General features: G+C 51.9%; 3 protein-coding genes, 1 non-coding gene and 3 pseudogenes across 4 annotated transcripts; 3 read left to right on the forward strand and 4 right to left on the reverse strand.

Moving 5' to 3' along the window:
* The first annotated feature begins 9,336 nt into the window (after window positions 1-9,336).
* LOC142431787 (1-phosphatidylinositol 4,5-bisphosphate phosphodiesterase gamma-2-like) lies at window positions 9,337-79,661 on the forward strand. The gene is made up of 7 exons (XM_075536741.1): window positions 9,337-9,529; window positions 58,695-58,838; window positions 60,905-60,998; window positions 62,690-62,737; window positions 69,079-69,163; window positions 71,075-71,158; window positions 79,614-79,661. Exons 1-7 carry the CDS (start codon window positions 9,337-9,339, stop codon window positions 79,659-79,661), a joined length of 696 nt encoding a protein of 231 aa, XP_075392856.1.
* On the reverse strand, window positions 29,013-29,116 carry LOC142432855 (U6 spliceosomal RNA). Its single transcript, XR_012780958.1, has one exon. It is a non-coding gene; the product is annotated as a U6 spliceosomal RNA (small nuclear RNA).
* Window positions 79,662-83,109: 3,448 nt separating the features above from the next.
* PLCG2 (phospholipase C gamma 2) lies at window positions 83,110-133,875 on the forward strand. The gene is made up of 24 exons (XM_075536742.1): window positions 83,110-83,118; window positions 83,333-83,451; window positions 86,621-86,706; window positions 88,339-88,459; window positions 91,950-92,118; window positions 93,333-93,437; window positions 94,588-94,677; window positions 95,256-95,431; window positions 97,260-97,460; window positions 98,789-98,923; window positions 100,803-100,983; window positions 102,445-102,516; window positions 106,449-106,558; window positions 108,159-108,255; window positions 109,608-109,674; window positions 110,922-111,079; window positions 114,422-114,524; window positions 116,546-116,755; window positions 117,139-117,284; window positions 118,106-118,220; window positions 118,896-119,063; window positions 128,973-129,061; window positions 132,132-132,316; window positions 133,833-133,875. Exons 1-24 carry the CDS (start codon window positions 83,110-83,112, stop codon window positions 133,873-133,875), a joined length of 2,955 nt encoding a protein of 984 aa, XP_075392857.1.
* A 42,317-nt stretch (window positions 133,876-176,192) lies between these two features.
* On the reverse strand, window positions 176,193-209,815 carry SDR42E1 (short chain dehydrogenase/reductase family 42E, member 1). Its single transcript, XM_075536950.1, has 3 exons — window positions 209,667-209,815; window positions 180,836-180,931; window positions 176,193-178,141 (listed from the first exon to the last, which is right to left on the reverse strand). The coding sequence occupies exons 2-3, from the start codon at window positions 180,901-180,903 to the stop codon at window positions 177,028-177,030; spliced, it is 1,182 nt and encodes a 393-aa protein (XP_075393065.1). The 5' UTR covers window positions 180,904-180,931; window positions 209,667-209,815; the 3' UTR covers window positions 176,193-177,027.
* LOC142432541 (transmembrane protein 69 pseudogene) lies at window positions 178,495-180,309 on the forward strand (annotated as a pseudogene).
* Window positions 206,543-208,794, reverse strand: LOC142431409 (peroxisomal membrane protein PEX14 pseudogene; annotated as a pseudogene).
* On the reverse strand, window positions 209,023-214,405 carry LOC142431789 (small ubiquitin-related modifier 1-B pseudogene; annotated as a pseudogene).
* Window positions 214,406-215,176: the final 771 nt, after the last annotated feature.

Genomic DNA, 215,176 nt, shown 5'->3' on the forward strand with positions numbered 1-215,176 from the left:
CCGAGACTGTAACTGGTGATGGCAGTGGAAGGCCTTGTATTTCTCCCAGGGAGCATCTGGTGGTTTCAAACGGAAGGTCTAAAACAAGGTTTCCTAAAGTGGGCGAAACTGACCCCTGGGGGTGGGGTGCAAAGGCAGAGACCTACACTAGACCCTGGGTGAGGGGCTAGAGTACAAACGTTTTCATAGCAGGGGTTGCTGAGTAAGGTTTGTTGTATTTTCTGAGAAGGCAGTGGGATCCTGTGCCTAAAACACAACCAAACAAGGCAAAGGAGGCCAAGCACCCCCCCCCCCCCCAGATTTTAGCCATTGCTCTTGGGGAGTCAGCCACTGTTTTCCAGTCAGTAGCCCGTTGGGGAGATCTGGTGGCGTGGGCTATGAGTTGTGCTGCTAATGGCAAGCTCGGCAGTGCGAACCCGACCCGAGGGGGTCAAGATGAGGTTGTAAAGAGTTAGTGTTGGCAGCCAGCAGGGGCGTTCACCCTATCCTGTAGCGTTGGCAATTGAGTTTGGAGTTTTTTCCGAATCCCAATGGGCGGGCACGGCCATAACCAGCTTTTTGAAGCTGTCTTTAAATAGTGGGGACAGTTAGTGGTTCTGAGGTGGGTGGCGCTGACACACACCCAAGCCAGGAGGTCAGGGAGGTTTGGGATGTAACAGCCCCAGAGAGAGCAACGCCGATTTAAAAACCTCGTAACTCAGGCTGCTTGGAAGGAAAGTCAGTGTGCCCTGTAGGTGATGCTGGGAGTGGCCTGGGTCTCTAAGACGGGTACGCAAAGTCTGAATAAAGGGGACTGGAAAGACCACAGAGACCGTGCAAACAGTGTAACTGTGTGCCTGCACAGAGGCACTCCAGGTAAACGAATCAGCCAAATGGTGTAACTCGCGTTCAACCCTGCCGCCATCTGCTTCTGACTCCGGTTTCCCACCAATCTAGAGGGTTAGTTATAAGAACCACTGCCCTGGAGTCGATCCCTACACATAGTGACTGTGGGTAGAGGTTTCAAGACTTTTAGTCTGTGTGGAACCAGTCAGGCTCCACTTTCTCCCCACAGCACCCAGAGCTGGGTTTGAATGTGATCCTGCAGTTAGTAACCCGGTGTTTAACTCACCTCCCCACTGGGCTCCTTTTATATACTCAGACAGCCTTCAAAACTCACTGCCAACTCATGGTGACCCTATAGGATAGGGTAGAACTGCCCCATGCGAGTTTCCGAGTCCGTAACTCTTTACAGGAGTGGAAGGTTCCTTCTCATTCCTCAAGAAGCAGCCGGTAGTTTCGAACTGCTGACCTTGTGGTTAGCAGCCCAACGCAGAACCACGCCGCCACCAGGGCTTCCCGTAGATAATAAAGCGGGCCTTCAAAAATTCTTCTCCATGGGGAAACCGAAGGTCAAGCGCCTGGCCACCATTCTTGGGAACCGCACCATGGTGGAACAGGTAGGGAAGCAGCCCCTGAGGAATTTTAATGCGCATCTATTAGGGGAAACTGAGGCTGGGGCCTTGCAGGGGCTTGTCTACATCAGCAAGAGCTGTTCTCAATTCAAGCAGTCCCAGCGGCGGTTGCGGTTTGCAAACTCGGGTCACCTGCGGGCGGGAGGCAGCGAAGGGCCCACTAAGTGCCCCTAGAGCACCTGTATGCAGTGGGTGGCCCACCAGCGCCAAGCTGCCGGCGAAGCCCTCCTCCCCCATGGGGCCAAGCCACGTCGGCCGGCCGGGTGGCGGTCCCGGGACCCGCGCAGGGCGTCCGGGCGGCGGGGGCGGGGCGGCGCGCCGGGGGTGCGGCCCCGCGGGGTCACGTGGTGCGGCCGAAGCAGAAGTAGCGAGTGCAGGCGGCGGCGGGCGTGCGCCCAGGGAGTGCCCGAGCCCAGACCCGAGCCCGAGCCCGGACAGCGGGCTGCGGCGGCGGCTCGCTCGGGACCCCGGCCCCCATCCCGCCCCCGCGGCAGCCGCGCTCCGGTGGCATCGCCAGGTGAGTGCAGTGCGTCCGCAAGGGGCCCGCGCCCGGGTGGGAACTCGCGCGCTGGAGAAGGACCTGCGCCCCCCAGGGGGGACCTGCTCCGGGGCGCAGCTGGCGTGGGGCGCGCCGTCGGGGTCCGGCGCGCAGTGCCCGGGGCGGGGGTCCGGCCGCCGCAGCCGCTGGCCACTTCCTCTGTCGGCACTGGCGCCACCACGTCGTCCGCTTCCCGGGGCGTCCCCAGCTTTGAATGGGGGACGCGGGGGAACTGCGCGGCTCGTGGTTGGGGGACGCGATGGCGCTCGCGGATCCCCACGTAGAGGGGTCCTGGCGCGGGGCGCGGCCGGCCTTCCAGTTCGCCGGGGTGCGCTGCGCGCGGAGTAGAGGCGGCCTGGCAGGTCCCTGGCACTTCCCCGTCTCGCACAGGTGGTTTTGGGGTGGGAGGGGGCGGGGAGCCCAGTCTCCGGAAAGCCCGGCCCCTCCCGCGGACAGCCTGGGTGGATTGTCTGGGGGGTTCGTGTGCCCCCCTCTGAAGTGGGCGTCCGAGTGTGCGTGTCCACATGGGTGCTTTCCTGTTTATGCCCCGCCGGCCGCGCAGAGAGGTCGTTGTCCCCCGGAGGAAGGAGGGAGGGGGACAATGTGGCCTTTTTGAAAATGGGTTTGGTGCCTGGATACCGGAGGAGGCTGGGGTGGGGTCGCCGGCACCCCATGTTGAACTACAGTAAGTGGGTGGGTGGGTGGCATCAGGGGGAGAGGTGGACCTGTCAACCCTACTCGTTTGAATTCCATCAGCCTGTCTGGGGGCCTAGGAACCTCTTTCCACCTCAGTTTCTCCCTCTAATTCTGCATACTCCTGGGAAGCCACTTTATGGGGCTGATCAGGGAATTGGGATTCATGTAAGAGGTGCCTGGGCCCCCCTTCTCTGGGTCAAGTCCTCAACAGTACTTCTGCAGAATGAAGGCTCGCCACACATACCCCAGGGAGTGGGGTGGGGATGGCTGTACCCAGGGCCTCATTGCTGCTAAAATTACCTGCTGCCTCCGGAGTTGGTGGTGATGTGAAACTAACCCCCAAGGGGCAGAGCACAAAACGGTGGACCCCCAAGAATAGTCCTTTTGTACCCATGGGGCGGAGTCGGTGGAAAATTGCTGGTGAGAAAACATGAAAGAATGTTTTAATTTAGCAGTGAAACATACTCACGCATGCACCCACTCCAACATCCAATAAGTACATATAAAGCAAGCTTTCCCCACCCCCTCTAGAAGTTGCTTCTTTTCTGGATTGAAGTGTTGCGTGCCCTCCCCCACCCCCCCCCCGAAAAAAAAAGGAGCCCTTGGTGGTGTAGTGGGTCATGTGTTGGGCTGACAACCTGAAGGTCTGCAGTTTGAAACCCCTGGCCTCGCAGTAGGAGAAAGATGAGGGTCCCTGCCTGGTGAGCGGTACAGTCTTGCAAACCCACAGTGCAGCAGTTCTTCCCCACCCTGGAGGGTCACCATTCAGAGTCGACTTGGTGGCAGTCAGGTTGTCGTGTGGCTGTGTTTGGTGGTGTGCAGCTTTATGGCTGTGCTACGCTCTGGGCATCTGTCACATCACAGAAATGGCTCACACAGCGTCTTCCTGCTGCCCCAAGGCTGCCCAGCGTGCTTTAGTGATGCATATCAGAAACCCCTGCCTGTACTCCCCTCTGCCCACCCCCCCCAATCATATTGATGAGAGTTGATTGAGTGTCTTCCCCTTTTATCTTACAAATGTGTTCCTGGGGTTCTCTTTCAGTACTTAGGCCAGGTGTCAAACAGAAAACATGGTGTACATTGGAATACGTGCTCACTAGGTTGCCCTTAAAAAAAAAAGGAGTGGTGGGGGGGGGACTAATTTATATTCCCATCCCCGAGGATGATGATGATGGTGACAACTTTGTGTAGTGAGTGTGAGATGCAGAAATAAAAGCCCTCAAGCTGCAGGGATTCTTGGTCCTTCCAGCTGTCTTCCTGACCACCCAGGAGGAGGAGATGCCCCGTGCCTTGTTCTGGGTCTCGCAGCTCAGAAGTGCACATGGAGGAGAAGGGCATGACATGGGAAAGCCTGTGAGTAGGTTGAGCCAGACTCCCACTTGGCCCTTTTATGAAGGGACCCACAGGGGCTGAGAAACGGGAACAGGGGATTTCAAGACCATTTCATTTTTTTAAAAAGCAGAAGCAACGTGGAAATGGCCTGTGAGGCCAAAGGCTCCCCCTTCCCCGCGGGGGTTGGGGGCCACCCTGGCCTTGGGCCCTGAAGCAACCATACTAGAGTCCTGGTCCTGGTGGTAGGGAACCCAGCTGACTGGATTTTGGTCACTGCCCCCAAGTGTCTGTGGCCACAGGCTCTGTTCCCAGTTATGGCTATAAGGCAGCAAGGGAGGCTTGGGGCTTCTGGTTGAGCATCGGGAGCCTGGAGTCGGGAGCTGGAAGTGGCCGGGGTCTTAGGAGAGGAAAGTCATGTCCAAGGTCCTAGTGCTCCTAGATGGAATGGAGGCCCTGCAGCCTGGGCCTGGCGGGCGCCTTTAATTGAAGTGTTGCGATGCCTTTCCTGTCTGAGCCTAGCTGGCTGGTGGCCTGGGCACCTGTTATTGGGGAGCCCCAGAGAGTTGCTATGTGGCCAGCTCAGGCCTGACTTCCTCCCCTTTCCAGTGGTTTGATCTTAGACAAGTCCTTTAATTTTCACCCCGAGTGTAAGACACAAACTGAAAATGCACCCCTGTTGAGTTCAGGCTGACTCATGGCAACCCTATAGGACCGAGTGGAAGGGCTACCCCTTTCTCCCCTCCAGAAGTTGGTGCCTTTGAACCACCAACCCAGTGGTTAGCAGGACTGAGGGCTTCACTACTGTGCCACCAGGGCTCCACTTGAGGGGGGTGTTGTTAGGTGTTCCGGAGCCCTGGTGGGTGTGTGTAGTGGCTATGCATTGGGCTGTGATTGGAAAGGTCAGCGATTCAGAACCACCAGCTGCTCTCCAGGAAAACGATTAAGCTTTCGACTCTCGTAAAGAGAGTAAGGTCTCAGGCACTTTCTTAAAGAGTTAAGTCTCAGGCACTCACCGGGGCAGCTCTACCCTGTCCTATGGGGTCGCTCTGAGGCAGCATGGACTCAGCAGCAGTGACTTTGGGTTCCGGCAATTTAGTGACCTGATGTGCAATGGGACAAGATGCTGCTTGGTCCTGTGCCATCCCCACGCTTGCTGTCTGAGCCACCGTGTGTCCATCCAGAAGGGGCTGAGGACTGCCGGGTTCGTGTCTGGCCAGATTCTAGTTTGGGGTTCTGATCTCCAGAAGGCGAGTGCTGGAGGCGCTGGCGTGCTGGGTCAGCCAGGGGCTCCAGTCCCAGCTCCTTGTTTGTCAAGTATCTGGACGCTTAGGACTTCTGGCTTCACCTCCAGAATGTGTCACTGAGATACGGGACGGGCTTTTAGTGGCCGTGCACCTGGCAGTGGGGAGCTGGTCAGGAAGGTCCCCAGGAGCCACTTTGGCCCTTGTTCGTCCCTTTGTCCATAGTGAGTGACCAGGCTGGAGGTTGGGAACAGGGCCAGTTCAGCTTAACCACACACTTGAAGTTTGCCAGTGGGGTTTGCATGTTGCCCTGAAGCTGAACAAGTCTCTGGGGAGCTTCCGTTCGTGGCAGCCTAGGAAGAACGGCCTGGTGATCTACTGCAAAGCAGCCTGTGAAATGACCACAACAGCTCCCCATCCGTGACCGATCCTGGGGTGGGGTACAGGCTGACTTGAGGCCTGAGAACCGTCAGCAGTGTTGATGGCATCTGCCGGAAGGCCTCTCGGCCTGGGCTGAGCCCATTGCCTCTGATTTTACTGCCTCCCCACGCCCAGGTCTGTTTCTGAGATTCCCCCAGGTGAAGCCTGAGCTCCTGCCGTGTCTGGTCACAGACACAGCTACACGGCTCAGCTGGCGCACTTACCTCTTTGCCTGAGCCTTGGCACCTTGGCAAGTCCCTCTCTGAGGGGCAGAGAGCAGGCCTAACTGAGGAGGCAGCTGTCAAATTCCTCTCGGTGGCATCCCCATGCAGGTGTGAAGTGTGGAGCAGTGGGGCAAAGTGCAACAGCTGGGCCCCTCCCCTTGCACCCTCATTCCCACTATAGTGTTCATGCTCTGTTGCTGTATTAGCTGCAGACAGCTGGTTAGTGTTAACTGGGACGCTGCTCAGTGCTGGGGCTGGACATGCTGTGGTGGCCTTCAGTCCTCCCAGCCGCCCTGGGAGGAGATGGTGGTGAGCCCACCAGTGGCACAGCAGGAGGCTGTGCAGAGAAGGCACAGCTAGCCTGCAGCCCAGGCCTCTGGGATTCAGCACAGCCCCTCACTTCCTGGGCTCCTGAGTTGCCCCCTCCCCCTGCTTGTGTCACTGTGTAACCTTGGGGGAGGGGGAGCTCCCTGTCAAACACAGGCCCGAAGGAGGTGGGAATCAGGGAAGAGACAAGATACCCAGGACAACTGGTGGTAACTACCACTGTCACCAAGTGGATTCTGACTCGGGACCCCATGTGTGTCAGGGGAGACCTGTGGCTGAACGTTGGGAAGTGGATCGCCAGGCCTTTCTTCGGTGGTGCTTCAGGGGAAGCTCAGAACAGCCAACCCCTCCCCAGGTGTGCGCCCCTCTCAGGGGATCTGGTGGTAATCATTCTAATCAAGCGAAACTAAAAGTACTTGTGCTCCTCACATGTTTCAGACCAGTATGTTATTGCTTCACCAGCCGGGCGTTGCACCTTTCCAGGATCCCTAGGGACTGGAGATGATGCATTTTGCCTTTACAGATGCAGAGCGGAACTCCGGAGCCACAGGGACTTGTTCTAGGCTGTGCTGCCTGCAGGCGTGGCCTGGCATCTCAGCTCCAGGGCCTTTCACTTTCAGGATCTTGAGGGACAGACATTGGTCTCTGGATCTAGGGGAGTTAGAATAGGGATTAGCTCAGAGCAGGCCGAATGTGCCTGGGTTTAAATTCCAGCTCTGCTCTTTATAAGCTTTGTGTCCTAGAGTGAGTTGCCTAGCTTCTCTGAGCCCCTCTGTAAACAGGAGGCAACCTCATCTCTGCTCTGGTATTGGGAGATTGGTCCTGCAGTGGTCAGGCGCTGGATGGCTAACGGGCAGGTTGGTGCTTGGAAACCACCAGTTGGCTGTGAGGGCAAAAGGTGTGGCAGTCTGCCTCTGTGAAGATTCACAGCCCTGGGAAACCTTGGGGGCAGGGGGCACGTTCCTGAGCCTCAGTTTCCTCATTTGTGTGATGGGTGTAATAACAGGCCCTCCTGTGCCAGATGGTTGAACCTTCCAGAAGAATGGATAGGTGACGTCATAGAGTAATCACCACTCAGGATCGAGAGGGCAGCTTTCCCCCAAAGTTCACTGGGGTCAGGGAAGGAGGAGGAGGTGAAACGGGAAGTGCAGAGAGGAAGTGGGTGAGCAGTGGTGCGTTGAGGGGGTTGCAGTGGATAGAGTGAAACAAAAGGTGTATCAATCCCTGAATGGAAAATGGATCTGCTGTGTGAACCTTCACTCGATTCACAAACAGGTGTTTTGTTTTTCAATGGGTACGCATGCCCCCTATGTCCCAGCCTTCATTCTAAGGGCCGTGGACCCTGCCGTGCACAAAAGGGGAGGCAGGTCCCATCCCTGCCCTGTCCTCATGGTGCGTATGTCGTAGAAGGAAGAGTGGGTGATGTCAGACAGGTTGATGCTGCCTGTGGGGACAGAGATGCCTCTTGCCAGGTGTGTTAGTCCAGGTAGACTACAGAAACAAATTCATAGACACTCCTATGTGTATAAGAAAGAGTTTTATGTATAAGAGCAGTTGAATATTGAGAAAACAGCCCAGCCCAGTCCAGTTCAAGTTCATAAGTCTGATATTAGCCCATATGCCCGATACCAATCTATAAAGCTCTCTTCAGACTCATGAACACACGCAATGACACCGAATGCAGGAAGATCACAGGCTGGTGGGTGGAAAATCTTGTGGCGCCAGTGGCGGTGGCAGCATCTCAGGGCTGGCGTGGGTCTCCACGTGGCTCCTCCAGCTCCAGGGCTCTGGATGCATCAGCATAGCTCCATCAGGTTCCTCATCAGTGGTGTCTCGCAGGGAGCGAGCTATTGATCTCCTTCTCGCCTCCAAATGAGGCCATCAAGCTGCGACCTGATTGACTGGCCAGACTCCACCCTTCACTCTTAACAATCTCAAATTGGCAACAGATAATGTCCCTACCACACCAGGGGCCCCTAGAGCAGATGTTGGCAGGGAGCAAGGGGCACAGGAAGTTGCTCCCTCATGTGTGCCTGGCCCCTGGTAGCAGTGAGTCACGGTGGAGGCAGGTTGGAGTCCACAAAGGACAGAGCAGGGGGCCAGTGATCAGGGAAGGGGTCCACAGACTGGGATGGGCTTTGGGCTTGTCTGTGTGGAATGCTGACCGCAAGAGTACAGGGATGTGCCGCAGCTTCTGGGAAGGCCCTCCTGGCTCTTGCGGGGCGGGGGGCGTGGGCGGGGATGGAGGCAGGGAGTTGGGGAGCAGTGAAGGGGCACGTGGGCCGGGCCTTGGCTTTGCTGGTGGGTTGGATGTGGGGTGAAGGTTCAAGATGAGGGTGACCCCGAGATGTGGGACTTGGGTGTCTTACTGTCATGCGTTGACTGTGCACCCATGGAGCATACACCGGATGTCCAAATCACACCAGGGGCTGTGCCGGTGGCACAACATTCCAAATTTCCAAACACTCCCCTCCTACAGAGGACAGAACAGACCCGGGGTGGGAGTGGGAGTGGGGCTAAGCATCTGCCCCAGGCCATGTGGTCAGCAGGAGCCTAAGCCAGGATTTGAACTTGAGACCACAGGACCCCTTTGCCCTGTTTGTTTCTTTCTGCTGTTTTTATGTGTTGGCCTGCTGGCATCTCCTTGGAAGAAAGAGGCTTTCTGCTCTTTCCTGAAGCTCTATAGCCTCGGGGTGCAGTCCTGCCCCATCCAATGAGGCAGTGGGCATGCTGGGTTGGGTGTTGGAGGGTGGTCAGAGATGTTTTGGCTATTCAAATGTTCTGTAGGATCACACTGGGTGTGGGCCGAGGGCTGGTACCGCTGGGCTGGGCTGGGCTGGGCTGCTTTGGATATTCAAAGTCTGGTAGCGGTTTTTGGGCGGTTGAGGATTAGAGGGGCCCCTCCCAGCCCCTTGCCCCCCATTTAAGCTACTTGTTCCAGAGGGTTATTCCAGAGGCCGGTGACTCCTGCCACTTCAGCCTTCTCCTCGGCTCCTTCTGATTGACACGAGTGCGAAGAATAAATTAAAACCGGCGCGCTCTCCTCTCTTCCCAGCCTGCCCGTTTCCTCCCGCCTGCCGTGCCCCCACCCCGGCTGCCCGACCATGATGACCTCAGCCAACGTGGACGCCCTCCCGGAGTACGAAAAGAGTCAGATCAAGAGAGCACTGGAGCTGGGCACGGTGATGACCGTCTTCAGCTTCCGCAAGTCCACGCCCGAGCGCAGGACCGTCCAGGTGATCATGGAGACGCGGCAGGTGGCTTGGAGCAAGACAGCCGACAAGATCGAGGGCTTCGGTGAGTACCTGGCCCCTCTGCTTCCTGTCCCACCTGGATCCTGCAGGTGCTGCTGGTCTGGGCACCAGGGTGCAGAGGCTCTGCCCTGGTCTCTGAGTCTGGAGCAGATGGGTTTAGGTGGTGGAATCCTGATGCAGTGGCTCAGCAGGGTCCTCAGGGAGAGCCTGACATTAAGGTTGGGTGACTGGCCTGGGCTGGGAGAGGGGGCTCTCATGACCTATAGTGTCAGGGGTCTGCATCTTCTTGGCTCCAGTGTCTGTCCTGGTCCATCGAGCAGGCTGGCACATGCTGCCCTCCCCAGCTTGGGCTCTCAGTATCTTCTTAGTGTGTTGCCAACTGCGGCTGGGACAGGGAGACAGCCAGCCCCTCACTGTGCTTTTAGCTTTCTGATGAGGTCCCCCGCCCTGCAGCAGGGGCTCTGTGGCCCTGCCTGGACCCCCTTGAGAGCCGCAGTGGACTCCATTCCTAAAGTTCTCGAGACTGGCGGTGATCGAGGGCAGGGCCAGTTGTAGGGATGTGCCCCTGTTGGCATCTTGCTTCATAGGAACTTGGATGTCATTGAAAAATGATAATATATTTTAAAAAAAGAAACAATAATGCACACTGAAGTGAGTCGGGGGGGGGGGCAGGGGGGAATGGAATAAATCAGAGATGCAGGTCTGCCTGCCCCAGCCCCAGGCTCAAGGTTACGGTCCGTTTCCTTGGCCTTTGGGAAACGTTCGGTGCCCGCGTGACATGTGTGGTGTGTTTTGGACACACACACAGCTTCCTACACCCCCTCCTCCATGCCCCGCTGGTGTTTTGATTTTGACTGTTTCCTTTTGTCATTATCTTGATGGGTCATCCTGATTAGCCTGTGGCAGTCATTCAGGGGCCCCTTGGCCTCCCTGACAATGGCCAGGTGTGACCTGGTGGGCGCACATTGTGGGCTGTGGGTCTGTCTTTGGCTCCTGGGGTGTCTGTGGAGACTCCTGGAGCACCTCTTGTGTGAACACACGTGCGTCTCACTCACTCGCTGACCTCGAGTCAATGCCGCCCCTGTAGGGACCCTCTAGGACAGGGTACAACTGCCCCTCAGAGTTTCCAAGGCTGTCACCCTTCACGGGAGCAGAAAGCCACATTTGGGTTCAAACTACCAACCTCGAGGTCCAGCGTGTGATGGGCTACTGCACCAGGCTCATGTGTACAGATAGGGCTGTGAGAGGCTTGACCTTCTGGCCGGGTTGTGTGGTACACATTGCCTTTAAATGCTGGCTTGGCAGCGCTCCGCAGCAGAGGCGGTCCTTCCCGAGGCTCCAGCCCACAGGTCCGGTCCCCATCCTGCCCTCGCCAGTACTACCACCATGGAGGGTCGGAAGGCAACGCTGCTTGGTGGAATTATCTCTCTTTTCTCTCTCATCTCCAGGAAGGGGAATCACTTTCCAAAGGTTTCTTTGGCCTTGGCCTTGGCACTGGGCAGACCCCAGATGGCCCAGAGCCAGACGCGTTGCTTGGAGGGTGCCCTGTGTGAAGGCAGCCACAGACCCTCCCGCTCCGCTCTGTTTTTGTTGTCCACACTCGGCCTCACAGGTGGCACGGAACCGGCTGCCACTGGGGCGGGGCGGGGCCTGCAGGTGGCAGAGCTGGCAGTGAGGGTAAACACAGGTGTGCCCCAGGAGAGTGGATGGTGGCATCTCTTTCCTCTTCTCGGCCCGTGAGTCTCGTGCCTGACCGACCAGGGGCACCTGGGGGCTTTGTGCAGTAGAGGTTCCTGGGCCCCTCATACGCTCCACAGGTGAGCTTAGTCGCTCTTCAGGGTGGGTAAACCTGGCTCTAAGGGAACTCCTTGGCTTCCTCCTTCTGGTACCGCGCTGACTTGATCGTGGCGGGACTGCAGGGCTGGGCTCCTGCTCTCCTTGCTGAGCCTTGCTGTGTGAGCTTTGCTCCGTGTTCTGAACCTCAGTTTCCTTTCCGCACATAGCGTAAGCATCAACCCCACAGGTAGCATGCCCTTGCTTCAGTCAGAGCGGTGAAGTGTCACGGGGTGAAGTAGGTGTTCCGAGACCCGTCATGACTGTCCACTGACTGCCAACGTCCTAGGTGCTAGACTCTGCTGGGCCAAGGGGAAGAAAGGTACAGTGGAGACCAGCCATTGCAGTCCCCTAGTGGGGTGGGGGTGGGGAGGTGCACTGGGTACCATGGCAAGACTGAAGGCTGCTGTCCTTGGGATGTGGGGGTGACGTAGATGAACAGGAGGCAGGCCTCAAGGTGGGCAGCTCCTGTCGTGAGAAATGACAGGAGGGATTTGCCCGGTGGCCAGCAGGGATGGATGTACATCTCAATGTGGTGGGATGAGTGGAGATCATTTGATGTAACAGTAGATTAGTTAAAGCGGAAATTCAGATGAGGCTCAGCTGGGTGGTTCTGTTCTCAGTGGCATCTACTGAGGTCACTTGGTGGTCCTTAGCTGGTGGTCACCCCCTTCAGGACATGCAGGAGACCTCACTCACTCATTGTCACTTGGATGGTCATGCTGGTAGGCTGGGTCATCCTGGGACTGCTGACCGGAACTTTTACGGTGTGGTGGTTTCAGGGTGGTCAGACTGTTATGTGGCAAGTTGAGGAGTGGAGGCAGAAGCTGTCAGGCTTCATATGACTTGGCTAATCTTGCTGGGTGAGCATTACGTGAATTGTAGTGACCTGGTAGGACAGACTGGCTGAGACTGTACCTCCATACAAGAGCTTATAGAGAGCCTCCTGTTTCTTTTGAGCAGCTGGTGGTTTTGAACTGCTGACCTTGTGGTTAGTAGCTCAACCACTACATCACCAAGCCTTATAGCTGTCACATTAGGGAACACTTTTTGTTTGTTTGTTTGTTTGTTTTAGCTGTTAAGTATATGGGCACTCTCACTGACACCTGCTAGCTAAGAAGACATCCGTGGTTTGAAAGGGCCCTTCCAGGTCCTCTCAGGATCCAGCATCCCATCAGAAGTCAAATTCAGCCAGTGTCCCCAGAGTCTGTAAGGATGTGCACTTCTAATACACAGAAGCACAGGTGTTGGATCCCAGCGGCCTGGGCTCAAATCGAAGCCCGCTGGGCTCTGGGGCGCACGCCCTCCGGCTGTTATTTTCTCGTCTTTTGCTTCCGTAGCCTCTTCTGTCGAAGGCACTTAATAAGACAGCCAGTCTCATGAGGCTCTTGTGATGGGCGAAGGAACTGATGCACGTACAATGCTTTCAACTCCTGCTGCCCAACCCCCTACCATCACAAGTCAGGGGGATGGCGCTTTCGCAGGGACGGGATGACTGCATCCACTTGGGTGTATTGAATGGCTTTCCTTCCTCCACCCCGGTGACCCGCCCTGCTCCCTGTCTGTGTCGGGGCCGGACACTTCTATTCCGGACCTTGGCACAGGCCTGCTGTTGTTACCAGGTTGAGAAATTGGCTCGCCTGATTCTCCCAGGGCTGTCCTCTGTCATGGATGACAGTCCCCGTGTTCTGCAGGAAATCTGTTCCATTGTGGGTTCAGCACACCCCCCCGGGAGGGCTTTGGCGTGTGTCATGTGTGGTGCGTGCCACTGGGGACGAGCAGGATGATGGAGCAGGTGGTCTAATGGGAAGGTGGTAAAGAGGCCAAGGGACATGCACGGCCCAGTCAGAAAACATGGCCACTAGGGTTCCCAGGTCATAAATGCTGGGCCTTATTCAACACAGAACAGGTTAAAGCCTGCCTCTCTGGTGGTGCAGTGGTTATGCATTGGGCTACTAACTGCAAGGCCCCCAGTTCGAAACCAGCTCTCCGTGGGAGAAAGAGACGGGGCTTTCTACTCCTGTGGGAAGTTACCGTCTCAGAAATGCACAGGGGCCGCCCTGCCCTGCCCCGTAGGAGTGGGCATGGACTTGAGGGCAGTGAGTTTGGTTTCATCGATCTGGTCAGTAGATGGCTACTGACAAGTTCCTTCCATTATACGCCTGTTTTAGTTTCTCAAGTTGCTGCTAAAAATTTTTAATCTAGACAGTGGCTTCTGAGCGGATGTATTGGGCCAGTTCAAAGCAAAAAGGTAAAAAGGTTTGTTTGTTTTTTTCCGGCGCAGGTAATGATGAGATGTTGTTTTTCTTTTGGCCCAAAGGGCTATCCTGGTTTTTTTTGGCAGGGTGCTGGATGACCCTGGGCTTACAGTAGTTTTCAGGAAACAGAAACCGCATTGGTACAGAAAGGACCAGGGAGGCTGTGCTGAGAACGTCTCCCCATCACAGCAAAGCACCTGCCCTTTTTCTTCAAAAGGGGGCAAGTTCTGTCAGGGGAGAAGTTTGTTGGGAAACCTGATCCCCATCCTTCCTCCACCCCCTGATTTTGCCCCATCAGACTTTCTGTTGTTCCCCAAACTCAAGGATCCTCAGAAAGGAACAATATGGGTCCCCCGAGGATGCACCAACTGTTGTTTTGACGTGGCGTCAACGGCAGGGCCCAGAATTCTCTGGGAAAGGTTAGGGCAGTGGTTCTCAACCTTCCTCATGCCGCGACCCTTTCATTCATATGGTTCCTCATGTGCTGGTGACCCCCTAGCCATAAAAGTATTTTCATTGCTACTTCATCACGGTCATTTTGCTACTGTTATGAATGGGACAGCTCCTGTGAAAGGGTCGTTCGATCCCCAAAGTGGTCGCGACCCCCAGGTTGAGAACCGCTGGGTTAGAGGGAGGGAAGTGCTGCATTCGGAGGTGCACAGACCCAGACGGGGGGCTGTACTGAGAAACAGTAGCTTCATAGGTTGGCGTTTTGTTTCACCAGGGTTTCTGTGACTTAGCAGCAGTGCTCTGGGCCTCCCTTTGTGTGCAAGCATGTCTCCTTGGGGCGGCTTTGGTACTGGGGAGAAGCAGGGTGGTTCTGGAACACAGTCGCCAGTCGGTCTCTAGCCAGGCCCCTCCTGAACGTTTGGGCTCCCGTCCCTCAGCTGATGGGTCTGGGACCATGTCCACCTTCCGCTGGACCATCCCTGGACAAGTTGCGTTCGCTGACATTCTCATTGCCCTTGGCATCTACCTTAGGGTGCACTTGCTGAGTCACGAGCCCTGGTGGCGCCGTGGGCTAGACGTTGGGCTGCTCATCACGAGGTTGGCAGTTCAAGCCCACCAGCGGCTCTGGGGGATGGAGAAAGGAGGCCTTCAGCCTCCAAGGGGGAGGAGTTGTGAGTGGTGGATGGATCTGGTGAGAACCCGGGAACACGACAGCTGGCCTTGCGGAAGTGGATGTGGTGCACACTCAGTCCGAGGACTCTCCCCTTGTCTCTGATGAGAGCCGCCATTCGTCTCCACAGATAAGCTTCTCAGCTTCATGGGGTTCCCCCCCACCTGGGCTTCATGCTGTGGGCTGGTGGGGGTGTGGGCCCTGGGAAGGGGCTCTGGCTGGCCAGAAGCGCCTGTTTGGACTTGGAGATTGGCTGCCGCGAGTCCTGGGGTCTCCTCTGGTTCCATCTGGGGTAGGGTGGTTAGCTGTGGCTCCTCAGGACTGTGATCGGGGAGCTTCCCCCTCTCTAGAGGCCTGAGGGAGGCCGTAGACCTGCACAGCGGGAATGTCCACTTGTCCGTCTGTGCTGTGCACATGCTGGAGTCTGCCACACGACTCTGAAGAGCCCTTCTTGTCGTGTTGCACAGTGGCTTCGGTGTCGGGCTGCTCACAGGAAGGGCCAGCAGCTCAAGCCCCCCAGCCGCCCAGGGGAGGCAGACGTGGCAGTGTGCACCTGCAGATCTTCCGCCTTGGAAACCTATGGAGCAGTTCCGCGCTGCACCGGGGGGCCGCTACAAACAGTCCATTCGACGGCAGGGGGTTTGGCTTTAGGTTTCGCCTCATACGCCTGTCACCGGAGGTCCTCGCTGAGCTGGCCTGCGTCCTGCTGGTCTGGGAGGGAGTGTGGCACAGGGGGGTGCTGTGGTGTGGTGCTGTGGTCCCTTGCTGGCGTGACGGCGAGCATGGCACAGCTTGATGCTCCTGCTCGGTCCTTTCTCGTGCTGTACTTCGTTATAGACCTTTTGCTCAGCAGCGGAGCGTGGCAGGCACGTACACACTACACAGGGACTCCTCGTTCATCGGGACGGGGCCACCGTGAGCTGTGTGAGCCTCTGCTCTTGCTGCTGGGGCCTCGTCTCTCCCCTGCCTCTGGTGTGGCCCTCTGCATCTCCAGGTAGCTGTGACTGCGCCTGTGATGAGGCCTCTGGCCGTGGCGGGTTCCCAGCCCAGAACTCCATCTGGCGGTCAGTGGGGAGGGAGGTGGATGGAGTGTGGCCATGTCCTGCTCTGATTGCCAGGAGGCTGTTACAGGGAGCATCTAGCTTGAGAGATAGCACTGGGGGTTGGAGATGTTGTGGGTCTGACTCCCTACCCCCATCCCCCGCTTCTTTGTTGTGAAAGTCACTGGCCATCTAGTTGACCTCAGCTCGAGGCCCTCAGTGTGTCTTGGGGTTCCCAGCAGTTGGATCACCAGGCCTTTCTTCTGAGGTGCGCCCCGGTGGGTTTTAACCTCTAAAGTATCAGCAAGTAGCCTGGGGCACCAACCGATGCGTCACCCAGGGACGGTGGGTGTTGGTCACCTGTGTCACCTACTTTGCTCACTCTGAAGCAGTAGCTCTTCCAGAAAGAGCTTCCTGTCCCCACCTGCCCTGTCTGGTTCTGGAGATCACGGGCCATTGATCAGCCTAGGCTAGCCCAGAGCCAGGCACTGAGTGGCCTGGCAGGAACCAGTGAGGTTGAAGCCAAAAATCCCAGTACTGACTTTTCTTGCCTTTCTGGAGGTGCCTGACCTCTGCACCTCGGCTACCCTCACAGTGCACTGGACTCGGGGCTGTCCGGGGAGCTTCGCTGGGTGCACAGCAGTTGTCCCCGATGGCTGGTCAGCAAGCGAATCTGGGGAAGCACTGGGAACCCTGCTGAACCTCTGTCCCCCTCACTTCCGGGGGTGGGGGTAGGCCCTGCTGCCGGGTGGCCATATCTGGGGTTAAGTGAGGACAGCTCCGTGACAGCTTCCTCTTCAGCCACTCGGCCCACTTCCAGCCTCGGCCTTACCACGCATTGGCTGCAGGTCCTTGCACTCCCCCCTCGGCTGCCCTTCCTCCAGGAGCATCGGTTTTCTCATCTACACAATGGGATTTCGCTTGCCCTCCTGCAAGGTCCGCATAAAGGGGGCTGCATCTGCAAATGCACTTCCGGGAGCTGACTTCTTACTTGCTGTCAGGTGACTAGTGCCACTGGAAGGGCTGGCCAGCCGGGCCAGTGGTCCTGGGATTTGTGTGCATTTGGGTGGGAGTGGGTACGTGTGCTTGTGTTTATACACACGCACACATTTCATGGAGTGTGCACGCACACAGGCTTCCCCGTAGCCCGGCTCACTGAGCCCTCCTTGGGCCAAAGACCCCCCCAAATCTGAGCCTCAGGAGGGTGGCCGGCTGGCCAGCCTCTTTGGCATCAGGCCGGGTTGGCCTCGGAGGGGAGGGTACACAGAGGAGGCGCGGCATCACCGGGCTGGGCTGTGGTGAAGCCACAGAAAGGGTGGTGCCAGCTTAGGGCTAAAGGGGCGTCTCATTCTGGGCGCCACTGGGGAAATCTCATAAGAAGCCGCTTTCTCTGTGCTGGCGGCTGCCGTCAGGGGCCGAGCGTTGTGATGCAGTGTGTATGTGTCCAGCAGGATTCAGGCTGAGAAAGGAGACATGGAGATGGATTAGCATAAGGCGAACGCAGCTGCCCTCGAGCCCATGCCAACGCCTAGCAACCCAGAGGAGAGAGTAGACTAACTGCCCCACGGGGTTTCATAGACTACAACTCTTTCCGGAAGTCGACTGCCTCACTTTTCTCCTGAAGACAGGCTGGTGGGTTGGAACCCCTGACTTTGTAGATAGCAGCCCACAGCACCTCACGGACTCCTTCTGAGACCAGACGGGCTGCACTGCACTCCAAACAAAGCTCGGAAGCCTGGGAGCGGGCGGGAAGGATGGGCAAACGGAGGCTGGGAACCCGGGGAGGAAGTGGGTAGGGTGCTATTTCACTAACTGGATTACAAATGAAGCCCTGAAACAAAAAATGCGGATAAATGGTTAAATGGGAAATGGATTTGCTCTAGAGATTTTTCTGGAGCCAATTTTCACTGCCTTACACAGATGGATTTGGGGAAAACTCCCCCAAATATTTATATCCTCTTTGCAGAAAAAGTTCTAATCCTCCTTAGGGTAATGGCTGTACTACTTTGTAAATGTATTAAACCACTAGGCACGGGTATGATACACGTTGCTATTGTTGTTCAGTGCTGTTGAGTCGGGTCCACTCATGGTAACCTGGTGCCCAGCAGAAGGAACCGCTGCCCAGTCCTGCCATCCTGACTATTGTTCCCATGCTGCCCCGCCACCTCAAGCACGATATTCTTCTCCAGGGGCTGGTCTCTCCTGACCACATGTCCGAAGTTTGTAAGAGGAAGTCTCCCCATCCCTGCCTCTCAGGAGCACTCTGGCCGTCCTTCCTCCTGGACAGATGTCTGTTCTGTTGACAGTCTATAGTGCCTCCAGTCTCTTCTGCAGCCCCATCAGTCCGACGCGTCAATGACCCTCCCTTGATCTTCCTTGTTCAAGTTCCACATGCCGCGAGGCGACTCAATTCTGTTGCACTTTGTTTTAAACGTACGGCTTGGTTTAAAGCGAGATTTCTTTGCAGTTTACACACACACACACACACACACACACGCACACACAGCTGTTTACAGCATGGTTTATGTGTTCGTGCTAATTTGGGGTACGTGGTAGGTCCGAGCTGAGTTTGGATGCGAACGTGTCTCTGGAACCAAGGAGAACGAGGCTCTTGTGGTCTCCGGCTTTGAAGCAGGGTCCACAAGAGGGGAGACCAGCCTCTGAGTCTGGAGGTCGGAGGGGGGGGGTTGGTGGGGGGCAGCACTGTGCTCACTGCTTCACAGGCGTGCTTCCTTTAATCCCGCCTTCCTCCTCAAAACCAACCAACCAACGAGCAACCAACCTCACTGCCCTTAAGTGGACGCCCACTCAGGGCCACTCTGTTTACCCAGAGGCAGCCTCTCTCGGGGCCCTGTGCTGCTCAATGTCCGTTCATCTAGAGAAACAAGCAGTGACACTCCTCTTTGCACGAGACAGAGCTTTATATCAAGAAGGTGCCCTAGACCAGACTGATTCCAGTCTGGGGTCCGAGGCCAGCTGGGGCCTCTTCAGACATGGGTAACTGCAGGCCAATCATGGGAAAGGGGAAGTGGGAGGCAGGGGGATCACAGGCCGGTGAGTGCAGAGTTATGTAGCTCTTGGGGGTCAGGTGCCCCGTATGGACCACCAGACACGGTCCCAGTGGAGTCCTGGTGAGAGGGAAGACAGTGTGACTGAGAGGCTTAGTCTCTGGTCGGTCTTACTCTCACAGAGGCCACGCCCCCATAGACATGTCATCCAGACACCATTGGATGGACAGGTTAAGCTCTGCCCCTAGCCAGAAGCGTCTCCTTGACATCCCATCTGATAGCCACACTGGTTTTGTCCTGACCAGGCCTGTACATCGGTTCTTGCCCTGACCACAAGTTTGAGCACCCCCATGTAGTCTACAGTCCCACCATCTGCAGTGTGTTCATCGAAGCCTAGTTAAAGCTTCTGTAAGGTGCCACTGAAGATCCGGTGGAGGCTAGGAAGCCAGGCCCTTCCCACACATTTGGGCTCCTGTCCTTCAGCTGATGGGCCTGGGACCATTTCCACCTTTCACTGGACCATCCCTGGACAAGTTGTGTTTGCCGACATTCTCATTGCCTTCGGCATCTACCTTAGGGTGCACTTGCTGCGTCATGAGCCGTGGTGGTGCCGTGGGCTAAGCGTTGGGCTACTCATCATGAGGTTGCCAGTTCAAAGCCACCAGTCACTCTGGGGATGGAGAAAGGAGGCTTTCTGCTCCCGTCAAGACTCACAGCCTTGGAAACCCTGCAGAGGTGTGGGACTATCAGTCAGAAGTGAATGGATGACAGTGGCTTGGGTAGGGTGAAGGTCACTCCAGATTGAAGGCCCAAACTTGACCTTGACCAGTCACCCTTCCTAGCACTTTTCAGGGTCTTCCCTTTGACTACCAGCCATGCGAGCGGGTGTGAAGTGCTATCTCGCTGTGGCTGGCATTTGCATCTCCCCAGTGGCTCGTTCTATTTTAGTGAGGCCCATGCGTCAGAGTTGGTGAGCGTCGTCCCACTGAACACTTGCTTCCTGCAGGCAGAGAGCTCTGCCTTGCCTCGTGCTCCCAGGCCACCTGTCGCCGTCCAACACAGGCCAGTAAACTGCCCACCCAGGGGCAGGGACGTGGCTTCTGTCTCAAGTCTAGAACCATTTGTTTGACCACACCTTCTAGAAGAAAAGGTGTGTTTTTTTGGGAAGGCGATAGCCGTCTGTTTTCTCTTCACATGCTGAAGTGCACCCAGATGTGGGGACACGGATTTCCTATCAGCTTGCTGGCTGTGCGAAGCCTCACCCCAGGGGCCACTTCAGGGGCATCTGGGAATGCCTGCTTCCTCCCTCGTGCCCACGCCAGCCCCAGGCCACCCCTAAAGCGAGAGTTTGGGGAACCAGTTTTGGGAGGCACTGCTGGTGCAGGGACAAGGGGCGGTCCTCACAGGGCAGCTCTGGCCTTGGCTGAGGACCTGCTGGGTGTGCACACAAGCTGGGCCTGCTTAGGGAGTGGCCACAGGAAAAAGGCCAAAAGGAAACAAGTGGAAGTAATTTGACGTGGGCGGCCTTCTTCTTCTTCTTCATCAATCATATTTATTGTTGCTATTATTTTTTAAAGGTCATGTTGTTGGGGACTCTTACAGCTCTTACGATAATCTGTTCATCGGGTGTATCGAGCACATTTGTACGTATGTCGCCCTCCTTACTTTCTAAACATTTACTTTCCACCTGAGCGCTTGGTGTCAGCTCCTCTCCCCCCCCCCCCCCCCCCCCGCCCCAGAAAAACTGATTGACTCGAGTATAAGCCTCGGATGGAAAATGCAGAAGCTATTGGTGAGTTTCAATAATCGAAACAAATGAAAGTAAATTTACTAAAAATTGAGACATCAGTGAGGTAATGTATTTACATATTTATTTTAAATAAAAACATAACTAAAAGGACAAGTCATTTAAATCAGCACAGTAAGTGGAAAATAGCTTCAACAAAAATAAGGTATCAACAATACCTTAAGAGTACTATTCCCTGAGCTCAATTAGCAACCAAGCTAAAATGTAAAGAGTTAAAATCCTTCAAAACTGGATTCCTTATCATCATCTGTATCCCAATGCAGAGCTTCAGCTGGTGTGAGGTCCTCATAGATGCTGTCCTCACTGAGATCGCCGTCATCACCATCACTACTGTCATTTTCATACAAAGCGCAGTCTTCACTGCCATCCATAGCATTACTAATACTACATTTCTGGAAGGCACGTCGCGCCATGTCTTCTGGAATGTCTTCCCATGCATCTTGAACCCACTTAGCTATTAACTCTATGTCAGGCTTCATGAGATTTCCTCCTTTTGTTAGTCGGGCTACCAGATGACATCCATTCATGCCACATCCTTCACACACGGTCTTTAAAAGGCTTATTCAGAGATACACGTCATAGGACGGCTCTGATTGGTTAGATGTGAGTAAGCAAACATTCAGAGCCCTGCAGTGTCAGTGGGACTTTGAATGGACAGCAGAGAAACGGCAATCATCCGCGAGATAACAGTCACTCGTCCTGTTACCTCGGTGGGGTAGGGGGGCCCAGCGAGATGTTACACCTCACTGGGGTACCACTGACCCATGTATGAGCTGAACCCCAGTTTTTCAGCACATTTTTTGTGCTGAAAAACTCGGCTTATACACGAGTATATACGGTATATATTGTTTTTGTGATGAATCACGATGCTTTCATGATGTTTAATTTGTCACAATGAAAATACATCCTGCCTATCAGATATTTACATGACAATTCATAACAGTAACAAAATTACAGTTATGATGTAGCAATGAAAATAAATTTAGAGTTGGGGTTCCCACAGCATGAGGAGCTGTACGAAAGGGTCCAGACATGCGGAAGGTTGAGACCCACTGCCTTAGAGTCACCCACTTCCTTTGCCTTCCTCCTCCTCCCCTCTCCCCTTCCCCCTCCTCCTCACAGCAAAGGTGTGTCCCCAAGAGGCAGCCACTCGGATGACCCTGGTGGGGGTCGAGTGCCTCCAACAATGTGAGGCCATGTGGGGCCTCATGTTCCTGCCGCCTGCCTGGCTCACCTGCCGCCTGCCTGGCTCACCGCCCGCGGGGCGTGAGATCTCAGCTGTCCTTCCATAAAGCACCGTGTCATAGCCCGGCAGCACCGAGGACCTGTGTCCCCTGGGTCTGCGTGGTCATGGGGCGGTAGAACTGCCTGCCACCGTGGGTGGACGCTTTGCCGACTGCGCGGTGAACGAGGTGCATACTGTGGATGGTGGTGGTTGTCGATGCCGAGTCCGCGTTCTCAAGTGCAGCAGGACAGAATGTGGTCACCTTCAGGATGACCAGGCACTCGAGCCCGCCGTGTGACCGTTGTGGGGTGCCTTCCACCCCAGGGTTGGAATGTGGTGGTCTATTTTCCGACTGCTCCCCAGTTCGTGTCTCCAGTCTGGGACTCTCCATCCGGAAGCTTGTACCCAGCGTGCCCACCTTGGGCCTCAGTTTCTCCACATGCCTTGGGGTGGTCGTGGGCACCTCTGGCAAAGCACATGGCAAGATGTCATTACAACTGTTCCTGTGGGAAGCAGTTACAGCCTTGACCACATCCTCTATCCAGGCTGGGCTGCCTCACCTGCTCACTGTCCCTAGCAAGTAACTGTTGTCTGTTTGACCAGAGGCCACCCCTTCAGCGTGTGTTTCACGCAGTTACCTGTTTTGCATGAAGCCCTTCGCCACCCTGACGCCCCTCCTCCTCAAACCCACCTTGACCATGTTTCCCGCTCTTGAGGGTCTCCCCTGCCCCCCACCATCCCTGCTGCCACTGCCAGCCCCGCCAAGGCTAATGCTGAGAGAGGGACAGACCACGTGGCATGGAGTTGGCCTGGCTCAGGGAACTGCGCATGTTGTAGGAGTTTGGGAAGCGGATCCCCAGGGCCTTTCATCAGAGATGGCCTTTTTGTTCGTAGTCCAGCGCCGCGCTGATGGCACCACCGCGGGCAACCAGGATGGGAGCTCTGTATCTTTTCTGACTTGCTGTGGCCGTTACATCATCCGTTGTCAACTTGAGACTTACGAGTGAAGGGGGGGGTGGAGGTTAGCCTGCCAATCGGGTTGCAGCTTGATGCCTAATAGCTCGCTGGAGGCAGGACACACACACACTCACTCCCTGCAAGACGTGTCTGATGATGAGCCTGGTGCAGCCAGAGCCCTGGAGCTGGAGGAGCCACGTGGAGACCCCTGCCAGGCTGAGATGCTTCTCTCGCCACTGGATCCACAAGACTTCGCACGCACTGTCCTGTGATCTTCTTGCAATCTTCATCATTGCATGTGCTGCGTGAGTCTGAAGAGGACTTTATAGGTTGGTATAGGACACAGGGGCAAATATCAGACGTAAGGACTCGATCTGGACTGAACTGGGATGTGTTCTCAGTATTCAACAGTTCTTGTGTAGAAAGCTCTTTCTTATACATATAGGAGTGTCTATGAATTTGTTTCTCTAGTCTACCCTGTCTCACCCACTTGCTTAGCTCTTCAGCAATCTTTTTGTGGGAACACTTGTTTCACCCCACTGGACAGATGAGAAAATGGGGCCACAGGCAGGTAGTCAGCTGCCTTTCCATCTCTTCCATGTGGTTTCTGCCAGGGGGCTGGTGAGCTCCGAGGTGGCAGGTAAAATCCACCAGTCGCCCAAGGGAGAGAGATGAGGCCGTCAGCTTCAGTAAAGACTTACAGCCTTGTTGGGCTGCCTTGGAAGGAACTCTGGTCGGGCAGCGGTTGAAGCGTTTGGCTGAAATGGAAAGGTTCCGTTTTCCACCCCACCAGCCACAGGGTGGGAGAGACAAGGCCAGCTGTTCCCATAAAGGTACTGACAGCCTTGGAAATGTGGTGGGGAAGTTCTGCTCAGTCCCACACACATGCTGTGAGCCAGAATCCACCGTGTGGCGCTGGGCCGGTGGGGTTTGCCTGGAACATCTGTCTCGCCTGCCCGCTGATCCAGAGGGAAGCTGAGGGGGACGTTGTCCCCTGAACCCCACGGGCGCTCAGAATCTAGAGGGATCGTGAGGATGTCGTACCCAACAGCAGACTGTGATCTAACTGCGGTGACCTTCCCGGCCCCGGTGGCTGCTCGGTGGCCTTTCAGTGGGCAGCTCGGACTCGATAGACAGGGAAGGAAACAGAGGGAGGCCCTTGTAAAGATGGACGGGCACCGTGGCTGCAGCAATGGGCTCAGGCACAGGAACCACTGTGAGGACGGTGCAGGACCGGCGGTGTTGAGTTCTGCTGCGCATAGATAGGGTTGCTATGGGCGGGGGCAGACTGTGGCAGCAGCCGCGGCAGCAGGGGTGGTAGGTGGACAGGCCTGGGGTGTCCTCCACGAGGAGATTGGGCAGAGCACCCAGGCCAGCATCCGTGCCCTTTGGGCCAGCACTTGGGGGCTAGAGGTATGGCATCTCTCCATCTGTGGGTGGAAGGAGACCAGTTTGGAGGCAGAACCTGATGCCTTGCTGTTGGTTTTCTGGTTGATTTTGTTCTTCAAGGGTCCTGGGGGCTCCTGAGGGGAACCTGCCTGTGTCTTGAGAGACAAGGGACAGGGATATAGTCTGGAATCTCCACACTATGTGCAGGGCCTGTGTGGGGGTCAGCAGGGCTGGAAGAATGGGCAGCATGGGATCTGACTGCAAGGCCAAGTGAGAGGTTACACCCAAGAATACGGGTTCCTCCATTTCCTTGCTGCGTGACTCCGGCATCTGACGCAACCTCTCTGAACCCCCCCGCCCCCAATCTTAGTATCTATAATGAGGATCGCTGTGGGGGGGGGTTCAATGCTCACGCAGTTTTTGTACATATGGTGTGACTCAGCAAACGAGGGCAATGATGGGGTGTAGTCGGATGTTCCAAGGATGCTGTCCGAGAGGAGAGGGGACAAGGGACCCAGGCCGGCACCTGCGTGTTCTGGGCCAGGCCTCTGGGACTAGAGTATCATATCTCAAGGCATCCAGAGTTTGGATGAGACCAGGTCTGAGTGAGATCATACGTCCCCCCTCTAAGATCTATAACCACAAGGTCAGCACTTCAAAACCACCACCTGCTCCTCGGGAAAGAGGGGAGGCTGTCTGCACCCATAAAGACTTTCAGCCTTTGGCACCGTAGCCGGAGGTGCCCAGCGCAGGTGGGTGTCCCATTGAAGAAGGAGTGTACAAGTTGTTTCGGTCCCCACCACTGGACTCCCGCCACGTAACCTTTCCCACGGCCTCCCTGCGTCATCTGCTTTTCCTGTAAACCTTCTGAACTTTGCCCTTGGGTAAAGGCTGCCCGTTGGACCCCAAGTGGTTGATTATCTGAGGTGTAGTGTTCTCGTTATAGACCTGTCTACTGTTGGGTTGAACCTTGGGCCTGAGGCTGCATTCAGTTCCAGACCTGAATGGGAAATGGGGTGGGGTGGTGACTCAGGGCCATCATCTTGGGGGTCCCACCAGTCTCTAACTAGTAAGCTTTGTGGCTCTTTATAATTTTGAGGGACCCCCCCCTTTCCTCCCACTCTCCCCAGGCCTTTGAACGGAATCCCTTTCAGAGCGTGGCAGTGGTATCCAGGCACCATGTAGTTCTTCTGGTCTCAGCACGTCAGCATTGGAGGCTGATGTCCACGTGGCCCACTTGTCTGCTGGACTCCCGTTTCCCTGCACCTTTGACTTCTTCATTCTTCTGTCCTCCAGACAAGGAGGGACCGATAGCTGCACCTGGTAGTGAGAGCACCGTGGTCGCCGTCCGTCTCTGTTCCACCGGGAAGCAGGAGGGAATGATGCTTTTCTTCCGTTTTCTGGCTTACACTCTGGTTCTCTTTTGCTCGCCTCCCACTTGCCTGTAAAAATGTATCATCTTGTGTTCTCCTTGATCACGGCGTCCACTGCGATCAGGGCTGCTTGCTTCCACAGCTGTCCCAGGCTGGCCAGTCTCCTTCCAAGATGAGCCCCTCACGTTGCCGAGGTGAACGCTTAGCCATTCCCCCCAGGCACAGAAGGAATGTCATAGTAGCTGTGTTGGAAATTCAGAAGACGTGCACCGGCTCCGATGCCACCTTCTGGGAGGCCCACGGTGAGGGGCTGTGCTGTGCAGGGGACAGCTTGACCATCCACGGGGCCCAATGGACGGTGACTGACTGATGCAGTCGGTCTGGGAGCTCCTGCTACTGGAGCCTGTCAGCCCTCTCAGGATGGCTGTATGTGCCTCCACCTCACTAACAGCTCTTCACTAGCAGATTGGAGCCGTGGGTGTCGGCTGGACCATCTGCTTGGCCAGGCCTTCAAATGCACACAGGCAGAACACTGTCCGAGGGTGATCGGTCACTCTAGGGCGACCCCTTTGGAGGTCGAATGATCCTTTCACAGGGGTCACCCAATTCATCACAGTAGCAAAATAACAGTGATGAGGTAGCAATGAAAATAATTTTATGGTTGGGGGGTCACCACCACGTGAGGAACTGTATTAAAGGGTCGCAGCATGAGGAAGATTGAGAACCACTGCTCTAGGGAGACGTCTCAGGGCCAGGGATACCCACCCACCCCTTCCCTGCTGTTTTCCCCAGTGGTATTTTTAAACCCACTGTGGTTGGGCTCGCCCCTGCCTGGTTTCTGCTCTGACTCATCCCACTGGCCAGAGGCTGGCTTTCCAGGCCTGCGGGGAGGCCAGCGGCTCCCGAGCTGTTGCGAGCAGTCCCTCTCTGGCCAGCAAGGCTGTGAGCTCGGTGGGGAGGGTCTGGCCGCCTTACAACATCAGTGGTTTTGTTTTAATGGATCGTGTGTGTGTGTGTGTGTGTGTGTGGGTGTGTGTGTGTGAGATAAAGCGTGTACGGCACGGCATCTGCAGTTTGCCGGTCTCCACGGGTACCACCCAGACGAGGATGAGGTTTCTCCTGTTGCGGAGCCTTTCTTTGCGGGCGTTCCTCGCTTTACGACCGCTCGGACACTGCGCTCTTCATCTGTGGGCGGTTGCTGGCCACCCTGCATCCGTGCGGCAAATCCGCAGGCGCTGTTTTCCCTTCAGCAGTGCTCCTTTCATATCATGGTTGGGTCACGGTCAACGATATCCTTATTGTCTGCATTGTGCCATTGCACACGTCACAGACGCTGGTGGAAACTCCCATTTTCTATGCAACGGGGAAATCAGCAAATGCAGGTGACTCCCTTTGCTGTGAGACTAGCCTCCTTGGGGAGATGTGGAGTGGAGCACCCCCCCCCCCAATCTCCAAGGTCTGCTTGTCCTCTTTCCACACACTCCTGCTAGCGTTGACACAGACTCCCTGCCCCCTCAAGCTCTGGTTACACTCGGTGTCGCCTGTGAAGTGTGCGGTGAAGCGGGATGCTCTTGGGTCAGTTCTGGCCCGTAGCAAGCTGTGCACAGTGTGATGAAGAGGTTCGAAAGGTCCAGGGCATGACCGACTGTGAGCCACAGAGATACCAAGGGAGCTCATGCTTGGGGCAAAAGGTGCCCATAGGCTCGCTCCATGTGGGGGTATCCGCGTGAACCTTCAGGTGATCACAAATGCAATCATCCACCGAAGCTCGATTCAGTGCGGTTTTGCCCCTGGAGCCTGACTTGGGGGCGGAAAAGGGTTGCCTGGCAAGATGTGGAAAGGGGGCCTCGTCCCCCCTGAGGAATTGTGCTGTCCCTGCAGAGGAGGAGGTTCTAGATCCAAGGTCCATGAGAGCTGTTGTCCTTTGCGGAAGGTCTGGGGAGTGGTCCAGTCTCTGAGGTCACGAGCTGGCTCTGTCCCTCCCTGGCTGTGCAGTGGGTCTTCTCCTTGGCCCACCGCACAGCTCTCCATGTAGTCCCTGGGAGGTCACAGGTGGCACAAGGGCTAAGCACATGGCTGCCAATCACAAGGTTGGTGGTTTGAACCTGTCTGTCGGTTCCCCCAGAGAAAGACCTCGTGGCTTGCTCCCAGAGAGGTTATAGCTATGGTTTAGAAGCGAGAGAGGTAGGCCCCGCCCAGGCCTGCCAGAGACAACTTCTGATGGTGCCACTAGGGCACAACGTGGCCATGGAACAGCTTGCATCAGGAGGGACCCAGCCACCCAGCTACTGAGGCCTTGACCTCAGGGCCCGGCCTGGAAGGATGTTCCCAGCAACATAAAGCAGTCTTTCTTTCAGAACGACTGGCTCTCAACTACACACGTGAGAAACTCGGCATAGCCACACAACAAGGGGGGGGGGCTGCTTAGCCAGAGACAGAGGAGAGAGATGCTATGGTGAGGACCAACCTCGAAAAAGTCAGGCCTGAGAGGAAAAATGCTGTCATCTGATTTGTATGAAATAAGTAAACAGAAGGCAATGATGGATACTAGAGCCGAGGGTGGTAGGGAGGGACGGGCAATGAATTCACACCGACGGCGGTGGCCTGGTCTGGAGGTGAGCAGCAGGGCAGCTGTGGGCCACAGACTCAGACGTGTAGTGTCCCTGAGACGGTGCGTGCGTCTGTCTTCACCACAGCCACAAAGAGCGAGGCAGGAGCCCCTTTCTGTGGAAGTTCTCACACAGATGACAGACAGCAAGGAAACCCTCTGGGTGGTTACTCTGTCACATGGGGTCCCTACGAGTCAAGTGACAATGACAGCACCCTTCTCATGAAGCTTGTAGGCTGTAAGGAGGGCCATTGTACTCGGGAACTGAGGACAGAGATGGGTCATGTGCTAGTCCGGGTGACTAGAGAAGCAAATTCATGGACACTCCTATGTGTATAAGAAAGAGCTTTATATACAAGAGCAATTGATTATTGAGAAAACATCAAAGCCCAGTTGAGATCAAGTTAATAAGTCCAATATTAGCCCAAATGTCCGATACCTATCTATAAAGTCCTCTTCAGACTCATGAAGCACATACATTGACGCCTAATGCTGGAAGATCACAAGCCAGTAGGTGGATAGTCTTGTGGATCCAGTGGCGGTGGAAGCATCTCAGTGCTGGCGTGGGTCTCCACGTGGCTCTTCCAGGGCCAGGGCTCTGGCTGCCATCAAAATAGCCCCGTGTGTCTTGTCAGTAGAGAGTGAGGCTGTGTCCCGCATCCAAAGATCTACATATTTATCTCCTTAGCACCTCCAAATGAGGTCATCAAGTTGTGACGTGAATGACAGGTTATTCTCCACCCCTTCACTCTTAATCCTCTCCAATTGACAACAGATTACATAACGACCACAAGTCAGCCCTCAAGAAGACCATCTCCAGCCATCTGACCAGTAAGCCCAGTCTCTTAGGATTTTGCATTTTATTCCGGGGTTTTCTCTGACTCTGTCCAATGCCTTCTTTTTTTTTTTTTAATATGGAACGCTTCACGAATTTGCGTGTCATCCTTGCGCAGGGGCCATGCTAATCTTTGTATTGTTCCAATTTTAGTATATGTGCTGCTGAAGCGAGCACTGTCCAGCGCCATCTAATGTGATCCTTGCCAGGGCAGTTGGTACGTAGCCGGGCACCATCTAGTTCTTCTGGTCTCAGGGTGGTGGAGGCTGACATTCACGTGGTCTGTTAGTTCACCATCCTGATGGCTGCCAGGTGCCTTTCGATTTCCCTCTCTGTGCATTCACCAAAGTAGGATGTAGCATGTGTTCTTTGCGTATGACGTCATGCCGGCTGGCCTTGCTGTCCCCTGAGACTGTGGTCGTGAGTGTCCAGGTCCAGTGACGCTTTCTCCCAAAGAGTTTGGTTATGTCTAAGTTTTCATGATTCTTCCCCCTGAATACTTCCATCACATTCGTGTATATATTGACAGCAAAGGTAAGCACACGTACACAGGCGTGCTCTGTCACTGCGTACATGTTGGTGGGTGCACTCCTACACTCCCCCCCCCACACCCGTTCAGCCCGTGGTCTATGCAAGCATTTATTTGTGCAGGTCTCTAATGTCGCAGGATTGTGTCTGTCTTACTATGTGCCTCTGCTGCCTTTGACTCTTGCAGAACCCCCCAGCCCCTCCCCTGCCTCCATCATTTCCTGTAGATACCTTTTACTATATCCCGCAGCCCCCTGCACCCAACTTAACCCTGTCTGCCTTCTCTCCATGACTTCCCCTCCCTCTCTTTCCCATCTGCTCCCGGGAACCAACAGGTCGTGGTCTCACACATGACTTGTCCTTTTGTGCCTGGTTCATTTCATGCCCCAGGATGTCCTCTGCTTCGTCTGCGCTGAGAGGTGTTTCCAAGACCCGTCTTTATTCTGGAGTGCTGCCCGTTGTGTGTACGAATCCACATTATCCTCCAGGTCTACCTCTTTTCTGACGTAGTTTTACTTACTCCGGTGCATTACCTATTGCTGACACTCTCCATCTTCTGGATTTGTTTGCTGTTTTTGTGAGGTTTCTCAGGTGGGTCATACCTTGGTTCTTGGCTTTGCACGGTGAAATAATTCATGCCAAAGCCCGTTTCACAATCCAGGTGGGTTTGTATGAAGGTCTGGACAAGTTTCAGGTTTTACCATCTCAAAGGGGTTCACAACTGGGCCCGAGCAACCGCCTGGGAAAGGGCACCATGTGGTGGTGGGGAGGGGGGTGATGGGGGTCCCAGGACTGACTGAGGAGTTGATGGAGCAAGGGAGGCAAGAGGGTGCAGAGGCCAGAGAGCAAGGGACCAAGAGAGGCTGTGAGCCTGGAGCAGGTGCATGTGGACCCCCAAGCGGGTCCTGAGGGGGCACACCTGGGTGCCACCTGTACGCCCCCACCCTCTGACCTGCCACTGACCAGGAGCAAGGTGAAAAAGAGTAAGAGTGGCTGTGGGCCCTGAGTTGGCCCGTGTGGGGTAGGGAGACCCTCCCCCTCCCCTGCCATTATTCTAGCCCACCCCCTGGCTGGGGAAAGGCGTGGTTGAAGGTATTAGTTGACCCCATTGGCTGGGTTGAGCCCACCTGGGTAGTCATGAGCCTGGGCCTAGTTTGGGCCATCCAGGTGTACCTCCCACCTGGCTGGGGCATTGAGTATGAGCACGCTCAGTTCGGGGTCACCATAGGTGTCTAATGGTTGCCGGATTTCTTTCTAACCTCCTCTATGGGGCCCTTTGCAGGCATGGGAGGGACAACCCCCTGGCCCTAAATCTAGCTGCCTACCATTTTCTGAGTTTTTCACTTATTGTTTCATTTGGGGGTCGTGTTTTCCTTGAATTCCTCTAACAACGTTTTGTTCCTTGATTTTTGCCTGGAGCATTTGATATCTTTATTTGCATTGAAGTTGTGGCTGTTGGGTGCCATCGAGTTGGCTCCGACCCATAACCACCCCAAGCATCCCAGAACGGAACCCTGCTGCCTGGCCCACGCCATCCTCCCATCACTCTGATGCCCGAGCCCATGGTTGCAGCCACCATGTCCATCCATCTCGAGGGCCTTCGGTCCATTGGAGGCGTTCAATACCATTCTGTTGACTTGTTCAGGAAGTGGTCCCAGTGCCCTCTGTTCTTCATGAGGATCTTTTGACCGGTGGCTCTTAGCTCCCTCTACCATCCCGTCACTTCACTTGAGTCACCTAACTTGTTTCTTGGTGTGAACTGAGCTGGGAGGGGCTGTCACCAGCCAACTGGATGGGTGGGGGTGGGTCCTAGCCATGCTTCTGGTGGCCTTGGGGAGTGGGAAGATCCCACCTTCCTTTCCCCAGTCGCACTGGTGTGCCAGGCACGGTGTGGATGGAATGCTGCTTGCAAGAGCTCAAGCAGGCTGCGCCACGCTGGCCAGCCAGCGACCCACCTGCCCGTGTCCTTTCTCACCGCCTTTGTTCATCTTACTCTCCTAGTCAGTCTGCAGCCACTGCTACATCCTTTCCTCCGGAGCTCACGGTTCCTGGATGAGCACCCTGTGTGATTCATCTTGGGTCTTTGTGGTAGTGGGTCCGTGTGGCATGTCTGCCTAGTCTGCCATGATGCTGGAAGGAAGGCAGCGCCCCTCTGTCCCTTCTAGGACCACCAGTTTCCGTCTCACTCAGGATTTAAGACACTACATTTTTCTGGGACTAGACAGCCTCAGCTTTCGCCCACGGAGCTACTGGTGGATTTGAGCTGCCGACCTTGTGGTGAGCAGCCCAGCATGCTGCCACTCTGCCCATAGTCCCAATGGCTGAGGACCGTGAGATTTTTATCATGCGCCGCAGACAAAGGGCCTCTAGTTTGCAGGATCCAGGGGAAGCCATCACAAGGGGGAAGGTTGTTAAGCTGGCTTTTAAAATTCAGTTTGGCAGTTGTGATGTGGGGCGCTCACAGAGCACATTGGTTTTCCATTCAGCACTTCACATGCATTGTTGACACTGACCGCAGTCCCCTCCATGGGTTGCGCTCCTCCCGCTTCCTCCCAGTGTTCCCCTCCGTTTGTCCATCTCTCCCATGCTTCCTGTCTTCTGAGCTCGCTCCCTGGGCAAACCCTGCTCTTTCCAAGGTTCTGAGGAGCCCGTGCCTCCTTGTCTGCTGTTCACCTTACACACCTGTCTTTCTCTTGGCTCCACGTTGAGCCATGGGGGAGAGTGAGTTCAGCTCCAGGCTGGAAGGGTGCCCGAGGGCCATGGTCTGTAAGCCATTCTTGTCTGTAGAGCAGTGGTTCTCAACCTTCCTCCTGCTGTGACCCTTTCGTACAGTTCCTCATGCCGTGATGACCCCCAACCATAACATTATTTTCATTGCTGTTTTATCACTGTCATTTTGCTACTGTTATGAATCGTCATGTAAATATCTGATAGGCAGGATGGATTTTCATTGTGATAAATTGAACATGAAAGCATAGTACTGAATCGAATCATAAAACAATATGTAATTATATAATGTGAACTATTTATTTCCAATGACAAATAAATGAAATTGTGTCTTGAAGCAGGGTGTAGCACGGATAACAGTCTTCACACCGGGTACTCCTACGTGGGCGTATCTGCCTGTGGGAGGACCCACCTGGAGATGGCTAGAGTAGCGGTGTCTCAGTTCCTAAGACCTTTGGAAATGTGTTTTCCGATGGTCTTTGGCGACCCCTGTGAAAGGGTTGTTCGACCCCCATAGGGGTCTCGACCCACAGGTCGAGAACCGCTGCTGTAGAGGCTTCAGATGGTGGATTTGATGTGGGCAGCCTGTGTTCAGATGTTAACTGATGGGCGGGCTTGGGCAGGTCTGAGCTCTGAGCCAGCCCAAGCGTGTTCTTGTGTAAAACAGGGAGCCGCAGTCCCATTCTAGTGCAGGTTAAGGGCCTAACCATTTGGGTGAAGGAAGAATGCCTGCCTTGTGCTGGTGTCTGTCCATGGAGTGGATTCAGACTCTGAGGGACCCCCCAGACAGAGGAGCACTGCTGCCGGGCCTTCAGCCTGTGGTCTTTGCAGGATCAGACAGCCAGGTCTTACGTCCATGGAACCGCCGGGGCTTTTGAACCACCAGCCTTTTGGTCGGCAGCAGAACCATTAACCCTTGTGCCTCCGTGGCTTGCCCAGCACCTGGTAACCACTAACTGGGTGGTGGTAGTGGGCACAGTAATAACCGGGGTTTCAGTTATCTGTGCTGTATCACCAGCTACCCCAGAACCTGGTGGCTAAAGTGACAGTTACTTACTTTGCATGATTCTGAGACAGTTCCTCCACGGGGCTACCTGGGGTTATTCCCTGTGGTTAGTCCCAGCTGGGTCGGAAGGGCCACTAGCTGTTGGCTGGGGGCCCCTCTGTCCACGTTGCCTGTTATCCTTCAGCAGGCTAGCCTGGCTTCCTAACGGGGCCATCGCAGGGACACAGTCTAAGAGGGAGAAAGCAGAGGCCATGATGCCCTCATCCTCCCCCATCATTCTCATCAGTGTCTTGGTCTGTTCTCACAGCAGCAGGCTTGGATTCCCTCTGTCCCTTAGATGTAGTCAGCTTCAGCGGCTGGGGCTGGAGGCTGAGCCTGTTAAACTGCTTGCCTTGTAAACAGCAGAGCCTGGGTTCATATTGCAGGCCTGGCAGAGGAATAAGCCTTGGGCTGCTAACCCAAAGGTGGGAAGTTCAATCCCACCAGCCGCGCCTTGGGAGAAAGGTGAGGCCGTCTTCTCCTGTGCAGATTTATCCAGAGGGCAGCTCTCCTCTCTTGCAGGGTCCTGGAGGGCTGTGGCCGCAGCTCCAGTGAACACCTTTTGCAAAACAGAAGTTGTCAAGAGATCCTAGATCTTCATCCAGGTGCTTGGCAGCACGATTCCACAGCACCCAGGTGCCCGGTAGACAGTGTCTGAGATAGCCTGGGTGCTGAGGGAAACCCGAGAGTGTAGCAGAGGGGAGCACTGTGTTTCTGAAACTTGCCGTGATCTGGACAGTAGCTGCCCAGGCACACCCACCCTCAGATGTGACGGGCAGTGTGCGCTGGAATAGCTTCTAGGAGGGTGATTACATGTTCCCCGTGGGAACCGAAGACTGCGGGGGGGGGGGGGGGCACGAGGGAGGAGTGTGTCTGCAGGGAGTTGGTACTTAGATGGAGCACCAGTCGGGGGTTTGCTCCCTGACCTACATTTGAGGGTGTTGTTAGAGGCCACAGCGTTGGTTCAAACCCACAGCAACCTGGAGACACTGCATGGCCCTCACAGCTGTCCTTGCACCTGGGCCCCTTGTTGCAGCCACAGTGTGGACTCCTCGCCTCAGGGGCCTTCCTCTTTTTCACCGCCCCTCCCCCCCCCAGCACTGGCATCCTGCTCCATGGACGGGTCCCTCCTGGCAACACATCCACAGTGTGCCAGGTGAAGCCTTGCCTTCCTTGCCTCCAAGGGGCACTCTGGCCCTACTTCTGCCATGGCAGCTATCTGTTTGAGGGGACTTGGGTACTTTTTAAAATGTGTGTGTGTGTGTGTGTGTGTGTGTGTGTGTGTGAGATGGGGAGACTCTTTGAATAGAATAAAAATAAAACAGATGCAGGCTTTCAAATGAGAAACTAGACTATACCCCACACTGCTTATTTGGTCCTTTCAGTTACCCCATAAGCCAGCTGTAACTGGCCCCCAATTTCCAGGTGAGAAAGCCCAGGCCTTGCCAGGAGCATTGCTGGGAGCCAAACCTTGGTTGGCCTGATGTGGGGCTTGGTGGGGAGTGGTAAGTCTTGGGCATGGAAGACAGGGGCCCTATTGGGTGCAGGAGTCCCATGAGGGGCGCTGGGGTGGGCGGAGGCTAGTCCGTGCCCTTCCAAAGCAGATGGTCAAGCAGAGATTTTGGAGCCTGGCCCCAGGAGTACACGCCTGCTTCCTGGCCCCTCTTCCCCTGAAGAGGATGTCACCCAGGCCATCTCAGGAGGGGGGTGGGGTAGCCTCACCTCATAGAGACTTGGAGTTACCAGCTCCAAGGTCTTATTTTCCCTTTACAAGAGAAATCGCTACTCCATGTGGGAAACCGCAGATGAAAGACGAGATCTCCCATTGCCCACAGGTAGAAAGGCATTTGGTGACTGTTTATGGAGAAGATGTTGCGGACGCCTCTGTGAGGGCCACGTTCATCCAGGAGGCGGAAGGTGTGCGTTTTAAGTAAACTGGATGGCGGGGTCATGACGCGTAATCAGACACACGCCTGTTAGCTCTGTTGAGTTGAATGCATTCTGACATGGCTCCATCACTGCGTGGTGCAAATGGTGATGAACTTCGGAAAAACCGGTCGAAAAACCCAGAGAAGCAGAATCTGCTCTGAGGCTTGTTGGGGTCGCCGTGATTCAAGTCAGTTCAGTGAACACTTTTGTTTGAACGATCCTGTGGTTTAATCCTATTAGGGGGATACGGTCATCACCATCAATTGAAGAACATTCTCCTTTTTGTGCTCAATATTAGCTTTCAGTTTCCCACCAATCGCCCCTGCCCATAACCCAGAGGAACTATTGAACCAGCTTTACCTATCCTGGATTTCATGCATAGAAAAACATGCCCCCCTCCCCCAATACCCACCAATACCACAGAGAAAAACTTTAGTCACAAAGAAAGCAGAAAATATAGAAAAAGAAGAAAAACCTTTAAAATGGGTGAAAAGGGAGAACAAATGGCAAGGTGTTGGGTTAAAGCTTTACACGTGCTTTAGCACCTTACCGATACACTCTGTCTGATAGCAAGGCTGTATGTGTCCCTGGTCAGGGGTCTGAGGAGGCTTAGTCCATGTGGGGCCCCTGTAGATGGAGTCTGGGCTTTCACGGTCATCCATAGCCTTCTGTAATCTGGGTGCTCAGAACCGAGACTCTAACAATGTTCCCACCTCTGGTCTTGGATCTTATTTACAAATCTTGGATCACACACAGGCTGGTGGTCTTCTTCCATGTGGACTTAGTTGGCGTCTCACTTAGATGTCTGTTTGTTTTGTAAGACAAGCTTGTAAGGCCTCAGATACTATGCTTCCTGCGAGCTGGGCACCTTCTGCTTTCTTTCCACATTTGGCTGTCGTACCTCTATCTTCAGTGATCTCTTCATGAAGGTGTGTACTGACTACTGCGAATTCTCATGGGCAGACCACCTTCTCTCCCTCCCACAGATCCGCTGTTGGGTCTCAACCGCTGACCTTTCAGTTAACAGCCCAGTCTTTAACCCACTGCTCCATTAGGGGTCCTGACCACAACTCAAGTCGAGCAGAGCACATGCCTGCCACCCACACCATCCACTCACTGCCTCTTTGCCAGCAGCACCCACCCGAGCATACCCCCATCCCAGGCACCCCCTAGCCTGCTCCTGTCACAAGAGACTTGTTCTGCTGGCTCCTAAGGAGCCCTGGCGGTGTAGTGGTTCCGCCATTGAGTTGCTAGCCGCAAGGTCAGAAATTCAAAGCCACCAGCTGCTCTGTGGGAGAAAGACAAGGTCCTTTAGGGTCAAGATGACTTGGCGTCAACTTGATGGCAGTGAGTTTGAAAGAAAAAAAACTTTTTTAAAAGAGAATTTTGTGTAAGAAGTCCTTGCAGGGCAGAGGTGGTGATCACTGGCCCCTGGCACTCAGCCGATGACCAAGAGACTGGTAACTTGCTCCCAGCATGCCCTGAGGAAGAAGCCCCCATTGATCTGCCCACCCCTCCTGATTACAGCCTTGACCACCCTGGGGCGAGGTTCTGCTCTCCCCATAGGGTCTCCCGTGTGGGAACTGACTGGACAGCCCACACGGCTGCCACCTCCACCTCTTCCTGTCACTGGAGGCCGGTGGTCCGGATGTTTGGCTTCTCTGCACCTCTTGGTGGGGAGCAAAGCCCGTCTCTGCTGCCCCTTCTTCCTTTCCATTGTCGGAAGGTGCCTCGCCCTGCCTGCTCTCCTTCGGCTTAGAGGGGACCTGGAGGTGCTCTGAACAAGATGAGCACATGGAGGAAGCAATATAAATGTGAACTGGGAGAGGGGAGCCTGACGAGGTTGTCCCGGGCAACCAGGTCTCAGAGATGAGGTCTCAGTGGTGAGTGGGAGGCGGGGGTGGGGGGACCCAGCTGCTTGCCCTGGCCTGTGTGGGCCAGCATGCCTCCTTCAGACGCCAGGAAGTGGCCTCAGTAGAAAAAACAAAACCAGGCTCAGCAGGCAGTGAGCAGAAGGCCCGGCACTCACTGGAGCGCAGAGCCCCGAAATAGCTCCCTCTGGGCTGAGACATTAGTGGAGTGGGGCAGCGGCAGGTGCTTTGCATAGTTTCCTACCAGAAAGAAAAGGCTTTAACTCAGAACAACTCTTTGGGATCCCCCTCTCTCACACCTCTGGAAAATTCCAAAGAGGCCAATTTTTTTTTCTTTTGGAGTGGCACAAAGTGAAAACCAAGCAGGCTTGGGTTCGGATCCCCGACCCGCCATTCGCTGGCTGTGTTTGATCCTGGGGAAAGTTCCTGAGCCTCTCTGGGCTTCATGGGGAAAGGAGCCAGCAGCAGTGCGTGGGACATGACCTGAGGAGGGATGCTGCAAATACAACTCATCCCCCGCCCCCCACTGCTCCCAGACACATGCTTTAGTTCTCCTCAATCCCACCCCAATGATGCACAGTAAGCTTTGCCTTCCCTGATTGGTGGGGGGTGGGCTGCTTCTAAACAGGCTTTGCGTCTGAACCAAATAGCCGGCCCATGTCACCCCCATTAGAGGTGTAAGCAGCTCCTCGTAGCCTGCCCCATTACAAATAACAAACACATGTTAAGTAAAATACACAAGCGCATCCAAGAGCTGCCCTGGAAATCATGTACTCCTTCCGGAAGGACACGTGAGCTGAAGACTAGACTTGTATGGTCAGCCGAGTCACTACCCAAAGCATCCACATCCCAATCCCCAGAATCCAAGAGTGAGCTACCTTACATGTCAGAAGGGACCGGGCGGGTATGGCGAAGTTAAGGGTCTTGAGATGGAAGTATCCCGGCGGGGGGCCCATGTAGTCACAGGCTCCAGGTCCGGGGAAGCAGGAGGTCAGGAAAGGGATTCTGGTCTAGCACTTCCAGAAGGAGCCAGGCCTGCGGGCACTTTGATAGTAACTTGGCCAGAATAGTTTTGACCTGAGACTGATACGCCTCCCATTGGCATTGCTGTTTCAAGCCATTGAGTTTAGGGTAGTTTGTTATAGCAGTGGGTGGGGTGTGCGTGCACACATGGTGGGGTGAGAGGGATGTGCACGCACATTGGAGGGGTGGAGGGGAGGGATGCACGCACACACGCACGCATGCACGCACACGGCGAAAGCTTCCGTTCACGGCATGCTCTTGCTGCGTATGTCATCTTTGCCTCATTGTAACCCGGTGTGTAACGGAGGAACTGTCGCCTGGCCCTGTGCCTTCTGCGTGACCATTGACATGTTTGTTCAGCGGTGGCGGCTCTGTGTAGCACCGTCCACCCTAGGCTCCAGCCCTCTGATGGGCAGCATTTCTGTTGTAATTTACAATGTTTTCTTTTGGCTGCTTTCTAGAAGCAAATCGCCAGGCCTTTTTTGCGAATCTCTCTGGAAGCTCCGTTGAAACCTTCCCACACTGGGTGGGCCTGCTGGTATTTAAAACATGGGCAACACAGCTGCCTGCTTCACGCCTGCACTCAGGTCAATACAGGGGGACACAAAGGCAGACCAGGATGGTGTCAGAAGGGTCACTTCTCAGGTGGTGTGGTCCTGTTGTTTTCTATGCTTTGGCCCCTGAGAATTGGTGGGGTGTGTGGGGGGCTAACCTTTGGGACCCGGGCCTGGCATTCAGAGACATGGTTTCTGTGGCCGGGGTGTTGAGACCCTGGCGGCCGCCAAGTCCACTGTTGCCGGTAACTGCGCACAGGGCCTTCCTCTCCTGCAGAAACGCCGAGAAATGAGCATATTTCCTGTCTGGCCAGTCCCTGAACCTGCTAGTCACAGGCCAGTGCCTGGGGTGAGGGCACAGGGGAGGCTGGGGTCCAGGGATGTGGGTCTGGGGTCTGGGGAGAGGGCAAGGAGGGAACCTCTTATTTTCTGAACCGTTGCCCTCTTATTTTCTGAACCGAGCTCCACCCAGTGTGAGTCTGTACACTTTTTATAAAACAATTGTTTCATTGTGATCTGCACACAGAGGGCCCTTGGGGCGGGAGGTGTGAGTTGAAGCTTCCGGCCAGAGGGTGGGGGTGGGAGGGTGGGAGGAAGGAGCAGGACTCAGCACCAGGCTCTCTGGGTCAGGCCACATCTGACTTGGGGCCGGCGTTCTTTGTGTGCCATGGCGATAGAAGGCAGTGGGGAGTGGTGGGCACATACGTTGTCTGCAAGCATGAACATTCAGTGCTATGATCAGAGGAGGGAGTTGTATTAGAGCGTAAATTCTGAGCACCCCCTTTGCAGAGGCTAGGGATGACAGTGAATGGGTTTCCATGGGGATTAAGCCGCCGTTGAATTCCCTAGGACCCTTGACTCGGGATGTGAGTAGTCTTGGCCTCAGACAGTGGATTTCCACAGATGGAATTAACTTAAAATCTAACATGTTATCATTTGTCTTCCCTTTTGACCCATTTTACATTTTGTTGTAGTTTCTATTCTGCTTTCTCTGTTTTATTTTCTCATCGTGGTTGAGGTTTTCGGTATGGTTCTCTGTATGAAATCCACGATAGGTGAATGTACAGACAGTAATAGATTGACAGTCCCTTAGGGTTATGGCTTAGGGAGGCTGGAGAAGGGATGGGGGTGGGGAGCTTCTCACAGTGCAAGGATGAAGCACATATTCTAAAACGTATACCTAAACCATCAGATGGTTGGGCATGTGGATGATATGTCAATAAAACGGCTTTAACAGACTCAGTACTACTCCAAACAAACTCGCTGCCACTGAGCTAATCCCAACTCCCAGGGACTCTCCAGGATAGGGTACAACTCTCCCCTGAGTTCCCGAGACCGCAACTCATTATTGGAGTGGAAAGCCCCATCTTTCTCCCGTTCTGCGGCTGTGGTTTCAGGCTGCTGACCTTGCAGTGGGCAGCTTAACTTGTAAGTAACCACTGTGTCACCAGGACTGGTAACCATAAGGTCAGATGATTGAAACCACTGGCCACTCCTTGGGAGAAAGATGAGGCTCTCTGCAACCATACAGAGTTATAGTCTATACCATTAGTTAGCATTAAATAGCAACACGAGGGCTGAGAAATAAAACCTGTCCCACGGGTGGGGCCAACTCCAGTCCCAGGACGTCCATCCTGCCCCACGACCTCACCTTCCATTGAATGGCCTCCCCAAAGATATCCCCCTTGCTGTCCTCAGAACCTGTCAGGAGCTCCCCAGAAGAGCCCTTGTGATGAGGTGAAAGATCTTGAGATGGGAGATGATTCTGGATGGCCCAGGTGCGACCAGTGTCATCCTAAAGGTCCCCATGGCATGAGGCTGGAGTGTCACAATCAGACTTCTCTTCCGGCAGCTTCCTCACCCCATGGGTCATTTCCACCACCCACCAGTGGCCCTGGTTCTTCCCTCTCCTATGTCATACCCACTGCCCACTTTTGAGGGCCTCTTCCCCACTAGAGACTCACAGTGACTTCATAGGACAGAGGAACAGGACCCCCCCTGTCCCCCCTCCCGTAAGGTTTCCAAGGCCATCTTCCTCATGAGGCAACCTCTCAGTTAGCAGCCGGGGACTCCTCTTGGAGGTCCAAACCATACTCAGTGTCATTGAGTTAGAACTGACTCAGCAGCCCTGTAGGACAGGGTAGAACTGCCCCTGTGCGTGTCAGAGCTGGTGGTTTTGAACTGCTGACCTTGCTGTTAGCAGCCTAACACTTATCCCATTGCACCATCAGGAGGCCAGTCTGAGTTCCCGCTGAGATAGTTGATCTCTGGGTTGTTGTTGCTGCTTTTGTTGTTGTTGTTTTTGGCAGAGTTTGTATCTGTGCATTTACCTGTTTGTCAACCTCAGGGCAGCACACATGGGAAGTAGCCGAGGGGCCTGTGTCCAGCGGGGATGGAGCCGGGGCGGGGCTCTCCAGAGTGGCTCTCTGGCTTGCAGGCACCCCCTTGTTCTGTGGCGCTCTGCCGCTGTGGTGCCGCGCCTGGCTCTTTGTTGGGCACGTTGAAGGTGTGTAGCAATCCTATGTCAAGCTTCTTCGCGCCGTCGCCCCTTCCCCCTGGCGGTCACTGGCTGTGTAGGTCATTGCGCCAGTACCTCCAGACCCTTCCTCATCATGCTTTAGAGACGAGCGTCCGCATCCCTTTGAGAGCCCACCTGGGTGCCAGAAAGTGCGTGAGACTTGCTTTGTGGTGAGACACGCTTGATGGCGACTGCCAGGGGTCCGCAGGCAGTGTCTCCCTTCCCATGGCCCAGGGAGTGCCTCTGTTGGACGTGGTCCCCTGGTGTGGAGCTGAAGTCCTCGGTGCGGGGAGGCTGTGAGATGACTTGGAGAACGTGGGTGTGTCAGGTAAGCGTCCTTCAGGTGTGAGCTCTGCCTCTGTTGGATGTGAGTTCAGTGCTAGCAAAACAATGATATCCTTTGAACTTGGAGTTTCTAAACAGACGCAGGTGTGCCAGACCCAAGCCGTGGTACTTTCAGTGGGCCCATAAGCACGTGGAAGTTGGACCATGTGTAAGGGAGATTGAAGAAGAATCGACGCATTAAAGTGGTACTGATGAAGAATCTCGAAAGTACCACGGGCTGCTGAAAGGACAATTGAATCTTGTCTTGAAAAAGGAGGGCCAGAGTGTCCCTGAGAGGCCATGTGTCAGGAGAGGCCAGTCCCTGGAGAAGGCCGTCGTGCCTGGTAAAGGAGAGGGGCAGTGAAAGAGAGGAAGGCCCTCAATGAGATGGATGGATGGACACCATGGCTACAACCATGGGTCAGGCCTGGACACCGTTGTGGGGGTGGCGCTGGACCGGGCAGGGGGTGGTTCTGTTGTGCACAGGGTCGCGATGCATCAGAACCACCTTGATGGCACTTACCAGCAGCAACAGCAGCAGCAGAAAACAGACAGACACACACACACACACACACACACACACACGTGTTGATGGGTGGAGGAGCGTCTTGTGACAAGAAGGTTCCTGAAAGAGCCCTGGGTTTCCTCTGGAGCACAGTGTTGTCCTCAAGTCCATTCTGACTCCCAGTGACCCCATGGGATGGAGCAGAAATGACCTTGCAGAGTTTCCAAGCTATGGTCTGCAGAGGCCAGGAGCCCGGTGGTCCCAGGGTTCAGCGCTCTCTTGACTGTTAACTCAAGGGGTCAGCAGTTAGACCCGCGGGTTGGCCCACAGGAGAGCGTGGCGGGCCTCCTTTCTGCAGAGTCATAGCCTTGGAAACCCTGTGGGGCAGCTGGACTCCCTCCTGCAGGGTCACCAGGAGTCGGCATGGACTTGATGCCAAAGTGTGTGTCTCTCCACACGTTGGTGTCCTCTCGTGGCCAGAGGGTGGGCTTTGGGTACAGACCTCTTGGGTTGAGCTTCGGGCACAGTGCCTGGGGCCACTTTAACTTCCTCTCGCAAGATTCAGTCTCCTTTATGAAAGTTTGGAGCTGGTGCCAAGATAGCGTGTCCCCTTAGCAGCGAGGAGACCCAGGTTTGATTCCTGGGAAGCCTGTCGAGGTTGGGGCTGGCATGTTCCGACGCTGAATGGGTTTCAGTGTGCAGCTCCCTAACTAGGGCAGTCTAGGCAGCAAGGCCTGGTGGTCTACGCCCCTACAGTCCGACCCACAGGTGGTGCTGGTGGTCCCTCTGGAGGGAAGCAGCATCCCCGAGCACCTGGGGAGGCCGTGTGTGGACTGAGTGACAGCGGAGAGGCCTGTTGTAGAGTTGGTTGTGTGGACACAGACGTGGGTTGGAAGCGCGTCCATGAAGTGGTGGTGCGGGAGCTTCCTGTGCAGTGTGCAGCACTAAGCACCTGTATAAGGCCTGGTAGACCAGAGAAACAGATCCAGGGAGCCGCTTATCTATCTAAGAAGGAGCTTCACATCAAAGAGCAATTGTATATTGAGAAAACACCCCGGCCCAGTCCAGCTCGAGGCCCTAAGTCTGAGATTAGCCCACCTGTCCGATACTCTCCCATAAATTCCTCTTCAGACCCACTCTCACACAGCACATGCAGTGATGTCCAAGGCAGGCGATCACAGGCCGGTGGGTTAAAAGCCTTATGGATCCAGTGGGTGGTGGTGGTGGATGCATCTCAGCGCTCGGGAGGGTCTCCACTTGGAACTTCAACAGGAAGGTGAAGTAGAGCGAGCGAGTGAGTAAGAGAGAGAGAGAGGGGAGAAGTTCTCAGAATCCTCATGAGAAGGCCACTCCCACAAGGCGGCATCATCAGGCTGTGACTGATTGACAGGCTAGACTCCACCCCTTCATGCTTCATGCCCTCAGGTTGACATGAGATGTCACTACCCAGCTGCTCCATGGGACAAAGTGAGGCTGGTCTATCCTGGTTCGCATGTCATCCAGTGAACCTGTTAAGTGATGGAGCAGTGGGGCTGCTACCAGCTAGTTGCTGAGCTGTTCTGCTGGAGAAAGAGGAAAGATAGGCAGCCCGGGAACCCCTGTAGGGGGATCGCTGTGGGTCAGCATCCATGGATCGCAGTGGGTTTGGGTGGGCTGGCCTTGTGTCACAATAGGAGTTGTCCCACTGGGATGTGCTGAGGAGGTGCCTACACACAACTGTGTTTCTAGGCCAAGAGAGTAAGGCTCTGTGTGCATTCCTCTAAGATCTCGCCTCCCCCTCCTTCCAGACGAGGCTCGGACCCTCAGGGACTCCCGGGAGGCCAGACAGGTGACTGTGCCACAGGAGCGGCTCAGAGTGGGAAGGACCAGGGCAGTGGATGCCAGGGCCACATGCTTCGCACCCCCCACTGCAGCTTTGGTCCCTTGGGTGTGCAGCCGGAAATGCCTGCGTTGTGAAATCGCCACGCTTCCTTCTCGTGAGCAAATACATGCTCTCTTGACCTGAGTAAACACATCTGTGACTCATGTCACCCACAGGTCAGAAGCTGTGGAGTCTGTGCTGGACTGCTGAGGACCTTGTCCTGTGGCTTGTACCTCGCTGCTGGGTGGCTGGCCGACCCAGGGCTCCAGAGAGAATTTCTAAAACTCCTCTGAGCCCCAGCCTCGTGGCACAGGGGCTGGCTCTGGGGCATCCGCCTGGGAACCTGGTGTGTGGGGTGGGCAGTGCTTGCCAGGGGGCTCAGCTAAGGGTCTGGCACACAGGTGTTCAAGAAAGGTGTGCGTTTGGCAGGCAAAATCCAGGTGGAGCACACAGAGGTGGGTCCAGCAGGTGGGCTACACCAGCATACAGGTGGGCTCTGGCGAGTTGGATGCCCCAGTGTGCAAGTGTGGGTTCTGGCAGGTAGTATGCTCCAGGTTACGGGGGCGACGACGATATACAGGTATACTGTACGCCCCAGTCCACAGGTGCGGGGACTGACGGGTAGAATGCTGTAGTCAGTGTACAGGTGAGCTTTCCAGGTGGGCAGGTCTGGCAGTCCGAATGCTCCAGCATACAGGTGTGAGTCCAGCGAGCAGAATGCCCGATGGACAGGTGAGGAGCTGGTGTGCAGACAGGACAAGGGGAGGTGGTTAATGCCAGACACGGGGAGTCTTCAGCAAGTGGCCTGTTCATTCTCTCTAGAATACATCGTACATTTTTTTTATGGCCTTTGTACCTGCTGTTCATTCTGCTCAGACCATTCCTGCCCAGACATCCCATGGTTCGACCCTCTTTTTGTCCTGCTTCCACTTGGGCGTCACCTCCTCCAGAGAGACCTCCCTGATCACACCTGCTAGAGAGCTCACCTGTTTCCCCGACCCACTCTGGCATCGTCACTTGTGAAGCGCTCATCCTTCCCGGGCACAGTCACGTCTCTGAGCACGGTTTTCCTTCTCTGTGGAGTGCAGCCCCCGGGGGCAGGGCTTGGCTCCCGGCCCACAGGTCCCAGACCTCTCTGCTGAGAACGGACGTGCCTGCACCTTGGTCATGGTTGACCACAGTTTCAAATGTCGGAGCAGCAGCTCGGAGGCTGAAGTCTGCTGAGCTGAGTGCCCGGGTGGGGCGGTGACACTTCAGGCTGCTCACCTGAAGCCTGATGGTTCGACGCTCCCACCCAGCCGCTCTGGAGGAGTAAAGGGTGACAGTCTGCCTCCGTACAGAGACCAGCCTAGGAAACCCTGTAGGGTCAGTTCTACCCTGTGGGTGGCCACGTGTCTGCTCTGTGCCCCCCATACGGCGGAGGATGGGAGCCCTCCAGATGGGTGGACATGGTGGAGCTGATAGCTGGCCCTCCATCCACTCTGTGCTGGACTGGGGACTCTGGACCAGATCCCCGGCCAGCTCGGGGTTAGGGGTGGCAGGTGTGTCCCTTGGTCCCAGGCTGTGGAGTCAGACAAGCGTGTGCCCCTGGACGACATCTGTTCCTTAGACAACTGGTGTTGGGGACCCGAGGGGCCGGGGAGGCTCGACCACTCTCACCCCTCCCACCTCTCTGCCCTGCTGCTGTCCTTGTTGTTGTTGTCAAGTGCTGACTCGATGGACAACAAAATGAAATACCGCCCGGTCCTGCACCGTGCCCACCACCACAGCCACTGTGGAGCCCAGAGGCAGCTACTGTGTCAGTTTTTCCTGGAGGGTACCCCCCACCTTTTTATTTATTTATTTATTTATTGAACCTCTCCTTTGCCAAGAATGCTGCCCCCTTCTCAGGGCCTGGTCCCTCTCGATGGCATGTCCTAAATCTCCTGGCATCCTCCCTTGCAAGGAGGGGCTGGGCTTTGCCCAGGCCCCATTTGTCCTTCCTCCTGGGCGTCCAGGGTCTATTCAGTGCTTCTGCCCAACGTCGAAGTTGACACACACCCGTTTGCCTCTGGGCTGCCGCACTCACTGTCCAGCGTTTGACGTGCCTGTGGGGTGGCTGAAAATGCCATGGCTTGGGGTCAGCCCCCCCCAAGAGTCCTGAGAGGGGGAGGAATCTCTGTAACAGGAACTGGCCACCCCCTGCCCCCCACCCCTACCTTAGTTTGCAAAACCCTGAGCCCGGTGGGGAAATGCTAACCACAGTGCAGACTCATTTGCAAAGGCAAAGCAGGGGTGGGTGCAGGGATGGGGGGCCTGAAGGGACACACTCCCCAGGGTGAGCTGCCCTGCTGATAGCAGCCAGGCCCCACTGTTCGGTTGAGAGCCGGGCGTCACCAGCTGTGGCCTTTATTGCGGACCCACCTGCCTGTCCCAGTCCGAAGGGGAGAGTGGAAACAGGGTGGTGATTCGGCAAAGCCTTTGTGCATGGACTCTGAGAAGGCATGCTGCTGCCTCTGGGCTGTGCTTCTGATGTCGGTGCTGGTGGTTAACGCGCGAAGCCTGCCGCCTCTCCCAGATGCGCTCAGGGGATTGTCCTCGGGTTCAGCGGTGAGAGGAGTAGGAAAGGGATACCCCCCTCCCCAAATGCGTGCAGAATTTCCTGTTTTTCACCACACTTCCGTGAGCAGCCTGGTACTCCGTTGACCAAGGTCCCACGGAAGACCAGGCCCGGATGTTCCCACAAAGCTGAAGAGTAAGACAGGGACCTGTCCTCCTCCTTCAGATCTGGCGGGCAGGGGTGAGGTGAGAGTGGGCTGAGATGTTCACATGCCTGAGGCCACACATTGCCCAGGGCGCCCCTGAGAGCCTCTGCTACAACCAGCTCCCGACAGGGGGCTTTCGCCCTGACACGGGGACCGGGCAGTGACTGGAACACTCCATGAGGACTCTCGAAGAGGAACTTCAGAAGAGGGGGGGACGCCCGAGGGGCACGGATGCTTCAGCAGGCCGAGCGCTGAGCTTTCTGCTCACAGAGCCCAGAAACCCCTTTTCTGCGGAGAGGACACTGGGCTTGGGTACATGAACCCCCAAGAAGGCTTGTGGGCCCCACACTGTCCATCACGTTCATGAAGAACTAGGGCTCTGCTCTCTCAGACGGGGCCTCTGGGCCAGGGAGCTGGGTGGCAAACTTGTGACCCCTCGGGGCTGCCTCTTACAGCCAGGCCATGCTTGTTTGGGTTCCCCCTTGCACCTTGTGGTGCCATTGGTCTGCCCAAGGGTCATGCCCCAGAGTTCTGGCCAACATGGCCCAGTTCCTGCTGGCCGAGAGCAAGGGCAAGCTTCTGGAAACCCCCTGGCCCCTGCTGGTCACTGAGCCTCTCTGCTGAGAGACTGACTTTGGTCCAACACACAGAGCAGTGAGCTCACCTGGCACCTTGCCTGTGGGGGTGGCTTCAGGGAGCCAACTTCCTGACCAGCATTCAGCCCATCAGCCCCCAGGTTCCCAGTAGCAGGGCTCACCTTATCTCGGGGCCTCTCACCTGTCTCCCAGGTGCTGGTGGCACTCAACCCAGCCAGGTGGCCAGGAATGAGTGACTCAACTGGAGCTCTCTCTGGAAGGCGGGGTTCTTTAAAATGAAGCAAACACACAGACCTCCCCCTGCAAACCCCCACAACACACACCACACAAACCCATAAAGTGCGCAGGAGGACAAGACCGTGTCCGTGTGTAGAACCACTTGCTAGTGGGAAAGACCGGAAACAAGAAACCCCAAACTCACCGCCATCGAGTCAATTTTGACTCACAGGGACCCTCTTTAGGGGTTTCCAAGATGGTAAATCTTCTCAGCAGCAGAAACAGCCTCATCTTTCTTCGTTGGAGTAGCTGGTAGATTTGAACCGCCCACCTTGTAGTAGCTGCCGAACATTTACTGTACCTTACCACCTGGGCTTGGGAAGGACAGCTGTGGTTTGAAGAATCCCGGACAACCCTGCCTTTACTGGGCAAGCGTGCCCTCCTGGCAGACGGCCCCAGCACTGGAGTTGGCATGCCCAGAGGTGTCCCTAGGGCATGGCAGTGTGGCACCCACCCTGGGCACCGCCTGAAGGGGGCGACCCTGTGCACGAACGATTACAGTCTAGCCCTTCTTTATGGGAGAGGCTCCATGGGTCAGGGCCAACCCTGCGGCCTCACTATGCGGCGTGACAAGGCATGACCGGTTTTCATTCGAGGAAGAAGGAGGTGCCGCCGTCATTTTCATGCCCTGCCATCCAGTGAGATGGGAATGGTGAACGATCTTGACGAGTGTTACTGAGCAGATGGGATGGTAACGCTATCGAAACGATGGTTGTCGGAGATCTGGACAGGGGCACGAGTCCAGTGCTTGCCGTGGGGGCTCTGTGCCCAGCCAAGCCTGGCTCAGGCCCCTGCTGTGGGCCACTTCCTCTGGGTTTCAATGACTGGCTTATCAGAAGGCAGCAGGAGCGTCTGACTTCTGGCCCGGGCTCAAAATAGTATGGGCGCTGGCAGGAGGCCAAGCTTAGAGTTGGTTTGTAGGGCGCAGAAGCAGACCGACTGGGTCTTCTCAGAGGGTAGATCAAGGGTGACTTTTGAGTCAGTGAAAAGCAGAGGGGTGAGCACTGTTTGGCTGGGGAGGCCCTGGTGGCGCAGTGATCAAGCACTGACCTGCTAAGGGAAAGAAAGGTCTCCTGTTCAAGTCACCAGCTGCTCCACCGGGGAGAGATGAGGGTGTGTGAACAGTACTGCCCTGGAAAAAACCCTGCCAGGGCAGTTCCACTCTGCCCTTCAGGGTCACCGGGAGCTGGGTAAACCCAGTGGCAGTGTGTTTTGTTGGCCCAGTGCGTTAGTCTGGGTTGACCAGAGGAACAACCGCAGTGACCCTCATATCCATGTGTAAGAAAGAGCTTCACATCAAGGAGTAATTGTATATCAAGGAAATTCCCCTAACGCATTCTAACTCAAGTCTGTAAGTGCGATACTGGTCCGTAAGTCCCTCTTCAGACTCATGCACCACATACAGTGATGCAGAATGAAGAATCCCAGGCCGGCGGGTGAGAGTCGTGTGGATCCCAGGGCGGTGGTGGCATCCCAGGTCTCTCGGTGGTTTGTCAACAGTAAGACTCAGAGAGAGTGAGGGGCCGGCCTCCCGAGAGCCATTTATCTCACTTGTGCCTCCAGAAGACATCATCGAGTTGCGAGCTGATGGACGGGCTAATTTAAGCTCCACCCCTGTCTTCTTACAGGTGCCACGTTGGCACCAAAATCCCAACTACCACAAGCCTCTTCTGACCATACCCACAGCTGGTTCTAAGTAGGTCTTGTAGCGATATGTAAAACACAGCTTTCGCCAAGTCAGCGCCTTTCACATGTACACTTTAGTGAGACCAGCTACGTTACTCATGCGCAGTGCCCCCACCCCTGCCCCAAGCATTGTCAAGTGTTCCGCCACTGTGAACAAAAAGTCACTGCTTCTGAAACGGCATGTCTCTGCAGGAATGTTTTGGGTAGGCATGTGTATCGTTTGCTTATATGTACACATGTGTATACATATATATGTATATTAATGAGGGATAACTAACATAGATACAGGAGCCCTGGTGACAGTGTTGAAGCACTTAGCTGTCTCCTGAGAAGTTGGTGGTTCAGATCCACCCAACAGCTCCATGAAAGAAGACCTGACTGGCTGTTCTACTCTGTCCGTGTGTTCTCTGAGGCAGGATGGACTTGATGACATCAATCACCACCACCCATACCATCACTACCTACCACCTCCATCATCATCACTCTCACCCACCACCCACACCATCACTGCCTACCACCTCCACCATCACCAACACCATCACTACCTACCACCTCCATCATCACCACCACCATCATCACTGCCTACCACCTCCATCATCACCACCACCATTTCCACCTACCACTTTCATCATCATCACCACCATCACCACTACCACCATCACTGCCTACCACCTCCATCATGACCACCACCACCACAAGCACTACCATCACTACTTACTACATCTATCATCACCACCAACATCACTACCTACCACCACCACCACCACCGCCACCACCACCACCATCACCACCACCTACTACCTCCATCATCATCATCATCACTACCATTACTACCTATCACCAGCACCAAACCATCACTACTGACCACCTCCATCATCACTACCCACACCATCACTACCTACCACCTCCATCATGACCACCACCACCACAATCACTACCATCACTACTTACTACCTCCATCATCACCACCAACATCACTACCTACCACCACCACCATCACCACTACCTACTACCTCCACCATCATCATCATCACTACCATCACTACCTATCACCAGCACCAAACCATCACTACTGACCACCTCCATCATCACTACCCACACCATCACTACCTACCACCTCCATCATCACCACCACCATCATCACCATCACCACCATCACTACCTACCACCTCCATCATCACCCTCACCACCTACCACCTACCACCTCTATCATCATCACCCACATCATCACCACCTACCACCTCCATCATCGTCACCATCACCACCCACACCATCACCACTTACCACCTTCATCATCACCACTGTCGCCCACCATCACCACTCACATCATCACGACCCACTACCTCCATCATCACCACTACCACTGTTATCACCACCATAACCCACTCCCATTACCATAACCCACCATCACTATTACCCATTACCACCTACCACCACCACCACCACCACCGCCCATACCATTACCACCTACTCCCTCCATCTTTACCACTATCACTCACACCACGACCATCTACCACTTCCATCATCACCACCATCATTACAACCACCCATACTACCACCACCATAACCCATTACCATTGCTACCCTACCATCACCACCTACCCCCTCCCTCATCCACACCACCACCACCATGACTACCACCACCACTACCCACATCACTACTACCACTCACCACCTTCATCGTTACACCCCCATAAGCCACCATTATCATTACCCACCTTCACCACTACCCCCTAGCACCATCGCTCCCTCTCCCAGATGATACTGTGCACAACGGTGAGTGAGGGTCTCAAGATTATCCACAGACGCATCCCTCTCTGATCACCTGCAGGTCAGGTCTAGATCATGCCCCGTTCTCAGATACCGTCCCCACCCCCTCACAGGTACCCCTCTCGGCCTTTTATCCCTGCCCATGGGGTGTGCACCACTAATTCGTCCTGTTTCCTTCTCCCTTATGACATGAGGAGCCAAGCTGAAGATGTCGGCCTTGTCAGACAGCCACCTTGGTGGAACACCATAACTGAGCCCCATTCCACTGGTTTCTATCTTCTAGTCCTGTAGTACCAGGTAACGTCGACTTGCCTGCTGCTCGCATGCTTGGCCTTTATGCCAAACAGACGTGTTCAGATGTGGCTCCGTGATCAGTGCCAAGAGGTTCTCTTGGTCACACACTTGTCTTCTTCTCAGCAGGCTGCCTTCCAGTCAAAGGTCCAATCGGAGTAGTGGCTTCCAGGGGGATCTGCGGGGCCGGTTCAGTCCAAAGCAGAGAGGTCAGCTCGGATGGGCATGGTGGCTGTGTTTTGGAATCTACTGTGTAGAATCTTGACAGATGTTCTTGGGGCAAGACAGGGCCATGAGGAGAAGAATGGAGAGTATTGAAGCCCGCATTGTTCAGGGAAGTTGTGCCGAGGGAGTTTTCTTTCCCGCCGCGATGCTGCACCTGCTCATTCTTTGGGGGGAGCGAGGGCTGGCATAGGACAGGCTCGCCGGGAGTCCGTCTATTTACCCGGATCTTGCCCTTCTGGGACTGCTTTTTGTCCCCCCAAGTCAGCATTTCAGAGTGACGTCATTTGACTCCCGCTCGACAAGGTCAAAACAGAAGGGCTCAGAATTCTTCCAGGGAGGCTTAGCAATGATGGAAAACGCCTCTTCCAGAAGTACACAGCACTGACGGAACCACGTGTCCCAGCTTGATATTGTTCAGGAAAGGTGTCTTTGTGTAGCAGTGCTTTGGGACTTCACCTCGTATGTGGTGGGTGGCGCTGGAAATCATTCTTAAGATCTGTTTATCTGAGTGAGAAAGGCGAGCGGGCGTACGTGATGTGATATAAGTAAAAACGTCACATTGAAAACTTTGCGTAAAGTTCACCATCACATAACTGACGAGTGAGAAGTAGTGTCAGAAACTCACTAAGACTGCCGAGCCCAGGGCAGTCCAGAGCGGGTTGATCCCTGTTTAACCCCCGCGGGTTTTTGTCAGAGTACACGGGCTTTCTCTGTAATCTTACTCTGTCGTCTTCAAGAGTACCAAACCCAAACCTAATGGCTGGGTTCTCTGGAAACACAAAGCTAGCGAAGTGGTATGGGGTCAGCTTCACCCGCTCACTGGGGGCCAGCTCAGACCCACAGAGGACAGAGTAGAACGATCGCGTAAGATGTAGAAAACTCAATGCCCATCGAGTTGATCCGATCCATAGCGACCCCTTAGGCCAGGGTAGAGATGCTCCTGTGAGTTCCGAAGATGGTAACTCTTCCTAAGAGTGGAAAGCCTCGTCACAGTCTTACAGAGCAAGGGACGGTTTCCTACTGCTGGCCTTGAAGTTAGCAGCCCAACGCGTAATCACTCTACCCCCAGGGCTCATGACATAACAGATACTTAATTATTCAGGTGTTAATTGGAAAGAGTCCTTTCGTATTTTCCCCTGGTTATCAAAAAGTCCAACAATTTAATATTTTTTGATAGTCACGTTCCTGTTCCCGCAGGACGTACGTGTTCACCTACACTTGAGAGACATGGATGTCACTCTTCAAGCGGTGTGGCCATCTCACCCCTATTTCCGAGTCCTCCCTACTCCATCTCCATCAACTTACTGCCCCTCACCTTTCTTGCTGCTATTGTAAATTTGATTCCGGTCTCGAAAAGGTGTATGGCTCAAAAGCACGCCTATGTTTCACTACCTGCGTCGAGGTCAGGCGACTTCCAGGAGCTATTTGAGAGGGCTTCAATAAGTTGGTGGAAAAGTGGAATGAAAAGGTAAAAGAGACACCCCCCTCGCTCCCCATCTCCCCAACCCCGGACTTTTTGATGCCCCTTTGTACTTAGATTAAGGTTGGATATGTTTCTGGGGCAGCCGTTTCAGCTGTTCGCCCAGCTTCTGTGGCTCCAGAATGTCTGGTGTGCATGAGGATTTGGCATTCTGTTCTCCCTTTGGGTCAGGATGGTGGAGAAGACTCTTTCCTCTACTTCTTCCGGTCTCATGGCAGAGGAGGCAGTAGTAAGTGATGTGACAACATGTGATAGCAGCTAAAGACTCACCGAGCAGGTGACAGTGCAGCAGTGCTCTTTGGGGCTCCTTTGTCTTTGCGGTGGGTGTGATTTCTCTATTCACGCCCAGCTGCAGCTCACCCCAAACCACACTGCTAGGAACTGACAGGGCTGGGCTGGGAACCCGCATCTGCAAGATGCTCCTGAAGCAGGACTCTGTCACCTCTCGCCGTGTGGAACCTCAGGAAGGCCCCGGGCATGCACATACGCCCTTTACCCAGCTTCAAGGTCAGAGGCTGCAACCCACCCGAAGGCACTCGGCACCCGGCACCCTTGGTTGTTTCCAGCTGGGGTCTCGGCTGAGACCAGTCTCCCAGCCCCCGGTTTCCTCCTTCACACGGAACTACCAGCAGGGGAGGAGGTGTCACACAGTGGTCTGAAAGAACATTCACGCCGTCCGCTCCACCTGCTTCCACCGAGACCTCCGCTGCCCCCCGCCCCCAACACCCCCTCGAGATGGTGGTTCCTGCTCTTCCGTTGTGTTGGCCTAGTAGCTACACGAAGCAGGTCTTGCTCCCACTGTTCGCATGGGCCAGGGGAGGGCAGGTGGAGGGGGAGGGCCGGCAGCCTGTTCAGGTCCCCACGGAGGGGAGCAGGGCTGAGATTTGCACTGTAAGGTCTTTGGACTCCAGGACCCCCGAAGGGTTTCCCCCCTCCTCCTCACCAGGAGAACCTCCTCCTGCAGAACCTGGCCAAAGACCCAGACCTCAGAGAGTCCACCCCCCGACCCCCCAGCCTGCAGAGGGGCCCAGTATAGACTTGATGGCCCCCTGGCATATCTGGACCAGCTTTCTAGGCCTACCGGGTGGCAGAGTTCTAAAGGCCAGAAGTGTGAAACCAAGGCATTGGCAGGGCCCATGTGTTCTGAGGACGGTGTCCTGGCATCTGGTGCTTGTGGGTCGTGGCCGCCAGGCTGCAGGCTGCCTCCAGCTTTTCGCACACCTTACAGCTCTTCAGCCCCTTTCTTGTAAGGACACGTCTACTGACTGGGGCCCACTCTTCTCCAGCGTGACCTCATGGAAACCTGACGTTGCCTGCGAAGTCACTGCTGCCAGCCCAGTTCGTGGGTGCCGGGACTCTAGGTGCTAGGTGCCCTCTGCGACACAGTGGTTAAGTGCCTGGCAAACCTGCCAGAGCAGGGGTGGCAATTTCCTCCCCTCATTGATGTGACAACCTGGAAAATACTCCCACCATGTCACAGGGGCACTCACTGTGCCAGAAATTGACACGGAAACAGGCACTGGGATGTGAACCCCTGTTTGGGGGGGGACTCAGGACCCCACCTTAAGGTGCTTAGTGGGGGTGTTGCTAGGAGCTGTTCAGGCGGTTCTGACCCATAGCGCCCCTGTGTATAGTGGGAGGAAGCCCCACAAGGCCCTGCGCTGTCCTCACTGTCGTTCCTGCGTCTGAGCCGCTGTGGCAGCCGCTGGACCGCTCCATCTCCTTGAGAGCCTTCCTCTGTTTCGCTGCCCCTCCACTTGATCAAGCGTGATGGCTTTCTCTAGGGACCAGTCTGTCCCCTCCTCCCAGTCCCAGTCCATGTTACAGTGACCTTGGTGTTCAGTGGTTCGGTAGTTAGCAGGTTGGGCTGCGATCCCCATGCTCGGAAGTCTGCAACTACCAGCTCCTGACACTGCCATTGGCCAAGGCTTTAAACCTCCACGGAAGTCAACAGCCTCCCTTTGCCCCGCAGAGCAGATGCCAGAGCTGGTGGCTGCTTCTGCGAGGTCACAGCCTTGAGGACCCTAAAGAGCAGTTCTTCTCGGACCCCGGTAGGGTCACCCTGCCTTGTGATCAACTTGACTGCTCAGACAAGTCCCTAGAAGTTACTGCATCTCAGTTGGTTTCACAAGTCAGGGCAGTATGTTAATGGGGACACACACATGCACACGGTCTTTTTCAAACCACAGGAGCATGGGTGGTGAGCACTGCATGGAGAGATGACTCTGATACCAGGAGCCCCCCTGCACCAGTGGAAGAGGCTGGGGTTCAAACCCAGGAGGTCAGCCCACTCCTCCACCCCCTCTGTGTGCATGGTTTCTCCCCAGGTGGCTCTGCCTCGCTGGATGCGCAGACCCCAGCCCGGGGATGTTACTGCAGGTGGTTTGGGGTCCACTTGGTCCTTGTGCCCTGAACCCCAGCCAACGGTGACATTGTCACCCAGCAGGTTGGCCCTGTGATGCAAGACCCAGTGCTGGGCACCCGGACAAAGCTGCCCCCAGGGCCTCCGGCTCCTCTGATTACCAAATGGCAAACTGCCGCCCGAGGACAGCTGCTTCCTTCCTGCTGCCTCGGGGCTCCTGGTAACCTGGGGTGTCCCAGCTGCCATGGCAGCCCGCCTGGGGCCTCTGGAGCTGGCCCACTGCTTCCCGAGGGTCGGCATTTTGAAACCATCTGCTGTCCCGAGGGAGCAAGGCGGGGCTTCTGTTCCCATAGAGAGCTGCAGTCCGGGAAACCCACAGGGGCAGTTCACCCTGTCCTGTCGGGTTGCTGAGAGTCAGCCAGCGAGGGAGTGATTCAGAAAGCACATGAGGAGTTGTGTAGGGCTGGGCTACGAGGGGTCAGGGGATTAGTAGCTGTGTTAGTCCGGGTAGACGAGACAAACAAAATCATGGAGACGCTCGTGTGTAGGAAAGAGGTTTATAGACGAGGGCAAATGAATATTGAGAAAACGTCCCAGCCCAGTCCAGATCAAGTCCATAAGTCCAATATTAGCCCATATGTCAGATACCAATCTATGAAATCCTCTTCAGACTCATTGAAACACATGCAATGATGCTGAATGCAGGGAGCTCACAGGCCAGTGGGTGCAAAGTCAGTGGTGGTAGAAGCATCTCTGCGCTGGCAGGGGTCTCCATGTGGCTGCTCCAGCACCCAGGGCTGCATGCATCAGGGTAGGTCCCTGTGGCTTCTTCTCAGGGATGTCTCCCAGGAAGTCAGCCTTGTCAGTAGAGGCTCCAAGGAAGTGAGCCGAGAGAGAGAGAGAGAGAGAGAGAGAGAGAGAGAGAGAGAGAGAGAGAGAGAGAGAGGTGTCTCCCACCTTCAAGGAAGAAAATACCAGGAGTCCCCAGAGTCCTCAGGAGAAGGCCATGCCCACACAGAGGCCTCATTGGCTATGATATGATTGATAGGCTAGGCTCCACTCCTACACTCTTAATCCTCAAATTGACAAGCAATTATATAATTACCAAAGTAGCTAACGGTTTTCTCTCTCTGTTAGTTGTAGTTTGGGTGAAAGTTGTCAGAAGAAAATCACTTTTCCATTCAGCATATTCGTACACGAGTTGTTTCCTGACCTGGAGTCCACCCGGGGGCAGCGGTGCCACCTTGCGCTTCCCACTTCCTCCTGGGATTCCTGTTTCCACTTGTCCCTTCCTGTTCCTTCCTGCCTGCTGAGCTTCCCCAGACACATGCTGCCCCTTTGAGCTCAGCCAGCCTGCTGATCTAAGAAGTGCGCATTTCCCCGGTGTCCGCCAGCCACCTATGGAAAAAGAGTATCCTTACATGTTCATTGTCTCCCCAGTACGTCTGCCAGTGGGTGGACAGAGGGACCTTTTTATTGAAGCCACTATATCCTGACTGAATTGACAGGGTAGGAGGAGAGTTGCCGTGGGAGACTAAATAAGTGGCATTTTTGATTCGATGAGGAAATTGTCGCCAAGGTCAGCCATGCTCCTGACCTCCACACAATTCATCATGTGGAGTCGGCAATAGGGAAATCTCCCAGGGACTGGTTCATTCTGTGTTCGTTTTAAAGTAGAGAGGGGGCTCGGAGGATGCCCCAGAGGGAAATGTGCAGCTCCCCCCAACTCTCCTGCTCCCTGTCACTACCCCCACCAATGACGGGTCACATCATAGCCAAGATTCTCTTTCGCGTTGCATTTTGAGATTCGTTTAGACTTCTGTTAACAAAGAAAAGTAAAAACAAACTTATCAAAGTTGACGTGATTCCACCACCTGGCGATGCCCCGTGCTCAGTACACCTTCCTCAATGTCCCCTGCCATCTTAATGGCTGTGACAATGGGCTCCAGGGGCAGCAGCGCCCCTGAGGATGGCAGTGTTTCCTTCCGTTGACACCGTCAGCAACAGCTATCGTTAATGACAGCAGATCACTGGACCGTCCATCTTTGGGCTTGGGTGTGTGCATGATTTTAGAACCGCCAACCTGCAGCTCTGTTGTCAGGTGTGCTAGGTATTGCAGAAGTCATCGCGTCTCTGGGTGCCGCTCACCCAGCTTCTCCCAGCGGCGTTACTGCAAGCGACTTCAACTGCAGACCTCGATTCGGTTTCCCTTAAAAGAAAATGTGCGTGTCCGTTGTGGTAGAAAGGAGCTTTTGGGTCGGTGTGGTTGTCTCCCTTAGATAGGCATGGTTGTGTTCTGTAGATGAAGCTGTGTAACCACGCCACCATGGACGCTGTTCCCATGTTTCTCTTCCCAGCTGGCTTGGTTGATCCTAAAACAGCAGAACGCTTCCTTAGGCTGTCCCATCTTCTCTCTGCACTCTTTGCCCTGCGCCTGGCCATCTGAAGGGTGGGGGCCAGACTAGAACATTCTGTCAGCTAAAGCAGGCCACAGAGACTGGCTGGGTTCTGGGGGCAGCTGGCCCCGTGGGGCCTGATCACATGGAGATGCAGTCCTTGGGGACCACCAAAGCAGCAGTCTCCCTCATTGTCTCTTTTTCCCAGTTGGCAGTGTACCTCCCCCCCACCGGTCCCTGGTCCTGCCGCTTGTCTTTTCCTGGCTAGTCCCTGCCTGTCTCCTTCCCCCGGCCTTGAGCGGGGCCACAGCACTTGTTGCTTGGGAACAGAAGGCAAAAGATCAACAAGGGTCAAGCTTGCCTAAGGCCATGTGGACCATGGACCCGGCCCTGAGCTGGTGGTCACCTGGTGTGCTCTCTCTGCCCCCATCTCCTGACCTCCTTTCCGCCCTCCCTGTCTCTTTAAAAGAGAGATACTCTCACCTCCCCTTCATCGAAGTTGCATTGCCAAATGCCAGCTGTCCTCACTGCCGCCCTGCTCATGTTGACTCTAGAAGACTCTAGAATGTGGGACTGCCTCCGAGAGTCTCCAGTACTGTAGATCATTACCAAACCCTGAGCCCATGCTGATTCAGAGGGACCACCTGGTGGGTTCCTGAGTGTAACTGATTACGGGAGGAGAAAGCCCAGTCTTTGTCCCAAGGAGCGGATGGTTTCTAACTGCCGACCTTGTGGATCATACATAGCCCAAGGCGCCACCAGGGCTCTGTCTAGGGAGGAGCATGCTGCCTCGTCATCCTCTGGCAGAGCAGCCAGTGGGTTCAAGTGTACCACTGAGGCTCCTTGTCCAAGTTCAGAAGACATTCCTCTTTGCAAGGAGGTGGGGGAACCCTGACACTGTTCACTTCTAGCAGGAGGGGCCTAGCCGCTGGCCAGAAGCAGAGCCGGCCTCACCCGTCCTTAATGGGGAGTGAAGCAGCCGCTCCCCTGGGGGTGAGGTGGGGGGAGGCTGCTTCTGACTGACCACCTCCACCCTTCTTCCAGTGGACATCATGGAGATCAAGGAGATCCGGCCCGGGAGGAACTCCAAGGACTTTGAGCGAGCCAAGGCCGTGCGGCAGAGGGAGGACTGCTGCTTCACCATCTTCTACGGCTCCCAGTTCGTGCTCAGCACCCTGAGCTTGGCAGGTGGGTGTGTGCCGCCTCGCTTTGTGTTCTGGTCAGTATCCTCCCTGCTTGGGGTGCCCCCTCCCCAGCAGCCAGGGGTATCCAGGCTCTGGATCCTAGCTCCACTACTTCCTAGCTGTGTACCTTTGGGTGAGGCCCTCAACATCTCTGAAAAGTGGGTCCCTCTACTACGGGGTGGGGTGGAGGATGCTGGGAAACCTGCAGTGGATGGCTTGGCTCCTGGGAAAACTTGCAGACTCGATTTTGGGAGCTTTTGGCCTATCGGCCAGGCCCAGGGGTGTGTGGAGGTGTGAGTGTGACCCACCTTCCTCCCTCCCTCAGCATGCAGACTCAGAGGAGTGTCCCTGAGTCTCACATTGCACACACACGCACAAGCATGCACACACACACTGAGCTGATACCTGTGTCTGCACATGTGTGCACACGCATGCACATATAAGCACACAGTGCACAGACACCCATGTGTGCCCATGGACACATACTAGGTTGACAACCTGCATGCACACGCAGACACACAGTGCACAAATACACGTGCACACACTGACCTGACACCTGCATCCGCACACACGTGCACCCCCGCAAACACACTGGTGTACAAATGCCACACGCGTGCCCCAAGGTTGGAAGCACTCACAACAAACAGTGGCTGCTGCAGAGACTTGAGCAAACTGATGTCGTGGAGCTGTGCAGGTCTGGGCAGTGCGTCCTTCTGTGATGCGTGGGCCGCCGTGAGTCAGGACCGACTGGAGGCACAGAACAAGTGCCTGGCCTTCGGGAGCTCTGGTGGCAGAGTGGGTTAGGCATTGCTGCTAACTGCAAGGTCAGCACTTCAAACACACCAGCCTGTCCAGGGGAGAAAGACGAGACTTCCTGCTCCCACGGAGATTCACAGCCCCAGAGATTGCCCTGCAGCGTCAGAATGGCTCTGGACCGACTCCGTGGCAGTGGGTCTAGTTTTGGTTAGGTTGTGCCTGATGCCGAAACGTGCTAGCATCTTGTGGTCTCCTCGTCTCAGACCGAAAAGCCAACCTTGCTGCTATCGAGTCAGTTCTGAGCCCTGTTGACCATATAGGACAGAGCAGAACTGCCCCTGTGGGCATCTGTACAGGAGCAGACAGCCCCCTCTTTCTCCTGCAGAGTGGGTGTGGGGGGCTCCAACGTGGACCTCGCAGGTAGCAGCCCAGCTTGCAACCCACGGCACCACCAGGACTCTTTTCTCAGGCCCAAAGTAGGTCCTCAGCCACGAAGAGAGCCCCCGGGTGGTGAGGATGGTTAATATGGAAGGTTGGTGGTTCAAGCTCCCCAGAGGGGCCTTGAAGAAAGGCCTGGTGTGTGGGCCGGGTTGTGCTGAGAAATCCAGGGACACTCATCTCTGGATAAGAAAGAGCTTTATATCAAGAAGTAATTATAGATGAAGAAGGCATCCCGGCCCAGTCCAACTCCAGTCCATAAGCCCGATCGCATTCCGTCAGTCCCTCTTTAGAGTCACGTAGCCATGTGCAATGGTGCAGAATGCAGGAAGATCTCAGGCCAGGGGGTGCAGAGTCACGTGGATCCAAGGTCCATGGACTCCAGCAGCTCTCAGGATCCATGGCAGAACCCCACCAAGCTGGAAGGCACAGGGGGAGAGAGAGGGGGAGCTTCCCGGTGCCCTACTTACAAGGTCACATCCTTACAGAGCCACCATCCAATAGGCACATGATAGGCAGGTTGGATTTTATCCGTATACTCTCATACACCTTCAAGTGGACATCAAACACCTAACTACCACACCTGACAGTCTGCCTCTGAACCTTCCACCACCATCAACTTGAGGCCCCTAGGTGAGCTTGGCCACGTGGGGGAGGGGTCCCCATGAGTCTGGGTCAACAGGACACTCACGGGTGGCTGTTTGAGAGCCATGAAGGCAGGGTCATCACTGGGGTCCTCCTCACCAAGGAGAGACCGGCAAGGGCTTCTCCCATGTTCCTGGGCTGCCCGAGACTGGGGTTGGCCAGGACAAAGCCCTGGAAGCCAAGTCCGGCTCCAGGGTTAACCCGGCCTCCCTGTTTTCCTTCCCCTTCCAGCGGATTCCAAGGAGGATGCCGCCAAGTGGCTCTCTGGCCTCACAATCCTGCACCGCGAGGTCCTGAATGCCTCCACGCCCACGATTATCGAGAGGTACTAGGCCCTGCCCAACCCCCCTGCCCCCCTGTCTGTGGGTATACTCGCCACCGGCAGCCACTCTGCCCCTTGAGCCAGCTCAAGTGATGGGCTGGGGGCATGCTGCCCCCTGGCCCGTATAGAGTTGGTGCTCAGGCCTGCTTGGGCCTCTGCATTCTCAGCTAAGAGCCTCTGTGCGCATACCCAGCCTCGACCCCTGGGGTGAGCCACATGGGCAAACCAGGGGGGTGGGGCATGGGGAGAGGGGGAGGTAGACTCTATGGCGAGGTGGGAGTGGGAGGAGGGCGAGTGGGAAAAGTGAGGACTCCCTCCTTCCCAGCAGAGTCTGAGGGTATTCAGATGTGGAGGCCTGGGGTTTCCTACTGGTCACTCTTTCCTTTTTAAAATCATTTTATTGGTTATTAGGGGCTCTCAGCTCTTATAACAATCCATCCATTCATTGTATCAAGCATACATGTACATATGTTGTCACCATCGTTTTCAAAACATTTTTTTTCTATTTGAGCCCTTGGTATCAGCTCTTCTTTCCCCGCTCCCTCCCCCACCTTCCTACCCTTGTGAACCCTTGATAAATTATAAATTATTGTGATTTTCATATCTTACCCCAATCGCTGTCTGTCTTCATTCGCATTTCTGTTGTTCTCCCCCTTGGGGGGGTGGGGTTATACGTGGATCATTGCAATCGGTTCCCCCTTTTCTTCCCATCTCCTCCTTTCCCCTACCCTCTTGGTATCATTACTCCCATTTCTGTTCCTGAGGGGTTTGATCTGTCCTGGATTCCGTGTGTCCAGAGCTCTTGTCTGTAACAGCCAGTGTACGTGTTCCGGTCTAGCCGGATTTGTAACGTAGAGCTGGAGTCATGATATTGGGGTGAGGAAGATTATTTGTCACTTTTTGTGGGCTGCTGGGAACTTCTCTCAACACGGTCCCCTCCCTGTCACTCTTGCGCTGGGTGGCATTTACAGGTTAATTAGTCCCCGCCCCCCACCCCCCGGCACTCCAAAGCCCTGCAGTTGGCACCAGCTATCTTCCTTTGGGGAGCCCTGGCAACATCATGGGTGGTGTATTGGTGACCTGCTAACTGCGAGGTCAGCAGTTTGAAACCAGCTGCTCCACGGGAGAAAGTGGAAGCTTCCTGCTCCCATCGAGAGTCACCGTTCAGAACCCTGCAGGGGCAGGTCTACCCTGTAGAACATCGGGTGGCTGTGAGTCGGAATCGACCTGGTGGTAGTGAGCAGGGCTTCCTTCTTTGCACGGGCATCCTCAGAGAATCGCCAGCTGAAGGAACACTAGTCTCTTGCAGGTGACAGGGGCCCTCTGAGCTCAGCGAGGGCCCTTCCAGCCCCGAGGCAGAGACACCTTCTAGAGCTAGAAAGTTGGAAACCCCTCGTCCTCTTCTGACCTTCCCTGTCCCTGTGTCCCGGGAGCCTGGGTGGTGTCGTGGTTACATGTTGGGCTGCTAACCAAAAAGTCAGTAGTTCGAAACCAGCAGCAGCTCTTTGGGAGGAAGACGGGCTTTCTGCTTCTGTAAAAAGTTACAATCTGGGAAACCCACAGGGCCAGCTCTACCCTGCCCTGTTGGGTCACTGAGAGTGGTTTGCTGCTAAAGGATTAAGTTAGACTTGTGCTGTGTTCTAACCTCTCCTTCCCTCCCCCTCTCTCTCCGACCTCACGTCTGAACTTCCCAGTTGGCTGAGGAAGCAGATTTATTCTGTGGACCAAACCAGAAGAAACAGGTGAGACGGCTTCACGTTTCTTTTCACCCTTTGGTCTCAGATACTTCTTTGCAGCCAAGCCCGTCCAAACAGAGCCTGTGCATGGCAGACACTGGCACGGCAGGGCATGGGGGACCATTCTTCCTGGCAGAAAAGGTGTCGAAGCGAGCAGGCACCCCGTAGGAGGGAATACATTTACACCCGCAGGAACGAGGCAGTCCGTCAACCCGCAGTTCTGACAGGTCTCGCTGTGCCCGCTCAGCCTTCACAGGGGGCTGGAGTGTGGACATGGTCCTCCCGAGATCAGGTCTGACAAGGGGGTGAGGGACGGAGCGCAGGTGCTGTGTGGGGTGCTGGGGCTGGCAGTTGGCAAATTCTCCTCTTTTTCAGTGGTGATTTGGGTGCAAGTTGACAGAGCAAATGGGGTTTCCAGCCAGTGATTCAAATGTGCCTGGATCCTGACACGGCTTGTAGTTGCCATGGCCACACAATGTTACTGGTCCTGCTTCCGCTCTGTGTCTCTTCTTCAGGGTCATGCTTCTTCCCTGGTCCGTCCTGCCTTCCAGCTTTCTCCCTGGGCAGCTGCTGCCCTCGATTCAGTTATTCTAAGGTGTGTGGACCCCTTAAGGTGTGTGGACCCCCTGGTCACCTATAGATGGTACTTGTAGTCAGGCCATCGAGTCCATTCTGACTTAAAGGAGCCCCTGGCCGCCTTAGTGGGCTGCCAACAGCAAGGTCAGCAGTTCGAAACCACCAGCCGCTCTGCAGGAGAAAGACGAGGCTTTCTGGGTTACAATCTGGGAAACCCACGGGGGCAGTTCTACTGTACCTGCAGGGTCGCTTGCAATGACCTGTCCGTGATTCGGGCCAAAGTTGAGGTACGGGGGAAGGGAGCAGGGGTGAGTTCAGGCCTGGAGAGGGTAATCGAGGGTCATAGCCTCAAGGTGCCAACCCATTAACCTGGTCGATTTTGAAGCCCTCTGCTCTTAGGGAGCCTCTGTTCTTACGGTCACTCAGGTCCAGCTGCAGAAGCCACATCTGGGCCTTGCCACACTGGGAACGGAACCCTGCCCCCTTCCTCTTGCCACCGATATTTCACGACCTTCATGTCCCAAGTTCACCAGAGGCTGCCTGCCTCCTGGGGTTTACTGGGCAGTAGGAGCAAGGTTGGCCCTGACGATGCAAATGCCGTGACCGGAAGATGGCTGTAGACCCCAGGGCACCATGAGAATTGATAACCGAGCCTCATGTCACGGCAGGTCTTGCATGGGGTGGGGTGACAGACCCCCCTGCATTCTCAGAGCTCCACGCCAGACCTCTTGAACGGGCGTGTGTGTTCCTCTGGCTGAATGTGGTGCCCAGTCTGACACCACATCCTTAACCTTGAGCCACCGGGCTGTGCCCAACCCTCCTGTGTCATCATCGGGACGAACACTGCGAGGAGCACCCGTGAGCCCGCCGCTTTGTAAGCCCCCCGCGAAGATCCAAGGACTCCTTCGTGGAAGTGGTGTTCCAACTGCAGGGTGTGCGGGCTGAGTCTCAGCAAATGTGGCCGGCACCTGATGCTTGTGGAGGACAGATAGCATCCCCAGATTTCTTCCAACTTTGTTAATTGGGGGGTGGGGGGGAGGGTAAACTTCTCTTCCTCTGTGAGCGAGGCTGAGCCACCCATCACCATCACTCATTCTTGCTGGAGTTGATGAGGAGGCTCCAAAGAGCTTGTGCGGGAAACGGGGGGCAGGGACTGGCATTTCTCACCCCCTTTCTGAAGCTCCCTCGTGCACCGTGTTGTATGTCCCAGAGGTCAGCAAGGAAAGCACGGGCTGGTGTGTGCTTGCTCACCCACTTGTGGTGAACAATTGTCACGTTTCCTAATCACGTCTGAGATTCTTCTTAGGCCAGGATGGCATCTGCCCCCCTCCCATCCCCACAGCACCTCCCCACAGAGTCAAAGCCTCTTTTCAAAGGGACAGTCCCTGGCAGGAGTAGGGGACTCAGGAAACGAGTAAGCACGAGCTGACCTGTGCTTGCTGACTTAGCTGTAGTGAACCGTTTCTCCTGGGTCTGCCTGAAGTCCTTCTGAAACCACGCGAGTCAATAAGCACACATCAGCCTGTGTTCAGAGGGTTACAGATATGCAGCTGTGGTACAAGGAGGCCTATGCCTAGCAGGGGTGAGAGGCAGTGGAGGGACCTCTGTCACCCTGCACGCACAGGCTGATGTGTGCTTACCTGACTGGGCCGAAGCTGACAGTTTCACATGTCTGTGCATGTGCCTTTTATGTGGCATCTGAGAGATGGTGAAACCCATATGAAATTGTTCACCAGGGGTTGGTAGGTGAACGTGGTGGTGTAGTGGGTTAGGCTTTGGGCTGAGAACCCAGAGGTCAGGGGTTCAAACCCAGCTGTTGCTCTGGGGAAGAAAGCTGAGGCAGTCTGACTCCCGTAAGGATTATTACAGCCTGGGAAACCCTACGGGGCAGTTCTGCTCTGTCCTACAGGATGGGATGGACTCGGGAGCAGCGGGTGGCTACCTGGGTAAAACCTGCCCCTGTTACCTGAGTCTGACAGACTCCTTATTTTCCTGGCAGTCTCTCCATCTGCAGGGTAACTTTGCATTTGGCCGGCACCCTCCCTCACTAGTCGCTAGCAGAGTTTGGCGGGGCCCTGATCGATGACTTCTCTGTACGACCTCACTGACGTAGGGCGCCAGCCTTGAGTTCTCTCTATGCGGGCTTCCAAGTGTGCTAGCTGGTTAAGCCAGCTCAGGGCACATGATCCTGCCAGTCTATTGCATCCTCCCTCCTCCTCCACCTCCTCCTCCCACCATACCTCCCCTCCTTGTGCCACACCCGGGCCTGTCTCATGGGTCAGACGAGGTCTCTGCGCCTGGACGGTGCCTCCCACCCTGACCCGCTTCAGCGCCAGCAGAGCCGCTCCCTCTGCCTTCCTCCCCTCTGTGGTTGTGGTGACTCATGGTTGAGTTTGGCACTGTGATGGCAGCCGGAGCCACGCTGGGCGAGCTGGTACTAGGGTCCTCTGGTGTTTCCCTCACCTCCCATCAGTCAACGGGAATTTCCCTCTGGCTCGGGGCAAGTTCTTGTGCCTTCCCACGGGCTGCCCAGAGCTTTCTGCAGACAGCGAGCCCTGCTCCCAGGTCCAGCCCCCACCCTAGCCCCCTCCCAGCCGGCAGAGCCCTGCTGCTCTGTCAGCGTGTGGAAAAATCCCACCTTCCCTGTGCTTCCATGGGGGCCCAGGAGGGACTCTTCCAAAGGAACTCGGCCCAGATGCCAGGGACAGGGCACCCGGCTTCTGCCAGCCTCCCTCCCTTTCCTGTCACCCACGTCTAAGCATGTTTCCTGAAGGGAAACAAAGGCTCAACAGAGCAAAGCAAAGACGCAGGTGGCAGGAGGCCTGCTGGCTAGGACCCTGTCCCAGGTGTTGGCTTTGGCCCCAGTGCCCCCCTCCCACCCCTTTCACCTTCCAGCCTCTAGAGGTAAATATGGCGGCCGCCCCTGCTGGCTGGGGATGCACGCAGCAGGCCCGGCTCCTGTTTCACGCTCAGCGTTAAGAGACAGCCTCAGGCCCGCGTGATTGATGCAGGAGCAGACTGAGGCCCAGAGAAACTCAGCGATGTGTCGGGAGCAGCCCAGCCTTCTGGGCAGGGAGGCCTTCAGGGCCGAAAGGCACACCTATCACATTGTTATTTTTCCTTAATTTTGTGGAAAGAGTAGTTTTATTGGCATACACTTCCCATGTTGTATAATCTAGTTGCTCAGGCGTATGAGGACTTGTGCTATAGGCTTCACAGCCTGTGTCATGTCCTTTTCTGCTGACTCATTTTTAGCCCCCCCACTCCTCCCCCGCCACACCCCTCTCCAGGTGTTGTCCCCAAAGACCTACCTGTTCTGATTTCCAGATCCAGAAAATGTAAATTTCATACAATGCAGAACACCATCCTACAAGACCGCACGAAGCCCACGGCGATGATTTTGCTCGTGTTTTTTAAATGGCGCTATGGAGGGTGGTGCTGTGGGTGACGGGTTGGGTTGCTGACCAGAAGTCCAGCCGTTCAAACCCCCTAATCACTCCGTGGGAGTGAAAGGAGGCTGCCTGCTCCCATGAAGAGTTACAGACAAGGAAACCCACCGGAGCATTTCTACGCCGTCCTGTAGGGTCACTGAGTTGGAATCGACTCACTGGGGGTGAAGTGTGTGTGTGTTTAATTGCAAGGCAGGAGGATTCAGAACCCCTCCCTTCCCCACCACGAGCAATCACTTTATCATTTTTGTTCTTTTACCAGGCCACCTTCCTAAACACAGCTCCTATGCCAGGCACTGGACTGTCTTCTCGCTCTGTTTCTCAGTTTTGCACGCCCCTCCCCCCTGCTTATTGTGAACGTAAACGATGAATGCGCACAGACCTTAGTTTCAATGATGACAGTCGCTCCTGGTGACCATCCAAAAAAAAAATTGGGAACTCCTAAAACCACCTGTGTACCTTCAAGTGGCTGGTGCTGGTTTCTGGGAGATCCTCAGTTGTCAGGTCACTTTATTAAGGCGTAGCTGTCTCCATCTCCTTTGGATCATATTACTATCTGGGAATCCTTCTGGGGGTCTCAGAGAAGTTGGGAAGACGATTCCCAAGATGGGGTTCCTGTGTGTCCTTTTACCCAGATCACCCCAATATCAGCCTTTTCACATCATGGTGCTCTTTTGCCCAAACCAGGGAGCTGCCCTGGACACTCTGTTAGGAACTGAGCTGTGGACCTGAAGCGATGTCACCAATGTCGCTTGACTGCCCCAGGGTCCTAGCAGGAGGCCCCACCAATGCGGTTCAGTTGTCGCGTGTCTGCCTGGTCTCCTGTGATCCCCCATGACAAGTGCTGGGTCCCTCTTAAAGTTTCACAGCCTGCACAGTTACAAGGCATTTGTAGATTGACCCTGAGTTTGTGTCTGCCCGGTGTGTTTTTCAGTGTTGGATGGTGGCTAGACAATCATCCCCGGTGGTATAAACCTAAACACTAGAGCTCACCCAGAGCTATGTCTTAAGAAAGGGGTTTTATTCTCTGCCTGCCCCCCAGATCCACCATGGACAACCCCAACAGCTCCTGGAAGACAGGGCAGATAAGGATTATGGTGCTGGGTAAGCACAACATGGGCCGACTGGCCATTGCGTGTGCTCAGCAGGACTGAACCACCCAGCCAACGCGCTGCCTGCCATGTTTCCATGTGACTGAGCTAGGCCCTCTGGCCACGCCCGGTTCTCTGGCCGCCGGCCGCCAAGCACAGCCCACGGTAGACTCCACGAGGCTCTTTTCACCTCATGCTAAACATCAAAAGTCTTAACAATTGAAATAGTGCTTTTGGCAAAAATGTACCTGACAAAACCTACCAGCCACTCTGCCATTTCTCCACTCGCCGTTTGATGGCACCGGTCGCGTTCTTCATACGGAGTCCCCGCGGCCACCCCCTCAACCCTGTTGTTGCCAGCACGTAGATGCAGACTCGTGGCCCTCCACACACCTCGCCACGCTTGCCAGTGTGACCGTCACTTCGACCACATAGATGACTCTGGCCTGGGGCTCAGCGTGGAAGGCAAGCCTGCTTTACTCTCCCATGCCCACTGTGTTGACCAGTCAGTTCTCACTCCTTGGAACCCTGTGGATTCGAACCAGCAACTCTTGGTAGGAGTAGAGTACTGCGGAACTGCCGGCCTTGTCGTTAGCAACCCTGTATTCAATTCACTATGGCACTGGGGCTCTTTAGGACGGGGTGAAGCCACCCCTGTGGGTTTCCAGGACCATCACTCTTCCTGGGAGTTGAAAAGCCCCATCGGTTGGAACTGTTGTCCTTGGGTTAACAGGCTGAGTGTAAATCCGCCATGCCACCAGAGCGCTGACCTACGCGCACGCTGAAGTCTGGCTTCGGGAGATGGCCGAGTTGCCAGCTGTAATGCTGGATCTCTGGGTGCTCCAGTCTCCGTAGGCCCAGCAAGTCTGATTCCACATGAAGCTGCAGCTCTGCTCCCCAGTGTTGCCTCCTCTGGACCAGGACCCATCCATTGTGCTCTTGAGCAAAGCCTTTAGTCCTGGCGCCATGGACGTCAGACCTGCTATGCCCCATTGTAACTCTTAGGACAACTGTGTTGATACTGAAGTCTTAGTTCGAAAAACTACCTTGTTGTTTTGTTTCCCATGCTTCCTTATGTGCTTGGGTTTACCAACTGTGTCCCCGAGTGCTCGCGTGACCTGTTACCTTGAGCGGGGCAGCGTTGGCTAGAGTCTTGGGGGCAGGATGCCCAGGAGGGAGCCATTGAAAACTCTAGAGCTTAATGATGGAGCTGGGTTTCCCTCTCTTGCAGCATCAGCCTCCGAGAATTGAAGGCCATCTTACCCATGATCAACTTCAAAGTGAGCAGTGCCAAGTTCCTCAAAGACAAGTTTGTGGTAAGTTTTTCAGCTTGGCCCCCAGGGCTTCTTGGAACTCAAAGCTATTTAGCGGCTCTCACAGAACCCCTCTGAGCTCTGTCCGGTGGCGCCCAGTGCAGTCCTTCACCTCCAGAGGGCAGCTGTGGCCATTGACTGAGGGGTTGTGGAAATACCTCAGGACCCTGCAGACGATGTTCTCCCCACAAGACCAAGTTGTACAGAGCTGTTGGCCTTGGACCATGCAGTCTCCCATCTGTCTTCCAATACTGCTACCTCTCTGTCCCTTACTGTCCCATAACCTTTCCCTCCCGGTAACATGAGCTAATATGTTTCTTTGGAAAATGTTATGAAAGAGTCCTTATGTGGGCTGCCAGGATTGTGGCATTTAATGTGGAAGTCCTGGTAGTGTAGTCGCCTGAGCTGGTTTTTCCCCCTCCCTGCCTCTCTCCCCACCCCTAATCCCTCTACCCCCATTCATCCACCTACCCACCCATCTGCTCATCCACCCATCTGTCCATCCATTCATCCTTATATCTGCTTACCACTGACCTACCTGTCAGTCCACCCATCCATCCATCCATCCATCCATCCATCCATCCATCCATCCATCCATCCATCCATCCATCTGTTCATCCCTTTATCCCCTCATTCATCTGTCCATCTACTTATCTACCAACCTACCCATCTGTCTGCCTACCCATCCACCCATCCACCCACCCACTCACCCCCATCCAATCACTTATTTATCCACCCATCTGCCCATTCTCCCCTCATCCATCCATCCATCCATCCATCCATCCATCCATCCATCCATCCATCCGTTTAACTACAAACCTACCCATCTGTTCATCCATCTATCCATCCATATATCCTCCCATCTACCCCCACCCACCCATCCATCTGCTTATCTACCCAACCTTATGTTCTTGTATTTCCAGGTGGGAGTGGTGGCTGGTAAAGTTGTGTTGGATAGGATTGTGATTAGGTGGGTGATGCGTGGCTAGAGGCCATACCTGGTCCCCTTTTTTGCCCTGAGAGAGGTACTCACTCTTGCTGACTAACTGGCCAGCACTGGATACTCAGAGCCCGTGCCAGAGGGCTCCGTTTGGCCATGTCCACAGCAGCTTGCGTCACGGGATCCCTCATTTGATTTTGCACTCTCGAGTTCTACCAGAGTCAACCCTTTTTTATTTTTCCTGGTTTCCAAACCATCCTTGGACTTGCCCCCAGCATTCTGTCCTCATCTCCGGAGAGGGAAAGCGGAAGAGGAGGGTGGAAATTTATGAGAAGAGAGGTGGGAGAAGCATGTTACCATCGATCACAATGCAGCGAGAATCTCATCCTTCACTAGGACACTCACCGAGCCGGGCGTTTTGCAGCTCTTGTCTCATTCGGTTGCTGAGAAGCCCACGGGAGGGTGTGACGGGCCCTCCCACCTTACAGATGACAAAATGGAGGGTCTAACGCCCCTCCAGTCCACAGCCCAGAGTCAGGCGGCAATTCTATTGTATAGCAAGTAGTCACCATTCTACAGGAAACAGCTATCCACAGAGATGAACACTGCCTGACTTCAAACCCTTGGTTAATTTATTAATGGTTTTAAAAAAAAAAAGACCGTATCTGGAACTGGAAGTCCTAACGAGAATGCCTTTGGCCCAGACAAGGAGTTGTGCGTTGTGGCTCTTGGAAGCGTGGCTGGGTCTCTCCATGTGCAGGGGCTCACGGAGAAGGGCCTTCTCTAACAAGGGTCCCTGGTGAGTCTCGTCTCCCCGGAGGTGGTAAGAAACGCGCGCCTAGTCGGGGTGCAGAGGAGAGAGCCTGATGCTAACCAGCGACAGCGAAAAGGCGTTCTGTTTCTGTGAACAGGGAGGAGACATTCTTGTGGTGGACATCAAGAGTCATGTGGTCACTTGTCTTTTTGTTCAACAGGAAATAGGCGCGCACAGAGAGGAGCTCAGCTTCGAGCAGTTCCACCTCTTCTACAAAAAACTTATGTTTGAGCAGCAGAAGACGGTAAGCGCAGTCGGGCAGATAGAGGGCCGAGGGGTGGCCTCGCCTCCCCGCCACGCTCCTGCCGCGGCAAAGTCTGCGTTCCCCCCCCCCAGGACGCCAGGAGAGACGAGCTCCATCTCCTCAGGTCACGGAAAGGGGAGACGGAGGTTCGGGGCCTGTTTAGAAGCCCTGGGGGCTTGGTGCACTATGGGCTAAGCCACTAACCTCCAGCCCCCCTGCAGGAGGACGACGGGCTGTCTCTTCCTGTCCAGAGTGACAGTCTCTGGAACCCACGGGGGTGGTTCTACCCTGTCCTATAGGGTCGCTGTGAGTTGCCGTCAATGTGATGGCGGGGAGTTTTTGTTTTGGCCGGGACCTGTTCGATAGGTAGCAACTCTTCACTATAAGGCAGTGGAGGGGAATGCAGGGACATGGTGATATATGGGGTGCCAGCCCCCATAACCAAATGGGTCCAAGGGGGCAGTTGTGTAATTGAGGGGTAAATTAAAGAGACATCAGACAAGACTGCCATGACTTCAGGAGCCAGGTCCCCACGGAGAGATCTTATTTCCAACAAGAGCTTCTGTACTCTCCAGGCATGCTTCTGTACTCTCCAGGCACGCAAACCCCCTAATTACAGGTAACCACTTATGTAACAAAGTGGGCTGTACCATAACCCTGAAGGTCCTGAGTTCATTGGAGGAGTAACCTAGCACCAGTGCCCGGGGCAGGTATGAGGGGGTGACTTGTCTCCAGAGCCCACAGAACAATAGCAACACCTCTACTCCTCTAGGCAATCAGCTAGGTGCTTGTAAGAGGTCACTTGAAGGCAGCCCTATTATGGGAGGATAAAGTGGGGAACAGTATTAAGAGAATGTGACTGGGACTCGTCTCTAACTCACAAGGGTGAAGGCCTCCCTCCACCCCAGAGACCCAGCCTGCCAGGCTTCTTAATAGATGAGAATAAATGATTTGTCCGCATATACTCTCTTTCCAGTCTCCTTCCCCGGGAAATGTGAATAGACACCCATTCATCTGGGAGGTTATTCAAATGAACAGCACAAGGTTTTGGTGTCTCAGGGGTTAGAGGTGCCACCTTCCACCCGAGAGACCTTGTTTGATTCCCAGCCCCAGCGCACCTCGTGTGCAGCCAACACGGGTCGTCAGCAGAGGCCGGCATATTGCTGTGTGGTAGCAGAGCTTGCAGACTCAGACAGACTAGGAAGAAAGGCCTGGCGTACAATGTGGAAGGAGAGAAGTACAGCCTACTCTCCGGAAGACTGTGCAGTAAAGTACTTCATGATAGCTGGCTCTGCCTGGGAGCCCTGGTGGAGCCAATGGTTAAACGCTTGGCTGCTAACCATAAGGTCAGTGGTTCAAACCCACCAGAGAGACGCCCTGGTGATCGCTCATCCTCGTCCTGAAGGGTGAGTCACCACTGTCTCAGTGGCAGTGGGTTCTTAATTCTTTCCTCCCATGGAGCCCTGGCAGTACAGTGGTTAAGTGCTCAACTGCTAAACCACAAGGTTGGGTTGGTAGTTCAGACCCAAGGTCTGTCTGTCCCACAGAGCAGACCGTCTGCTTCCATGAAGACCACAGCCTTAGACACCCAGTAGGGGACTTGAGAACCTCCCCAGTGGATCCCAACCACCACGCCGGCTCTGTGTTGAGGGCAGATGTTCACCTCCTTCTTTTATCCTCTTGTTCATGTTTTCAGCCCTGAGAACATGCTCTGAAATCTGTCCTGTGTTTTAGGGTTAGTAATTGTCACTTCGCTGTTGCTTCCCCAAACTCTCAGAGCCACCGAGTGGAAGCCGACTCACAGCTGCCCTGTAGGACAGGGTAGAGCTGCCCCCGTGAGTGTCTGAGACTGCTGCTCTTGAAGGGACTAGAAAGCCTATTCTTTTTCCCGTTGAACGGCTGGTGGTTTCAAACTGCTGACCTTCCAGTGAGCAGCCGAGTGCACAACCACGAGGCCACCAGGGCTCCTCTTTAGCCGTGGCTTCGTTTCGGAAAGTAATTTGTTTTGTTGAAAGACAGGCACGGCGGAACAAACCGATTCAGCAAGAGCCACATGAGCGATTCGTCGACATCGATGTCGTTCTTCAGGTTGTGGAGGCATTCCCAACCTCCTATCTGAAATTGCCCCCCCCTCCCCCCGCCCGTGAACATATACGTGCTGCTCTCTAGGGTTTGTGCCACGTCTGAGCCGCTGTGATCGTTCTGCAAGAGAACTCACGGCAGTGTTCTTTCGTCGCTAAGCTATTACTTGGTTTTACGAAAACACTGGGGGATAGTTTTAGTTTAAGGTTTAAAGATGATCTCAGGACATGAGTTTCAGGGGCTCCTCCAGCCCCTATGGCCCCAGAAAACCTGGAGCCAGCCCCTGGGATTTTGCAATTCTCATCTGCATTCCCCCTGCCCTCCATTTGATCAGGATTCTGTTACGGAATCTTGGATCAAAATGTTCCGTCCTGGTAGCTGGGCACCATCCAGTGCTTCTGCTCTCACGGCAAAAGAGGAGTTGGCCCTCGGAGCCATAAGGCACACCTTCCATATTCTGTTCCGATTCCTTTAAAAAAAATCATATTGTATCAAGCATATGTGTACCTGTGTTGCCATCATCATTTTCCAAACATTTTGTACTTGAGCCCTTGGTATAAACCACTCTTTTCTCCCCCTACTTTTCCAATCCTTGTCTCCCCTTTTTTCTCTGTTGCTCCAGGTATTTGGGAAGTTGCCCCCTGACTTATTTTATTGTAGTTCTTTTTAAAGCTGTGCATGTACGTGCTTGTGTGCGCCATCATTTTCGCAGAGTCCTGGGGGTACTTTGGTTGCCAAGAGTGGAGCCCAGTTTGTGAACCAGCTGAACAAATTAAGGCTATACTTTGTAGCTAGAATGCCACAGCAACCTGCTTATGGTTTCAGTGGATCTTTTAGATTCACGGCTCCTGTATAAACCTTGTTGGGTGCTGTCCAGTCGGTTCTGACTCACAGTAGCCCCATGTTCACAGGACAAGTGCCGTCTGGCCCCGTACCCCGCCCTCACAGTCACCCCAGTGTTTGTCTCATTGCTGAAAACACTGAGACAATCTATACTATTCTTGTATTATAAATACATTTAACTTTTAATAATCTATAATAAAATAATTGGATATAATTCCATGCATCGTATATTAGGTGGCAGAGGAAAGGGGAAACCAAAATCCTACCTCTTTAAAAAAATTCCTCAATATTTTGACTTACTAATCATTAAAAACTTTTAAAATCCTTTTATTGGAAGCTTACAGCTATCATAATAATCCTTAAGCTGAATCACCAATCTGCACAACGGAGGGTTTTCAGTCTTTCCCTGTGGGTTACGAATTGGACTGCTAACCCACAAGGTCAGCAGTGGGAAACCAGCAGCCGCTCCTCAGGAGGAAGACGAGGCTTGCTCCTCCCAGACAGAAGTTACAGCCTCGGGAACCCACAGGGCAGTTGTACTCAGCCCTGGAGGGTCACCGTGGGTCAGAATTGACTTGATGGCTTTGAGTCATTTTGAAAACTGCCGCAGTATCCTCCTATTCTGGCGACTGTTTGTTTTCTTCAGGTGACATGTCCGAAGTTTGTGGAAGGGAGTCTCAACACCATCACTTCCAGGGAGCAGTCTGGCCTCATGAGCCCCAGGGTGGGGCAACTGGTTAGGTGCTGGGCTGCTGACCCAAAGGTCGGAAGATTGAGGCCACCTAAAGGCACCTGGCAAAGAACGTTGAAAATGCCAGGGACTGCCAAAACCATATTCGTCTTTGAAGAAGTGCGGTCAGAATGCCCCTTGGAGACAAGGATGGCGAAATTCTGCCTCACATAATTTGGCCATGTTGTCAGGGAAGACCTGTCCCTGGAGAAGGGCATTGAGCCAGTGGGAGGAGGGTAGAGATTAAGATTTTCTTGCTTTTTCTTTTTTTTAACCTGAGAGACTTGGCTCTAATGGATGCAGCCCCAGTGTGACATCTGTCCAGGAAGGAATGGAGCCTCCCCAGACCTCCCCCACCCCCATCCAGCTCACCCTCCTCCTTTCTGCCACCTACCTGGCCCCAGAGACCCACCCTGAGTTTGCAGTCAGTGCTCCCTCCCAAGGTCCCAAGTGTTCTAGGCTCTAACTGTAGCTTGGCCCCATTTGTTTGAATTCCCCTCTGATAATTTGCATTGCAAATTCTATCCAAAACTCCCAGACAACTGCAGAAACCTCAGTGCTGCCACTGAGGCAAATACCCCTCACTGGCCTGTCCCCTCAGAGTCCCTCTCCACCCCTACATCACTGGGTGGTACGGGGTGGGGGGTGGAGGGGGCTCTTTCCTGGCTGGTTCTCTGGAGGCAACTAGGGGATGTGTGGAGTTCTTCACTGGGGCCTGACCACTCTCCACATTCCAGGGTTTCAGACTGGGGCTCTTCAATCACCAAATGGATTCCACCATGTGGCTGCCAGTTCCCCCTGATGTCTAACCACCTGCTCTCGGAACTGCCCCCAAATCTCAAAGCTTCCACCAGGAAGTTTGGCAGCTGTAGGATGCTGAGAACGGTCACTTTATGCCTGTGTGCTCCTGTGAAGTATGGGCTGGGTCTTCCTCTAACTCAGGGGTGGGGACCTTTTCTTCTGCCAAGGGCCAGCAGTTGGATATTCAGAACATCATTCGGTGGCCCTAGTGGAAAAACAGTTCACCAACTCCCCCTAAAGTGATGGGTGGAACTGCTTCTCTCTGGTGAGGCGTGCGACGTTAGCTGGTGTTCATGGTTTCTCAGACCTTCTACACCTACGGGGCGAGATGTCCCCCAACATCTGCCTAAAATAGACCCTTGGGAGATGGAGCTGCCATATACCCGCCGACAGGCGGAGAGAGTTGGGTAGGGAGCTCTCCTGGCGCCCAGGACACCACGAGGCTCAGAAAGCCTTTGCTCCAGTCTGTTTCACCACCTCCTGGCCATGTGTCCTTGGGCTTAGGCACGAGTCCCCTGGCCCACAGAGTCCACGGACCTAAGAGGACGGAGGCCTCTCCCTTGTAGGAAGAGGGCAGGAGGGCTCAGGCAGAGGCTGCTCTGCTTCCTGGGAATGACCTAGTCCTGCTGGACCCTGAGCTCCCCCCAACCCCCCTTCCCTGCCCTGCAGTGTCCAGACTGAGCCCTGAAGGGCCTCAGGCTCAAGCCCAGCCCTGCAGAACCCTGCTCAGTCCCAGCCGGCCCTGCCCCACCCACCCAGCAGGATCCCAGCTCTCAGGTGCTGGACGTGCACCCACAGGCCCCCAGAGTCTGGTCTGAGCAGGTGCAGGAATGCGGAAGTGCTTCTTGGAAGCGGGGACCTCGGTGAGAAGGCAGCCCTGGTCTCTGGTCTCCTGAGACCTGGGGGCTCTGCAGAGCTGCCCTCTGTGGTAGGACTTCTGGGAGCTTTGGGTCCTCAGAGACGCTCAGCCTCTCCTGGGGGCGGGGCACAGCTTTCCAAAGTTCCTAGCATGCTCCTCTCTCATGCCCCTCTCTCTTCTCCATGGAAGGAGACTGCTTCCTGGCTCCCGAGGGAAGGCAGCGTCAGGTCAGTCCTGGACACCGGCTAGCCATTTGCAGAGCCAGCATTGGACTACATCTGCTGTAGGGGCATCCACAACACTCAGAACTGGGTCTGAACTCCAGCTGGCTCCCCCAAGTGGCATGTGCCCAGTGGGTGTCCACTGGCCTCCAGGCCATTCCTGTCCCACTCTGTTAGGGAGAGGGTCTTTGTAAGCATGGGGCCCGGCCACTCTGCCAGCAGCTTCCACTGTGGGTTCATCATAACAGGTCAGGTATCCCCCTCTCTTCTGGCTGCATGGGTGGAGGGATGACCCCCCCCTTTCCTGGTAGTACCCCTCCCCTGTCCCAGCTCCCGATGCCTAGCTGAGGCAGAGCTGTGCTCGCTTTCGGTCATTTTCAAGGAATAAACTGGCTTTAAGCGCCAAGTTGGGGCAGGGGTGGGTGGTGTGGGCGGAGGGAGGTGGCTCAGATCCCGGGCTTTTGCCACATGTAACTAACCGGGGCCTGGGACTTGGAAAGGATTTTGTCTCAAGTGACTTAAGTTCCAGATTTACTTGAATGATTGAACGTCAGGTCCCAGTGAGTCAACATAACATTACTTCTGACCAATCCTTGGACGTTTATTTATTAAGAAACAGCTAGTCTGAATTGCCCATCGATGGGGGGAGAGCTGGGGTTTCTAAGTCGCTTAAAGTTTCTGGGTGAGCTCCATCTCTGAGAGGTGGGTGGCGGCGACGGAATGGCTTTCTAGGGAACAAAGCTTTGTACACTCACAAGACCAATGAATGCATGTCACCTGAAGCCTTCTAGGGCTGTTTGAGAACATAGATTTCCAGGTGTCCTCCTGACCTCTTAAGGTGCTGGCCAGGAGGAACCTGGGGGTCTAGTGTAGGGGTCATTTGGTACGGTTAGCATTTAAACATACCAGCAGCTACACTCTCATCTATTTCCTGGATTTATTCAGATGCCTGTCCAGTCATAGAAGGTCCTCACGGTGTCCTGGAGCCCAGTCTGAGGGGGCAGGCAGGGAAACCCTGTGAGACAGAGCACTCCCAAGGGAGTGCTCTTAGGGAGCCGCCACCCAGCAGTGACCACTAGGTCTGAGCAGGCCCAGAGGGTCTGAGCCATCTCCAGTGACACTGGTGAGGAGACAGTGGGGCAGCAAAAGGACGGTCTAAAGCTTTTGTGCTGTGTTTCTTCAGTTTATTATGTTCTAAAAACAGTCCTGTAGTTACAGCAACAAAAACATTTCTCCTACATCCGCCTTATATGTATCCCTACACCTACAATGCTGAAAAAACAAAAACAGGCTGGGTTGATTTTTGAACCTTCCCTTGCAGCTCTGGACAGAGCCATCATTGCCACCCAGTTACAATGATGCGATGCTTTGAATCAGTTTAAATCAGTTACAATGATACTTTGAATCTGTTTAAATCAGTTACACTGATGCTTTGAATCAGTTTAAATTGGTTACAATGATGCTTCACATCTGGGCCCCGCCCCCATCTACTTGAGCTACTAAGTAGCACCCATTGCTGATTTTGTTGCTTCCAGGGTTCTTATAGTCTTCCAGGTGGCTGTGATGTAACTGTCTCTGAGTTTTGTCAACTCATTCCAATCACTCACTTCTCTAAGAATGAAGTCCTTCCTAGAGGAAGAGGAGAAGGAGAGAAATCCACAAGGCTCCCACGCCCATAACTCCAGTTGCAACACAATGCTGTTCTGTGTAGGGAGGTTTTATTTTTTTTTAACAGGAAGCATCTTTTCCTAGTATTCATGTAAATGAAGTATTTCATTGAAAGCCGTGTACAACACAATTTCTCACATTTTTCCAGGACTTCAGTGCATGGTGCTCTTTACTAAGGATTTGTATCATCTGGCCCAGGAGGTGTTTCGTTGGGGGGTGAGGGGGAGTGTCTGCCACCAGGAGTTGGGGCACTGGGTGCCACCAACCCTAAGCCACACCACTCTCAGGGTGGATTCAAATGCTGACCCTTTTGACTCGCCTGACTGTTAGCCTACAGACTGGCAGCTCCTTGCAGGGGGAAAGCTTGGTGCAGCCAGTGGTCACCGGGCTAAAAGGGAACATAGTTGTGGTCCACAAGAGGACGAAGCAATAGCAAGGTATGGGGGAGAGGTAGGCTATGGGAGCATTTGATGAGTACTTAAAAAAATTTTTTTTATTAGGGGCTCATACAACTCTCATCACAATCCATCCATACATCAATTGTGTAAAGCACATTTGTACATTCATTGCTTTCATTCATAAAACTTCCGCTCTCCACCCAATTTGATGAGTACATTAAAGTGCTGAGTACGTAGTTGATGATCTGAGATATAACCCCCGTCTACCTTACCATGAAAAAGTTGCTATAAAATAAGGATCATAGTCGAGAAAAACCCAATGGAGCTGATTTCTAGCTCTGTAACACGAGGGAGGCGTCACCACTAGCAACGAAAATAGACAGTATCTGTTTTTGGTAGCAAGGTACGCACCCATGTCCAGGTGCTTCTGTCAAGAACCCAACCCCCAGAGACACTGGCACAGGGGGCAAAGTACCCCAGCAAGGTTCTGGGCTCCCCGAGAATCATGCTGGGCCTCATAGCAGGAGACTGAGTGTGTACGTATTAGGGGTCACTCGGGCGATGTGGCCTTGTGGACGATGTAAAGCCCAAAGCAGCACAACGCTCGCAGTCTATGTGATGCGAGACGGTTTGACGTGAATCCGTAGAAACGGATTCTCGAAAGATCCCTACCATGTGCGTCTGGGACTCCCTCTTAGCAGCGAGTAGGAGAGGAGGCAGTCCTGTGAGAAAGCCGTGACTGGTTTCTCTTACGGGAACATTTGCATCCTGCGACCTCCATTGCCAAGCGAAGAGCACTGGTGTGTGCCAGGCGGCCTGCTGTTTGCCTAACGCTCTTCCCGTCTGTATTCAGATTCTCGACGAATTCAAGAAAGACTCCTTCACGTTTGTCCTGGGGTGAGTTGGCCCTGCTGTGTGATGGCTTCAGGGTGGCTAGGCGGACCTGGGGGGGCCTGTCCACTCACCCACCCAGCGCATGTGATTTCTGTGGGGAGAGTGTCCCTCTGTGGGCGGCAGTGTGGTGTGGATGAAGATGGCCCCCAGCAGGGCTGTGGGGTGGAGTATGGGGAGAGTCGCCCTGGATTGAGGAGTGGGGGAGGGGGACAGGCACAGAGGTTTCCTTTTTACAAGTTGGAAATCCTTTGGGAGGCCAGCTCGGCTTGGGGAATTCCTGGTGGATCACAGCAAGCTGAGTTGCCCAGCATTGCACGGAGCTGCCTGGGCTCAGGACTGGACACCGGGCAGGATTGCTGGCAGAGCACATGGCGGCAGGCCTGGCGGAGGCCTTTACTAGGGCTTCTCCTGAAGGGGCGTTAGTGGCCCGAGTCCCCCGCCCTCGTCTTCGCAGAGCCCCTGGGTCAGCCCCCCTGAGCCCCAGGGTTCACCTGAGTTTCTGAGACCCCTCAGGTTGGGCCGTGGTCTCATCCACCGGGCATCCTCTCTGACACTGTGGGTGCTGGGCTTGGCAGGCCGCCTGGTCTCCTGCTCTGAGTCTCTCAACATCCTTCCCTTCTCCCGAGGGCAGGAACACTGACCGGCCGGATGCCTCCGCCGTCCACCTGCACGACTTCCAGAGGTTTCTCTTACACGAACAGCAGGTGAGAGGGGCATGGGTTTGGAGGGCTCTCATAACCTGGACCTCACGGGGTCATGACCCCAAAGGATGATGTGGACCTGGCCCACCCACACTGAGCCTGACCCTCCCCCATCCTGCGGGTGGTTTCGAACCTCTGACCTTGAAGTCAGCAGCCCAACTCGAGGGCAGTGAGTTTGGTTGGTCCTTTTTGGAAGGAACCCCAGTGCCGTCATGGGTCAGGTGTTGGACTGTTCACCTCAAGATCAGCAGTTCAAAACGACCAGCCACTCCTCAGGAGAAAGAGGAGGCTGTTCAGCAACATAAAGATTTCATCTCAAGCCAAACTCCAAGCCATGCAGGCAGTTCTGACTCAGCGACCCTGGAGAGCAGTGTATAACTGTCCCTGTGGGTATACGGGAGTAGAAAGCCTCATCTTGCTTTGGGATAACCACTGGTAATTTTGAACTGTTGGCCTTTTGCTTAACTGTCCAGTGTTTGTGCTCATGCTGATAAGGCCCCTGAGGGGGGTCAGAAACCCTGTGTAGAGTCACTATGAGTGCACTTGACTCAATGGCAGTGGGCAGGGTGGGTTCCTTATGGGACGCTTACACCTGGCAGACACCACACACAGCCCAGAACCCCGATAGGTGACACTTTGTATGTGTGAGTTCGAAATTTTTATTTTCGAAAGCAGTTTATGGTGGTTTGAGTAAAAGTTTACAGAGGAAATTCATTTTCCAGAGAACAACTTTTATGCCTTTTGTTTCGGGCCATTTTATTGCAGTCCCTCAGTGTGGTGGCATGCTTCCCATGGCCTCCCTGGGACCCCATGTCCTCTCTGGGGCCCCCATGTTCTCCCTTGACCCCATTTCCATTTGACCTTCTTTCCCGCTCCTTCCTGCCTCTTGAGTTTTGCTTCTGGTCTTGTCTGGAGGAGTGTGTCCCTCACCAGTGTGCCTGGGCACTCTGTTGGGCTGAGTATAGTTGATCTTGGAAGGGGAAGGGGTTAGGTTCCAGGTGTGAGGCTAGGGCCATTGTCCGAGGGGTCTCTGTCTGACCAGTAAGCCTGGCCTTTCCTATGAGTTGGATCTCATTCTGCATTTCCTCCCACTCTGTCCAGTGTCTCTGGGCCCTCTGTGGTGAGCCCCACCAGCGCGGTCAGCTCAGAACTCATGGCGTCTTAGCTCTCGGGGCAGAGCTGGACCCCGAGGGGTGAGCCGACTGCCCGGCCCGTGTGCGGAGATTTCATATTTGTGTTTTCCAGGAGTTGTGGGCTCAGGATCTCAACAAAGTCCGTGAGCGGATGACGAAGTTCATTGACGACACCATGCGGGAGACGGCGGAGCCCTTCCTGTTTGTCGACGAGGTGCGTGGGCTGGGCTGCCTGGGCCTGCTCGCCTGGGCAGTTTTCTGCCCTCTGGGGCTGCCTTCTGGGTTCTTCTCCATGGGCTCTGCTTCCAGTGATTCTCCGGAGAGCTCTTCTCCTTCCCCTTTAATGGCTAGAGGAACCCTGGTGGGGAGGGAGTGATGTGGTGATTGGGCTGCCAGCCACAAAGTCAGCAGTTTGAAACCTCCAGCCACTCCATGGGAGAAAGATGAGGCTTTCTCCTCCAGGAAAGAGTTACAGTCTTGGAAACCCACAGAGGCAGTTCTGCCCTGTCCTGCAGGGTCCCCATGAGTCAGGATTGACTGGATGGTGGTGTGGGTGTTTTAAAAACTAACCACAAGTTCAGTTCTTTGAACTTGCCAGCTGCTCTGTGGGACAAAGATGAGCCTGTCTGCTCCCATAAAGATTCTAAAGCTCAGAACCCCAAGGGGACAGTCCTACCCTGTCCTGTAGGGTGGCTTAGGATGGTGGGGTGGGGTGGTGGTGGTGATTTGAGGTGCTTGGGGGCAGGTGCGGTCATTGTTGTCATCACTCAATGTGGTCTGCCACTGGGGAGGGAATGACAAGCAGAGAGACAATGTCCCAGGACGAGGGTGTGCAGGGGGATTGGTGCCTGATGGCCTGGTTGACATGGGGCATGGCTAGGCAGCCTGGGAGGCGGGCTGAGAGAACTGGGGACCATCGGCTCCCCCTCCCCACCCCAGGGCACAGAATATAGGTCCAATGTCACTCAGTCTTTGTGTGGGTTTTTGTTGTTTTAAGGACTAGAAATTGGGTTGTGTGTATATCGTTTGTTGTCCTTTAGACGGTAGGTTGCTGATAATGTTCTGCTTCTGAACTTGGCCAGATGTTCATTCCGTTATTTTGCCTTAACCTTTCCACAGAACTAGTTGCTATGAGCTGTGGGACCACAAGGTCTGCAGTTCAAAACCACCAGCTGCTCCTTGGAAGAGAGATGAGGTTTTCTCATCCTGTAAAGAGTTTGTTGGAAACCTGCAGGGGGTTCCCTGTCCTTATGGGGTCAATATGAGTCCGAATTAATTTGATGGCAGTTGAGTTTGGGGTTGCCTTGGGGTTAATGAATTCCAATAGATGGTGCCCCCGTGTGGACAGGATCAGAACTGCACCCTGGTGTTTCAGTAGCGGCCATCAGATTTTTCTTGTGAGGCACCTTGGGGTGGCCTGAGCCTCCAGCCTTTCAGGCAGCAGTGGAGCAGGGTGACCATCTGCACCCTCTGGGAATCCTTAAAAGTCACAAAGAGGACACGTATCATGTGTGCTCTTGCACGATCTGATATGGTCGCGTGTCGTTAGGTGATATCGAGTGGGCTCCAACCCTTATGCACAACAGAACCAAACACTGCTTGGGCTGGCCCCGGCCTCACAATGGGAGGGGTGCCGATATTGTAGGACAGACGATTGACATACCCCCTGGGACAGGGAGGCCTAAGGCCGGTCTGCACTGAAACCCTCAGGAACTAGGTCTGGGGGCTGGCCGGCCAGTGTCATGGTCAGAGTTCCCGGCCCCTGCCCCCTGCCGGCCTGAGCAGAAGTTGTTCCTTCTCGTCCACGAGGTGAGTGGGCCTCTTTGTCTTTGTGCCCATCGTAGTTCCTCACGTACCTGTTCTCGCGAGAAAACAGCATCTGGGACGAGAAGTATGACGTGGTCAACATGCAGGACATGAACAACCCCTTGTCTCACTACTGGATCTCTTCGTCACATAACACGTGAGTTGCCCTGGGCAGGGCAAGGACGTCACGACACGTGACTCTCAGTAAAGGAGGGGGGCGGGGAGGGTGTCCGTGGAGTTGGTGGTGTTGGCATGGGGGGGCAGTGCACTCCCTATCCTTGCCACATTTAGAAAAGGAGCCCCTTTCTAAGGCCAGGAGAAGCACATTACCAAACTCGGCTGTGCAAACCGTGGCCTCATCTCCCCTGAGATCAGAAGACCTAGTTGGTGCCTGGCCACCACCACTCCCGACTTTTCTACTCCGTGCTGCAGGAGAAGCGTTGCGAGACACTGGGGTTGGGAACCCAAACCTCAGCTTCCTTACAAAAACAAAGCAAAAAGCCCAAACCTGCAAGGGCTTCCCGAATCAGGACACACTCCAAACTTGGAATGCAAACTAACTCCAGGTCAGGTCACCTTTGAGCTTAAACGGATCGAGTAAAAAAATAACCAGCACCGCCTGTCCGTACCTGGCTCCTTTTCGCCACCACCTCGATGAGGCGCAGTGGCCGTCCGTGACTTTGGGACAAAGACAGGAAGGCCAGGGGGCAGCGAGACTAGGTTTGTGGCCACAGGGGCGCCGAGAGGAACTGAAAATGCTCACATACTATGACGACAGTCAGCCCGGTCATGCCACAGACACGTGCTGCGTGGGGACCAGACGTGTGCAAATCTTCATGGAAAACACACTCGCCTCCTACTGATCTACCAGACAATCAGCCACGCGCTGCCGGAGAGTCCATACCGTCTCCTAGCGACCCTAGAGGACAGGGTAGAACTGCCCCTGGGGATGTCCGAGATGCTAATTGTCTTCAGGAGTAGAAAGCTGGTGGTTTGGAACTTCCAGCCTAGAGGTTAGCAGCCCATTGTGCCCCCCCCACCCCCTTAAATTACTAGCACTGGTTTACGTGGTGCCCACACCAGGAAAACTACCAGTTTGGATAGTTGAAGCCCCGCCCCTCCCAACCAGATAGAAAAAGTGTGTTTTTCTTAAATGACCCCAACTGCTTTTCCTGGCATGGCCATCTCTTTGTGGGACGACTGCTGATGACAGCAGGTGGCCCAGCTGAGGAGGAAGGTTCCAGGCAGAGGGGGAGAGAGTGAGAGAGGTCTGTTGAAGCCGGCGGGAAGGATCTGGGGGATGGTGGTGGCGAGCTTGGGGGACAGGTTCCAGGAGAGGCAGCCGGCAGCCTTGGGTGCAGCTGGGTTCTCTATCGAAGGCCAAGCAGTGGGACCTGTGTGTATAGAAAGAGATTTCGATCAAGAAACAGCTCACCTACAGCTGAAGAAGGGTAAGCCAGCCTGGTTCCAGTGTCTGGGTCAGATGTAAGCTGGGGGCTTCCGACTCCTATAGCTGCAGGCAGGGCTGATGATCAGGCAGTAGGAAGACCACTGGCTGGTTGGGGCAGAGCTGAATGCATCCGAGGTTGGCAGGCTCCAGCAGCAGCAGTGAGCTCACATCCTCACCGTGTCTGAGAGCAGGCCACGCCCTGACTGACACTTCCCGCCGTGTGTCCAGGCTGCAACCAGATGGAGGCGGCACATTACCCTGCTCTCCCCACAGCTGCTCGGCTGTGTCACGGAATATCCCATCCCAGGAGCTGACCTCAGTGTTGGAGCCTATCACAGGGGCGTCCTGGTGGCCCAGCAAGTGGACATCCAACCTACCACAAGGAGTTTCTAATAGGCTTTCCCGGAGCGAGTCTTGGAAACCCACAGGCAATTTATTCTGCTCCGCCCTGTGGGTTCCCTCTGAGATGGAATCAGCTTAGATCATCTCAGGGATGCTGGGGGTGGGGGTGTGTGTGTGTGAGGGGCATCAACACCTTCTTAGATGCTCATGTGCAGATTGACCTCTTGGATGGATGGGCTCACCTGGCCACCAGGTATCCTCTGCTACGCCAGGAGAGAGGAGAGGGGCTGTCCACAGGGTGGCTTTGTAGCGAAGGCCTTTGGCATGCAACGGCAAGCATTGGCAGAAGGCACCAACTTTCCGGGTGGGACTGGATGGTTTCCTGGTCCTAGTATAGTTTCTCTTGCCTGAAAGCCTTCCCGTCGGCGGAGGGCTGGGTGGCTTGGAATAGTAACTTCTACCAGACCCAGAAGGCAATGAAGAGGCTAGAAACCCAGGTGCAGATCCTGCGGGCTCACTCGACCACCTGCGAGGAAGCACAGAGGGTCGTGCACAGTATTTTGGTTTCTGGGGGCACTGAAGAGTGACGTTCCGCCGTCATTTGCTAAGTGGGTGACATGAAAACGCCTGAAAGGACACAGACACAGTGAGCCCAGGCTGCTGGGAAAATGATGCTCACAGACCTGCTCCCTTTAAGTTATTATAAAACACAGGATCTACGCTGTGCCAGAAAGGGGCACACGTGCCAGCGAGGGCGGCCTGGGCGGCCCCTGGTGGCCTGTAGTAGGTGTGGCCTGTGATCATGGAAATCGCCTTCCGTGTGAAAGGTGCTCCCAGGACAGTTCAGGTGGATGGCCCACAGCACTGCTCCAGGCCACCCACAGCTGCCCAGCCACTTTCCTGAGCCCAGCTGGGAGCCCCCCCTTCTAAACCGAGCTACATGGAGGCTGAGAGGCTTGTGGGTGGATGTAAGGACTTTCAGGTCCCCTTGTGACTCCGTGGACAATTGTCCTATCGAGTCAGCTCCCACCCACAGCTCCTGTTGGTACAGCCAAACCAAACTCTGCCCAGTCCTGTACCTGCCTCCCAGTGGCTGTACTGGAGCCCACACGACCTAGCCATCTCTTCAAGGGTCCTCCTCATTTCTGGCGTCCTCCTTCGCCGAGCGTGACGTCCAGGGACCGAGCTCCTGATCTCATGTCTGAAGTGCATGAGGTGGAGTTCTTGCCAGCTTGTTTCGATGGGGCATTCTTGCCATGATTCTACCCAGCTGGGCTCATTTTTTCCATCTCTTCTTAGTGCCTTCAGCCTTCCCACCCGGTGGTGAACTCCCTCACCCGACACCATGGGCTGGGCCTCCACCTGGAACCCAGCCTCTCCCCCTCTCCCCCACATGGTTGACCACATGGTGATGGCTCACTGACGCCATGCAAGTGCTGTCCAGAAGAGCAGCAGGCCCAGGCTGCAGAGGTCTATGAGGGCACCCCAGTGTTGGGCACTGGCCCCCACTCAGCTCCCCTCTCCCATCCTTCAGGTACCTCACAGGTGACCAGCTGCGCAGTGAGTCATCCCCAGAGGCGTACATCCGGTGCCTGCGCATGGGCTGCCGCTGCATCGAGTGTGAGTAGTCCGTCCCCCGGGGGTGTGCCGTGGTCACTGCATCAGACTGGGCTGGCTAGAGAAACAAATTTAGTGATGCTCAGCTGTGTGAGGGAGCGCTTGATATCAAGAAGCTGTGTAGACAGGAAAGCAGCCCAACCCAGTCCCACTCAAGTCCATAAGTCTGATACTAGTCCGTAAACCCCTCTTCTGACTCACGAAGCCAACACACAGTGATGCAGGAATGCAGGAGGATTACAGGCCACCCCTCCCCCCTTTTTATATCACCAAGTTGACATGAAATGACATAGCTACCTCGGAGATGACACAAAGGGCCCAGCCCTGCCGCCTGCTTCCTGAAAGATGAGAACCTTGGAGGCGCTGAGGACCTGTTCTGCTCAGCTCCTCGGGTCTCGGCAGTAGGGCTGGCCTGGGTGGAGCAAGGAGATGGGTGTGGCACATCCAGACTGGCCTGAGACTTGCTCGAGGCTGTATGTCTTGAGCCCCATGGGGCAGGCTGAGGCAGAACTGGGTTCCTGTTGCATCTGAGGAGGGATGTAGCCCCGCAGTATTCCTTGTCAAGGTGTGGCATTGGCTGGCTGGATTGGAGCTGTGTCCCCTTGGTGCGAACCCTGTGCTGGTGGGCATTGGCCCTGGTCTTTAGAATGTGTCCTGACCGGCTGGATACAGAGATGGCTTTGTTAACCTCTGCCCTCCACCTTCTGGGCTTTTAGGAGGCTGGCGGGTTAATAGTTGTCGCTGGAGCGGGCACAGGTACCAGGTATCCCCTCTATTGGAGGAGTCTCTCAACAACTAGCAGCCCTGGTGGTTTGTGATCTACACATTGGCAGTTAGCCCCAAGGTTAGCAGTTCATACCCACCAGTCGCTCCGTGGGAGGAAGATGAGGCTTCTGCTCCTCTAAAGATTGAGAGGCTTAGAAACCCACAGAAGCTGCTCAACTATCCAGTAGGTTACTCTGATGTGGAATTGACTTGAACCCACCAAATGTGGAGTTTTGAGAAACTAGGAAAGAAACCATTAGGACCAACTGGTGTGACTGAGCCTGACTCTGGAGACCTGCTTCCTTTGGCCTAGTCCATGCTTCACCTTCTCACCCTTCCCTTCACCAACACCAACGGCCCAGCTAACCTCTAACAGAGGCCCCAAGGTCATCAGCCTTTTCTTTCATGGTATCCAGCTTCAGTAGCAATTATTTGAGTAGACTGTTCTGTTTCTTCGTGTGTGCGTGTGTGTGTGTGTAGAGGGGGAGATAGATTTTGATGGCTGGCGGTTGGCAGAGCCTGTGGCAATGTGTAACATCTGAGTGACTTTTCTCAAGAGTCTTTAGAAAGGAATTCTTTGTAGCTTTATTGTTACTTCCACCAGCGGAAACCGTCAGCCATGTTCTAAACAGGCGACCTCAGGACACAGAATACCTGACACTGGGTTTCGAACAAGAGCCGTTTAGGCGAGTCATGTGGAGGTGTTGTAGCAAATCCTCTGCCTATGAGCCCACAGGTATGGGCACACCCTCATGTCTGGGCCCGCAGTGGGGTTATTGTAGTAATCGAGCTGGCTGTAGGACCGAGGTCCTTGGATGGGTGTGGGTGGAGGGGCGGACACAGCGGTGAAGATCTGCTTCTTCCCCTTAGTGGACTGCTGGGACGGGCCAGATGGGAAGCCCATCATTTACCACGGCTGGACGCGGACCACCAAGATCAAGTTTGACGACGTGGTGCAGGCCATCAAAGACCACGCCTTTGTTGCCTCAAGGTCAGTTGGCTGCTCGCTCTCCAGACAGTTTGCCTCGAAGGGAGGGGCCGAGAGGTCTGTAGGCACAAGAAACAGGGTCCAACACATCTGCGGGAAAGTGAAAACCAGGGTCCCTTCTGCGCATCCAAGTAGGGGGAGACCCACGCCTGCACACAGGCTCACCCAGATACACTGTCACATAGACGTCCTCGTCCCCTTCCCCGTGCACACACAATGCTCACTCTCCCTTGCACACCCTCCCACAGACACATCCTGTGGGACACATGTTCACTTCCCCATGTTGTCTTATGTGGACACGCGCGCACACGAGGTCAAGCTTCATCTTGAGCAGGTCGGGGTTCAGTCCTCAGGTGCCCTGCAGGCCACCCCCGGCTCTTCTCGCCATTGTCACTTGTCATCATTTTACTGAGACCACACCCATAAGAGTGTGTCAGCCAGCCGCTTCATGCGTCTCTCATTTTAGATAGCCAATTTCCAAAGGGCCCAAACCCTACAGCCCAGTACTCTAAGGAAACAGCAGTGTTTCTTGTTGTGAAGAATTTTCCATCTTTGTCGGAACTTGGCCGTCTGCACCCAGGAGTACAGCCCAGTCCAGAGCACATCAACCCACAGTGTCAAGCGTCTTTCATTCACCTGGGGTGCTGGCCGATTCAGCCCTGGCCATCCGTACTAGGTCAGTTGGTACCAGCTGCAACCTCTGGAGTACACACACACATTAAGGGTCAGCACTCACCACCTGTTAAACTTCAGACAGCTCTTTCATCTCCGTCTCTGTGGACCAGATCAGCCGGTGCCCGTGGGACACGTCCCAACTCGGCCATCTCTTTCTGGCTGCATTTCTCCCACTTCCCATCAGCAAGTAGATCCAGGTGGTTGCCCTGCCAGCCTACCTGACTATCTGCTCACTGGCTGCCTGTAACTGTCGGTCCTAGAAAGGAACTTTCTCTGATGGGCACAGATTGTTTCCTCCATCTGTGCCACCCAATGACATGCTGCTTACTCAAAATTCAGAAAGCTTAAAAGCTCCTTTCCCCAAAACACGTCTTCAAATGGAAATCTCTTCTTCTCTCGGCACTTCTAGGGGGAGCTCAGGTTCCACCCAAGCTTCCAGTTCTACTTAGGTTCCTGACCGGAAGGAACAGACCCTTTCTAAAGCCCTTTATCAATGAACGCCTGAAGACGGGTTTTGTAAGCGCTCAATCATTGTGATCCTCGTATTGATTTCCTTCACCCTGTAGGCTATTGATAATGCCAGGTGGGAGAGATCGCCAATATTCACAGTCGGGTCAAATAGACGTAAACCCTCAAACTTCTGAAAGCCCACACCGACTCTTCTCCATCCCTGGACTGCCTTCAGCTATGTGCACATGGCCGTGGGCCTCTGGCAAGGTGGACCCAGTAGGTCCTGCCCCTATCATGTCTGTTCCCTAACCAGCCTGGCTTTGCCCAGGTGACTCCAGAAGCAGCTTTCCTCCCCTCAATGGCAGCACGTCATTTCTTACAGTTCTTTTTAGTTCTAGCAGGAAACAGTAACAAAGTAACCATCTAAGAGTCAAGTTTAACTATCTCCCCCACCCTTAAAAACAGATCCACCATAAATAACCACTCTGACTTCAAGGGCTGTGTCTCCCCCAACGCTGATTTCAGTTAGGTTCTGCGATTCACTACAGTGGTCACAACGCACGTGGGCAGTGCTCACGTTACGGGACTTATTAGGGGGTGGACAGGCTAAAACTCTAGGTGGAAATGCTCAAAATAAAACTGCTTAGTCAGGGCATTATCAAGCGTTTAGGGTTTTATTGGCCAAAGGGCATCTCACTCCACTTTAAGCCTCAACCCAAAGGCATTCAGCTGGACCTCCCAAATTAAGTGCCCAGAGGCACCTCAACCCCAAGGCACCCGGGTCCCCAAAGTGCTCAGAGGCACCCCATTCCAGTCACCCTCAATCATCAGCACTCAGTTCCTACACTGTGGGTGAGCAAACCTAGCTATCTCCTGTATTGAGTGTTCAGAGACACCCCACTTCACAAGCCAACCTCCTCAGAACCACTCCGTTCTACTTACGGGCTGACTACATCTCATCCGCTGCTCCCAGTCTGCTGATCCTTATCCTTCATCCCTCTAGTGTCACCCCTCAGCCGTCTCCTGGATCAAGGAGGTTCACTTTGTGGGGATCTCTGGGTCCAGAGGACGTGCTCCACTCCCAGCCCTTGCTGGGAGTGAGACACCCCCTCTCATGCTTTTGAGAGGGCTCTGGACACCCAGAGGATGTCCATCCAGTGGAGCCTGCTACAGGCACACACAGCTGGATTCTCTCCGCATCTCCTCCTACCCTCTCTCAGGCCCGTCAGGAAAAGGTTGATTGGTAGACGTTACAGAGATGCTGGCTACAAGGACCACGTTACATGATGCACCACTGTGTCGGCCTGTTTCTACAGGTGGAATCCAGGGTGTTGTCTAGTCCCTGGGACCAGCCTCTGTGCTCTGCCCTTGGCTCATCCCTACATAGTGGGCTCCCCTGTTCCCATTTCACAGAGGAGACACCGAGGTGTTGGGTGCACACGGGCCCTCGGTGAGGCTGCTTTCTGGGCTGGCTTCTCCATCCCACCGGCAGATCTCTGTCCAAGGGTGAGGCTGACAGGACCACCTAGTAAACACTCCTACTTTGCTGGCTAGGTAGTCTTGTTTGCAACCCCTCCCTCTGCCTGGGACCTGGAAGTAGCCACAGACCATGTCAACGACGATGATGAGCCATGCTGGTTCTAATACAGCTTTATTGGCAACAACAGGCCGAGGGCCTGTGGTCTGGCTGCACCCCCCACCCCCAGGACCGCTCTTGGTCAGTAACAAGGAGCGTTCTGCGGCTGTGTGGAGGAGGCAGAGTGGATCTGCTTGCTCACTGGCAGTGTGGAGCATCCTTGGAGGGTGGGGGGTTGGGGGAGGGGGGCAGTGAGCTCAGGATCACTCTGAACTCCCAGGCCTGTTCCTAGCTCGGGGCAGGTGCCACTCTGTGCCCTGGTTACCACATCTGAAATGTGGGCTGATTAGTAAGTACTTCCGTGACTAGGTGTGCTCCCCAAGGGATTGAAATGGACAGATACACGTACAGCACCTTTCACTGAACACTGCTTACAATGGCCAGAAATGACCCACATTTCCTCAACTCACATGTTGGCGTGCACACAAACACATGCTGTCATGTATGTCAGTAGAATTGTGGCCCACAGTCTCTGCAGTCAGGTTTCAGAGGTAGGTTGTGCCTCTGGACGCTCAGCCTTTCTCCCATTGGAGGACTCATTGAAGCAACACATGTAGAAGAAGAGGGTCTGTCCAAGCTGCAGGTGGATGCCTGCTCCCCGCCCCAGGGTCAGTCAGCCCCCACCCCCCGGTCTGTCCCTGTGCTGGGCAGTAGAGGGGGTGCCTGAGCCGTGGCCTGGCGGCAGAGGGAGTACCCCTCCTGACCAGCTCTCTGCCCGCCCGCCCGCTGCAGCTTCCCTGTGATCCTGTCTATCGAGCAGCACTGTGGGGTGGAACAGCAGCGCTACATGGCCAAGGTCTTCACGGAGGTGCTGGACGGCCTGCTGCTCGTGAAGCCCACGGAGGCCAGCGCTGACCAGCTGCCTTCCCCCAGCCAGCTGCGCGAGAAGATCATCATCAAGGTAGCTTCCGGCGCGGCTGCCCTCCAGTCTGTGGGGGCTTGGGGGGTACCCTCTGTCCTAGGCAGAGCCCCCCACCTCATGGGGCCTCTGTATCCTCCCTGGTCTAGGGGGACTAGCAGCACAGAAGCCCCCTCTGAGCTGGCTGTGAGTGGGACATGCTGAAGCGTGGGTGCGCGGGCTCACAGCCGAGCCTGCCCGGCACAGGCACAGGCGCATGCTAGGCATTGGCCTGTTGGTGCTCTTTGTTTGGCCGAGCATGCGAGCTACAGCTGCTGGACACTGCCCCTGTGTTCCATAGGCAGCATCTAGCTGCTGGCAGCAGGGCACAGGCAGGAGAGAGTGAGGCTCTTAGCGCCGGCCCCTCCCCTGACTCCTGCTCCGAGTGACCTCCAGATTTCCTGGCTTTTGCTGTGGGGTCTGAATTGAGGAGGGCAGTGGTCACGAGGGCTTGCCCCTCACTGTCCCGGCACGGGCAGACTGTGCTGTGGGTCAGGAGAGGCCTGTTCACTGCACTCTCTTCTCCACTCTCAATACAGCACCCTGCAGGATGGACCACCAGTCTTTCATCTTGTCCACCCCCCCCTCCATCCCCTCATCCCATTACAGATGAGGACACAGAGGTTTAGAGGTTGAAGGGCTTGGGCAAGGTCACTCAGTTACGATATTTTAATGCAGAGGATGCGCAAGTTGTAATTTTTTCCCCTTGTTAACTGCATGGCTCCCTCATTCATTCCTTTCTGGTGGGTCTCCCTTGAGCTCTGTGCCCAGGTGCGTTATTGATGCAGGCACATTATATTCAGAAATACAAAGAAACCACCCGAGTCCCATCTGCCTGACTTGCCTGCGATGCGCCCCTGTCAGCAGGGACTCGTGTGGAACTGGGTTGTTGTCCCTGGTGGGTCCTGCCCACCAGTTTCCGTGGTGCCCTGCAGGGCTGTGGGATTGCGTTCTAGCAGGGAGATGGACAGTGAAGGGACACCAAATCTCCTGGTGGAGGCGTGTGTATGTGTGTGGGGCTTAGGGACTCGGGGCAGGTGGGTGGGGATGTGGCCCTGCCTCGGGGCAGCATTTGGGGTGCTCAGCGCTGACCACAGACCTGGATGTAGTGAGGGACAGGGATGGAGACGGTGGGTGGTGCGGGTCAGGGCTTGCTGGTGGGTCAGTCCCGACACCTGGGTAAGGAGGGGTCCAGCTTTGCGTGTTTCCCCCCTCAGCATAAGAAGCTGGGCCCCCGCGGGGATGTGGACATCAACATGGAGGACAAGAAGGACGAGCAGAAGCAGCAGGGCGAGCTGTCCATGTGGGACTCCATTGACCAGGTGGGCAACCTCCCTGTGCATCTGAGGCCTGGGGCGGGCTGGGGGTGGCTCCCTTTCGGTATTCTCCACGATGAAACGTGATTGTTTGTATCTTCTTGACGCTTGTTGAAATCATTTCACATTCCTGTGAAAGAGAACTCCGTCTCATGGCCATCGAGTCAATACGGACCCACAGCGCCCGTATAGGACAGGGTAGAACTGCCTCTGTGGGTTTCTGAGACTGCAAGGTTGTTGTTGTTGTTGTTTCCCCCCCAATTAGACAACTTTTACTAAATGAGAAAACTACACTTAAAATGCATTTAAAAACAAAACAGGGTTAGAAAAAAAGAGGTAGGCATTTTAAAGAACATTGCACTGTGCTGACAGTCAACTAGTGCTTGCAGTCAATGCAGTGCACCTACCCCTACAATGTAAGTTCACAGAATCCTCCATTGAACATCTCCAAAGGCAGCCTTAAGGTCAAGAATTTCCCGTCTGAGGCAGCACGCATTAGAAGGGCGCTGAAGTCTGAGGTCCGTCCCCATGACGGTCGCCCATGTGACAGTGCTCACGGAAAACCTTTAGCATCACATCCACAGGTCTCAAGTCTCTCCTGTGGAAAACCTCAGCTTCTAAGGAGCGGCAGGAGCAGCTGGTGGTTTACAACTGTCAGCCTTCCAGCTCACAGTCCAGTGGGTAACTGCTATGCCACCAGGGCTTCTGAGCCACCGTGAGATGCCAGTGAATTCTCGAGAGGCTGGCGAAGATGAACACACACACACACACACACACACACACACACACACACACAGCGCCATCAATTTGATTCTGACTCATGGCTGCCCTGTGGGATAGAGCAGAACTTGGGTTTTGGAGGCTGGAAGTCTTAACAGGAGTACAACGTCTCAAATTTCTCCTGAGGAGCGGCCGGTGGTTTCGAACCACCGACCTCGCAGTTAGCAGCCCAACACATAACCACTGGGCAGCTAGGCTCCTTTCATATTCAGTTTAAAAGCCATCCAGTTATATCAGTGATGTCATCCCCGAGGCCAGGAAACAGGGGACTCGAATGCTGAATGCTGGGGATCCAGACAGGGCAGGGAAGCAGCCCTGGGTAGGTGGGTAGAGACTCTGATGTCTCTCCCGAGGCCAACACTGCTCTCACTTGTAGAAGTGGACCCGGCACTACTGCGCCATCGCCGACGCCAAGCTATCCTTCAGTGACGACATTGAGCAGGTGGTGGAAGAGGAGCTGCCCCAGGTAGGTGGACCCCCAGCTGCCACAGCCTCCAGAGCTGGGCTGCTCCTGGGCCCATCACCAGTGCTGGTCCGCTGATGGCCTCAAGCAGAGTTCCTTAATGCTAGGGAGCAGTTACCTGGTTGGGTACCAAGGCCTGCATAGCTCTACTGTGATTGGCTGGCTGCCCTTCATGTTTAACCAATATGGTGGCGGCCTGTGCTCCCTGAGGCCAATGGGGACATTGAGATGCTCTCTCCAGCGGCAGCCTGGTCCAGGGTTTTCTGGCCCTCTTCCCCTCCACTGTGGGCCATTCTTTCTTGAGCGGAGCCACCAAGACACCATGGCTCTCCAACGTGGCGTCAAGTTGAGGGAGCCCTTACTGTCATGTCCTGGGACTGCAGAAGCCTCCGTAAATGGGGCTCTCTGGTTGGTGGAGGGCAGAGTGGTCTCCAGCAGTGGTCTTCCCAGGCCTCTGAGGGGAGAGCCAGGCAGGACTGGCCTCTGCTCTGCCCACTCCCAGTCTGCAGGGCACCCTGGTGCTGACTTAGCTTGCTTGTCAATGTTGGCTTCCTGTCCATCCCCACCCCCACTGTGTCCAGGACACGCCCCCCACGGAGCTGCACTTCGGGGAGAAGTGGTTCCACAAGAAGGTGGAGAAGCGCACCAGTGCCGAGAAGCTGCTGCAGGAGTACTGCGCCGAGTCCGGGGCCAAGGATGGGACCTTCCTGGTGCGCGAGAGCGAGACCTACCCCAACGACTACACCCTGTCCTTCTGGTGCGTCCTCCCCGGGCCACCACAGCCCTGTGCTCATCCCGGGGGTGTGAGGGTTCAGGGGACAGGGCCCGTGTGATTGAGGCTAAGGCACTCAGCCTGTGTCTTCTCGGCCAGAGAGAGGTCAGGAGGACGGTGTGAGAAAAGGTAGCAGGATGGCTTGCTAGTGCATCATGTGTGCGGGCATCATTAGTAAGAGAGCCTCACTCGGTACTAGTGCTGTCTGTGTGCCACCAGGTGGGTGCCAGCCCCCGGGCGCTCTGTCTGCCTGAGCAGAACAGTCCCATGGGGCTCCCAGTCAATGCCCAGATCTCTCTCTCATGGAGCGGCTGGTGGGTTTGAATGACCGGCCTTGCAGGTAGCAGAAAGCCCTCAATTATCGCACCCCTACGGGTCTGTGTCCTGCTTAGTACGGTGGACAGACAGCCCAACCTGCCCTTGGGGTGGTGGCAGTGTTACAGGTGATATTGCAAATGGTGTCCTGTCAGAGTAAGGACAAGGGCAGAGAAGACAGGGTTCACGTGTGGCTTTTTGAGACCGGGGTGGTGGGTGGGGTCAGGGAAGACTTCGTGGAGGAAGCAGTGGGTGAGGTGGGGCCTGCAGGGTAACGGTCTGTAATAGCAGAGTGGGAGCTCCTGCCTTCGTCACATTTACCCGGTGCTGGGCAGCATACCAGGTACGCCCTACGCGCCCTCTCATTGAATTCCCAGGACAACTCCACCAGGTGGAAGCTGTAATGATCCTTGTTTCAGGGCTGGGGAAACTGAGGCTCAGAGAGGCCAGGCGACTTGTTCAGAGTCACTCAGTTTGAAAGTGGCAGGGTCAGGATCTGAACTTAGACTGTCTGGGTCTCAGGGAGGAGTTATATGGGTAAAGGCGGGGAGAGAGTGGATGGGGAGAAGGTTCTGAAATCTAGAGTAGATTAAAATGATCTAAGATCTAGGGTAGGTAGGATGATTTGGATTCTAGAGTAGATTAGAATGATCTGGGATCTAGACAGAGGTAGAGGGTCAGGAATTTAGATTAGGTTAGAATGGTCTGGAACACAGAGCAGGTAGAATGTTCTATAATCTAGACCGAGGTAAAATGTTCTGGAATCTAGAGTGGGCTAGAATGTTCTGTTACATAGAACAGGTTGAACGTGCTGTAATCTAGCCTGAGGTAGAATAGTCTGGAATATAGACCAAGGTAGAATTGTATGGAACATAGAGTAAGCAGAATGTTCTGAAATCTGGACTGATTTAAAATGTTCTAGAATCTAGAACAGGTAAAATTATTTGGTATCTAGAGTGGGTTCAAATGTCTGGAATCTAGAGTAGGTAGAATGTTCTAGAATCTAGACCAAGGCAAAAATAAATCTAGAGCAAGTAGAATGGTCTGAAATCTAGAGTAGATTAGAATGTTCTGGAACATAGAGTAGGTAGAATGTTTTATAATCTAGCCAGTGGTTCTCAACTTTCCGAATTCCATGACCCTTCAAGACAGTTCCTCATGTGTGCCCCCCCCCCCGCAACTATAAAATTATTTTCTACTTCATCACTGTCATTTTGCTACTGTTATGAATTGGGCAACCCCTGTGAAAGGGTTGTTTGACCCCCAAAGGGGTCGCAGCCCACAGGTTGAGAACCACAGACTGATGTGGAATGTTCTGGAATCTAGCTGGGGTAGGATGTGGGGTCTAGAGCGCAGTCTATCGGAAAGCCTGTTCTGAGAGCAGAGGGGAGGCCTGTGTGACACGACACCCTCCGAGGGCCCTGCTGTGGCTCTGTGCCCACTGCCCTCCCCCCCCCCCACTCCCAGCAGCTATGGTGACCGTGTCCCTGTCCTGCAGGCGGTCAGGCCGGGTCCAGCACTGCCGCATCCGCTCCACCATGGAGGGCGGGACCATGAAGTACTACCTGACGGACAACCTCATGTTCACCAGCATCTACGCCCTGGTGCAGCACTACCGCGAGAGCCACCTGCGCTGTGCCGAGTTTGAACTGCGGCTCACCGACCCCGTGCCCAACCCCAACCCGCACGAATCAAAGCCGTGAGTGAGACCAGGCCGGGACCCCTGGGATCTGCAACCACCCCTAAGGGGCTAGCCATCGCCCTGCCTGCTCCGCTCCATGCTCCTGTCCCTCGCTCCTCTCTCTAATCCCAATGCGAGTGTGTGTGTGTGTGTGTGTGTGTAGACACACACACACAACACCTTTCTGCTCATCAAAGACCCTGGCTGTTAGACCTGGAAACAAACCAGAGATCTGTTTTGGTAACGCCACTCCTCCATTTCTGTGCAGGGACCGGAACGCGTGTCCTTTGTGTTAGTCCAGGTAGACTAGAGAAACAAATTCAGAGAGACTCGTGTGAGTATAAGAAAGAGCTTTATATACAAGATCAGTTGACTATTGAGAACACATCCCAGCCTAGTCCATATCAAGTTCATAAGTCCGATAATAGCCCACATATCTGATACCAATCTATAAAGTCCTCTTCAGACTCACGAAACATTTGCAACGTTGCCGAATGCAGAAAGATCATAGGCCAGTGGGTGGAAGGTCTTGTGGGTCCAGTGGTGGTGTAAGCATCTCAGCGCTGGTGTGGGTCTCGACGTGGCTCCTCCAGCTCCCAGGGCCCAGGCTGCCATCAGCAGAGCTCCATGCGGCTCATCATCAGGAATGTCTCCCAGGGACTGAGTGTGTGCCCCGCCTCCAGCGAGCTGTTTATCTCCATCAGGCCTTCAAATGAGGTCATCAAGCTGCCACCTGATTGACAGGCTAAACTCCACCCTTTCACTCTTAAGTCTCGAATTGACAACAGATTATGTAACTACCACACTGTTCTTGGACCGGTATTCTGTCTGCTCTCCCTTTCCCAGTCTGCGTTTCCAGGCCCAATGGCCTTTTGGGGGAAAAAAAGAATAAAAAAGAATAGCAATCCGTATACTCGAAGCAGAGCATTTTCCACTGGGACATTCTTCCCCGTACCATTCTGTGATGGTTGTTGTTGTTCAGTGTAGCACAGGTGCCCATCCCTCCTGTTCCAGGTCCTTAGATGGAGCCCCAAAGCCCGCCGGCTGGTTGTGCTCAGTCCTGGTGCATGCACGTGAATTCCTTTCCGGGGCCCACGCCGGCCCCTGCACCAGAGTTTCTCCCCCTGTGTGTGGTCACGTGCACTTCAAAAATTGTTGTTTTCAGCCGAGAGAGTGGGTGTGATGCCCATGCCCCTCTGCAGCTGCTGTCTCTGTGTCACCAGGCTTCGTCCCCAGCAGATTCCTTCTCTCTTACCTGGCCCCTCCCCACGCCTCCATCTCTCGCCTGGCCCTGTCGGTCCCCTGCAGCCTTGCTCTCTCTCCCCTGACCATGCCCCTCTCTGTAGGTGGTACTACGATGGGCTGAGCCGTGGGGAAGCAGAGGACATGCTGATGAGGGTCCCCCGGGACGGGGCCTTCCTCGTCCGGAAGCGAGAAGGAGCTGAGCGAGAAGGGGCCGACTCCTATGCCATCACCTTCAGGTCAGGGGAGCGGGCCTGCACCCCCACGCCAGAGGACGCTGGGGCAGGGGCAGGGTACATGGGGCAGGGGCAGGGTGGGGGAGGGAGGGAACACAAAGATGACCAAGGGCTCAAGTAGAAAGACAATGTTTTTAAAAGGATGATGGCAACACATGTACAATATGTTTGACACAGTGGGTATATGGGTTATGATAAGAGCTGTAAGAGCCTTCAATAAAATGATTTATTAAAACTTTCTCTTAAAGAAAAATTTTAAGATAAGACAGAAGTTTTAAGTGTCATTTGGTCCTTACGTCAGTCGTTGGGCTGCTGAGGGATAGTTTCTTAGGGTGTAGGCACGTGCAGTGTATAGACACATCAACATATGCATGTACATGCACACATGTGTACACACATATGTTCTCCAATCTGTTTGGAAGCGTTTTCTCATGGGAAATCGAGAGCCCCTCCCATGCATGGGTATTTTGCTCTGTTGTTGTTTTTTTTTTTTTAAACCAACAAAACACAAACAGCCTGGCACACCAATTTAAACCTCCAGCATGCTCTGTCCCCCACCCTGCGGCCTTCCTTGTCTGTGTTTTTAAAAATAAAATTCCAAACGAATGAATACCACTGCAAAGAGGAGGCCCCGACGGAGAGGTCTGCCAGCATTTATTGTCCCAGGACTTGGTGAAGGGAAGGCTTTCGCAGGAGGCCGTGGTGCTGCTGCTGCTGCAGCTGCTGTTTGAACAGTGTGAGGAAACGGCCAACGTGGAAGCAGCGCAGCAGTCTGCCCCCGACGTGGGCTCTTCGGTGTTCATTAAGAGCCTCCCAGCTGTACCACCGAGGCCAGAGCTCACTGCTGTTCTGCCCGATCCAAGCTCATGAGATGGAAGAAGCCTGCTCCCGCTTCCATCTTTCTCCCGCTCTTTCTTCTTCTCTGCCTCTTGTTTTGATGAAGAAATGAACGCTCTGCTTCCTTTTTGAAACACAATTTCCTTTAAAAAATCCCTTTCCTCTGGGCAAGCCCTTGGAGAGAAGCTCTCAAGATGTGGACATTGAGTTTTGAGGTGTTGCCGACCAGAATCCAGCCTCCATTTCCATATGGCCCTGGAGGAGAGACTGAGTCCCGGCCGACCGCCGGGTACCTGCTGCGACTACATATGAGCAGGGCTGTGTGCCAATAAAACTTTATCAATAAAACCAGCCAACAAGCCGGTTTGGGCCCCCAAATCTCGGATCTAGTGTGTCCTTAGAGCCAAATCCATGTGTTAGGAGACGCTAACCCCAGGGTTACTCAGGAAGTCTGGGGAAAATGGAATACAAAGCTCAAACTCACTGCCATTGGGTCGATGGCAGCCCGTAACAGCCCCCGTGGGCTTCAGAGGCTGCACCTGCTGATGGGAGTAGAAGGCCCAGTCTTCATGCCCAGGAGCTGCTGGTGGTTTCCAACTGCTAACCCTATGGATCACGGCCCAGCATGTAACCACTACCCCACCAGGGCTCCTATTTAGGGGACCAGAAAGTCTCCTCTTTCTCCTGCACAGTGGCTGGTGGTTTTGAACTGCCGACCTGGTGGTTAGCAGTCTTACACATAGCCACCACGCCACCAGGGCACCTTGGTGTATTAGAAAGAGAACTGAATTTCTTCAGTGTCTTGAGGCCCCCCTTTGAACCTCTTGAGGACTCTTCCGTAAAGGTGCTGCCCCTTGGTGTTTTCTCGCCGACCCTGGTGGTGCCCACTGTGAGTACTCTGGTCTGCTCACCAAAGGGCCGGAGGTTCACATTCCCCCAGAGGCACCTCAGAAGAAAGGGCGGGCACTCTGCTTCTAACAAACCGGTCAAGCGGACCGCCGGCAGGGGTGGCTGCGTGACTTCTGGTTTGGGGTCCCCCATGCAGGGCCCGGGGCAAGGTGAAGCACTGCCGGATCACCCGGGACGGCCGGCACTTTGTGCTGGGGACCTCAGCCTACTTCGAGAGCCTGGTGGAGCTGGTCAGCTACTACGAGAAGCACGCACTGTACCGCAAGATGAGGCTGCGCTACCCCGTGACGCCCGAGCTGCTGGAGCGATACAACATGGTAGGCGGGGGCGCCCTCGGGGTGCAGAGACAGCCACAGAGCCGTGCACTCTGAGAAGGGTGGACACCGAGGAGATCTTTAGAGGAGGGGGATGAGCAAGCTGCCCTGGGCGGAGAAGTGGCAGTGAGTCTAGAGGGCCTGAGGCCCAGACTGGCGAGGAAGCCTGTGACTCGGGGTGGGGAGAACTGAGGGAAGAAGGGGCTCCTGGGGAGCTGGCTGGGGGGCCTGGGAGGCTGTGGTAGACACAGTCATTGCCTCTGAACCTTAAAGGGTCCCTGGCCCTTGGATTCGTGGAGCCTTGTGGGTTCAGGACACAGCAAGTGCTCAGCTGGTGGCAGCCAAGGGACGCAGACCTGCGGTGTGGGACATAGGCACGGTGGCCAGAGCCCAGGGAGGGCCCAGGGAGCTGGAAGAGGATGGAGCTGGGTCATAGTCATTGGCTCACTGGGAAGGCTTTGTAACCTTGGCTGCTTCCAGTGGTGTAAACACTGTCCCCGTGGCCGACCTCAAGGCACCAATATGGGGTTTCTGGATGTGGGCTTGGCTCTCTCTGGCTCGTGCTGGCCCCAGGACCCTCCGTGTGTCCATAGCAAAGCACAGAGCAGACCAGGAGAGGGACCCTGATCATCTGGGGGGGGGGGGAAGCATCCATGATTTGGAGAAGTTTTTAGCGTCGTCTCCTCACCTGGGCCCTGAAGTAAACCCCACGCTGTCCCCACTCCGCCCGCAAAGGCTAAACCACACCTATAGTCATCCAGTGGATCCCTGTGCACAGCTGCCCGATGTGTGCCCAGGACAGCTTCTCCACAGGTGTGCTAGGCCAGGTAGAGCAGAGAGACAAATCCAGAGGCACTAATATATACGTAAGAAATAGCTTTCTATCAGGGAGCATTTGCATATCAAGGAAACATCCCTGCCTAGTCCAGATCAAGTCCATAAATCCCTTTTGAGACTCACGCAGCCACAGGCAATGATGCAGAAGGCAGGGAGCTCACAGGCCAGGGAACACAAAGTCTTGTAGATCCAACGGTGCTGGCTGTGTCTCAGGGCTTGAAGGTTTCAGCATGGCTCTCCAGCAGGAAGGAGAATGCAGAGAGAGAAAGGGGCTAGCCTCAGAGAGCCATTTCTATCTCAGTGGCCCTCCAGTCAAGCGGTGACATGACAGGCTAAGCAGCACCTACGTATTCTTCTGGGTCCCTTGCTGGCACAAACACCCCAACACAAAAAGGTGTGTTTAATGTGGTCCTCCCAGAAGCAGTTCACCAGGTGCTCACTTCTACGGCACCACCCGGGGGTTAGAACCACCAACATGCAGGTTAGTAGCTGAACGTAGACCCGGAGCAGTCTCAGGAGCACAGGGGCCTTAGGGGCGAGCTCATGTCAGGAAGCCTAGAACTGCAGGCTAGGAGGAAAGATGGATCCATGTCTTTCCCTTTGCTCTTTTTATTTTTGTTTCTCCAGGAAAGAGATATAAACTCCCTCTATGACGTCAGCAGGATGTACGTGGATCCCAGTGAGATTAACCCTTCCACGGTAAGGTGCTGGCAACCCATTCCCCTCCCCCGCTCCCGCCACACGATTTCCAATCCCGGTATTGTTAACGTGGGGGCCCCTAGTCAGGCTGCTAAACAAAGGTTGGTGGTTTGAGTCCACCAGCTGCCCTCAGGGAGAAAGAGGAGGCTGTGTGCTCCCATAGGATCCACGGCATGGGAGCCGCACGGGGGCAGTTCTGGTTTGCCCTATAGGGGCTCTGTGTGTGGCAGGAGACCCCACGGCTGTGGGACAGAGGGGGTGGGTGGTATATTAACATGGGCCCCACGCCCTGTACCCTGCCCTCTCCATACCAGGTCCATGAGGCGTTTTGGTAAAGTTGGCCCAAAAGGACTATTTTGCAGGGAGGCAGAGGAAATGGTAATGGGGAAGGTGGGTCCTGAGTTTCAGGGGAGAGGCTCGGGGGGTTCCTTTGAAGCAGAACTGCAGCCGGAGTTCTGGAGTTTTGCAAACTACCTTTGGGCCAAGCAGTTTCTCTGCTGTGGCTTCAGTGCAGACAGGGCCCGTGGTGGCGATGGATTCCTCAGGGAGCAGCCGGCCACTGTCGCTCCTTCCCACGCCTGCTCTGCAGTGCCCCTCCCCGCCAGCCCCCAGCTCTTCTGTGTCTGGGTTGGAGCCTGGGGAGGAGGAGGAGGGCAAGGAGGACCTTCTCTCTGGGGAAACCATCTGGCCCATTATTAGGAAGAGGCCCCCATTCTGTTTCTTGACTTTTAACCTCTGGCCAGTGCAGCACCCCCCCCCCCCCCCACCGGTGTGGAGAGAGGAGGTGGAGCTGGCCCAGAGGTGGACGCCTCGAGCTGTGTGCACCATGCTCAGGGGTCCAGCTAACGGCAGAAATGTTTGGGTTTCTGAGCGCCTGAGACTCCTTCTTAATATTGGGTGCTTCAGGGAAAGCAGGTGTGGCCTGTGCCCACGGGAGGCAGCCAGCCTGAGGATGCTCACCATGGGACGGGACACTCAGCCGTTTCCCACCGCGGATTTCCCCGTGCTCATGTCGGAACGTCAGAGGTCCCGAAGAGCTTAGTGGGCAAGTCTACCAAAGTGAGCTTTGGCGTCCCGCGATATCCCTGGCTCGAGATGAAGACAAACTTAGGGCAGAACTCCCCCAGCAGCTGCTGTCTCTGCTGGCAGGCTCCCTCCAACCCCCGATGGGTTGCTGCCCTCTGGAGTTTATCCTCAGGGCCTGAGCCCCTCTCTGCTTGGAGTGTGGAGTGGAGCTGACCAGGCCCGGGCTGTACAGGTCTCCCTGTCTGTAAGAACCAGGGTCCCTCAAAAGGTGGGGGACCTGACACCGCAGAAAAGGATTTTCTGACAGTTTGGGAGACTAGATGTGCAAACTGGCGGCATTTGCAGGTCTCCCGCCCCACTAGGGGACGACCCACATCCCTCCCAGCTTCCCAGGCCAGGGGCTCGGGGCTGACACTTAGCTTAGAGGTACAGAGTCACTTGGCCATCCTTCCCCTTGGTGTCTCCCCTCTTCTTTCACAAGGACCCCACCCGACTGTGGTCTGACTTTGGCAATGTAGCTAAAAACATCCTCCAAGACCCTATAGGACCCTAGGTTCTGGCGGTTCCAGGACTTCAGTGTGTCTCTGCGGAGAGTGGGCAGCATTCCATCCATGATGGTCTCTCTTAATGCTTCAGTGATGGCCACAGCATGGCACCCATCCTGTGGTCAGGGCATGGTGGTGACTGCGGTAAACCCAGGCAGGCATGCGCCCTTCTGGGAGACAGCCTCTCTTCAGTGGTGGGCAGCTGCTGCCTTTGGAGAGAGCAAGCCAGGTCTTCCGACTCTTTAAGACAAGTCCCCAGCCTGCCTTGCTGACATCTCTCAAGCTTTAGGTCTCCGCCATGCATTAGCCAGTGCCGATTACAGTGGCTGGCTTTCTGCATGCAGCCTCTTCTCTGCCCACACGGGGGCGCTGCCCACCATCGCCAGCCCTCTGCAGCCAAGACACTTTGATTCTTGGCTCACCTGTGCTGGGCCACCTGTGGTTTGTCTCTGCTACTCATCTTCCTGACTGTTTTTTGTCGAGCACAGCAAACCGAATTACCTGGATGAGAATGTGTAGATTGGCATTCTCATTTGAAAAACCCAAGGTGTGTGTATGGGGGTGGGGTGGCACATCAGAAAGCATTGTTAATGCCTTTGAGTAATCTGGGGGCTGGAGCTGCCAGCTGGCATTGACTTAGTGAGTGCCTGTTAGTTGACCATTTGGGTGAGGCTTAACATTTTTAATTTGATTTTAAGAAATCATTTTCTTGGGGGCTCTTTTAGCTCTTGTAACAAGCCATGCATCAACTGTACTGAGCACATCTGTACATATGTTGCAAGCATCGTTTTCTAAACATTTGCTTTCTGTTTGAGCCCTTGGTATCAGATCCTCTTTTTTCCCCTCCTTCCCCCACCTCCCCACCCTCGTTTCCGTGTTCTGAGCTCCTGGTTAGCACAATCACTTCTTCATGAGACGCATGAGGCTTTGGGCATCTTTTGCCTTCTTTCTTTCACGTGAGTTCTTGGACCTGGAATGACAAGGTGGAATGTAATAGACCAGGTACATCAGGCACCGGGGCTCTGATGGGCTATGTTCTTAACTGCCTTGCCGTCCTATGCACCTGCCTGGTCATCTTGCATTTAGCACTGCACCTTGGTTTCCCCGCCTATAAACAAATAGCCCCACCTACCTCTCTGGGGTATCTAGTAAAGACTGAAGAAAACATTTCCCCCAAAAAACAAAGCCCCTACCAATGAGTCAGTTTCTGACTCAGAGACCTGATAGGACAGAGAAGGGCTCCCGAGGGCTTCCGAGGTGGAATCTCTTTATGGGAGCAGAAAGCCTCACCTTTCTCCCTCACAGTGGCTGGCGGGTTCGAACTGGTGACCTTGGGGTTGGCAGCCCAACCTGTCATCCTCTCTGCCACCAGGACTTGGAAGAAATGTTGAGCCAGCCTTATTTTCAGCATTCCACACAAACATTCAATTCCCACGCAACAGCTGGAGAAACCGAGGGTCCGGGAGCCGCCGGTCTCATTGCTAGTGTATAGTCACTGTCATTGCGTCCATTCCAGCTATGACCTTGCAGGACAGAGTAGAACTGCCTCGTGTGTGTGTGTGGGGGGGGGGGGGGCGGCGGAGATTTCCAGGCTGCCAATCTTTACAGAAGCAGACAGCCTCATTGTCCTCCTGTGGCATGGATGGTGGGTTTGAACCACCAATCTGTTGGTTAGAAGGCTTGTGCTTAACCTGCTTAGGCGTTGGGGCTAATTTTAGCCAACTAGCCAGGGCAAAACGTGGGTTTGAACTCATGGCTTTGAATCGGTAGCCTGTGCTTTCTTAGTGGGTCCCTTATGAAATTCCGGTTCAGGCTTCCCTGGCAGTAGGGGTGGGGTGGACTGCTGACCTGCGGGATGGGGGTAGGAGGTGTCTGACCATCTCTGCAGTATCTTCATGAACTCCGGCATGATCCGTGGACATTCTTTTACCTGCCAGCATCGGGACAAATTCATGGAAGAAAAACGTGGTTCAGAGTGGGTTCTGTCTGCTTGTTCCTACCAAAGGGGAGGACCCCCCCCATTTCCCCCCATCTCTGAGGATCGTCCTGGAGGGTGCCCGCCCCCAGCCCCTTTCACAGGCTGTGTAAGGAGCCCAACTAGGGGACCCCTGACTCAGAGTGTGAAACTACATCCTTGAAAACCAGGCTGCTTTTCGGGGGGTGTTGAGAACACCCCAGGTGGCGAGCTGGAGTCAGGGCATTCTCCAGAACCCATATATATCCTTTGCGTCCCTGCCCCACCCTTGGGTGACTGTTTGGGCCAGCATATTGCAGTACCAGACTCTCACCAGGAGGTGGTGCTGCAACCTCAGCCTGAAGCCTTAGGAGCCCGGCCTGATGTCTCCTCTTGTCTTCTGCAAGCCTCAGAGAACAGTGAAAGCCCTGTATGACTACAAAGCCAAGCGCAGCGACGAGCTGAGCTTCTGCCGTGGCGCCCTCATACACAACGTCTCCAAGGAGCCGGGTGGCTGGTAAGGCTGCGTGCCCGTGGTCCGATGAGCTCTGGGTGGCAAGGTTCATAGGCTGCCTTTGCGTCCTTTTAATAACCGTCCTGCCGACTTTGGCCCGTGCCCACAGTCCCTGGGAGAGGCGACCTGGTCTCCGCTCTGATGGGCATGCGGGACGCACAAGGCCAGCAATTCATATCACACGCCTTGTGGAAATTCCTTCCCCACGTGGTATGCATGCCACTGAGGCCTGGCAACCGCTTCCTAAGGGTCACAGCCTTGAAGTCCCCCGCCCCATGGGTCAGTTCTCTGCACAGCTTTCCGAGTTGATCTGACAGCAGTTCACAACATCACCCGATTAAATGTTACGTCTTACTGTATCTCTGACTGCAGTCAGGTTACTGGGACTTTGTCCCAGGGCAGGCACTGAGCCCATTCTCATGTCTCTTGGGAGCAGGAAACAATGACTGTCATGTCACTCGGTGGGAGAGGTGAGGCCTTGCACGGTCACCCGGCAGCCTTGTGGCTGTACCTGTGTGTCAGTCCTTTTCCCTGCCCCTCCCCTCTGCCAAGCGGACGTCCTTCTCCAGGGACTGGCCACTACTGACAGTGTCCGGAGTACGTGAGCCCAGTTCTCAGCGTGCTTGTGTGGAAGAGCACGCCGGCTGTACTTCGGGAATTTGTGGAGCTGGTGAAGAATACTGAAAGTCCCACGGTCCGCCAGAAGAACAGACAGATCTGTCTTGGAAGAAGTCCAGCCAGCGTGCTCCTTAGGCTTCAGGCGAATCGATTCGGACTTCCTCATTGCGACTCCAACTTGTACCTGCAGATGAGGCATTGAACATACCACGCACGGCTTGGGTCAGGCGCACCTTAGTCCTCAAAGTGACATCCTTGCCCCTCGACACCTTACTGCGCTGCGTTGGGCGAACCTGTGCCAGGCCTTCTTTCGGGTGTTGAAGAGCCAGGGTCTCCCATCTCCCACGCGAATTAATAACTCACTCAAAGTGACATCCTTGCTCATCGACACCTGAGGAACGGGCGGTCTCGTGTAAATTCCAATCCTCTGGTTCCAAGATCTCCATGCTAGCCCTGCTGAGTTCGCCTACCTCCTCTCCCCTCCCCCAGCAGCTGGGGGTGGGTGCCTGCTGTAGGATTGAGCGTTTGTCTTCCCCCTGCGACCCCGACTTCTCGGGGCAGACACCCACGGGCAGCTTTTGCTGCTACTGGTGTCCATCCAGTCCCCTTGGATTCCCAGTGACCCCTGAGAAGGATGGGGGTGGGGGGGGTAGGGGGAAGCTCTGCAGGGCCTTCAAGGCTGTGGCCTTCTGGAAGCTGATCACCAGACCTGTCTGTCCGGTGCCCTCCGGCAGGTTTGAACTACCCACCTATGGGCTGGAAATCCAGTGGGTGAACCCTGGTGCCTCCTGGGGACTCCGGCCAAACGGCAGGCTAGAGGAAGACAGCCCCTCGGTCTCCCTTCCCTGTCGTGGACATAGAGGAACCCCTGCAGCACCCACTGTCCCAGGTGGTCTGGCCAGTAGGCCGGGTCTGAGAGTGGGACTGGTATGCCTATGCCGGCCGGGGAGGCCCTCTGATGCTGTGTGGTCCCCCCTCCCCCCAGGTGGAAAGGGGACTATGGGGCCCGGATCCAGCAGTACTTCCCGTCCAACTACGTTGAGGACATCTCCACGGTCGACGTCGAGGAGCTAGAAAAGCAGGTCTCTCTCTCTCTTTCTCTTCCTGAGCAGGGACCCATTGGCCCATGTCCCAGGAAGCTCCCTGGGCCATCTTGGGGATCCTGGGGGCCACCTCTGGGTTTGTGCTGTGGTCCCCTAAGGATCCCTGGTGGTGAATTGGGTTGGTTACATGTAAGATTGCTAACAACGAGGTCAGCAGCTCCAAACCAGTCTCGGGACCGGCAGGGACAAGGTCTGTTCTGGCCTCTCCGGCCACCCTGAGTCATGCAGCTCTGATGGCCAGGCGTGGGGGTGTGCTTGGCGTGCGTAAGCCGGAGGTGAGAAGTGGCCTCACTGCTGTGCCTGGCTGCCACCTCCTCCTCCCACCCCAGGGCCTCTAGGTGATGATGGACAGAGCTGCCCTGGTGGTCACTGAGGACCTGAGCCATCTTCCAGGCAGGCGAGGCATCTGGGAAGGCTTCCTAGAGGAAGGGGCCTGCAAGCTCCCCAAAATCCAGGTGGAATCCCACTGCAAGAATCCCACTGGGATTTCCTGGAGATGGGAGACCCCACACTGGCTGGGTGGTGGGACTTGGAGGGGCCTTGTCAGATGGGGGAGCCCTTGTAGTCCCCGGCACTCATGAGAAGATGGCCCCAGGGAGGTGTGTGTTGGGGGTGCGGGGCTCTTGGGACACAGCCCGTGCATTCTGCCTGGGACACGGGTTGTCCCGGAGGTGAGAGAGCTTGGCTTTGTGCGTACCACTGTCCCATCCCATCCTCCTGTCACTGATAGCCTCAGGGGGAGTGCTTTTGTTTTCAGTCCTTGTTTTTGATGGAAGGGAAACACACGTCACAAACACTCTGCATTTTACCTTGTTGTGTGTGTGCATGTGTGTGTGTCTGTATGTGTGTGTGTATGTCTATGTTTGTGTATGTGTGTGTGTATGTGTGTGTGTATGCATGTGTGTACGTGTGTGTTTTTGCATGTCTGTATGTATGTGTATGTGTGTGTATGTTTGTGTATGTGTTTGTGTGTGTAGGGGAGGTGTGTCACATGAGCGGAGACCCCACTTAGCACCCCAGCATCCCATACTGGAGGTTCAACCCTGTGGGACCCCGTGTCCGGACTTCAGTTCTCTTGACGGCCGAGTCTGATGCCCAGCTTTCGTGGCCGGGGTGGGGGGTGTGTGTGTGTGTGTGTGTGTGTGTGTGTGTGTGTGTGTGTGTTTTGGAACCTGCCAGGCAGCGTGGAGGAGCGAGAAGCCGCACGGCCCCCGCTTCCCGCTCCGGTGATGACGGCCGGTCAGCAGGCTCAGGCAGCGTCTCCTCCACTCAGTGGAGTACCTTCCCGTTGCCCACCAAGACGAACACGAGCTATGTCTTGTTCCCTGCAGATCATTGAAGACAACCCCTTAGGCTCGCTCTGCAGAGGGATCCTGGACCTCAATACCTACAACGTCGGTACGTGCACACTGGCAGAGCCTGTCCCAGCCGGGACCCCAGAACCAGCCCTCAGCACCACCGGCTGAGCAGGAGCAGGGCGTGGCTGTTGTCTGGCCACCTAGCCTGGGAGGGCCCTGCCTGCCTTGTTCCTGGCAGCAGCTGGGCCCATCACAGGTGTCTGTCAAGTGCTGGAACAGGGCCTGGGGCATCCCAAGTCCTGGACAAGTGGCACCTTCGTCATTAGCAAGTCCTGTTTCCCAGGGGCTGCCTGTGACCAGCCTGAATGGTGCTGGGAGTGGGGGGACTGGCTTCTGAGCCCCACACCACCCCACCCAGTGACATGGGCCAGGCACCTCCCCTCGCTAAGCTTCCGTTCCCCTGTTTCTTGGCTGTGGGGTTCAACACACAGGCTGGCATGATGGGGTCTGGATGAGTTCTGTGCATGGGTCTCTGGGCCCCTAGCTCACCTAGGAAGTGGGTAGGGTGCAGTTCCCATATGGAGTGGGGGGACCCAAGCCAACCTAGGACACGAGTAATGGGGGTGCTGAAGGCCATGAGGAAGAGAGAGACATGCGGACTGGAGCCCAAGGGGCCCTCTTCTCTGAGCAGCCAGTGCCCCGGGCAGCAGCAGCCTCTCTGCCCATTAGCCTGTGAACCCTCTGCCCCCCCCCACTGACACACACAGCTTTCCCAGTCCCCTGTACAGTTGCCGGGGTCCAGCAGCCCAGCCCCTGCTGCCTGTGCTTTGTGTCCTGTGTTTCCTGGCCTGTGGGGTTTTTGCTGTGAGGTGCAGGTAGGCAAACAGGCAGGTGAGCAGGAAGGAGAGGGCGTCTTGTTCCATTAGCACCTGTTAGCAGGCTCAGGGTGTCACCTAATATGGGGCTTCACACCACAGACACACAGGCTTAGTTTTTTTTTGGGGGGGGGCAGAGTCTGATACGAAGGTGTTTGGAGGAGAGCTTCCTGGGAGGGATTTGCCCCGGCCTGTCTCCCAGCAGGCCCCATGCACCTCCTCCCACCAGGACAGAGGTCACTGTACTTAGGGATGGGGGCACCTAGGGAACCAGGATGGCCTTTCTTGAATGGCCCCTGCAAACCTTCCGTTTCCAAATCCAGCCACTCCCCCGGCTTGCGGGTCAGGGCTCTGCGGACTCCCCTGTGCAGCCGAGAGCCTCCCATGTGGAGGGACGTGGGGCCAGTGTCCGCCTGTGGCTGGCTTTGTGGGCAGCCAGCAGGCTGACTGGTCTCCCCACTCCCGCCCGCAGTGAAGGCCCCCCAGGGGAAGAACCAGAAGCCCTTTGTCTTCATCCTGGAGCCCAAGAAGCAGGGCGATCCTCCGGTGGAGTTTGCCACGGACCGGGTGGAGGAGCTCTTCGAGTGGTTCCAGAGCATCCGAGAGATCACCTGGAAGATGGACACCAAGGTGGGGGCCCGCTGCCTGCCTGCAGGTGGCCTTGTGGGTGGAGAGGGGAACAGGGGTCCCCAGCATCCTCAAGAGCCCGGTCAACTTCGCGTCTGGGGCCCACCTGGCCTCCCTCCTCCTAAGGAGGTGGCAGGATATCCCCTCCCACAGGGAGGACCCGCAACAGCCCCGTCCTCTCCCTCAGGAAGGGGGTGGTGTGTGTGTGTGTGTGTGTGTGAGAGAGAGAGAGAGAGAGAGAGAATGTGTCAGTCAGCCAGCTAGCCCTCGAGCTGGGGATCTGCCAGCATCTACTCGAGTGGCTGACCTGGGTGAGTGGACTGGGTGGGGTGAGTTTGGACTAAGAGTGAAGTCCTTGTCTGTAAGCTGGGGAGCCAGAGGCTTCCCCTGGGAAGATAACAGGGGTGCAGGCCAAGATGGTAGGTGCTAGACTCAGCATGCAGCAGAGGGCCACCCCACCCCCATGTCCTTGTCACATGGTGGTTGGGTTTGGTGAAGGGGAGAAGGGCCACCTTACCATGTCTTTTCTCGTGGCCACAGAGCTAGAAGGAAGTTGGTGGGCTCTTGGTGTCCCCACTCCCATGGCACAGCTTGACCTCGTGTGGCTTTAAGAGCTCCCCAGAGCCTGTTAGTGCTCGTGGGTGCAGTTGGTGGCTTCCTTTCTTTAAGGCCCCAAGAGTGGTCACCAGTGGCCCAGACCCATCCTGTGAGTCCTCCAATTGATGTCCTCTTCTTAGGGTGACTCTCCCCGATGGGGCCCAGCACCCTTGCCCTGCCCCAGAAAGACTGAGGCAAAGGAAGCCTCGCCTCCTGACACTTCACCCCTGACCCTGTGGCTCAAAGTTGTACTGCAGCCCTCTCACTGGAGCAGTGGTTCTCAACCTTCCCAATGCCGCGACCCTTAAATACAGTTCCTCATGTGGTGGTGACCCCCAACCAGAAAACTATTTTGTTGCTACGTCATCACTGTCATTTTGCTACTGTTATGAATTGGGAGACCCCTGCGAAAGGGTCGTTTGACCCCCAAAGGGGTCTTGACTCAGGTTGAGAACCACTGCCCTACAGAGGTGATGCCCCCTTCAGGAAATGAGGGGACAAGCCACCCTGCCAGCCACCAGCTCCTAAGGTGTTTCATGTGGCCCGCAGACCCCGAGATGACCCACTTCTTCCTCCTGAAGCTCAGGCAAGGTAGGAGATGGTAGATCCATTTCCCAGGTGCCACTTAGTCCCCATCGTGGGCACCATCACTTGTCCCGGGCCTGTCATTTCTGCCCATCCCTCAGCCCCTCCTGCCTGCTGAGCATTGTCCTGTGCAGATGATGTCCTTTAGATCTTGAACTGAGGAGACCCATCTATTTTTGGGGGGAGAATTGAGCCAAGGCGGCAGGTTTGGTTTCCAGGGTCTCTCAGGCTGGAGTCTTAGGGTTCCACCAGGTCTCTGCATCCCAGTGAGCACGGTCTTTTTTCTTTAAAAAATCATCATATTGGGGGCTTACAGCTCTTACCACAATCCACATATACATCTGTTGTGTCAAGCACATTTGTCCATATGTTGCCATCATCATTTTCAAAACATTGTTATTTTATTTTTGTGATTCTTGGACTTTGCTCCATGATTTACTCCTCCTCTATCTAGATTCCTCCTGAAGGTGCCTGCCCTCCCTCCTGTTGCGTTATAATGGACTCTCTCAGCATGGCTGGGGCTGTCCCAGGCTTTGGTTCTCAGTCTTTGATCTCTGTCCTGCCTTAACCGGTTGTTACTGGTGCTAAGATTTCCTAAGCAGAAAGTCTGTCAAAGCTTTGTCATTGAAGATTAAAAAATGGGAGTCGGCCCAGTGGTCCACATCCATGCTCAGGGTTGTGTGTCCCGTAAGGCCCCCTCCTGCCTTCCAGAAGGGAATAGGAGTCAGCATAGTGGTCCTTGTCTATGCTCAGGGTTGTGTATCCCATAAGGCCCTCTCCTGCCTTCAGGGAGGGAACCAGCCTGGGGTTGACACACAGCTCCTGTGCAGGCCTCCTGGTGTCTGTCACCAAGGTCAGGGCCAGGTCTCAAGTGCACATCACCAAGTCCAGTTCCCTTTCCTTCCCCCTGGGTGGGGCAGGCCTCTCAACCTGGTCACTGCCTGCTCCCTGGGCCAGGGCCACCTGCAGGGCCAGCACTAGGAGGCTGTGGGTCAGAGGGGATGCCGACCTGCGTGCTAAACCTCACTCACTGCTGCTGAGTCCATGCCGACTCTCTGAGGCCCCATCGGGCAGGGGGGGTTTCTGAGACTCTCACTGGACGGGAGTAGAAAGTCTTGTCATTCTCCCGGCCGAACCCTGTCAAGATCATCTTTTTACTGCTTTGAGTATTTTTTTTTTTACTGAAACCTTGTTTCCAGCCACAGGGAGCCTGTTGAATGAAATGGGGGAAAGCGTAAGGTAAGGGTGATTTTGGTACACTTAGACACGTGGGTATTCCATTTGCTCGCTGGCACTGGAATTGGTGGGGTGCGGCTGGTTTCTGTAGCACTGTGCAGGTATGCAGTTCCCCCCACTACACACATACCCCACTCAAAATTGGGGTAGCAGTATCTCATTACACCCTGGAGGAAGAAAAGTGGATCCCTGCCCTGCTGTGCAGTCTGCAGTCAAGTGCTTAGCCACTGAATGTGTGTGTGTGTGTGTGTGTGTGTGTGTGTGATGTGTGGACTGACTGAAGCACGTGGGGGGGCACCCATGATCCGGGGCCCCCATGTGGTGTGTGCTCGACTCTCTCTAGGGCTCCTCTCGACCCAGGAGACAGTAGAAGCATTGAGTGAGCCCCGGAAGGGGTGCCAGCTGGGGTGCAGTGAGCAGTCCACCCTGACTCAGGAGTTGGTGTTGATAGCCAGTGGGCCTGGATCTGAAAGAGCCCCCACCTCCCCGGGGCCAAGGGAAGGGACGGGTGCAGGGGACAGAGCTGGAGGCCTTGAGCCTCAGGCTTGTGTGAGGACACGGGTTTTGAGAAACTGAGTCTGACAGACTTTAAGAGTGCAGTTACCAGGGGCTAAGGAGAAGAGGGCTCATGATAAAGAATTCTCTCTCCCATCTACTTGGTGGTGAGGGATTCGACTAGGCACAGACTGGGGTTGGGGAAAGAGCTGGGTCCAGACTCTTGGCAACTAGAGGAAGTGGGGAGAGCAGGGACTGGCTTCAGGATGGAAGCCATTCGGTTGAGTCTGCAAGAGGGAGAAGGGGATGGAGGGACGTGGGGACGCCGCTGGGAGGGAGGCAATGTACGCAGAGGTAGGAGCTGGGAGGAGGAGGGGGTGGGGTTCTCGGAGTGTGGCTGGAGCTGACCCTCAGGTGCCTGACCCCACACAGGAGAACAACATGAAGTACTGGGAGAAGAACCAGTCCATCGCCATCGAGCTGTCCGACCTTGTTGTCTACTGCAAGCCCACCAGCAAAACCAAGGACAATTTAGGTAACTTCTTCCCCGGAACCCTGTCTCCTTCCTGGGATGGAGAGACTGAGAGCACGGTGGTGGTCACGAAGGCAGGCTGGGCGTGTGTAACTGCTCCAGCCAGGATGCTGGACACCGATCAAACACCTGAGGGTTTCCTAGGCCTCCCAGGGTAGGTACCTTTTCTTGCAGGGCTGTGAACTGGTTCACCTGAGATCAGTCATGACCAAAGAAGCAACCCCTGAACCCTCCTGAATCTTAATCTGTGTGACCTGGAGTGAGAAACAGAGCTCTAGAGGAAATGTACAAGTCAAAGCCCTGCTAGAAGCATCCTCTCCTTCAAAGAGCAGCATGGGCACTGCTGCATGGCAGCCGAGTCTCTTGCCCTGCAGAGTGGGAAGCCGCGATGCCCAGCTCAAAGATGGCAGCTGGCCACATTGTTGTGAATGCGTGTGGCTCTCCCCAACCCTGCCAATAATCCAGTCTCCCACCTCCTGACTTCGACCCCTCACCGGTCTGCTTCTGGCTCTGGTTACCCTTCCTGCATCTGGCAGATTGTTAAAAAAGTGGGTCTTCTCCAGTTTTCCTTTGCCAACCTCGACTGAGTTGGTTCACAGCCCTGGGATCCCGTTGCTGCTGAAACAAGTGATCACAAAATCGGTGGCTTAAAACAACACAGTCATTTATTAACTTTTTCATGGGAGTCAGGTGAAGGCTTACCGAGTCTACTACAGGACTAACATTCAGCAGCTCATGCCTTTCTGTTGCATTCATCACAACCCTCTGGCGTAAAGGTGTCACTCATCCCACTTGCCCCCGTGTGCTTCCTGTCCCATGCTTCCTTGTTTCTGGTCTCTGTCCTTGGACTGATGCTTCCCTTTGGATCATCCCTGGGTATTTGAGGGGTGTCATCTCCCTGGTGTGTTTGTGTGGCTAAGTCTCTGAGCATGCCTTGGCTGGTAGCCCCGTCACTCTAACCCACACTGCCTTCTCCGTTTTGTCCAGTCTTCCTCTCCTGCCTCTTATAAGGACCTGCCTGGATAATCCAGGGTCACCTCCCTGTCTCCGAGGGCACAAGCTCACCATGTCTGCAAAGTCCCGTGGGCTGTGTTTTATACACAGCGATACTTCCTGGGTGGTTAGGCTCTGGGTCTTTTCTGTGGGCCATGATTCAGCTGGCCACTTAGTCAACTTCTGACTCACGGTGGCCCTGTGGACAGAGTAGTACCCCTGTGGGTTTCGCGGGCTGTAGCTCTGTATGGGAGCGGAAAGCTTCATCTTTCTCTCATGCAGCAGCTAGTGGGCCCAGACTGCTGATCTTGAGGCTAGCGGTGCAATGCATAACCCACTGCGCCCATCAAGGGGTTAGACAGTGAATTTTCTATCAACTTCTGCAAAGCACTAAGTTCTCTGAGGTGGTACTCACACTGCTGCTTATTCATTAAAAAAAAATAAAAGTCTCATGAGGACTTTTGAGTCACAGGCCAGAGCTTCAGGTAAGATGCTGGCCCCTCGGTGGCTCCACAGGCCTGGGGATATGGGAGAACTCGCCCAGAATGGTGCTCAGCTGTGTGGGTTCCTCCTTAGAGAGGAGCCGTGCCAGGGAAAGGCTGCCCATCTGTCCCATCACAATGCTCCCTGGGGCAGCAGCGGGCTCTGACCCCACCATGCTGCTTGCCTTGGATCTAGGATGCCCTTGAAGAGGTCGATTGCTTTGCACATAGATTCCTACAGTCTGCTCTCATCTGCCCCAGCCCATCTCCCCTCGGAGCTGCTCAGCGTTTTGTTTGTGTGTTATCTCATCAAGGTTCTTGCTGGTTGTAGGCCAAATCTTCTCCTCCTCCATCATCTTCAACTACTGCTACAATGCACATCTCCATCACCCCCGCCCCCCCACCCCACACACAGACCCACCCTTCCGTTGCCCATTAAGAGCCTGGGGTCAGAGGGGGCCTTGAATGTTTGGTCAGAGAAGGTTTCCTGCATCTGACCACTGTGGGCGCCGGGCCCACCTTGAGCAGGGCCGTCTCTGTGTGCCGCAGAGAACCCCGACTTCAGAGAAATCCGCTCCTTCGTGGAGACCAAGGCGGACAGCATCGTCCGACAGAAGCCCATGGACCTCCTCAAGTACAACCAGAAGGGGCTGACCCGCGTCTACCCCAAAGGACAGAGGGTGGACTCCTCCAACTATGACCCCTTCCGCCTCTGGCTGTGCGGCTCTCAGATGGTGGCGCTCAACTTCCAGACGGCAGGTAACGGGGGCCATTGGGTCAGGCAGCGGCGTGAGGTGGGGTGTCCCCGGAAGAGGGGGGCGGCGGCACTTTGTCCTGCTTTAAGGTGGAATTCTGACCAGTCAACTTCACCTGTCACTTGTAAGAAACATGTAGCTTTTGTAGATGGTAATGACCTGTGCTTTTACGGGTGGGTCAAGCTTGGATCAGTGTTCTGGAGCCTGTTGTTTTTCTTTTATATCTCATTATTTTCTTCATATCTTAAAATCCCATAGTCCCTTTGTCTAGAGAGCTGTTTCAACAACTGCCCTATTTTTTTGTGGGGGCCGGGGGAGGAAGTGTAAGTGCCAGGATGCCCTGCACCCACATGGGGGCTAATGGGCGGGGCTTGTTTCCCCACCTAGACAAGTACATGCAGATGAACCACGCCCTCTTCTCGCTCAACGGGAGAACCGGCTACGTCCTGCAGCCGGAGAGCATGCGGACCGAGAAGTACGACCCTATGCCCTCCGAGACCCAGAGGAAGATCCTGATGACTCTTACCGTCAAGGTGACACCACCTCTCCAGGGCAGGGGATGTGGAGGGCACCGGTACAGCCATGTTATTTCACCCCTTGGCATCACCAGGATCTGTCATAGAAGAAAAGATTTCCGCTCAACTGATCACACACAGCAGTCCCCCCCACCATGTATCAACATTCTGCCCTGACCCTGGCCCACAGGGTAGAGGGTTGTCTGAAAACAGAGCCTTCAGTTCTGCACCTGGAGGGTGACTAGGGGCTATCTCAGCACCCCCTAAGTCTGTTAGACCAGTAAGTGTGGTCTGGCTTATGCGTCTTGAGGTTTGTTCCATGCTCTCCAGGGCACCTCCTGGCGTGATGGCTTTCCGAGGAAGTTTGGGCAGGGGGAGTCGGGCACCGTCTACGTCCGTGGTCCATGCAGTTTCAGACAGGGAGACACCAGGGGCCTGCACATTCTATATCCCCGTAGAGAAGAAAGCTGGTTCCCCTCAGGTGTCTGCTTTAAGGACACATGTCCTGAGAGTTCACCCATCTCTCGAATGCGAAGGAAAGTCGGCAAATGAACTGTTTGCCATTTGGTTAAGGGTGGAAAAAACGAAGCAGATGCACCCCAAAGATCCTGCGGTATATAGTGGGGTAAGCATTGGGCTGCTCCCACAAGGTCAGCAGTTCAAAGCCACCAGCGGGCTCTGTAAGTGAAAGATGAAGCCCTGTGCTATGGTCAAGATTTACGGTCTCAGACACCCACAGGGCAGTGCTGTGTCCTGGGGGCTGCTATGAGTCCCTGGGAAGCGGATTGGTGCCCTGGCCCCCATCAGAACACCCCAGGACTTACCTGCCAACATCCTAGGTCCTGGGTGCTCGCCACCTCCCCAAGCTCGGCCGGAGCATCGCCTGCCCCTTCGTGGAGGTAGAGATCTGCGGAGCGGAGTATGACAACAACAAGTTCAAGACGACCGTTGTGAGTAAGTGCCCGAGTCCTGCCGTCTCGCCATGGTAGAGGGAGCCCGTGATTGGGGCTACGCTCACCAAGGTGGGCGTTTGACAGGAGGTTGCTTTGGGTCTGCATCCACTCTGCTGAGGAGGCAGGGGCTGCTTCTGCTGCAGGCCAGACCTGTGTGCTGACTTAGGGCTGTATTGGCTGGGAGGGTGGGGCTCACCCCAGTAGGGGGCAGGGAGATGAAAGGAGAGCTTGCTGTTCCAGAGACATCATGCACTGGCAGGGTGGGGGGGCTGCTAACACCTGCTTCACCACCCTTGTACAAGGGAGTCCCAAGAACAGCTCGGCTGCCCCCCAGTTAACTGGGAAGTGGAACCGGGTCCCCGTGGTCTGATCCTCCTCACCCCTGCTGCCTGATGTTGGAAAACCACCCCACACCAGGTGAGACAGCACACCTGGGAGCTTGTAGATGTGCCTGGTTTCAGGGTTGCTGCAGGTATGAGTAGTGTTCATCTTTGACCCCAAAGGTTTGAAGGGTGACTGCACCCTCCAGGAAGACTCGGCAGCAAGGCCTGACAGTCTCCTTCCCCAACATTGAAACCCTCTGACCCACGCAGGAGGCAGCTCCACAGCCCCTGGTCTCAGGCTCACCAGGAGGGCGGTCACAAGCGGTCTCTCATGAGCTCTCGTCCCCCTCCAGATGACAACGGCTTAAATCCCGTGTGGGCCCCGACCCAGGAGAAGGTGACCTTCGAGATCTACGACCCCAACCTCGCCTTCCTGCGCTTTGTGGTGTACGAGGAAGACATGTTCAGTGACCCCAACTTCCTGGCTCACGCAACATACCCCATTAAAGGCATCCGGTCAGGTAAGGGGAGCCCGGGGGACTTTGCAGACATCAGTGGTATGTCGCTGATGCTTTTCAACCGAATGAAAACTGTTTTCCCCGAGACCCTCCAAACCATAAGACCCCTGGCAACGGGCTATTAACCTCAAGGTCAGAGTTCAAAACCTCCAGCCCCTCCCCGGGAGAAAGACGAGACTTTCTACTCCCATAGACCCTACACGGTGGCTGAGTCAGATTCCGTGGCAGCGAGCTTAGAGTTTGGGTAGGAAACCGCTCAGGGAACTGGTTTCCTGGTTATACTGCCCTGGGCAGATGGACTGCGGAGTTGGGCATCGGTGTGTGAACTCGGGACTGCCACTGGACACATCATAAGCCATTGACAAGCCTGCCCTCACCTTGCGCTGAGACCTGAGCTGGGTCTCATGTAGCCAGGCACCAGCTAGTTCTTTTGGTGCGAGGGTTTCGAGGTGAGGACAGCTGGTGGGCCATCTAGTCCAAGCTAGCATTCAGAGTTCGCCTCTCCTAAGTGATTGTGGGCACTCTTGTCCCATGGGGAAGGTGTGGCTGGCTTACCCACTAAACCAAACACTTCCTGGACTCGAGGTCATGCTGTGTGTGGGGATAGCTCCTACTCATTTTTAATGCCATGTCAATTTGCTTACCTTCCAAACCGTCATGGCGACTTGTGGTGACAAGCTCTGGTGGAACAGTGGTGATGTGCTCGGGTGCCAACCCAGAGGTAGGCAGTCTGAAACCACCAGTCGCTCTGAGGGAGAAGGATGAGGCAGTCTGCACCTGTGAAGAGTGAGTCTCGGAACCCCGCAGGGAGCATGCTACCCTGCCCTAGAAAGGATGGCAGTGAGTTTGGTTTGGTTTGGGGTCGCTTTCAGATCATTGAAAAGGCCCCCCAACTTGTTCCTGCATTAAAATCCGCTGCCATCGAGGTATTTCCGACTCGGCGACTTCACGAAGGATTGATGGGAGCAGGCAGCTTCATCTGAAGCACAGCTGGTGGGTTTGAACCCCTGGCCTCAGAGTTAACAGCTCTATGTTTAACCCACTGCCCCTCCCAGGCTGGCCCTGCTGTTGGGCTATCTTAGAACCACATGCGCCGCTTCCGGCCTTCCCACAAATTCGACTTGAAGCCACAGGACCGTTCAGAACCTGGGATGGCCTGTGGTTGCTAGGTGCCATCGGCTCGGCTCTGACCCACAGCGACCCATGCACAACATCCGGGAACGTCGTGTGGTCCCGCGCCCTCCTCACAATCACTCGTAGGCCCGAGCTTGTAGACACAGCCACTGTCAGTCCATCTCGTCGAAGGCCTTCCTCTTTTCCGCTGGATGGCCTGTGTCTGAGGTTGAAATCCCATTTGGGAACGTTCCTCTTGGTTACATTACGGAGGTATGACATGTGTTGGCTGTGTCTTGAGTCCCCGTCTTCCCCCAAAACCAAGCGCTCTGGCATCGCTACTCTGAGTCATAGAGACCCGGTAGGACAGGGATTCTGAGGCTGTCAGTCCTTAGGGAGCAGACGGCTTCAGCTTTCTCCCGGGGAGCCACCCTGGTGGTTGTGAACTGCTGACCTTGGGGTTTGCTAACCCAATGTGTAACCACTGCGCCCTTAGGGCTCCGAGCTGTAAGAGGAGCTGATGGAGCCAGCAGAGAAGGGGTGGGGGGGAGATAAGTACCAAGACAGGAACCTTCTCCCTGAAGCCAGTGCCTTGAATCCAGGTTTCCAGGGGGTTAGGTGTTGGGCTTGGGTTCCCAGCTATCAGCTGCTCCGAGGGTGAAAGATGAGGCTTTCTGCTTCCGTGAGGATTGACAGTCTCAGAAACCCACCAGGGCGGTTCTGCCCTGCCCTCACTGCGAGGAAATAAGTATTCCCTAGAGCCACCCCCCTGGTGGAATTTCAGTGACAGCAGCACTAGACAAGAGCTGTCCACAATCAGTTTGGCTTGGTGTGTTTCTTACTCAAAAAGTTCCTGCCATTGAGTCCCTTCCAACTCTGAGCAGCCCTATGGGACTGGGTAGCACTGCCCCAGTGGTAACTCGGGGTCGGAAGCCCCTCCTCTCCTGCTGTCTTACTACAGGACTGGAATGTGGAGACTGGGGTAGCAGCTTGCTGGGCCAGACGCTTACCCCCACCACTGCCCGGCCAGCAGGGCTGTCCTTCTGTTGCCTGTGGCATGCACCTCGGTGGTATTACCCACTGAGTTTATCCTATAGGTCTACCTCCATTGACTGAGCTTCAGGGATGCCTTGCTTTGCTGTGTTTTAACAAGGGGCAGGGATGGGGAAATCCTGTACCGGACAGGTGGTTTTCCAGCACCATGTCACGTACATCGTCACATTTCGGAAGTTTCTACATTTCATGCTTTCCCATGACCCCGTTGCACCCTTGACATTGACACTGGCTGCTGTCTGTTCCTTGTCTCACGGTTCTGTGCACTTGGAAACACACCAGGCGGAGGAGCGTGGTTTGCAGCTGCGCTGTGGTGGTCTGTGCGAAGGAATCACCCGCTCTGCCGGGTTGGCCCGTGCCGTGTTTGAGCCATAGGTCTTTCTTGGATGTTGAAAGACACCCCCTGCCCATGCTTGGCCTTTTCCTAAGGAGCCCTGGTGGTGTAGTGGGTGACTCGTTGGGATTCTAACCTGGAAGTCAGCAGTTTGAAACCACCAGTCCCTCTGCAGGTCAATGATGAGGCTTGCTACTGCCATGAAGGGCTGGTCTTGGAACCCCACAGGGGCAGTTCTAGTTCTGCCCTGCCCGGCCCAGAGAGTCGCTATGGGTCATGATAGACCCAGCGGCAGGGAGTTTGGGGTGCTGCTGTTCCCTTGATAGTTGGGATACGAGAGGTACTATCACCGAGTCTTGTCTCTTGCTGGTGTTCGGAAACCCTGGGCTCCGGGGAGCCAAACAGGGTCCTGTTCTCACTGGCCTTATAAACATGTCTGATCTCACCCACCATGGGTGCCCGGACACAACAGCCTTAGGCAGGGCCGGGGATTCTGCAGGCTGAATCCAGTTTTTCCTCCAGGGCCCCGGCTACACTTTGCTTTTCTAATCCAAGGGCTTGAACATGTCACGGTGTCACTTTGTCTTCTTGAGCCGGCTCTTTGACTTCACTGCCTCCTCTAGTCTCCTAGGAATGTTCTGCCTTCATAAGCAAGTGCACACAGTTACAAAATCTTTTTAAAACCTCTAAACAGAAAACTTGATTGACAGTCTGCCCTGGTGGAATAAACCCCAAATGCACCACGACTGGACATTTTTGTCTGTTCAGGAAGTTGATGGATGTCCAGAACGAGGTTTGTCATCAGTTGACATTTCCCCTTTTTGTAAATGAGAAAACCACTCGGACACTTGAGTTTTTCCCATGGCACTGTCCTTGTTAGCTATGTTCAACATCACAACTGTGTCTGCGGCGTTTTTCCTGAGCGGGAAACAAAATTTCACAGTGGCACACGGCTCTCTTAAATCAGCCGTCACAAAAAACGAGGTTTGAGTGAAAGTTTTTAAGAAAAAATTCATTGTGAACAGAGAGACCCTTCCAGGCAAGGCGACTGGGTGCGCTAACTCAGAGCCAGTTGCCCGTTGTTTTTTTTTTGGAGGGGGGGCAGGGGGCATGTTCCCCTTGTATGAGGCCATCCATAATTCTGGTCTTTGTCCATGAGTGTTGGGTTGTCAGATCTGTTCTTGCGAAGGTTCTAAATTACAGTGGGGTCTTCTCAAGCTCATACCTTCACTGTGGATTGTTTTCGAGAGGAGTGATGGATGGTCTGCTCTGAAGGCTAATTGGAGCCTCTCTGCTCTCTCTTTAGGAGCCCCGGTGGCCTAGTGGGTTATTTGTTGGGTTCCTAACCATAAGGTCGGCGATTGGAAACCACCAGCTGCTTGGGAAGCAGAGGAGTGGGGAGCAGGGAGTGGAGCAAGATGGGGCTTTCTACTCCTGTGAATAGAGTCTGGGAAACTCACAGGGGTAATTTTGCCTTGTCCTGGAGGGTTGATAAGAGTTGGCTTAGACTCAATAGCAGGGGCTTTTGTGTTTTGGTTTGATTCGCCCTTTGATGTCCATATGGATAATTGTCATTTCTGTTGTTAGAAAATGGTTTTTGCAACGAGCGAGTCACTGGTCTTGCCAAAAAAATTCTATCATGAGAACTGTGGAGTGAGTCATTTCTTTCACCAAGGCCTTATTTTCCGACTTTTGCATTATAATCACCAGTAGTTATCCATGACTCTGGGGTGTACATGCTTGATCAATTTCAGAAGTTGATAAATATCTTCAATTTTGTCTTTGGCTTTAGTGGTGGGTGCGTGAACTTGAATGGCCGTGTTAACTGGCTTTCCCCGAGTGCCCATGAATATTATCCTGTAATTGACAGTGCCGTAGTTCAGGATCCTTACAATGAAGAGGGAGGGCCCTTGGATCCCAGTCTTCATCAGAAAGAACATGTCATTCGTGGTACAGTAGATCATGTTAACTGTCCAATTCAAACTGGCCAATACCAGTTCATTTCAGCACGCTCATTTCATTTTTGACAACTTGAATTTCCATGGAAATGTATGGAAATTCTCCATACATCCCACGTTCCCATTATTAATGGATGGTTGCGGCTATTTATTCTCATTCTGGGTCCTGCCACACACCACAGTAAGGAAGGTCCAGAGCTAGAGCTTGACTCGGTCCACACCTGAAGGTTACTCTGCTCGGAGGAGGCGTTCTGTTGTTGCCCACAAACTTTTCACTGGCCTCCTCTCCCCTCACCTGCCAAAGCAGACCACCGGGCCTTTCTTCCTCGCCAGTCTGGGAATGAGACACGAGTGGCATAGCTTAGAGCAGCTGTTCTCTACCTCCCTCATGCCACGACGCTTTCATACGGTTCTTCGTGTTGCTACTTCAATGAATCGGGCGACCCCTGTGAAAGGGTCGTTCGACCCCCAAAGGGGTCACGACCCACAGATTGAGAACCTCTGACAGAGCTTCACACAAGCCACCACAGACTGACACAGGAGTGGAGGGTTCATTACTGAATGACTGCCACCAGCCATGCCCAGGGAGTGGTTTCCAAGGCCTCCCGGCCCTGTAAGGACAGAACACAACTGCTCCTAAGACCATGAGGGTCAAGGCGGTGCATCTTATCTTGATGCGCCCAGAAAAGCTCATCTTACTCCTGAGGAGCAGCCAGTATCCGAAGTGCTGACCTTGCGGTTGGTAGCCCAATGAGAAATGCATTGTATTTACCAGGGCTTAAGGGCCTTGACCTTTCTTTCTCTCAATCCTTACACCACCTTCTGTGAAAGAGGCTCTTAAAGAGGAGCACACTGACATGTAAAGTTGTTCACTCACCTGTTCCCACACCTGCTGGGATTCTCACCCACCAGGTCTGTCTTCCATCTGCTCTGCAGGTCTGCCTGTCTGAGGCCTCCGCACTGCTACCTGGGGAGTGTGAAAAAAAGTCTCCTTTAGCCTTTTCCTTGTGGAACATTCAACACACCAGGAAAATAGCATTAGTACTTTCTTACCAAGGCGTGTCATTAAGCCCCGAGAAGGATGATGTATTGAAGCATGCTCTGTTGAAACTTTATGCTGAGTCTGTCACCTGGAATGGGCTCTACTGCCCCCTGGGGGACAGTGCTGTAACAATCCAGGAGCACTGCAAAAGCAACACCTGTACTTCCGCCTGGATCGTGGGCTATAGGACTTAAAAAAAATCATTTTATTGGGGGCTCTCATCACAATCCATACATGCATCCATTGTGTCAAGCACATTTGTAAATAGGTTGCCATCATTTTCAAAACATTTTCTTTCTACTTGAACCCTTGATAATTATTTTTCTTTACATGTCTTACACCGACTGCTGCTGTCCTTCATCCACTTTTCTGTTTGTCCCCCTGGTGGGGTGGGGTGGGGTGGTGGTTGTGGGAGTTAGTTAGACATCGATCATTGTGATTGGTTACCCCTTTTCTCCCCCTACCCTCCTGGTATCAATACTTTCATTATTGTTCCGAGGGGTCTCTGTCCTGGATTCCCTGTGTTTCTGTACATGCTCTGGTCTAGCTGGATTGGTTAGCTGTAACTGGGGTCATGATAGTGGGGGAGGGGAAGAAGCATTAAAGAGCTAGAGGAAAGTTGTATGTTTCATCGGTGTTATACTGCACCCTGACTGGCTCGTCTCTTCCTTGTGACCCTTCTGTGAGGGGATGTCCAGTTGTCTACAGCTGGGCTTGGGGACAGACATTTCCATTGCCACGGTGGGTGCCTTCCCAGTAAGTCTGACCACCGATGTGCTACTCGAACGCAGCCAGCCACAAAAGGCCACGTGGAGTAGGTTCCTTTGATAAGAAATATCCCAAATAAGAAAATGCAGAGAGAGTGAGTGTAGTATTAGTAGTAGTTGTCAGGGGAGGAGTATTTTGGGGTTTCATTTTGGGGTGATGACATGCTTTAGAATTAGATAGAGGTATTTCAACACATGTACCAAAATGCTACCATGTGGTTGATTTATGTGATAACCTCATCCTGCAAGACCACTCCCCCCCACCCCCGCACTGCCACCCCAGAGACTTGACCTCTCCCAGGTAGGTTTGGGGAACATGGCTCGACATGGATGCCTCACTGCCCTGCTTGGAGCACGGGATACAGGAGGTGGCCACGTTGCCTAAGGGACTCAGCTCCACGCAGCACCAGCAATTCCAGCTGGTTCTAACAGTCTTGTGCCAAGGAATTTGGAAGACACCTACCTGGCCGACCCACAGGAAGAGATTCCTATTTGCACCCACTCCAAAGAAAAGTAGACCCAGCCTATTGTGGAAGTCGTCGCACAAAGCCTTACTCTCACACACCAGGCTGACAACCAGTATCGTTGCTGATGCCAGGCTGGATCTTAGCCGAAAGCACAAGAATTCAGAGAGACGTCTGCGTGCATTTCACCCGTCGTGTGAAGAGCAAACTAAACTAACACCATGGTGATTCAGCATTCGTGACTGTGCTCCTGTGGAGCCTACTCATGGATCGGAGGGGGCAGGTCTCGCAACAGAGCGAGGAGATGCTGTGTGCTTTGAACCCAGGCAAGGTGGGCTTCAGAGCTGGGTCCTTTTGGGCAGACAGGCACAGAGGATCTTCCTCCGCAGCGACCAGAGCAGGTCCCTGAAGAGGGGTGTCCTGCATTTCCTGCCAGACAGAAGGTCAACATGCAGCTAAGTGGACCACGTTTCTTAAAGCGGGAGAGCAGCAGGGCCTGCTTTACAGACCGCCCTTTACCAGTGGCCAGTGGATAGGTCCCTGTGTGAGCCAGCCCAGCCGATGACCCAGCCAGCCAAACCCCTTACTCACTGGCTCCTGGGAGGTAGCTCTGGGTGGGCAGTCCCCACGCTTCACTTCTTTGTTTCCGTTTTCCCCTCCTCTCCTGCTAGGGGCTCCGGTGCCCTCTACCCCCCACCCCACATCTTCAAAGTAAAACTATCAGAGAGCAGGAATTCCTACCCACAAGATAACTTTATCTCCTTTTTTTCTTCAGTCTTTGTACTTCTGTTCTATTACAGTACTCCTACGTTTTGGATGTCTCTCCCACTTCCTCTTCCAGGACAGCCCCACCCTCCTAAGAAAACCCTCCCACCCCAGGCAAAAACAGGCACACCAATCCAAACAAGGACTTTTCTTCCCTTTTCCCCCTCTGAGGGTGCTGGCATGCCCACATTCGCATTGCCATAACAACAGAAACTAGCAGCTACATCCAAGTCTTGTGCCCCTTGTCTCTGTGCATATCCACCCATTATCACGTCTTTGTTCTTATTGGATTTCAGTGGATTAGTAACTCTGATTACCCCTCTTAGAATAGTTTCCTGTTACTGCTACCAATTTGTCAGCCTCTCCAAACAAGCACTTAAGTATTTTGTTTTGTTCTTGCTCCTCCCCTACCCCAACATTCCCATCTCTTCTCCCCCTTTCTCCGGTTTCCATGTCCCACGAGACCTCCGCCCCACGTCACGGAACAGCCCTCCGCACGACTCAGCAGCTCCCACACCACTAATAGCTGTACGGACATGCGGAGGAGACCGCGGTCAACCACAGACAGCCACGCAAAACCATTGCCTCTTTTCACCACACGGAGTCAACAGTCTCTTCAAGAAGCCAGATTATAAAACAGGTATCTCATCATGACTGGAGAAGGTTCATGAACAGCCTGTGACATGCAGATGACACGGTCCTGCCAGCCAGACATGAAGACGACTGAGGCCCTCAGGGAAGGTCAGCGCTAAGAGGACAGCCTCGTGTCTGCGGCCCACCTGAACGGGAAGAAAGGAAGCCCCTCCTCCAGGGGGCCCACAGACAACAGTCGGGGAAACTGAGAGAAGCCTGCAGGTTGCCAAGGGTTTATTCTACTTGGATCAACCGTCAGTGAACAGAAGCAGTTAAAGCAAATGAGAGATATTTGCAAGTGTTTATAACAACATGCTAGAAGATTACAATGGTCTCTCCTTGTGGCGCCATTATGGTGAGAGAGCACAGTGCAGGCGTTGCACCCCACGTTGGTGTAGAAATGGGACAGAAGGTGCTGGGTTGTGTAAGCATGCTGAGTTCTTCACCATGGGTGGTGGGAAGTGAGAGTTTTGATGGATCTTGTTTAGGGATAGAATCTTCCAGCATAGTAAGGAAAGCGAATGAGCCCAAACCCAAACAGCGCCCTCATTTGAGCACAGCTCATGCAGGAGAGGAGTAGGTTTGATTAGAAGAACTTTAAAGACAACCAGGATCATGTTGCGAGTTTCCAACATAGAAGCTAAAGGAAAAATCCGGAATCATGCTGTGATTTAACAGCATTACCTGTAGCGACTCTTGGAAACCACCCAAGTGCCCAGTGGATAAATAGTCACACACAAGGCAGTGTGACATCCAGCGGCACATTCTGCAACCATGGAGAACGGAAGCCATGATCCATGGCTGTGGCCTGGACAAACCTGGACACGCTTTGCTAAGCACCATCCATCAGCCAGCGCTGGGTGGTCCCGATTACAGGACATGATCCAGAATCAGCAAGTGCCTGGAGACCAAAGGTTTACTGGATGGTCACCACAGGCGGGCCTGATGGGTGGGCGGGCGACGTGGGGATTGATTACCTATAGGGCACAGAGTCAAGATGGATGACAAGAAACAACGGTCACCGTTGAACAATATGGCGGACATGGCGTCGCTGACTTGTATCTGTAACGCTGGTTGAGAGCGCAAATGGACACATTGTCACTACGCTGGAAAAATACCCAAAGCGACCCCAGCACATCTTGACTAATCCATTGTTAACAAGGGTTCCCTTTGTGAAGGCACCTCACTACTTCGTTAAAACAAACCCTTGAGATGTGTTGCCGTGTGCATTCCTTAATGTGGAGGGAGAGAAAAAAGAGGGGGTGGGGAGGGAGCGGAAGCTACAGCTCCACCTTCCAGCCCAAACTAAAAGTATTTCAAGGACTGTCAAACCCAGGGCCTAGTCGCGAGTAGAGAATGACTTTGAGGAGGATTCCAGGTCCTGCTGTGAACTGCCATTGGAAATCTTTCAGCCTCACGCATGCTCTGGCGTCCCAGGGTTGGCGAGGGCCAAGGTGGAGGGCAGTGGATGTGAGCGTCATTACTGCTTGGAGTCCTCCGGAGTATTTATTGCTGTCACTCTCCAGTCAACTGGAATGTGCCGTGGGCTTTAAATTGAGTCTAGTCCAAGGCTCTTTTGCTCCTAGAAGGTAGTAGCTTGTCTTCATATCTCGCTGTAGGCAGTCGTAGATCCAAGTTCCTTTCTTCAAGCCCCTCTGCCCTCAGCTGGGACCTCTGACGGCCAGGACATCTCCCCCACCCTCCAGCATAGGGTGGGCACAGGAGCCCTGTGTGTCCCGAGGAAACCACCCACCTTGACCTTGCTTCCCCTCTCTCCCTGCAGGGTTCAGGTCGGTTCCTCTCAAGAACGGGCACAGCGAAGACGTGGAGCTGGCGTCGCTGCTGGTGTTCTGTGAAATGCGGCCGGTCCTGGTGAGTGCCTGAGCATCATTGGGTGCTCCCCATGCGGTATCGACTGGGCTGGGGTGGAGATGGTCGATGGAGGACTTGGGCCATCAGACGGGAATCCCCTTCTGCAGAAGAGACCCTTGGCTTTTCCTTCCGGGAGACCTTTCTTGGAGAGCGCCGAGTCGGGAAGCACTGTTGTTTGTAAGGGCCGCGTGGCTTCATTGGTGAGAGGAGGCTAGACGATGCTCTTCCTATAAGCCAGCAGTTCTCAACCTGTGGGTCACGACCCCGTTGGGGGTCGAACAACCCTTTCATAGGTCGCCCAGTTCATAACAGTAGCAAAATTACAGTTATGATGTAGCAACAAAAATAATTGTATGGTTGTGGGGGTCACCATAATATGAGGCACTGTGTTAGAGGGTCTCGGCATTAGGAAGCTTGAGAACCACTGCTGTAAGCGGCTCTGAGAGCCTCCCCACGGAGGCCTGCTGTGCCTTCGGAAGAGATCCACCCAGTGGCACCCTTCCCAAGCAATGACCCCTCCCGCTGCTGGAGGAGCCCTCTCCCATGGGCCCGAGGCGGTGAGACGTTCAGTATCTCCTCAGGGGGGAAGGTCTTGCTCTCAGTGGACCAAAGGGATCAGATAAGGTGACTCCCAATCAAGGGCTGAGAACCCAGCAGCAGCAGCAGCAGGAGCAGCAGCAGCAGCAGCAAGCTGGTGCTAGGTCAGGCCTGGACTTTGAGATCATTGATTAGGGTTCTGGGGCTTTAGAACCTTGGTATCATTTTCCCCCTTAGAATCACATGTGTTCCGATTGTCCATGGGGCCATCACCACCTTCTAGTCCCCTTCCCACACAAATCCACAGGGCTCAGGACCAAACTCCTTGCTGTCGAGTTGATGCCAATTCACAGCCACCCAATAGCACATGGCAGAACTTCCCGTGTGGGTTTCCTAGACTGGCACTCTTAACAGGAGTCGAAAGCTCCATCTTTCTCCCGAGGAGCTGCTGGTGGCTTCAAACTGCTGACCTTGCAGTCAGCAGCCTACTGTGGAACCCCTATACCACTAGGGCTCTTTCTCAGGGTGGGTGCATTTTATGATCACCTCAGGTTGCTTTTAGAAAGACTATGGTTAGACACCCAGGGGGCATCTTTGGGCTTGGCCAGAGCCTCTCAAGCATGCTTCTTTATCTCCTCACCCTAGTATGGGTCTCTGGGTGGAGATATCACAGCCCAGGATGCCATTTGGCTTCGCAATGGCTTGTTAACTGCCTAGCCATAGTCCACGCAGTAAAAATCCGTAACTCAAGAACTTTCGGCATTTCTGCAGGGTGGTTTCCTTTGACGTTCAATTTTTGCGAACCTGGTAGTTCTCCCGCCTCTAAGCATTTCAGAGACCTCAGAGGGGATCAGGAAGGAACAGCAGAAAAGTAGCAAGAAAAATGAGGTGCTGAGACACCTGCAGGCGTCGGTGCCTGCACCTTGATGTCGCCGATCAGGATTTTTACTGTGACAGAAATACTCCAGTGTATAAATTCCTTTGGGAATGCCCAAGTTCCATGGCCTTCCTCTTTTAGAAGGAATGGTGCTGTTTTTTAGAGCCTTGGTGGTGTAGTGGTTACGCCTTGGGCTGCGATCCCTGAGGTCGGCGGTTTGAAAACACCCTGTCCTGTAGGGTTGCCAGGAGTCGGGATTGACGTGGCTGAGTTTGGTTTTGGTCAGGGGCACTTTCTCAGTGCCCCGTTAAGAATACCATCCATGGTTAGTCAACCCACAAAAAGACGTAAGCTGCCGCAAGAGAGAATTTTGTGTACACTACAGAAGTTCGGGTTCTGGGGTTAGTGGAGTTTTGCAGCTCGGGGTGGCGGCCAGGGGAGACGGTGAAGCTAGTATTTTGGTCTGTTTGCTCAGATTCTTTGGTTTGTTTTGCTGTTGAACTTGGGTGCTCCTGACACTGTGGAAGAAGGAACTGTGTACTTAGGTAGAGGGGTGCTCTGACATGTATTGCAGGTCAGTAGCATCCTTAGGTGTGAGTCGCTAGACACCCCTCCTGTGGTGACCATCGGGGGATACCTCACGGATGGAGGATGGTACCTTGTTGCCTTGAAGTGAGGCCAGGGATGCTGTTCACACGTCAGCCTCATCTTCACAAGCTGTTTATTGACCTGGGCTTGCTCTCAGTTCCTGACAGCTCTCCGAGAGATGCTTCCCACACCACTCAACTCATTGCTGATGTTTTTAGCATGTTCACAGTGTTCTGTGAAACCACGCCCACATTCCATCCACCGTACCAGAGAGGGTGGGGTGCCCCCAGCAATGTGGGAAGCCCTCCATGAGCTGGCTTGATCCCACAGCCCCGCTAAGCACTGAGGCATGCTGCTGAGATGGTGCTGCCTTTTGATCTGGTGTAAGTCGGAGCCGGATCTATACCCACCATCGGTCCCGCCCACCATTCCCAGCCCCTGCCCACCCCATTGCAACCCCTCACTGACTAGATGATACACCTGCCTGGACTGGACACTGCTGCCCCATGAGATCAGACATGCGGCCGTTCACGTACTACTTTCAGGTTTGCCACCCATCTTGTGGCCTTGACCTTGGCCTTCACGCCCCTCACTGACTATCATCCAGAGAACGGCCCCACCCCTACCCCCAGTGGGTTCTGAGGCTGTACCTCTTGACTGGGGCAGAAAGCCTCATCTCCAACTGCTGACCTTGTGGTGACCCACTATGTCACCTGACGCACATCACCAGGGCTCCTTTGAAGACCCCCCCCCTACACAAACACACACACACACAGGTGCCCGTCTCACCTGTTACCTCCCTTCCTTCCCTGCGACCGTTTTGAGCTTTGGGATTAGGCCAGGAGGTGAATGCAGACCAGGGGAAGTCCCGAGCCCGTACAGCAGGAGGGTCAATGGGGCAAGGCTGAGGGCCTTGTTTCTCAATAAGGCACCGTGGCCCAGGACAGGCAGCCACTACACGGCACGTTCCCGAGGCCTCCGTGACCCCATGTCGACCGGGGACAGACAGCCCGGTCTGTGTGATACAGGTGGTTGATGACACCCCCACTCTCCCCCTCTGCCCCCCAGGAGAGCGAGGAGGAGCTGTACTCCTCCTGCCGGCAGCTGCGGAGGCGGCAAGAGGAGCTGAACAACCAGCTCTTCCTCTACGACACGCAGCAGAACCTGCGCAACGCGCCCCGGGACGCGCTGGTGAAGGAATTCAACACCAATGAGAACCAGCTGCAGCTGTACCAGGAGACGTGCAACCGGAGGTGGGTCTGCACCTTCTCCCACCCTGCTCGCTGTGGGCTGTGATCGCAAGGTCGGCAGTTCAAAACCACCAGCTGCTCTGTGGGAGGAAGGGGGTAGGAGCTTTCTACTCCTAAAAAGAGTAACTTTCTGGAAAACCCACAGGGGGAAGGGGAGGGTTTGGGGGTTACTCTGAGTCTGCGTGGACGGCATCGACTCGATGGCAGTGAGTTTTCTCTCAACAACCTGTGGTCGTGAAGCATCCACAAGGAGCCTGGTGGGCACCAAGGCGGTGCTTCAAACCCACCAGCCGCTCCTGGGGGGGAAGGCAAGGTGTCTGTAAACATGTCCGGCCTAGGAAACCCCTACGGCACTTCTGCCCAGGCCAGGAGGATTGTTAGGAATCGGGATTCACTCCACGGCCTTGGGTTTGAAGTAGCAGCTACACCACCTGCAGGAGGACCCCACCCCTCACCCCAATAAAATGAAGACCATCAGTCGATGCTGACCCTATAGGACAGGGTAGAACTGGCCCCTGTGGGCTTCCAAGACGAGCTGTTTTGGGGAGTAGGAAGCCTCATTTTATCTCCTGCAGAGCTGCTGGTTTTAAACTGCTGACCCTGTGGTTAGCAGCCCAATGTATAACCACTACACCACCAGGACTCCTCCCACTATGGTAGTAAGAATGCAGATGACTGCTTGCTCTGACTACAAGATGGCATCTACTCCAAGGCAGTGAGATATAAGTCTTGCCTCTGCACACCGCTCTGCTGCTGTGCGGTCCCGAGGAGCCCCGCTGGTGGAGTGGGTTGTGCACTGGGCTGCCAGGGCAGCAGTTCAGACCCACCGGCCGCTGTCGGACAGCCTTGGAAACATGCAGGGGCAGTTTTACTCTGTCTTGGAGGGCTGCGGCGAGCTTGGCTTTTGGTTCGGGGTTGCGTTCCCAAGAATTTCAAGGTCAGTGGTTCAAAACCTGAGAGACTTGCCTCACACAAAGGGGCCTCTGGAGGTGGCAGCTGGGGACACCCAGTGTCCTGCAGCAAAGATTTGATCCCAGAAAACTCCCAGTTGTATTCTCCAATGACAAACAGCTGGCAACTTCCTGGCTGGCACCGCTTCTCCTCTTTTGCTGGTCGAGACCCTGGGTGGCACCAGCAGTTTAGCTCTGTACTCCACCCTCCCCTTCCCGCTTCCCGGGCACCTCAGAAGACAGGGCCGGCCATCCACATCCATGAGAACTCTGGGGAGCAATTCTAGTCTGCACAACCATGATCACCCATGGATTGCAATTAGCGTCATGGCAACTGGTTTTAAATCTTCTGTCTTAGAATAGATTCCGAGGCTGTAAATCTTTATAGGGGCAGACAGCCTCCGTTTTCTCCTAAGGAGCTGACAGGAGGTTTGAACCATTGACCTCACAGTCAGCTGGCCAGAGAGCTACCAGGGCTCCCTCACAGGGCAGATGGTAGCCTCTCTTCCCCAGTGAGGTTACGTAGCTAGCTGCAGCCCATCACCCTGACTTGGTGCGTCTCTTTCCAGGCTTCGAGAGAAGAGAGTCAGCAACAGCAAGTTCTACTCCTAGAGGCCTGGCCGCCCCCGCGGGGCTCAGACTGTTCACAGACGCTGGCCTGGGACACCATCCTGCCACCAAGAGGCCATGGCCAGAGGCAACCCAGCTGGCACGTGCTCATGTGCGCATCTCAGACAACTTTCCTAACTTATATGTTCTACGGGCGCCCGAAGAGAGCGGTCCCCCAAATGCTGAATAAAAGCCCTGGAAGCGTCCTGAGGTTGGCTTTTCTGTGCCCAGGCCCGGTGCTGAGCAAGGCTCTGCCTCTCAGCCCCTTGCTCCTTCACTTGCCTTCCCCCCAGGACAGGAGCGCCCAGGGCCTGAACAAGATTTTGACTCCATTGACTGGTTCCTCGTGGGCCCGGAGAAAAGTCTGGCCCACTCAGCACCCTTACAGCTTGGAGCTGTGGCTGGAGGAGGGGCTGGAGTTGGGGCCTGATGGATCCAGCCACTGGGCATTAAGAATCCCTTAGCCCCTCTGCTTACCTGTCGGTAGATGCATGCTTCCTGACAAAGGGGAGACTCTCTGTTTGCTCATTCCTCATCCCTGGCCCTGGTCCCCCTTATCACCAGATGCCGGGACCCTGGATTGGTTGAGTCAGCCACCCTCCACCACGAGGAGGTCAATGGGGATGAAGAGACCCAGAAGACCAGGCTGCCCCGGGAACGTAGTTGCTGGCAGGCCCGGCTTTCAGGGGCCGTGGGTGGGGTTGGGGTATAAGCTTGGGGAAGTGGCAGATCTCAAAGGCTGTCTCTATCTTGCTCGTTTAATGAAAACAAAGTTGCATGAGAACGCTCTGCATTAGGCTGCTAACCACAAGGTTGGCAGTTCGAAACCGCCAACCAACTCCGTGGGAGAAAGATGGGAGTTTGGTTGAGAGAGCAGTTCCAACCTGTGGGTGGTGACCCCTTTGGGAGTCTAATGACCCTTTCACAGAGGTCACCTGATTCATAACAGTAGCAAAATGAAAATTACAAAGGAGCAATGAAAGTCATTTTATGGTTGGGGGTGGGGGTCACCACAACATGAGGAATTGTATTAAAGGGTTGAGGCATGAAGGTTGAGAACCACTGATTTAGAGGCAGGGATAGTGCTGGGGGGGGGTGTTCTCTTAGATGGAGCTGTGGCAGAAAGGCCCCTTCCCTTAAAATATCTGAGTTGCTGAACTTCCACATCTGGGTGTAGATGAGGTAAGGACAAGCCACTTCTTGGCTGAATAACACACCAGCCTCCCCCCTGACTCTGGGTCTCAGCCGGGCTGCACACATCTGTGTGTGTGTGTGTGTGTGTATCTGGGTCTCAGCCGGGCTGCACACATCTGTATATAGTTATATGCCAGAGATCGCGAATGGCCCAGTGGCTAAAGGACTGGATTGCTAAGAGAGGTCAGCGGTTCACCCCACAACCATCTTTCCTCACCAGGAAGTGTGCAACCTTGACAACCCCTCACCGTGTCCTCTACAGGGTCCCCTTGAGTCAGAGTCCCCTTGGGGGCAACGAGCGTGTGGGCACAGCATCCGAGGAGAACGTTTTCCTGGTATGTTCCAGACTAAGGAACAACGGTTAGCTGCTGTCAAGTCAATTCTGACTCTGAGAGTCCCTGTGTGCAGCAGAATGGAAGACTGCCTGGTCCTGCCCCCATCCTCCCGAGTGTCCACGCCCACTGCTGCAGCCACTGTGTCCAACCATCTCTCTCCTTCTTTGTCGCTGCCCCTCTACTTTAGTGAGCATGAGGGCCTTCTCCAGGGACTGGGCCCTCCTGCCAAGTCCAAAGGACGTGAGACAAAGTCTCACCATCCTTGCCTTCTAAGGAGCACGCTGTCACTACTTCCTGTTGTGTTCAAGGGAACAAGAGAAAAATAAGGCTGCATCCTGTTGGAGGCAGACGACATGGGACACCCCCCCCCCCACACACACACTGTCATAACCCCAGGTCTATCTTACAAATCCGACTAGACCAGAGCGTGTACACACAGGGAATCCAGGACAGATAAACCCCTCAGGACCAGTAATGAGAGTAGTGATGCCAGGAGGGGAAGGGGAAGGTGGGGGGAGAAGAGGGGAGCCAATCACAATGATCTACAGATAACGCCCTCCTAGGGGGATGGACAACAGAAAAGTGGGTGAAGGGAGACTGCCATCAGTGTAAGACATGGGGGGTGGGATTTATAAATTATCAAGGGTTCATGAGGGGGGAGAGTGGGGAAATGAGCTGCTACCAAGGGCTCAAGTAGAAAGAAAATGCTTTGAAAATGATGGCAACATATGGACAAATGTGCTGGACACAATGAATGTATGGATGGATGGTGATAAGAGCTGTAAGATCCCCCAGTAAAATGATTACCAAAAAACCCTAAAACGTCGGAAACCCAGACAGTGAGGCTGACCTGTTGCATTTGATTTTCTCCAGCCTCACTGCCCAGCCCGTCACGAGCTCCTCAAACCTGCACTTTCCCTGCTTGACAGGGGAACGTAGGTCCAAGCAAGTCTGACCACAGGGGCCTCCCTTCCCCCAGCACCTCCAGCTCAAAGCACAGTGATTAACAGCGGGGAAGAACATTGCTTAAAACTAGGGCAGGCACTGCAGACACTGGCCCGGGCCCCACCCCTGCTGGCCAGGTAGCCACTGGGGCCGCCTGGTGGGACACCACAAATCCTGCCCTTTCAGCTCTCTCATGGCTTCTACACAGCATGCGGTCTTTAACCTCATCAGGGAACAGGAGTAAAGACCTGGCTGCCTGCTCCCGTCGTCGTCATCATCAAAGTGACAGCCTGGGAAGCCTTGTGAGGCAGGTCTGCTCACTCCTACACGGCCAGCTGCTGTGAGTCAGAAATGGCTCGATGGCAGAGGGTTTTTAATCTTCATCCTAAGGAGCCCTGGTGCCACCCTGGTGAAGGCCTCCGTTGTGAATGGAAAAGTCGGTGGTTCAAATCCACCAGTTGCTTCAAAGGAGAGCGATATGGCCGTCACGCTCCCCCAAACATGACAGCCTTCGGAACCCCATGGGGGGAGTTGTTTGTCCTATAGGGTCCGTATGAATTGACTCGAAAGCAGTAGGCTGGGTTCAGAGTTAGCAGAAGAGAAGAGAGCCTTCCCATCTCCATTCTAAAGCAACACCGCTAAGGCTGGGGTCCCTTTCCCTCTGAAAGTGGATGGTTTTTGCTTCTGTCGGGAAGAAATCAAGGGATGGTGTGGGATAGTGGGGAGAAGCTGAGCAGCTTCTCAGCGGCTCTTTGGTCAAATCCACCCCCGGCCACACCCACAGAGGAAGGCCATCCCACAGAGCTCCAAGAACGTGAATCCACACTTACTTTGGCTGACCCATCCTGTCCATCATAAGCGAACACATTTAACTGGTTCATGGTGATGTGAGAGACTTGGCAGGTTCCCCGAGGGAGACACAGCAGTCCTCCCAGAGGCTGCTCTCCATCACGCAGCCTGAGCCCCTAATACCTACTGGAGAGGTGCTGGTTACCTGGCTGTCCCACCGCAGCTGGTTCAGGCAGTGCAGAACCTTGGGGGGAATGCTCAGAGCCGGTAGACCCGTCGTCGGGTATGAAGCACAGTTGGAGCTGCGTGTGGCCCAAGTTCCTTTTGTTCTCTGTTTAGCTGTGCTTCAGTGTATCAGGGGGTGCTTGATAAGATGCAGGGGGGAGAGGGGTACGGCCCAGGACTCCAAGTTACAGTCCTGTCTCTGCAGTGAGTCATGGGGATTCTATGACAGTGTGGGATGGGTCATTTCTGGAATTTGATCTCAAATATGTTGTATAATATTTTTGGCAAGCAGCAGCTCCTGGACCATGTGTACCATAACTCACATGCACATGAGGGCCTGTGGCTACAATCACGGAGCCTACTGAGCAGCGTAACCTACTAATTTAAATGCTTTGGGGTCACTTTAAGAAAAATGTAAAGCTTCTGCCATTGTGGGTCATTGTCGTCGAATTAGGCCAGTTCCTTGCCCTCCCCAGGGGTGGGGGTGGGGTGTGCGTGTGTATACACACCAGCACGGCCCAAGGAGTACATGGATTAGGGTAATTTTAAGGGATCTGTTTTCAGATCCTCATGGTTCCCAGGACTCCCTTGCCTAAGAAAATGCCTTTTTCTCACTTTACCAAAGATGCCTCTTTCTCCCTAGTGCAGTGGTTCCCAATCTTTCTAATGCCACAACACTTTAAAATAGTTCCTCATGTTGTTGTGACCTGGGCTCACCATCAGCCACAGTCTCACCATCAGCCACAGTCCAGGTGTAACCACCTCTGGGGTGCTCAGGCTCAAGGCATAACTACCTTTGGGGCCCTCTGGCTGGGAGAGGCTTAGCAGCAGGGTGCATACAGTGTCCCTTCATCTGTCTGGCCAGTTCTAACTCCTGGCTTTCCACAGGACTATTGGGAGACTTGGGTTTCTGAGGGTCTTAGTACCAAACTTAGAAGGATCATGAAACATGGAACAATAAAGACTGCTCTCAACAGGAAGGCAAGCCCTGGTGGCATAGAGAGTTATGCACTGGGCTGTTAACCACGAGGTCAGCAGTTTGAACCCGTCAGCTGCTCTGTGGGAGTAAAAATGAGACATTCCACTTCCTTAATGATTTAAAGCATTAGAGGCACAAAGGAACTGTTCTAACTTGCTCAATAGGGTCGTCTGTGACAGAATCGAGTCAACAGCCAAGAGTGTTGAGGATTTGGGGATGTCAACCAGACTCCTCCCAGTCCCGCCTACATGTATTAACAAGGAGAAGCCCCATTTACACACACACACACACACACACACACACACACACACACACACACTGAGAAGGAGAGCAGAGAACAGCTGCTGGACTCTGGCTCATTCTAACACAGTATTCCACAGACCTGGAACTTATGGAGTGAGGAGAGTGTGTTTCTGTTTTTGTCATCAAGAAAAACATTTTTCTAAGGACATTTTACCACGTTTACTAATTTATGAAAACTTAGCCCGGGGCCTTTGATTGGCCAAGGGTAGACTAAAACGCAGTCAAAAAGAAACCGATGAAATGCAGCCCTATGACTGTAGGGTGGTGAAGTGGGATATAAACACATTCGAGGAGTAAAAGATAAAGCCCATTTCCTTCCATCGAAAATGGCCTCATTCTTAATAGTTTTTGAAAGGACCCAGGTCGGCCAGTCTATTCTGGCTCATCGCAACCCTCTAGGACAGAGCTGAACTGCTCCACAGGGTTCCAGAGGCTCTAAGTCTTTATGGAAGCAGGGAGCCACTCCTTCCTCCCGGGCTGCTACCAGTGGGTTCAAGCTGTAGCCTCTTTGTTAGCATCCCCATGCTTAATACTCCGCACCACCAGGACGCCCCATGAGGACAAACGATGAACCCACTACCATAGTCTATTCTGACCTCTAGAGACCCCACACAACAGACAGAACCCACAGGAGTAGACCGCCCCCATCTTTCTGCTGAGCAGCAGAGCTGGCAGGTTTGAATTGCTGACCTGTGATTAGCAGCCTGTTAGTTAAGCCACTCTACCACCAGGGGTCCTTTGAAAGGACCATAATATAGATCAGACTGCTCTTATACTTAGAGCCTCTTGGCTAAATTTCAAAAGGAATGTAAGAGTGTTATTTAAAGTGTGATATCAATATCTAAATGCCTCAAAAGTGACATCTTTGGCAATTATGAGTTTCAGTTGTTGATTTAGAACAGGTGTCCTCAAATTACGGCCCACAGGCAACATGCAGCCCGCCGAGGACACTTATCCAGCCAGCCGGGTGGTTTTGCCCCATTTTGCCTTTTTACTTCAAGATAAGCTATGTGCAGGGTGCATAGGAATTTGTTCATAGTTAAAAAACAAACAAACTATAGTCCAGCCCTGAATCTGAGGGACAGTGAACTGGCCCTTTGTTTAAAAAGTTTGAGGGGACTTCCGGGAAGATAGCGACAGAGTGACACATACCAGAGGGACTCCACAGAATCCAGCCCAGGAGAGATGCTTAGAGGGAACCTTAACAGAGCTGGAACGCAGGAGGAGCATCATAAAGATAAGTAGGCACAGAACAATGGGGTTGTGAGGGGCTGGTGGCTTTTGGATTACCTTAATGGAAGCTGGCTGGGCCTTGACCTTGGCCCTGCCACTGTCTCTGCCAGAGCTGGGACCATTTAGAACCCATAGGGGGGCTTGGTCTCAACACAGCCACAGTTTGCTCCCGCCTGCCTCAGGGCAGGGACAGGACCCTTGCAGCTTCACGGACAGGGATGGGGTTCAGCTCCATTGTTGCTTCTGTTTACATATCTGCTCTCTGTACCCACCACCCACCCCCTCAGTCCTGGAGGTCTGCACAGGGGCTTTTTCTTGGCACAGCCACAGCTTGCCACCCCGGCCTCCGGGTGGGGACTAAATGCTTGCAGCTCCACGGGCCTGGGGTGGGACTCAGCTACACAGTTGCTTTTGTTTCCCTCTCTTCCTTATATTCCCACACAGTCTAAACGGTCTTACTTTTTCTCCTCTTTGTCACTTTCCTGTTCTCTCACACTCCACTGCTGACCTCCAGACTACTCCCCTTAGTCTAGGGTATTTACACCTGCATCACACCCAGCTAGGTGCGCTCCACCCTGTGTAGTTAGGCCGAGGATAGGGAAGGCCCTACTTTCTCTCCAGGGGATACTCTGCCCAACTTCACACCCGGGAATTCCTGCCTGTGTACCTTGGGGGATAAGGCAGATTGTCTAACACTCATCAACATTCCAAGCTGTTTCGGAAACCTCTGCCCAACTTCTGCAACACCGAAGCAGGCAACCCACCAGCCTTCTGGGGCACTCCCCTGATAGGGAAGCCACAGGAGGATAAAGTGGTAGGTTAATATCATAATAAAATTAGCAGTAGACAGTTCAAAGAAGCATTCCTACAAGTGTCCCAGAGAGAGCCAGTGCTCTTCGACTCCCTGGAAAATGGCACCTGGCTCCTCAAAAACAGCACAACACAAACAGCCATCAGCCCCAATGACCTCAATGGAAAAACAGGAGAAAGAAAAGGCAATGGTAGAAGATGTCCCGAACATATCAACATACATAGAAGAAGCAGACATTGAGCTGCCACAGAAAGAAAATTTCAGAATGCTGCTTGGAGTAATACAGGATTTGAGGGAAACAATACATAAAATGGATGAAAGGATAGAGGAGATAAAGGCCATACACCAAAGGGAAATACAGGAACTTAGGGAGGAGATAACAAAAACCAGTAGCAGAAACATGGACCTCGAGAATCAACTGGAGGAATCAGAGAACCACATCAGTGACTTGGAGGACAGCCAAGCAGACTTTAACAAACGTGAACAAAAATCTAATAAGATCATCAGAGAAGCTGAAGAAAACCTAAGAGCTATGTCTGATGCTATGAAGAGGAACAACATTAGAATTATTGGCTTATGGGAGGAAGACACAACAAAGAAGTCATCTGCAACAATAGTGAGAGAATTCTTAAAGGAAAACTTCCCCAGCTTAATGAATGAAAACCAGGCAACCATTCAGGAGGCTGATAGAACTCCAGCAAGACTGAATCCCAAGAAGACGTCACCCAAGGCACATAATAGTTAAACTATCCAACTTTGAGGAAAAGGAGAAAATCATGAGAGCAGCTAGGGGAAAACAAGCAATCACGTATAAAGGTTCCCACATAAGAATATGCTCAGACCTATCAGCAGAAAATATGAAGAAGAGGAGAGAGTGGAATAACATATTCCAAAAATTGAAGGAAAACAACGCAAACCCAAGAATACTGTACCAAGCCAAATTATCGATCAAGATAGATGGAGAAGAAAGAGTCTTTCCAGACAAGGAAAAACTCAAAGAATACGTCAGATGAAACCCAGCCCTTCAAATGATCCTTGCCGACTCAGTATGGGCAGAAGAACAACACTCACCAAGCATAAATAAGAGACCATCACAAAGAACAACCTCACCCAGAGGGCCACAAAGAGAAAACAGACCCCAAGATAGCATTGGCTTAAGGATGGAAAGAACTCAAGAATGACACACACACCACACTAATAAGAAAGGAAAGTAGGAAAACACCCAACACAAAAGGTATAAGATGACATCACAGAGTCCACAGATGGAGATAATAACCCTGAATATCAATGGCCTGAACTTAGGCATTAAAAGACTGAGACTCACAGACTGGCTTAGAAAACACAAGCCATCAAACTGCTGTCTACAGGAGCTACATCTCAAGGATACAGACAAAAATAGGGTGAGAATCAAAGGCTGGAAAAAGTCATGCCAAGCAATTCAAAAAATGCAGGGGTTGCAATCCTAACCTTGGATAAAATTGACTTCAAAGTGCAAATCATAAAAAGAGATAAGGAGGGACACTATATAATGCTCAAGGGAATGGTAGACAAAGAACCACTAAGCATTGTATACATATATTCCCCGAATGAGAGACCCACTGAATACGTCAACCAAATACTCCAAAAGCAAAAAAATGAAATCACAGTCTCAACAATTATAATGGGTGACTTCAACATACCACTCTTTGAGAAAGATAGATCACAGGGAAAGAAACTCAACAATGAGGCTAGAGATCTAAACACAATTAGACAATTTGACCTGATATTTACAGAGCTTTTCATCCAAATACAAAAAATTCACATGATTTCCAAGCCCACATGGCACATATTTGAATATAGACCATATGCTGGGGCATAAGGCAAATCTACATAAATTTAAGCACATTGAAAGCATACAGACCCCTCTCTGACCACTTTGCCATAAGGCTGGAAATCAACAAAAGGAAGACAAAGAAAACAAGAGCAAACAATTGGAGGATGAATAACACTCTACTGCAAAAGGAGTGCATACTGGCACAGATCAGAGATGAAATTAGGGAATTTCTAGAAACCAAAAAGAATGAGCACATGACGTACCAAAACTTATGGTACACAGCAAAGGCTGTCATCAGAGGACATTTCTTAGCAATACATGCACACCTGAGAAAGGAAGAGAGACTCATGATTGATATGCTGGCACAAAATTTAAACAACTAGAGCAGAGTCAGCAGGACAATCCTACTAATAGCAAAAGAAAAGGAATTATAAAAATCAGGGCTGAGATTCAGGAGAGGGAAAATAGGAAAACTATGGAAAAAATTAATACTGCTAAAAGTTGGTTCTTTCAAAGGATAAACAGAATCGACAGACCACTGGCAAACCTAACCAAAGGAAGGAGGAACAAATTTCAATACCAAGAATAAGGGATGAAAGAGGGGACATTACAACAGACCCTAATGAAATCAAAAGGATAATTAGACAGTACTATGAAGAATTGTATACTCCAATGAATTCAAAAATTTGGAAGCCATGGACAAATTCTTGGAAAAACAATCCCTCCCTAGACTATCCTCGGTGGATGTCAAGAATCTCAACAGATCCATAGCAATAGAAGAAATAGATAAGGTTATCAAGGGATTACCAACAAAAAATATCCCCTGGACAAGATGGCTTCACTGGAGAATTCTACCAAGCATTAAGGGAAGAACTAACACCAATCCTACACATAGAAAAGATGGCAAACTCCCAAACTCCTTCTATGACGCTAGTGTAACTCTAATTCCAAAACTGGACAAGGATCCCACAAGAATTGAGAACTACAGACCAATATACCTAATGAACATCAATGCAAAAATCCTTAACAAAATACTAGCCAACAGAATGCAAAAGTATATAAAACAAATAATTTACCATGACCAAGTGGGATTCATACCAGGATGCAGGGATGGTTTAACATACGAAAGACCATTAGTAGTATTTATCACATTGACATGAAAAACTATAAGAAACACATGATAATATCAATAGATGCAGAAAAAGCATTTAACAGCATCCAACACCAATTCCTGTTTAAGACACTCGAGAAGATAGGAATGGAAGGAAAATTCCTCAAGACAATACAAGTTATATATGAAAAACCAACAGCCAACGTGATAGTCAATGGAGGAAAGACTAACACAATCCCACTGAAAAAGGGGACCAGACAAGGATGCCCCTGGTCCCCACTCATTTAATATTGTGCTGGAAGTTTTAGTTAACAGCATAAGGCAAAGAAGTGACATCAGAGGTATACATCTGTGGAAGGAGAGGTGAAACTATCGTTATTTGCAGATGATATGATTTTATATATGGAAAATCTCAAAAGTTCCACAAGAGGAGTATTGGAAGCAATAGAGGAGTTTGGCACAATGGCAGGATACAAGATCAACAAACAGAAGTCCATCGGACTGTTATACACATCGGATAAGACCACAGAAGAGGAGATCAAAATAGTGGTACCTTTCACAATGGCCAAACACAAATGGAAATATCTAGGCATATACCTAAATAAAAGAACAAAAGATCTATATGGGGAAAACTACAGAACACTATTACAAGAAACCAAGAGCGACTTCAACAAATAGAAGAATATGCCGTGCTCTTGGATTGGAAGACTCGATATAGTCAAGATGTCAGTTCTGCCAAAGGCACTATATAAGTTTAATGCAATCCCGATACAATTACCCTCATCTCTCTTCAAAGAAATGGAAAAACTGATTACCAACTTCATATGGAGAGGTAAGAAGCCCAGGGTTAGCAGAGAACTTCTCAAGAAGAATGGCACAGTAGGAGGGCTTGTGTTACCTGACTTTAGCACATACTATACAGCCACAGTTGTCAAAACCACATGGTATTGGTACAATGACAGATACTCAGACAAATGAAAAAGAACTGAAAACCCAGAAATAAAATCATCAGCATACACACAACTGATCTTTGATAAGGGCCCCAAAAATATCCAATGGGAAGCAGATGCCCTCTCTAATCTAACAAGTGGTGCTGGAAAAAAATGGATAATTATCTGCAGAAAAATGAATGAAGACCCTTATCTCATTCCATGCACAAGAATAAACTCAAGGTGGATCACAGACCTTGAAGTTAAACCCCAAACTATTAGGGCCATCAATGAGGGAATTGAGACCAACTTGAGAACTTTGGCATAGGGAATACATAGGCTATCAGAAATAGCTGGTGGACTTGTAAGTATGTACGACCACTATGGAAATCAATCTGGCAATATCTAAAACAGATAGAAATTGAGTTAGCACACGACCCAGCAATCCCCCTACTGGGTATATACCCAGAAGAGGCAAGAAACAAACCACGGCCAGACATCTGTGCTCCAATATTTATTGCAGCACAGTTCACAATTGCAAGGAGTTGAAAGCAACCCAAATTCCCATGAACTGACAATTGGATTAAAACAATGTGTTATATACATGCAATGGAGTACTACGTATTGCTAAAAAGCAGGGATGAACGTATGAAGCACATCGCTGCATGGGAAGAACTGGAGGACGATGACTGCAATTAGAGCAGCCAGTCCACAGAGAGGACCACATGGCCAGCCCCACTATGAGACATGATGCCCCTCACTGACCCATAGCCCTGTGGGGGACAGCACCAGAGACACAGTGTGGGAATTGCACCCAATCTGATCTTGCCACACCAAGGCAAAGCACTGGGGGAGTGCAGCGGAACAGCAAGGGAATGGAGTGGCAAGGTTCCAAGGGAATGCTGAAGGTGGACTTTGGGGCCAGGGTGTGGTGCCCCAACAGACTGGACTGGAAAACACTCCTGAAGGCCAACAAATGATCCTTGAACTAACTACAAGTTTTTCTTTCTTGTTGGGTTTTGTTTGTTCTTTGTCAGTGGTTTGTTGTTTTGTAAGTTGTTGCTTGGTTTTGCTCTGTCTTGTTTTTGTACATGTTATTATCTTTGCAGGTCTGTCTAAATAAGATAGGCTGGATGAACAATCTGAAGGGGAAAACAATGGGACCAACAGTTCTGGGGAGACATGGGACAGGGAGAAGTTGGGGGAAAGGAAGTTATGTTAACAAACCCAGGGACAAGGGAACAACAAGTGATCCAAATTGATGAGGTGGGTGTCCGAGGCTTGGTAGGGCATGATCAAGGGTAATGTAACCAAGAGGAACTGTTGAAACCCAGGTGGGGACTGAGATGATAGTGGGACAGGAGGAAAGTCAGGGGAAATAGAGGAAAGAGCTGGGAAGCAAAGGGCATTTATAGAGGTCTAGATAAAGACATGTACATATGCAAATATATTTATATATGAAGATGGAGAAGTAGATCTATGTGCCTATATTTATAGGTTTAGTATTGTAGCAGAAGGACATTGGGCCTCCACTCAAGTACTCCCTCAATACAAGAATACTTTCTTCTATTAAATTAGGATTTTATGATGCTCACCTTCCCGACACAACCACTGAAGCCAAAGCTGGTGAACAAGCAAATGTGGTGAAGAAAGCTGATGGTGCCTGACTATCAAAAGAGATAGTGTTTGGGGTCTTAAAAGCTTGAAGGTAAACAAGTGGCCATCTAACACAGAAGCAACAAAGCCCACATGGAAAAAGCACACCAGCCTGTGTGATCACAAGGTATTGAAGGGATCAGGTATAAGGCATCATCAGAAAAAAAAAATCTTACCATAGTGAATAAGGGCGGAAGTGCAAAGTGGAGACCCAAAGCCCATTTGTTGGCCACTGGAGATCCCCTCGCAGAGGGCTCTAGGGGAGGAGATGAGTCAGTTAGGATGCGACGTAGCATCGATGAAGAATAAATACAGCTTTCCTCCAGTTCCTAAATGCTTCCTCCTCCCCCCGCACACTATCATGATCCCAATTCTACCTTTCAAGTCTGGCTAGGCCAGAGGATGTACACTGGAACAGATAGGAACTGGAAACACAGGGAATCCAGGGAGGATGATCCCTTCGGGACCATTGGTGTGAGGGGCAGTACTGGGAGGGTAGAGGGAGAGTGGGTTGGAAAGAAGGAACCGATAACAGGGATCTACATATCACCTCCTCCCTAGAGGACAGACAACAGAAAAGTGGGTGAAGGGAGACATCGGACAGGGCAAGATATGACAAAATAATAATTTATAAATTATCAAGGACTCATAAAGGATGGGGGAATGGGGAGGGAGGGGAAAATGAAGAGCTGATGCCAGGGGCTTAAGTGGAGAGCAAATGTTTTGAGAATGATGAGGGCAATGAATGTACAGATGTGCTTTTATACAATTGATGTATGTATAGATTGTGATAAGAGTTGTATGACCCCCTACTAAAATGATTAAAAAATGATAAATTTTAAAAGAATAAAAAATAAACTGGTTATCCTTCAAAAAAAAGTTTGAGGATCCCTGATTTAGAAGAATGCAAGGGGACAGAGGTTACATGAGCATTCGATGTTAGGACTCATGAGGGAGGGCCATCACGTGATGCCTTAATGCGTGGAAGACAAAGCAAAGGGCTAGAAGGAGCCTGACACTGACGTTTTGGAAAGGAAGGCAGTACACCCTCCAGTGTTCATGGTGTCTGACTTAGGGGTGCAGCCCTGAAGCCACAGGCTACAGAGCATTTAGTCACTGGCTTCCAAAATTACCGAGAATTAGCAAACAGACACTTTCACAGATACTTTGCAATTTGTCCTGAGTTGTCAAATGTCGACATTATAATTCTCTCCTTCGCAAGCCACATCCCGTGGTGATTCCATCTCTCAGAGAAATTGCCTATTTCTCAGTTTTCCAGGAGGCTTTCAGCAGCTGCACTCGTCCATGTGTGTTTCCTTACTGCCTTCTGATTCACTTATTTCTGACTTATCTTTTCTTAATCTCTTTTCTTCTAGTATCTGGTGGTTTATTTGCACGTTTTCCAGGGGTTGTAGTGGGTGTGTTCAGGTGTTTGTCTTAACTCCTTCTGCCTTACTGATGTGTGCAGACATTGCAATAAACTGCCCTCTGCGTACTGCTTTCCCCGTGTCCCAAAGGCCTTGATAGGTTGTATTTTCATTTGTTTCAATGAATCATTTTATTGTGTTCTCATTTCTTCAATTATCTAGAGGTTCCTGAGTAAAGAGTTACTCAATTCCCATGTATCTGGGGCTTGGGGAGTTGATCATTCGCTGGTTGATCTCTGATTTCACAGCCTTATAATTTGAAAAGGTGGCTTGTGTTATCACACATCAAAAAGATGAAAGGAACCAAAATTAAAAGTTTAACTGAATGTATCCAAGAGTGAGAACAAGAGTAGCAAAGCAAACTACAGCCCCTGGAAGAAAAGATTAGAGCAAAAATAAAGGAATCAGGCAACAGAAAAGCCACTAGAATCAGAAAGAAGTTGAATCTTTGAAAGAATGGACAAAATTGACAAACCACTGCCAAACTCAGGGGGAAAAAAAGATAAGATGCAAATATCACAGTTAAATGAAATTGGCAACATCACAACAGAACCAATGGAAATAACAAAAGATAAGACTATGAACAACTATATTCCACCAAATTTGAAAACTAATTAAATAAGGAATGGGAAAATTTCTAGAAGCACGCGACTTACTTAAACTCACACAGACTAGATGTCGAAACCTGAACGTGAGGGCCCGCTGCTACAATTACAAAGCCTACTGGGCAGCAAACATTCTCAGAACCAGACCAATAGGTCACATCGTATTTAGTGGTGGAGAAAAGATCAAAGTTGTCAAGGATTTCCTCTTTCTTGGATCCACAATCAATACTCATGGAAGCAGTGGCCAAGAGGTCAAATGATGTACTACACTGGGTAAATCTGCTGCACAAGACCCCCACCCCTTTCAATGTGTTGAAAAAGAAGGATGTTACTTTGAGGACTAAAGTGTGCCTGCCCCATGCCAAGATCTTGTAAACTGCTTTACGTGCGTGTAAAAATTGGAATTTGAATAAGGAAGACCAAAGAAGGATTTATGCATTTGAGTCATGGTGCTGGCGAAGAATCTTGAAAGCCCCATGGACAGTCAAAAAACCAAGTCTGCCTTGGATGGAGTACAGCCAAACTGCTCCTGAGAAGTGAGGACAGTGAGACTTGTCTCAGGTACTTTGGGCACATAACCAGAGAAAAGTTCTGGAGAAGGGCAGCATCCTCAGTAATGTTGAGGGGTCAAGTGCGGGATGCAGAAAGGTTTTTCCCCAGGTTGTTCCCTAAATATATGCCAAACACATGGTAAATGACTGTGCACTTGGAGGTCAACACAAGCTGCTTAGAGGTTATCTCCCTGAGGACATCAGCCATCTAGAGCAAGCAGACACTATTGTCTCTGTCCCACTGTAGGTGGGGCCCACACCCTCCTGATAAGGATAGTGGATTGTTTCCTTGAATGAGAGCCCAGAGACAAGGTCAAGCCAACTCAAGGATGACCAAGGTTAGGCTGCCACCTTGAATCTAGGATCTGCCCTTTTGTTACAAGTATACTCCTAGTCCTTCCCCTTCCTATGGCATGTACACCCCTAGCTCATCCCCTTCCTGTCACCCATACGCCTATTGGACAGCCCCTTCCTGTTACACATGTGGTTACCTGTAATCCGGGGGTCTCACATGTCCCCTAATGGTATATAAACCAGCACTAGAAATATACTCTTCCTCTCTCTGCACAGACATGGCTGCTGAGATCATGGCTATCCCGGAAGTGAGCATACTACCATGAAATGTGTCTGACTCTTGATTTTACTCTCTCTCCTATCTTCTATGACTTCACTATGGTCCTTACATATTATAGCCATACCATTGTGCCTACAGACCCTGTGGTTGTCAGAGGCTGGTTCACTCTGACAGTCATGAGAAGAAGGAATGCCCTCAAACATGACAGTGACTGTGACGTTGGCACGGGCCTGGCAATGACTGTGAAGACGGTGTGAACGACCAGGCAGTGTTTCATTCTGCTGTAACTAGGGTCACCACCAGTCTGAACTAACTCGATGGCACCCAACAACAACAGCGTAACCGTTACGGACTTTAACACCGCACTCAAAACAGGACAGGACAGGTAGAAAGGAACTCGAACAAGCTTCAGGAACACAAGTAGTCACTCTGACCTCAGACATATACAGAACATTTCATCCAACAGCAGCACAATATGCCTTTTTTCCAGTGCGTGTCGCACATTCACCAAAACAGACTTTGGGTTAGGTTACAAAGAAAGGCCTCAATATATTTTAAAACACGGCACTACTACAAAGCACCTTCTCAGACTACTGTGCTATAAAACTAGAAATTAACTGGTAGATCAAAGAGGGGAAAGAGGGAAACCAGGCAATTGAAATAACACCCTACTTAAAAACTACAGGGTTAGAGACTAAAAAGAGTTCCTTGAATCAAACAAGAATGAAAAAGAAAACCCAAACCAACACCTTAATTCGACATCTCCAACAGTTAGAAAAAACAGCAGTTAAATAAGCCTTCAGTCACACGAAATTAGATTAAAGCAGAAGTAAAGCAGAAAAACAATAGGAAGAACCAGTTAGACCAGACAGAAGTTGATTCTCGGAAAGTATTAACAAAATTGAGAAACCACTGCCAAACTTAGCCCTATAACGCCAAGTGCAACGTTTTTGTAACATTTAATCAAAATGTATATATTAATATATATTGATAAGTATGAAAGTAAAGAACAAAAAATTTTTTCCTGAAATTAAAAATTCAGGCATTATAGGGTTAAAGGAAAAAATGGATATGATGCAAACATCACAAATAAGAAATGAAATCAACAGCAGCAACTGAAAGGAAATGGGTAGTAACAACACTATGAAGAACTGTCTTCCAACAAATGTAAAAACCTAGAAGAAATGGGCAAATGTACACAGAAACACTATTTACTCGATTTAACAGGGAATGAAATAGAAAACATCGAACTCAACGTTAAAAAATCCCAATGAAAAGTGCCCGGGTGCCAAACGTCACTGAGGGGTCCTACCAAAGACGCAAAGCACTGACACCGATTCTATTAAACTGCTCTGGTGCACAGAAAATGATGGAAAACTCCCAAATTCCTAGGAAGCAAGCATAACTCTGATACCAAAACTGGACAGAGACATCACTGAAAAAGGCAATTACAGATCAATATTCCTCATGAACATCTATATGCAAAAATGCTCAACAAAATCCCAGCGAATAGAATACAACTTTGTTAAAAAGCAAAACAAAACAGCTTGACCAAGTTGGATTCATATCAAAACATGCAAGGATAGTTAAACATTCTTAAAACACTGAACTTCACCAGGTATAAAAGTGAAAGAGCCAAAGCATATCAATTGCCATAGAAAAGACATTTGTGAAGGCCAACATCCATTCCTGATGAAAACACTCAACAAAGTAAGAATAGAAGGAAAATTCTGCAACATAATTAAGGAATTATATATTTAACCAATAGTACTCTCAATGGAAAGAGAATGAATGCATTCCCCTTGACAAGCAGAACCAAAAAACGAGGGTGCCCTTTATTTTTATTTCTACTCAATAACTGAGCTGGAAGATTTATCTTGGTCTAAAGCAAGGAAGAGAAACTAAAGACATCTCAATTGGAAATGAATAAGTGTAACTCTAAGTCTAATTCCAGGTACTATGATCCCCTATATAGAAACCCCTAAAGATTTGGCAATAAAGTGGTTAGAATTGATGGAAAGATTCAGCAAAAATGATAGGGTACAAGAGCAACACACAAAAAATCGGTCAGATTCCTTCACACTAAGAGTTCTGAAAAGGAAATCAGAAATCAGTATCATTTAGCCACTCCAAACAGTATCAATAGCCAACCCAAAGACGAAATACTTGGGAACAAACCTTACCAGCAAAATAGACCTATAGACAGCAACAAATATAAAACACCACTGACCCTAAGACCGGAAGAACTAGATGGTGCCCGACTACCTCTACCAACTGATCACATTAGAAGATCCTGGATAGTGTGGGCCTAACTCAAAATCATCAAAAGGCTTATGGTCCGATAGAGACTGACAGAACCATCAAGACTATGGGCCTGAGCCACCTTTCAGGTGTAAAAATGAACTCATCCCTGTGGCTCAGTTTTCAGCCAGACAATAGTCAGGTCTATGAGGAACAAGAACACTTGCGAGGTACACACCTTCTAGAGAGCAGCCATTTGAGATCAAGGACAAAGTTCAGGAGGGTTAGGGAAAGCAGGTGGAAAGGAAAAGAGAAACACAGGGAGGAAATGGGAGAAATTCCATATGGACTGCATTCAATGAGCTGAAACAAAATGTGCATGGATTGTTGAGTGGAAAATTGATCTGCTCAGCACACCTTCACTCAATTCACTGTAAAAGGGTGGAAGGAAGGAATAAGAAGGGAGGGAGGACCCAGACATAGGAAAAGGCAAGTATCAGAGAGGAAGAAAATGTTCACAGCTCAAGTGATACGAGACCACTATGGAGGAGACCACCCATAAACCCACACAACCACGGCATAGAGCCCAATAGAAGAGTTGGGGGATGTATGAACAAGAATTTCACATAATAGGCCATGAAAAATTAGGTGTCCCCTCACAGAAGGGTCACAAGGGATGAGTCAACCTCTGATTCTTTGAGGCCTCCTCACCCCACCCCCACCCCCACTGTCCTGACTCCAGTCCTGCCTTTCACTTTGGGCTAGACAGGAGCATGTACACTAGTACAGATAAGAGCTCATGACACAGGGAATCCAGGTCAAAACAGCCCTTCAGGAACAGAAATGGGAGTAGTGATAGCAGGAGAGTAGGGGGAAGATGGGGGAGGACCGGAAGAAGGGGGAACCGATGGACACATAACCCATAACCAACCCCACCACCAGGGGGATGAACAACAGAAACGGTGGGAGAAGCAAGACAGCAAGTGATACATGAAAATAATTTATAATCTATCAAGGGGTCATGGGGGAGGGAGGGGTAAAAAGGTGACACCAAGGGTTCAAATAGAAAGCAAATGATGGCAACATATGCACAAATATGCTTGATGCGATTGATGCATTGGATTGTTATCAGAGCTGTAAGAGCCCCCAGTAAGATGATCTTTAAAATTAAAGGGAAAAAGAAAACCTAGGTATCTAGCGAGATGCGGAGTAGTAAGTCATCCTAAACCTGGTACAATTCTAAACATGAGATACTTACATTTTTGCTTTTCACCCCTCAGAGCAGCAAAGAAAAGTCTGACTGTAAAGTGAGGCACCAGAAGTCAAGGTGGGTGGGCTGGCCCCACCCACCCACAAGCCCACCTCCTTGCAGTGTACTGGCCTCTGGGATCTGTGTCTCAGCTCTGGCCGGTGATGAGTCAGGCTGGCTCTGGGAAATGAACAACCAGCATCTCCCATCTGCCCTGCTGTCTCCCTTCCAGTGATGCTCACAGGCACAACCACCTTCTCCGTCTTGAGAGGAAAGAATCATTCAATGAGGGGGAGACTGTAGACAGACAGAGTCAGATCCGATGGCACTATAGAACTATCCACTTAGGAAAACAGGGATTTAAAAAATAAAACTTTATTAGCGGATTCTGAAATCCAAACTGTAGATGATTTATATGTATATATATGCAATCTGGAGCAGAAATTACAGGAGCAGCAGAGACTTGTGCAGTGGTGCCCAGCAGTCAGCAGGCTTGGCTGCAAACAGCAAGGCTGAGTCCACTCAGACGTCCCTCAGAAGAAAGGCCTGGTGATCTCCCTTTGAAAACCCTGAGGAGCACAGTTCTGCCCTGACCCACGTGGGGTCCCCATGAGCTGGAATGGATCCCCCAAAGCAATGGGATTTGTGGCAGGGCTTGCTCTAGGAAACCAGAGTCCTGCCTCAAGATTCTGAATTTACGACGTGAAACAAATAAGCCACACATAAGGACACTCACTCACTCACTCACTCACTCACTCACTCACTCACTCACTCACTCACTCACTCACTCGAGGGACTTCAAAATGTTTGTGGAAGAATTCCATTATTATTTTAAACCCCATTCCCCCTGAGCTCTGGGAACACCCCTCGAATATGTTATTTTCATGTGCCTCTCAATGCACATCCGGCACAGGAATAGCCATTAAACTTCCATCCCACTTCTGGGTCTGTTAGGTTCATTGACCTGCCTCTTCACTGGCAGGTGTGTAAGAACATTTGCGGCTCTGTTGTTTGATGAAGTAGTCAGTGGGAAACAGATTGAATAAAGACCTATGGGGTGAAGTTGGGGAGGGAGGCTAAACCAACCCTTGTATGTTTACGAGATGGAACTCTGTGCAGCTAATTCTAACAAGAATTAGCTTGATTTAACTTACTTATTTGATAATTAGGAGGGGGCAGGATGTAAGAAAAAGCCACATATGGAGGTACATGTCAATCCATCTTGAAGATCTTCCTCTTTTTCCCTGCCCCTCTACTTTACCAAGCGTGATGCCTTTTTCCAGGGACTGGTCTCTCATCTTGCCATCTCTCTTTGCTTCTCAGGAGCATTCTGGCTGTACTTCTTCTAAGAAAGATTTACTGGTTCTGTTGTCAGTCCATGGTACTTTTTTTTTAAGTATCATTTTATTGGGGGGGGGTTCTTACACACTTATGGCAATCCATCATTCATTTGTATTAAGCATATGCTGTGATCAACATTTTCAAAGCATTTTCTTTCTACTTGAGCCCTGGGTATCAGCTCTTCTTTTATCCCCTCTCTCACACCTTGGTGAATCCTTAATTACACTTTGTTAGTTCATGTCTTACACTGTCCATTGTCTCCCTTTACCCACATTTCTGTTATGCATCCTCCCTGGGGGTGGGCTATATATTTGACCATGTGATGGGTTTCCCCTTTCTCCCTCTCCTGCCCCCACCATCCCCTTACCCTCATATCATCGCTACTCCCACTACTGTTTCTGTGGGTTTTATCTGTCCTGACCTTCCATGTATCAGGAGATCTTATCTGTACCAATGTGTGTACTCCTGTCTAGCTGGATTTGTAAGGTAGAACTGGGTTACGGGGTGTGGCCCAGTAGGTGAGCTCAGGTGGAGGCAGAAAGACTCTTTGGAGCCCAGCTCAGAGAGTCACCCTTGAGGGCAGAGGAGCCATGCAGTGAACTTTGGGAGACAGACAAGGGGCTTAGGGAATGGGGGAAGCAGAGGACACAGAGTGAGAGGCTAGGAGGGTAACAGGAGTTAGGCAAGTTCTATGTCTGCCCCTTGGGCAGTAACAGGCTTCTTGAGGAGCCTGGAGAGGTCGGAGGTTGGCTAGGAGCCCCACCTGCTCTGCACACCCCATTCCTCACAGGGCTGCTGGGACAGGATGTAGGCTAACAGCTTCTCAAGTGGGAGGCAGTGGTATTACCCAGAGTAATAGCCATGACGGAGCCAAGGACACTGCTTTGTTCGAAACTATTACTGACTCTGGGGCTAGCTCAGTGATGGCCAATTCCAAGGTTATTACCTGTTCTCAAGCAGCCCCGATGGCTTTCAAGCTGCTGAGAAATTAAAGAGTAAAACATTTATGATACAGTTTTACAAACACCCTTGAACTCAGATTGTTGTTGTACTTGCTGCAACACCCATGTCCATTTGAGTTCATTGAGATGTTTTCCCCATTGCCGATTGAATGATGACGCATTCTGTGGGACCGTTAGTTTTCTTGCGTCCGCAGGCCTTGATATTGGGGTTCATGTAAGTGTATTGCACCAGTAGTGACTGAAATATTTTTTTCTAGATGCATAATGAGGACTTGCAGAGGAATCAATTCACATGTATTATAGTTTGCCATGTGGCTTTATAGATCCCCTCTCTCCACCCCTGCTCGGTATTAATCTATGTGCATGTACTTTAGAGAGATTCCTTTAACTCTATTGTATACTATGGCTTTCTGTTTTAGTCACAGATGTTTTCCAATTTGTTGGCGATAGAAGCCCCCTGGGGTCATTAAGAGACGAAATCCACTCAATGGCAGAGAGAAAAACAAAGCTGGAGGTCATCCCATGATAGATTTTTCCAGACCAAATTCACGAGGGTGGTATTTTGCCAAGGACAAACTTCAGGAGGCTTAGGAAAGGAGGTGGAATGAAGAGGAGAAATACAAGGAGGAAGTGGGAGATGTTATCCAGGAGGTGAAACAAATGTCTTTTTTTTTTAACATTGCAAAAGCCTTTTCTCCACAACATAAATGGTGACTGCAGATGGGGACTTGGCCAGATGAGATACACAGGAGTTGAATGGACTACATCTGAGAGAGGTGAGACAACAGAGGAGCTCAGTCATCAACCGCCATAGCAAGGCCATGGGCTGACTGTGGAATAAGCCACCGATAGCTCATAAGCAACTTCAGGTTGAGGCTGAAGGAAATTCCGTTCAGGAGGACCGAAAAGAAAGCTGAAGGACATTCCACATGAATTTCACGAACATCTCAAGTACAGATTCAGCTCTTTGAGCACGAATTACTGGAGACGCAAGGGGCTGCAGTATGACACCAAGAACATGATACAGGGAGAAAGAAAGAAAAAAGGTCACGAAGACATTAAAGGAAGAAAAGGCCGAAGTTGATGCCAAAAGAGATTCCGAAAATTGCCCTTGAACATAAAGCCTTGAACAAAGCACAAACGGAAGAAGCGATGAAGTAGTAGAGTGGGAAGATGGCAAAGGGCAGCTGGAGAAGACAAAGCGTGTGATGATGCAATATGCAAGGGCCTGGAGTTAGAAAATCCAAAGGACAGAACACACACAGCGCATCTCAAGCCAAAAGAGCGGAAGAAAAACCTCCGAGACTCAAGCTCATTATAGAAGGATTCCAGGGTCAACATATTGAGAAGATGCAGGAAGTAGCAAAAGAAGATGGAAACAATACACAGAGTGACGGAACCAAAAAGAACTGGTTGAAATCCAACATTTTAAGAGAGTATGTGTTCAAGAACTAATGGCAGGGAAGTCCAGCTACACTGAAGGCATTGGAGGGTGGGCGTGGGAAGGAGCCCCAGGCAATGACAGAATACCAATAGAAATGTTTCAACAAACCAGTGCACACGGTGGAAGCACTCATTTGTCTCTGCCAACAAATTTGGATGGACAGCTACCTGGACAAACAAACAGAAGATAGCCATGTCTGTGCCTATTCCAAAGAAAGGTGACCAGTAGAACCCATAAACTATAGAGCAGTATCATTAACATCACAGGCAAGTTAAATTTTGCTGAAGTAAATTCAAAACTAGTTGCATTGACAGGGAATTGCCAGAAATTCAAGCTGGATTCAGAGGAGAGGATGTGGAATGAGAGGTTCATTGTCGATGTCAGATGGATCTTGTCTTTACTGACTACGCAAAGGTATTTGACTGTGTGGATCAGAGGAAACTGTGTGTGTAAGTCTGGGTAGACTAGAGAAACAAATCCATGGACACACCTATGTGTATGAGATTTATATACAAGAACAATTGAACATTGAGAAAACATCCCAGCCCAGTCCAGATCAGGTTCATAAGTCTGATATTATCCCATATGTGTGATACCAATCTATAAAATCCTCTTCAGACTCATGAAACACACGCAATGAAGCCAAATGCAGTACAATCACAAGCCAGTGGGTAGAAAGTCTTTGGGTCCAGTGGCGTTTTAAACATCTCAGTGCTGGCAGGGGTCTCTCTGTGGCTTCTCCAGCTTCCAAGGTCTGGTTGTGTCCATGTGGCTTGTCTTCTGCAATGTCTCCCAGGGAATAGGAGAGAGAGAGAGACAGAGACAGAGACAGAGACAGAGACAGAGAGAGAGAGAGAGAGAGAGAGAGAGAGAGAGAGAGAGAGAGAGAGAGAGAGAGAGATTCTTCTGTCTCCAAGGAGGAAGTACCAGATTTCCCAGAATTTTCAGAAGGCCCTGCCCACACAGAAGTCTCATTGGCTATCTCCAGATTGACAGGCTAGACTCCACCCCTACACTCTTAATCCTTAAACTGAACCCAGATGAGGTGACTACCACACTGTATAACATTGAGAAGAATGGGAATCCAGAACACCTCATTGTGCTCAGGAGGAACCTGTGCCTGGACCAAGAGGCAGTTGTTCTAACAGAACAGGGAATACTATGTGGTTTAAAACCAGGAATTGTGTGCATTGGAGTCATATCCTTTCACCAGGGTCACTCAGTACGTATGGTGAGCAAATAATCAGATTCTGCACACTCAAGAGGAGTTTAGCATCAAGACCAGAGGAAGGCTTATTAACGGCCTGCAATATGCAGGCAACCCCATCTTGCTTGCTGAAAGTGATGAGGCCTCGAAGCACTTGCTGATGAAACTCAAAACTGCAGTCTTTCTTTTTTTTTTTTTTTTTATAAAACTGCAGTCTTCAGAATGGATTGCAACTCAAAGTAAAGAAAGCCAAAATTCCAATAACTGGACTGATACACAGCATCATAAGTGGAGAAGAGATTGAAGTTGTCCAGGATTTAATTTTGCTTGGGTTCATAAGCAATGCTCATGGAATCAGCAGTCAAAACAAATTATGTATTGCTATGTGCAAATCTGCTGCATAAGAGCTCTTGTAAGTGCTAAACAGCCAGAATGTCACTCGGAGGTCTATGATGTGTGTGAACAAAGCCATGGTATTTTCAATCACCTCATATGCATATGAAAGTTGCACAATGGGTAAAGCGGAATCATTGCACTTGCCTTATGGGATTTGGGAGGAATACTGAAAGCACTATGGAGTGTGAGAAGACCAGACTCCGTTGTCTCAGAGGAAGGGAAACTAGAAGGTCCTGGAGAATCGAGGAAGGTGAGACTGTCTCACGGACTTTGGACATGTTATCAGGAGAGACCAGTCCCTGGGAAAGAACAACATGCTGGTAAAGAGGGCAAACCAAAAAAAAAAAAAAAAAAAAAAGGAAGACTCTAAGGAGACAGAGTGACACAGTGGCTTTGACCAAGGGCTCAAAAAAGCACCTGTGAGGATGACACAGGACCGGACATTGCTTCATCCTGTTGCACACAGGGGGACTAGGAGTTGGAACTGCGCCTAACAACAGGGTGCAATGAAAAACAGCTTGCTTCACATTTAAATATCTAGGGATATACCTGAATAGAAAAACAAAAGATTTGTACAAGGAAAACTCCAGAACACTATTACAAGAAACCAAGAATGACCTCAACAAATGGAAGAATATCTCATGCCTGTGGATCAGAAAACTCAATATAGTCAAGATGTCAGTTCTTCCCAAGGCTCAATGCTATCCTGATACGAATACCATCATCTTTCTTCAAAGAATTGGAAAAACTGATTACCAATTTCATATGGAGTGAGAAGAAGCCCAGAGTTAGCAGAGAACTCCTCAAGAAGAAGGACACAGTGGGAGGGCTTGCTTTACCTGACTTTAGCACATACTTTACAGCCACAGTAGTCAAAACCACATGGTATTGTTATAATGACAGATACTCAGACCAATGGAAAATAACTGAAAGCCCAGAAATAAAATCATCGGCATACAGACAACTGATCTTTGCTAAGGGACCCCAAAATATCCAACGAGAAGCAGATGTCCTCTTCAACAAGTGGTGCTGGAAAAAATGGATATCTACCTGCAGAAAAATGAAGCAAGATTCTTACTTCACACTCCATGCACAAGAATAAACTCAAGGTGGATCACAGACTTGAGGTTAAACCCCAAACTATTAAGGCCATCAATGAGGGAATTGAGACCAACCTGAGAACTCCAGTGCAGGGAATACATAGACTATCAGAAATAGGGAAGGACACAAATACATCTGAGCCACAAATTGACAAGTGGGATATGCTGAAGATAAAACACCTGTGTACATCAAAAGAATTCACCAAGAGAGCAATAAGAGAGCCCACGGACTGGGAAAACATCTTTAGCAATGACACATTAGACAAAGGCCTTATTACTAAAATCTACAATACTCTGCTAGTTTCCAAAAAGAAAAAACTAATTGCCCACGGAGGAGGTGGGCAAAGGACCTGAACAGAAGTTTCACAAGGGAAGAAATCTGAATAGCCAATAAACATATGAGAAAATGTTCCCAATCATCAGCCATAAAAGAAATGCAAATTAAAATAACTCTGAGATACCACCTAAGACCCTCAAAGATAGCCCAATTCAAAAAATCAGTAAGTAATAAGTGTTGAAGGGGCTGCGGTGAGATAGGAACTCTCGTTCACTACTGGTGGACCTATAGGTATGTACAGTCACTATGGAAATTGATTCTGTGATATTTGAAACAGATGGAAATCGAGTTATCATACGACTCAGCAATCCCCCTACTGGGCATATACCCAGAAGAGGCAAGAGACAAACCATGGCCGGCAGCTGTACTCCAATGTTCATCGCGGCACAGTTCACAATTGCAAGGAGTTGGAAACAACCCAAATTTCCATCAACAAATGGATTTAAAAACTTTGGTACAAACATACAATGAAGTACTACACAGATGAACACATGAAGTATATTGCCATATGGGAAGAACTGGCAGAAATTATGATAAGCGAAATAAGCCAAGCACAAAAGGACAAGTACAACATGAGTCTGCTGAGGTAAGCTTAAAAATGCAAATGGGGCATAGGGAAAAAGCTACTATTTACATACATTCCTGGGGTGAGGTCCAGGTACTATGGCAGGGGCCAGACTCAATCCAGGGATACATATAGCAGCCAACTAAAAAGGAGGGTGTGCTAGTCTGGGTAGACTAGAGAAACAAATCCACAGAAACTCGTATGTTTATGAGAGAGTTTTATATAAAGGGTCAGTGTACATTAAAAAAGCATCCCAACTCAGTCCAGTCCAAGCCCATAAGTTCAACATTAGCCCGTATGTCAGACACTGATCTACAAAGTTCTCCCTTCAAACTTGCAAAACACACGCAATAAGGCTGAATGCAGGAGGAAAGCTGAATCAGTGAACCTGTAAGCATCTCAGCGCTGGCAGGGGTCTCCACGTGGCTTCTTCAGCACCCAGGGCTGTATCAGGGTAGTTCCATGTGGCTTCTCTTCAGGGATGTGTTGGAGGAAGTGAGCCTTACCAGACGAAGCAGGAAACTAGCTAAGGCAGCCACACATTGGTCTGACCATTAAAGAGCATGAGTCAAGAGAACCAGAAACGTGAGGCTCATCGAGCCATTTATTTCTCCACCTTCAATTAATCCCACATGTGTTTATTGACCAGGTTTGGCACAATAAACCTTAACTATTTTAGAGTGGGGGGGAGACATGGGTAGCTTGGGAGTAGGGTACTAACCCGCCCGAGGGGAGGGTATTATTTATATTGCCACAGTGAGACAGGGACCAGATTTCAACCCAGTGCACCAAGACATGAATGCCACATACCAGCATGAAGCAGAGAACCAATAGAGAGGACTGAGGGGCCAGCCCCAACCCCAAATACGTGGACAGCCCCACTTCCCCCCCCCCCCAGAGGAATTCCCTTCAGAGGACAGCACTGAAGCTACAGCCCAGGGAGAGACAACTGATCAGACCACACAGGAGCAAACGAAGGGGGAGGGAGAGAGAGTGGAGCACACCCTGGCCCACCAAGCCCCAAGGACAATATTCCTGCTCAGAGAAGTCAATGCACAGAGAGGACCATAGAACTGGGCCCACCATGAGACACAACGTCCCTCACTGACCCATAGTGCTATGAGGGACAACGCTGGAGACACAGTGCATGAACTGTGCCTGATCTGACCCCACCACACCTGGACAAAACACTAAGGGAATGCAACAGAGCAACAAGGGGAGCAAGGCAATGAGGTCCCCCAGGAATACCAAAAATAAACTTTGGGGCCAGGGCATGCACCCCATCAGATTCGACTGGAAAACACTCCTCAAGGTCAACAAACAGACCTGGAACTATTTATAGGCTTGTTTTTGTTATTGTTGATGTTTTCTTTTGTTGCTTTGTTTTGTTCTGTCTTGTTTTTGTGCTTATTACTGTCTCTGCATGTATATTTAGATAAGATAGGTGGGATAAACAATCCAGAGGAGAAAACAATGGACTGATGGTTTGTGGGGTGAGGTGGGGATTGTCACAGGAGAAGGGGAGGTGGGGGAAAGGAAGTAGGTGTTAAGAAACCCAGGGACAAGGGAACTAGTGATCTAAAATTGATGATGAGGAGGGCATAGATTGTCTGGTAGGGCTTGATCAAGGGCAATGTAACCAATAGAAATTACTGAAACCAAAATGCTGAACATGATAGTGTGAAGAGGAAAGTAAAAGGAAACAGAAGAAAGAATTAGGAGGCAAAGGGTATTTATAGAGGTCTAAATACAGGTATATACATATGTAAATATATTTATATATGATAGAGAAATAGATGTACATATATTTATAGGTTTAGTATTAAGGTAGCAGACAGACATTGGGCCTCTGTTCAAGTACTCCCTCAACGCAAGAACACTTTGTTCTAATAACCCGACATTCTGTGATGTTCATCTTCCCAACACAGTCATTGAAGAGAAAATGGGTGCATAAGCAAATCGAAAGATATAGCGCCTGGGGTCTTAAAGGCTTGAAGATAAACAAGAAGACATCTAGCTCAGAAGCAACAAAGTCCATGTGGAAGAAGCACACCAGCCTGTGTGATCATGATCATGTATCAGGCATCAAAGACCCAGAACAGAAAATCATATTGTAAATGACGGGAAATGTGGAGTAGAGACCCAAAGCCCAACTGTAGACAATTTGACATCCCCTGCCTGAAGAGTCACAAAGAAGAGACCAGCCAGTCAATGTGCAGTATAGCACCGATGAAACATACAATTTTTCTCTAGTTCTTTAATGCTTCCTTCCCTCCCCACTATCAAGACCCCAATTCTACCTGACAAATCCAACTAGACCAGAGCATGTACATGGTTACAGATAAGAGCTGGAAACACAGGGAACCTGGGACAGATAAATCCCTTAGGACTGATATTGAGAATAGTGATACCAGGAGGGTAAGAGGAAGGTGGGGGGGGGTGGAGAAAGGGAGAACAGATAGCAATGATCTACATATACTCCCCCCTCCCAGGGGGATGGGCAACAGCAAAGTGGGTGAAGGGAGACATCAGTCAGTGAAAGACAAGAAAAAAAAGATAAATTATCAAGGGTTTATGAGGGAGGGAGGGAGGGAAAAATGAGAAGCGGATACCAAGGGCTCAAGTAGAAAGAAAATGTTTTGAAAATGATGGCAGCAAATGTACAAATGTGCTTGACACGATGGATGGATGGATGGATGGATCATGATAAGAGTTGTATGAGCCCCAATAAATTGATTTAAAAGAAAGAAAAACAGCGTGCTTTTATCCACTCTGATGGACTCACTGTGACCCCTCAGGTCGGGGAACTGCCTCCTAGAGTTCCCAAGGCAACCATGTGTATGGAGCCAACTGCCATATCGGTGCCTACCAAGGGCTGATGGAGCAGTGAGTTGGTGGACACACAGGTCCTTTGTTTAGCAGCAAATAGGAATCAGAATCGACTCAATAGCCACTCTCACCATTGGTCCTGATGGGTTCATATGTCCTAGATTCCCTGTGTTTCCAGTTCTAATCTGTACCACTGTGCATCTTCTGGCTTAACCAGGTTTGCACAGTAGAATTGGGATCGTGATAGTTGGGGGGAGGACATGTATAAGAACTAGAGGAAGGTTGTGAGTTTCATTATTGCTACACTGAACCCTGAGTGACTCATCTCCCCACTACCCCGCTGCAAGGGATGTCCAGTTGTCTACAGATGGGCATTGGGTCCCCTCATTCACGATGATTTCCCCCCACCCCCCGCTTTTGGTGCTTGAAACCTGGTCCCCTCGGCCCTTCTTGATCACACAGGTTGGCGTGCTGCTTCCATGTGGGCTTTGTTGCTTCTGGGGTAGATGGCCACTTGTTTACTTTCAAGCCTTTAAGACCCCAGACACTGTATCTCTCAAATCCAGGATTTCTTACTAGATTCTAGTGTATAGTATACTGCAAAATGGTATGTTTCCCCCCAAACCACAATTACCTCTACTCTATGTATTATGAAACAAAAATTCTTTCTTTATAGAATCGTAATATTGTTCATAGAATTGTAATATCTTATTGAATAAGGAAAACTGATGAAGAATCAATGCATTTGAGTGATAGTGTTGGTAAAGCATACTGAAAGTACCATGGACTATGTGGTAGTTACATAACCTGGTGTCAATTTGGGGCTTGAGAGGATTAAGAGTGAAGGGGTGGAGTCTAGTCTATCAATGGGGTCACAGCCAATGAGGCCTCTGTGGGCATGGCCTTACCCTGAAGATTCTGAGAAAACTCTGGTATTTCCTCCTAGGAGGTAGGAGTCACTTTCTCTCTGCTCACTCCTTTGGGGATGCTCTAATGACAAGACACATGATGCTATGCCCTGGGAACTGGAGAAGCCACATGGAGCTACCCTGAAGCAACCAGACCGCTGGAGCCAGAGAAACCATGTAGAGACCCCTGCCAGTGCTGAGATGCTTACAACCCACTGGATCCACAAGACTTCCAATTCACCGGCCTGTGATTTTCCTGCATTCGGTGTCCTTGCATGTATTTCGTGAGTCTGAAGAGGGCTTTGTAGATTAGTATCAGACATATTATATGGGTTAACATTGGCCTTTGGACTCGATTTGGACTGGGCTGGGGTGTTTTCTCAATATTCAACTGCTCTCATATATAAAGCTCTTTCTTATACACATATGCATGTCTATGAATTTGTTTCTCTAGTCTACCCCAACTAGCAGACTGCCAAACGAAACCCTGACAAATCTTTCCCAGAAGTACAGCCAGAATGTTCCTTAGAGGCAAGGATTTCAAGACGTCATCTCACTTACTTTAGACATGTTATCACGAGAGCCTAGTCCCTGGAAAAGGACATCAAGCTTGGTGAAGTCGCAGAGGAACAAAAAAGGAGGAAACCTCCGACAAGATGGATTGATACAATGGCTGCATCAATGGGCTCAAACATGAAGGACAAGGGTGAAAATGGCGCAGGACCAGATAGTGCTTCATTCCATTGTCCATGGAATGGACACTATGGGTCAGAACCAACTGGATAGCACCTACAACCAATACTGTACATATAGGGTGACCATATACATTAGTATAGAATATGAAACACCTTACAAATTAGGATAGGATGGCAGACATGCGTCAGAACGGTTTAGTGTGAAGGGAGGCATGCAGTTGCTGTGTCCACATAGCTGCACTTGTCCTTTGCCAACAGATAGGAACTGGAGACTGATGGAGGGAGATCGACACGGCAGACTGCTGTGCACAAGACAGGTATCAGAAGGACATCTGTGATAGGAGATGATATTACAAAGAAACACACCACCACACACCACAAAAGCCTTTGACAAGCACACACCTCCATGGAAAATCTTTGGCTTTATCTGACGTTGTCTTAACTCTTTACGAGGATAACGTATTCATGCATTACTCGTACCAACTAACAAATAAACCACAAATGCACTGTCATCAAGTCTTGGTGGCCCAGTGGGTTATGAGTTAGGCTGCTAGCAGCAAGGTCATCAGGGTCAACCCAACAGCCGATCCACAGGAGACAGGTGCTGCTGTGTGCTCCTGTAGAAGTTTACTGTCTCACACACCCTCGGGGGCAGTTTTTTGTTCTATTCAGGTTATCAAAGACAACTACTTGTACCAAAGCAAGACCCACCGCCATTCTGTCAATTCAGACTAATTGCAGCCCTGTATGGGGTTTCCAAGGCTGTACATCTTTATGGGAACAGACAGCCTCAACTGTCTTAAGAACAGCTGGTGGGTTTGAACCACGGACCTCATGGTTTGCAGCTAACATTTATCTGACAGCACCACCAGGTTTCCTTGATGACTTATACAGTTACTTTACAATGTGTATTGAGAAGCTCAAAAGAAGTACTCAGAAAGTATAGAACTTTGAGCTTGGCCAGCATATCCTGTTGGGTTGGCTTTTTCAGCTCAACAGCGTTAAAGACCTCCCCACACCACCCTAAGTGTTTAAACACATCATGCACCGGATGGACCGCATTGATCCGAGTGTCTGAATGCATCCTGGTGACCCAGGCTGGGTGTCGTGGTGCGTTGGGACACGGAATCCTGGATCTTTGAGGTGCACAGCATGCTTCAGAAGCTGCACCAATGAGATCCCACGTGGGAATTCCACTGGGTGATTTGGACTCTACCTCAGACACACCTAGAACTTGAGGGTTTAAACTGAAAATAAGAGGTGTCTGAGGAAGCTGAAGATTTTGGAGAGCTGTTGGTAGGCGGACAAATAAGGCCTTGCTACATCAATGCCCTATATGTTGTATTAAGATATGTATTATTCTGATAAACCTGTGATGATCATTCTGATGTGTTGGGTTTTGTTTGCTCCTGTCAGGGTATATCTCAGAGGTGCTATGGAGTGGGGGATTACCCTCTTGAATTTGTAAAATTCCAGTAAAAGAAACCCAGGATGGATGAACCTACAGGAATAGCAAGTAGAACAAAGGTGCCGGGAAGAGGGTACAGGGGAGGGGGGGGTGATAAAAAGGAGATGATGTCAAGGCACCCAGGAAGAAACAGGTTGTTTGGGAAATGATTATGGAAGCAATGGTAAAATTCTGCTTGACAAGATTGTACGATGCAATGACATGACATTTGAGCTAATTCCCAAGTACGAATAAATTCAAAGACCAAAACAAACAAACCTAGATCCAGGAATGGGATTTGGGCTCACACTAAATCCCAGCTCCAACTTAAGAACAATTAGTTCTTGCATCATGAACCTGCTTGATACTTGCCTCCAGGAAGGGAGCACGGAGGAGATGGGTGCTATGACAAAATGTGGTGAAGAAAGCTGACGGTGCCCGGCTGTCAGATAAAATAGCATCTGGGGTCTTAAAGGCTTGTTCTGAACAAGCAGCCATCTAAGTGAGATGTCAACCAAGTCCATATGGAAGAAGCACACCAACATCAGTCACTGAAGAATTGTGGAGCATATAATCCAAAACTGAAGGGAGGGATTAGTATAAGAGTCTAATGTCTGAGAATCTGGTTGGCAGAAGGCTCTGGACGACAGTGGGAGTCCACGACTCATTGGTGGAACTTGACAGGAAATCAAGCTCCGGTGAACTCCCTCTGCCCACAAATGAGGGACAGGAGGAAAGTGGCCACTAAACGAGTACCTGAGGGAGTTGAGTGCAAAAGGTCAAAGGCAGAAGCCTGACTTCAACAGTTAAAACTTTTCAGGATATCCCCCTAGGATGCACACTGGACCTGATCTGGTATCCAAATTCTTATGTATCTGGGGGTTGTATTGTTTGGTTTGGGTTTTGATTGTACAAATTTGGGGTTCTTTCAGGAGTGTTATGTCTCTTGAAGTTGTGGTAATTTTTGTTGTTGTTGTTTTTGGTGTATGAAAACCAGGACTAATGAACCTGTAGCAAGAGGAGTTAGGGTTTGGGGGACAGGAGAGGGGCACAAAGAAAGCGGGGTGTGTGTGAAAGGGTGATGACGTCAAGGGGTCCACATAGGAAAAGAACGTTTGAAAACTGATTGCAGCAGCAAACGCACAATTCTCCTGGACGTGATGGAACTATGGAATGATTTGATGTTTAAAAACAAATGAGAGCAGAGGAACATCTCCTCCCGCCCCCGCCCCCCTTCCACCCTAACATAAGCTAATCTCTTCTCAAACTTCAAAAACCAACTATCACTATCAAGTTCAGAGCTCAAAACAACACTGAGTCAAGGAATTGAAATCTACAGGAAACAAGCTGGCTGTGACTCAATCAGGTCCATCCATCCTGCTTCTCTTGCAAGCTGAGAATTTGCATTTCCACTCCAACTACACTGAATCTGAACCTGCAGTGTTGTGAGATCCCTATGAGTCGCCTAGGGATCTTGTCACAGCATTTCTGTTTCAGTGTATCTTGGGCAGAAACACAAATTCACAGCAGGGGGTGAAACCAGAATGAACGGATTCCATGACTGGAAACCCAGGCTTCGTGCCCATTCCTACCATCACCTGTCATATGCTGCTGACTGTCTACGCACATTCCGTCTAATACCTGTAGCTAAAGACTCCAGCTCCCACAAATCCCTCCCCCCACCCAGGAACCTCTCTTTTGCAATTTCCCAAGGGTCTTGGGCTACTGTATTCACGAGTGCCCAGTGAGAGTGTGAGAGAATGCTTTATCCCTACTTTGCAGATGATGAGCTGTAACCTGGACTCTGAATAAATGCATCCTCCCCTGAGTGCTGGCAGGAACTAAAGTGGCCACCCAGTGCCCAGGCTTCTCTTCCACCTGAGACCAAGGTCTAATAGTCATTGCTGGCAGAAACGTCTGCTCTGGTGACCCCCCACAGAATTCACTTTTCTGTGGGTGTGGTAACAGGAGGGCATCTCTGGTAAACTAGACTTCACACTTGCATGACTTTGGCAAGTCTTTATTAGACCCACCTTTGTGTCCAGTATGGAGTAGGAGCTGGGGGTGCGGGAGAATGTCAATCAGCAGTGAGTCACACTCAGACTGTGCTTTCAGATGCCAATGTATCTTGTCTCCTCAGGAGAGGTGGTAAGGACACAGGCAATGTGAGAAATGTCAAAATACGATTAGGTGCAAAACCCACATTCCTAGGAGCTGGCTTCTGGGTTATAATTATCCAGGGCTCTGAAAATGAGGGCAGTGAAAACGAGGAAAGCCTAGGGCCTCAGGACCATCGTGACAGGGGACTGCAAGGTCAGTGGGCCTAGTGATCATCCGCAAAGACAATGTTCCTGACCATCCTATTTGTGGTGAGTAGCAACTGAGAGTCTTCAAAGTCTTCGAGCAATCATCTATGGGAAAATTATGGGTCTCTCCCTGTCTGGATGAAAGAAGAATGAAGAAAAAGGAGATATCTAGAAAGTCCAATGGATGAATGGCTGATGGGGAACATCAGTCTCCATGACCCTGAGATCAGCAAAACTAGATGGTGCCCAGCTACCTCGATCAACTGCTCTGAAAAGGGTCACATTAGAAGGTATCAGACTGAGTGGGAACTCAAAGTCATAAAAACAACAAACAAACAAACCAAAAAATCATATAAAGTTTTCTGGTCAGATAGAGCCTGGTGGAACTTCTGAGACCATGGTCCTTAGATCTGGAAATGAACTCACTCCCGTGGTTCAATTTTCAGTGCAAGCAATAGACAGGTCTAGAAGGGGCAACAGTAACACTAAGGAGGCACACACACCTTAGAATCACCAACCATCCGAGAGGCAAAGGGCAGCATTTGCCCCAGGACCAAAAGTCAGGAGGGCTGGGAAAGGAGAAAGAATGGAAAAGAGGAAACACAGGGAGGAAGTGGGATGTGTTACCCAGTGGGGATTATAATCAATGAGATGGAACAAAATGCATATGGATTGTTGAAAGGTAAACTGATCTGGTTCTGTAAATCTTCACCCAAGGCACAAGTTTTTTTTTTTTAAAGGCTAGGCATAATAACCATCATTGACCTCAAATAAACCAATGGCAATGGAGACGGTGAAGCCAGGCAATGCGTTGCAGCTGATTAAACAAGAAGTCATACTGCTCACAAAATAAGCAGGGCTATAGGAGATCGAGAGCCACCTCCCCCACACATACTCCAGGTCCCATCTCTGCCCACAGTCAGACAGTAACACCGTGCTTTTACTTGTTGATGCAACTTGGTCTAAGTTAGTGCCACAAAAGTCACGACCTTAGCGTTAAGCTTTTTCGTCCTCTTTTTCTTTTTGCTACAACAAACGATTTTAATGTGCAAATGCAGTGTGGGCGACGTTTATCCTTGACGTTTTTATCATTACAGACATGGTGGTCAAGTAGACACAGCGCAAATGGAAGCGTTGCCGCCCCCTGTGGGTGGCCTTGGGCAGGAGACTTCATCTCTCTCAAGCCTCATTTCCTCCCTTGGAAACGGAGATTCATCATTCAACAAATACAGAGACTAATTATTAGACCGCTAGCTGTCAGCTTGTTATACTGTGGTGGTTTATGTGTTGCTGTGAAGCTGGAATCTATGACACTAGGATTTCACATACCAGCAGGGTTACCCAGGATGGATAGATTTCAGTGGTTCTCCGGACTAGGAGAGACTGGGAAGAAAGGTCTGGCCATTTATGTCCAAACACTAACTCAGACTCACAACCATCAAACTGATCCCGACTCATAGTGACCCTATAGGATAAGGTAGAACTGCCTCTTTGGGTTTCTGAGACCTTAAAATCTTTACAGGAGTAGGCAGCCTCATCTTTCGCCCTGAGGAGTTGCTTGTGGATTCGAACTGGTGACCTTGTGGTTAGCAGCTTAGTCAACGGAAACCCTAAGTATAACAACAAAAGCCACAACCAAGTTCACAAACACACCAGTGATTATAGAGATGGCACCAGAGCAGGCAACGTGTCATTCAACAGAAGGTTGCTGGCCATGAGCTGGAGACAATGAGACAATGAAGAATGATCAGCTTTGAATAATTTGCTTAATTAGGGTTACAGGTTCATAGCCAACATTATCCTCATCTTGAACATACAAAGAGACAAACCGCCCTATAGAAGTCCCCTGACTACAACTGTGTGTGTGGGGAGGGGAAAAAAACCCAACCCAACCATTGTCTCCATGGCAACACAGTAAAACAAAACTCTTCTTAAAAGCCAGGCAACATTTCAGTTCCACGTAAGCTGTTGGAGTCACTAACTCCATGTGAATGTTAGAAGGACAATAAAAGACTCCGCTCAGTGAAGCCCTGGTGACGTAGTGGTTAGGTGCTGAGCTGCTGACAGATCCACACATAGTTCAAAACCACCGGGCCGCTCCTCAGGAGAAAGAGGGGGCTTTCTACTGTAAAGGTTTTCAGTGTCGGGAAACCCATAGGCTGGGGTACCTAGATAAAAAATTCTATGCAACAGAAATGGAGCATTTTAAAATTACCTATTTCAACCACAACAAAACCCCAGTTCACTGTCATTAGGTCAATTCTGATTCCTGGTGACCCTATAGGACAGGCTAGAACTACACCCAAGGGTTTCCAACACAGCACCTAGTTACAGGAGTAGAAAGCCTTATCTTTCTCCTTTGGTGGTTTTGAACTGTTGACGTTGTAACTCATTCTACCACCAGGCTCCCAGGTTGTTAAAAACGAATTGCCAGTTGCTGTACTAACCTGGGTTGGCTGAAAGATATTTCCCCAGCTCAGTGCTATCAAGTCCATTCTGACTCACAGGAACCCTACAAGACAGAGCAGACTGCCCCGGTGCATTTCTGAGGTGATTTTTGGACCTGGAATATGGTGGTAAGGAAAATGTACTTGGAAAATACTATGTGTTTGAACAATTCAGATTCTTTTTATCTTTGGTGCTGAGGAATTGGATAGCTTACGACCATACAAATAAAGTGTACGGAGCCCTAGGAAGGGTCCGTTTTGCTATGTCATTAGGTGTTATTTATTTTGCCTGTGTGTAATCTTTCTGGAAGCAGAAAGCCTGCGTCTCTAGCAGAGCAGTTGGTGGTTTTGAACTGCTGACCTGAACTGCCACTATGGCACCAGGGCTTTATTTAGCTCCATGTAGTTTCTCTGTGGTTAGAGAGATCTGTGGCCTCAGTCTGTCTTAATAACCCATGTTTGCAGGCAAATACACCTTTCCTGGGGAGCCTGGGGTCTGGGCTACAAGACTTCAAGAGGGGAGCTTCTTCAGAACTGGCACCCTTTAGAGGTGGTGTGGTGGTGGTGGGGTATTGGAGGGTGGTGGTGGGAGGAGTGGCTAACACCACCTGCCCTGGCAGGTTATCAGTTCTGGGTTCAGTTTCCAAAAGTCAAAGTTTCCTTTGTGCCCAAAGATTAGGTAGCCGGATCCAACCAGAAGGGTTTACAGAAGAAGCCCTTTAACGGAAGGAAGGAAGGAGGCTTGGGGCTGGCTAGGACAAGTCAGGCTATGGGTGGAGGCAGCTGTCAGTCACCAAAGGACTATGGGTTCTGGGAGAAGCAGGGGGAGCAAGCCTAAATCCTGAATCCGAGGCCCCTTTACTCATTCAGCAAGATGGGCCCGGCGCTTTGAGAGCCAGACGCACCTGGCAAAGGAGCTCAAATTGGATGTACCTGCTGGCTGCCTCCCGCTCCGTACTTGTGCGATAAGTACACCTGGGTGCAGACTCCTGGCCATGTGGGCTTTCCCAGTCACGGTTGCCGAGAGAACAATGGGAACCTGCATATTTTAACTCACCCCCTGGACCCCCTCCCTGAGCACCCCCCAACCCCACCTAAACGAAACCGCAATATCATAGTCCTACCCTCTAGGACACAGTGGGTTTCTGTGCCCATACAAACGGTCCCATCCCTTTTAGGGCTCCATACACCTTATTTACATGGCCCCATCCCCACATGGGTGCCAGAATTAGCCATCCATCCAACTCCCCAGCACCAAAAATCACAGGATTATTCAAGCCCATACTATGGCTTGGCTGTTTTGCTTACCTCACAGCAGGATCCCAGAGCCCACGTGACACTATCAGAGCTGGCTCTCGCCTTCCCCACTGCCAGGGAGTCGACTGCGGCTCAGTGATTCTACAGGACATGCCAGCAATGCCCCTGTGCATTTCAGACCGTCACTCTTGGCAGGAGGACAAAGTCTCATCTTTCCCTGGCAGAGCAGCTGGTTGGTGGTTGTTGTACTGCTGATCACTGCGCTACCAGGCCCCCTTCAGGGTAGCTTCAAAGCGGAGTGGCCCAAAGGCCTCTGCTCTCAGCTAAATAATCCCAGCCACGTGTGTTGGACTGCAGCGCAGGAGAAAAACTGAAAGGAGAGCTCGGATTGGTCCCCTGTGGCTCAATCCCTCCGGGCGGAGGCTGGTAGCTTTCTGATTGGCAAGATCCAGGGCTTCCAAAAGCTGGGGGTGGGGGCATGGGATGATGAAAAGCTCATGGGATTTGTCTGGGAACTCTTTCAAGCCCTCTCGTCTGTGGAAGCCAGTCCCACGCAGGGGCTGGGAATAGGTTTCTGCAGTCAAAAAAGGGGATGGGATGGCCTCCAAAGTAAGGGGCACTTCAGAGCAGTGAGACTTAAAACCCAGGAGCCAGAGTGCTGTCAGCTGACCTTGTGCCTAGCTGGGATTGGGATTCGGGAGTAAATTCTTGCCAGCTGCTGCTACCATAAGGGGTGGGGTGGGGGTGGTTTACAGGGAGTAAGGAACCTTGGTGGCTAGGGGGTTACCTTTTGGGCTGCTAACCCCAAAGTCAGCAGTTTGAAACCAACAGCCCTTCCCTAGGAGAGTGGTAAGGTTTTCTACTTCCAAGAGTTAAGTCTTGGAAACTCACAGGGGCTGCCCTGCCCAGTCTTGTTGGGTCACTGTGAGTCAGAATTGACTCCGTGGCAGGGAGTCGTGTTTTTGTTTTTGGGTTATGGGCTGTTAACTGCAAGCCTCGTTCAACCTGCCAGGTGCTCCCGTGAAGATCTGCCGCCTGCAGAGGGGCGCTATGAGCCGGAGTCAGCGAGGTGCCAGTGGGTTTGTTTTTCCTTGGACACCTCAGAGACTGCAAAGAAACCAGCTAATCCAATCATGGCCTTGTTCTAATCTCCATATTGGATACACTAGGTCAATGAAGCTCTTTTTTCAGTCATCCGAATCCCCGGGACTTCTTTATGAACAAGCACCAATGCTCGCTGCCATCGACTCCATTCTAGAGACCCTGGAGGATGGAAAAAAAAACCTGTCTCCGTGGGTTTCTGAGGCTGCAGATCGTTATGGGAGCAGACAATCTCATCTTTCTAGCCCAGAGCAGCTGGCGAGTTAGAACTGCTGACCTCGTGGTTAGCAGCCTAACATGTAACCCATTACTGTACAGGCTCGGAAAACCCTATCAAACAAAACCCACTGCCATGAGTTGGCAATGATGTAGAAAGAACAGAATTGCCCTCTAGGTGCAAGGCTATAATCTTTACAGAAGACCACTCCCTTTTCCTCCCATGGGGCAGCTGGTGGGTTTGAACTGCTGACCTTTGGGTAGCAGTCCAATGTTTAACCCACAGTACCATGAGGGCTCCTTGGGAAGTCCTATCACGTGGGGTCAATTGGCTACAGTTAGCAGTGACATTGGCTGCAGTCACTGCTACCGTTGGTAAGGTTGCACCAACAACCAGAAGCAGAGGCCCGGGCAGCCAATGTGGATGACCTTTCTGTTTTGCGACATGCAAAGGCTTGGCATCCCTGTTGGGTCCCATTGCAGGTTCCACGTGTTCTCCCCCTGCTGAGACCCTCCAGCAGGCTCCAGCGTCACCCCATTACTCTTTAGGAGCAAGCTCCTGGGGAGATGCACACATTTGGGCATCATTTCATGCCTATGTATGTTTGGGTGAGTCACTCCTAGGTTGGTGGAGTCCTTAACTCCAGTTATCTCCTGACGTTGGGAGGAAAGGGGTTCCGTTTTGGAGACTGTCCTGTGTCCTTCAAAGGGGTCGGTTTTCAGTAGGGTTGCTCTTAGATGCCGTCACCTTGGTTCTGACCCACAAGGACCCTGAGTGCAAGAGGCTGAAACACTGCCTGGTCCTGCACCATCTTCACAATGGTGGCTGCTTGGGCCCCTTGTTGTGGCCACTGGAAGTCCTTCTCCTTGGTACTTACCAGCAGGGAACTAAGGCTAGGAGAAAGACCAGGGGAAGGGAGGGGGTTGTCTACTGACACAAAGGAACGACACATGCACTTCAGTTGATGGCACTCTGCTTTATTGCACTTTGCAGGCAAGTTGAGGGTTTGTGGCAATCCTCTATCAACTGAGCAGATCTCATGGGGCCATCCCTCCCACCCCCAGCAGTATGTACTCGCTCCGTGCCTGCTGCATTTTGAGAATCCTCACATGAAAGATTTCGGGCTTCTTCAGAAAGCAAGAAATGGAACAGCGTCTTGGGCTGATAGACTGTGAAAGACTTCTCCAAGTATGAAGGAACACAGGCGACACTTGGTGGACCCAGACGCTCCGGACCAAAGCCACGGGATTTCCCGCCACCTCATATGCACCGTGAAGGGTGAGCAACAAGTCCCGGAGGTTAAAGAATCGATGCGGTTGACTGGTGCCGGTGGAGATGATCTAATCCACCACGGACGCAAGAAGAACAAGCAACTGTGGCTTGAAGAAGTACGGCCAGAAGGCTCTTCAGAAGCCAGGAGGGCAAAACATCACCTCACATGCTTTGGACATGTCATCAGGCAAGCCGCTGGAGAAGGACATCACATGTGGTAGAGGGTCAGCCAGAAGGAGGGTCACTCCACACGATGGGCTGAGGCGGTGGTCGCAACAATGGGCCCAAGATGGCAACAATGGTGAGGATGGCATAGGACCTGGGTGGTGTTTCTGTTGTGCATGGGCACGCTAAGAGCCAGAACTGAATCTGCACTTAACGACAGCATTGGGCACTAGGTAGACTTCCAGGTAGTTACCAACAGAAATCTTTCATGTGTGTTGGGAAACCAAAAGATTCCTGACTTGCTTTCTTGTGAGACTGCCTGTGTGATGGTGGTCTGAACTTACACCAGCCATCTTGCTGGGGTTTGTCTGTAGGCTTCGAAGAGGGAGTGACCAGCAGGGCCAAACATTGTGGAGTGGTAAAATATGCCTGATCTCCAGTTGAGGGTGAATGCCCACATATTCATCCTGAATTTCATTTAGATGTCTGGTTTTTTTTGGGGGGGGGGGTTGTTATGCTCTGTAAACTCAAATAGCTATCTCTTGAAAGCCTGTGCTCTCTCTATGACAATGGACTGGGTGTGTGACCATCGAGGGTGTGTGACCTACTTCCCTGGACATGGCAGGAGGTCTGAAAAAGCATCCATCTCTTCACCGTTCCCTTGGAGGGCTTACCGTAGGACAGGTGCCCTGGGTGTGGGGTGTGGGGGGCAGGCAGCCTCTGGAACAATCCAGGGAGGTGGGCAGGGGGAGGGGTGTGCTGCCAAAGTAGATGCTTTATACTTTACCTCCGGTGATGGTTGACCGTGTGCAAGTTTTCAATTGAGGTGCTTCCAGGTGTTGACTCAAGTTGGCTCCAATATACAGTTACTACGTAAGGTATCAAAGATTTGAAAATAATTCACCAAAGTCAACCACGGCTGCCACCTCATGTCTCTGCCACCACCTGTAGGTTAAAAGTGCTTTCCACTCGTTGTCCCGAGTGCTCAGGACATACCCTGTGGTGAGGTGGGCGGAGGGCAGGGGCAGATACCCGCACGGCCATTCCCAGTTCCCAGTTGGAGGCTGGGCTCTGACAAGGCTTTGGCTACCTGGTGAAGGCCACACGGACAGAATCCCTTTTCCTGGATCAGGCAGCTCTGCCCTCAGCTGCTCCCCCCTCTGGAATCCCAGAGACAGTCTCCCACAGTGCGTGCGTCCAGCCTGTCCTGTCTCCACAGCCCACTAGACAAGGCCACCGTTGTTGCTACATCCCCCTCTGGGGGGGGGGCACTGACAGCTGACTTTGTGGGGAGAGCCAGCCATGGCCTTGCAGCTCAGCCATCACTGTTGGCCTATGCTTCAATCAACCGAGCCCCCCCTCCACTTCCGCCCACCCTCGCCAGCCCACGTTTCACCAAAGCAGAGTCTAGCCAAACCCCCTCAACTGCAGAAGCTCCCTGGAAGTTGGGGAAGAATTCAGTGAGGGAGGGAGGGGCCGGGTCTGTGCTCAAACATCAGACAAGACTATCTGGGGCAGGGACTCACTGGCCCTTATATCAAAGTTCAAGAGAGCAATCCTTGAGACCTAAGCTTGGGACAGCTGACCTCCACAAGACACCACCTCCTCAGAGGAGGGCCACTGAGGATTCCTGCTCTGTTTGACGGGTCCCACGCATCACCAAGCCTGTCGGTGTTTCCCCATACAAGAGTTTCCCCGTGCATAGTGTTTTGGCTGGGTTCTGAGAACATTAGAAGTAAGTGCATCGTGTCTGGAATGGCTTTAAAGGCCTCCGGAAAAGTCCAGTGAAACATCCCCCCCCCCCATGCCTGGGACGTCTTTCCTACCCTTGGAAAGAGAAAAACCTAAGAGACTACACCTCTAACCTGCCTTTTCTTCCCACCAGAAATCAGTATACGGCCACAATCAAAACTCACTGCCACCCATGAGGGCGGGGCAGAACTGCCCCTGTGGGTTTCTGGACTGTGACTCTCCACGGGAATGGAAAGCCTGTCCGTTATCCCAGATTCGTGTGAAGAGGTTCAGGAGATGAAGATTTCATCCAAGGACCTGCTCTTATAGCGGCAGGTATTTGAAGGGTCAGAATTTGGCACCAGATTACCACTCTAGGAGACCATGAGTCCTGTGTGTCTCGAACACTTGGCTTGGGGGATGGACCATGGTCATTGAGGTGCCCGGGGCTCACTCCGTCACATGGACAGAATCAAGTACCAAGGCAGACAGGTGAGCAGTCCTGTGGCCACAATGAAGAGAACCATCCCGTCCCAAACAAGGTTCCTTGGGTCGGGCATCTTGGGGTCGAAGCCGTGGCCGCGGTCTTTAAACCACTGGACCGTCTCCTGGAGGTCGAACGGGCGCGGCTGGTAGCCCAGCTCGCGCCTGGCCTTCTCCAGGCTGAAGTAGTGGGTGACGCCGGTTTTGTACACCTCGGTGCGGGTCAGGAAGGGCTGGAAGTTGTACAGCGGGCCCACGACAGCGTGGACCATCTCCGTCAGCAAGGCCAGGTTGTAGATGAGGGTCAAGGGCAGGCGCACGGAGGGAAACTGGTACCCCAGGCCTTCCACCAGTGGCCGGAAGAACTCAAAGCTGTTGACCGGCCGTCCGTCCGAGATGAAGTAGGGCTGCCCAGCCGCGATGTGGCCGCCATCTGCCTTCAGGCCCTCGGCGGCCAGAATGTGAGCCTCCACCAGATTATCCACATGCACGAATTCCACTAGGCTGTCCTTGTCCCCGTACACGAACCAGAACAGCCTCCACTCGATGTAGTTCACGATCCGGGGCAGGTGCCTCTGCTCGCCGGGCCCGTAGATGCCAGCGGACCGCAGCGCGCAGGTGCGCAGGATGCCACCCCCGCAGGCCAGGGCCTTGCCGTTGGCCTCTAGCACCTTCTTCTCAGCCACGGACTTGGTCCGGGAGTAGTGGTCGGTGTGGAGGTGGAGGGGCAGGTAGGGCAGGGACTCGTCGCCATTGCAGATGACCTGTCCTCCGAACACGACGTTGAAGGTGCTGGTGTAGACGATCCTCGGCACCCCTAGGCGCTGGCAGGCTTGCAGCACGTTCTCTGTGCCCCTCACGTTGATGTCTTCGATCTGTTTCGAGTCCAGCTGCTCCCGCCCGGACATGCCGTAGGACGCCACGTGAAACACGCAGGTGATGCCCGCCCCTTCCAGGGCGTGGTCCAAGTCTTCCTGGTGGCGGATGTCTCCGTAAACAAACGTGATCCCGTCGGGCAGCAGCTGCTTAGGGATGCAGATGTCAAACAGGATCACCTGCACCCCCTTCTGCTGCAGAGCCAGGCCTAGCCTGAAAAGACACAGAGTCAGAGTCAGAGCCAGAGCCAGGTCAAGTCTGAGGCCCCGTCCAGGAACCAGAAGAGGAGGGGCAGAAGAGCTGATTCAAGCCTGGTGTTTGTTCTAAATCCACCCGCTTCTTCCTGCCGCCCCCCTCTCATGTCCTGTGAAGGGATCCTGGTGGCATAGTTGGTTCCACAGTGGGATGTTACCCGCAAGGTCAGTAGTTTGAAACCATCAGCCGCTCTGTGGGAAGAGGAGGGTACCGTCTACTCTGCCCTATAGGGTTGCTATGAAGTGGAATCAACGTGCTGGCCGTGAGTGGTGCTTTGATATGTCACTTGTGTGTAGAATAGTGACTATACCATGGGCTTCCAGAAGAACAGACGTATCTGTCTTGGGCAAAGAGCAGCTAGAATGTTCCTGAGCAGAGAGGGTGGGGAGATTTTTGTCTCAGGACTCTCTTTGGTCATTCTTTTCAGGAGGGACGGATCCCCACAGAAGGGCATCATGCTTAGTCAAGGAGAAACTCGATTCAGTGCCATCGAGTTCACTGACTCATAGCGATGACCCCCTGTGGGATTCTGGGACCGTAACTGTTTAAGGGGGTAGAAAGCCCAGATTTCTCCCGAGGAGCGGCTGGTGGTTTTGAACTGCCGACCGTGCGGATGGCAACCCAACTCGTAACTCCTATAGCACCAGGGCTCCATTAGTAAAGGAGAGGGCCTGTGGAATAGAGCCAGACTCAGTGAGATGGAATGGCACAGCGGCTGCAGTCATGGGCTCAATCAAGCACAGCAGCATCTGTGTAGAGGACAACGGGCTGGGAGGCGTTTCCTTCTGCTGTACCTGGGGTCGCTAGGAGCCAGAACGGACTTGACAGCATCTGACAACAAACATGTCACTTGTCGCTAAAATACTTTAAAAATAAGACTGCTTGTGCCTACTTAAATTATAACCAGAGAGGCTTTCTCTTCGAAGACAGAGGTGCGGGGGTGGGTGGGTCTACAAAAGACCCATTTTTGTCTGTTCTGGGATCTTTTTCCCACCCTCGTTCATTCTCAGAAATATTTGTGCATAATAACATTCCAGGGAAAGAATGCCTATTATTTTAAATGGCTTACGGGGATGTGATCAATCACTCCTCCACAGGATTTAAAGGGTCTGTAAGGAATTTTGGGAGAAAGACAGGGCTTCTACTCTCATAAAGAGTTATAGTCTCCTTTTTTTGGGGGGGGGCATTTCTCAAACTTTGGTGTTCCATCTCCTGGCTCAAGGCTGGCAAGGACACTTTGGGGGCCGCCACAAGGGGAAGGAGGGCAGGCAGGCATCAAGACTCACTTTAAGAACATGTTAATCAGAATTGCCTGGCATCTTCCTGAGCGAGACTTTCAACAGGGATCCGTGTGCTCCACTTCATTCAGAAACGTTCTCGAGCATCTTCCAAGATGCCAAGGTGCCCTTGCTCTGTGGGATTGGGAGCCACCAGGAAAATGGATAAGCTTTTATTTAGGACCTTGCTCCAAAAGACCGATTTCCTGGGCCATGGACCTTTTCATCATTGCTCGTGTGTGAGAGCAAGACACAATGTTACCCGACTTCCCCGTGCTGTTTTAAGAACAAGCAGACGCAAGCGGAACTCGCATCCAGGTCACCAAGCACCATCACTTAGCTGCCCCACAGTCCAAAGCCAGCCCTAGTCTTAACTTCGGCAGGATTGGTCCCTTTGTGGCTCTACCATGGATCACGGTGATGACAAAGACATATCCCCATGTCAGGTGGCTTATGGAGCTAGAGTCCTGTCTTTCTTAGGAGGGATCAGATGGGGTTTCGCTCTGTCGGAAAGTAGTACAGTCAAACCAGACTACCTTAATTTAGCTAATGGTATAGCTTCTGCTTTTTTGTTTTGTTTTTCATGGTTTGCCTTCCTTATTTCTGAACGACTTGATGAAGTTATACTAATACCTAATATAGTGATATAGTAAAAATAGGTTTAGGGATCACTTTACACTTTGATCTTTTTCCTTTTGCCACATTATCCCAATGGGTTCCAAGTCCTAGTGATAGTAGTCACTTTATGGCCTGTATATATCAGTAGTGTGGGCACTGTGAGCTTTGTAAAGTTGCATCTTGACATCACCTTTCTGCTGTCTTCTTTCCCCAGTGGCAATATATCCTTGACAGATTGCTTGTCATTTTAAAACATAAACACTTCTTAGTCATTTAAACAAGAATATCAACATCCTTCACAACTCTTGTTTGTGTCACATTAAGTTATAGTCAATCTTTATTAAATTGTCTTGTCATCCATTCAGATAGTTCAATATTTTAATTGTCTTGAAAATTATAAATATTTAAAAAGGTCCTCTTGCTAGACTTCATTATTAAAACAACAACAACACACAAAGAGTAAGAGTCACAGTCTTGGAAACCCACAGGGGCAGTTTTTCCCCATCTTACAGGGTTGCTGTGAGTTGGAATTGACTGCATGGCAGTGAGTTTGGCATAAGGAATTTTTCTCAAGGAGGAATAAAGCCTCAGGGACAGCATTGACTTCTGGCGTATCACTATGCAAACAAATTGAAAATGTGGGTCCCACTGATGTCTGAGATGAAAGTTATACTTCAACTAGGAACTGTCCGTTAAAACAAAACACAACAAAACCTCAGCCCCAAACGCCACAGGCACAGTTTTGAGACTCTCTTACCGGAAACCAAAATAACCCACTCCTCCGGTGATGAGGACCGTTTCCTTTGCAGGTTCGGGGGACTCCATTTGTGCCCGTCAAACGACAATGCTGGGCCTGCAAGAGAAACACACAGCAGGTTACTGACGGGAACGCAGGTCTCTCTCCTCGGGTAGGGTCGACCAACAGAAGGCGGCAGGGCATGCGCGTGGAAAGACAGACCTCATTGAGGTCATAGCCCTGCAACCATGGAGACCTCCCACCCCGCCCCCATTTATCTTCTTGGGCTTCAAATTGCTTCCCAGGTAATACCAGCACAGGGATACCTGCCCTGCCTGCTCCCCAAGGGCCTTGTGAGGGGTCGATAAGGTGACGGGTTTGCAAGGCCTTTGAAATTCAGGCCAAGACCAGTGTGCCCATGTAAGGCCTTTCCCTTCATCCTGGGGACCAGTGAGAGTCTTTGAGAAAAGCATTCAGATTTGGCAGAGAGAGGCATCCTGCCTCACCCCATACCTGGACAATCAGAGACCGGGCTCTGAAGCGCCTTCCCAGCATCCTTTGTTTAGATGGCACGTCGAGGCATGGCTTAACATTTCACAATAAAAAGTTAAAAGGCAGGGGCAGCTCTATAATTTAAAAATTAGGTGTGTTGGGGTGGGGGGTGGGGAATGGAGAGGGATGGGTCTTTTTCTGTAGCAAACCACAGCCACATTCCCGACTAAGAAATCTGGCAAGCACCCTCAAGTTCAAGGGCTCAATGCCTTTGGGGCCCTATTTCTCTCCCTCTCTATTCTTAGATGCCAAAGGAAAGAAAGAAGCAACACACTCGATTCTCTCTGGGATCCAAGGCCTTCTTTTTTTCAAAAACAAAACCACCAAAAAGTGAGCCACCCACTCCTTCCACCTGAGAGGGAGAGGCACGGAGTAGAAGGGACACACACCTCCCCTGCAACAACACTGCTCACTGGGGACATGACCAAGCCAGCAAAGCGGGGAGGGGCAGTAGGGGGCCCTGCAGGCTGTGGCCCTGAGGAGCCTGCAGGATGGAGTCCCGGCCTCCAGGAGGCTCTAAGAGCAAAGTGAAGTCTATGCACAGGAGAGAAGAAAAGTACCCCAGAGATAACTGCGGTTAAAGCGAATGCTGCAAGAAAGCAGGTCACATGACTTCTTGGTGGCGCTGTGGGAAGAGCATTGGGCTGCTGAGTAAACAAGGCAGGGGGTTCAAAGCCACCAACTGCTCCACGTGGGGCAAAAGCAGAGGCTGTCTACTCCCTTCAGACTTTACGGTCCAGGAGACCCAGTTAGTACAGGATTGCTTTCAGCTGGACTTCCCTCCACGGCAGTGGTTCCGAGTCAGAGCATGCGCGCGCAGCTGCCAGATGAAAGCGTTTGACATGCGGTGAGGATGACCAGCATGGGACGGAGTGACCACATAGGACACCGACAGACTTGCTTGGGGCCGGGCTGCCACAGACCATCCATCTGTGGACAATGCCGTCCCTGCCAGGCGCAGTTCAGTGGAACCACCAGCCGAGGTTGTCTGGATGCTCAGCAGGGATGCGCCGTGTGGACCCCCTGCCTCCACGACTGGCGACCACGTGATTCTCGACAGGGCACTTCATTGCTCTTCTGCTCGCCTGTGATGCGAACTCTCAAGTGTCCTACAAAGGCAGTGGGGCGGCACACCCACATTCGGGGGCGCTTCCTGCTAGGAGCCGCGCGCCCGTGGTTCACCACGATGGTTCAGGCCTGCCGCAAGGTGTTTCCTGGGACAGTTCCGTGGGTCTTTTCCCCAGCAGAATAGCTGGCGGGTTCAAACTGCTGTCCTTGTGGCTCACAACCGAGCCCTACCCACGGCGCCACCAGGGCAGCCTGCCCTGCAGCCCACCCGTGTGGGGGAACGATCTGCCTCTGCGCCTACCACGCTAACAAATCAGAGGCCTCGGGGCCACCGTCTCTCTCCTAGCTCCATATCAGAGAAGCCTTCCCCCTATTCTGGAGGTACCGGAACCTCCTGCTCTCACAGGTGAAGGACTGCCTTCTGGCACCTAGCCGACCCTGGTTCTCACAAGATCTGGGCCAGAATGAGTGGCGCACCTGCGCTCGGAGGAGGGGGGCTTTTACAAAGAACTAATGTTCTTGGTGACACAAGGTGGCAGTAGAATGCTGGGATAGGTTGTGGGTTAAGTGTTGGCCTATTAACCTAAAGGTAGGCAGTTCGAACCGAGCAGCTGCTCTGAGGGAGCTTTGGTGGAGGGTCAGCCAAAGAGAGAAGAGGTGAACTGACTCAGCGGCTGCAACAATGGGCTCAAACAACAACTGTGGCTCTGGCCGGCTGGGCTGGGCACCCAATGTGTCCAGTTAGCTGTGGTTGGTGTGGACATGGATGCGTGGGTGAGGGCAGGTGACTAGAGGCGAGGAGGTGGCCTAAGGTAGACTGATGGACAGTCCCGAGTCTCCTGCTGGGGAGGCTGAACTCTATCCCAAAGGAAGTCTCCACCAGCGACAGCTGGGAAGCCATACAGGCCTTGGCCCTTTGGGAACATCAAGCTGAGAAGGGTTGTGGGTGGAGAGGTGGGAGTCTTGGGAAGGCGTGAAAGGCCACCAGTGGGGGTTGACATTTGAGTGGGCTTGGGTCCAGACTGAAGGTTTGCTGGTGGTAAAGGGTCATGAGCGTGAACAGCACCCCCAGGTTAGGGGCGGCCAGTAGAGTGCCAGGTAACAGAGTTCAAGATGCTTGTAACATTTCCGCCCCAATCCCATGGTCCGGGAGTCAGAAAATGGGCAGGGCTTCAAAGGATCCAATCGAAAGAAATATGAGGAGTTAACAAAAAGGTTTGTAGGAAAATCCCACGATGTTTTCCTTCCAGTTTTCCATGAACTTTCTGAAGACCGCTCTCTTCCACCCCCCACCCAACCCACCCCATCTTTCTAATGGTGAATTCTTCTCTATAAAGCTAGAAACTCGCAGCCCAGGACCAAACATCCCCAAACAAACCAAACTCACTGCCAAGGAGTTGATTCCTACTCAGAGTTAAGTCCAGGGTGTATAGTGGGTTACATGCTGAACTGCTAACCAAAAGATCAGCAGTTCAAAACCACCAGCTGCTCTGGGGTAACAAGACTCCCGTAAGGAATGACAGTCTGGGAAACCCACGGGGGCAGTTCTATCCTGTCCTATAGAGTCCCTATGAGTTGAGCCACACCCCAGGGACCTATTAATCATGGCAGGAATGAAGCATTTCAAACCAGTAATGCTTCAGATCACCAACCAGGCCTCCTCATGCTCCCTTTCATCACCTTCCAATAAATTCCAGATGGGGCTGAGGGAAGCACTTGTATGGCTGACTTTGAAGGGGTGTCACATGAGAAAGGCGGCGATGAGTACAGCAAACGGATTGTTTAGCCAGGCAAATGGCAACTGGACAACTCTCCACCAGCTTGGTGCCCCTTCACAGGTCATTTGTGGCACCCCCCGCTTCCCTCCCTCTCCAGCTCCCCACACTAATGAGCCAATAAAAATCTCAGTAGACGCATGCTATAGAAAACACATGCCAAGAGACTCCCAGGGATACTGAACCAGAGAGAGGAAAAGACTGGTCTCTCTCTGTAGGGAGGAAAGGAGAGTGAAGAAAATTGAAGGTGCATGGAGACAGTGAGTCCAATGGACACATGGGCCACACAAACAACAGTCTTCACGACACTGAGACCCAAAGAACTAGATGGTGTCTGAGTTCCACTACCAACTGCTGGCCTCTTGGGAAAGACACGTGTAACCAAGGAGTCTGCAGGACTCAAGGACCATGAAAACATCAGTCTCCACTGCGCGGAGACCAGAAGAACTAGGTGGTGCCCCGCTACTGCTACCAACTGCTCTGAAAGGGATTGCATTAGAAAATCTTGGATCAAGTGGGAGAAAAATGTGGAACGATTCCAATTCATTAAAACAAAGCAAACATCAAGCCTGATGGTTAGACAGAGGCTGGTAGAACCCCCTGAGACTATGGTCCTTCATCCCCCTTTCAGGCCTGGAAACGAGCTTTCCCCCATGGCTCAATGTTACCTAACAGGCCTATAGGGGAAACAATAATATTTAGCAGGCACATGTTTGGGCCGTGTCCAGACCATGCAGCTGTTTTCCCCAGCTCTCCCAAAAGATAGCCGGCTGGACTGTGCGGCCCCTTCCCTCCCCCCCTTCCCCCCCTCCCCCCGCCTCCCCAGGCCAGAGCTGGACTGTGCAGTCCCTGCCTCCAGCATTCTCCAGGAAGCGGGTCTGCGAAAAACAAGATGATTTACTCACAGACCATATCCTGACTCAGACCCTGAAACTATAGCATCAGAAGCCCTCCTTCCCTCTTATCAGCACATATATCCTTGGCTCAGGCCCTATATATGTCCCACTGCCTCACTGCCAGGCGCGATTTCCCTGGACTAACTTGTTGGGTCACGGAACCCGCCAGGGGGGTTCAAGATGTCCCTGTCTCTTTCTCTGCTTTCCCCTCCCTCCGGGGAGTTCTTTCCCTCAATGCAATCTTTCTCAACCTCACATTCCTGCCTGAATTCTACCTCTGCTCTGTGCCTCTGTGTTCCACCTCTCAGTACACACACCTTTGAATCATCAACAATCTGATCACCAAAGGGCAGCATTTTCTCAAGGACAAAGTTCAGGAGGGGTGAGGGAAGGAAACAGGAGACAGGGAGCAAGTGGGATGAGTGATCTTACCTCACAGGGACTGTGATTCATGACATGAAGCAAAATGTGTCTGGACGGTTGGAGAGAAAACTGATCTGCTCTGTACACATGCACTCGATTTCCAATACGAGTTTTGTTTTATTTATTTTTTTAATGGAGAGCATCTACAATGTCCTTTCAACCAGCTGGCTGGTTTTCAATAGCTTGTGACTTTGGTTTCATTGTTTCTTTTTTCTGCGATCCCTTGGACCTGCGGTGCTACTGCCATAACGTCAGCACCCTGCAGCACTTGGTTTCATTCGGTGATTGTTCTGCTAGGCTGGGGGTGGGTAACACCTGACAGGAGTTCTCAGTATTGGGGATACAGGTTAAAGGTAAGTACATGTCCAGATAAAGGACTCTCAATCACCAATGGAAAAGAAAAAAGGGAAACAAAATCCCTTGACATTGAAAACCGGTCAGATCTCTTGAACTCACTGGGGAGAGAGAGGGCAGTGGAGCTGGCACCTCCCAGGGAAGTGAAGGGAAGAAACTACTATAAATGACTGGGGATGCGGGAGCTTTACACGGAGCAAACAGACAGCTGGAGCAGACCCTTGGGTTACTCACAGGGGACCTTTATCCCTGTGAGCTGGAGAGGCTATGTTGCTAAAGATGGGGTGATATATGAACAAAGATGCCCCTAAGCATTTCACCAATGGGGATGCGGAACAAAGAGGAGAATTTTAGACTGCTTTTATAGAAACAGGAGCTCTGGGGGCCTAGTGGGTTATGTGTTGGCCTGCTAATGGCAAGGTCAGCAGTTCGAAACCACCAGCCACTCCTTTGAAGAAAGATGAGGCTTTGCCCTCCTGTAAAGAGTTAGTCTTAGAAACTCACAGGCGCAGTTCTACCCTGTCCTATAGGATGGCCTGAGTTATTTTTCCTTTAATAGCAAGAGGACCCCCAGTGGTGTAGTAGGTTAAGTATTGGGCTGCTAACCGTAAGGTCAGTGGTTCAAATCCACCAGCTGCTCTGAGGGAGAAAGATGGCTTTCTGTTTCTGTAAAGGTTTACAGTCTCAGAAACCTCATGGGGGGTGGGGCGCAGTTCCACTCTGTGCTTCAGGGATGCTACACGTTGGAATCGACTTGATGGCAGTGGGTTGGGGCCACAGAAATGCAATCTTCCCACATTTACTTTTGTTGCTGCTGTTCAGGACCATAGACTCGGTTTTGACTCACAGTGAGTCCGGGTGATCGAGAAAGGCTGCATCCTGTGGTTTTCCTGGCTGGAATCCTCACAGCAGCCGGTGGCCACGTCTTTCCTCTAGTGAAACCGCTGGTGTGGCCGGGGGAGGGTGTTTTGAGCCACCAACCTTTCAGTCAGTAGCGAAACACTTGAGTGCGGATGCCACCGGCGGCCCTATATTTGAAGAAGGTGAAAACGGCAGCCCTGGGTGGCTTAGTCCTATGTGGAACAAGTTTAGGTCTCCTACACTGCCATGGAGTCCACTCCAACGCATAGTGACTCTACTTGTCTGTCCAGGGCCACGTGGACAGTTAGAACAACGTTCTTGGGCCATGCTGGTCAAACATTTCATGAGCTCACCCCCCATGTGAGGCTGGAACTGTCTCTTTGGTGAGGCGTGTGATATTTAGCTGGTATGGATGATTCATGGGCCTTCTGTGGCTGTTGAGCTGGACGATCCCCTACCCTACTACCCCTGCCCCAGAGGGTTTCTGTTGCTGTACATCTTCACGGGAGTGGACAGCCTCACCTTTCTCTGGCAGAGTAGCTGGTGGGTTTGAACTGCCACTCTTGCAGTGAGCAGCCTGATGCTTACCCAACAATACCACCAGGACTCTTCGACCTATACCAAAAAGCCCAACCCACTGTTACTGAGTCAATTCTGACTCATAGCGACCCCACAGGACAGAGTAGATTGCCCCTCTGAATTTCTGAGGCTGCAACTCTTTATGGGAGCACACAGCCTCATCTTTCTCTCTTGGAGCAACTGGTGGGTTTGAACTTCTGACCTTATGGCTAACAGCACCATAGTTATCCACAGAGTTCCTCAGACCTATACTGAAGTGTGTGGGTGCAGACTAAGGTAGAGGGGTAACTATGTTCTTAATGCACTGAGATTACAACAATACAGAGAGGCCACTGGGCTTGTGTAATCACCTCACTCACATGCTATGCTTGGCTGGATGGTCCTGTTTCATTAGAAGCAGCCAGGCCACGAGGATGAACAGTGAGAGAGATTAAGGGCAGTGACCTTGACACAGGAAAGTGGGGTGAGGAACGTACTATCTCAAAGGCCAAACTCATTTGGGAGGGAAGGGGTGTAAGGGCAGTGGGCTGAATGAGAAGTTGGGATCCCCAGGGTAGATATGGGTATTTTAGGGACACCGTTCCTCTGGATGGGGCTGTCTTTACTTCAGGTCACCACCGTTGAGTGCATCAAGCCTTCCTGTTCAGCTACAGGCTCACAGGCCTTTAAGGTTACTCACTGGACTGCTAACCTCAAGTCAGTAGTTCAAAACCACCAGCTTCTCTGCAGAAGAAAAATGAGGCTTTCTACTCTTGCAAAGAGTTACAGTCTCAGAAATGCATAGGGGCAGTTCCATACTATCCCTTGGGGTGACCATGAGTTGGCATCGACTCGATGGCAGAGAGTTTGGTTTTTGGTTTATGTTCCATCTAACTCCACAGACCTGTTTACAGTAAGTGCATTCACTTAAAATGAGGTGCTTATACCACTTCTTTAAATAGCAAACCAGCATCACTTGTTATATACGGTACAATAAAAATGAGCCCACACCCAGTGCCCTCCCACTCACAGCCACCCTGTAGGGCAGAATAAGTTTTCTGAGGCTGTTAAGCCTTCTCATCTTTGTTCCAAAGCTTGGCGAGTGGATTTGCACCCGTGGGCCTTGGTTAACAGCCTGACGCGTTACCCACGGTGCCACTAGGAGTCCCTGGGAGGCGCCAACAGTCAAGTGCTGGAGCAGCTTATGCTTATAAAAAGGTTGGTCGTTTTAACTCCCTCCCTTGAAAACGCTAAGGCGTGTGGGGGATCAAAATGGGCTCAGCTAACAAGTACTACAGACTCTTGCAAAACCTGTTCATCAAGTCGTCCAGATGCAGATGCCTGCGCTGCCTGCCCACGTTAGGGCAACGACTGCGCCTTGTACAGCTTACCGCTGGAGCCATCACCACTACCAGCTGGACCCAGGGTCCCTCCTTCCCTGGCCCGCTCACAGCGAGGACAGGTAACACACCCCGGCGGCCCAGGTCTCAAACCTCCCGGCTCATACCTTTGGATTGATGGGACCTGTCTCCCAGAGCCACTTACGGTTCCCTCTAGGAACTCTGAAGGTCTCCGCATATCCATGGTAGGCAGGGTTCCCGTCCACTCTGCTCCGAACCCTACCTGGGCTGGGTGTGTGTCTTCCTTCCACAAATTGGCCCCACACAGCCAATCCCCGCTCTGTCTCCGCTCTGCAGAGGAGTCTCCTGCTCTTTGTTCTTATTTGTGTACCCAACCAACGCTGAGCACACTGTGGATACTCTTACTCAATATGGGGTGGGTGAATGGGTGAGTGAAGGGAAGGGAGAGAAGACAAAGCACACACACACACACACACACACACACACACACACACACACATCCAGGCTCCGATAAACCCCAAATCAAACCCACTGCTTTTGAATTGCTTCTGACTCACGGAGACTCTGGAAGACAGAGCAGCTCAGAATAGAACTGCCCTCTAGGGTTTCGAAAGCTGTAATCTTCACCCCAGTCGTCCCATCTTTCTCAGGGCCTTTGTCCAGTGGAGCCAGGGGTGGGTTAGCAGTGGGGTGCTTTCATCCGTGGTGTTATCAGGGCTCCTGACACATTGATCAAACTTTCAAAAAACTCACTGCCACCCAGTTGGTTCTCACTCAGAGGGCATTTTTGCCCCAAAGAAAAGGGAATTTCTAAATTAGAACATTCCAACCATAACCATAACAACATAACATAGCATAGCTTAACATAATATAACAACACAGTGCAGCACAGCACAACACATCTACAAGCACCTCAGAGAGTTAGGAAAGAGTTGTTTTACAGATAAGACCAGCAAACAGGGAAAGAAAACCCAGGTGTGGGCAAATGGGCTTAGTAAGTGGCACATGGGCTACTACACCAGAGGGAGTTTCAGTCTGCTGGAGAGGTCCATACCCAGGGTTAGTTGCCTCTCAGGAGTCCCTGGTGATGTAAAGAGTTAACATGCAGGAACAAAGAGAGGAGGTAGGAGTTCCATCTCAGAAGAAAGACTCAGTAGTGTGATCCCAAAACCTCCTGGAGCACCCAGTTCTACTATGGCAAGAGGTGGGCTTCCAGGGGCCAGAATGGACTACTTGACAACAGTCTTTGCTGTTGTTTGTTTCCACGTTGACTCAGGCTGCCAGCGGGTCAAAGCTCAGGGAGGTGGGAGCAAGAGGGAAAAGGAACCAACGTTTGCTTAACCAGCGCTCTGCTGCAGATTGAGGGCTGGGCTCAAACGATGTAGTTGCCCAATTTATAAGGCAAGGGTAGGGAATTTGGAAGGTCTGTGTCAGGTCTTGTCATACGTGAACTAGGATGAACCGTGAATCACTTGCTGATGAAGATCAAGATGAAGATCAAGGATTGCAACTTTTAGTATGGATTAAGACCCAATGCAAAGAAAACCCAAATCCTCACAACTGAACCAGGAGGTAACAACATCCTGGTAAACAGAAACGGTAAAATGGTAAAAAAAAGATTGAGGTGTCAAGGATTTCTTCCTGCTTGGATCCACACTCAATGCTCCTGGAAGCAGCAGCCGAGAGCTCAGATGATGCACTGAATTGGGTTAATCTGCTGCCCAAGACCTCTTTGATGTGTTGAGAATCAATGATGTTCCTTTGGGGACTACAGTGTGCCTGAGCCGAGCCATTGCATTTTCAGTCGCCTCATGTGCATGCGGAAATTGAATATTGAGTAAGGACGACTAAAGAAAAATGGGTGCATTTGAATTGTGATGCTGGAGAAGGCTACAGAAAGTACCATGGACCACAAAAGGGCCAACCCGTCCCTGGAGAAGGACATCATGCTTTGTCAAGTGGTGGGGCAGAGACTCAGAGGAAGGCCCTCGTCGACAAGTTAGATGGACACAATGGCTGCATCCACGGGCTGGAGCATTAAGAACAATGGAAAGGACGGCACAGGACCAGGCAGTGGTCCCTTCTGTTGGGTATAGGGTCACTATGAGTCAGAACCGACTCAGCAGCACCTAGCAACAGCAACACGAGCCTCATTTAAGTTACATGGGAAGGATGGTTATCCGCCGTATGCTCTTTTCCTAAACACAGAGGGCTGGAGGTGGGGCAGGCTGGGGGTGTCCATATCACGCACAGGAACGAGTGGCAGCCTTGCTGGCGGTGAGTGCCGTTTGCCAACTCGAAAGATGGAGTTTTTGTCTTCATGTGCTGCTTTTGCTGACAGCATGGAGCTGTGGTGGCATAGGGACTCGAAGAGGCCCCCAAACAGGCCATTATCACTGCATGAAGGGCACAGAGTCACAAGGACAAATGCAAGTTTGAGGATATAAAAACAAATAAGTCAATTCTGACTCATAGAGACCCTATAGGACAGGATAGAACTGCCCCTGTGGGTTGCAGAGTTCTCTATAGGAGTAGAAAGCCTATCTGTCTCCCGTCGAGCAGCTATTGGTTTCAAACTGCTGACCTTGGGGTTAGCAGCCCAACACATAACCACTACGTTACCAGGGGTCCTAAAATGAATAAAGGATAGGTTAATTAGATTAACAATTAAATTTTATTAGTAATTAAATTGATTTTTTTTTTGTCAACTACTGCTATGTAGTAGATTTTGACTCCTCTCCAAACCATGAGTTGATGCTGAGTCACATCGACCCTACAGGACAGGGTACAACTGGCCCTGTGGGCTTTTGAGACTGTAGCTCTTTACTGGAGTAGAAAGCCACAGCTTTCTCCCTAGGAGTGGCTGCTAGTTTTGAACTGCCAACCTTGTGGTTAGCAGCCCAAAGTGCAACCTGCTATGCCATCAGCACTCCTGTTTAAAAGACTGTAAACCTTTACCAAAGTGTATAGTCTCATCTTTCTCAGTAGCTGGTGAGTTTGAACCCCTGACCTTGCAGTTAACAGCCCAACACTTACCTGACAACACCACCAGGGCTCCTAAATTCATAAAGGATAATTATATGAATAAAATCTTCCTGCATTGGTCCCCTGACTTGCCCACTGGCTTGTTCTCAGCTGTGATTCAGCCCCATTGTGGGAGACTGAGGTATGTTGGTAGCCACAAGACATCTTTCTTCCAGCTGGTCACGAGACAAGAGGGGTTAGCTAGGTGCTCTCAGAGCATTCAAAAAGGCAAGTTCCCTTCTGGGCCTCCAAGATTCTCTGAGGCAAGTCTGGATTTATTGTGTGTGGCCAGCTCACGAGAAGCAACTCAAACTCACCGCCATTGAGCCAAGTTAGTGTTGATTCATAGTGACCCTACAGGATAGGGTAGAATTGGCCCTGTGAGTTTCTGCGATGGTAACTGGGTTAGTCCGGGTAGACAACAGAAACAAATCCAGGGAGACTCATGTGTATAGGAAAGAGCTTTTATATACATGAGTAATTGAATACTGAGAAAACATTCCAACCCAGGCTAGATCAAGTCCATAAGTCTGATATTATTCCGTATGTCTGATACCAATCTATAAAGACCTCTTCAGACTCACAAAACACAAGCAATGATGCTGAATGCAGGAAGATCACAGGTCATTGGGTGGGAAGTCTTGTGGATCCAGTGGCGGCGTAAGCCTCTCAGAGCTGGAAGGAAGGGGTCTTCACGTGACTCTTCCAGCTCCCAGGGCGCTGACTGTATCAGGGCAGCTTCTAGTGTCTTGTTAGCTGCAGTGTCTCCCAGGGAGTGAGCGTGGATATAGCTCCAGCGAGCTAGTTATCTCCTTAGCGCCTTTGACAGGCCAGGCTCCACTCCTTCACTCTTAATCCTCTCAAATTGACAACAGATTACACACCTACCACAGTAAGATGGAGTGGAAAGCCCCATCTTTCTCCCCTGGAGCGGCTGGTGGTTTTTAACTGCTGGCCCTGCCATCATCAGTCCAATGAGTAACCCACTACGCCACCACAGCTCCATGCACCTGGCAAGAAGTGTGGTGAATTCCACTGTGAAAGTTCTTGTGGCCCCAATGACTCTTTTTTTAACTTACGCTTTAGGGTCTGAAAGGAAAAATGACGAAGTTTATAATTACTTCCTTAGCTCCCCACTGCAATTGAGTGAGTTGATTTGATAACAAGCTTAGAAATAACTGCAGAGATGAAATGACCTCAATATGAGTTTATATCTCAATGCTTGTCATATTCTCCCTCCCTCCAGTAACATATCCGGTGGATGCGTTTCAGAAAAAATCCATTTCTGTCATAATAATTCTTCACAGGTGCCCAACACTTTATGAAACACTTTCACACCCATTAGCTCATCAAATTCTCACAGAACTGGCATCCATTAAGGTTCTTGGGGTTTCAAGCCCTGGCTACCTTAAGGGAGAAATTGGCAATCTATGAGAATCTCAGAAAATGTTGTGCAACTGTGGACTCACTGGTGCATTTGAAGTTATTTCTGATGAGGACAGACTGTCCTAAGAATGAACAGATCTTTCTTGGGAGAAGGGCAGTGAGACTGCTCCTTAGAAGCCAAACTTCACCTTACTTACGTTGGACACGTTTTCAGGAGGTGTCAGGCCCTGGAGAAAGGCATCAGACTTGGTAAAGAACCAGGTCAGTAAAAAAAAAAAAAAAAAAAAAGGGAGGAAGATGGCATGGTTTGGGACAATGGGCTCCAACATAGGAATGCTTGTGAGCATGGCCTAGGACTGAGCGACACTTTCTTCCATTGCATATGGGGATCCCTATGTGGTAGATAGGGCATCCCTTATCAGAGTCCCATGCTACCCCTCAGGAAACCAGATGAGATGAACGTGACTTGCCCAATGGCAACATTACTAGATCAGAAGCTGGGCCTCAAAGTCAAGAACTCTGAGTCCAAACTCCTCTACATCTGATCCTCTGTCCTCCTACAAACGCTAAGCCAGTGGTTCTCCACCTTCCTGATGCCGTGACCTCATGTGGTGGTGACCTCCCCCCACCCAACCATAAAATTATTTCCATTGCTACTTCATCACTGTCATTTTGCTACTTTTATGAATCGGGTGACCCCTGCGAAAGGGTTGTTTGACCCCCAAAGGGGTTGTGACCCACAGGTTGAGAACCACTGCTCTCAGCCCTGGCTAGGCCTCTTTCCTTTCGCTAATGAAGAAAAAAACATTCAAAGAGGAAACAAATGCTCCAACCTAGAACGACATTTAAATGGTGGTTGATGGTTGCAAGAATTGCTTTGTTTTAGAAAAGGAAATGAGCATTTATTACTTACAGTGCATTTGATAAAATGTGTTTCCCCATTATATATTACAGAACCCTCCAAGTAACATAATGAGTGTTTATATTTCATTTATTTGGCAATTATGCCTCTTAACATTCCATTATGAGCGTTTATAGCATTTACTCACAATTATCAAGCATCCTATCTGGGTCAGTGGCATTTCTTTCTTTTCTTTTTTTCCAGAGAGGTTGAAAGAGTGCATTAGTGTCACACGAGTCTCTCAGTGCTGATTAAGCGAAGTGTTTCGATTGTGCCGAGTACAGCAGGAAGCTATTCTGAGTGGCCTGGACAAGGGCTCTCTGTTCAGGGCTCAAGCCATTGAAACTCTTCTGGGAGGACCAAAGGGAGCCCCTGAGACTGTTACGGGCCACTTTTACTTTTCCCCACTCTTCAGGGACTGACAAATATGACACCAGCTATATTCCCGTAAACTCTTGGGATTGCAAAACACAGGGCTCCATCCCCAATTGACGAAAACTAAGATTGAGGTGACTGATGACTGTCTCCTCTAAGCAGAAGGTGGAAAGGTGGGTCTAGTTCCATAGTTTTACACATGGTCAGAGCAGTGCCTTCCCCATCTCTTAGCTCCTGTGCCTCTGCCCAGCGGACCTCACCCTGTGGCAACAAGATGGAGTTTTTTTTTTTTTTGATGCCACAAGCCAACAACTCTCTTAGAGCTTGGATCCCCGAGAAAGATGGTTTCCCCTGTTAGTTTGAGCAAAATTCCCAGGAAAGACTCTCATTGGACAGGCATGGATCATGTGATCCCACCTTAATCATGGGAGCTGGGAAGTGATCTACTTGGACTGACCCACACGGGAGTAGTATCTACCCTGGTATGAAATATTAGGAGCAACTGGATCTGCAAATAGTTAAATGCAAACAGTTAGAAGTTGATGGGATAAATGGACCCAGAGGTGCCTCTGAGGAAAAGCCAAGTGAGCTACTTCCAAAAATCCACAGCCCGTGAAGAAGGCCCTATCAGTTGGAGTTCTGCCCTGACGTACATGGGGTTGCCATAAGTCAGAATCAACTCCATGACAGCTTTTTTCTATGGTGTGTTTGTTTCCTGAACCCGGGTGGCACAGGGGCTAAGCCCTCAATTGCTACCCAAAAGCTTGGCAGTTTGGACCCACCAGGTGCTTGGTGGGAGAAAGATGTGTCCGTCTCCTGTGTGAAGACTTACCGCCTCGGAAACCCGTAGGGGCAGCTCTACTCTGTTCTATAGGGTCACTATGAGCGAATAGTTTCCAATGGCGGCTGTAACAAACACTGCAAACCAGATGGTTTGCAAGCAACCATCCTGTTCTCTTACACTTCTGGACATCAGAGGGCTAAATGGGGCTCTCTGGGCTGGAACCAAGGTGTCGGCTGGTCTGATTCCTTCCGGAGGCTCTTGGGAAGAATCTATTTCTTAGCCTTTTCTAGATTTGGAAGCAGTTTTCTTTGCATTCCTTTCTCATAGCCTTTCCTCCCTCTTCAAAACCACCAGCATGGCTTATTCAAACCCCCTCTCCTCCCACTCTCAGCAGGGGACTTCTCTCACTCCTACTGGTTCTCTCCAGTGAGGATATTCTGATGCCTGTGATTGAGCTACCACTGGATAATCCAGGGCTGTTAGTTGTCTCAAAAACATTAATTTAATCTCACCCACAAAGCCCCCATTCGCCCCATTCACATGGTGGCGGTTTAGGAGGTCGCTGTCCAGCCTCTCATTGGATGGGATCCAGTCTCAGAATGATTGCTACAGAATATGCCAGATGCAATTTCCTTGCGTAAAAAGGGATTCTTGGTGCAGGCCAAAGGACACATCACACCAACCAACAAAACCAATGTGTGCTTTGTGGAAGACTGCTGGTAGTTACTCAAGATGTATTGTTCAGTTCTTCAATGATCATATAGAGCTTTATTGGCAAGTAGCCATGAAGGGTGAAAATTCACTGAGTTGCCTCCTCTGAAGCGGAATGTGCCCATGTGTCTAAGATAAGATTTCGCAATGCAGTTTGAGTGGGAGTTGTGGTTTTTGTATCACATGTTTGAAAGAGAATCACTTGCCCTCCTTTCCCCTCCCCGTGATCTACAGCTTAGCTTGGCCAATGACCCAGTTTCACCGATGTTGATGGATACAGTACCTTAGGGAGTGTGGAGCGACAAGATAGAGGGAGTTGGGTCTGTGCGTGACTTTGTGGAGCAGGGTTGCTTCCTTCATCCCACAATCTGGATGACCTGCACTTCACACACACACACACACACACACACACACACACACACACACACACACGAGGGGCCATTAGAAAGTCCATGGAAAACAGAATGAAAAGATAATAGACTCCTTACACAATATTTTTGAAACCATTTGTGTGTGTGTGTGCGACAGAGCGCACACACTGTAGAGTTGATTCTGACTCATAGTGACCCCAGAGAACAGATTTGAACTGCTCTGTAGAGTTTCTATCATCTTCTTCTATGGAATAGATGATGGGTTGGAACTGTTAACCATTTGATTAGCAGCTGAGTGTTTATCCACTGCACTACTAGGACTCCTAACACACACACACACACACACACACACACACACACACTTCAAAAAGGAATTTAAGGATTTTTCCCATGAATTTTTGACATCTCTCTCTCTCTACATATATATATAGATAGATAGATATTTATATATATGGTGTTGTTGCAGCAGTTCATTGTTATAAAGTATAAATAACATTCCATTTGGTGGTTGCTCAACATAGTTTCCATCCACATGTGATTCGGTGAGGTCAGGTACCCTAGCTGTGTCCTGCAGCCATCACCAGTATTTACGGACAGATTTCCCATCACCACCAGGCAGAAGCGCCAGGCTTCTTAAAGCATGCATTCTAGAAAGGGGACTTTTGGTGGAAGGAGTAAGGATAGAGAAGTATGTACCATATATCTGAGGAGCGGAGAAGTTGTGGCTACATCGGTATTGAGAGGGAAAAGGAGATGGATCTGCAAGGAAGGTCTTATGTATGTACTGGGACTGTTCAGTAGGCAGAACAAAACGGGAAAAGTCTATCAGAGGGATGAAGCACCATGCAGACCCCCATAATTCACAGAGCACCCCTTTCCATCACTTTAATCTTGTTGGGACTCGAGCATCTGAGAAGACTGCTCTGTACCCTTGGGGCAGCCTCCTGCTACAGTTAGAAATAAACTCTCTTCTGAGCCACCCCCTTGGGGCAGAATGTTTGCGGACAACCGAGAGGAGTCATAAGTCCCATCTTTCTGATGGTACAGTACTCTACTTGAAGTTAAGGGATAACTTCACTTTTCTAATCACGAGGCTCAGAGGGACATATAGCAAGGGGATTACACACATGGACTATGGAGGTTTGAATCCTGTCTGCACAGAGGTGTTCCGAATGAAGGAATATGTGGTGATTCTGGTACCCCACCCCTCCAAAAGATTCCTTTTGAGTAGGTATTTGCTGTTCTTGCCTTAGATAAGATCCAATATTATACAAGCAAAACTTGTAGACAAGGGCACTTCAAAAAGTTCACGGAAAGATAGAATTTCAAGATAATGGCATTTCCCCACAAATTTTTGGAAGCACACATATATTCATAGTAATGTGAGTCATATTAAAAAAGGCAGTGTGTAGGGGTGGGGTGGGGGGAGCCCAAATGTCCACCAGCTGATGCATGCAAGCAAAGAGTGTGAACTTTGGTTTATTTACTTTTGACACATAATCAGGAAAGACAAGTAGTTACAAAGGCACATAACATTTGGTAAAGTAGAGTCAGCCAACAGGAAGGGGACCGTTCATCCATGGAGTGAACGAACACGGTAGCCATGAGCGTGATCTCAAACATATAGCAGAGAAGAGGGTGCCAGACCAGGCAGTGTCTCCTTCTCTGCTATGCTAGGGGCCGTGAGTGGGAGACACCGCAGCACCAACTTTATACACACACATAAAAAGGATCCAGTTCTGAGGCATGCTCTGACATGGGTGAGTCTCTTGACACCATTTTGCTGACGAAAAGAAACCAGCCACCACTTTGGGGCCAGGGCATGGTGCCCCAACAGACTGGGCTGGAAAACACTCTTAAAGGCCAACAAACAACCCTTGAACTAACTACAAGCTTTTCTTTCTTGTTGTGGTTTATTTTTTGTCATTGTATATTGTTGCTTGGTTTTGCTCTGTCTTGTTTTTGTGTATGTTATTATCTCTGCAGATCTGTCTAAATAAGGTAGGCTGGATGAACAATCTGGAAGAGAAAACAACGGGATCAACAGTTCAGGGGGGACATGGGACAGGGAGAGGTGGGGGAAAGGTAGTGGTGTTAACAAACCCAGGGACAAGGGAACAACAAGTGATCCAAATCAGTGGTGAGGAGGGTGTAAGAGGTTTGGTAGGATGTGATCAAGGGTAATGTAACCAAGAGGAATTACTGAAATCCATAAGAAGACTGAGCATGATAGTGGGACAAGAGGAAAGTCAAAGGAAATAGAGGAAAGAGCTAGGAGGCAAAGAGCATTTATAGAGGTCTAAATGAAGGCATGCACATATGCAAATATATTTATATATGAGGATGGGGAAATCGATCTATGTGCACATATTTATAGGTTTAGGTAGCAGAAGGACATTGGGCCTCCACTCAAGTACTCTTCCAATGCAGGAATACTTTATTATATTAAATTGGCATTCTATGATGCTCACCTTCCTGACACAATGGCCAAAGAAAGAGTGGGTGAATAAGCAAATGTGGTGAAGAAAGCTGAAGGTGCCTGACTATCAAAAGATATAGCACTTGGGGTCTTAAAGGCTTGAAGGTAAGCAAGCGGCCATCTAGCTCAGAAGCAACAAAGCCCACATGGAAGAAGCACACCAACCTGTGTGATCATGAGGTGCTGAAGGGATCAGGTAGGTATCAGGCATCATCAGAACAAAAAAATCTTACCATAGTGAATGAGGTGGGGAGTCCGGAGTAGAGACCCAAAGCCCATTTGTAGGCCACTGGACATCGCCCTACAGAAGGGTCTCAGGGAGGAGACGAGCCAGTCAGGGTGTGATGTAGCAACGATGAAGCATACAACTTTCCTTTAGTTCCTAAATGCTTCCTCCTCCCCCACTATCATAATCCCAATTCTACCTGGCAAGTCTGGATAGACCAGAGGATGTACACTGGTACAGATAGGAACTGGAAACACAGGGAATCCAGGGTGGATGATCCCTTCAGGACCAGTGGTATGAGTGGTGATACTGGGAGGGTGGAGGGAAGGTGGGTTGGAAAGGGGGAACTGATTACAAGGATCTACATGTGACCTCCTCCCTGGAGGACAGACAACAGAGAAGTGGGTGAAGGGAGACGTTGGACAGGGAAAGGTATGACAAAATAATAATTTATAAATTATCAAGGGTTCATGAGGGATGGGGGAGCAGGGAGGGAGGAGGAAAAGGAGGACCTGATGCCAGGGGCTTCAATGTAGAGCAAATGCTTTGAGAATGATGAGGGCAATGAATGTACAAATGTGCTTTACCCAATTGATGCATGTATGGATTGTGATAAGAGTTGTATGAGCCCCTAATAAAATGATTAAACAAAAAAAGGTTTACCAACAAAAAGAAAAGAAACCAGCCACCAAGGTTCACGTGTCATATTATTTCTAGTATATCCCAAGCATACGCAAACCCGTAGAGATATAACATTGGCTAGTGTTTGCCTAGGGCTGGGGGAAGGGGAAGGTGGCTTGGGGTAAATCAACTGGGAGGGGGATTCCTTTTGAGGTGAGACAATAGGATGGTTTATGACGCTGAATACTAAAACCCATTGGGTTGTACATTTCCAATAGAGGGGTTTTATGATATGGGAGTTCTATCGCAATAAAGTGATATCCAATGAGACGAATTGGCACCGTGGCTGTAACAAGAGGGATGCTGAAGCAGCAACAATGCTGAAGCTGGTCCAGGACCTGGCAGGGCTTCGCTCTGTTGTGTATGGGGGCTTCTTGGAGTTGAAATCAATTCAATGGTGCCTCGCAACAACATCATTTAAAAAGCTTGCACGAGAAATAATGAGAACTCATTCTCATTTCTGGGTTGTCTGAGCGATAGAAAATCAGATGACCTTGACCGTGGGAGCACTCGTAGAGGGCACCAGGATGCTGATGTCATTGTGGGTAAAAGTCTAGGAACAACTGCCTTAGAAAGACTCGCACGAACACGCCCTCTTGTCCCGCCATCTCACGATGAAGCCCTGGCCTGTGGGACCTTCCTCCCACATCCTCACAACCAGCAGGGACGGAGAGATATGAATAATAAGTGGTTTTCAATTAGCTGCATTGAAAACTGAGAGTCGGCTTGTGCTAATTTCTAGGATCCAATTACTTCATTTTGTTTCTCTTCTAACTGCCAGGGTGATGTTATGCAGGCGTATTTTAGTCATTCTCATTATGCATGCATCAATGTTTAGTGGTCTCTTCCTAACTCGCAAGTATACCCAAATGTTTTTCCCTCCCTCAGAGAGCCGGGTGGTACAGCGTAATATTAACAGGTGATGCACAACATCCGAATTAAATCCTTTTTCTCTCGCTCCCCCTTCCTCCTTGTTTATAAGGACCACTTAGGAGGTAGTTCTTCAAAAGCAGTGTGCACACCGAGGGGCATCAAAAAGTTCATGATATAACTCCATCCTCTTTCAATCGCATTTTCCCACAAGGTACTCTGAAGTCCCCTCCTTTATTCCGATACAGCTGCACCCCCCAAGGTAGTGCTGTGCATGTTAACAGTGGTGTTGTTGTCTATTCCGACTCACAGTCCCTCTAGGGAACCAAGCAAATGATGATACTCGATGCACTCTTGGCCCATGTGTCACTCAGGGCTCAGGTATGTAAAAAGCCAAAACCAATCTCAGTGCCATCAAGCTGATTTCAACTCATGGCAACCCTGCAGGGCGGGGTAGAACTGGCCCCGTGGGTTTTCCAGACAGGAGTAGGAAACCTCATCTTTCTCCCACAGAGTGACTGATGGTTTTAAGCTGCCGACCTAGGGGAGTGCAGCTCAACCAGTAACCACTACACCACTAGGGCTCCTTATTCCGTTATGTAAGACACATTCAAAGGGGCCATTTGTTTAGACCCTCCTTTAAAAAAATCACTTTATTGGGGGCTCATACAGCTCTTACCACAATCCATCCATCCATCCATTGTGTCGAGCACTTTTGTACATTTGTTGCCGTCCTCATTCTCAAAACATTTGCGTTCTACTTGAGCCCTTGGTATCAGCTTCTCATTTTCACCGTCCCTCCCCACTCACCCCTCCCTCCCTGCTCCCCCTCCCCCATGAACCCTTGATAATTTATAAATTATTAAATGATCATATCTTACACCGTCCGACATTTCCCTTCACCCACTTTCTGTTGTCCATCTCCCAGGAAGGAGGTTATATGTAGATCCTTGTAATCTGTTCCCCCTTTCTCCCTCACCTTCTCTCCACCCTCCCGGTATCGCCACTCTCACCACTGGTCCTGAGGGTTCATCTGTCCCGGATTCCCTGTGTTTCCAGTTCCTATCTGTACCAGTGTACATCTTCCAGTCCTGCCGGATTTGTAAAGTAGAATTGGGATCATGATAGTGGAAGGGGGGCGGGAGAAGAAGCATTCAAGAACTAGAGGAAAATTGCATGTTTCATCATTGCTACACTACACCCTGACTGGCTCCTCTCCTCCCTGCGACCCTTCTGCAAGGGGATGTCTGATTGCCTACAGATGGGCCCTGGGTCCCCACTCTGCACTCCCCCTCATTCACAATGCTATGATTTTTTGGTCTTTGATGCCTCGTACCTGATCCCTTCGATGCCTCGTGATGTCATAGGCTGGTGTGCTTCTTCCATGTGGGCTTTGTTGTTTCTCAGTTAGATGGCAGCTTGTTTATCTTCAAGTCGATAAGACCCCAGACTATATCTTTTGATATCCGGGCACTATCAGCTTTCTTCACCACATTTGCTTATGCACCTGCTTTGTCTGACTGTACTTATTTCAAGACAATTTTCTTGTTCTTCTGGCAGTCCGGGCTATATTCAATACTCTTTTTTGACACCACAATTCAAGCGCATCCTCTGGTCTTCTTTATGTACTGTCCATCTTTCATACCCATAGGAGGCAGTGGAAAAAGACCATGGCTTGGGACAGGTGCACCTTAGTCCTCAAAGTAACACTTTTGCTCTTTAATTCTTTACAGGGGTCTTGTGCAACAGAAGGACACCATTTGATTTCTTGCCTGCTGTCTCCCTGAGCATTGACTGTGGAGTCAAGGACAAGGAAATCCTCGATAACGCTACTCTTTTCTGTTTTTCATGATGTTGCTTTTTGGTGAGGATTTTTTTTAATGTTAAGATATAATCCATGCTGAAGACTGTAGCCTTTGACCTTCATCAGTTAAATGCTTCAGGTCCTCTCTGGTTTGCGAAATCAAGGTTATGTTAGCAGTGAATCACAGGTTTTTAATAAGCTATCTTTTCATCTGGATTCTATGCTCTTCTTCATGCCATCCAGCTTCTGGGCTTACTTTCTCAGTACACAGATTGAGTAAGTCCAGTAAAAGGCTACAGTCCTGGGGCCCACCTTTCCTGATTTTAGATCAAGCAGTTTGAACCTCTTGGTCTATGCATAGGTGTGTTAGTCTGAGTACTTTAGAGAAACAAATCCACAGAAACTCATATAAGAGATAGTTTTATATAAAGGACAAGTGCACATCAAGAAAACATTCCAACCCAGTGCTGCCCAAGCCCACAAGTCCAACATTAGCCCATATGTCCGATGCCAATCCACAAAGTCCTCCTCCATCTCACAAAATGCACACTATGACACTGCAGGAGGAAAGCCGAGTCAGTGAACATGTAAGCATCTCAGTGCTGGCAGGGGTCTCCACACGGCTGCTCCAGCTCCCAGGGTTGCATCGGGGTAGGTCCATTTGGCTTCTCCTTGGGGATGTCTTGCAGGAAGTCAGACTTGCAAGCTGAAGCAGGGAACCGCTAAGGCAGCTATACCCTGGTCTGACCATTAGAAGGCAAGAGACCCAAGAACTAAAAAGGCGAGGTTCACTGAGTCATTTATCCCTCTGCCCTTCAATTAACCCCAAATATGTTTATCGGTCGGTTGGCACAATAAACTAACTACCTCAATTGGTTTCACGTGAGCTCAAGGAAGTGTTCTGGAATTCCCATTTTAATCATTGTCATGTATAGAACCCACCAGCCTCTCCTCGGGAGAAAGTGAGGTTTTCTGTTCCCGTAAAGATTTACAGCCCTGCAAACCCTCAGAAGCGGGCTCTTCCACCCTATAAGATCGCTACACATCAGAATCCACCCAATGGCAGTGACTCTGGTAGTGTCGGGTAAATGTTGGGCTGCTAACTGTAAGGTTGACAGTTCAAACCCACCAGTGGCCCTGCAGAAGATAGACGCGGCTCTCTGCTTCTTTAAAGATTTACAGTAACAGAAGCCCTGTACAGGGTCACTATGAGTCACAACTGACTCAGTGGCAATGGGTTTAATCAACCCGAAGCAGACCACCACTTCCTTTTTAAAAAAAAAAATGTGTAGTCTATTAGCTCTCCTGAAACTTGTTTACCACCTTGGGTGACCCTGTTGTTATTTGAAATACAGGTGACATAGCTTCCAGCATCACTGTGACACATGACACCACGGTAGGTCAGAGCAACAGAGAGGGGTGGATTTCCCCTTTAGTGATCAATTATTTAAATTTCTGTTACTGATAGTTATTTTGACCCTTCCCCCCACCACAGTAGAACACTTTATCCATGAACTAACAAGACATTCCACTCACCTACTTAGCCCTCCACTCTATCACCTCCTTGTTTACCTTCTCCTTTCCCTTCTCCCCGATTTTCTTCCCTTGGGTTTTATGATTATTTTTCTTCCAGCTCCTAATTGGGTAAAGCCCAAGATTCAAATTTCAGTCTTTCCCCCCTTGTGTATCTATGTCCTTACTCTAAGTGAACGCTTCCGTTCTGTTGGCTTAAACTCTCAACCCTAGGCTGCTAAGTCCCAAATGTATATGCCTGGCTACTAGGATGCTGTTATGGGGATGACCTATTTTTATCTGAAACAGCATTGTCCAGAGAGTCCCTGAAGTGGTGACATTAACATGCTCAGTTGCTCACCAAAAGGTTCACCCAGAGACGCCTCAGAAGAAAAGCCTGTTTGCTGATCTAGTACTTCCAGAAAGAAGCCACAGCAAAGCCTGTGGAGCTCAGCTCTTTCTTGATGCCTGGGGTCCCTGTGAATTGGAACCGACTTGAGGCATGCCAGAAGTGGGTTTTTCATCTCCAGCAACATCTGTGCTCGGTCAGACCAGTCTGACCACCCACTTTTCTCCATTCATGGCCAGATGATGATTGCTTCACAAAGGCTCTTGGGTGGGTTCATCCTGTCCCCCTCTCCTGCTTGTCGTGCTTGTACAATGGCATCCTCACTGGATGAACACTCCGGGGGATCAGCAACTCAACCATGGCTGTTCTGCCAAATCTAGTGTTCTTTGACACAATCCATCCCGAGGCTAGACCACATGCCTCCTGACTTCTCACGCCCTCTTGCCATTCCCAGAGACACCTTGCTTCACCACACCCCCAGGTCCCCAAGAATAAGATGAAGGCAATAGATAGTCTTGGGAGAAGGGAGCATAGGAGACAGGGCAATGCCAAGGAGTGCATGGGTGACTGAAAGACAAACACAACTGAACCACAGAGCCTTGTGGAAGTAAAATACCAGTAAAAATACCAGGGATGGGCCTCTCTCTGGGTGGCTGGAGGGCTGGGGAGGACTGCGGGCCCGGGGTTAGTGCAGAGCTCTGGGAGGTGAGTTGAATACAGGATGGGAGTTGTTTCAGAATTGCCTCCTCATGGATGCCAGCATTTTATAATTGACCCTCAAAACTGACTTTTCATCTGGTGGGTGCCACTGTACCACCTACAATGCATCAGCTGTGGTGCTTCTTAAACAGACAGCTTTCTGGGCTGCTGGGCCAAGTCCCTGATTGAACTCTCTTGCAGTGACGCAAGGAATCAACATTTCCTAGCAAGTCTTCAGGAGATTCCCCTCCCTATTCCACTCTCAACACAATGAAGTAGGGTTGGAGGTAGGGAGCCAAGGGGATATGGGCACCCTAAAGAGGGGTGCTGACCCCATTCTGGTGATTGTGTAGACCATGGAAGGTTGCTGCTTCTTCTTTTAAAATTATTTATATTTAATTTAATTTGTTCCCTTTTATAAAACACATACAAAGAAAAACATGCCAAAGATAACTGTACAGCCCACCACATCAGAATGGGGACAGGATCACTGGAAACCCCTGGGTCTGTGGCTCTTTCTCTTTTCCCCCCTCCCACTTTCTTTCCTTCCCTATCTCTCTCTTCCTTCTTCTTGCCTCCACCCCCACCCCACCCCTGCCACAACATAGCCATCCAAATCTTTTTCTTTGGTGTGAAAACCCTTTTTCTGGCCATGTTTTTATGATCATGGTTGTCAGGAAATCCTTAACTCTTTGAGATCATCTAATTCTGTTGAGCATCATGTCTTCCGATCTGTTCCATGCCACGAGGTGTCTGACAGTGTAATCCCTGTTCTCTAGAGATGCGGGCTCTCCCATCAGGGTGTGTCCCACAGAGGGGCGTTGGGACTGTTGGAAGGCTTTTCTTCTGCAGGTGGCACTTGGTTTGAGTCTTGGAGGACAAGTGGAAGGGGAAGAAGAATGGAAAGACCGGGTGTTGGAGGCCTTCATGAGTATTTGCACAAGTACTGGGGGGCATTGAGGTCCAAGAACTTGAGTGTGAGCGGGGTGGTGGGGTAGGGGGCTACCACTACTAACGCCAGCCGCCTTTGAGTCTAATCCTACCTGTAGAGACCCCATGTGTATGTCCAGTGGCATTCAGCTTCACAGGGTTTTCAGTGACTGATTAACCAAGAGGAAGCAGATGGTCAGGTGATTCTTCTGAGGTGCCTCTGGATGGACTTGACTGGCCAGCCTTTCAGTTGGCAGCTGGGCTGATGCGCTGTGTGCACCACCTGGGGGCTCCGTGGGAAGGCGTGTGTATAGCAGGTAAACAGGAACGTACTCAGCAGGGTCACTGTTCTCACCCACAACAGGACTTGAGAGCCTCGGACTGACTCGAACATCTGGCCTCCATGAACTGGGCTGCATTCAGTTGGTACATTGGTAAATTGGGTGTATGCCCCCTTATTGCCCTGGAAAAGCCATCAACCAGGTGCTGTTGGGCAAGATGACACTACCTGTTTATTAATACAAACACATATATGTATTATTCTGCTGGATATTTTTTCCTGAAGAACAGAGATCTTTTCTTTAAATCATCTCAATCAAGAGTCTTCAAACATAATTTTGCCCATTACTGCAGAAATAATTGCATTTTTGGGGGGGGTGTTAATTTTAAATGATGTTTTCCTGGGGCATTTTTTAACACTGACACCTAAATGTTGTATCAGACGTTTAAGGCATTGCAAAGTCTTGAAAAGCTAGCATATTATCAATATTGATATATATTTTTTTAAATAGCGGTAACTCATATTTATTACAAGTATATACAGTCATATCTTATATTTCGCATCTATACATGATCACACAAATGAACATGTTTCTGGTCGGAAGACAGACACAGCTGTCAGAAGGCCCTGAGGCCGGCTCCTGCGGTGGGCTGAGGGCCACATCTCGCCACTGGTCAGCTGAGGCCACGATGCAGCAAGCGCGGGCAGTCAGGGAGTGGTGTGATTTCATTTCCTAGGAGGACCACGGGCACGGCGGGAGCTGAGCAGAGAGGGCAGGGTGCACTGGCTGGGTAGGGCCTGGCTGCAGAGCCTGGGAGCCTCAGCAGGGGCAGGCCTTCACTTCTGGGCACAGGTCCCTGGTGCCAAGAGAGAGGCGCCCGGGGTGGGGGGAGGGAGGGGTGTCAGGCCCGGTTAGGGGTAGGGGGCTGGGAGCAGCTGCAGCTGTCTCCACCAAGGTGCTGGAGTCAGGTGATCCAACTTCCTCTTGTCATGCGTAGTGCTAAGGTGGTGTTACGGTGAAGCCACTTGGCAGACAGACCCTGGACAAGACGCTGGGAGGAGCTGGGCCAGGGGCTTGAGCACAGTGGTTTCTGGGCCTCCAGCTGGGCACGCAGAGGTCAAAGGCTGGTCCCGCTTGGAAGAAGCTGAGGTGGGCTGGGCTGGGCTAGCGGGCCGACAGGGCGATGAGAGGGGGGCAGGCAGAAATGTGATCACACAGCAGCGGCCACCCACGGGGCGAGGGCAGCTCTGCACCCCAGGGTGCACGTAACCGGCTGACAGTCCCGCGGGGCGGGTGAGGGCGGAGCGGCGGACTGGGGCCTAGTCCCGCTCGCTCGTGCTCATTGCTGGCGCCCTCCGGCCGCCGGAGCTTATCCACCTGCTCGTTGATTTGCCTGTCACCACCCCGGCGATCCTCCCGCTGCACGCCCAGGCAGTCCTCCTCGCCGCCGTGGCCGACGTCGTCGTCCTCTTCGTCCTCCTCTTCGCGCTGCTCCTCCTCACCCTGCACCTCCATGCGCACCTGGCCCTGCACGTCCAGCAGCCCCGCACCCTCCTCGGCGGGGCCCAGCAGGTGGTACATGGAGCCCTCCGGGCTGTGACCCTCCTTGACAGGGGAGGACGGACGCGGACTCGTTGCTGACGGGCGAGTGGAGCCGGGGACTTCACTGGGATCTGCCAGGAGGGGATCTTGGGAGCAGATGGTGACTGAGAGGGTGGGAACTGCCTCCGGTTTAAAAGCAGGCCCTTCAAGGAGTTGATTTCTGACTTGAGCTCATTTATGTTCTGGGACTCCAGGATCCAGTTGGTCGATGTGGTGGCCTTGGCAGTGGCCAGTTCCTGGGCGAGCTCCTGGACTTTCTGCTGTTGCTGGACGAGCAGCTCCTGGACAGAGGCTAGTGTCGTCTGGACCTGCGTCACTGTCTGGGCCACGCTGCCACTCAGCTCCGAGAGGCTCGCCTCCCTCCGCTCCAGTTGCTTCCTGTCCTCTCTGCTGCCCACGATGAGTGGGAGCAGGTACTTCTTGTAGAGCTGGTGGAAGCCGAACGCCATTCCTGCCATGATGATGGCAAGTGCCCCGTAATCCCTCCATCGGGAGCCTGCTGGGCTGTATGCCGGAGGAGGCAGGAGGTGAGGGGGCTGGACAGGAACCACCTGTGTGGCTGGGCCCAAGGACAAGGGCTCTTCAGCAGCGGTGCCCGACTGCTGGAAAGCCACATCGATCTCTTCATCTGTCAGCCCTTTCTTCTTAAGGAATGCTCTCCTGGTCGCAAGAGGGCTCTGGTGGACCCGGGAATTCTGTAGAAACTTCACTGCTGTGGCAATCAGCGGCTCTCGAAGCAGCACATTTTCACTTCCTGGAGTAGCGCTTGGCTGGCTCGGCGGCTCTGCCTGCTCCGAGGACGCCATCTTCCTCAATATTGATATTTTTTAAGACCAACTATTAGATCACTCTTCAGCACGTTTTTTGAAGAATTTAAACGTTTTTTTAAATAGTTGGAATTTCACATTTTTAAAAACTTCTTGCACTCACTATTTCATCTCACTTCTTGCCCAGAATTTTACTCTATTTAATATATTTTATGCTTGAAAGTTTTTCCTGGCTTCTCATCACACTTCCCTGAAGTGAAAATGTGTGTATATACATATAGATTGAAATTTCGTTTTTATCCCTTGCGACCAACAGACTTTCAGTGTCAAATTTCTCTCCCATTGAGTTATCCTCATTTTTAACCCATTGCCTTTGACTCACAGAGGGGTTTCTAGGCTGTGATTTTATGAGGGTAGATTCCCAAGTCTTTCTGCTCCTGCTGGGTTTGTTGTACTGCTAATCTTTTGGTTGGCAGTGCCCCCAACACTATGATCTATCTATCTATCTATCTATCTATCTATCTATCTATCTATCTATCTATCTATCTATCTATCTAATTTTCAAACAAAAAATAAACTTGGAATATGACAGTTGGGCTTTTCCTCCCCTATTTGTTCATGGGCCTGTGGGCGAATGTTACTCATTGTCAGACTAAGAAAGGGCTTGGCATCAATTCTGTTCTGGGTTTCGTTTTTGTTTCCTTATAGATGTGTCACTGAGATCTGCATCCACACAAGTCAGTGGATGGAAACAGGACCCTTCTGAACGGCACTATTCCTCATGTTTTAAATGGGCTTTTGATTAAAGGCCTCAAATTACATTTAACGATCAGCTGACGACTGGCTCAGATCCTTCTTCAATGCTACTGAAAGTTGAGGATTGGAAACAGTGTTCCTTGCTGTAACTGAGTCCTTTTCCATTTCTGGAAAGTAGGACAAAAGTGGGATTAAGCTCTTATAAGTGACTATTAATTATACCTATTATTCTTTCACTCAGTGGGCATCTAGCTTAATTGTTAGACTTGGAGTTGGGAAACTCAAAGTATTGTTCTTCTCAATATACACCTTGGTGAATCCAATATTTTGAGCAAGAGGCTTTTGCCTTATCATGTATAAGATAAATGTATACATATTGTAAAACTTTGTACTTACAGATTCATTTCACTCAATGGAATGGGTCCAAAGGGTGGTTGTGCAATTGAGGAATAAAATTAAAGAGAAATCAGACAAGATAAAGCATGCAATTGCTCACCTCCCAGATGGCTACCTCCCAGGTGCAGTAGCCAGGTCCGTGCAGAGCGTGAATACAGTTCCAATCATGGCTGTATACACTTAGGTAGGGGTGTCAAACTGGCAGCCTGAGGGCAGTATGCGGCCCCTGAGGTGATTTTTTGTGGTCCACGATGCTCTGAAATAAAATGAAAATAGAAAAATAATTGTTATGAAGAAAATAGCACTTAGGGGAGATAGAGGCAATACCGCACACACAATTCCCTCATTACATTTTATTTCAGAGCATCGTGGGCACAAAAAAATTACCTCTGGGGCTGCATGTGGCCTGTAGGCTGCCAGTTTGACACCCCTGCACTTAGGGGACATGCAAGCCCCCCAAATTATAGGTAACCACATGGGTACCAGGAAGGAGTTGTACATGCAAGCCCCCCAAATTATAGGTAACCACATGGGTACCAGGAAGGAGTTGTACAATAGGCATATGTGCAACAAGAGCGGATGAGTGAGGGGTGTACATGCAATAGGAAGGGGAGGGACTAGGGGTACACGCGTGACAAGAAGATGGGTGAATGCTAGATTCAAGATGGCAGCCTAACCTTGGTCCTCCCTGAGTTGTCTTGACCTTGCCTTTGGGCTCTCCTTCGGGGTACCAATCCATTATCCTTATCAGAAAGGAGTGGGCCCCACCTAGGGTGGGACAGACTATAGGGTCTGATTGCTCTAGATGACTGATAACCCTCAGGGAGACAACCTTTAAGCAGTTGCCCTCCAAGTGTATAGTCATTGACCATGTGCTAGCAAGCAGCACCTTAGGTTTGGCATATAATATGGGGGAGGGGACGACAACTTGGGAATAACCTTTCTGTTTCCCACATCTGATGAGGTGCCAGGCCCTGTCCCGAGTCAGAATTCTCAGGGAACTTTGTTTCTTTGCTCCCCTTGTTGCCCTGTTGCGCTCCCTATGAGTTTCACCCTGCTGTGCATGGGCAGACCAGGCACACTTTCAGCAGTGTCTCCAGTGCTGTCCCCCGTAACGCTATGGGTCAGTGAGGGAGTGTCATGTCTTGTGGCGGGGCCTGCCCTACAGTCTTCTCTGTGCATTGGCTGCTCTGAGCAGGATGTCGTCCCTGGGGCTTGGTAGGCCATGATGAGGTCCACTCTCTCTCTTTCCCTCTTAGTTCACCCCATGAGGTCTGGAGAGACTGGCGACTCACCCTGGGCTATATCTTCAGTGTCGTCCTCTGTCTTACATTCTTCAGGGGAGGTGGGGGGTCAACATAGTTCGGCTCTGGATAGTCTTGAACCACCGACTTTTGGTTAGCAGCTGAGCATGTTAAGTTTGGATCACTCAAGGGACCCACTCAGGATGATTACATTGGGATCTGAAGGATAAGATGGAATGTCTCAAGGGAAGGTAATAGACAGTGTTCCAGGCAGATGGAACAGAGCGTGAAAACGCCAGTCTTTGTGGGAGAGGGATTGTGAAGGACATGCTGAAGGCAGAGCCAGGACTCCCTTTTTTTTTTTTTTGCATTTTGAGAGAGAACATTCTCCCACATTCATTACATTTATAGGGGTTCTCTCCTGTGTGAACTACCTGATACATACGGAAGTGGTCCTTGCGGTAGAAAGATTTCCCACATTCCTGACATTCAAAGGGTTTTTCCCTTGTATGAATTCTTAGGTGTATAATGAGATTCCCCTTCATATCGAAAGCTTTCCCACACTCATTACATCCACCTCTTATGTACTCTGAAGCTGGAATCATCAGCAAATCCTTTGCCACACTCATTACATTTGTACGGTTTCTCCCCTGTGTGTGTTCTCTGATGTGCCTTGAGGTGTGGCTTTTGGGAAAATGCTTTCCCGCAGTCCTTACATTCAAAGGGCTTCTCCTTTGTGTGAATTCTCTGATGTGTTCTGAGGTGTGCCTTCTGGGAGAAGGTTTTCCCACATTCACGACACTTATGAGGCTTGTCCCCTGTGTGGATTATCTGATGTGTTCTAAAGGCAGAACTCCTTGAGAGCACTTTCCCACATTCATTACATTGATAGAGTCTCTTCTCTGTACCATCCATCTGGTGCTCTTTGTGAGCAAAATTCTTAAATCTTTCTAGATGCTCACTGGCATTTGACTTCCAGCAAAAATATTTTCCACATTTATGACATTCATTGAATTTGGTCCACATATGAGTTCTACCATGTGACTTCCAACAAAAGGAATCCCGTTGTTCCTTACATCCGTCAGGCTTCTTCCCTGAGTGGATCCTCTGGTGTTGTACGTGGTGTTCATTCTGATACTCTGGTTTCCTACACCCACCACATTCTAAGAACTTCTGTCCTGTATCATTTTGCTGATGTACACTGAGCACTGACTTTTTGTTGCAGAAATATGTATCTAATTCATATCTGTAGAGTTTCTCTTTTAGGTGAATTTCTTGATGTACCAGGTAGCTCTGCTTTGTGAAGTCTTCCTTTAAGGACCATGGCTCTTCTCCCTGTTCTAACTTAAAGATCACCTCTGGTTTGGCAGTACAATATCCCACTGAAAGGAGGTGGCTGTAGTTCTCCAGCATCACCTCCCTATAGAGGGTCCTCTGGGCAGGGCCCATGTGCCGCCACTCCTCCTGGGTGAGCTCCACAGCCACGTCCTCGAAGGACACGGGTGCCCAAGATTTGCTCATTTTCTGCTGCTCTGGAGATTCTGTCCAGGACTATGGGGGTTCAGCAAAGGTTTTTTGAGCTGTGACACAGTACATAGCACTAGGTTTTCTTTGTTCTTGGTTTTGACCCTCCAGAAGTCATTAATTTCCGGCTTAATTTTAGAGGGGCTGTCAAGAGTCAGAGCGAGATCTCTCTTGCAGTACTGTCATGTTGTGATTGTAAATGCTCAGCTACAGGGGTCTCGAGATGCCACATGTGGAGACAGGCATAGGATGACAGCAGTTCAGATCGTCCCGGTGGCTTCAGCCGGAAGCTACGAGACCATCTTCCCAGGGCTATCGAGTCAGGGCTGGCTCACAGCGCCCCCTGTGGGCTTCCGAGACTGCCACTGTCTACTGGAGTAGAGACCGGGCGTCTCGCGCGTGCAGAGCGGCTGGTGGTCTTGAACTCAGGACTCCCTTTTTGAAAACAAATATTTTTGTTTGTTTTAATGAAGCTGGCATAGACAACGTCCATTTAAAACCCATATCCCAGGCCCCAAAGTAGTAATGACATAAAAAAGAGCAAATAACAACGACAACAAAAAGTTCTGTAGGATATGCCGCTGCTTGAACAGCTTTATTAATTGCTAATGACATTTAGAACTTTCCTGGGATCTTCTGACAGGATTTTCATCTCCGTCTTAAAATGCTTGGTGTCTTCAGTGAAGCCATCTTTGAAACTAGTTACTACTCTTCACCGTTGTCACCATGCCTCCAGCCGGATGCTCCTCTTCTTCTATTCCAGACTCTCAGATTTTCAAAGTCGCTTCCAAAGTTAAGTAAAAAGGTCACTTTCCCACAGCTCAGTTCTCTGAGAAGCTTCCATCTCCCCCTGAGAGTGTCATAATCTGTAACTTCAGGGACAGCTGGAAAATCAATGTGACCACTTGCAATGGTCAGTCTGATTTATCCCACAAACCTACAAATGCACAGTCCTGGACAAGGTGACCTCTCTGTGCACCCATGTCCTTGTTAAGAAGGGAGGGTATTATGAAGGGGGCTGAGGCTTGATCCCCACAAGCCAGCACAAGGAGAACAGCACGGATGGACAAGCACTAGGATTTGAAATGCCAGATGTTGGCAAGAGAGGCGCCAGTTTTCAATTCCATTTTCAACACCACAGTACAAAAGGACTATTTTAAAAAATAAGAACAGGATTAAGGGAAAAGAAAAGAATTAAATGAATATAAGGGGGTGTCCCCCCAAATCCAGATTTTTTTCAAAGCTATGTATTTAATTTGTTTTAACAAAGCAAATGTACTGCCTTCTAAGTACCCTTTGTTATACTTAATATGTTTGTGAAATCTGTGATTCCATTCTTGGGAACATTTTCAAACTTATCTGTTCGGATGGCTGACAGCACCTCCCTCGGTTTTTTCTTCACCTCTTCTATGTCGTCAAATCCCTGTCCTTTCATCTCCCACTGTATTCTCAGAAACAAAAAGAAGTTGCATGGAGTGAGGTCAGGTGCGTGGGGCAAGAGAAGCATGCTGTTTTTTTGCCAAAAACTGGCGCACTGAGATGGCTGCCTGAGCAGGTGCATTGTCATGGTGGCAAAATCAGTCCCTTGTCTGCCACAAATCAGGTCTTTTCTTGTCGCACATTTTTATGCTATCTTTTCAGAGCCTCTAAAGAGAAAGCGTGATTAACAGTCTGAGCTGGTGTAACAAACTCCAAATATACTATCCCTGTCACATCAAAAAAGCAAATGACATTGTTTTTTGTGTGGTACCCCCTCATGTCCAAACTGGTGAATGACCCCATTTGCTCCTGATAAACTTCCATCACATCCTCTTCCTCCATTCCCAGTTCTTTTGGAGTCTGCGTATCAGTAAGTCTCTGGCCTTCAAAGAGAAACCTGAGTGAGTTGATTGGAATTCCCTGTCTGTGACAGTAGGATTCTTTGAGTTCCTTGAAATGTGTTGTTACTTTCACCTTGAAGTGAATCTCACTGCTATCCTGTCCAATGACTTTGAATTTTATGTATTTTACGTATTCTCCTTGCTTATCCTCCAAGTCTTCAGTTGAAGATTTTTGCCTCCTGGTCAGACATTCTGATGGTGACTTTGCCCCCAGGGGTCTCCACATGGCAGAGACCTTGGCCAGAAAGAAGCTTGATCTGGGGTTCACACACCCGTCTATCTTCCCCACGGCACAACACTGAAGATTAGGAATACTTGGCGCATTGAATTTGGGTGTGTGTCAACAAGCCAAGTCAGGAGGTGTCCCAAGCTTCCAGGTTCTGCTAGCCAGGTGAAGCTGCGGAGAAGGTAAAACCTGGGAACAGAGCAGACCTGGAAAATGTACATTGGACAACAGGGGTTAGGGTCGGTTGCGAACGGGGAAGTGAAAGTCCCTGGGATAATATATGAGGGAGTAAGAACGAAACCGTTTAAAAGGGAAAGCAGAGAGAAGTTCAATGAAGCACTCAAACTCAGGACTGTGCAGGGCTGGTGGAGAAAGTCACAATAAAACATCAAACTCCCTGCCATTGAGTCAGTGCTGGCTCATAGCGATCCCCTGGGTGGGTTTCCGAAGCTGGAAATATTTACGGGACTAGAAAGCCCAATTCTTCTCCCGCTGAGCTGCTGTTGGTTTCAAGCTGCCAACCATGCGGATCACAGCCCAATGCATAACCACGATGCCACCCTGACCCCTGGTGGTGACAGGAGGAGACGGATTTTTAGTGAGCAGAGGGCCACCTTCAGTATGGCTCAAACTTCAACTGAAAGAAAGTTCCTCACAACTGGTCCAATCAGCAACATCATCCTAACGAGGGTAGAGACTGAAGTTGTCTAGGATTTCATTTTGCTTGGATCCACAA

This window comes from Tenrec ecaudatus, chromosome 18, assembly GCF_050624435.1.
Source record: "Tenrec ecaudatus isolate mTenEca1 chromosome 18, mTenEca1.hap1, whole genome shotgun sequence".
Classification (NCBI taxonomy): domain Eukaryota; kingdom Metazoa; phylum Chordata; class Mammalia; order Afrosoricida; family Tenrecidae; genus Tenrec; species Tenrec ecaudatus.

What these genes read in the sequence shown, in the direction of transcription:
- LOC142431787 (XM_075536741.1), top strand. Translation starts at nt 9,337, where the DNA reads ATGATGACCTCAGCCAACGTGGACGCCCTCCCGGAGTACGAAAAGAGT. An exon ending in CGACAAGATCGAGGGCTTCG is followed by an intron (nt 9,530 to 58,694) that starts GTGAGTACCTGG and finishes CCCTTCTTCCAG; the next exon opens with TGGACATCATGGAGATCAAG. An exon ending in GACCAAACCAGAAGAAACAG is followed by an intron (nt 62,738 to 69,078) that starts GTGAGACGGCTT and finishes CCTCTCTTGCAG; the next exon opens with CATCAGCCTCCGAGAATTGA.
- PLCG2 (XM_075536742.1), top strand. An exon ending in ATCTCTTCGTCACATAACAC is followed by an intron (nt 83,452 to 86,620) that starts GTGAGTTGCCCT and finishes CCCATCCTTCAG; the next exon opens with GTACCTCACAGGTGACCAGC. An exon ending in TCCAAGGAGCCGGGTGGCTG is followed by an intron (nt 106,559 to 108,158) that starts GTAAGGCTGCGT and finishes CCCTCCCCCCAG; the next exon opens with GTGGAAAGGGGACTATGGGG.
- SDR42E1 (XM_075536950.1), bottom strand. Translation starts at nt 180,903, where the DNA reads ATGGAGTCCCCCGAACCTGCAAAGGAAACGGTCCTCATCACCGGAGGA. An exon ending in GTGGGTTATTTTGGTTTCCG is followed by an intron (nt 178,142 to 180,835) that starts GTAAGAGAGTCT and finishes GTGTCTTTTCAG; the next exon opens with GCTAGGCCTGGCTCTGCAGC.